The 288,358-nt window shown below is 45.5% G+C and overlaps 1 pseudogene; it reads right to left on the reverse strand.

Annotated features, from left to right (window-relative positions):
- Positions 1-76,663: 76,663 nt before the first annotated feature.
- Positions 76,664-76,842, reverse strand: LOC139260465 (U2 spliceosomal RNA; annotated as a pseudogene).
- Between the last annotated feature and the right edge of the window lie 211,516 nt (positions 76,843-288,358).

A 288,358-nucleotide genomic window follows, 5' to 3' on the forward strand; every position in this document is an offset into this window, starting at 1 on the left:
AAGAAATGTTCCCACCTGACCAGCCATCGATTGCGACTGCTATCTCCTGGAAAATTCAGCACTAATTTTTTTAAATTTCAACTATTCGTTAAAATATCATCTAAAAGGTAAGAGGACTAAAATATTCGTTACAAGTAAGTGTATCCTTGAACAGCTCCTTGCAAGATATCTGCTTGTAACAGAAAGACAATTTTTAATAATAGGCTGGAGTGTTTAGCAGCACCTTATCCAGCTCTAAGTTCACAGGAAGGAGGAACGATGACCTCAGGGAAAGAGATTTGTCCCCGATTTTAACTTGGGGCGTGAGGCCTGGGCCATTTTAACCCCTGAGCCTCTTCATCATTTTCGAGGATGGAATCCCACCCAAATTCGCTCGGAATGACGAGGAGGCCAGTGGGCGGGAACAAGATTTCGGGCAGGAGGATGCCTCCGCCAGGGACCTGAGAGATCAGTCACCAGCATTAAAGCAATGGGGTTGTCGGGAGCCGATCATGGTCGGGAAAGGGGGGAGGAAGCCAAGGGCCAGTGAGGCCCAAGGTTTCCTTGTGGAGCACGACGGTACTCACCTGCTCTTCCTGCCCCACAAGGACACCATTAAAACCGTTGAAAATCTTGCCTCTTCTAGCCCTCGATCCATCTGGCAGCAGTTTTCATAGAAACATAGAAATTCAGGCCCCAAGTTTCGTCCCGCGGCAAAAACGGCGCACCTCCGAGCTGGACGCCTATTTTTCGCGCCGAAAACTGCACTTCAAAAAAACTCCCATATTCTCGAGCTCCTTGGAGCTCGATGTCTGCTTGGCGCGGCGTGCTCTTCGCAGCAGGGGGCGGAGCCTAACACTCGTGCCGATTTTCTAAGTAGCAGGGGGCGGGTACAATTTAAATTAGCCTTCGCGCATGCGCAGTCTCACACAAACATTGGCACTCGGCCATTTGTAAAAGGACTGCAGAAAAAGTGAAGATTTGTTTTTTGGACTCTTGCAAAGGCTTGTAATTTAATTTTTTTGATATTTCTGTGTGTGAGGGAGTGCTTTTAGCAGCACTGCTGAAATCAGTGAGTTCAGCTTTTCACTGCTAAACTTGCAGAACCGGTGCTGCATTGGTGCATGCAAATTAAGGACTGTGTGTTTGGAGAAAAAAGAGTGCCAATTCAACTTTGCAATGGATCAACGTCCACCAAGAACAAAGAATTTCTTGCATGAGGAAGTGGAGATATTAGTCAACGTAATTGAGCAAAGATGGCAGGAGCTAGATACCAGCAACAGAGGTCGCATAAAAGTGCCACCTAAAGAAATGAAGAAATGCTGGAACCAAGTTGCAGAAGATTACTGCGCAGTGGTGCATACCAGGAGATCTGGAAGTCAGTGTAAAAAGAAATGGCACGACCTTGGTCAAGTAGTTAGTGTAAGTAATATTTCCCATTTTTAATTTAATCGTAATTGTAACCTGGCTATCTGTATGTCCCACCTTGCAGACTGACATACTGTAAAAAGTTATATTTTACCCTTTGCAGAAGAAATTGGCCCACAACAAAAGGGAGGCAACTCAGACAGGAAGAGGCGTGCCCAATCTACATCCACTGACACCCTTGGAACAAAGGGTAGCTGTTATGATGAGTCGTACATGGAGAAAAGCAATCGGCACAGCACAAGCTGGGCCCGCACGCGAGGAAGAAGGTAAGTCCTGAAAATGCATCGTGGCCCTTTAAATCAACCTGCTGCCTAACCTGCTATGTGTGAGAGTACTCATGCCACCCATCCGGCCCCCTCCCTTGCTGTTAAGCATTTGACTGTTCTGATGTATTTTGCAGAACATGATGATGATGATGACGATGATGACGATGCTGCTGCTGCCAACCCTGAGGATCCTGAGGGTACAGAACAAGAACCAGTACAACCAGCTGCGGACAATCCAGACTGGATGATGGCAGTGATGAGTGAAACGTCTGCAGGGGAGAGCTTCCAATTTAAAGTTTTTTGAGCCCCCATCAAGGGGCATCAGAGTTTCAACCCCTAGCATAGGTCTTGGTTCCACCTTCCATGGTTTTGATTCCGACGGTTCGGGTCCCAGTGTTGCTGCTGATATCATGGAGCAGTTTACACCCATTCTTCCAACATCCCAGCCCACGGCTCGCATTCGAGTACTGTCGTCTGGAACACCGAGCGTCCTACCGTTCCAGCCCGAGCATCTCTCTCTAGTACTGCCGTCTGCAACACAGAGCATCCCACCATTCCAGCCCGAGCCTCTCCCTCCAGTTCAGCTGTCTGGAATACCGAGTGTCCCACCGTCCGTGCCCGCGCCTCCCAGTGTAGTGGTGCCACAAGGCAGACCCAGGCAGAGGAGAAGGAGATTGGAGACACGCTCTCCTGAGATGCAGCGTGCAACAGATACGACTCAGGTTGTGTCATTGGGTATGGAGACCAATGAACTTACCCGATCACTCATCGGTGGCGTCAGTGCAGTAGGTGAAGAGTTGACGGTCCTGACGGGAGAAATAGCAGTAATGACATGGGAACTTAGGGAGGGAATGTCCGAGGGAGTGCAATCGACGGCACAGGCCATCAGGGAGGGCATGCAAGTGTCGGCACAGGCCGTCAGGGAGGGCCTGGTTGAGGTAGCTGCTGCAATAAGGGCACACAGCCCAGCCAATCAAATGACACCCCCATGAGGAAGTGAACATTTACTGAGTTGTGGATGAGAGATGGTTGCAGCCTTTCTTTGCTGCTTTTGTTCTTGTTCTTGATGTAGCTGTAGTAGCGTTTTTCAAATTGAAATTGTTTTGTAAGTTTTGTAACTTTACAACTTATAAGGGATCTTATGGTTTTTAAGTGATCTTATAGTGTAAATGCTCTCACATTTTTTTGTATCTTATTTAATTTTGCACCTAAAAAGTGATCCTGAAGTTTAAGTGTTCTTCAGAGTGTAAGATTTTTCACAATGAAACTGTTTTGTAAGTTTTGTAACTTTTCAACATATAAGTGATCTCAGGGTTTTCAAGTGATCTTATAGTGTAAATGCTCTCACATTCTGTAAATTATTTAATTTTGCATCTAAAAAGTGATCTTGAAGTGTAAGTGATCTTAGTGTAAAATTTTTCACATAGAAAGTGTTTTGCAACTTTTGTAACTTTACAAGTTTAGAAGTGATCTTAAAGTTTTTAAGTGATCTTCAAGAGTCATATTAAAAAGTATAGTTTGATACAACAAATATTTTATTAGAGTGACGTTAACTTTTCAATAAAATATTTTTTCATTAAAACTGTTTCATGTTCCATTAACACAACACAACGTAGGAACAACTGCAAAGAATAAACATGTCCATATGCAAAAGTGGTCGCAGAGCCCTCAGGCATCAATAGTTGAAGCGTTCACGGATGAGCTGCTGGCGCAAGTCTCGAGCAATCGTTAAAGGGGCACGATAGATGGCCCTCCTCCGACCTCGTGCTTCGGCATCAGGCACTTGCATGCTTTCCTGATTGTCGTTATCATCCACATCCTGGTCTTCCGTAATAATATCATCATGCACTGGACCCTCACGTCAGTCTTCGGGTTCCACTACCAGCTCCTGCTGCCTCATGATGGCTAAGTTATGAAGCAAGCAGCACACAACAGTGAAGTGACCGACAATCTGAGGAGAGTATAGCAACTGTCCTCCGGAATGGTCCAGGCATCGGAATCGCTGTTTCAATATGCCAATGGTCCTCTCAATGATGCTGCGCGTCGCAATGTGCGCCATGTTGTATTGACGGTCAGCTTCTGACCGTGTCACGCGTAGGGGCATCATGAGCCAGGTGGTCAGGCCGTAGCCTTTGTCTCCCAGTAGCCAGCTCTGCCCTTCTGGCTGCTGCTCAAACATGTCAGATAGAATGCTGTCGCGTTGGATGAACGCATCGTGGGTGCTGCCAGGGTATCTCGCATCGACTGACATGATGTGCTGCTTGTCGTCACACACGAGCTGCACATTGATAGAGTGGAAACCTTTCCTATTTCGGTACTGCTCAGATTCCTCCACAGGTGCTCGCAAGGCTATGTGGGTACAATCAATGCAGCCCTGTACCTTTGGGAAGCCGGCAATCCTGAAGAAGCCCACAGCCCTCTCATGGATCGCTTGTGTGGTCATTGGGCAATTGATGAAGTCATTCCTTCACGCTTAAAATGCAGCCGTGACCTGGTAAACGCAGGCATGTATTGCACGTTGAGAGATGGCACACACATCTCCAGTTGTAGCCTGAAACGATCCTGAGGCATAGAAAGAAAGTGCAGCTGTTACCTTCACTTCAACAGACAAGGCAGTTGTCCTTCTGCTTCTGGGCTGAAAATCTGCTCTCACCATATCACAGATCTCAGTGACAACTTCTCTGCGAAAACGCAGCCTTTTCACACAATCAGCCTCGCTCATGTCCAGGTACGAGCGCCTGGATCGATATTGTCGACGTGGGTAAGGTCTCCTGCCCATCAACCTACGGGCTATGACGTTCCTGGTGCGGTGAGCTCTAATCAATTCTCTCCTATGCAGTGAATTGATGGCAAACCATTGCATAATACGTGGTGTTGACAATGCAGCACCCATTCTGCAAATTTAAATATAAAACTGTCGATGTGGCTGCCTCTCCCTGTCCAAATGGCCTCAGTCCCACTCACAGCTCGAAGGCTGCTGCTGTATCTTCGGCTGCCGTCGAGCCACTGACGCCGCCCCTAAAGCGTGGCTGAATGGCCTCAAGCACCATAAAGAGCTGTGTGTGTCCTGCGTTGATTCTTCGGCTGCCGGCCAGCCACTGACGCCGCTGATATCCTATGGCCGAATGGCCTCACGTCCGTCCGCTGCTGATTCTTTGGCTGCCGGCCAGCCACTGACGCTGCCCCTAAAGCGTGGTCGAATGGCCTCAAGAACCTTAATGAGCTGCGTGTGTCCTGCGTTGATTCTTCGGCTGCCGGCCAGCCACTGACGCCGCTGCTATCTAATGGCCGAATGGCCTCACGTCGGTCCGCTGCTGATTCTTCGGCTGCCGGCCAGCCACTGAGGCCGCTGATATCTCATGGCCGAATGGCCTCGGGTCCGTCCGGTGTTGCTTCTTCGCGGCCAGCCACGAAGAGAATGAATGCCTGCCTCAAGCACCGCAGCTCAGCTCGAAGCTTGCTGCCGCTGCCATCGAGACACTGACGCCACACCGCTGCCTGTCTCCAACATGAAAGGCCTGTTTGAAGCACAGCAGCTCGAAGGCTGATGCTATTTCACACAGGTAGGAACATGATTTATTTAATCTTTTCTTTGCTTATAAATTTTTATTCAGGTTGGATTTATTTGTATAATATTTGTATAAGTATAACTAAGGATTGATTGTAGAATTTAATGACTTCCCTTCCCCCCCTCCCCCCCCACCTAGTTCCCTACGACTAATTTGTAACCTACGCCTGATTTTCTAAAGTGTAGACAAGGTTTTTTCGAGCGTACAAAAATCTTCACTTACTCCATTCTAAGTTACTTTGGAGTAAGTTTTCACTGACGAAACTTTAAAAACAGGCGTAAGTGGCCGGACGCGCCCCCTTTTGAAAAAAAATTCTGTTCCAAAGTGAAACTGTTCTAACTGACTAGAACTGGAGCAAACTAAATGCCGAGAATTCCGATTTCTAAGATACTCCATTCTACACCAGTTGCTCCTAAAAATCAGGAGCAAATCATGTCGAAACTTGGGGCCATAGAAAATATGTGCAGGAGTAGACCATTCGGCCCTTCGAGCTTGCACCGCCATTCAATATGATCAATTCTCTGAGTGAAGAAATTTCTCCTCATCTCGGTCCTAAATGGCTTATCCCTTACCCTTAGACTGTGACCCCTGGTTCTGGACTTCCCCAACATCGGGAACATTCTTCCTGCATCTAACCTGTCCAATCCCGTCGGAATTTTAGATGTTTCTATGAGATCCCCTCTCATTCTTCTAAAGTCCAGTGAATATAAGCCAAGTCGATCCAATCTTTCTTCAGATGTCAGGCCTGCCATCTCGGGAATCAGCCTGGTGAACCTTCGCTGCACTCCCTCAAAAGCAAGAATGTCCTTCCTCAGAATTGGAGATCAAAACTGTACACAATATTCAAGGTGTGGCTTCACCAAGGCCCTGTACAACTGCAGTAAGACCTCACTGCTTCTATACTCAAATCCTCTCGCGATGAAGGCCAACATACCATTTGCCTTCTTCACCGCCTGCTGTACCTGCAAGCCAACTTTCAATGACTGATGTACCATGACACCCAGGTCTCGTTGCACCTCCCCTTTTCCTAATCGGTCACCATTCAGATAATATTCTGCCTTCCTGTTTTTGCCACCAAAGTGGATAACCTCACATTTATCTACATTATACTGCATCTGCCATGCATTTGCCCACTCATCTAACCTGTCCAAGTTATCCTGCAGCCTCTTAGCATCCTCCTCACAGCTCACACTGCCACCCAGCTTAGTGTCATCTGCAAACTTGGAGATATCAATTCCTTCGTCTAAATCATTAATATATATTGTAAATAGCTGGGGTCCCAGCACTGAACCTTGCGGTACCCCACTAGTCACTACCTGCCATTCTCAAAAGGACCCGTTTATTCCTACTCTTTGCTTCCAGTCTACTAACCAGTTCTCTATCCACGTCAATACATTACCCCCAATACCATGTGCTTTAGTTTTGCACACTAATCTCTTGTGTGGGACCTTGTCAAAAGCCTTTTGAAAGCCCAAATACACCACATCCACTGGTTCTCCCTTGTCCAATCTACAAATTACATCCTCAAAAAATTCTCGAAGATTTGTCACGCATGATTTCACTTTCATAAATCCATGCTGACTTGGACCGATCCTGTCACTGCTTTCCAAATGCGCTACTATTACATCTTTAATAATTGATTCCAACATTTTCCCCACTACCGATGTCAGGCTAACTGGTGTATAATTCCTTGTTTTCTCTCTCCCAACTTTTAAAAAAAGTGCGGTTACATTAGTTACCCTTCAATCCATAGGAACTGATCCAGAGTCTATAGAATGTTGGGAAATGACCACCAATGCATCCACTATTTCTAGGGCCACTTCCTGAAGAACTCTGGGATGCAAGACTATCAGGCCCTGGGGATTTATCAGCCTTCAATCCTATCAACTTCCCAAACACAATTTCCTGACTAATAAGGATTTCCTTCAGTTCCTCCTTCTCGCTAGACCCTCAGTCCCCTAGTATTTCCGGAAGGTTATTTGTGTCTTCCTTAGTGAAGAAAGAACCAAAGTATTTGTTCAATTGGTCTGCAAGTTCTTTGTTCCCCATTATAAATTCACATTCTGACTGCAAGGGATGTACATTTGTCTTCACTAATCGTTTTCTCTTAACATATCTGTAGATGCTTTTGCAGTCAGTTTTTATGTTCTCTGCAAGCTTACTCTCATACTCTATTTTCCCTCTTCTAACTAAACCCTTTGTCCTCTTCTGTTGAATTCTAAATTTCTTCCAGTCCTCAGGTTTGCTGCTTTTTCTGGCCAATTTATATGCCTCTTCCTTGGATTAACACTATCCCTAATTTCCCTTGTTCGCCACGGTTGAGCCACCTTCCCCATTTTATTTTTATGCCAGACAGGGATGTACAATTGTTGAAGTTCATCCATGTGATCTTTAAATGTCTGCATTTGCCTATCCACCATCAACTCTTTAAGTATCATTTGCCAGTCTATCCTAGCCAATTCACGTCTCATACCATCGAAGTTACCTTTCTTTAAGTTCAGGACTCTAGTCTCTGAATTAACTGTGTCACTCTCCATTTTAATGAAGAATTCTACCACATTATGATCACTCTTCCCCAAGGGGCCTCGCACAACAAGATTGCTAATTAATCCTCTCTCGTTACACAACAAATCTAGGATGGCCAGCTCTCTAGTTCGTTCCTTGACGTATTGGTCTAGAAAACCATCGCTTATACACTCCAGGAAATCCTCCTCCACCGTATTGCTACCAGTTTGGTTAGCCCAATCTATATGTAGATTAAAGTCACCCATGATAACTGCTGTACCCTTATTGCACGCATCCCTAATTTCCTGTTTGATGCTGACCCCCAACCTCACTACTACTGTTTGGTATTCTGTACACAACTCCCACCAGCATTTTCTGTCCTTTGGTGTTCCACAGCTCTACCCATACAGATTCCACATCATCCAAGCTAATGTCCTTCCTTACTATTGTGTTAATCTCCTCTTTAACCAGCAATGCTGCCCCACCTCCTTTTCCTTTCTGTCTATCCTTCCTGAATATTGAATACCCCTGGATGTTGAGTTCCCAGCCTTGGTCAACCTGGAGCCATGTCTCCGTAATGCCAATTACATCATATCCGTTAACAGCTATCTGTGCAGTTAAGTCATCCACCTTATTACGAATGCTCCTTGCATTGAGACACAGAGCCTTCAGGCTTGTTTTTTTAACACTCTTTGTCCTTTTAAAATTATGTTGTAATGTGGTCCTTTTTTAATTTTGCCTTTGATTTCTCCGCCCTCCACTTTTCCTTATCTCCTTTCTATCTTTTACTTCTGCCCCCATTTTACTTCCCTCTGTCTCCCTGCATAGATTCCCATTCCCCTGCCATATTTGTTTAAACCCTCCCAAACAGCACTAGCTAACCCTTCCCCTCGTACATTGGTTCCTGTCCGCCCAGGTGCAGACCGTACGGTTTGTACTGGTCCCACCTCCCCCAGAACCGTTTACAATGTCCCAGGAATTTGAATCCCTCCCTCTTGCACCATTCCTCAAGCCACGTATTCTTCTTAATTATCCTCCCATCTCTACTCTGGCTAGCACGTGACACTGGTAGCAATCCTGAGATTACTACCTTTGAGGTCCTACTTTTTAATTTAACTCCTAGCTCCATAAATTCAGCTTGTAGGACCTCATCCCATTTTTTACCTATATCTTTGGTACCTATATGCACCACAACAACTGGCTGTTCACCCTCCCCCTCCAGAATGCCCTGCAGCCACTCCGAGACATCTTTGACCCTTGCACCAGGGAGGCAACATACCATTCTGGAGTCTCGATTGCGGCCACAGAAGCACCTATCTAATCCCCTTACAATAGAATCCCCTACCACTATAGCTCTTCCACTTTTTTTCCTGCCCTCCTGTGCAGTAGATCCACCCATGGTGCCATGAACTTGGCTGCTGCTGCCTTCCCCTGATGAGTCATCTCCCCCAACAGTACCAAAAAGGGTATATCTGTTTTGGAGGGAGATGACCGCAGGGGAACCCTGCACTACCTTCCTTCCACTGTTCTGCCTGTTGGTCACCCATTCCCTATCTGCCTGTGTAACCTTTGCCGGTGGTGTGACCAACTCATTAAGCGTGCTGTTCACGACATCCTCAGCATCGCGGATGCTCCAGAGTGAATCCATGCCCAGCTCCAGTACCGCAATGCGGTCTGTCAGGAGCTGCAGTTGGACACACTTCTTGCATGCATAGTAGTCAGGGACACTGGAAACGTCCCTGACTTCCCACGTGGCACAGGAGGAGCATGACACGGGTCTGGGCTCTCCTGCCATAACTTAACCCTAAATTAACTTAATTTTGCAACAGTGCCAAAGGTTACCTTCTGATAAGAAAAGAAAAAGAAAATGAAAAAGATTAAATACTCACCAATCCACCAGTCAATCACTTACCCACTTGGGGGTTCTGACGTCACACTTTGATTTCTTATTACTTCCTTGTTTACTCTTGTTCCTGCACCAGCTAGCTGCTCCCGACTGCTGATCTGACTGCCAAACTCCTGACCTTTTATAGGCCTCAATCCTCAACCTCCCGCTGCTCCCGACTGGCACATTTGTCACTGTGGGTGACTCATGCGGCCCTGGGTTAAGTTCTTGTTGGGGTCCAAATGATGTCATCAGACACTGACTTTTGAATATTTATGAGGTCTTCACCTGCCTGTGGCTCGCACCTAACACATAGACATTCTGATTAATTCAAATAGGAATGTCTGCAGAAAAGTAAATGGAGCTGATAAATCTATGCATGATGGGTTTTGAGAAGGCTATAATTTGAAAAAAAAATGTGAGGAACATTTTGATGAGGTAGGTTGCAATGGAAGCACTCAGGCAAGACATGAGGAAAGTTAGTCACTGTATGTTAGAGGTGATGATAGAGGTTAGTCAGGTGTGACAAGGGACAAGAGATGTTAGTCAGGGAATTATAGAAGGGCTAAGAAAAGAATTTAGTCAGAGTATGAGATAAGTGAGATTAGTCAGGGCAAGCTGCAGCAAATAGAAATATAGAAACATAGAAATTTACAGCGCAGAAGAAGGCCATTTCGGCCCATTGTGTCCGCGCCAACCGACAAAGAGCCACACGGCCCTTGGTCAGCAGCCCTAAAGTTTACATATAAACCTATGAACAATGACAGAAAGGCAAAGAGCACCCAGCCCAACCAATCTGCCTCACACAACTGCGTCACCCTTTATACTGAAACATTCTACACTTCACCCCAACTGGAGCCATGTGATCTCCTGGGAGAGGCAAAAAACAGATACAAACGCAGGCCAATTTAGGGGAAAAAAATCTGGGAAGATTCCTCTCCGACCCATCCAGTCAATTGAAACTAGTCTAGGAGATCACGCTGGCCGTATTCTATTCCCTGCAGTACTTACATTTATATCTGCGCCATCCAACAAAAGGTTATCCAGTTTAACCCCAATTACGAGCTCTAGGTCCATAACCCTGCAGGTTACAGCACTTTAAGTGCCCATCCAACCATCTCTTAAAAGTGGTGAGGGTTCCACCACTCTTCCAGGCAACGAGTTGGTGCTGTGTTGTGGTTTTCTTTCCCTCAGAATGTTTTTATTTTCTATTTTCTTTCCTGAACACATAAGGAATATTTATGTTGAAGCAAAAGCTGAAAGTTTGCAAAATGTTCCCTAAAGTTGACTTAAATGAAACATTTACCAGACTTCAGCAGAGCAATTAGAGCTACAAAAAGATAGAGGAGATGTATCAAGGTACTCTTAGAATATAAATTTACACAGTAGCTTTGGGAGCAACAGGAAGTCTAAGAGCAAGCGACAGAGTCCTGTGGTGATCATCGTCAAGTTAAAATGAATGATTGGATTTGTTTAAAGGCAACCAAACAGAGTTTACATGGTTGAAGTGATAAACATAAGAACATAAGAATTAGGAGCAGGAGTAGGCCATTCGGCCCCTCGAGCCTGCTCTGAAATTCAATAAGATCATGGCTGATCTTCTACCTCAACTTCACTTTCCTGCACTATCCCCATATCCATTGATTCCTTTAATATTCAAAAATCTATCAATACTCAGTGACTGAGCCTCCACAGCCCTCTGGGGTAGAGAATTCCAAAGATTCCTCACCCTCTGAGTGAAGAAATTTCTCCTCATTTCAATCCTAAATGGCTGACCCCTGATTCTGAGACTGTGACCCTGGTTCTAGACTCCCCAGCCAGGGGAAACATTCTCCCTGCATTCAACCTGTCAAGGCCTGTAAGAATACTGTATGTTTCAATGAGATCACCTCTCATTCGCCTAAACTCTAGAGAATATAGGCCTAGTCTGCTCATAGGACAATCCCCCCATCCCAGGAATCAGTCTAGCGAACCTTCGTTGCACTCCCTCCATGGCAAGTATATCCTTCCATAGGTAAGGAGACCAAAACTGCACACAATACTCCAGGTGTGGTCTATATAATTGCAGTAAGACAACTTTACTTTTATACTCAAATCCTCTTGTAATAAAGGCCAACATACCATTTGCTTTCTTAATTTCCTGCTGTACCTGCATGTTAATTTTCAGTGATTTGTGTACAAGGACACCCAGGTTCCTCTGAACACCAACATTCCCCAATTTCTCACCAACCCAACTGAATTCAATGACAATCTCTCCTGTTGATGGTGGGGCAGGAGACCTTCATCTCCTCAATTTGGTTGAAACCCAAGTCTCCGAGATGAATGGACAAGGTTATCGACCAGCTACAAACTCCAGCCCCTCTTTTATAAACATTACATTTGCCGGCAAGGATAGCACAGAACATTGGAGCCATAAATTTACCAAGTAGCAAGTCCCCAGTCTCAGGTGAACAATTGTGGGGAAGTGTCAAGCAGAGATCAGGCACTTGTTATTTGTAGAGGTGAGGACAGGGGGGCAGGGCGCAGAGGCTAGAGGAGGAGAGAGAAAATATGCGGCAAGCCACCCCAGCATGCTTTTGTGCATCCAGTAGTCAAACTATATTCCAGCAGAGGCAAGTAAAGAGACTGCCTCCTCGGCTGGGAGGTGTACACCACAGATGGAATATCAAAGGGAAGGAGGAGATAATAAACTTAATATTGAAATTAATCGACAATGCAGACAACTTGGGAGAACTGAACTGGACTGTCATTTGGTTAGACATACGACTAGGTCTAACATGGTGCATTGATTAATTACAAGATGCCAGCTATGGAGAAATCACAATCTGGTTAGGGAATTAAAGAGAATCACAAAAGATGAAAGAAGATACGCCAGGGAGATCGACAGGCACCAAAGCCAGACTGTGTGCACCCACCATTATGCCACCAATCATATGTGCAGACCCTGGCACACCTGGCAATTATCAAGGACCATTGCAGTTACATGGTCAGCAAGGAGCCAGTGGCAGGCTACACCAACTGCTACAAAGAGACTGGTAGCGATCCTGTACCATAGGGAGAACACTGCTAATGTTATTCTAGGTCACTGATACCCTGAAATTTTCTGTCTCCACCTCCTTTCAGGCTAGCTAGAAATTATCTGCAGTAACACCTAGTTGCTGCTCATGCAGGTATCAATTACACAAATGATATATAGGTCAGTGTGGCTAGCACTTTTATCTCCTTTCGCAATGGACAGCAACAGGAGGTTGACATAGCTGCAAAATTTGGCTACACTGCAACATTTCCCGAAGTACTGAGGATCCATGTGGCCATTCAACTTTCAAGTTGCTGCATCTACTCTGCCACCACCATTGCTGTTTCTCAGCTGGGATCAGTGACACACCCTGTGCTACCATCTCAATCACATTAACTGAATGTTCTGGGATGTTTGTAGCTCTGCTGGTATTTACAAATGTTGATACAAGGCACTGTATAGTGCTGTCTTGTTTTGAGTCACTAACTGTGCTGGCTGTATGCTTTCCCAGGCCTACAGTGACATAAGAGTTCAGGGTGCTGGTTCCAATAAATGCCCTGAAACAGATCTTACATTGAAAGATACTAGCCCTGATCATCCCCTGGTTTTCCATCACAATACAAAAAGATTTTGGGTAAGCAGGAAGAAGGCAATTGATCGGAGAGCCATCCTGGAATTAATGGTGGCCATTGAATAGATTCTCCCCACCCCCACCCCCGGGCCCAAACACCAGCCTCACCCCCCAACTCTGATCATGAGTTCCCCCCCCCCCCCCCACCCCCACACCCGATTGTGAGCCTACCTCTCCAACCTCTATCTCCAGTTTCCCCCTAACCCCAGGACCTAATGCTGCCTTCCGAGTGTTGGGAACTATCCCCAGCTACATCCTCCTGTCGCTAGTCTATTCTCCAGCCTGCTGGCAAGGCTGGCCACTCAGTTAGTGGCCGGTTGCCGGGTGCTGGGTGGCCCAACAATTAGCTAATGAGGCCCTGCCATTACGACCAGCAGGGCCTCCACGTCCCTGGCCTTGCCGGGTTTCTCAGCCAATTATGCATTTTCCTGCACCCTTCCCGGCTCCCTATTAATATTGGGGCCCATGAGTTTCACTGAAACTTAGCTGACAGTGTCCTGTATTGAAGCCTCCCTATCTGGCAATACCTTCCACCACCTTCTCCACACAAACTGCCACATTTACAATGTGGCCCTTAACACCAAATCTGAGTTTGATCTCTCCTCCTAATCCTCTGACACATTTTCCTCCCTTGAGTAATATTAATATCAGTAGAGAAAATGTACTGGAGAAACTAATGGGACTAAAAGCCAACAAATTCCCTGGACCTGATGGCCTACTTCCATGGGTTCTGAAAGAGGCGGCTGTAGAAATAATGGATGCATCGCTTGTGATCTTCCACAATTCCCTAAATTCGAGAATGGTCCCAGCATATTGGAAGATAGCAAATGTAACCCCGCTATTTAAGAAAAGAGGGAGAGAGAAAACAGGGAACTAAGGCCAGTTCGTCTGACATCAGTCGTCGGGAAAATGCTGGAATCCGTTATTAAGGAAGTGGTCAGTGATGGCTCAGTTGGTAACATCCTCACCCCTGATTCAGAAGGTTGTGGGTTCATGTCCCACTCCAGGGTCTTGAGCACAAAAATCTAGGGCTGACACTCCAGTGCAATGCTGAGGGAATTCTGCACTGTCAGAAGTGCCATCTTTCAGATGTGGCATTAAACCGAGGCTCTGTCTGCTCTAACAGGTGGACATAAAAGATCCCATGGCACTATTTTGAAGAAGGGCACTGGATCCCCGGTGTCCTGGCCAATTTTTATCCCTCAATCAACATCATTAAAAAAAATAATCTGGTCATTATCCCATTACTGTTTGTGGGAGTTTGCTGAGCGCAAATTGGCTGCTGCATTTCTTACATTACAACGGTAACTACACTTCAAAAAAGTACTTCATTGGCTGTAAAGCTCTTTGAGGTGTCCGGTGGTCATGAAAAAAATCTTAATATGATTAGGCAGGGTCAACATGGTTTTATGAAAGGGAAATCGTAATGAACAGAAAACAAAGAGTAGGGATAAGCAGGTAATTTTTCAGTTGGCAGGCTGTAACTAGTGACATGCCGCAAGAATCAGTGCCTCAGCTATTTACAATCTATATTAATGACTTAGATGAAGGAACTGGGTGCAATGTATCCAAGTTTGCTGACGATACAAAGCTAGGTGGGAAAGTAAGTTGTGAGGAGGAGACAACGTGCTTGCAAAGGGATATAGACAAGTGAATGGGCAATAAGGTGGCAGATGGAGTAGAATGTGGGAAACTGTGAGGTTATTCACTTTGCTAGGAAGAATAGAAAAACAGAATATTTTTTAAATGGTGAGAAACTTTTAACTGTTGGTGTTCAGAGAGATTTAGGTGACCTCACACAGGAAACACAGAAAGTTGGCATGCAAGTACAGCAAGTAATTAGAAAAGCAAATGGTATGTTGGCCTTTATTGCATTGGAGTACAATCAAAAGGGATGCCGAAATTACCCACTGCTGGAAACACTCATAATGGAGGCGCTAGTGTGGCGGTGAGCACACTAGAGGGGCGGAAGTTGGGATGGGGTGTAGTGTCTGCTGCTGTCAGTCAAAGGGGAGAGCCTTTGCAATTTTTAAAGTTTGGTCCACTGGGCCACCAAGAGGGGGTTCCAGGCTGCCTGTCGGCGGCCCGGCCGGACATGGCAGTCGGCCGACAAAAAGAAAAACATGGCGGCAGCGGCAGTGCGTCATCCCCTTTAATGGAAGCCGCACGACCTTTTTAGAGGGTCACAGCCTCACTGCACCATTGGGAAAAAGCAGGCTTTAGCACTGCCCAGCGAGAGGAAGATTTTCTTGGTGGAACTTCGCCGTCGGGTGGGAACATCAGCGGTGCACACTCTGATGATGCATTTAGGACAGCTCGGCAGCTGTGGAGCGGTGGGAGAGGGGAGCGGGTCATCGCCAGGATACCGCAGGAGCAGAATTTTGATAATGGCGGCCATTATACGAAAAGTCGGCAGCCATTGCACTCCACAGCTTGGCCGCCAATTTCCAGTGGTAAAAGGCCTTAAGGAAAGGGTCAATTTCGGCCCCAGGAAGTCTTGTTACAATTGTATAGGGCTTTGGTGAGACTATACCTGGAGTACTGTGCACAGTTTTGGTCTCCTTATCTGAGAAAGGACATTCTTACGTTAGAGACAGTGCAACAAAGGTTCACTAGATTGATCCCTGGGATAAGAGGGTTTTCCTCTGAGGAGAGATTGAGTAGATTGAGCCTATATTCTCTGGTTTTAGAAGAATGAGAGGTGAGATCATATAAGATTCTGAGGAGGATTGTCAGAGTAGATTCTAAGAGGTTGTTTCCCCTGGCTGAATAGTCTAGAACTAGGGAGCATAATCTCAAGGTAAGGGGTCAGCCATTTAAGACTGAGATGAGGAGCAATTTCTTTCATCAGAGGATTGTGAATCTTTGGAATGCTCTACCCCGAAGGACTGTGAATGCTGAGTCATTGACTATATTCAAGACTGAGATAGAAAGATTTTTGGACTCGAGGGGAATGAAGGGATATGGGGATCAGGCTGGAAAGTGGAGTTGAGGTCAAAGATCAGCCATGATCATATTGAATGGCAGAGCAGGCTTGAAGGGCCATATGGCCTACTCTTGCTCCTAATTCTTATGTTCTTATGAGCATTTCAACTTGTGCCATACCCTTAGCTGTGGCTCAGTGTATAGCACACTTGCCTTTGGGCAGGAAGGTTATGGGTTCAAATCCCACTCCAGGGACTTGAGCAGAAAAAATTCTAGGCTGATTCTCCAGTATAGTACTGAGGGAGTGCTGTGCTGTCGGTGCTGCTGTCTTTTGGATGAGATATTAAACCGAGGCTCCGCCTGCTTTCTCAGATGGATGTAAAAGATTCCAGTGGCACTTTTTTGAAGAAAGGGTTATTCCGATATCCTGGTCAATATGTACCCCTCAATCAACATAACAAAACTAGATTATCTGGTCATTATCACATTTTTGTTTGTGGGAGCTTGCTGTGTACAAATTGGCTGCCACATTTCCCAGTTTACAAAAGTGGCTACACGCCAAAAGTACTTTATTGGCTGTAAAGCACTTTGAGACGTCCAGTGTTTGTAAAAGGCACTATATAAATGCAAGTCTTTCTTTCTTTTCATTATCTGGGATCTGTATTTGAACCCAATCCAAGCTGATGGCACCATTGTGTCCTCTTTCTCCAGGCTGTAAAGGTCCAATGAAAAATGTGTTTAGGCAATTTTGACTCATTTCTTAAAAGTGTGTTGTTCAAACGCACTGAACAAGCAGTAACACTCAGACACTAATGACGGGCTGGAGTTTCGGCTTTGCCATTTTTGCGGCGAAAACGAAGGCGGGGCGGGAAATTTACCGCCCGATTAATGTTTGGCTTTGTGGAGCAATGTTCATCATTTGGGCCTTGCAGCACAAAGGGAGGCATTGTATTTCTTTTGCAGCGTAAAAACGGGATCCGTGCTGCTATGTATGTAACCCTTGGCAACCTGTATCACACCACCACCAGAGGGCCTACCTGTTGGAGTCCCAAGGGATCCCAGCATCCCTTGGGAGCACTGTATATAGGCAGCTCTCCCATGTTGTACCAACACTCTGGAGTTCAATTAAAGGAGCTAAGGTCACACTTACTCATTGCATACAATGCTCAGTTTCATCCTTTATTATGAGCGTAACACTCGCTAACTTTAGTGCGGGGCCGGGAGCGCACCGAGAAAGGCCTTGGGAGGGGGGGAAAAAAAATGTACAAAAACTTTCAAAAAACATTGCCAACACCCTTACCACACAAATTGCTACAAAAATATAAAAGCATTAAACTTTAGTTTACCTTTTTTACAGTTTATCCAAGTCACTGGCACCGGCGGTTATCGGGCGGCACATTTCACGGCGTACTGGTCGGGTGACTAACGAAACTTGTGCCGGTGTCGCAATGCGAGCCGTTGCACACCCGATACAGCTTTCCCCGGTGGTGTTGCCAAGTGCCACCGCAAAAACTGACCCGAGGATTGCACCGGACGAAAAACAGCTGACTGCTCCATTTTTCATCGCGGAGGGTCAAAACACGGTGAAAACCCGGTCGGAAATGACCCGAAAATCCAGCCCATCTGGTTGATATCCAAAATGTCATACTGTTAGGTAGATGGTTCTCTTCCAATTTTGGGCCAGAGCAGAGGAAACTTTGCTTTGCACCCGATTGTGCTGTATCTGACATTAGAGCATTTGAAAACAGAAAATGCTGGAAATCTCAGCAGGTCAGGCAGCATCTGTGGAGAGAAAACATTGTTAACGTTTCGGGTTGATGACCCTTCGTCAGAACTGGAGAGCGTTTGAAAAGAGCAGATTCTTAACAAGCACTGAAAGAGTGGGGGCGAAGAAAGAACAAAAGGGAAGGTCTGTGATAGGCTGGAGGACAGGAGAGATTAGAGAGACAAAAGGGATGATGGCCCAAATTCAAATGGTAATGCCAGGAGTTAGAAAAACATTAGTGAAGATGGGGTGTGAATGGTGAGATAATGACCAACTGCCATTAGAGAGAAGGAGAAAAAAAGAAAGAAAGAAACTGGCTCTGAGGTGGGCGGGAGGGGGTGCGAGGGGGTGGGGGGGGTGCAGGGGGCGGGGTCGGTGGGGGAAGGGAGCCAAAGATTGGCAGCGGTTACGCTCTAAAATTTTTGAACTCGATATTGAGTCCAGAAGGCTGTAAAGTGCTTAAATGAAAGATGAGGTGCTGTTCTTCAAGCTTGTGTTGAGCTTTGTTAGAACAGTGCAGGACACCAAGGACAGAGAGGCACTTTACAGGGGTCATCGACCCGAAATGTTAACTCTGCTTTCTCGCCACAGATGCTGCCTGACCTGCTGAGATTTGCAGCATTTTCTGTTTTTATTCCAGATTCCAGCATCTGCAGTATTTTGCTTTTGTATTAGCATGTTTGATGCTGACAGTCGGTGCTCAAGATGTGGAAATGTTCCATTTTCCACCACTAACGCCTGTCATTTTGAGTATAAAATGCAGCAAAAAAACATTGAAAAAGAATGGGATTTTTTATACCATCAAGCTGTATGTAATCTATCAATATAGAATCTGACATGCTCCTGAATGACATGTGGTGTTCCATGCAGTGAATTATTTTAGAACAAAGAGACAAATGAGATGAAGAATAACAATCTCCAAGGCATAATTAAAGTGAACAATATAGCAGACTGATAAATAAAGATTTGAAATTGGAAATTGTGGAATATTATTGTATGATTTAACTAAAATTTGGAAAATACGTTGTTTGCTTTAAGAGACCATTTATCTTTCACAGTTAATTCCACTTAAGTATATTTTATTCATAGGATTACATGCTATTGTGTTTATGTTCTCAAAATGCACATAATTACCTGTTATATAACTTACGTTATTTCAAAAATTCATTAAATTAAAGCAAATTCAAAGTAATAACAATTTTAAGCACTTTTTTTTCAATTGTCTATTAAAGTTAAAAGCTTGTTGCGGATTGTTTGAATAAAGTAGCTCATTTGTCATGAATTTACATTAGAATATAAAAAATTTCCTGTTGCACAATTTTGGAAAAGCAACTAGCAACATAGAGGATTTTCCTCGATTCCTGAAATTGGGTGGGATTGTGGCAGGAAATGGAGAAAAATCTATTGCCTTGATAGTGTTATCCAGATCCCAATAACAATTTTTTAAAAAAATGATGCAACAGAAAACTTGCCGTGCCATTCCAACTTGAATTTCTTTCTCCTCACCTTTGTCTGTATTGCCACTGACCACTCCTTCCCCATCCACCATAGATAAATACTGGTGTGGGGTAGGGCATGGGGCTCAGGTTCCCAACCCATTTCCCTCATGTCTGCTTCTGTTCCTGGTGGCAGTCTCTGGGGTAGCAATGGGAAGGCCCCAAAATCCACTACTGATGAAACTGGGCCTTGGAGTAGCCTCTTCTCCCTCTATTTCACCTTAGAGCACTCTGTCTTGGCTAAGGCCTTCAGTGTTGATACCTTCGGGGTTTGCCTGACGCTCTTAATGCGAATCCCGCCTCTTCTGGTGCTTCAGTAGCAATCCCACTGCAGCACTGCCTCAGTTTTCCTGGGGGCCATAGGAGGACTTCTACTTGCTGGTAGGAATCTCGGCAAGAAGCTGCCATGAATGTTTAACTAACTCTACCACAGAAAACTGGACTAGGGTCATGGCAGTATTGGAGCTGCAAGCATAAGTGCCACCCTGTTCTTGTCGGGGTAGGAAGAAGGAAATCCAGCCAGTGAGTTGAAATCCCATCATGGCAAATTGTCGATATTCAATCCAATAAATCTGATCACTTGTGGGTTGGCACCTTGACAAAATGAACGCTGTTGGATTATTATTAATCCAACTGCTTCCTTACTGTCCTTCAGGGAAGAGAATCTGTCACCTCAACCAGTCTGGCCTCCATGTGACCGAAGTTCCACACTATGTGGCAGACTCTTAATGATCTCAGAACAATTAGGGATCGGCAAAAAATGTTGCCTTGCTAGTGTTATCCAGATCCCAATAACAAAACTTTAAAAAAATGATGCAACAGAAAACTTTTAATATTGCAATGTAAATTCATGACAATTGAATTAGATATTGTGGAAAGCATTATATTTATTGAAAAGAAATAACTTTCACTTAGATAGTGCCTTATCATCTCAGGACATCCTAAAGTGCTTCATAGCCTCCAACAGTGCAGCACTCCCTCAGCACTGCACTGGAGCGTCAGCTAAATTTTGTGCTCAAATCCCTGGAGTTTGAACCCACAACCTTCTGACTCAGTCAAGAGTGAACGATGGTTGACGCCTATATAAATGGGCATAAATCAGCTTAAACAATTGAGGCCCAAGAAAATGCTAAACCCGCACTACTTTATTTCATCTTAGAGCCCGAAAATTTCAAGTTTCAACTCATTAAGCCATCAATCATGCACAGCATGCTTAAGAACTGCAGTCAGGGAAGCTTTTCAATATTTAATGTGAGTTATACTTTGCCATAAAAATGCATTAAAAGAAACAGATAATAAGAGCAGGTCTCAGTGAAGTTAAAACATTTTAAAACAGTCAAAAATTTTCAATTAAAAGACAAGAAAAATGACTTTCCTGCTGTGCCTGAAATTCTGGATGTAATGTTGAGAGACCCGCTGAACATATGTGATTGGAGGATACTCGCATTTGAGAGTCGGGGGCGAGGTCAGCTTTGTGGGTGGTAATTTATTCAGACGGAAGGTTTGATGGACAGATGTAAACAATCAAGCAGACTTGAGCATATTGTAGTTAAGCGTAACTTACACTGAAAATCTTTCAAACCACATCATTGGTTTGTGCCTAGATTACGTGTGTATCTGGACACAAATGTAGACACTTCTGTATGTGAAATAAGTCATAAAAAACAGAATCCTTTTTACAGAGTGTAAGTTTAAAATATCCACACAAAAATTATACAAAATGTAGGGTGCGAGGGGGCGAAGTTCAGTAGCACCCCGTTTGGGGCGATACCCGCTGCGAGGCGAGACTTCCTGTGCCCAGTGCAGAAGTCCTGCCCCGACAGTGAAATTGGGGTTACCGCACCTGAGAGAAGGTGGAACACAATGTCGCATGCTCCACTTCCTCTCGGGGGCGGGACTTGGGCACTAACCGCGGGAACTTTTCAGCGCTACGTGGAGCACCGGTCCTGACTGTCCTGACTATTTTTGTAATGGTGGAAATGAGGAATGCTGAGTTATATTATCCATTCATGGGCTATATAAGGGAGGAGCTCTAACTTCTTAGGGCTGTGTGCATGGCGACTCCATTGTGCACACAGAAGAGCAGGGATTGCTGATCTAATTTCTCCTGGTCAGAAACAGCCAATAGGGCAGACAGACAGGACAGTCTGCTCTTCTGCATCAGAGCAAGGTAAAATTGCAGTTTACGAACCAAATCAAAAAGTATGATAATAATAGTGACTCGAGAAAAATAGTCAAATGTATAGATAATTCTCCTTGATATAATTCAGCAGAATTTGACAATTCAGTGGGATATGCGGCCACTTGAAGACCTGACTGTAACTTCATAACAAGTTTAATGATCTTTATAGCACAGTATTTTACAACTGTCAACCAAAAATCTTTAAGAAAATTTCAAAATGCACCTTAATTTATTCATAATCATTGAATGAGTTAGGGGGAGAAATTTGTGTTGTTTGCACCTCCCATTAGTATCCCCAGTGGGGTGCAAACGATTTCTCGCCTAGGGTGCAGGGCTGCTATCCCTACCTCTCTTTCCTCCTACAACACGCTCCTTAAAACATACCTCTTTGACCAAGCTTTTGATCACCTGAGCTAATTTCTATTTATGCGACTCAGTCTCAAATACTTTATCTCATAATACTCCTGTAAAGCGTCTTGGGACGTTTCACTACATTAAAGACGCGATATTAAATATAAGTTGTTTTTGTTGTTGTAACTAACTGCATCAATGGTGGGGCCAGAGAGCCTATATAAAGTATTTTGCTCTGTGCCTATCATCATCATCATAGACAGTCCCTCGAATCGAGGATGACTTGCTTCCACGCCAAAAGAGGATAAATTCACAGGTGTTCCAATGAAGGACCTAATATTCCAGGTCCTGAACTACATCCTGAAGGGTGGAAGATGCCTGTGCATGGATTTTTTAATGTGTGATGGCCGTTGCACACCAGCCACCACATCGGCTTGACAGAGCTAGGTCTTGGTCCAGTGGCAAGGATTACCCAAGACAACTGGAGACCTGCTCTGCTGCACGGACCTCGTGCACACACATATCGCAGTGTGGGCTGGCCCGTGCTGCCCCTGGCCCCAAACTCATGCCTCCCCTGGTCCGCGATCACGTCCCTCCACAGTCTCTCGCCGCTCCTTCACCCCGACTTCATCGCTCCTGCTGTATCTGCCCACGTTCCAATCACCAACCTGGACCTTGATGACGTCACTCTTCGCTGCTGTCGCAGCTCGTGCTGCTCCCTGGAGTAGTATGCCTCCACGCTGCTCCCAGGCCACCACCCGCCACTCCTTTTATGGCCCCGACCTGCCGCTGGTGTTCTCATGCAGGTCGGGGTCTCTGTGCCTAACGTCCTGTTCGCTGGCCATGCTGCACATGCTGCAGTTGCCCAGTGCATGCTGTGACCATTATGATTTCAGCCAGGCTCACTGCACACACCCAAACTCACAAAATCGGTGCACCATTGTGATGGATGGAATTCCCACCACAATGAGGATGCAGCAGATTTTTGAAAAGGCAGAAAATCCAGTTTGGAGTTTAACAGAGAAGTCAGATTCCCATGCATTGCAGTAGTTGCTGTTTGCTAAATCAATTTTACCTCCTTCAACTGGGTATAGTACCTAAAGAAGTTGCAAATAGCTCAAAATTGCAGAATTTAGCCCAGATCAGATTTTTTTTTTACACAAAGCTTCTGCTCCCAGGCTGCTTTGACTGCAGTTTCAAATCAAAAAGTATGATAATAATAGTGACAAGAGAAAAATAGCCAAGTGTATAGATAAGCCCCCCGCCCCCCCCCCCTCCCCCCTCACCCCCACTTTGATATAATTCAGCAGTATTTGACAATTCACTGTGGTATATCCAGCCACTTGAAGACCTGACTGTAACTTCATAACAAGTTTAATGATCTTCATGGCACAGTATTTTACAAATGTCAACCATCCTGACTGTACTACAAGTATAGTAATTTTTTTTTATTTGTTCACGGGATGTGGACGTCCCTGGCAAGACCAGCATTTATTGCCCTTGAGAAGGTGGTGGTGAGCCACCTTCCTGAAACACTGCAGTCCATGTGGTACTCCCACAGTGCTATTAGAGAGGGAGTTCTAGGATTTTGACCCAGCGACGATGAAGGAACGATGATATGCTTCCAAATCAGGATGGTATGTGACTTGGAGGAGAATGTGTAGGTGATGGTGTTCCCATGTGCTTGCTGCACTCGTCGTTCTAGGTGGTAGAGGTCGCGGATTTGGGATGTGTTGCTGAAGAAGCTTTGGCGAGTTGCTGCAGTGCATTTTGTAGATGGTACACATTGCAGCTACGGTACGCCAGTGGTGAAGGGAGTGAATGTTTAAGGTGTTGGATGGGCTGCCAATCAAGCGGGCTGCTTTGTCCTGGATGGTGTCGAGCTTCTTGAGTGTTGTTGGAGCTGCTCTCAGGCAAGTGGAGAGTATTCCATCACACTCCTGACTTTGCATGGTAGATGGTGGAAAGGCTTTGGGGAATCAGGAGATGAGACACTCGCTGCAGAATACCCAGCCTCTGACTGGCTCTTGTTGCCACAGTATTTATGTGGCTGGTCGAGTTAAGTTTCTGGTCAATGGTGGCCCCCCCCTTCATCATAGGCAGTCCCTCGGAATCGAGGAAGACTTGCTTCCACTCCTAAAGTAAGTTCTTTGGTGGCTGAGCAGTCCAATACGAGAGCCACAGACCCGGTCACAGGAGGGACAAACATTAGGGGAAGTGGGGTGGGGGGGGTGGTGGGATCGATTTACCACATGCACCTTCTGCTGCCAGCGCCTGACCTCTTCACGCTCGCGCCGTTGAAATTCAAAGAGCTCAACGACCTCCCAGATGCACTTTCTCTTCACAGAGACTCCAGGTGTCAGTGGTGATGTTGCACATCACCAGGGAGGCTTTGAGGGTATCCTTGTAACGTTTCCATTGCCCACCTTTGGTTCGTTTGCCATGAAGGAGCTTTGCATGGAGCAATTGCTTAGGGAGTCTCGTGTCTGTCATGCGAACTATGTGGCCTGCCCAGCGAAGCTGATCAAGTGTGGTCAGTGCTTCAATGCTGGGGATGTTAGTCTGGGCGATGACACTGATGTTGGTGCGCCTGTCCTCCCAGGGGATTTGCAGGATCTTGCGGAGACATCGTTGATGATATATCTCCTGTAAGGTGACCCCAGGATTTTGATGGTAGGGGATTCAGCGACGGTAATACCATTGAATGTCAAGGGACGGTGGTTAGACTCTCGCTTGTTGGAGATAGTCACTGCCTGGCACTTGTGTGGCGCGAATGTTACTTGCCACTTATCAGCCCAAGCCTAAATGTCATCCAGGTCTTGCTGCATTTGGGCATGCACTGCTCCATTATCTGAGGAGTTGCGAATGGAACTGAAAACTGTGCAGTCATCAGCGAACATTCCCACTCCTGACCTTATGATGGAAGGAAGGTCATTGATGAAGCAACTGAAGATGGTTGGCCCTAGGACTCTGCCCTGAGGAACTCGTGCAGCAATGTCCTGGGGCTGTGATGATTGACCTCCAAACACCACAACCAACTGCCTTTGTGCTAGATATGACTCCAGCCAGTGGAGAGTTTTCCCCCTGATTCAGAATGACCAGTTTTACTAGGGCTCCTTGATGCCAAACTCGGTCAAATGCTGCCTTGAAGTTGAGGGCAGTCACTCTCACCTCACCTCTGGAATTCAGCTCTTTTGTGCATGTTTGGACCAAGGCTGTAATGAGGTCTGGAGCTGAGTGGTCCTGGCAGAACCCAAACTGGGCATCAGTGAGCAGGTCATTCATAGTAAGTGCCGCTTGATAGCACCTTCCTTCACTTTGCTGATGATTGAGAGTAGACTGATAGGGCAGTAATTGGCCGGATTGGATTTGTCCTACTTTTTGTGGACAGGACATACCCTGTGCAGTTTCCCACATTGCCGGATAGATCATCATCATCATCAGCATAGGCAGTCCCTCGGAATCGAGGAAGACTTGCTTCCACTCCCAAAGTGAGTTCTTTGATGACTGAACAGTCCGATACGAGAGCCACAGACCCTGTTACAGGTGGGCCAGACATTCGTCGGGGGAAGTGGTCAGTAGGGCTGGTTTGCCGCGCGCTCCTTCCGCTGCCTGCGCCTGGTCTCTTCATGCTCCTTGCGTCGAGACTCAAAGAGCTCAACGCCCTCCCGGATGGACTTTCTCCAACTCGGGTAGCCTGCGGCCAGTGTCTCCCAGATGTCAGTGGTGATGTTACACTTTACCAGGGAGGCTTTGAGGGTGTCCTTATAAAGTTTCCGCTGTCCTCCTTTGGCTCGTTTACCATGCTGGAGCTCCGCATAAAGCATTTGCTTCGGGAGTCTCGTGTCTGGCATGCGTACTATGTGGCCTGCCCAGCGAAACTGATCGAGTGTGGTCAGTGCTTCAATACTGGGAATGTTAGCCTGGCCGAGGACACTGATGTTGGTGCACCTGTCCTACCAGGGGATTTGCAGGATCTTGCGGAGACATCGTTGCTGATATATCTGCAGCGACTTGAGGTGCCTTCTGTACATCGTCCATGCCTCAGACCCATACAGGAGGGCGGGTATTTCTACAGCCCTGTAGACCATGAGTTTGATGGTAGATTTGAGGTCCTGGTCTTCAAACACTCTTTTCCGCAGGCGGCCGAAGGCTGCACTGGCGCACTGGAGGCGATGCTGAATCTCCGCATCAATGTCTGCCTTTGTTGATAAGAGGCTCCCGAGATATGGGAAATGGTCCACATTGTCCAGAGCCGCGCCGTGGATCTTGATGATTGGAGGGCAGTGCTGTGCGGCGATGACAGGCTGGTGAAGGACTTTTGTCTTACGGATGTTAAGCGTAAGGCCCATGCTTTCATATGCCTCAGTGAATACATTGACTATATCCTGGAGTTCAGCCTCTGAATGTGCACAGATGCAGGCATCGTCCGCATACTGCAGCTCAATGATAGAGGTTGGGGTGATCTTGGACCTGGCCTGGAGGCGGCATAGGTTAAACAGCTTCCCACTGGGTCTGTAGTTTAATTCCACTCCAGCGGGGAGCTTGTTGATTGTGAGGTGGAGCATGGTGATGAGGAAGATTGAGGAGAGGGTTGGAGAGATAACGCAGCCCTGTTTGACCCCGGTTCGGATGTGGATTGGGTTTGTAATGGATCTGTTGGTAAGGATCACGGCCTGCCTGTCATCGTGAAGCAGGCGAAGAATGTTGACAAACTTTTGGGGGCATCTGAAATGGAGGAGGATGCTCCATAGACCCTCACGGTTGAGTGTCAAAGGCCTCTGTAAGATCGAAAAAGGCCGTGTATAAGGGCTGGCGCTGCCCCCTGCACTTTTCCTGCAACTGGCGCACTGTAAAGATCATGTCGGTTGTGCCCCGTAGGGGACAAAATCCGCATTGTGATTCCGGGAGGAGCTCCTCAGCCACAGGGAGAAGACGATTGAGGAGAACTCGAGCGACAACTTTCCCAGTGGCTGAAAGCAGAGAGATTCCCCTGTAGTTGCCGCAGTCAGACTTGTCCCCCTTTTTAAAAATGGTCACACTTTCCTGGGACAGGAGTAACCATGATCAGGAAGGTGTTGATTGGGCATTAACTAATTGCAGAAACTCGTTTTTCCAGTTTGGCTGGGTCTGGCCTTTTGGCTCAGGCCAAGCACCAATCGGAGAGGAGAAGAAATCTGCATGTCGACCGACCAATGGGCGGACCAGGAGGTCCGCCAAGCTGCCAGAATGGCGGCATAAAAGATTGCAGGCTTCGGCCAAAACACAAGCCGAAAGGAGGAATCTGCAAACCGGATGGCGGCCAACCGAGTGGCGAACCAGGTTGTCGGAAACACTATCCGAGTGACTGGAAAGAAAAAGGAAGGACAGACGATGATCGACCGGGACATCTTTGTGAAGAAAATTCTGCTTGAAACCTGTGGCATGAAAATTACGGATGCAGGACATCCCGAAGAGAGGTTACCTTGATGTAACCTTCAGAAACGTCACCCAATGCCTGAAATTTCTGAAGGGATTGAAGGAGGCGAGTGAACCACTACGGTCAATGCTGGTTCACTCGCCCATCGCAGAGGAAGCGCATTATCACAGTGCACATGTACAACCCCCACATGCCAGTCATTGATGTGATAATATTCCTCACCAGGTATGTCGATGGGGCGGGAAACAGTGTTGCAGCTGTACTGGAACAGCTTGGCTAGAGGTGCGGCTAGTTCCGGAGCACAAGTCTTCAGCACAACAGTCGGGATGTTATCGGGGCCCATAGCCTTTGCTGTATCCAGTGCGCCCAGCCGTTTCTTGATATCATGCGGAGTGAATCGAATTGGCTGAAGACATGAGGGTATTAATTATAATGTTACAGTTCTAATCGTATAGTTGCTTGTATTAATATGTATAGTAATAAGTAGACTTTGCTGCGATAGTTCTGTTTTTTTGTATATGGGGAAAAAATTCAGTCATTCATCATCGGCCTCACCCACTAAATGGTCATCAAATCTGTATGGTACACCTATCCTTAGTATCTGCATTGATTTTTGCACACCTCACAATTGTATATTACTTGTAAGTATCCGCATCATACTTACCAACACATTTTAATCTGGAGCTTTGGAAACAAAAGTACTTATGTTAGAACAATTGTCTGCTCACCCTTGGAAACTGGCTCTAAATTCAAACTAGGCAGCCAGGATCAGAATCTTCTTTCTGATGGCAGTTAAGGATTTGAAATGAAATGTGTTGGGACAATTGAAATCCAATTGCCAAGGTTCAAGAACCCAAAATGCAAAAAGCATCTTTAAAGTAATAGGTACTGGGTGCTCTTCTGTGATGGGGGCTGAGGTACATTAAAGCATAATATGAAACAAAATAATGCTTGATGCTGTCACTGGGTACAATGTGAAGAAAAATGTTGTTCCTTGGCATCATCATTCCTCATCTCAACAAGCACAGGTACACAATAAAAGAAGAAAAATGCTTGGATCAAATTGAAATAGTTTTCAGGAATTCTTATCATACGTTGGACAAGAAAGGATGGGAATCTTTGATGAATGCTAAAGCAAAATGCACCCCAGCAATTACACGTTTAATTGTATGATATAATGTTCCAAAATTTCAAAATGCCATTTATAATGAACTCACAATACACACTTGGAGAATAATAATTTTCTTGGTATTCTGTCAATAATGGAAAAAGGCTGCTCTTATATCAAATGCTGCTTCACATTTCAAAGAAGTGGTGAATTCTGTAAGGGGTGGTGTGTGGGGTCAGTTTTGCTTCTGATCTTATGAGCAGTTCGAAACACCCCCACTCCCTCTGTTCTAGATTCTGGGCTATTTAGGAGATGTGACAGAAAGGTGTGACAGACAACTGGTTTCTCGGTGCAAATATAGAAACATAGAAACATAGAAAATAGGTGCAGGAGTAGGCCATTCGGCCTTTCAAGCCTGCACCACCATTCAATATGATCATGGCTGATCATTCCCTCAGTACCCCTTTCCTGCTTTTTCTCTACACCCCTTGATCCCCTTAGCCGTAAGGGCCATATCTAACTCCCTCTTGAATATATCCAATGAACTGGCATCAACAACTCTCTGCGGCAGGGAATTCCACAGGTTAACAACTCTCTGAGTGAAGAAGTTTCTCCCCATCACAGTCCTAAATGGCCTACCCCTTATCCTAAGACTGTGTCCCTTGGTTCTGGACTTCCCCAACATCGTGAACATTCTACCCGCATCTAACCTGTCCCGTCCCGTCAGAATCTTATATATTTCTATGAGATCCCATCTCATCCTTCTGAACTCCAATGTATAAAGGTCCAGTTGATCCAGTCTCTCCTCATATGTCAGTCCTGCCATCCCGGGAATCAGTCTGGTGAACCTTCGCTGCACTCCCTCGAAAGCAAGAACGTTCTTCCTCAGATTAGGAGACCAAAACTGAACACAATATTCCAGGTGAGGCCTCACCAAGACCCTGTACAACTGCAGTAAGACCTCCCTGCTCCGATACTCAAATCCCCTAGCTATGAAGGCCAACATGCCATTTGCCTTCTTCACCGCCTGCTGTACCTGTATGCCAACTTTCAATGACTGATGAACCATGACACCCAGGTCTCGTTGCACCTCCCCTTTTCCTAATCTGCCGCCATTCAGATAATATTCTGTCTTCGTGTTTTTGCCCCCAAAGTGGATAACCTCACATTATACTGCATCTGCCATGCATTTGCCCACTCACCTAACCTGCCCAAGTCACCCTGCAGCCTCTTAGCATCCTCCTCACAGCTCACACCGCCACCCAGTTTAGTGTCATCTGCAAACTTGGAGATATTACACTCAATTCCTTCATCCAAATCATTGATGTATATTGTAAAGAGCTGGGGTCCCAGCACTGAACCCTGCAGCACTCCACTAGTCACTGCCTGCCATTCTGAAAAGCACCCATTTATCCTGACTCTCTGCTTCCTGTCTGCCAACCAGTTCTCTATCCACATCAGTATATTATCCCCCATACCATTCACTTTGATTTTGCACACCAATCTCTTGTGTGGGACCTTGTCAAAAGCCTTTTGAAAGTCCAAATACACCACATCAACTGGTTCTCCCTTGTCCACTCTACCAGTTACATCCTCAAAGAATTCCAGAAGATTTGTCAAGCAATAAATCCATGCTAACTTGGACCGATCCTGTCACTGCTTTCCAAATGCATTGCTATTTCATCCTTAATAATTGATTCCAACAATTTCCCCACTACTGATGTCAGGCTAACCGATCTATAATTATCTGCTTTCTCTCTCCCTCCCTTTTTAAAAAGTGGTGTTACATTATCTACCCTCCAGTCAATAGGAACTGATCCAGAGTCGATAGTCTGCTGGAAAATGATCACCAATGCATCCACTATTTCAAAGGCCACTTCCTTAAGTACTCTGGGATGCAGACAATCAGGCCCCAGCGATTTATCGGTCTTCAATCCCATCAATTTCCCGAACACAATTTCCTGCCTAATTAGGATATCCTTCAGTTCCTCCTTCTCACTAGACCCTCGGTCCCCCAGTACTTCCGGAAAGTTATTTGTGTCTTCCTTCATGAAGACAGAACCGAAGTATTTGTTCAATTGTTTTGCCATTTCTTTGTTCCCCATTATAAATTCACCTGAATCTGACTGCAAGGGACCTACGTTTGTCTTCACTAATCTTTTTCTCTTCACATATCTATAGAAGCTTTTGCAGTCAGTTTTTATGTTCCCGACTAGCTTCTTCTCGTACTCTATTTCTCCCTCTTAATTAAACCCTTTGTCCTCCTCTGCTGAATTCTAAATTTCTCCCAGTCCTCAGGTTTGTTGCTTTTTCTGGCCAATTTATATGTCTCTTCCTTGGATTTAACACTATCCTTAATTTCCCTTGTTAGCCACGGTTGAGCTACCTTCCCTGTTTTATTTTTACTCCAGACAGGGATATACAATTGCTGAAGTTCATCCATGTGATCTTTATGTTTGCCATTGCCTATCCACCGTCAACCCTTTAAGTATCATTTGCCAGTCTATTCTCGCCAATTCACGCCTCAAACCATCGAAGTTACCTTTCCTTAAGTTCATGACCATAGTTTCTGAACTAACTGTGTCACTCTCCATCTTAATAAAGAATTCTACCATGTTATGGTCACTCTTCCACAAGGGGCCCCGCACAACAAGATTGCTAATTAGTCCTTTCTCATTACACATCACCCAGTCTAGGATGGCCAGCTCCCTAGTTAGTTCCTCGACATATTGGTCTAGAAAACCATCCCTAATACACTCCAAGTAATCCTCCTCCACCGCATTGCTACCAGTTTGGTTAGCCCCATCAATATGTAGATTAAAGTCACCCATGATAACGGCTGTACCTTTATTGTACTCATCCCTAATTTCTTGTTTGATGCTGTCCCCAACCTTACTCCTACTGTTTGGTGGTCTGTACACAACTCCCACTAGCGTTTTCTGCCCTTTGGTAATCCGTAGCTCCACCATACTGATCCCACATCATCCAAGCTAATATCCTTTCTTACTATTGCATTAATTTTCTCTTTAACCAGCAATGCCACCCTGCCTCCTTTTCCTTTCTGTCTATCCTTCCTAAATGTTGAGTACCCCTGGATGTTGAGTTTCCAGCCTTGGTCACCCTGGAGTCATGTCTCCATGATGCCAATTACATCACACCCGTTAACTGCTATCTGCGCAGTTAATTCATCCACCATATTCCGAATACTCCTCAGAGCCTTCAGGCTTGTCTTTCTAACATACTTTGCCCCTTCAGAATTTTGGTGTAATGTGGTCCTTTTTGATTTTGCCTTAGGTTTCTTGCCCTCCACTTTTACTTTTCTTCTTTCTATCTTTTGCTTCTGCCCCCATTCCACTTCCCTCTGCCTCCCTGCATAGGTTCCCATCCCCCTGCCATATTAGTTTAACTTCTCCCCAACAGCACTAGCAAACACTCCCCCTAGGACATTGGTTCCGGTCCTGCCCAGGTGCAGACCATCCGGTTTGTACTGGTCCCACCTCCCCCAGAACCGGTTCCAATGTCCCAGGAATTTGAATCCCTCCCTTCTGCACCACCTTGAAGTCACGTATTCATCTGAGCTATCCTGCGATTCCTACTCTGACTAGCACGTGGCACTGGTAGCAATCCTGAGATTTCTACTTTCGAGATCCGACTTTTTAATTTAGCTCCGAGCTCCCTAAATTCAGCTTGTAGGATCTCATCCCATTTTTTTTACCTATATCGTTGGTACCTATATGCATCACGACAACTGGCTGTTCACCCTCCCTTTTCAGAATGTCCTGCATCCTTGACCCTTGCACCAGAGAAGCAACATACCATCCTGCAATCTCGGTTGTGGCCGCAGTAACGTCTATCTATTCCCCTTACAGTTGAACCCCTATCACTATAGCTCTCCCACTCTTTTTCCTACTCTCGTGTGCAGCAGAGCCACCCACGGTGCCATGAACTTGGCTGCTGCTGCCCTCCCCTGATGAGTCATCCCCCTCAACAGTACCCAAAGCGGTGTATCTGTTTTGCAGGGGGATGACCGCAGGGGACCCCTGCACTACCTTCCTTGCACTGCTCTTCCTGTTGGTCATCCATTCCCTATCTGGATGTGTACCCTTTGCCTGCGGTAAGACCAACTCACTAAATGTGCTATTCACGCCATTGTCAGTATCATGGATGCTCCAGAGTGAATCCACCCGCAGCTCCAGTGCTGCAATGTGGTCTGTCAGGTGCTACAGGCAGATGCACGTCCCACAAATGTAGTCATCACGGACACTGAAAGCGTCCCTGACTTCCCACATAGCACAGGAGGAGCATAACACGTGTCCGAGCTGTCCTGCCATGAATTAACACGTGTCCAAGATGCCCTGCCATGGTTTAACTAATTTACTGGAATTCTTTGCAGCTATAACGAGCAGGGTGGATAGAGGTGTACCGATGGATGTGGTGTATTTAGATTTTCAAAAGCCATTCGATAAGGTGCCGCACAAAAAGTTACTGCAGAAGATAAAGGTACGCGGAGTCAGAGGAAATGTATTAGCATGGATCGAGAATTGGCTGGCTAACAGAAAGCAGAGAGTCGGGATAAATGGGTCCTTTTCGGGTTGGAAATCGGTGGTTAGTGGTGTGCCACAGGGATCAGTGCTGGGGCCACAACTGTTTACAATATACATAGATGACCTGGAAGAGGGGACAGAGTGTAGTGTAACAAAATTTGCAGATGACACAAAGATTAGTGGGAAAGCAGGTAGTGTAGAGGACACAGAGAGGCTGCAAAGAGATTTAGATAGGTTAAGCGAATGGGCTAAGGTTTGGCAGATGGAATACAATGTCGGAAAGTTTGAGGTTATCCACCTTGGGAAAAAAAACAGGAAAAGGGAATATTATTTGAATGGGGAGAAATTACAACATGCTACGGTGCAACGGGACCTGGGGGTCCTTGTGCATGAATCCCAAAAAGTTAGTTTGCAGGTGCAGCAGGTAATCAGGAAGGCGAATGGAATGTTGGCCTTCATTGCGAGAGGGATGGAGTACAAAAGCAGGGAGGTCCTGCTGCAACTGTATAGGGTATTGGTGAGACCGCACCTGGAGTACTGCATGCAGTTTTGGTCACCTTACTTAAGGAAGGATATACTGGCTTTGGAGGGGTTACAGAGACGATTGACAAGGCTGATTTCGGAGATGAGGGGGTTACCTTATGATGATAGATTGAGTAGATTGAGTACTCGTTGGAGTTCAGAAGGATGAGGGGTGATCTTATAGAAACATTTAAAATAATGAAAGGGATAGACAAGATAGAGGCAGAGAGGTTGTCTCCACTGGTCGGGGAGACTAGAACTAGGGGGCACAGCCTCAAAATACGGGGGAGCCAATTTAAAACCGAGTTGAGAAGGAATTTCTTCTCCCAGAGGGTTGTGAATCTGTGGAATTCTCTGCCCAAGGAAGCAGTTAAGGCTAGCTCATTGAATGTATTCAAGTCCCAGATAGATAGATTTTTAACCAATAAGGGAATTAAGGGTTATGGGGAGCGGGCGGGTAAGTGGAGCTGAGTCCACGGCCAGATCAGCCATGATCTTGTTGAATGGCGGAGCAGGCTTGAGGGGCTAGATGGCCTACTCCTGTTCCTAATTCTTATGTTCTTATGTTCTTATTAATCCTTGGATAAACTTAAATTGGCAACATCAATGTTAAACGTTACTTACTGGTATAGAAAAGAAAAAGAAAAACTACTTACCAGTCACCAGCCAATCACTTATCCCTTGGCTGTCACCTTTCGATTTCTTTCTACTTCTTTTTTACCTCCCTGCTGCAGCTGCACCAGCTGGGCCTTTTGTAGGCCACTCACCTCCCGAACTCCCGCCTCCTCGAACTCCCCGGACTGCTCACTGAAGGGCCTTTTGTAGGCCACTCACCTCCCGAACTCCCGCCTCCTCGAACTGCCCCGGTCTGCTCACTGAAGGGCCTTTTGTAGGCCACTCACCTCCCGAACTCCTGCCTCCTCGAAATATATGGGTTTTATTCAAGAAGAATGAATGCACCTTTTATTAAAAACTGAGAAAACTTATCACTTTAAAATGAGAGAAAAACATCACTCTAATGGGGAATCCTTTATTAAAACACAAGAGAATACCCAGCAGTACAATACCTCCCACCTCCCAATTCCTGTATCTAGCTAAGTTAGGCTCTGGAGCTTCAGAGACTATGCTCACCAATCCTTCCTTGACAGTCGGTAATGGGTTGCGGTTTCGGGGTTCATTGGAATTTGGCGATTCAACTAGCCGTACCCCGAACGTAGAAGAGGACTTCTTGCTGCGTGTTCCTCAGTTGGGTGGTGTCCGCTGATCCGGTCGGGTGCATATTGGATCTATGGGGTAAGTACCCACTTTCTTCCTTCAGCAGTAGGTTTTAAAGTTCTTTTAGGTAATGTTTTACCCGTTGGTAGCTCAGGGATAGCTTGTAGAATGGAAACAACTTGCGAATCTTCGGGTTTTCGTCAAGTTGACTTCGGTTTTGCAATCGTTGGTCGCGGTGGCTCAATATCACCAATTTGGTTCCTGGTAATATCTTGGTGGTTGTTTCATAAACCTTTTGCTGCTGTGGCATGCTTGGTGTCCTGGTTGCTTGCGATACTGTCTTGGTTGATGTTCTGAAGAACCAGGTTAACGAAGCTGGTGTGCTGATCTTGAAGTCTGTCAGGCTTGAAGCATACGAAGCTGGTGTAGAAGCAAAGTGCAGTCCTGACTGTAAAACAGGCCCCCAGTTATACTGTGTGAGACCCCCTTATCTGTGTGCCAAATCAACCTTGGTTCTTTGTCTAATTTTTTGGCGGGCTGATTAACAGTAGCTTGATAAAAGGTGTTAAAAGTGAAATTATACTCTGGTGTCGGTTTGGTATTGTTGAAGTAGTGTCCAAGTTTTGGGCCGTTTATCTGGGCCTGTGCTTTCTATACAGGTTGGCTGGGTGATTAGCATTTTACATGCATTGAATGGACTCTGTGATTAGGATGATGGCTGTGTTTCCGTAGGTTAATGGCTGGTGATGCTTGTTTCTCCTCGGGGGTGTATTGACGTTACACAGTTCCCCCAGACAGTTTGATTAGGTCCCAATATACCCAGACTGCTTCATTAGCTCCAATATCCAAACTGGCCTTTCAGAGGTTGAACCCACCCCTTTTCTCACAGACCCAACATTCACTTTTAAAAAATCCAAAACTTGGTTAAAATTCGTAGATTTCTTCCATGAGCATTTTAGGATCCCAAACTTTATGCTTAATAGTCTCAAATCGAATTTCCTTTTCAATGAGTCCAAACACTGGGGGGTTTCCACAAATTTTGGAATCTTGCAATTCCACAAAGCTGATTGCAGTATTTTGTAATTTTAATCTGAACGAGGAGCTCTTCAGTGAGTGGGTATACATTTCAAAATAATACTTTGGGGTGAAGTTTCGGGCCGCGCCTAGAACGGCGCAGCCCCGACCTGGACGCCCATTTTTCGTGCCCGAAAGTGCGTCAAAAAAATACCTTCAGGATTCTCCGGCTCCCTGCAGGTCCTTTGGAGCTTGGCGTAGCGCGCACAGAGCAGCGGGGGGCGGAGCAAGAGAGTCGCACTGATTCTAGAAGTGGTGGGGGAGCGGGGCTAATTTAAATGAGACAACGTCGTGCCGGCAGCCTTGCGTGTGCGTGTTGGAGCGCGTAAACATTGGCACTCGGCCATTTTTAATGGGACTTGAAGAAAAGTGTTGATTTGTCTCGTGGACCCCTGGAAAGGCTTGGGATTTAATTTTGGTGATTTTTTTTTGTGTCTGAAGGAGTGCTTTTAGCAGCACTGTTGAATAAATCACCGCTGAAATCAGTGGGTGCAGCTTTTCACTGCTAAACTTCCAGAACAGATGCTGCATTGGCGCATGCAAATTAAGGACTGTGTGTTTTGAAAAATAAGATTGTCAATTCAATACAGCAATGGAACAACGTCCACCAAGAACAAAGAATTTCTTGCATGAGTAAGTGGAGATATTAGTCAATGTCATTGAGCAGAGATGGCAGGAGCTAGATACCAGCAACAGAGGTCGCATAAATGTGCCACCTAAAGAAATGAAGAAACGCTGGAACCAAGTTGCAGAAGATTACTGTGCAGTGGTGCATACCAGGAGATCTGGAAGCCAGTGTGGAAAGAAATGGCACGACCTTGGTCAAGTAGTTAGTGTAAGTAATATTTTCCATTTTTAATGTAATCGTAATTGTAACGTGACTATCTGTATGTCCTACCCCGCAGAAAGACGTACTCTGTAAAAAGTTATATTTTACTCTTTGCAGAAGAAATTGGGCCACAACAAAAGGGAAGCAACTCGAACAGGAGGAGGCACACCCAATCTGCATCCACTGACACCCTTGGAACAGAGGGTAGCTGCTATGATGAGTCGTACATGGAGAAAAGCAATCAGTACAGCACAGTACAGCACGCGAGCAAGAGGGTAAAAATGCATCGTAGCCCTTCAAATCAACCTGCTGCCTGGCCTGCTATGTGTGAGAGTACTCATGCCACCCATCCTGCCCCCTCCCTTGCTGTTAAACATTTGACTGTTCTGATGTATTTTGCAGAACATGATGATGATAATGATGATGATGATGATGCTGCTGCCAACCCTGAGGATCCTGAAGATACAGAACAAGAACCAGTACAACCAGATGCGGACGATCCAGACTGGATGATGGCAGCGATGACTGAAATGTCTGCAGGGGAGAGCTTCCAAATTAATGTTTATGAGCCCCCATCAAAGGGCATCAGACTTTCAACCCCTAGCATAGGTTCTGGTTCCACGTTCCATGGTTTTGATTCCGATGTTGTCGGTCCCAGTGGTGCTGCTGGTGTAATGCAGCAGTTTACACCCATTCACCCACCATCCCAGCCCACGGCTCGCACTCGAGTGCTGTCGTCTGAAATACCGAGCGTCCCACCATCCCAGCCCGTGCCTCTCTCTCTTATACTGCCGTCTGGAACATAGAGTGTCCCACCGTCCCAGCCCGTGCCTCCCAGTGTAGTGGTGCCACGAGGCAGACCCAGGCAGAGGAGAAGGACATTGGAGACACGCTCTCCTGAGATGCAGTGTGCAACAGATGCGGCTCAGGTTGTAGCATTGGGTATGGAGACCAATGAGCTTACCCGATCACTCATCGTGGCGTCAGTGCAGTGGGTGAAGAGGTGACGGTCCTGACGGGAGAAATAGCAGTAATAACACGTGAACTTAGGGAGGGAATGTCCGAGGGAGTGCAATCGACGGCACAGGCCGTCAGGGAGGGCATGCAAGTGATGACACAGGCCATCAGGGAGGGCATGCAAGTGTCGGCACAGGCCGTCAGGGAGGGCCTGGTTGAGGTAGCTGCTGCAATAAGGGCACACAGCCCGCCAATCAAATGACACCCCCATGAAGAAGTGAACATTCACTGAGATGTGGATGAGAGATGGTTGCAGCCATTCTTTGCTGCTTTTGCTCTTATAGAAACATAGAAACATAGAAAATAGGTGCAGGAGTAGGCCATTCGGCCCTTCTAGCCTGCACCGCCATTCAATGAGTTCATGGCTGAACATTCAACTTCAGTACCCCATTCCTGCTTTCTCGCCATACCCCTTGATCCCCCTAGCAGTAAGGACCTCATCTAACTCCTTTTTGAATATATTTAGTGAATTGGCCTCAACAACTTTCTGTGGTAGAGAATTCCACAGGTTCACCACTCTCTGGGTGAAGAAGTTCCTCCGCATCTCGGTCCTAAATGGCTTACCCCTTATCCTTAGACTGTGACCCCTGGTTCTGGACTTCCCCAACATTGGGAACATTCTTCCTGCATCTAACCTGTCTAACCCCGTCAGAATTTTATATGTTTCTATGAGGTCCCCTCTCATTCTTCTGAACTCCAGTGAATACAAGCCCAGTTGATCCAGTCTTTCTTGATAGGTCAGTCCCGCCATCCCGGGAATCAGTCTGGTGAACCTTCGCTGCACTCCCTCAATAGCAAGAATGTCCTTCCTCAGGTTAGGAGACCAAAACTGTACACAATACTCCAGGTGTGGCCTCACCAATGCCCTGTACAACTGTAGCAACACCTCCCTGCCCCTGTACTCAAATCCCCTTGCTATGAAGGCCAACATGCCATTTGCTTTCTTAACCGCCTGCTGCACCTGCATGCCAACCTTCAATGACTGATGTACCATGACACTCAGGTCTCTTTGCACCTCCCCTTTTCCTAATCTGTCACCATTCAGATAATAGTCTGTCTCTCTGTTTTTACCACCAAAGTGGATAACCTCACATTTATCCACATTATACTTCATCTGCCATGCATTTGCCCACTCACCTAACCTATCCAAGTCGCTCTGCAGCCTCACAGCATCCTCCTCGCAGCTCACACTGCCACCCAACTTAGTGTCATCCGCAAATTTGGAGATACTACATTTAATCCCCTCATCTAAATCATTAATGTACAGTGTAAACAGCTGGGGCCCCAGCACAGAACCTTGCGGTACCCCACTAGTCACTGCCTGCCATTCTGAAAAGTACCCATTTACTCCTACTCTTTGCTTCCTGTCTGACAACCAGTTCTCAATCCATGTCAGTACACTACCCCCAATCCCATGTGCTCTAACTTTGCACATCAATCTCTTGTGTGGGACCTTGTCGAACGCCTTCTGAAAGTCCAAATATACCACATCAACTGGTTCTCCCTTATCCACTCTACTGGAAACATCCTCAAAAAATTCCAGAAGATTTGTCAAGCATGATTTCCCTTTCACAAATCCATGCTGACTTGGACCTATCATGTCACCTCTTTCCAAATGCACTGCTATGACATCCTTAATAATTGATTCCATCATTTTACCCACTACCGATGTCAGGCTGACCGGTCTATAATTCCCTGTTTTCTCTCTCCCTCCTTTTTTAAAAAGTGGGGTTACATTGGCTACCCTCCACTCCATAGGAACTGATCCAGAGTCAATGGAATGTTGGAAAATGACTGTCAACGCATCCACTATTTCCAAGGCCACCTCCTTAAGTACTCTGGGATGCAGTCCATCAGGCCCTGGGGATTTATCGGCCTTCAATCCCATCAATTTCCCCAACACAATTTCCCGGCTAATAAGGATTTCCCTCAGTTCCTCCTCCTTACTAGACCCCCCGACCCCTTTTATAACCGGAAGGTTGTTCGTGTCCTCCTTCGTGAATACCGAACCAAAGTACTTGTTCAATTGGTCCGCCATTTCTTTGTTCCCCGTTATGACTTCCCCTGATTCTGACTGCAGGGGACCTACATTTGTCTTTACTAACCTTTTTCTCTTTACATATCTATAGAAACTTTTGCAATCCGTCTTAATGTTCCCTGCAAGCTTCTTCTCATACTCCATTTTCCCTGCCCTAATCAAACCCTTTGTCCTCCTCTGCTGAGTTCTAAATTTCTCCCAGTCCCCAGGTTCGCTGCTATTTCTGGCCAATTTGTATGCCACTTCCTTGGCTTTAATACTATCCCTGATTTCCCTTGATAGCCACGGTTGAGCCACCTTCCCTTTTTTATTTCTATGCCAGACAGGAATGTACAATTGTTGTAGTTCATCCATGCGGTCTCTAAATGTCTGCCATTGCCCATCCACAGTCAACCCCTTAAGTATCATTCGCCAATCCATCTCAGCCAATTCACGCCTCATACCTTCAAAGTTAGCCTTCTTTAAGTTCTGGACCATGGTCTCTGAATTAACTGTTTCATTCTCCATCCTAATGCAGAATTCCACCATATTATGGTCACTCTTCCCCAAGGGGCCTCGCACAACGAGATTGCTAATTAATCCTTTCTCATTACATAACACCCAGTCTAAGATGGCCTCCCCCCTAGTTGGTTCCTCGACATATTGGTCTAAAAAACCATCCCTTATGCACTCCAGAAAATCCTCCTCCACCGTATTGCTTCCAGTTTGGTTAGCCCAATCTATGTGCATATTAAAGTCACCCATTATAACTGCTGCACCTTTATTGCACGCACCCCTAATTTCCTGTTTGATGCCCTCCCCAACATCACTACTACTGTTTGGAGGTCTGTACACAACTCCCACTAACGTTTTTTGCCCTTTGGTGTTCTGCAGCTCTACCCATATAGATTCCACATCATCCAAGCTAATGTCCTTCCTAACTATTGCCTTAATCTCCTCCTTAACCAGCAATGCTACCCCACCTCCTTTTCCTTTTATTCTATCCTTCCTGAATGTTGAATACCCCTGGATGTTGAGTTCCCAGCCCTGCTCATCCTGGAGCCACGTCTCCGTAATCCCAATCACATCATATTTGTTAACATCTATTTGCACAGTTAATTCATCCACCTTATTGCGGATACTCCTTGCATTAAGACACAAAGCCTTTAGGCTTGTTTTTTTAACACCCTCTGTCCTTTTAGAATTTTGCTGTACAATGGCCCTTTTTGTTCTTTGCCTTGGGTTTCTCTGCCCTCCACTTTTCCTCATCTCCTTTCTGTCTTTTGTTTTTGCCTCCTTTTTGTTTCCCTCTATCTCCCTGCATTGGTTCCCATCCCCCTGCCATATTAGTTTAACTCCTCCCCAACAGCACTAGCAAACACTCCCCCGAGGACATTGGTTCCGATTCTGCCCAGGTGCAGACCGTCCGGATTGTACTGGTCCCACCTCCCCCAGAACCGGTTCCAATGCCCCAGGAATTTGAATCCCTCCCTGCTGCACCATTGCTCAAGCCACGTATTCATCTGAGCTATCCTGCGATTCCTACTCTGACTAGCACGTGTTCTTGATGTAGCTGTAGTAGCGTTTTTCAAATTGAAATTGTTTTTAAAGTTTTGTAACTTTACAACTTATAAGTGATCTTAGGGTTTTTAAGTGATCTTATAGTGTAAATGCTCTCACATTATGTAACTTATTTAATTTTGCATCTAAAAAGTGATCTTGAAGTTTAAGTGATCTTAAGAGTGTAAGATTTTTCACATTGAGATTGTTTTGTAACTTTTGTAACTTTACAAGTTTAAAAGTGATTTTAAAGTCTTTAAATGATCTTCAAGAGTCATATTAAAAAGTAAAGTTTGATACAACAAATATTTTATAACAGTGACGTTAACTTTTCAATAAAATATTTTTTCATTAAAACTGATTCATCTTCCATTAACACAACACAACGTAGGAACAACTGCAAAGAATAAACATGTCCATGCACAACAGTGGTCGCAGAGCCCTCAAGCATCAGTAATTGAAGCTTTCACGGATGAGCTGCTGGTGCAAGGCTCGAGCAATTGTTAAAGGAGCACGATGGACGGCCCTCCTCCGACCTCGTGCTCCGGCATCAGTCACTTGCATGCTTTCCTGATCGTTGTCATCATCCACATCCTGTTTTTCCATAATACTATCATCATGCACTGAACCCTCACGTGGGTCTTCTGGCTCCACTACCAGCTCCTGCTGCCTCATGATGGCTAAGTTATGGAGCATGCAGCACACAACAGTGAAGTGACCGACAATCTGAGGAGAGTATTGCAAGTGGCCTCTGGAATGGCCCAGGCATCGGAATCGCTGTTTCAATAGGCCAATGGTCCTCTCAATGATGCTGCGCATCGCAATGTGCGCCATGTTGTATTGACGGTCAGCTTCTGTCCGTGTCTCGCGTAGGGGCGTCATAAGCCAGGTGGTCAGGCCGTACTCTTTGTCACCCAGTAGCCAGCTCTGCCCTTCTGGTTGCTGCTCAAACATGTCAGATATAACGCTGTCGCGTAGGATGAACGCATCATGGGTGCTGCCAGGGTATCTCGCATTGACTGACATGATGCGCTGCTTGTCATCACACACGAGCAGCACATTGATGGAGTGGAAACCTTTCCTATTCCGGTACTGCTCGGAATCCTCCACAGGTGCTCACAAGGCTATGTGGGTACAATCAATGCAGCCCTGTACCTTTGGGAAGCCAGAAATCCTGAAGAGGCCCACAGCCCTCTCATGGATCGCTTGTGCGGTCATTGGGAAATTGATGAAGTCATTCCTTCGCGCATACAGTGCAGCCGTGACCTGGTAAACGCAGGCATTATTGCACGTTGAGAGATGGCACACACATCTCCAGTTGTAGCCTGAAATGATCCCGAGGCATAGAAAGAATGTGCAGCTGTTATCTTCACTTCAACAGATAAGGCAGTTGGCGTTCTGCTTCTGGGCTGCAAATCTGCTCTCAGCATATCACAGATCTCAGCGACAACTTCTCTGCGGAAACGCAGCCTTTTGACACAATCAGCCTCGCTCATGTCCAGGTACGAGCGCTTGGCTCGATATTGCCGACGTGGGTAAGGTCTCCTGCCTATCAGCCTATGGGCTATGACGTTCCTGGTGCGGTGAGCTCGAAGCAATTCTCTCCTATGCAGTGAATTGATGGCGAACCATTGCATAATCCGTGGTGTTGACAAAGCAGCACCCATTCTGCAAATTTAAGTTTCAAAGTATCTATCTGGCTGCCTCTCCCTGTCCCTGGCCTAATGGCCTCAGTCTCCCTCGCAGCTCGAAGGCTGCTTGCTTGCTGTGTCTTCGGCTGCCATCCAGCCACTGACGATGCCCCTATCCCGTGGTCGAATGGCCTCAGTCCCCCTCACAGCTCGAAGGCTGCTTGTTTGCTGTTTCTTCGGCTGCCGTCGAGCCACTGACGCTGCCCCTGTCTCCCAAATGGAAGGAAGGCCTGCCTGAAGCGTCGCAGCTCAAAGGCTGCTGCTGCTTCACACAGGTAGGAACATTGAATATTTTGCCTTTGCTTTGTTTATAATTTTTACTCAGGATGGCTCTTTATTTGTATAAGTAAGACTGTTGAATGCTTGTAGAATTTAATTACTTCCCTTCACCACCCCCCCCCCCCTCCCCACCTCCTCGTTCCCTACGCCTGATTTGTAACCTACGCCTGATTTGTAAAGTGTAGGCAAGGTTTTTCTGAGCGTACAAAAAGCTACACTTACTCCATTCTAAATTAGTTTGGAGTAAGTTTTCACTGCCGAAACTTTCAAAACAGGCGTAAGTAGCCGGACACGCCCCCTTTTGAAAAAAAAATTCTGTTCCAAAGTGAAACTGTTCTAACTAACTAGAACTGGAGCAAACTAAATGCCGAGAATTGCAATTTCTAAGACACTCCATTCTAAATCAGTTGCTCCAAAAAAACAGGAGTAACTCAGGCCGAAACTTGACCCCTTTGTCTCTGGAGATAAATTGCAAAATGTATTGTGTCTATTCATTGTAGTAAAAATAATATCCTCTTTGTGTGTCGATCTGGATTAGATGACTGAAAATAATTCTAAATATTACTTTTTTAATTTCTATCTTTACTGTAAGAGTTAAACGGCTAGAATTTTGTTTGCGAACAAAAACAGGAGCATGGATCGCAATGCGTGCTCAACCTGCACCTGTTCCAAGTAATGCACTAACTTTGTGCTACCTGTTGTTTAGCATGATTGTGGTGTTCAGCCCAATGTTCAGCCCAGCCCTAAACGTGCTGCAAAGTGATTCAACGCACAACAAAGGGCCTAGGTTCATGCGAGGTTGGCACCAATTAAAGCTAGCCTGCACTTAAAGGCAGTCTGCACCCCTTAAAAGGGAAATGCACTTTAGCTGTAGCAGGTGATTCAACTGGTTGGGAACAGAAACAGAGCAGCAAAAAAATCTGCTGATGTCACAACAGGGGAGGGAGTGGGCTCCAAGTTTCTCCAATGCAGCATTGGAGGCCTTGGTGCCGGAGGTAAACATGAGGAGGGAGGTCCTATTTCCACAGGGAGCTTGGAGGCCTTCCAGGCAAATGTGCAAAAGGCATCGGGAGCAGATAGCCCTCATAGTGAATGCCAGCAGTATTGCCCGAGGAATTGGATGCATTGCAGGAAGAAGTTTAATGTCAAGGTCAGTAAATTAACTTTAAATGTCATATCCCACCATCTGCACACTAGCCTCACACACTGCTCAATACCATACTCCCATCATTCAAATACCAACAATCTCTACCAAACAAAACTTATACCTCACATTCATAGCTTCACCTCACCCTCACACACTTACCACTGCTGCAAGCCTCACAGACACATTTCAGAGCTTTCACACACTGTCAGCTATTCAATCATGAGAGGCATATCACCTAAACACTTTGCACCACACTCACTGACACACTTCCCTTTCTCTTGCTGGACAAGATGGCTCACAACCAAAGGCAGCAGGGGCTAACTGGCGAAAGACTGACACACCTCCATAATCATACCCTAATCATATCCTACGAACATACGAACAATAACAGACAGGTAAAGACCATCTGGTCCATCGAGCCTGTCCCACACAATTGTGATACCTTGTGAATCACAACTTATACGCTCCACCCCACCCAAAACCATGGGAGAGGCTAAAAAACAGATAAAATAGCTAGGCCAATTTGGGGAAAAAAAATCTGGGAATGTCCTCTCTGACCCATCTAGGCGATTAACACTAGTCCAGGAGATCACTCTGGCCATTAGATTCCCTGCAGTACCTAATTTCTGTAATGGAGGAGATGATGCTGCCTATTATTGGCAAGCCAGCAGCAGACTTGAAAGAATACAAGATGACCTCATACGTAATCCTCCTTCACACATCTTACTTCTCCGTCGTCCCACATTCTCTTCTGATTTACAAGCTGCACATTGGGTAACATAGAAACATAGAAACATAGAAAATAGGTGCAGGAGTAGGCCATTCGGCCCTTCGAGTCTGCACCGCCATTCAATAAGATCATGACTGATCAGTCCCTCAGTACCCCTTTCCTGCTTTCTCTCCATATCCCTTGATCCCTTTAGCCGCAAGAGCCATATCTAACTCCCTCTTGAATATATGCACTGAACTGGCATCAACAACTCTCTGCAGCAGGGAATTCCACAGACTAACAACTCTCTGAGTGAAGAAGTTTCTCCTCATTTCAGTCCTAAATGGCCTACCCCTTATCCTAAGACTGTGTCCCCTGCTTCTGGACATCCCCAACATCGGGAACAATCTATCCGCATCTAACCTATTCCGACTTGTCAGAATCTTGCATGTTTCTATGAGATCCCCTCTCATCCTTCTAAACTCCAATGTATAAAGCCCCAGTTGATCCAGTCTCTCCTCATATGTCAGTCCAGTCATCCCAGGAATTAGTCTGGTGAACTTTCGCTGCACTCCCTCAATAGCAAGAACGTCCTTCCTCAGATTAGGAGACCAAAACTCAACACGATATTCCAGGTGAGGCCTCACCAAGGCCCCGTACAACTGCACTAAGACCTCCCTGCTTTTATACTCAAATCCCCGAGCTATGAAGGCCAACATACCATTTGCCTGCTTTACCGTCTGTTGTACCTGTATGCCAACTTTCAATGACTGATGAACCATGACACTCATTGCACCTCCCCTTTTCCTAATCTGCCACCATTCAGATAATATTCTGTCTTCGCGTTTTTGCCCCCAAAGTGGATAACCTCACATTTATCCACATTATACTGCATCTGCCATGTATTTGCCCACTCACCTAACCTGTCCAAGTCCCCCTGCAGCCTCTTAGCATCCTCCTCACAGTTCACACCGCCACCCAGTTTAGTGTCATCTGCAAACTTGGAGATATTACACTCAATTCCTTCATCCAAATCATTGATGTATATTGTAAAGAGCTGGGGTCCCAGCACTGAGCCCTGCGGCACTCCACTCGTCACTGCCTGCCATTCTGAAAAGGACCCGTTTATCTGCTTCCTGTCTGCCAACCAGTTCTCTATCCATGTCAGTATATTACCCCCAATACCATGTGCTTTGATTTTGCACACCAGTCTCTTGTGTGGGACCTTGTCAAAAGCCTTTTGAAAGTCCAAATATACCACATCAACTGGTTCACCCTTGTCCATTCTACTAGTTACATCCTCAAAAAATTCCAGAAGATTTGTCAAGCATGATTTCCCCTTCATAAATCCATGCTGACTTGGACTGATCCTGTCACTGCTTTCCAAATGCTCTGCTATTTCATCCTTAATAATTGATTCCAACATTTTCCCCACCACAGTTGTCAGGCTAACCGGTCTATAATTAACTGCTTTCGTCCTCTCTTCCTTTTTAAAAAGTGGTGTTACATTAGCTACCCTCCAGTCAATAGGAACTGATCCAGAGTCGATAGACTGTTGGAAAATAATCACCAATGCATCCACTATTTCGAGGGCCACTTGCTTAATTACTCTGGGATGCAGACTATCAGGTCCCGGTGATTTATCGGCCTTCCATCCCATCAATTTCCCTAACACAATTTCCCGCCTAATAAGGATATCCTTCAGTTCCTCTTTCTCACTAGACCCTCGGTCCCCTAGTACTTCCGGAAGGTGATTTGTGTCTTCCTTCGTGAAAACAGAACCAAAGTATTTGTTCAATTTGTCTGCCATTTCTTTGTTCCCCATTATAAATTCACCTGAATCCGACTGCAAGGAACCTATGTTTGTCTTCACTAATCTTTTTCTCTTCACCTATCTATAGAAGCTTTTGCAGTCAGTTTTTTATGTTCCCGGCAAGCTTCTTCTCGTACTCTATTTTCCCCCTCTTAATTAAACCCTTTGTTCTTCTCTGCTGAATTCTAAATTTCTCTGAGTCCTCAGGTTTGCTGCTTTTTCTGGCCAATTTATGTGCCTCTTCCTTGGATTTAACACTATCCTTAATTTGCCTTGTTAGTCACGGTTGAGCCACCTTCCCCATTTTATTTTTACTCCAGACAGGGATGTACAATTGCTGAAGTTCTTCCATGTGATCTTTAAATGTTTGCTATTGCCTATCCACCGTCAACCTTTTAAGTATAATTTGCCATTCTATTCTAGCCAATTCACACCTCAAACCATCGAAGTTACCTTTCCTTAAGTTCAGGATCCTAGTTTCTGAATTAACTGTGTCACTCTCCATCCTAATAAAGAATTCTATCATGTTATGGTCACTCTTTCCCAAGAGGCCTCGCACAACAAGATTGCTAATTAGTCCTTTCTCATTACACATCACCCAGTCTAGGATGGCCAGCTCCCTGGTTGGTTCCTCGACATATTGGTCTAGAAAACCATTCCTAATATACTCCAGGAAATCTTCCTCCACCGCATTGCTACCAGTTTGGTAAGCCCAATCAATATGTAGATTAAAGTCACCCATGATAACTGCTGTACCTTTATTGTACTCATCCCTAATTTCTTGGTTGATGCTGTCCCCAACCTTACTGCTACTATTTGGTGGTCTCTACACAACTCCCACTAGCGTTTTCTGCCCCTTGGTGTTCCGTAGCTCCACCCATACCGATTCCACATCATCCAAGCTAATGTCCTTTCTTACAATTGCATTAATTTCCTCTTTAACCAGCAATGCCACCCCTCCTCCTTTTCCTTTCTGTCTATCCTTCCTGAATGTTAAATACCCCTGGATGTTGAGTTCCCAGCCTTGGTCACCCTGGAGCCATGTCTCCGTGATGCCAATTACATCATACCTGTTAACTGCTATCTGCGCAGTTGGTTCATCCACTTTATTCCAAATACTCCTTGCATTGAGCCTTCAGGTTTGTCTTTCTAACACACTTTGCCCCTTTACAATTTTGGTGTAGGGGGAGGCTCGACAATTTCTTCACAGCAAATGACCTGGCAGGCGATGATCCAGCAACGCTGGCTGATAAGCGAAGAGCTATCCTGCAAACCAGTTGTGGGCCCACCGTCTATGGCCTCTTCAGGAACTTGCAGGCACCAGGGAAAACAATGACCAAGACATACGAGGAGCTTGTAACGCTGATCCAAGAACAGCTCAAGCCCAAAGAGATCATCCTCACAGCCAGACACCGGTTTTACACCCGCCGACGGCCCGAAGGCCAGGGAATCGTGAAATATGCTGCAGACCTCAGGAGGCTGGTGGCACCGTGTGATTTCGGCGAACACCTCACCGAAGCGCTGCGGGATATCTTTGCCATCGGAATCGGCCATGGGGGCTTTCTTCACAGGATACTATCTGCGGATACCACAGTCACACTGCAGAAGGCCATTGCCATGAGCCAGGTATTCATGACCTCGACCTGCGGCTCTAGGCGGCTGACTCATCCTCAGGACTCAAACCCGGCAAGTACTGTACACAGAATGGCACCTTTTAGAGGCTGGAGTGTAGAATGTGAATCTCCTCAGGGCAGAGAGAACATGCCCCCGAGTCCCTTAACTCTGAGTCCGCCAAGGGGGGGCTAATCGGTTAGCACCATGCTGGCGTTGCTGAGGGAATCATAGGGCTCACCAGTGCCATTTTAAGGACTACGTGTGCAAAGGGTGCAGCACAAAGAGCCACCTCCAGCAAATATGTAAAAGAAATAGGACTAACCGTGTTGATGAAGAGTCTCCAAAGTGCCATAAATCCAGCGCGGATTATGAAGAAGTGGTCAGAGAGGCAGCTCAGCCCCACGATGAGGTGCACGGAATGTTTACCTGCACCACAGAATGTTCCCCGTTAAGAATGGAAGTTGAGATAAACGGCACTGAACCGTTACACCAATGAACTTATCCCTGTCGTTGGTAGTGCGGATGTAAAGGTACTCCATGATGGCTGGAGTACCACTGTGGATTGTTGCAGGTGATGGATCAACGCTACTCGGAAGAAGGTAATGGAGAAGATCCATTGGAGCTGGGAAAATGTCATCCCTCCAGCGATCGACGCCCCCCGCGCTCAAAGGCAAAGCAAGCCCCCACCTGAGGTTGGATCCAGCACGAGAGAGCAGACCAGCACAGCACCCGAAGCACAGACCGCTCAGCACGACTGCGTGGCGATGAGCCAGCTGAGACGACCCGAATGCACCTCCCAGGCTCCGGTAGCAGGACTCCGGAGGAAGAAAATCGGATCCAAAGGCGACTTCCCAGCTTAGGTGCAGAACCTGGGGAGAAGAGGATCACAGCAGTCAACATCATGGATGGAAAAAAGATGGCGCCCAAACCATGAGGTGAAGCGCTGAAGAAAAAGATGGTGGCGGCCAGACCACGAGGTGCAGTGCTAATGGAGCAATACGTGATACCAAGCGAAGAAGAGGATTGGGGTAAAGATAGCAAGGCTCTCTTAAAAGAGGCCAGCAACCCACCACACTTAAAGGGACAGTCTCACATTCTCAATCAATATAACAGCAACTGTGAGTTAAATGTAAAGCTTGTAATTGATGATCAGAGTTTTATACATGTAATAAGCAAAGAAAGTCATGTGATTGTGATCAGAGCTACAGTTTATCTACAATGAGTAATGAAACGTTGTGTGGATGGAGTTGCAGAATACCAAAGGGCAGAAAACGCTAGTGGGAGTTGTGTACAGACCACCAAACAGTAGTAATGAGGTTGGGTTCAGCAGCAAACAAGAAATTAGGGACGCGTGCAATAAAGGTCCAGTAGTTTCCATCGGTGATTTTAATCTACATGTAGATTGGGCTAACCAAACTGGTAGCAATACGTTGGAGGAGGATTTCCTGGAGTGTATTAGGGATGGTTTTCGAGACCAATATGTCGAGGAACCAACTTGAGGGCTGGCCATCCTAGACTGGGTGATGTGTAATGAGAAAGGACTAATTAGCAATCTTGTTGTGCGAGGCCCCTTGGGGAAGAGTGACCATAATATGGTAGAATTCTTTATTAAGATGGAGAGTGACACAGTTAATTCAGAAACTACGGTTCTGAACTTAAGGGAAGGTAACTTTGATGGTATGAGACGTGAATTGGCAAGAATATACTGGCTGGCAAATGATACTTAAAGAGTTGATGGTGGATAGGCAATGGCAAACATTTAAAGATCACATGGATGAACTTCAACAATTGTACATCCGTGTCTGGAGTAAAAATAAAATGGGGAAGGAGGCACAACCGTAGCTAACAAGGGAAATTAAGGATAGTGTTAAATCCAAGGAACAGGCATATAAATTGGCCAGAAAAAGCAACAAGCCTGAGAACTGGGAGAAATTTAGAATTCAGCAGAGGAGAACAAAGGGTTTAATTAAGAGGGGGAAATAGAGTATGAGAGGAAGCATGCCGGGAACATAAAAACTGACTGCAAAAGCTTCTATAGATATGTGAAGAGAAAAAGATTAGTGAAGACAAACGTAGGTCCCTTGCAATCCGATTCAGGTGAATTTATAATGGGGAACAAAGAAATTGCACACAAGTTGAACAAATACTTTGGTTCTGTTTTCACGAAGGAAGACACAAATCACCTTCCGGAAGTACTAGGGGACCGAGGGTCTAGTGAGAAGGAGGAACAGTGGGATACCCTTATTAGGTGGGAAATTGTGTTGGGAAATTGATGGGATTGAAGGCCGATAAATTGCCGGGGCCTGATGGTCTGTATCCCAGAGTAATTAAGCAAGTGGCCCTAGAAATAGTGGATGCATTGGTGATAATTTTCCAACAGTCTATCAACTCTGGATCAGTTCCTATTGACTGGAGGGTAGCTAATGTAACACCACTTTTTTAAAAAGGAGGGAGAGAGAAAGTGGGTAGGTATAGATTGGTTAGCCTGACATCAGTAGTGGGGAAAATGTTGGAATCAATTATTAAAGATGAAATAGCAGCGCATTTGGAAAGCAGTGACAGGATCGGTCCAAGTCAGCATGGATTTATGAAAGGGAAATCATGCTTGACAAATCTTCTGGAATTTTTTGAGGATGTAACTAGTAGAGTGGACAAGGGAGAACCAGTTGATGTGGTGTATTTGGACTTTCAAAAGGCTTTTGACAAGGTCCTACACAAGAAATTGTTCTGAAAAATTAAAGCACATGGTATTGGTGGTAATGCACTGACATGGATAGAGAACTAGTTGGTAGACAGGAAGCAGAGAGTCAGGATAAACGGGTCCTTTTGAGAATGGCAGGCAGTGACTAGTGGGGTGCCGCAGGACTCAGTGATGATATACATTAATGATTTAGATGAAGGAATTGAGTGTAATATCTCCAAGTTTGCAGATATTACATTCTAAGCTGTGAGGAGGACGCTAAGAGGCTGCAGGGTGACTTGGACAGGTTAGGTGAGTGGTCAAACGCGTGGCAGATGCAGTATAATGTGGATAAATGTGAGGTTAACCACTTTGGGGGCAAAAACACAAAGGTAAAATACTATCTGAATGGTGGCAGATTAGAAAAGGGGAGGTGCAATGAGACCTGGGTGTCATGGTTCATCAGTCATTGAAAGTTGGCATGCAGGCACAGCAGGCAGTGAAGAAGGCAAATGGCATGTTGGCCTTCATAGCTAGGGGATTTGAGTATAGGAACAGGGAGGTCTTACTGCAGTTGTACAGGACCTTGGTGAGGCCTCACCTGGAATATTGTGTTCAGTTTTGGTCTCCTAATCTGAGGAAGGATGTTCTTGCTATTGAGGGAGTGCAGCGAAGGTTCACCAGACTGATTCCCAGGATGGCTGGACTGACATATGAGGAGAGACTGGATCAACTGGGCTTTTATACACTGGAGTTTAGAAGGATGAGAGGGGATCTCATAGAAATATATAAGATTCTGACGGGACTGTACAGGTTAGATGCGGGAAGAATGTTCCCAATGTTGGGGAAGTCCAGAACCAGGGGACACAGTCTTAGGATAAGGGGTAGGTCATTTAGGACTGAGATGAGGAGAAACCTCTTCACTCAGAGAGTTGTTAACCTGTGGAATTCCCTACCGCAGAGAGTTGTTGATGCCAGTTCATTGGATATATTCAAGAGGGAGTTAGATATGGCCCTTACGGCGAAGGGGATCAAGGGGTATGGAGAGAAAGCAGGAAAGGGGTACTGAGGGAATGATCAGCCATGATCTTATTGAATGGTGGTACAGGTTCGAAGGGCTGAATGGCCTACTCCTGCACCTATTTTCTATGTTTCTATGTTTCTATGTGCGATGCAGGATTTCAACTGTATTCAGGTAATGCAGCGGGCAGACACCCATCGGGAGCACACAGGTCCAGCGGGCTACCCAATGCTGTAGCCTGCATCTCTGAGACCAGAGTGTTGCACCACAGAGTGTGGCCACAAGCAGCTAATATAGACAAGCTGCAGAGCAAGCGATCTCAGGAGGGCAACGGCGCCGGTATCGATACTCTGCCCCATATCGGCTCCACCTCTCAGGCACCCGATGGCACCAACCGCCACGAGCCTGAAAGAGCAAACTGCACTAAGGCGCAGCCCCCAGACCCTATTACCACCAAGGCTATACCTGGGAACAAAGGGTCAACTGCAACGGTTCTCCCAAATGGGACCGGAACCAGCCAGGATTCCAAACCAAATAACGCCCAGGCAAGCGAGTCAGCAGTTCCCTGCGCACTGCTAGACGATAGCTCCTCAGGGAGCAGCAACGATCTGGGGCGTAAGGAAAGGACAGGGAGGTCACAAGCATCTGTGAACCTGCCCAATGCTAGGAGCAACAGCAAAGGCCCCGAGTGCAGGCAACTTGAGCCAACCGGGTTCCTACTGCCAGCACTGGGCACCGCGCCGCCACCAGACTACCTGGACACCATCCAGCAGTTCTGGAACTAGCTTGCCCTCACGCTGACACCAGTACTGATTCCAAGTATGTATCAAGAATGCATTTCACCAGTCAAATGTACTTGCCTCACAACTGTCCCACAAATGTAATGATGTAAATGCACTTTTTTTTTCTGGACTTGAATGTATATGAATGTAATGAGCCACTGAAATAATCTATATTTGTGGGGTGGGGGGAGAGAATGGAGTGGTCATGGACTCACAAACAGAAAACACCAGCACCTCTATTCCAAAGAAACACCATCTACACACCCAAGATGGAAACGTCCCTCCAAGGGTCAACTAGCTAGAGCTAAGCTCTGAGCACAGTCAATGTATGAAGGCGATTTGCACTAAGGACTTGGAGGAGAGTCATGTCATGTATCCAGACATGTTTACTGCTTGTACTATTACATATGATGTGCCACCAGAGGGCACTACTATGGGAAACTTGTACACCAGCTGTATGGTCACTAAGGTGTGCCACCAGAGGGCACTGCAGTGGGAGACTTGTAGGTTACCTGAACAGGTGAACCAGGCCTAGTATAAAAGGTAGGCCACCATATGTGATGATCACTCTGGAGTTATATTAAATGGACTAAAGTCACTACAGTTCAAGTGCAATACTTTGCCTTGTGGAGTCATTATCAGAACATCTAAAGACATAATGTACTGGATGGCAGGTGAATTTGAGATGACAGAAGCAAACTATCAATGGTGAGAGAGGTTGTTCTAATTAGGTGCTGCTGGATAGAGAATTTGCTCCAAACACTTGTAACCTACATAAAGTTCAATGTGTCTTCCAAATGCAGTAAGCTGCAGCATGTCTTCTACCCCCCTTGTATTCTAGTCCTCTAGATATAAAGGACAGCATTCCATTAGTCTTTTTGATTATTTTCTGTACTTGTTTATGACATTTTAATGATCTGTGTATCGGGACCCACAAGTTCCTTTGAACTTCCACTGTTTTTAGCTTATCACCATTTAGAAAATACCCTGATCTACCCTTTTTAGGTCCAAAGTGGATGACCTCATGTTGGGGTAAAAAGAAGACTTCTCTTCCTCAAGATGGACTTCCTGATATAAGAAATCGACACCTGCCCGTATTGTACAGCGACCATGGAATCACTCAGACGAAACCTCGGTTAACTGGTTTTTATTCGAACATACTCGGGAAGGTTCCGATGAACACTTCTCCGATCCGAGGTTTTACAATTACAATTATACAGTTTTTCAAGGTGTGTGACCCTCCTACAAAACCACCGATTGGCCTACTGCTCAGACTGGCTCTGTGGTTCTCCCCCACCTGTCCATCTCCCATGCTGTTAACTTTGCCTCAGTTTCTCATGATGTGTTGATTAACTTTGTTTTCCAGGGTGGTACCTCCTTATCCCTCCCCCAAGAACTTTAGTCAAAACTACCAGTCAATACCATAATCTATGTTCCCAAACATTTTACTGTCCTTGTTCTGTACTGAATATGTACGCTTCCATAAGTCTGTTTAAGATTAATCCAACGGATGGTTCATTCACCATTAGGCATTGCTGCTTCCCTCTTTTTAATCCAATGTAAGCGCGTATATAAGTGTGCTTTACATACATAAGCGGGCTATACATAATCAGTCAATATTACAATCCATAACGTAAGGCAGAAGAACTCCTGAGTCCTCAGAATCTGCTAATACTGATAAGCCCTCTTAATCTGGACCATTTTATATGTCAGATCAATTCACTACGTTCAGTATCTCCATTCATGACCCTTGGTCTGTCTCCACTCTAGTGACCGTTTTTATCCCTTTACACCTCTGCATTTGCCTACATTGAAATCCATTTGCCACAGTTTTTGCCATTTACTAAATCTGTCGCTATTCCTTCATAATTTTGGGGGAGAAATTGGGTTCATTTGCGCTACTGGGGCGCAAATCTATTACCGACCGGGCGCGGCGCTGTTAATGGCAGGAATTTAGCGGTGGTGCTACGGCTTTGTGCCCCGATCTCCTGCGCCCAGAGATCATGACATCTTTGCCGAGCTCATCAACCCATTAGCAGCCCGTCCCCGAAATTGACTTTTGCCCCCTATAGCATCGCGAGGTGATAACAGCGACAACTGCAGCCCCGCTCCATGGTGGTCCAGGTAGGTCCTGTTCTGTCCTTAGATGTTCTAATAATGACTTCACGAGGCAATGTGTTGTACTTGAACTGTCGTGACCTTCGTCCTTTATTTGCTAACTCCAGAGTGAGGATCACACCTGCTGGCCTGCCTTTTAAACTAGGCCAGGCACACCTGTACAGGTAACCTACGAGTCTCCCACTGCTGTGCCCTCTGGTGGCACTCCTTGTGATAGTACCAACAGTAGATATATAGGCTACATGACAGGTCACTTTTTCTCTTGCAGAGTTGGCAGTGTGGGCACTTCCTTTTAAATGAGGGAAGGGCCCCTCGGAGGCGGCAGTACTGCTCGGCCCAATGCATAGAGCTGTTGAGGCGACTGCCCCGTTAGCACCCCAGGAAGGAAGTGGAGTGCTTGATTTAACGCTCCACTTCCTTCCGGAGGGCTTTATGCCGAATTTCTGGAGGGGTGCAAGACTTCAGTGCCTGCTGCTAAGTCTCGTGCTGCCGACTGTTGCCGCCCCCAAACGGGACGATACCAAATTTCTCCCCCTTTATGCTTTCATCTACACTGCCTACAAGCCGCCTATCTTTGCGTCATCGACAAATTTGGATACATGCCTTTCGATGCCATCATCTAAGTAGTTAATAAATACTGTGAATAGTTGAGGCCCCAACACAGATCCTGTGGGTCACCACTAGTCACATCCTGCTAATTTGAGTACCTACCCATTATCTCTCCTGCTGCTCAGTGAATTTGAACTTACTCTTGTGCCTTTCTCCTGTCAGATAGCCAAGAACTGCCACCTGTCCAGGCACTGCTGGAGGAGCATGAAATGGAAGAGCACCAACACATTGATGACAAAGACACAGCACCGTCTCTCGATTTCACACTCGCAGCCACCAGCTCAGATATTGACACTCCTCATACCTTACAGGATAGGTTAGACGAGGGATCGGTGAGACACCGGACAAGAGTGGCCTGCAGCCAGGGTAGGGGGAAAGACTAGAACAGGTGCTAGTTGCCTGGAGGGTGAGGTTGCACATGAGTTCTGCTGCAAACAACTCAGATGAGGACTTTGATGGTGTGGCCTGCAGAAGAACGCTGATGGGTATGCACAGTGAAATGCTTGGTGCATTGGAAGGCCTGCCAGAAAACTTGAGTGCAATGTCAAGAAGTATGGAGGAGTCCGGCACCAAACATGCTTGGAGCCCATGATTTCCAGCATGGAAGTGATGGGCAACACCATTAGCGCATGTGGACCCAAACATGATGCAGCATCTGATGGCCCATGTCCCAGCTTCCATTCCAGCACAAGCAGAAGCCACCCAAGGTCTGAGTGCTGCAGTGGAAGCTCAGACTTCTGTCATGCAAGCTCAGACTGCTGCCATCATGGCTGCCATCATCCTCCTGGAGTCACAGTGCGGATTTCGTCCCTTATGGGGCACAACGGACATGATTTTTACAGCGCGACAGCTGCAGGAAAAATGCAGGGAACATCACCAGCCCTATATAGATGGCCTTCTTTGACACTGTCAACTGCGAGGATCTATAGAGCCTCCTCCTCCATTTCGGATGCCCCCAAAAGTTCATCACCATCCTCCGCCTGCTCCACGACGACATGTAGGCCGTGATCCTTAACAATGGATCCATTACAGACCCAATCCATGTCCAGACCGGGGTCAAACAGGGTTGCGTCATCACCCCAATCCTCTTCTCAATCTTCCTCACTGCCATGCTCCACCTCACAGTCAACAAGCTCCCTGCTGGAGTGGAACTAAACTACAGAACCAGTGGGAAACTGTTCAACCTTCGCCGTCTCCAGGCCAGGTCCTAGACTACCCCAACCTCTGTCGCCGAGCTACATTACACAGACGACGCCTGCGTCTGTGAACACACAGAGGCTGAACTCCAAGCCATAGTCAATGTATTTACTGAGGCGTATGAAAGCATGGGCCTTACGCGAAACCATCCATAAGACAAAAGTCCTCCACCAACCTGTCCCCGCTGCATCAAGATCCACGGCGCGGCCCTGGACAACGTGAACCAATTCCCATACCTCGGGAGCCTCTTATCAACAAGAGCAGACATTGACGATGAGTTCCAACATCGCCTCCAATGCGTCAGTGCAGCCTTCGGCCATCTGAGGAAAAGAGTGTTTGAAGACCAGGCCCTCAAATCTGCCACCAAGATCATGGTCTACAGGGCTGTAGTAATACCAGCCCTCCTGTATGGCTCAGAGACATGGACCATGTACAGTAGACACCTCAAATCGCTGGAGAAATACCACCAACGATGTCTCCGCATGATCCTGCAAATCCCCTGGGAGGACAGATGCACCGACGTTAGCGTCCTTGACCAGGCCAACATCCCCAGCATTGAAGCACTGACCACACTTGATCAATTCTGCTGAGCAGGCCACATTGGAGACTCCCAAACAAGCACTCTACTCGGAACTCCTTCATGGCAAATGAGCCAAAGGTGGGCAGAGGAAATGTTACAAGGACACCCTCCAAGCCTCCCTGATAAAGTGCAACATCCCCACTGACACCTGGGTGTCCCTGGCCAAAGACCGCCTTAAATGGAGGAAGTGCATCCGGGAGGGCACTGAGCACCTCGAGTCTCATCGCCAAGAGCATGCAGAAATCAAGCGCAGGCAGCGGAAAGAGCGTGTGGCAAAACAGTCCCACCCACCCATTCCCACAACAGCTAGCTGTCCCACCTATGACAGGAACTGTGGCTCTCCTATTGGACTGTTCAGCCACCTAAGGACTCATTTTTAGAGTGGAAGTAAGTCTTCCTCGATTCCGAGGGACTGCCTATGATGATGATGGTTACCAGTGTGGAAAGAGGGTTGCAGGGTGTCACAGCAAAAGATGCAAGGCCTTCTCCACTTGCAGCACCACTCCCTCCAAAAGAATACGAGCAATGCTAAGGCGCCACCCCGAGGGAGTGGCATTGACTCCATGGAGCACGAACCTCATGTCCCCTCTCAGGATGATAGCATTCGTACGTTCTCCACTGCCACTTTGCCAGTGCCCTTGCTGTTGCTTTTCAGCCAGCCAGCCCAGACTTCTGTCGCCCATGCCAAGGTGGTGCAGTCTAAAGCTGGAACCTTTGGACCGGAGCTGTTCGAGGTCATCCTGCAGTCTCCTCCACTGAAAGTCACCAGCTTTCCACCAGCCATGCTGCAGCCATTGAGGTAGCATTGGTAGGAGCACTAGGACAGGCAAAGGCACACAGAAGACAGGCACTAAGGGAATGCATAAGGGGAGTTAGTTGACCTTATTGTGTAATATTGGATGGATTAATGTATGTTGGATTGGGGTGTTTCTTTTGTGGTAGCTTTTATTTCAGCATTGTGACGAAGAGGATGCTTTGATGGTCAGTAACAGAGGGAAGGTAAGGTGTGGGACAAATGTTGAATGGGGAATTGGGGTTGCATTCACTAACACAACAGTTGGATGAGTCGATCATGGACAGTGCGGGCAGAATGGGGCTATCTGGGTTGCCTCTTCCTTTCCGTTTCCTCCCCCTCTTCTTCCTCCTCCTCCTCAGCTGGTTGCTGTATGCCTGGTGGCAAGGGCTGTGCCCTCATGGTGGCCAGGTTGTGGAGAATGCAGCAGACGATGACAAATCTTGAATCTCCCTCTGGTGTGTGGTGCAGTGCTCCGCCCGTGCAGTTCAGGCAGTTGGCGTGTTGTTTAAGGATGTCAATGGTCTGCTCTATCAGATTCCACGTGGCAGCATGACATTCGGCATATGCATGCTGCCCACGTGTGCGTGGGTTGTGCAGCAAAGTCACGAGCCCAGTGGTCAGTGGATAGCACTTGTCATCCAGTAACCACCCTCTGATTTGTCATGGTGGCTCAAAAACTGAGGGAACAGCGGACTGGCACAGATTGAAAGCATCATGAGTGCTGCCAGAATACTGACATTCACCTTCACGATGTGCTGAGCAAGGTCGTACACCAACTGCACATTCAGCGACTAGTAACATTTGCGGTCCATCTAAGCATTTAGATGAGGCACCCACAAAGCCACGTGCATGCAGTCAATGGACATGGGAAAGCCTGGTATCCTGGTAAAGCTATGTGCACACTCTGCCTGTTTCTCTCCAGTCAGACAGAAGACAATGAACTCCCCTCTCCCCTCTGGCAAAAAGTTCTGTCATCTCTCTGATGCAGCATTGGACGATGATGTTACTGATGCCGTCGGCTCCAGTCTGGAAGGATCACAATGTAAAAAAAATCAGGGCCATGGTCACCTTCACAGCCACTGGCAGCACTGTCCTTGCCCTTATGTGAGGCTGCAGGTCTGGTTGCAAGAGGTGGCAGAGTTCTGTGAGTACCTCCGTCGTAAAGTTCAAATGACTCACTCTGCTCCTGTCTCAGGTTGATGTAAGAGAATTGCTCTTCAAAGACCCTAGGTGGGTAAGGTGTCCTACTGAGAGTCATTCTCCCCCTCCTCCTCCTCCCTCTGCAAGCAGCTTGTCCTCTGCTGCCTCTGCTCCATCTCCCTGTCATGTTACAGGCCAAGGGGATGACAGCTAGAGCACTGGGAGTATGTGGCCTGCCCAGAACACTTGGAAGTCAGAAGCCTTCTCCACTTGCAGCACCATGCACTCCCTGTCACCTCACCAACTGTAAACAACTCTGGAAAGCTCTAAAAATGTCCACAAACCTTAACAGAGCTTATAGAAATTAATCAGCAACTCACCTGAGAGTGGTTCTTGATCCCTTTAAATATCGTTGGTTGGGGGTCCTTGATGCTGCTGAATACATGTTCAGCTGTGCAAGGTTAACACAGGGTGTTAGCTCCAGCATTGAGGACGAGAATGGCAGTGCAGGTGTCAAATCAGTATTGCACGCTGATTGATACCACGATCTGTCCACTCTACATAATTACGGCACATGCTCCTAAGGCCCAGCCTACCACCCAAAATGTCGCGGTCTGCAATGATAGTGTACGTTCACAGCCGGATGCCATTTTTGGCACAAAATTGCACCCATAGCTAAGGAAGTGGTACTCAGTAAGATAATGGGACTAAAGGCAGATAAATCCCTTGGATCTGATGGCTTGCATCTGAGGGTCTTAAGAGAAGTAACGGCAGGGAGTGTGGATGCATTAGTTGTAATTTACCAAAATTCCCTGGATTCTCGGGAGGTCTCAGTAGATTGGAAAACTGCAAATGTGACGCCCCAATTTAAAAAAGGAGGCAGACAAAAAGCAGGAAACTAAAGACCAGTTAGCCTGACATCTGTGGTTGGGAAAATATTGGAGTCCTTTATTAAAGAAACAGTAGCAGGACATTTGGAAAAGCAAAATTCGGTCAGGCAGAGTTAGCATGGATTTATGAAGGGGAAGTCATGCTTGACAAATTTGCTGGAATTCTTTGAGGATGTAACAAATAGGGTGGATAAAGGGGAACCAGTTGATGTGGTGTATTTGGACTTCCAGAAGGCATTTGACAAGGTGCCACATAAAAGGTTACTGCACAAGATAAAAGTTCACAGGGCTGGGGGTAATATATTAACATGGTTAGAGGATTGGCTAACTAACAGAAAACAGGGAGTCGGGATAAATGATTCATTCTCTGATTGCCAACTAATAACGAGTGAGGTGCAGCAGGGATCAGTGCTGGGACCCCGCCCCTAAACCTCCCCTCCCCCCCCTCCTGTATCCGTGTCCCTCCCCCCCACTTCCGCCGCAATACTCCCCTGCTATGCACCGAACCGTGGGGTTGCCAACTCTGGCCGGGCATATTCTTGGAGTGTTGATCACATGACTTGTCACCTCCATCACCATTGGTCCACCCTCAGAGGCGCCCCGCCAATTGTAACGGGCAAAAACTCTTCAGTTGCCCCGATAGGATGAATCTCGACGGCCAGTGTTGAACGCCCCCTTGTGATTCTTCCCCCCCCCACAAGGTATGTCTGTAGCAGTGTCCTGTGGAGATCAATTGTTCAATTCCTGGAGAGTCCAGGGCAATCCTGGAGAGTTGGCAACCCAACACCTACGTGAACCCAACACAAAAGGGAAAGTTTGAGCCGCCCCATATTTGGGGGGCTGTTTGCTACACATCTTTCCTGTATTATATCTTGTGCTTTATTAGGGGATTTGAGTATAGGAGCAGGGAAGTCTTACTGCAGTTGTACAGGGCCTCGGTGAGGCTTCACCTGGAATATTGTGTTCAGTTTTGGTCTCCTAATCTGAGGAAGGACATTCTTGCTATTGAGGGAGTGCAGCGAAGGTTCACCAGACTGATTCCTGGGATAGCTTGACTGACATATGAGGAGAGACTGGATCAACTGGGCCTTTATACATTGGAGTTTAGAAGGATGAGAGGGGATCTCATAGAAACATATAAAATTCTGACGGGACTGGACAGGTTAGATGCGGGAAGAATGTTCCCGATGTTGGGGACGTCCAGAACCAGGGGACATAGTCTTGGGATAAGGGGTAGGCCATTTAGGACTGAGATGAGGAGAAACTTCTTCACTCAGAGGGTGGTTAACCTGTGGAATTCCCTGCCGCAGAGAGTTGTTGATGCCAGTTCATTGGATATATTCAAGAGGGAGTTGGATATGGCCCTTACGGCGAAGGGGATCAAGGGGTATGGAGAGAAAGCAGGAAAGGGGTACTGAGGGAATGATCAGCCATGATCTTATTGAATGGTGGTGCAGGCTCGAAGGGCCGAATGGCCTATTCCTGCACCTATTCTCTATGTTTTCTTTGACCCCAACTATTTACAATTTATATTAACGACTTGCAAGAAGGGACTGAGTGTAATGTAGCCAAGTTTGCTGACGCTACAATGATGGGAGGAAAAGCAACGTGTGAGGAGAACACAAAAAATCTGCAAAAGGACATAGACAGGCTAAGTGAGTGGGCAAAACTTTTGCAGATGAAGTATAATGTTGGAAAGTGCGAGGTCATGCATTTTGGCAGAGAAAATCAAAGGGCAAGTTATTATTTAAATGGAGAAAGATTGCAAAGTGCGGGACCTGGGGGTACTTGTGCATGAAATACAAAAGGATAGTATTGTATATGTGGACTTGTATTTACTCTGTACAGCCACCAGAGGGCTCATCCCCTGGAGTCCCAAGGGATCCCATAATCCCTTGGGAACACAGATATTTAAGGAGGCTTCACAGGTTGGAGAGGCACTCTGGAGACCTGCACTAAAAGACTACGGTCACACTTTACTTTGAACTCACAGTGTTCAGTCTGACTCTTTCTCCATACACAACAACTGGCGACGAGATACAGATAGTGAACCCAAAGATGCAGAGAACAGTGGGCATCCTGGAGAAATTTTCAGAGGGAGATGATAGGGAAGCGTTTGTGGAGCGACTCGACTAATACTTCATGGCCAATGAGCTAGATGGGGAAGAGAGCGCTGCCAAACGAAGGGCTATCCTCCTCACCGTCTGTGGGGCACCAACGTATGCCCTCATGAAGAATCTGCTCACTCCAACGAAACCCATGGAGAAATCATACGACAATTTGTGCACACTGGTCCGAGAGCATTTGAAACCGAAGGAAAGCATTCTGAAGGCCAAGCGTTATGTCGCCGAGCGAAGACGCCTTGCAGGACATTGCGAATTTGAAGGACATTTGGAGCACATGCTCAGAGATTTTTTCATGCTTGGCATTGGCCACAAAACCATACTTCGCAAACTTTTGACTGTAGAGACCCCAACCTTGAGTAAGACCATAGCGATAGCCCAAGCGTTCATTGCCACCAATGACAATACGAAGCAAATCTCTCAGCACACAAGTGCTGCTACAAGTACTGTGAACAAAATGATGTTGTTTTCGAATTGTAACGTACAGGGCAGGTCACACATATCTGCAGCTGCACACCCGCAGATGACTCAGAGTCCACCATCAAGAGTGATGAATGCAAGGCCATTAACACCTCGTTGGCGCTGCGGGGGTGATCATTGTTTCCATTCATGCCGATTCAAAGGGTACATTTGCAAGGGCTGTTGAACAATGGGACACCTCCAACGAGTGTGCAGGCGAGCTGCTAAGCCTGTTAAACCTGCAAACCACCATGTTGCAGAGGAGGACAGATCCACGGAGTATCACGATGAACCAGAGCCTCAGATAGAAATGGCAGAGGTACATGGGGTGCACACATTCACCACGAATTGTCCCCCGATAATGCTGAATGTTGAACTAAATGGACTTCCGCTGTCAATGGAGCTGGACACTGGTGCGAGCCAGTCCATCATGGGCAAAAAGACTTTAAAAAAGTTGTGGTGCAACAAGGCCTCAACGCCAGTCTTAACTCAAGTTCGCACGAAACTAAGAACTTACACAAAAGAACTGATTCCTGCAATCGGCAGTGCTACCGTAAAGGTCTCCTACGATGGAGCGGTGCACAAGCTACCACTCTGGGTGGTACCGGGCGATGGCCCCACGCTGCTCGGCAGGAGCTGGCTGGGAAAGATACGCTGGAACTGGGACGACGTCTGAGCACTACCGCCCACTGACGACACTTCGTGTGCCAAGGTCTTAAACAAATTTCCTTCACTGTTCGAACCAGGCATCGGGAAATTCCAAGAAGCAAAAGTGCAGATCCAACAAATTCTGGGGGCGCGACCCATCCAGCACAAGGTGAGAGCAGTACCGTACATGATGAGAGAGAGGATGGAGATCGAGCTAGACCGGCTGCAACGAGGGGACATCATTTCACCGATTGTGTTCAGCGAGTGTGCCAATCCTATTGTCCCAGTCCTCAAGGGAGACGGCACCGTCAGAATCTGTGGCGATTACAAAGTAACTATCAATCGTTTCTCCCTACAGGACCAATACACACTACCAAAGGCCGACAACATCTTTGCAACGCTGGCGGGAGGAAAGATGCTCAGGAAGCTGGATCTGACTTCAGCCTACATGATGCATGAACTGGAGGAATCATCGAAGGCTCTCACCTGCATCAACACGCACAAAGGTCTTTTGTTTATAACAGATGCCCATTTGGAATCCGATCAGCGGCGCAATATTCCAGAGAAATATGGAACACCGTGGTCTTCCAGGATGACATCTTGGTCACAGGTCGGAACACAGTCAAGCACCTGCAGAACCTGGAGGAGGTTCTTAGTCGACTCAACCGCATGGGGCTCAGGTTAAAACGTTCGAAGTGCGTTATCTTGGCGCCTGAAGTGGAGTTCTTGGGAAGGAGGATTGCGGCGGATGGCATCAGGCCCACCAACGCGAAGACGGATGCAATCAAGAACTCACCGAGGCCACAGAAAGTGACGGAGCTGCGGTCGTTTCTGGGACTCCTGAACTACTTTGGTAACTTCTTACCGGGTCTCAGCATACTGTTAGAACCACTACATATCTTACTACGAAAAGGGAGCAAATGGGTTTGGGGCAACAGCCAAGAAAATGCCTTTATAAAAGTGAGAAAATTGTTATGCTCAAACAAATTGCTTGTGTTGTGTGATCCATGTAAGCGTTTGGTACTAGCATGTGATTCATCGTCATATGGCATCTGGTGTGTATAGCAACAAGCTAATGATTTCGGGAAACTACATCCAGTTGCTTATGCATCCAGGAGTCTGTCTAAGGCTGAGAGAGCCTACAGCATGATTGAAAAAGAAGCGTTAGCGTGTATCTATGGGGTAAAGAAAATGCATCAATACCTGTTTGGGCTAAAATTCGATTTGGAAACTGACCATAAGTCACTTATATCCCTATTTTCCGAGAGTAAAGGGATAAATACCAACGCATCGGCCCGCATCCAGAGATGGCGCTCACATTGTCCGCATACAACTACGCCATCCACCACAGGCCAGGCACAGAAAACTGTGCCGATGCTCTCAGTCGGCTGCCATTTCCCACCACGGGGGTGGAAATGGTGCAGCCCGCAGATCTAGCCATGGTTATGGAAGCATTTGAGAGTGAGCAATCACCCGTCACTGACCGGCAGATCAAAATCTGGGCAAGCCAGGAGACTATATTATCTCTCGTGAAAAACTGTGTGCTTCACGGGAGCTGGTCCAGTGTCCCAGTGGAAATGCAGAAAGAGATAAAGCCGTTCGAGCGGCACAAAGATGAAATGTCTATACAGGCAGACTGCCGACTGTGGGGCAGTCGAGTAGTGGTCCCCAAGAAGGGCAGAGACACCTTCATCAATGATCTCCACAGTGGTTGGTAGACAGGCAGCAGAGAGTCGGGATAAATGGGTCCTTTTCAGAATTTCTGGCAGTGACTAGTGGAGTGCCGCAGGGCTCAGTGCTGGGACCCGAGCTCTTTACAATTTACATTAACGATTTGGATGAAGGAATTGAGTGTAATATATCCAAGTTTGCGGATGAAACTGAACTGGGTGGAGGTGTGATCTGTGAGGAGGATGCTAATAGGCTGCAGGGTGACTTGGACAGGTGAGGTGAGTGGGCAAATGCATGGCAGATGCAGTATAATGTGGATAAATGTGAGGTTATACATTTTGGGGGCAAAAGCACAAAGGCGGAATATTATCTGAATGGCGGCAGATTAGGAAAAGGGGAGGTGCAACGAGACCTGGGTGTCATGGTTCATCAGTCACTGAAAGTGGGCATGCAGGTACAGCAGGCGGTGAAGAAGGCAAATGGTATGTTGGACTTCATAGCTAGGGGATTTGAGTATAGGAGCAAGGAGGTCTTACTGCAGTTGCACAGGGCCTTGGTGAGGCCTCACCTGGAATATTGTGTTCAGTTTTGGTCTCCTAATCTGAGGAAGGATGTTCTTGCTATTGAGTGAGTGCAGCGAAGGTTCACCAGACTGATTCCAGGGATGGCTGGACTGTCATATGAGGAGAGACTGGACCAACTGGGCCTTTATTCACTGGAGTTTAGAAGGATGAGAGGGGATCTCATAGAAACGTATAAGATTCTGACGGGACTGGACAGGTTGGATGCGGGAAGAATGTTCCCGATGTTGGGGAAGTCCAGAACCAGGGGACATAGTCTTAGGATAAGGGATAGGCCATTTAGGACTGAGATGAGGAGAAACTTCTTCACTCAGAGAGTTGTTAACCTATGGAATTCCCTGCCGCAGAGAGTTGTTGATGCCAGTTCATTGGATATATTCAAGAGGGAGTTAGATATGTCCCTTATGGCTAAGGGGATCAAGGGGTATGGAGAGAAAGCAGGAAAGGGGTACTGAGGGAATGATCAGCCATGATCTTATTGAATGGCAGTGCAGGCTCGAAGGGCCAAATGGCCTACTCCTGCACTTATTTTCTATGTTTCTATGATTCTATGTACCCACCCAGGCTTCGTAATGATGAAAGCGATAGCCAGATCCTACGTCTGGTGGCCCGGTATCGATGCGGACTTAGAGTCCTGCGTTCACAGATGTAATACATGCTCGCAGTTTAGCAATGAACCCACGGAGGCACATCTTAGTTTAAGGTCTTGGCCCTCCAAACCGTGGTCTTGGGTACACGTCGACTATGCAGGCCCGTTCTTGGGTAAAATGTTCCTTGTGGTTGTAGACGCGTACTCCAAGTGGATTGAATGTGAGATAATTTTGGGTAGCACGTCCGCCGCCACTACCAAAAGCCTGCGGGCCATGTTTGCCACACACGGCTTGCCCGACGTCCTGGTAAGCTACAACGGGCCATGTTTTACCAATGCTGAAATCAAAGAATTCATGACCCGTAACGGGATCAAACATGTCACATCTGCCCCGTTTAAACCAGCATCCAATGGTCAGGCAGAGAGAGCAGTGCAAACCGTCAAGCAAGGCTTGAAGAGGGTAACTGAAGGCTCACTGCAGACTCACCTATCCCGAGTCCTGCTTAGTAACGCACGAGACCCCACTCACTCACTGGGATCCCACCTGCTGAACTGCTCATGAAAAGAGCACTTAAGACAAGGCTCTCGTTAGTTCAATCTGATCTACATGAACAGGTAGAAAGCAGGCAGCTTCAACAAAGTGCATATCATGATAGCGCAAATGTGTCACGCCAGATTGAAATCAATGATACTGTATTTGTATGAAATTATGGACAAGGTCCCAAGTGGCTTCCCGGCACTGTCATGGCCAAAGAGGGGAGCAGGTTGTTTCGGGTCAAACTTTCAAATGGACTCATTCACCGGAAACACTTGGACCAAATCCAACTCAGATTCGCGGACTATCCTGAGCAACCCACCTTGGACCCTACCTTTTTTGATCCCCCAACATACACACCAGTCGCAACTGGCACCACGGTTGACCACAAAGCAGAACCCATCATCCACAGCAGCCCTGCAGGGCCCAACACACCAGGCAACCCAGCAAGGCCACCTGCACAGCAGTCCAGCGAGGGTCCAACAAATGATTCAACACACCAGCTTTCACACTGAGATGATCAAGAAGGGCCCCAGATCGACTCACACTGTAAATAGTTACACTATCGACTTTGGGGGGGAGTGTTGTTGTATATGTGGATTTGTATTTACTCTGTACAGCCACCAGAGGGCTCATCCCCTGGAGTCCCAGTGGATCCCATAATCCCTTCAGAGCACAGGTATTTAAGGAGGCTTCACAGTTTGGAGAGGCACTTTGGAGACCTGCAATAAAAGACTGAGGTCACTCTTTACTTTGAGCTCACAGTGTTCAGTCTGACTCTTTCTCCATATACAACAGATAGTATGTAAGTACAGCAAGTGATCAGGAAGGCCAATGGAATCTTGACCTTTATTGCAAAGGGGATGGAGTATATAAGCAGGGAAGTCTTGCTACAGCTATACAAGGTATTGGTGAGGCCACACCTAGAATACCGTGTGCAGTTTTGGTTTCCATATTTACGAAAGGATATACTTGTTTTGGAGGCAGTTCAGAGAAGGTTCACTAGGTTGATTCCGGCGTTGAGTGGGGTGACTTATGAGTAGATTGGAATTCATTGGAATTCAGGTGATCTTATCGAAAAGTATAAGATTATGAGGGGGCTTGACAAGGTGGATGTAGAGAGGATGTTTCCACTGCTGGGGGATGTCATGTATGCAACCTTCATACAACTGTAACCTTCATGTGACTGTAACCTTCATGTAACCACACTGTACACTGTATATATGTCCTGGAAATGCACACCTTGACCACAGGGGGTGAACTTGTGGGAGACACTCCTCACCTGGGCACTCAGGTATTTAAAGGGAGGTCCCACGCAGGGTCATCACTTCTTGGTCCTGGAAATAAAGAAAGGTCACGCAGTGACCGTGTCTGCAGTACATGCCTCGTGTGATTCAGTAGCAAGGTGCAGGGACATCACAGGGGAGACTAGAACTGGAGGGTATGATCTTAGAATAAGGGGCTGCCCATTTAAAACTGAGATGAGGAGAATTTTCTTCTCTCAGAGGGTTGTAAATCTGTGGAATTCGCTGCCCCAGAGAGCTGTGGAAGCTGGGACATTGACTAAATTTAAGACGCGGCGGCAGTTCGGGTAGTTCGTAGAGGCAGGAGTGCGTCGGAGGCAGGCCTATAAAAGGCCCAACGTGGTGGCAGTTCGGGGAGTTCAGAGAGGCGTGAGTGCGTCGGAGGCCTACCGGTGCAGCTGCAGCAGAGAGGCAAAAAAGAAGTAGCAAGAAATTGAAAGGTGACGTCACAGCCAAGGGGGCAAGTGATTGGCTGGTGATTGGTAAGGAGTTTTTCTTTTCCTTTTCTTTATCAGTAAGTAACCTTTTAACATTGTTGTTGCCCAATTACGTTAATCTAAGGGTTAAGTCATGGCAGGACAGTTCGGACACGTATTATACTCCTCCTGTACTATGTGGGAACTCAGAGATGCTTCCGGTGTCCCTGACGACTACGTGTGCGGGAAGTGTATCTGCCTGCAGATCCTGACGGACCTGGAGCTGCAGGTGGATTCACTCTGGGGCATCCACGATGCTGAGAATGAAGTGAATAGCACGTTTACCGAGTTGGTCTTACTGCAGGTAAAGGGTACACAGCTAGATAGTAAATGGAAGGCCAACAGGAAGAGCAGTGCAAGGAAGGTAGTGCAGTGGTCCCCTGTGGTCAGTCATCCCCCTGCAAAACAGATACACCGCTTTGAGTATTGCTGAGGGGGATGACTCATCAGGGGAGACCAGCAGCAGCCAAGTTCATGGCACCGTGGCTGGCTCTGCTGCACAGGAGGGCAGGAAAAAGAGTGCGAGAGTGATAGTGATAGGAGATTTAATTGTAAGGGGAATAGATAGGCGTTTCTGCGGCCGCAACCGAGACTCCAGGATGGTATGCTGCCTCCCTGGTGCAAGGGTCAAGGACATCTCGGAGCGGGTGCAGGACATTCTGAAATTAACTGCGCAGATAGCAATTAAGGGATACAATGTGTTTGGCATCACGGAGACATGGCTCCAGGGGGACCAAGGCTGGGAACTCAACATCCAAGGGTATTCAGCATTTAGGAAGGATAGACTGACATGAAAAGGAGGCAAGGTGGTGTTGCTGGTTAAAGATGAAATCAATGCAATTGTTAGGAAGGACATTAGCTTCGATGATGTGGAATCAGTATGGCTAGAACTACGGAATACCAAAGGGCAGAAAACGCAAGTGGGAGTTGTGTACAGGCCTCCAAATAGTAGAAGTGAAGTTGGGGACAGCATCAAACAAGAAATAAGGGAGGTGTGCAATAAAGGTACAGCAGTTATCATGGGCGACTTTAATCTACACATTGATTGGACTAACCTAACTGGTAGCAATGCAGTGGAGGGGTTTCCTGGAGTGTATTAGGGATGGTTTTCTAGACCAATATGTCGAGGAACCAACCAGAGAGCTGGCCATCCTAGACTGGGTAATGTGTAATGAGAAGGGACTAATTAGCAATCGTGTTGTGCGAGGCCCCTTGGGGAAGAGTGACCATAATATGGTAGAATTCCTTATTAAGGTGGAGAATGACAAAGTTAATTCGGAAACTAGGATCCTGAACTGAATGAAAGGTAACTTCGACGGTATGAGGCATGAATTGGCTAGAATAGACTGGCAAAGGATACTTAAAGGGTTGACGGTGGATAAGCAATGGCAAACATTTAAAGATCACATAGATGAACTTCAGCAATTGTACATCCCTGTCTGGAGTAAAAATAAAACGAGGAAAGTGGCTCAACCATGGCTAACAAGGGAAATTAAGGATAGTGTTAAAGCCAAGGAAGAGGCATATAAATTGGCCAGAAAAAGCAACAAACCTGAGGACTCGGAGAAATTTAGAATTCAACAGAGGAGGACTAAAGGTTTAATTAAGAGGGGAAAAACAGAGTACGAGAGGAAGCTAGCAGGGAAACATAAAAACTGACTGCAAAAGCTTCGATAAATATGTGAAGAGAAAAAGATTAGTGAAGACAAACGTAGGTCCCTTGCAGTCAGATTCAGCTGAATTTATAATGGGGAACAAAGAAATGGTAGACCAATTGAATCAATACTTCGGTTCTGTCTTCACGAAGGAAGATACAAATAACCTTCCGAATGTACTAAGGGACAGTGGGTCTAGTGAGAAGGAGGAACTGAAGGATATCCTTATTAGGCGGGAAATTATGTTAAGGAAATTGATGGGATTGAAGGCCGATAAATCGCCAGTGCCTGATAGTCTGCATCCCAGAGTACTTAAGGAAGTGGCCCTAGAAATAGTGGATGCATTGGTGATCATTTTCCAACAGTCTATCGACTCTGGATCAGTTCCTATGGACTGGAGGGTAGCGAATGCAACCCCACTTTTTAAAAAAGGAGGGAGAGAGAAAACGGGTAATTATAGACCGGTTAGCCTGAAAATGTTGGAATCAATCATTAAAGATGAAATAACAGCGCATTTGGAAAGCAGTGACAGGATTGGACCAAATCAGCATGGAGTTATGAAAGGGAAATCATGCTTGACTAATCTTCTGGAATTTTTTGAGGATGTAACTAGTAGAGTGGACAAGGCAGAACCAGTGGATGTGGTGTATTTGGACTTTCAAAAGGCTTTTGACAAAGTCCTGCACGAGAGATTGGTGTGCAAAATCAAAGCGCATGGTATTCGGGGTAATGTACTGACATGGATAGAGAACTGGTTGGCAGACAGGAAGTGGAGAGTTGGGATAAACGGGTCCTTTTCACAATGGCAGGCAGTGATTAGTGGAGTGCCGCAGGACTCAGTGCTGGGACCCCAGCTCTTTACAATATACATTAACGATTTAGATGAAGGAATTGAGTGTAATATCTCCAAGTTTGCAGATGACACTAAACTGGGTGGCGGTGTGAGCTGTGAGGAGGATGCTAAGAGGCTGCAGGGTGACTTGGACAGGTTAGGTGAGTGGGCAAATGCATGGCAGATGCAGTATAATGTGGATAAATGTGAGGTTATCCATTTTGGGGGCAAAAACACGAAGGCAGAATATTATCTGAATGGCGGCAGATTTGGAAATGGGGAGGTGCAACAAGACCTGGGTGTCATGGTTCATCAGTCACTGAAAGTGGGCATGCAGGTACAGCAGGCGGTAAAGAGGACAAATGGTATGTTGGCCTTCATAGCTAGGGGATTTGAGTATAGGAGCAGGGAGGTCTTACTGCAGTTGTACAGGGCCTTAGTGAGGCCTCACCTGGAATATTGTGTTCAGTTTTGGTCTCCTAATCTGAGGAAGGACGTTCTTGCTATTGAGGGAGTGCAGCGAAGGTTCACCAGACTGATTCCAGGGATGGCTGGTCGGTCATATGAGGAGAGACTGGATCAACTGGGCCTTTATTCACTGGAGTTTAGAAGGATGAGAGGGGATCTCATTGAAACATATAAGATTCTGACAGGATTGGACAGGTTAGGTGCGGGAAGAATGTTCCCGATGTTGGGGAAGTCCAGAACCAGGGGACATAGTCTAAGGATAAGGGGTAGACCATTTAGGACTGAGATGAGGAGAAACTTCTTCACTCAGAAAGTAGTTAACCTGTGGAATTCCCTGCCGCAGAGAGTTGTTGATGCCAGCTCATTGGATATATTTACGAAGGAGTTAGATATGGCCCTTACGGCTAAGGGGATGAAGGGGTATGGAGAAAAAACAGTAAAGTGGTACTGAAGGAATGATCAGCCATGATCTTATTGAATGGCGGTGCAGGCTCGAAGGGCCAAATGGCCTCCTCCTGCACCTATTTTCTATGTTTCTATGTGAGACAGAAATAGACAGTTTCTTAAACGATAAAGGGATAAGGGATTATGGGGAGCGGGCAGGGAGGTGGAGCTGAGATCAGCCATGATCTTATTTAATAGCGGAGCAGGCTTAAGGGGCCATATGATCTACTCCTGTTCCTATTTCTTATGTTCTTATGTTCTTATAAAATCGGGCACTATGGAGCTGAATTTCTAGCTGAAAGTTGGTTGTATATTTGACAAAAAATATAAAAGTTGCTCCTCAGAAAGATACAGGTTTTGAAGTTTCATTAAGGTAATTGCCTTTCAAAATCTATTAAAAAGATAAAACATCTTTTTTTAAATCTTGGTGTATATATTTTGACAGTTTTGAATTATTATAAAAGCTAAAATAGGTCAAAAGGATAACTTTTTAAAATATCATATTCGATCTATCATCCAAATGTTGACAGTAAATGACAGTTGTCATTAAGTAGAAAATGCATCTTAACCAATTGTTACATCTTCTTTGTTATATCTGACAGGCAATCAATGAATGATGCATCAATGTACCATCTTACTATGTTAATACCTGGTTTGAACTCTGCAAGTGCAGCATTGTTTATATTTATATTTAAGGGTGACAGTTTGTATAACAGCAACAACAAATTGCAAATGAATTATTGATTTCTGCCATGTACATGTATAGGTCTTTATTATAGTGGCCTTTCATTGTAACATTCTGATATAATATGCATATTGTTTATGGCTCACTAAAAAGAACAAACTCTCCACACATGCCATTCATTATATAATGCTTTTTATATCAGTCAAGACAGCATTATAAAGAGGGTCTTCTGTATACATACTGCCACACTGTAGACAAATTATTAAGAACTAAATAATAATAGAGTAGATCAATGGGACAATCCATTGTTACACTGATGACTTGCATCACAGAATGGTTGGCCTGTAATTCTCCACAGGGTATATTTCAAGTCTTTGCCAGGATTTTAGTGGGGAGAGAGACGGGGAAAACATAAAGTGGAAGTCAAGCATTTACTTGCAAGGAGAAAGAGAAATTTAGAAGGCAAGTCAGTCCACACCCGTCCAACATACCTCTTAGCAGATAATTAGAGAGCAACATTGCAGAACCCTGGCAACAGGTTAACTACCCACTCTTTCAGCTGGAGATGATGCACGATTCAGGGGAACCTAAGTAGGGGAAATTCCAATTGACTTAAACACAGGGATTCAATACAAATGGGATTTAGCAGAACCAGTAGATACAAAGCAAATTTAGCAAATACAGAAGGGACTTGAACAGCAGTATTGTATTTACATTAATCAGACTTCAGTTACAGAATATGAGCAGGATGATGGGATCATTAGTTAGGGATATAATGTATAGGATGCTTGAATATATAAAAATACAGTGCAATAAAAGTATGATTTTTGTATTTGAACAACATAGAGAAATAATTACAGTATTTATATAAATGTAATAAAAAGATAACAGTTTAAAATGGATGTAAAAATGTTTTAGGAAAGTAAGGAAAGATGAAAAGCTAATTGTTAGATCAATAACTATATGTGCTATGCTGGTGAAGAATGAAAATTTAAGATGATTAATCTCAGAGGGTTACGAAGGGTTACGTGAAAAATAGTGCATAGAGTGGAAAATAACATGAGGAGTCATTTATAGAACTGTAACTAGTGAACAGATTTGAGGTATTGTTCAATGATAAGGGGGTGTAAAAGCATATCAAACGTAGCTAATAAATTGTAGTTATTGTGTTGAGAGATTCATCATTAGGTATGTGGACAGAGATAAAATGAATCATTTGGTTTTACAATAAGGTGAATAATGTTACACAGAGCATTGACTGGTTGTTGAAAGAGGCTGGGGAAAAATTCATAATTACATATGTTGGTATCAATCATTTAGGCGATAGTCAATTGGAGATTCTAAGTATGAAGTTAATTCTAGATTGAAAAACAGAAAATAAAAATGATAATACATAGGCTATGGTCGCTACTATTATAGGATGATGAAATGCTAAAGTAGATAATTGGCACCAATGATTGGTTGGACAGATTATTTAATGTGACTGAAACAATTCACTGTTCAATGTATATTGAAAACAAGGTGGGTTTTGGGAGTGAATGAATAGAATGGATTAAACACGGGGCTTGGAAATTGCTTCAGAACTTAATGGGCCTGAATTTGCGGTCAGAGGCTTCCTGCGGGAGGATGCCTCCGGATGGCAAAAATTCTGCACACCTACCTGATCGTTCTGGATCCACGGAGCCTCACGCTCCTGGGCCTCTACGTGTAGGCTGGGGGAGCAGGCCGTTCGCAAGCGCCCCTGGGATCATGTGGGCCGGCAAAACCAATCAGAAAGGGGATTCCCATTCTGCTTATGGGTATTCCATTTCTGTACAGAATCCCCATAAGATTAATACGAATCACCAAAAAAAAACATTTTAACAACCTTGAAATGAAAAGAAATCATTACGTGTTTAAAATTAATTAAAATACAATTTCATTAAACATTTAAAACATAAATTAAATTTTTTAAAAATTATACATTTTTTAAGGGGCCAAAAATAACACAGACTTATTTTACAGGTTTTGAATGTTAAAATGATTGAAAATTTTTATTTTAATATTTATTTTCACCCTTATGCTGGTAAAGGAAGGCCTTACTTTTACCAGGTGTAAGAGTTTCATGGGCATTCACTGGGGAAGAGTTGGACAAACAGCCCAACTTGCTGCCAGCGGATGTCCATTTCCCGAAGATGTGGAGGATCTGTCAAGAAGATTCTTGTCACATCGCATGTTCTGGGTTTTCGTACATGCGCAGCCCATGCATAAACACGGAACTTGCGAGGCACTTATGACCACGTATGCAGTGGGTATGCGGTAAAAGGCCACAGAAAATTCGGGCCATTCTAACATATTAAAAGAATAGATTGAGGTTCATGATTTTACTAATGTTAAAGAGTCTTACAGTAATTGAAGGATATAACAACTGGATATGAAGGAATAAAAACAGAAAATTCTGAAAATACCAGCAGGTCAGGCAGTATCTGTGGAGAGAGAATCAGAATTAATGTTTCAGGTCGATGACCTTTCGTCAGAACTGGAAAAAGTTAAAGATGCAACAGGTTTTAAGCAAGTACAGAGACAGGGAAATGCAGGAAGTGGGCAAGAAAAGGGAAGATCTGTCATAGGGTGGAAGGCAGGAGAGCTTAAACAACAAAGGGGATGATGATGCAAGGAAAAAGGAGATACAGAAGAACATAAGAATTAGGAACAGGAGGAGGCCATCTAGGCACTCGAGCCTGCTCCGCCATTCAACAAGATCATGGCTGATCTGGCCGTGGACTCAGCTCCACTTACCCGCCCGCTCCCCATAATCCTTAATTCCCTTATTGGTTAAAAATCTATCGATCTGTGATTTGAATACATTCAATGAGCTAGCCTAAACTGCTTCCTTGGGCAGAGAATTCCACAGATTCACAACCCTCTGGGAGAAGAAATTCCTTCTCAACTTGGTTTTAAATTGGCTCCCCTGTATTTTGAGGCTGTGCCCCCTCGTTCTAGTCTCCTCGACCAGTGGAAACAACCTCTCTGCCTCTACCTTGTCTACCCCTTTCATTATTTTAAATGTTTCTATAAGATCACCCCTCATCCTTCTGAACTCCAACAAGTAAAGATCCAGTCTACTCAATCTATTATCATAAGGTAATCCCCTCATCTCCGGAATCAGCCCAGTGAATCGTCTCTATACCCCCTCCAAAGCTAGTATATCCTTCCTTAAGTAAGGTGACCAAAACTGCACGCAGTACTCCAGGTGCGGCCTCACCAATACCCTGTACAGTTGCAGCAGGACCTCCCTGCTTTTGTACTCCATCTCTCTCGCAATGAAGGCCAACATTCCATTCGCCTTCCTGATTCCATTCGCCTTCCTGATTACCTGCTGCACCTGCAAACTAACTTTTTAGGATTCATGCACAAGGACCCCCAGGCCCCTCTGCACCGCAGCATGTTGTAATTTCTCCCCATTCAAATAATATTCCCTTTTACTGTTTTCTTTTCCAAGGTGGATGACTTCACATTTTCCGATATTGTATTCCATCTGCCAAACCTTAGCCCATTCGCTTAACCTATCTAAATCTCTTTGCAGCCTCTGTGTCCTCTACACAACCCGCTCTCCCACTAACCTTTGTGTCATCTGCAAATTTTGTTACATTACATTCTTTCTCCACTTCCAGGTCATCTATGTATATTGTAAACAGTTGTGGTCCCAGCACCGATCCCTGTGGCACACCACTAACCACTGATTTTTTTTTTGGATTTTTTATCCAATTTCATTCCAGATCAACTCTAACGCCAAAGATCACTTTGCGCCAATGTGTTTGATCTTAGGCCAAAAGGCCGAGAGGCGAAGTTGCACCGTTCCTGGAAATATTGCAATACCAGGTCGGTGCATGGAGTGGACGGGGCATGCCCCTGATCCAGCTCCCTGTCCAAAAATCAATTCAATATCATGTCCCCATAGGGGATATTAAACTGATAAAAACAGATACGACACTTGATCTTAGCCAAAAGGCCGAGAAGCGATTTCCAACCTGAAAAGGACCCATTTATCCCGACTCTCTGCTTTCTGTTTGGTAGCCAATTCTCTATCCATGCTAATACATTCCTTCTGACTCCGCGTACCTTTATCTTCTGCAGTAACCTTTTGTGTGGCACCTTATCGAATGCCTTTTGAAAATCTAAATACACCACATCCATCGGTACACCTCTATCCACCATGCTCGTTATATCCTCAAAGAATTCCAGTAAATTAGTTAAACATGATTTCCCCTTCACGAATCCATGTCGCATCTGCTTGATTGCACTATTCCTATCTAGATGTCCCATTATTTCTTCCTTAATGATAGCTTCAAGAATTTTCCGCACTACAGATGTTAAACTAACCAGCTTATAGTTACCTGCCTTTTGTCTGCCCCCTTTTTTAAACAGAGGCGTTACATTAGCTGCTTTCCAATCTGCTGGTACCTCCCCAGAGTCCAGAGAATTTTGGTAGATTATAACGAATGCATCTGCTATAACTTCCGCCATCTCTTTTAATACCCTGGGATGCATTTCATCAGGACCAGGGGACTTGACTACCTTGAGTCCCATTAGCCTGTCCAGCACTACCTCCCTAGTGATAGTGATTGTCTCAAGGTCCTCCCTTCCCACATTCCCGTGACCAGCAATTTTTGGCATGGCTTTTGTGTCTTCCACTGTGAAGACCGAAGCAAAATAATTGTTTAAGGTCGCAGCCATTTGCACATTTCCCATTATTAAATCCCCCTTCTCATCTTCTAAGGGACCAACATTTACTTTAGTCACTCTTTTCCGTTTTATATATCGGTAAAAGCTTTTACTATCTGTTTTTATGTTTTGCGCAAGTTTACTTTCATAATCTATCTTTCCTTTCTTTATTGCTTTCTTAGTCATTCTTTGCTGTCATTTATAATTTTCCCAATCTTCTAATTTCCCACTAACCTTGGCCACCTTATACGCATTGGTTTTTAATTTGATACTCTCCTTTATTTCCTTGGTTATCCACGGCTTGTTATCCCTTCTCTTACCGCCTTTCTTTTTCACTGGAATATACTTTTGTTGAGCACTATGAACGAGCTCCTTAAAAGTCCTCCACTGTTCCTCAATTGTGCCACTGTTTAGTCTGTGTCCGCAGTCTACTTTAGCCAACTCTGGCCTCATCCCACTGTGGTCCCCTTTATTTAAGCAAAGTACGCTCGTTTGAGACACTACTTCCTCACCCTCAATCTGTATTACAAATTCAACCATACTGTGATCACTCATTCCGAGAGGATCTTTTACTAGGAGATTGTTTATTATTCCTGTCTCATTACACAGGACCAGATCTAAGATAGCTTGCTCCCTTGTAGGTTCTGTAACATACTGTTCTAAGAAACAATCCCATATGCATTCTATGAATTCCTCCTCAAGGCTACCCCGTGCAATTTGATTTGACCAATCGATACATAGGTTAAAATCCCCCATGATTACTGCCATTCCTTTTTCAAATGCCTCCATTATTCCCTTGATTATTGTCTGCCCCACCGTGAAGTTATTATTTGGGGGCCTATAAACCACGCCCACCTGTGACTTTTTCCCCTTACTATCTCTAATCTCCACCCACAATGATTCAACATTTTGTTCATTAGAGCCAATATCGTCTCTTGTTTCTTTACCATAGAGATGGTAATGCACAAATAAAGAAACAAGGGTCTCGAGGAGGTGTAACGCTAAATATCATGGAGAGGATCTAAAACATGGAGGCCGTGATTTCACTCACCTCGGTGGGTCTGGTGCAGCCAGGGACATTAGCGGGTCCAGACTTCGCTGTTGGCTCCAGCCCGCTCTGTAAAATGATTTTACGCTGCTTGGGCTTGTTAAGCCCACCCAGCGAGTTTGCCGGCCAATTGAAGGAAGCAGGTCAGATGACGTCATTTGATGATGCATCACCAGCTAATTTCCTCAAAGGGACCTTGCGCAAATTTAGTTTAACAGTTGTGCTGTCAGTATTCTACAGCATTGCGGTGCTGCAAACACAGACAAGCACTGCACAGAGGTGCACAGCTGCACCCAGGCTCTCCCATGACTCCTCCAGATGCTTATGGAAGGTGTCACAGCATGCAGTGAGGTTCTCTTCCCTTCCAATGGGCAGAAGAGACCTCCCCAGGAGATCAACGCAGCCTGGTTGCACATTGCACAGGAAGACACAAGCAGGGATGTCGATAGGAGAACCAGGCTGCAGTGGCACAAACCTTTCAATGATCTCAGTGGATCACAGGGCGTCACTGCAATGCCACATTCAACCTCATCCTGCATGCCACTCAACACATCCCCATCACTCGGCCTTCCCTACCCTACTTCTACACATCCTTACTCACACCAACTTACCTTGCACCTCCACCCATCCCTCTCTATCTACATATCACTTCCCAATCTCACTGGCCACCCCTAACACTCACCCTCATCTTAGTACAATCATACCAACTAACAGCACATAAGAGTAGGCACTTGTGTATTTTAGCCAATGTTCATGTGAAGTTTCTGTTAATGTGCTGTCAAACATTGAAATCTTTATTTTCAACGCTTTGCATTCTTAAACAGATTTATGTGTGCCTTTGCAAGTGGCTTAGTGGGTTGCAGTGAATGATGAGGCATAATGGTACTCCCCGCAATGCTGGTGAGTGTGAAAGGAATGGCTTGGGCATTGTAGGGATGCTTTATGATGTTGGTGTTGGGTGGTGCCGACCTGGCACATCATGTGGCAGCCAGGGTGTACAGTGTTAAGTGAAGTAAATCTAGCCATCGTGAGACCAATCTTGGCATTCCAGGCAGCAACGTGGTTGGGTGCTGATGCTCTGTGCCTGGAGCAGCAGCAGTTGATTGTGGAGAAGGTTCATGTTGTTGTTGGTGCTGCTGGTGTGCCCAGTGCTACTCGTGTTGGGGCTGATCATGGTGGGATTTTGGGGATCAAGGTAAGATAATTTCAATGGCACCGATGCTAATTTAATAGATGGCAGGTGAACTTGAGATGATAGAAGCGATCTGTCAATGGTGAGAGAGATCATTCCAATGAGGTGACACTGGATAGAGAGTTTGCTCCAAAGACTTGCAACCCACATAAAGCTCAATGTGCCTTCCAAATGCAGTAAGCAACAGCTTTTGATCTTGGAAAGTGAACAGCTATGAGATGGGAGCTTTTATAGCACAATTGCAGCTGTCAAGTAAAGAAATTACTTTATGGTTACACAATTCCTGACATCGTTACCTGACATGACCTGACCTGACACCCCATAGACAACCTGGTAAAATGGTAAGTTCAGCTCAAAATTCTTTTTAATAGGCTCTTAACATAGGCTCATAATGACCTAAATTGCCTCCCCCGTCGCTGCGTGTTGGGTCTGTTCAGCCCTGACAGACCCTAAAGCTAGGAAAGTAGTGTAGCGGTGGCTTGACAGCAGGGTCCCGACCTGCTGTCAGAAAAAAAAATTCCCACCCGACACGCCACCGAATGCACCCACTGGGCCCGCAAAAAATCTCAGCCTAAAGGTGGAATTTCAGTTGGAATCCATGTGGAATAAGTCAGAGCCGGAGACAGTTGCTAAGGAAAGAGCTGTGGCTGTGAAAGTGAGTTTTGGTATATATCTGATCAAACAAGGGAAGGGAAACAGCAAGCAATGAAGATAAACAAGGTAAAAGAGACAAATGGAAATCCTGGTGGAGAGAAGAGCAGAACTTCTCCAAGGTGGGCATTCCTGGAAGAGAAGTGACAAAGAACTAAACCCTAATACATTGCTTAAAGATAACTAGAATGCATCACTTTCAATTTAAATCTTCAACATTTCCGGGGGGGGGTGGGGGGGCAGGGCATACTTCTGGATCCACTATAAATGTACTGCTAAGTTTGTTCCTTCAAAATTTGTAATTTTCCTTTGGGCTCTCATGTATTATATATTTTTTTTCTCAATTGCAAGTGAAGGAAGGTTAAGCATACCTACAGCTTAAGTTACAAGCCAATGTAACTACTTGTGTTCACATAGGCTTATAATGAGGGCCATTTGAAGTTGTTAGCTTTTTGGGTGCATTCAGCTTATTTGAAGGTGTTGGTCAGCTTTTGCTAGTTTTCTGCGTTGGCATGTATGTACCAGTTTCTGTTCACAGAGATCATTATCCACATTCAGGACACATCCGCCAGCAGTGGCATGTAAACAGATGCAGGAACAGGTGGGAGACTCTCATGTTGCAGCCAATCTCTTGCAACTGTGTGCCTCTGGGCAAGTGGCAGAAAAAGTACATCAAAGCTTGCAGGTTGCCGCAGAAGAACTGAACAGGCCTACAGGCAGGATCATCTGCTGTTAGTAGAGATAGGCAGCCAGCAGAATGAGAAACAAGTCCTCGGGAGAGCTTGAAGGAAGGCTTTACATCCACTTTTTCCAATGGGCATTCACTTTGTTTGAGTACAGGAAAAAGAATATGGCACACTAGGAGCACAAGGAAACCACACAGCGGCAGGTAACTTTAAGTGCATTTCACATAGGTCTCTTACATGAATAGAACTGAATAGAAAGGTTAGGAGTCGACAAAAACAAAATCATATAACAGTGTCATGCAAAAAAAACATATTATAATGGGGAACTACCATGGAACTGAACGTTTTAATCTGATTGCCATGGGGGAAAATGTCCTCCATAATTACCTGATACATCAGTTTTGCTTTGGGCATGATCTGTGGTCCAAACATCAAAATTGTTAGCCTTAAGCGTTCAAAGGCTGGTATGTTACATTTTATCCATGCGAATGTTTCCATGTTACATACTTTTTTGTGGGGTTTAAGACTTCTGCATAATTATCATCAGATATTCATGGAACAGGTAAGGAACCACCCTTGTATTACATTATCACACTTAAACAGTTGGTGAATGCTTGATTTGATCAAGACAGTAATTATAGCAGAGACTTCCCTAAGGAAGCTGAGGTCTGGCAGATATAGTGGCAGAGCACACAATCTCATTCTTCTAAGCTCCAGAGAACATAGGCATATTCAACACAATCTCTTCTCATAGGACAACCCTCTTGCAGTGTATGTAGGCACCTTTAGTAATGACTCCACGAGGCAGGGTATGATACTTAAACTGTGTAGACCTGTAGTCCTTTATTTGCAGCTCCTCGAGTGAGGACACCAAGCTGTGAATTCCTTTATATACTGGGTTACCTGCAGTATGCAGGTAACCCTTAGGTCTCCAACAGCAGCACCCTCTGGTGTACAGGTAAAGAGTGTACAGTGTAAGGGTGCATTCAGTGTTGCATAACAGTGTTACAGACATCACACAGTTAACAGGCATGCATATTCAACAGCTCTCATCCCAGGAATCAATCTAGTGAACCTTTGTTGCATCCCCTTTAAGGCAAGTATATCCTTCCTTAGGTAAGGAGATCAAAACTGTACACAGTACTCCAGGTATTGTCTCACCAAAGCCGATATAATTGCAGCAAAACTGTCTTAATCTAACATTCCAAACCCCTTGCAATAAAGGCTAACATACTATTTGCCATCCTAATTGCTTGTTGTACCATCTTCAACAGAACGATATCAAACAGTATCTAGCATCCATACCAATGATGTCTATAAAAGTCAGTGTGACCCTCAATTTTCATACATTGGCTCTTTCCAGGCCAGCCACTGGGATCATCTGCAATGTCAGTCAGTTTGCTGCTCACAAATGCATCAAGGAGGTCACACATGCATTATTCAATAGGACCAATCATTACTGGCACTGACCAGCTGTGGTGTTACATCCAACACAGTTCTATATGGTGGCACTTCCAGCAACCAAAAGGCCATCAATTGCATCCATGATGTCATTTTAACCACTGTGCATAATGCTGTAGGAGCTGTAAATAATTTTTTATATAGCAGCATAGGCCAAGATTTTACAGAGAGTCAGCGGGCACGTTCGGTGGCAGGTCAGGTGGGAAAGTGTTTGTTTTCCCTAGCAGGTTTGGAGCCCACAGTGAACCCGCCGCCACACGCCTTCATCAAATATCGGGTCAGTGATATGCAGCGGCAGGAGAGACAATTTAAAAGATTAGTGCTTTGTTTACAACCACTTAACAATGGTTTTGACATGACCGTTTAAATTTGACAGCTCACCCACAGGTTTCACACTGTTGCTAGACCATGTCTGTGAAGCTGAGACAGGAAGTCAGTGGCCAGTGAATTAGCTGATTATTTGACAGCTTTAAATCTACAGTAAAATCTCCTACCTTACAGAGATATCTCTTCCTCAATCACAAGCTCTTCTTCACTGCATTTCCACAACAGATTCACCATGCTGCAAGTCTTTACACAAGTCTCATCCAGTCTAACCTCAGTACCTCTCTCACCACTGACAGATCGCTTCTATCTTCTCTACTTCACCTGCCATCTATTCCATCAGCATGGGTGCCATCTATGCTGTCTCACCTTGGTCCTCAGAATCGGACCACAATAAACCCCAACACCAGCAGCACCAGGCACACCAGCAACACCAACAACAACACCAAACTTCTCTGCAATCAACTGATGCAGCACTGGACACAGGGCATCAGCACCTGACCACATTGCTGCCTGAGAAGCCAGGGATGGCATCAGCATGGCCAGGTTTACTTCACTTGATACTGTACACCTTGGTTGCCATATAATGCACAGGTTGGCACCACCCACACCAACACCATAAAGTATTCCTACAATGCCCAAGCCATTCCTTTCACACTCATCGCCATTGTGGGGTGTACCGTTATGTCTCACATTCATTGGAACTCACTAAGCCAATGACAAAGGTGCACACAAAACTGTCCAGGAATGCAAAGTGTTGAAAATAAAGGTTTCAATGTATTACAGCACATTAACTGAAACTTTACATGAACATTGCATAAAACACCCAAGTGGCTACCCTTGTGAGCTGTTAGTTGGTATGATTGCACTAGGATGAGGGCGAGTGTGAGAGTTGGCAAGAGAGATGGGGATGTGATAATATAGAGAGAGAGAGGGATGGGTGGAGGTCCAAGGTAAGTTGGTGTGAGTAAGGATGTGCAGGAGTAGGATCGGGAAGTCAGAGTGATGGGGATGAGATGAGACAGCAGCAGGATGAGGTTGAGTGTGGCTTTGTACTAACATTTCATGATCTACTGAGATCATTGAAGCATTTGCGGCACTGCACCCAGGTCCTCCTGACCACATCCCTGCTTGTACCCTCCTCTGCAATGTGCAACCAGTCTACGTTGAGCTCCTAGGGAGGTCTCTTCCACTCATGGGAAGGGAAGAGAATCTCCTTGTATGCTGTGACTCCCTCCATATGCATATGGAGGGAGTCATGGGAGAGCTTGGGTGGAACAGTGCTTGTCAGTGTTCACAGCACCTCAATGCTGTAGAACACTGACAGCACAAATGTCAAAATAAAGTTGGACATGGTCCTTTTAAGGGAACCGACTGATGACATGTCATCAAATGACATTACCAGACCCGCTTCCTCTAATTGTCAGGCAAATGCGCTGGGCGGGCTTAACAAGCCCTATCAAGGGAAATTCATTTCACATAGTGGGCCAGAGCCAGCAGCGTGGTTGGGACCCGCCACCTAGATTTATGTGCTCAAGTCTCTGTAGTAGGACTTGAACCTGCAACCTTCTGACTCAGAGGTGAGTGTGCTACCCACTGACCCACAGCTGACACAGTCAATAATGCAGGAAGAAAGCCTTGCCCCAGTTCAAATTCCAGATATCTTTCAAGGAGTGCCACAGCTATACCACATCAGCTAAGAAACTATGCCCAAACCATTTTGTCCTACGCTTTCCTGCTCAGTTCTTGAAATGCCATCGATTGCCATCTTATGCTGGGCTCCTGCTATATCGTAACTAATGACAAACAAATACTCAACACAATGTTCAAATCAAGTGTAGTGTATTCATATCTCTATTGTGAATTGTGAGCTTGTTGGCTGCTTGAGTTGGCATGCTTGGTGCTCGTGCTTTGCTTCAGAGGTCTGATGCTTAACATACCACTTCTTCTCAGTGATTCTGTTATGGGCTGATTAAATTCTGGGTGGCTTCAGGGTTTTAAAGACATCCTTCTGCGATTCTTTGGGCCTTGGACTTCCTTAGGCTGTGCAGCGCAAGGGCCCTGTATGTGAACAAGCTTTATCCAGGACCACATTGGCTAACTAGTGCTGCCTGCTTTCAGCTACCTCTTCTTGTCTTGTGCTCTGGTGTTGCTGAGGGTGGTGTGCGGTGTCCATTAGTCCCATAATTGTCTCCCATCTCTCTAAGTCCTTGCTGCAGGGCGCCTGTCCCATAAACATTCTTTTCTCTCTCTAATGCCCAATTCCACAGTGAGTTTGCTGAGTAAATATTTGCTTTTGCCTCAACAGTGCTACTTCAGGTGGTTTAAGCTTCCCAATTACTGTTCACAGCTGATTAATGCTTCTCCTTTTTCAGTAGCTGGTCTACTAAGTGCGAAATATAGCCCATTTTCATAACCTGAAAATAGCTAAATTGTGAATAATCCAGCATGCTTTGTAACTCTCCAAAAATTTTAGTAACCCATAGTTAACCCCTGAATAGCACACCAACAGCGGATTGTAGGCTATTGTTTCTTTCGTACATGTCCTCAGTCAGTTTGAGTTGTTAATAACTATATATTACCGTTTCTACCCAAATATCATCAATGTTTCTTTTGTATAATCATTTTTCTTTAACTTTACATGCAGAGGAAAATATATCCCACAGCATCTTGATTTCTGCTTAGATCAAGTAGACACTGTGGTATCGAACTGTCATCGTGCTCTGATTTGATCCTGTGTTATGCTTTCATCTTTTCCTGAGTATCGTAAAGAACATTGCATTTTTGTAAAACCGAAGAGGACATTAGCAAAAATAATCCAAAGATAGCATATTCTGGTCATCTAATTACACACCAAGAAGAACCTTACCATTTACCTATATGAAAGGTCATCGACCTAAAACGTTAACTGTTTCTCTCTCCACAGATGCTGCTTGACCGGCTGAGTATTTCCAGCATTTTCTGTTTTTAGTTCAGATTTGCAGCATCTGCAGTTATTTGCTTTTGTTTTATTTCCATATACTGTTTGAAGATATAAACTGCTCACTGTAGTCCAGTGGCTAGAAATTCCAGGCGCTAACTTTAGAAATCTCGAAAAAGTAGCACCAGGCGATAATAATTTTCCGCTCCTGGGAAATTCAGCTTTAGCACTCCAAAAGGGAAGTGGAGCACTAAATCAAGCGCTAGCCACTTCTCTTAGGACCCTAAAGTGCGACAGCGGGGTGATAGCGGCAGAGTGCTGAACAATGTGGAGTGCAATGCTACTGGCATTAGAGGCTGCTTCTCTCACTTAAATGGAAGGGCCAATGATGGTGCACAACCTACGTCTTGGGATTTCTGCCTTGCAAGGCGACCTGCGCATCTACCATTACAGCCATAAACGCTCTCAGAAAGTGGAGGGCTTGGATATCTTACAGCAATGAAAATTGGAAAACTTTGAGCAGGCAGCAGACTGGTGCAAAGAATAAAGTTTGGCCTACCTGAAAACCATCCCCAAGCTAAGGTGACAACGCCTCCTTTTCCTGCCATTGTGCACGCCCAGTGGTACAGCAGAGTGTGGGAGGCAATTTCATATCTGAGGCAGTAACAGGGCACTTTATGACATCACGATCTATGAGGTGCTAGAGACCCAGGCGGTAAGAGTTCACACCAGTGCTAAAATGGCACTGCAGTTCGTGGGCGTCGCTGCATTTGCGCGCCTGGTCGCTAACCCCTTAGTGTTCCGTTACCACCCCCTCTCGGCACTAACACCCACAAGGCAGCTGAATTTCTCCCCTTAGATTTTCTGAGCGCCATTATTTTAATGCCAACAATACCATATAAAATAAATTGATAACTGCCAGTAATAAAATAACATCTAACGGAAAATCTATGCTTATGACTACCAAAATTGTACAGCATTAAAAACAATCCATCTCCAATAATTCCTTTTGAATAAAGTCATGAGCATAGAAATTACTGTTGGAGATATTAGTGGCCCAATATTTAATGGTCCGGTTTTTATGGGGCCTATGACGACGTAACGTACGCCATCGTAAGGGCCCTGCAAGTTCCGCGTTTCAGCGTGCGATGCTCATGCATGATATCCCAGAACTTGCGATCTGTCAAGTTTCTTCTTGACAGATCGTACGCATCCACTAGAACTTGAGATTCGCTGCGCTGTGTTGGGCTACTTTCCCAACTATTGCCCAGCAAATACCCACCAAACCTTTACACCTGGTAAAAGCAGGCATAGGGCATATAAGGGTTTAAATAAATGTTAAAATACAATTTTTTATATGATTTAAACATTTCCTTACATTTAAAATTAGGTTAGGTTATTTTTGTCCCATTTAAAAATGTTAACGTTCATTTCTCAAAAAATGTATTGTTTATTTGAATGGTATTTTAATTATTTTTGAACATGTGATTATTTACTTTTATTTCAGTGTTGTGAAATTGTATTTTTTAGGTGATTTCTATTATGCGTATAGGGATTCCGCACATAAATGGAATCCCAATAAGCATAATAGATTCCCCTTTGTGATTGGTTGGCTTGGCCCATGTGATGCCAGGGACATTTGCAAACTGCATGCGCTCCTGGGTTACGTGGGCTTCTACGCAGGCGTACACCTGGAGGCCCAGGATCGCAAGAGTTCGAAGGTCCAGAACCAGCAGGTAAGTGCAAAGTTTTCTTGCGGTTCAGAGGCACTCACCGTGGCAAGCCTCCGACCGCAATTTCCAGGCCATTGTGTTTATAAATGTCTGTCTGCTATATTAATGCAAGTGGTAATATATTTAGTTTAACTAGATTAACGCCTCCTCTAAAATGCATGATGTGTTTGCATGTTAATATTGAAAAACAGTAATTTCTAGGCTTTGATATCTTTTGTACCAATTTTCAGGAAAGCCATGTGTTTTCTTTTATTAAAAAGAATGTAGTTTGAACTCTATGATGGCATTATGGACATCAAATCACGGTTTCTCCCAATGGAATGACTCACTTTCATTCCCAGGTATTGGTAAGCCTATTGACCTCCATACTTTTATCCATTTCACAGCTAGCACAGTAGTTTCTTTAATCTCTTGGATCAGAGATTGGTCAATAAAATCATCATGGTTTCTGTGGGGTACAAGAAGTATTCAATGCAATACTAATTGTGCAAGCTAGCTGAAATCTTTATTGGAGAAGTCACATTTTGTGTTACAGTGTCTTTACAGTATTGAAAATGGATAAATCCTTACTCAAACATTGCTTTTGCTTAGGCCTACAACACTGAAAACTGTTAAGGTAAGCAGTGCCTTTTGTCATGGCTGCTCAGTGAATTGTGATGAGTATGGTTTGGCACTTACTGGTTCACACTATGGAAGTTTTAGATAGCTGCTTCAATGAAACAGAAATGTAGGTTTTTTTAAAAATAGATTAAGAATTTAGGAATATTTTAGCAAAACAATGTTCACATATCTATTTAAGTTTCTCAAATAAATATTCAAAGCATCTTATGATGGGACTGTTTTAGTTCAGATAGAGGGATTAGAATTCTGTCGAGAATGGAATTAGAGGGCTTTAGTATAAGCCAGTTTCAATTTTACAATCATTTCAATTGAGGAACTGACAAGTTTTCTGAAATTCTTAAATTGTCTGTAATTCTAATGTGACTTCTGTGGCTACCTCTATGAATGTGAATAAAGAAGGACATTCTCTCCATCGTATAAATAAAGTTATTATAGTTCGCTTCCCTCAAAATGAGAGGAAAATGGTGAAATCGATTTTCATTATGTGTCAGTTTGAAGGCAGGACCGGAACCTATGTCCTAGGCGGAGTGTTTGCTAGTGCTGTTGGGGAGGGGTTAAACTAATATGGCAGGGGGATGGGAACCTATGCAGGGAGGCAGAGGGAAGTAAAAAGGGGGCAGAAGCAAAAGGTAGGAAGGAGAAAAACAAGAGTGGAGGGCAGAGAAATGAAGGGCAAAAATCAAAAAGAGTCACATTACAGCATAATTCTAAAAGGACAAAGAGTGTTAAAAAAAACAAGCCTGAAGGCTCTGAGTCTCAATGCGAGGCGCATTCGTAATAAGGTAGACAAATTAACTGCGCAGATAGCTGTTAACGGATATGAGGTAATTGAGATTACGGAGACATAGCTCCAGGGTAACCAAGGCTGGGAACGCAACATCCAGGGGTATTCAATATTCAGGAAGGATAGACAGGAAGGAAAAGGAGGTGGGGTAGCATTGCTGGTTAAAGAGGTTAACGCAATAGTAAGGAAGGACATTACCTTGAAAGATGTGGAATCTATATGGGTAGAGCTGCGAAACACCAAAGGGCAGAAAACATTAGTGGGAGTTGTGTACAGACCACCAAACAGTACTAGGGAGGTTGGGGATGGCATCAAACAGAAAATTAGAGATGCCTGCAATAAGGATATAGCAATTATCATGGGTGAGTTTAATCTACGTATTGATTGGGCTAACCAAACTGGCAGCAATACTGTGGAGGAGGATTTCGTGGAGTGTAAAAGTGATGGTTTTCTAGACCAATATGTCGAGGAACCAACTAGAGAGCAGGCCATCCTAGACTGGGTCTTGTGTAACGAGAGAGGATTAATTAGCAATCTGGTCGTGCATGGCCCCTTGGGAAAGAATGACCATAATATGGTAGAATTCTTTATTAAGATGGAGAACGACACAGTTAATTCAGAGACTAAGGTCCTGAACTTAAAGAAAGGAAACTTCGATGGTATGAGACGTGATTTGGCTAGGATAGACTGGCAAATGATACTTAAAGGTTTGATGGTGGACAAGCAATGGCAGACATTTAAAGATCACATGGATGAATTACAACTTTTGTACATCCTTGTCTGGCGTAAAAATAAAACAGGAAAGGTGGCTCAACCGTGGCTAACAAGGGAAATTAGTAATAGTGTTAAATCCAGGGAAGAGGCATATAAGTTGTCCAGAAAAAGCAGCAAACCTGAGGACTGGGAGAAATTTAGAATTCAGCAGAGGAGGACAAAGTGCTTAATTAGGAGGGAGAAAATAGAGTATGAGAGGAAGCTTGCAGGGAACATAAAAACTGACTGTAAAAGCTTCTATAGATATGTGAAGAGAAAAAGATTGTGAAGACTAATGTAGGTCCCTTGCAATCAGAATCAGGTGAATTCATAATGGGGAACAGGAAATGGCAGACCAATTGAACAAATACTTTGATTCTGTCTTCAATAAGGAAGACACGAATAACCTCCCGAAAATACTAGGGGACCGAGGGTCTAGCGAGAAGGAGGAACTGAGGAAAATCCTTATTAGTCAGGAAATGGTGTTCGGGAAACTGATGGGATTGAAGGCCGATAAATCCCTGGGGCCTGATAGTCTGCATCCCAGAGTACTTAAGGAAGTGGCCCTAGAAATATTAGATGCATCGATGGTCATTTTCCAAAGTTCCATGGACTCTGCATCAGTACATATGGATTGGAGGGTAGCTAACGTAACCCCACTTTTTAAAGAATGAGGGAGAGAGAAAACAGGGAATTATAGACCGGTTAGCCTGACATCGGTGGTGGGGAAAATGCTGAACCAATTATTAAAGATGTAATAGAAGCGCATTTGGAAAGCAGTGATAGGATCAGTCCAAGTCAGAATGGATTTATGAAAGGGAAATCATGCTTGACAAATCTTCGAGAGTTTTTTGAGGATGTAACTAGTAGAGTGGATAAGGGAGAACCAGTGGATGTGGTGTACTTGGACTTTCAAAAGGCTTTTGACAAGGTCCCACACAAGAGATTAGTGTGCAAAATTAAGGGGGTAATGTATTGACATGGATAGAGAACTGGTTGGCAGACAGGAAGCAAAGAGTGGGGATAAACGGGTCCTTTTCAGAATGGCAGGCAGTGACTAGTGGGGTACCACAAGGTTCAATGCTGGGACCCCAGCTATTTACAATATACATTAATGATTTAGATGAAGGAATTGAGTGTAATATCACCAAGTTTGCAGATATTACATTCTAAGCTGGGTGACAGTGTGATGCTAAGAGGCTGCAGGGTGACTTGGACAGGTTAGGTGAATGGGCAAATGCATGGCAGATGCAGTATAATGTGGATAATCATGAGGTTATCCACTTTGGTGGCAAAAACAGGAAGGCAGATTATTATCCGAATGGTTAGGGTTAGGGTTAGAGTTAGTAAAAGGGGAGGTGCAACGAGACGTGGGTGTCACGATACATCAGTCACTGAAGGTAGGCATGCAGGTACAGCAGGCAGTAAAGAAAGCAAATGGCATGCTGGTCTTCATAGCGAGAGGATTTGAGTATAGCAGCAGGGAGGTCTTACTGCAGTTATACAGGGCCTTGGTGAGACCACACCTTGAGCATTGTGTGCAGTTTTGGTCTCCTAATCTGAAGAAAGACGTGCTTGCTATTGAGGGAGTGCAACAAAGGTTCACCAAACTAATTCCCGGGATGGCAGGACTGAAATATGAAGAAAGACTGGATAGGCTAGGCTTATACTCACTGGAATTTAGAAGAATGAGAGGGGATCCCATAGAAACATATAAAATTCTGACGGGACTGGACAGGTTAGATGCAAGAAGAATGTGCCCGATGTTGGGGAAGTCCAGATCCAGGGGTCACAGTCTAAGGATAATGGGTAAGCCATATAGGCCCGAGCTGTGGAGAAACTTTTTCACCCAGAGAGTGGTGAACCAGTGGAATTCTCTACCACAGAAAGTTGTTGAGTCCAGTTCGTTGGAGATATTCAAGACGGAGTTAGATGTGGCCCTTATGGCTAAGGGAATCAAGGGGTATGGAGAGAAGGCGGGAGTGGGGTACTGAAGTTGCATGATCAGCCATGATCATATTAAATGGCGATGCAGGCTTGAAGGGCCGAATGGCCTGCTCCTGCACCTATTTTCTATGTTTCTATGTTTCTAAGGCTAAAGTTACAAAAGTCCAATGGTAGTAATTTTGGTTGGGAATTGTCCTAAATTCCCGCTGTAATTTAGGTGGCAGATCTGTAGAAACCCCGTAAATGGTAACTACAATTCAAAAAGTACATAATTGCTAGTGAAACACTTTGGGACATCCAGAGGTCATGATCGCCGCTATATAAGTGTACGTTAAGAACATAACAACATAAGAATTAAGAGCAGGAGTAGGCCATTTGGCCCCTCGCGCCTGCTTCGCCATTTAATAAAATCATGGCTGATCTTATTGAATATTCTTTCTTTCTTCTTTATTTTGCCATCTGTCTTTGTATTATTTTTTGAGAGCTTGTTATTCATTATCTGTCTCTCATTTCAGATAGAGCACAATGCGTTTCCCATTCAATCTCCAGCTCTTAGAAAAGGAGGAAGAGCAATGAATCGGATGCCAGGCTGCTGAGGCTGCACCAGAGATTCATAGTAGCCATCCATCAGTTCCTGTGCACTGGCGTATACAGGTAGAGGCATTCCTACTTGCATTTGATGAGGGGACAGTGCCCACATCGGCTTCAATTTCCAAAGGGAATAGCCAATACATTATGTCACGTGCTGCAGGTGGTCTTACAGCCCACCGCTACAATAGGCTGTTAAGCTCTCCTCAGCACTTCATTTCTACACTATGGGGTCATTCCAGGCCTCCACTGGGGATAGCTGTAACTTTAATCAAACAGCTGCACACAGATGCATTAAGCAAGTCATGGGTGCATTGTTCTCTAGAGCTAGTAATTTCATCTCCTTCCCCATGGATAACCAGCAGCAACATGATAGAGCACTGCAATTTTACAGAGTGGTGGGACTCCCCAAAGTGCAAGGAGTCACAGATTGCAGGTGGCATTAGCGCTCCCTTGATCAATGCATACACCTACATCAGCACAGAATTCCACTCTCTCAATGTGCAGCGTGTTTGCGACCGACAGCACAACATCACGCAAGTGATTGCTAACTTTCCTGTGAGCAACTGCAATGCCTTCAATTTAATGCAGTATTGGTACTCTTTGGATGTTTCGGGTTTCATGACGGCATTTGCTCTGAGGTGCTGGCAGGCTGGGTCCATTGATGGTTGGTTCGGTTTTCTGTGGTGCATATAAATGATGAAAAGAGGAATAACAATTGCAATGCGCTACTGCGGAGAAGAGCTCACGTCATATTCAATCGAAGAAGTGATGTGGCTTTTATGAAATTATTTGCAGACAGGCAAAGTGGGCTATAGAACACTGAAAAGGAAAAGGAGGGAGTCCTGATGAACCTGGACTCCCTACTTCTGCCCTCCGACCTGTCCATCTCTGCAACTTCTACTGCCTCCATCCTCAGAATTTGGAGAGCTTTCTCCTCATGGGAGTCAGAGGTCAGAAGTTTGGAGGTTTGCTACTGGTTGCAGTTCTTTCTCTGGTGTTATAAACCTTTGGTTATCATGACTTTCAGTAAAGCCCAGAGGGTATGGATCTGATGACAGGTGCATGCACCAGCAACTAGAGTCCATATAATGCTTCCAGATGAAGGCTGGGGGTGTGAAGGGTACCACACTACCCCCTGGAAATTGATAGTAAGCAATTCAAACACTTTAGCTTAGTGTGAGAGGAAATTCATTATAAGTGGTAGACATTCTCAGTACAGTGTATTCTTCAAAGATGTGATTGGCTTCTCTTACCTTACCTTGGTAAGGTCATTAAACTTTTTCTGGCAATAAGTTGCCATATGCCAGCGTTGGTGTTGGCACTGACTGCCACTGATCTCTGTCAACTCTACAATGTTCTTTGGTGGCCTGAGTTGCTCCACGTCAAACAGGGCCTCCATCCTCTGTCTTACCTAATCCATTTTGATACCTCCATCAGGTGGGCAGAGGAAATGTTTCAAGGATACCCTCAAAGCATCCTTGATAAAGTGCAGCATCCCCACTGACACCTGGGAATCCCTGGCCAAAGACCACCCTAAGTGGAAGAAGGGTGCTGAGTACCTCGAGTCTCTTTGCAAGAGAGTGTGCAGAAAAAAAGCGCAGGCAGCGGAAGGAGTAGAAGGAGCGTGCGGCAAACCAGACTCCCCACCCACCCTTTCCTTCAATGACTGTCTGTCCCACCTATGACAGAGACTGTAATTCCCTGAACTCACTTTTAGAGTGGAAGCAAGTCTTCCTTGATTTTGAGGGACTGCCTACGATGATGAGATATCATATACATTTTTTGTAAAGAAACATTTGTGCTCTGCTCCCATTTTGGTTGGGGACTGCCCCTTTAAACTGCTGTAGGCCTTTAAATCCTGCAATCATAGGCTAGTTGCCTCCTCTCAAGACACCAGCTCCGAATCAGTGGCACATCTCTACTTCTGCTTGGAATTGGTCCTGAGTGGAGAATCTTGGATAGTGACTGTTATTTTCTATTAAACTGAAAGTCCAGCAGTGTTAATTACAAAGAAAATTATCTAGAAAAGAAGTGCCCGGATTTTGCAGTAGATGTAACAGTGAGGCTGGAGTAAATCAGACAGCATTTCCACATCAACACATGTGCAGTTAAATTGCGGAAATCAGGAAGTTGCTGGCCGAGTTGCCCTGCTCCTTTGGTATCTCGCTGAGAGACTTGGCATGCTATTAGAAACCATAGAAACATAGAAAATAGGTGCAGGAGTAGGCCATTCGGCCCTTCGAACCTGCACCACCATTCAATAAGATCATGGCAGATCATCACCTCAGTACCCCTTTCCTGCTTTATCTCCATACCCCTTGATCCTTTAGCCATAAGGGCCATATCTAACACCCACCTCAATATATCCAACAAACTGGCATCAACAACTCTCTGCGGTAGGGAATTCCACAGGTTAACAACTCACTGAGTGAATAAGTTTCTCCTCATCTCAGTCCTAAATGGCTTACCCCTTATCCTTAGACTGTGTCCCCCGGTTCTGGACTTCCCCAACATCGGGAACATTCTTCCTGTATCTAACCTGTCCAGTCTTGTCAACATTTTATATGTTTCTATGAGCTCCCCTCTCATTCTTCTAAACTCCAGTGAATACAGGCTCAGTCGATCCAGTCTCTCCTCATATGTCAGTCCAGCCATCCCGGAAATCAGTCTGGTGAACCTTCGCTGCACTTCCTCAATAGCAAGAGCATCCTTCCTCAGATGAGGAGACCAAAACTGAGCACAATATTCCAGGTGAGGCCTCACCAAGGCCCTGTACAACTGCAGTAAGACCTCCCTGCTCCTATACTCAAAACCCCTAGCTATGAAGGCCAACATACCATTTGCCATCTTCACCGCTTGCTGTACCTGCATGACAACTTTCAATGACTGATGTACCATGACACCCAGGTCTCGTTGCATCTCCCCTTTTCCTAATCTGCCACCATTCAGATAATATTCTGCCTTCGTGTTTTTGCTCCCAAAGTGGATAACTTCACATTTATCCACATTATACTGCATCTGCCATGCATTTGCCCACTCACCTAACCTGTCCAAGTCACCCTGCAGCCTCTTAGCATCCTCCTCACAGCTCACACCACCACCCAGCTTTGTGTCATCTGCAAACTTGGAGATATTACACTCAATTCCTTCATTTAAATTGTTAATGTATATTGTAAAGAGCTGGGGTCCCAGCACTGAGCCCTGTGGCACCTCACTAGTCACTGTCTGCCATTCTGAAAAGGACCCGTTTATCCCGACTCGCTGTTTCCTGTCTGCCAACCAGTTCTCTATCCATGTCAATACATTACCCCCAATACCATGTGCTTTAATTTTGCACACCAATCTCTTGTGTGGGACCTTGTCAAAAGCCTTTTGAAAGTCCAAATACACCACATCTACTGGTTCTCGCTTGTCAACTCTACTAGTTATAGCCTCAAAAAATTCCAGAAGATTTGTCAAGCATAATTTCCCTTTCATAAATCCATGTTGACTTGGACCGATCCTGTCATATTTTTCCAAATGCGTTGTAATTTCATCTTTAATAATTGATTTCAACATTTTCCCCACTACTGATGTCAGGCTAACCGGTCTATAATTACCCGTTTTCTCTCTCCCTCCTTTTTTTAAAAAGTGGTGTCACATTACATGGAAGGGCCTGAATATGCAGTACTTACATGATAGATACCCTCTAAACATTGCAGAAAAAGTTATTTCAAGTGTAAGTAAATTTTTAACACTGTTCTCCTGTCAAGCAGCCTCTCTGGTACTGAAAATTTACTTTTAAAAGTGTGGAGTCTCATTCCTTCAGATATTAATTATTGTTGGAGATTTTTGAAATGTTTAAAAATGATGTTTTTTTACTTTTTCTTTCTGTCTCTTTTATCTCTCTCTCTCTTAATCCCATCTTTCTTTCCCTCTCTTTATTTTGCTTTCTGTACATGATTTGGCATTGAATTAAATATTCTAATTTACACTTCCTGGTTCAAACTCTGCCTGCCTCAGTAAGGATTCTTCAATCTGATTGATTAAGGAGATACACCTTTCCTTGCCTTGTTCACACAGGTCCCAGATCCCTCGTAGAGGGTGCCGCGCTATTTGTAATTTCTAATGACTGTAAGTCACAGTGCAAAAGTGCATAGAAAGTCTGTAGGCAAGTGTAAGCATCATAAACGGCTAGTACCATCGTTCACCACTGACCGCAAAAGCCGGGCCATTATTTTAGCTTTCCTACATAATTTTTAAAAATGTGGAGAGATGGCTTTGATTTATGAGCTTCATTCCTGCCTAGTTATACAACCCAGTCACTGAAACTTGCCTAGAGGAAGTCTTCCTCTGCTTGAGTTATAAGTAAATAATAGGCTTCAGTTACCTTTTCCCTGGCTTTTTTTGTCATTTTAGGAAAATAATAGTTAATCAATGGCTAATCAATGAAGAACTGTATGTTATTAGTTTGTTGTCCTTCATCATCCCATTTTCCTCAATTGCCCAGGGGTTTCCTTTCAGTACTCATGAAATTGATTCTTATTGAGAGAGATCATTCAGCACAGGCTGATGACCGTCAACTGCATTTTCTGAATGTGAGAGTTTCATTATTAGTTCAGTGGTGATGCAGTGAGGCTGTTAATATTGCTACTTCACTATATATTTTCCTGCAGTTTTAAGACTTTTTTCCTGCAAAACCTTCAACATAATTATACAAAACAAACATTTTCTTTCTCAGAATTTAACTTTCTGCATTAATTAAATACAAGGAAATTACCAAAATTGGCTTTTTAAGCACCATACAAATATAATCATCCAATAATAGAAAAAGGCAAACAGAAGCAAAGACTTGATCTAAAGGCCACAGTAGGACTCAATGTATCCAGGGCTGAGCTTTAGCAGTTTGGCAACTTAAATTTGAAAGATTTAACCACCTGCCCTGGTACCAACACTAGCTCTAGGGTCAACTCAGTTAACTTCTGGTTTACACTGAGAGAAAGATTTTCACAAAGAATACTGAGCCATTTTACCTGTTACCATTGTATAGCCTGGGGAACAAAAGCACTGAGGCTAAGATTGTTTAGGCAAGGAATGAATTTATTTTTTAATAAACAATCACTCAGAAGCAAAAGGTATATTTTGAATTTATAGCAGCAAGTAGCACCAAAATTAAAAAAGACTTGTGATATTATTTTATTCCATTAAATGACATGATATATTTTATTTTATCTGTTTGACCCTCAAGTTTAATATTAAACAATAACCTACAAGGACAATTGCTTGTAAAGATATTAAGTAGTTTACTAGATTAAATGAGTCTGCAGCTTTTATTACCTTTTAACATTTATTTTTGTATAAAAAGGACAACTTTTGAGTCACATATTTTTTAAGTAAGGCTGAGTCCAAGATCAGATCAGCCATGATCTTATTGAATGGCGGAGCAGGCTCGAGGGGCCTTATGGCCTACTCCTGCTCCTATTTCTTATATTCTTATGATCTTAGCGCTGGGAGTTTTTCACCTTTTGTACCTTGCATCAGCATCACATCTTCCCAAATATGAGAGGAGCACGATAGATCTTCTTTCACACTGCCTCAACACTGTCTTAACCATAATTTAATAAAGGATTCCCCTGGTAACATTTTAATTTCCTACACAAACTATCTATTGGGCTCTGTGAGTGAGGCTGCCGATTAATGCCAAATTAAGGGGTCAGTTTGAAGTGCCGGTGGGAATGCGGCTTAGCGAGAGGCTGGCCTTACCGGATTTTAACGGATGGGTTTAATGAGCATGCCGCTGGCCAACTTCTTAATCAAAGTGACCTAAATGTCGATGGGAAGCAGCTGCCTGCCATTAAAATCGGTTGGCAGGAGGCCGCCATCAGGAACATAGATACAGGAGTAGGAGTAACTCCTGTAGGAATAACAGGAGTAGGCCATTCAGCCCCTAGAGCCTGTTTGGCCAGAGAGACTAAGGCACTAAGATACGTATTCAGGAGGGGTGAGGGACTGACGGGGTCCACAGGAAACTTAAAAAAATGTTTCCGCCGGTTGAGGCCCCCACCGCCACCTCCGAAGTTTCACAACATATAGGGGCCAAGTTTTGGCCTGAGCTGCTCCTGTTTTTTTGGAGTAACTGGTTTAGAATGGAGTATCTTAGAAATTTGAATTCTCGGCATTTAGTTTGCTCCAGTTCTAGTCAGTTAGAACAGTTTCACTTTGGAACAAAATTTTTTTTTCAAAAGGGGGCGTGTCCGGCCACTTATGCCTGTTTTCAAAGTTTAGGCAGTGAAAATTTACTCCAAACTAACTTAGAATGGAGTAAGTGAAGATTTTTGTACGTTCGAAAAAACCTTGTCTACACTTTAGAAAATCAGGCGTAAGTTACAAATTAGGCACAGGGAATGGGGGGGGGGGGTTTAAAGGGAAGTTTACAAACATTAAACACTTCCGTTTTACAAATAAAGAGCCATCATCAATAATAAATGATAAATACATCAATAAATCAACCAATAAAGCAATCAAAAAAAATTAATAAAAAATAAAAATGTTTTAAAAAATCAATAAATAAAACATTTTCTACTTACCGACTGCAGCACCGGGAGTCCTCCAACAGCGTGCTGGGACGGCCCCACAAGTGTGTCTCTGTCAGTGTCTCTATCTTTGTCTGTGTGTGTGTATGTCTCTCACTCTCTGTCTATCAGTGCCTGTGTTTCTGACAGCGAGGGGAGGGGGAGAAGGGGGTGGAGGGGGAGAAGGGGAGGGGGTGGGGGGAGAAGGGGGTGGGGGGAGAAGTGGGGGGGAGAAAGGGGTGGGGGGGAGGAGGAGAGTGGGGTGGGAGGAGGAGGGGGGGTGGGGGGTGGAGGGGGGAGGAGGAGGGGAGTGGTGGGGAGGAGCAGGAGGGGGGTGGTGAGTGGGGGGAGGAGGAGGGTGGTGTTGGGGGGGTGGGAGGAGAAGAGGAGAGGTGAGGAGAAGGGGGGAAAGGCGGGGGGAGGGGGAGAAGGGGGAGGAGGAGAAGGGGGGGAGAAGGGGGGAGGGGGAGAAGGGGGAGAGGGGGAGAAGGGGGAGGGAGAGAGGGGAAGGAGGGGGGAGAGGGGGAGAGGGGGAGAAGGGGGGGAGAGGGGGAGAAGGGAGAGAGGATAGAGGGAGGGATAGAGAGAGGAGGGAGGGGAGGAGGGAGGGAAGGGGAGAGGGGGAGAAGGAAGAGAGGATGGAGGGAGGGAAGGAGAGAGGAGGGAGGGAAGGAGAGAGGTAGGGAGGGAAGGAGGGAGGGAGGGAGGGAAGGAGAGAGGGAGGGAGGGAGGGAAGGAGAGGGAGGGAGGGAGAGGAGAGAGGGAGGGAAGAAGAGAGGATGGAGGGAGGGAAGGAGAGAGGAGGGAGGGAAGGAGAGAGGTAGGGAGGGAAGGAGGGAGGGAGGGAGGGAAGGAGAGAGGGAGGGAGGGAGGGAAGGAGAGGGAGGGAGGGAGAGGAGAGAGGGAGGGAAGGAGAGAGGAGGGAGGGAGGGAAGGAGAGAGGAGGGAGGGAAGGAGAGAGCAGGGAGGGAAGGAGAGAGGAGGGAGGGAGGAAGGCAAGGAGAGAGGAGGGAGGGAGGGAAGGAGAGAGGAGGGAGGGAGGGAAGGAGAGAAGAGGGAGGGAGTGAAGGAGAGAGGGGGGAGGGAGGGAAGGAGAGGGGGCGAGGGAGTGAGTGAGGAGGGAGGGAGAGAGAGGAGGGAGGGAGAGAGAGAGGAGGGAGGAGGGCGAGAGAGGAGGGAGGAGGGGAGAGAGGAGGGAGGGGAGGGGAGGGGGGCAGGGAAAGAAGGAGGCTGAAAGGCCGGGCCCAAGACTTCGGGCTGGATTTACAGGTAGGTGGCATCGGGTCTCGGGGGGGAGGGGAGGGGGTCGCGGGGTGGGGTCGCGGAGGTCCAGGGGGGGAGAGGAGAGAATCCCGGAGGTCCGGGGGAGGGGGGGGAGAGTCGCGGAGGTCGGGGGTGGGGGGGAGAGTCGCGGGGTGTCGGGTCGGGGGAGGGGGAGCGGTGGTCAGGTCGCTGGGGGTGGGGGGGGAAGCAGAGGTCGGCTCGCCAGGGTGGGGGGTGGGGGAGATAACGGGGGTCGGGTCGGGTCTGGTCGGGTGGGAGGTGAGCCTTATCCACGCAGCCCCAGTGAGCCCAGGGCTAGGGGATGCGTGCTTCGGGCCCCTCCCACAGCTTTGAGTGCCTGGAGCTACTGCATATGCGCGCCCACTGTAGCGCGCATGTGCAGAGGTATCAGCACTGTTTTCAGTGCAGGGACCTGGCTCCGCCCCCCACAGCTCATGCTGCGCTACGCCCAGCTACAGAGGACCTGCAGGGAGCCGGAGAATAGGTGAGTTTTTTTTCGGCGCACTTTGTGGCGCGAAAAATGGGTGTCCAGGTCAGGGCTGCGCCGTTTTAGGCGCGGCCCGAAACTTGGGCCCATAGAAGCTGAACTGAGACTAACAAAACTCATTTTACTGGGGATTCTTTTTTCCATCAGGAAGTTCCAAGAACTAAAAGGCCCAAGTACTATAACCACACTGTTACCAATGCTTCGAATCTGCAATTGTTAAATACTGATCTGGTTCAGTTCCAGACTTCGTCACGAGAATTCCTCCAAAACAAATCATATCAGTTTCTGAGGACAAGCTGGCAGTATGAACAAGGACTCAGTAATTTTTAAATGTTAAAAGCTTTACATCATATTTATTATTTTTATAACAATTATTGCAGTTTTAGTATCAGGCATCAAAATTGGATTGCTTTTTAAACGAAACAATAGAGGCTGATTTCCAAAACAGTTTAAATTCGGCAAAGATAATCATCATTTAGCAAAATAAAAAAAGCAATTTCGCACGGTAAATATTCTCCTTTCAGTGCTGTTATAGACTCCTTTTATCATAACTATTTCTGGCTCAACTTTTGTGACTAATTTACTGTTGGATTAAGGATAAAAGCTATTGCTTATGAACCAATCTGAGTCCCTGCTTCACTGAGGAAAGTTATTCTGATGGAACCTAATGCAACCGCAATAAAAAAGTTAAAAAAAAGCAAAAATCAAATTCAATAGGTGAGGGCACTGAAGAAGCCATGATGTGATGAAGCATTAGATGGAGAAGGCTGACTAAAGATGAGTATGAAAAAATAACATGGTGGGAAAACAATGAAATAGACTAGAAAGAATTTGGAGAAACAAATGGAAAAGTGTGAGAGAAGACAGCTGAAGAAGCAATGACTGACATTTTTTAACTGATTTAGCTTTAAGCTTAATCACACAAAATGGCAGATTTTAAGTATTTCCATGCACTTACATATGAGATCTAATTTGTTTATTACAAATCAAGAAAGTCTTTGAAAACATCAGCAGTTTTGACTTGTTGGATGGCAATGGCGGATGTGACAATGCCTAAAAATGAATCTTTTGAAGTTAGACTCCTTTTTTTTAAATTATACTTTTAGTCAAAAAACCTAGCAATGTACTAATAATTGTTATAATTAACCTGAAAAAAACTAAAATAGGCATATGTGGCAATACGTAATGTTGATAAAATAATAATTTCAATTTTCACAACATGCTAGCTTACTAGTGCATTTAATTTTCAATCTGCACTCTCTATATTTTAATGCAAGGGTTAACTCATTTAAGTGGGTAGATGTTAGCATTGAAACAGTGCAGACAGGAAATTATCTAAACATGTAAATAGATGTAATAGTGTACAAGAGAATTAAACTCCTTGGTTCGATACAAGTAATAATTCACACCAGCCTACTAAATTTCCTATCCTAGAAACTTGCTTTTATCATGTGAAGATCTCCACTGTAATCACGGATGACCATTCCAATTTCAAGGTAATTATTAGTTTCACAATAACAGAGTCGTTAAAAGTAAGGAGACTGAACTTACTCACACTGAACATGTCACTCAGCATCTTTTAAGGCTATCAGATTTGACATTTAGGGAGCCGACTGGCTACAAATAAAATGCAAATCAATAGTAGTATTATGCTAGGAAAAGTAGTTCACAAATATGCTGCTATTTAGCCCTTCAAAATAATTTTGATTAAACTGGAAAATTATATGGGGAAAGGGAAGTTCATTTTTAAAAGCAAATTCAGTAATGTATAATTTTTACTGCTATTTGAATTGAATTTGTAACTTGATTTATTTTATCTAACGCTGAATGATGGATATGCTATTTTAATTTACTTTGAGCCATTTCTGGTTTCAGAGACTTGTATTTAAATAAAAATATAAAAACACGCCTTCACAAAGCAGCATTTCTCCTTCGTTCAGTGCTGCTATTGCCCCCTTGTGGTAAGAAAACAACACATTGCAAAGTTACCCTTAACCAACTGAGAAAGCTGCAATTACTTTTTTTTCCATTTTCATTTGCCTGAGGCTTGGATAAAGATATATAATGAAGCAGAATCCCTCAGAAAATTAGGATAGCAATGAATTCAAATGAAAGGAAATACAATGTGCATAATCTTGCAGTTTAACTCATGGAATTGAGGCATCTGCAATGTGCCTTACTTGGATTTTCAAATATTTCAAATTTTAAATTAAATAACAGATGTATTTCCTTCAAAGGAATGACAAATTTTAAAAGTAATTGTCGATCATCAATAGGTTAAAATAAATACATTTAGGTATCATCATTGAACCTGGTTATTTAGCAAGCTGTGCATGCAAGGATGTTTGTTTAAATGTGCTTACTAGTGAATAACTAATATATTTAATATGGGCATCACCAAAATATGACTGGAAAGCTGTTTCCAGTGGGGTTTCCCAGGGCTCAATACCAGGTCTCTTGCTTTTTGTGGTATAAATCAATGATTTAGACTTCAATGTAGGGGCATGATTAAGAAGTTTGCATATGATACAAAAATTGGCCGTGTGGTTGATAGTATGGAAGAAAGCTATAGACTGCAGGAAGATATCAATGGGCTGATCAGGTGGACAGAAACGTGGCAAATGGAATTCAATCTGGAGAAGTGTGAGGTAATGCATTTGAGGAGGGATAACAAGGCAGGGAATACACAATAAATGGGAGGATACTGTAGAAGAACAGAGGAACCTTGGAGTGCATGGCCACAGATCACTGAAGGTAGCAGGACAGCTGGATAAGATGGTTAAGATGGCATATGGGATACTTCCCCTTATTAGCCGAGGCATAGAATTTAAGAGCCGGGAGATTAAGCTTGAACTGTACAAAACACTAGTTAGGCCACAGCTAGAGTACTGTGTGCAGTTCTGGTCACTGCATTACAGGAAAGATGTGATTGCACCAGAGTGGGTACAGAGGAGATTTACGAGGATGTTGTCTGGACTGGAGAATTTAACTATGAGGACAGATTGGAAAGGCTGGGGTTGTTTTCTTTGGAACAGAGGAGGTTGAGGGGAGACCTAATTGAGGTGTATAAAATTATGAGGGGCTTTGATGACGTGAATAGGACGGATCTATTTCCCCTGGCAGAGAGGTCCATAAGCAAGGGGCATAGATTTAAAGTAATTGAGAGAAGGATTAGAGGGGAGTTGAGGAGGACTTTTTTCACCCTGAGGGTGGTGGGGGTCTGGAACTCACTGCCTGAAAGGGTGGTAGAGGCAGAAATGTTCATCACATTGAAAAGCACTTGGACATGCACTTGAAGTGCCGTAACCTACAAGGCTACGATCAAGAGCTGAAAAGTGGGATTAAGCTGGATAGCTCTTTTTCGGCCGACACAGACACGATGGGTCAAATGGACACCTTCCGTGGACAAGGGAGAACCAGTGGATGTGGTACATTTGGACTTTCAAAAAGCTTTTGCCAAGGTCCCACAAAAGAGATTAGTGTGCAAAATTAAAGCACATGGTAATGTATTGACGTGGATAGAGAACTGATTGGCAGACAGGAAGCAAGGAGTATGAGAGGAAGCTTGCTGGGAACATAAAAACTGACTGCAAAAGCTTCTACAGATATGTGAAGAGAAAAAGATTAGTGAAGACAAATGTAGGTCCCTTGCAGTCAGAATCAGGTGAATTTATAATGGTGAACAAAGAAATGGCAGACCAATTGAACAAATACTTTGGTTCCGTCTTCACGAAGGAAGACACATATAACCTTCCGGAAATACTGGGGGAACGAGGGTCTAGCGAGAAGGAGGAACTGAAGGAAATCCTTATTAGTCAGGAAATTGTGCTAGGGAAATTGATGGGATTGAAGGCCGATACATTCCTGGGGCCTGATAGTCTGCATCCCAGAGTACTTAAGGAAGTGGCCCGAGAAATAGTGGATGCATTGGTGACCATTTTCCAACACTCTATCGATTCGGGATCAGTTCCTATGGACTCGAGGGTAGCTAATGTAACCCCACTTTTAAAAAAATGAGGGAGAGTGAAAACAGGGAATTATAGACCGTTTAGCCTGACAACAGTAGTGGGGAAAATGTTGGAATCAATTATTAAAGATGAAATAGCAGCGCATTTGGAAAGCAGTGACAGGATCGGTCCAAGTCAGCATGGATATATGAAAGGGAAATCATGCTTGACAAATCTTCTAGAACTTTTTGAGATGTAACTAGTAGAGTGGACAAGGGAGAACCAGTGGATGTAGTGTATTTGGACATTCAAAAGGTTTTTGACAAGGTCCCACACAAGAGATTAGTGTGCAAAATTAAAGCATATGGTATTGGGGGTAATGTATTGACGTGGATAGAGAACTAGTTGGCAGACAGGAAGCAGAGTGTAGGGATAAATGGGTCCTTCTCAGAATGGCAGGCAGTGACTAGTGGGTGCCGTAGGGCTCAGTGCTGGAACCCCAGCTCTTTACAACATACATCAATGATTTAGATGAAGGAATTGAGTGTAATATCTCCAAATTTGCAGATGACACTAAGCTGGGTGGCGGTGTGAGCTGTGAGGAGAATGCTAAAAGACTGCAGGGCGACGGACAGGTTAGGTGAGTGGGCAAATGCATGGCAGATGCAGTATAATGTGGATAAATGTGAGGTTATGGCAAAATGTGGCAAAAACACAAAGGCAGAATATTATCTGAATGGCGGCAGATTAGGAAAAGGGGAGGTGCAACGAGACCTGGGTGTCATGGTACATCAGTCACTGAAAGTTGTCATGCAGGTACAGCAAGCGGTGAAGATGGCAAATGGTATGTTGGCCTTCATAGCTAGGGGTTTTGAGTATAGGAGCAGGGAGGTCTTACTGCAGTTGTACAGGGCCTTGGTGAGGCCTCACCTGGAATATTTTCAGTTTTGTTCTCCTAATCTAAGGAAGGACATTCTTGCTATTGAGGGAATGCAGCGAAGGTTCACCAGACTGATTCCCGGGATGGCACGACTGACATATGAGGAGAGACTGAATCGACTGGGCCTGTATTCACTGGGGTTTAGAAGAATGAGAGGGGAGCTCATAGAAACATATAAAATTCTGACGGGACCAGACATGTTAGACGCAGGAAAAATGTTCCCGATGTTGGGGAAATCCAGAACCAGGGGTCACAGTCTAAGGATAAGGGGTAAGCCATTTAGAACCGAGATGAGGAGAAACTTCTTCACTCAGAGAGTTGTTAACCTGTGGAATTCTCTACCACAGAGAGTTGTTGATGCCAGTTCGTTAGATATATTCAAGAGGGAGTTAGATATGGCCCTGACGGCTAAAGGGATCAAGCGGTATAGAGAGAAAGCAGGAAACGGGTACTGAGGTGAATGATCGGTCATGATCTTTTTGAATGGCGGTGCAGACTCTAAGGGCCGAATGTCCTACTCCTGCACCTATTTTCTATGTTTCTATGTTTCTATCACTCATTGAAAGTTGGCATGCAGGTACAGCTAGCGGTGAAGAAGGCAAATGGCATGTTGGCCTTCATAGCGAGAGGATTTGAGTATAGGAGCAGGGAGGTATTATTGCAGTTGTACAGGGCCTTGATGAGGCCACACCTTGCATATTGTGTACAGTTTTGTTCTCCTAATCTGAGGAAAGACATTCTTGCTATTGAGGGAGTGCAGCGAAGGTTCACCAGACTAATTCCCGGGATTGCAGGACTGACATATGAAGAAAGACTGGATCGACTAGGCTTATATTAACTGGAATTTAGAAGAATGAGAGGGGATCTCATAGAAACTTAGAAAATTCTGACGCGATTGGACAGGTTAGATGCAAGATGAATGTTCCTGATGTTGGGGAAGTCCAGAACCAGGGGTCACAGTTTAAGTATAAGGAGTAAGCCATTTAGGACCGAGTTGAGGCAAAACTTCTTCACTGAGAGAATTTTGAACCCGTGGAATTCTCTACCATAGAAAGTTGTTGAGACCAGTTTGTTAGATATATTCAAAAAGGAGTTAGATGTGGCCCTTACGGCTAAAGGGATCAAGGGGTATGGAGAGAAAGCAGGAATGTGGTACTGAAGTTGCATGATCAGCCATGATCATATTAAATGGTGGTGCAGGCTCGAAGGGCCGAATGGCCTAATCCTGCACCTATTTTCTATGTTTCTATATTTGTATGTGTCATAAATTTCTACGGGACCTATTTTCATCAAGGCCTCTGCCCGCCCAAGTGCCGCCCAAAGTGCTGCCAATGGCCGCCGAGGTACTGGACGCCACTTTGGGCGGGATACTCATGGCCGAGGTCCCATGAAGGTTGGCAGGTGGAAAATCGACGACGTACGCCACCAATCTAGGTGGCAGTGGACGGGAGGTCTCATTCTCGGTGGCAGAGGCACTTGCCGCCCAAGTTCCACTGAGGATGGAGTCAGGCCCATGGAGGGTCGAAGACTGGAAAAAAAAACAACAGTAAAAAATGTAAAAGTATACAAAGACCTTCAGGGGACCCTAGCCAGGTAAGTCGCTGTTGAAAAAATATATTAAAATGTTCACTTACCTTTTTTTCAGATTCTTCATACTGACCATCGGGGACAGACCAGTCTCCATGTAGCGGTCTACTCCCGTTCTGCCGCCAAATTCCGCCCACAGGAATCTGGGAGCTTGGCGGACGGGAGCTCAGTTGCACCACTCGGCTGCCCGCTGACGTCTGTGGGCAGCTCCCGGTGGCTCTCCCCTCCCGCCCGCTCCAGGCCACCCCGAAAGTGGCACTGGGCGGATCGTCAGGAGGAATGTTAGCGACAGTGAGCGGCAGTCGGCGGCAGCCGGTGGTGAGTGATGAATTTTGGCCCCTATATATTGAGCATAGCTGACCAATCTTGTAATGAGATATCATTTAACCATGAACTAATAAACAGAAGCCAAAAGTAAATTAGGCAAAAAGTAAATTTGAAATGCCACCAGTGTCTATTTGCCATAAATCTTTACTATGGATTGAGTAAGTGGTGTTTTCAAGTTCACAAACTGTGATGTCAAAGAACTGATGTGATTCTGTTCTGCGGACACTGAGTTATTTGCAGAGAATTTTGTGACAGTTGAACATTTGGCAGATGAGGAAAACAGCCAGAGATCTGAAATACACACTTCAACATGTACAGCAGATTTGAATGTCTTGAAGTGTTATCATTGTATGGCTTTGGTCAAAACCTACTGGAATGTGATCAGCTCTTCAATCAATCAATGTAATAGAAATTGGTACCTGGTTAGAAGATCTGACATGTTAGATTTAAACTTGTTCTTGTTAGGCCTCTGTTACAGACTTCTTTTTATCAGTTTAACCAATAACACACACACATATAAATAAACAAAAATAACAAAAATGCAGACATTTAAGATATGTGTACGCGAATGGAAAATTTAAAAAGAATGTCATAACATGTTTGAATGCTATATATAAATATTCAAGTAAATTATTTTTAGAGTTGATATGTTACAACAGGCTGGGAATCCTCATTCTTGGGTCGGCATTCCAATGAGGCAGGACTTTCACCCACCCCTCCCAATCTGCCCCAACTATTTCCCAGCCTGCCTTTGGACTGGAGGAAGGGGAGGCCATCATAACACCATTTCCCGCCATGAGCTATTCCCACCACTTTCGGGAGCCTACCATCATCTTTCCCTTAGTGCCACCAGGAAGCAGCGGTAACAGGGACATTTGCCCTGCCCTCCCGACACTACCTATCTGCAGTGGCCTGGGAAGGAGAAGCTAGTGGCAGGCTGGCAGGGACGGTAGGAGTGAAAGGCAGGTCAGGCGGTGATGCGGCAGTCAGCCCCACCACCTGTATTTACCTTCATTATCTGCTGCGATCCGACCCAACATGTTTCTGGAATCCAGAGCAACATGTTTTCAGTGACAATAATATGAGGATGTCTATGTTTTCAGTTGTGTGATTAACGTATAATATAATTTTATTTCTACATTGTGCGGTTGGTATTACAGTTCTGTTGCGTTGTTCTGTTGTGCTGCACACATCTATATTAACAAGCATTACTTGCTCTGGAATTACAGATTTTTGCAATGCTACAATTATTACTTGATGTGAAAAATAAAAATAGTAGGCGAAGTGGAACTGATGTGCTTTTTTAGGAAGAAAATGTCCTGATGAAGAATACAATAAATAAGCATTTTGTGGTTGGGTGACTTGGTACAGCTCTGCCTAAGCAGTAAAGTGCAACCATCAAAGACCAGATCTCACTTTCACTTTAAGTATGTTTGTGTTGGTGATCTGTCCTTGTGCCTAGAAACCTCAAATTGTTTTCATCAAAAAGGCATGAGTACAGCTCATTTCCCTTTTATGTGTGAATAAATTGCATCATGCCACTACAGCTATAGGGCCCGAAATTGGTCAATACATAAGATCCGCCCATTTCTCGGCGTATGTCAGCGATGCGTCGTTTCAAACCACCGACAAACTGCCGAGACCGAAGAGGACAAAATTGTTCGATTTTTTTTCCGGAGGTATGCGAGTGGTATGCAGCAGTTGGTAGGTAACATAGTAGTCGATCCAGATTGACATTCTTGTCGATGGATGGTGCGGCACTGAACTGCGCATGTGCGATTTTTTTTCCCCATTCTTTTCACAGAAGCTTTTTACCCACGATTTCAGGGGTCAGGGATCACCCGCGCATGCGCAGTGAGTTGAAGTCAAGGGAGAGAGAGTGAGAAGGAGCAGCAAGCTAGTCGAGGGTCAGTTGGTTCAATAACAGATTGCAGTTAAAAAATATTCATAACAAATAATAATTATACAGTTTGAACAATAATAAGACATATTTTACAAAGCAAAAATCATAACAACATAAATATAATGGAGATGTTAAAAAAAAGTCGAAGCTCAGGAACGTCGAAAAGGATAGGAGGTTGAGGGCGCCTGCCTTCGATGAGATGGAGTTACCTGCCCTTCTCGAGAATATTACAGAGAGGTACTCTGACCAAATGAAGGGTGGTCATGGAAACCCTTCCGCAAAGGAGTATAATAGGATATGGGATGAGATTGGGGAGGCTATGTCCTCCACAAGTACCATGGTATTCACCAGGGAAAGGTGCCGCAAGAGGTGGAATGACCTGGTGAAGGTAGCAAGAGAAAGTAAAGATTTTATTTATGCACCTCCCATATGCCATGTACCATGTAAATGTAGGTTCAATGTCACAGGGATTATGTTATTTATCTTAAGGTTACGGCGATGTATTTGTGCTTTCAGGAAATGACAAGAGGATCAACACAGTGTTTTAATGTGTGTGTGTGTGTGTGTGTGACCCTGTGAGTCTGCGATGTTAAATGGATTGAAGATTTTAACTTTCATTGACTTCACTTTCTGCAGAAGAAGACATCTGCAATAGCAGCCAATCAGCAGTGTACAGGGGGGAGGACCCACAACCCAAGAGCCATTGACAGAAATAGAGATCCGTGCCCTGTCCCTGTTCGGGGATAGCAACCGTGCCATCACCGGCATTGGAGCTGACCCACTCACACAGGATGGTAAGTTGAATGCAATCCCCGGTCTGTGTTGCAGTCTTATCATGTCATGTAATGTAACTGTAATGTTGGCATCATATAATGTAATGTAAGTTTATTACACTGTAATATTGGCCTCATGTGATGTACTGCAATGTTGGGCGCATGTAATGCGATGCATATATGTATTGCTGTCTGCGATATGTAATGCAGTAATGCAACAGTGGTGGACATTTAAGTAAGACTGCGCTAAGTCAATGTACTATGTATTCATGTAACTCTGGTGTCAAGCATTTTTAAATGATGTTTTGTACTTCCAGACTCGGACGATTCAGGCCACACCTCCACAGAGAAACCAGACGAGAGATCCACTGCCTCCACCTCTGGTGTCACCCAACCCTCTCCCGACTTCACCAGTGGCAGAGATGATGAAGATGAAGATGAAGATGAAGGTGAAGATGAAGAGGAAGAGGAAGAGGAAGAGACGCTGATCCTGGAGCCAATGGAGGTGAAGGTGGCGGTGGAGACAGAGGAGGATACACCAGTTCCATGTGGGCCAGCTGGAACATCCTCCACCACCGAGTCTATATTCAGGGGATTCCCTCATGGCTCCTCTGATTCTGCGGGACCAAGCAGTACGCAGCAAGGCACCCCCAGTGTTGTAGTGCCTTTGCTGCAGCGATGGAGATTGGTGCAAAAAAGGTTGGTTGCAGCACGACAGAAAGGCATGAACCAGGACATGGTTCATCTGTCACAGGCCAGCATCAACATAGGTCGAGAGCTGCTCAAGGCCATGGCTATGATAGCCGCAAACATCACGGCTCTATCAGAGTGGCAGTCAGAGGATATCTCGCGTATGATCACTGCGATGGAGTGAACTGTCGACTCCGTCGAAGCCATGCGGCAATCGACGGGATTGGGACATGCGCAGAATCACCCCGTACCATAGTGGTCAGGTCGACAGCACCTGAGGGTGGGGAACTGCCAGCATCTTCCAACCATGCCTTCCACACCACAAGCTTCTCCTGAGGCCCCATTTATTGCGCCTACAATGTCTGACCCCCAATGACAGCAACAGCACTCGGGGTGCATGCTGGCTTGGTACCACCATGGGGAGGTCTGGGTGTAAAAAGGGGGGGAATAGTCCCAAGGTTGGTGTAGTACACGGTCGAGGTTGAGTCGAAGTTGTAGTCAAGGACAGTAAAGAGTCTTTTTTTTGTACTTGTTCATTTAATAATTCAAGTTTGATTTTTAAAAGTTTATTCTTGTTAAAGTTTTGTTAAAGTTGTTATTAAAGTTATTAAAGTTTTGTTAAAGTTGCTATTAACGCTGTTACAGTTGTTTTGTAGTTATAAGTTTTACAAAGTTTTAAAATTGTTGTATATTTTTTTTACATTTTTACATAAATGTTTGAATTGAATTTAAGCACTCTTGTACAGTGTCAAACTTTTGGGGCAATAATCATCAGGGTCCCAAAAAGCAGCTCTCCACATTCAAGGAAAGTGTTCATTTATGAGCTGCTGATGTAACAATTTTGCTGTGGCATATGCTCCGCATGCCTCCACAGTGGTGTTGGCGGGTAGTGGTGGGGGCGGGGGGGCGGGGTGGGGTTGGTGCCATGGGTACATCAAGAAGCTCCTCCTCCCCTCCTCCCCCCCTCCTCCCCCTCCGAGATGAGGAGAAACTTCTTCACCCAGAGAGTGGTGAACCTGTGGAATTCTCTACCACAGAAAGTAGTTGAGGCCAATTCACTAAATATATTCAAAAGGGAGTTAGATGAAGTCCTTACTACTCGGGGGATCAAGGGTTATGGCGAGAAAGCAGGAAGGGGGTACTGAAGTTTCATGTTCAGCCATGAACTCATTGAATGGCGGTGCAGGCTAGAAGGGCTGAATGGCCTGCTCCTGCACCTATTTTCTATGTTTCTATGTTTCTATGTTTCCACTTCTTCTTCCTCCGTCTCTTACACTTTCTCCCCAGATGGTCCCGCAGTCCCCTGTGGTGCTTCCTGTCCCCACATGATTGCTAAATTATGCAACATGCAGCACACCACTGTGAACTGAGTAACGTGCCCAGGGTGGTATTGCAGCCTGCCTCCTGGTCCAAGCATCGAAAGCGCTGCTTCAGCACTCCAATTGTCTTTTCAATAATATTACGTGTGGCTATATGGCTCTTATTATATCGTTGCTCGGCTTCTGTCTGAGGGTTCCGCAGGGGAGTCAAGAGCTAGGTGGCGAGGCCGTACCCTTTGTCCCCCAGCATCCAGCATTTACCTTGCGGCTCAGACTTCAACAGGTCAGACACAGTGCTCTCACACAAGATGTGCGCATCATGGATGCTCCCTGGAAAGTTGGCGTTCACTGCCATTTTGCGTATGGTTGCATATGAGCTACATGTTGAGGGAGTGGAAGCCCTTACGGTTTCAGTACACCTCCGCCTCCTGTAATGGTGCTCGCAGGGCAAATGGGTACAGTCAACAGCACCCTGCACCATGGGCAAGGCGGCAATGCGTGCAAATCCCAAAGCCCTGTCACTCTGTGCCTCCCTGGTCATTGGGAAGTTTATATTGGTGGTATGTCTGCGTTATGCCACGAAAATCAAAATTTTGGGGTGGTACCTGGTTTGGGGTGCATAGCAGACGGTGTGTATACCGCTCGGCGTTATGTCAATGATGAATATTCTGCCGAGCGGTATGCAGGTGTTTTTTCACCAAAATCACATTTTTGTGCAGTAAGTGGGCAGTACGCGGGTGGTAGTAGGCAGTATGTCAATGAATTTCGGGCCCCAAATGTCTTAGCAATGTGTACAATCTTCAAATCGACACTGCAACCCCCGCGGACAATTCTTTTCAGTCATACTAGAAATTGGCCAAAAAACCTCTATCGACATTTTTTGGCGCTAATCGCGTTTAACGTCTTTTTTTTGTGCCGAAATAGCGTCAAAAATTAGATGAGCAAATTTGGCCAAACGCTTTTTGTCGATTGCTATAGTGCGCCGTTTTTTAAAACTTTTGTGCGCTGAAACTCAATTTTTCGGCAGTAAAAAAAACGCCCATTCTGCGCATGTGCCTTCCCCGTTTTTTTCTCTTGATCCTTCTGGCACCTTCCAGGTCACAAGCAGGGTGCTCCCACGCATGCCCAGCACACCCAGGGCTGAATCAGCCATCTTTGAGAAGGGATTAATACATCAGCAGAGTTCATCACACAGTTCATCACAGGTTATCAAAAATAAAAAATGCAGAGTGATTCAGCAAGGAAGAGGGCTAGGAAATTCACTCAAGATGCAAATGAGGCCCTCATCACTGCTGTAGAAAGCAGATGGGGAGCGATTTCGAGGAAAGGTCGTGGAAAATTACACGCATCTGCTTTAAAAAGTGTGTGGAAAAGTGTGGCTGAGCAGGTTTTCTCAGTGGACTCTATCGAGAGGGACGATGTCCAGTGCAGGAAGAGATGGAATGACCATTACAGGGTTGTCAGAGTAAGTAATATTTTTATTGATGCACTCCAATTATTTAAATTGTAAATGTGACACATGTTGGTATTGCTAGGCATGGTGTTGCACCTTATTTGCCATGAATGATCGTCACACATTATGAAGATTGCTTTTTGCACTTTGATTCTGCACTTTGATATTTTCCTGATGAGCCATGTGCAACTCCAGGGCCATTAAACAGAACACTGTATTAAATGCACACATTATGATATAAGTGCTTTGATGACTATCTGTGAGTGCCACAAGAGCAGAAGGACCCTCTGTTAAAAAGTTGTATTGTTAGTGTTATGTCTTGAATGAAGAGTCAGACTAGATACTGCAAGCTCAAAGTAAGGTGTGACCATAGTTCTTTATTACAGATCTCAGAGTGCCTCTCCAACCTGTGAGGCTTCCTTATATACAGGTGCTCCCAAGGGATTGTGGGATCCCTTGGGACTCCAGGGGCTGAGCCCTTTGGTGGTTAGACATGGTATTTACAGATTTACATACATAACAACACTCCCCCATTGCGCACCCTCCCCCCCCCAAAGTCAATGGTGTAACTATTTACAATGTGAGTCGATCTGGGGCCTTCCTGTCCCTGGTTGATCGTCTCGGTGCAAATGCTGGTTTTGGTGAGTTATTTGTTGGGCCCTCACTGGGTTGCTGCGCAGCTGGCCTTGCTGGGCTGCTGGGGGTGGTGAGTCCTGTTGGGCTGCTGTGGATGATGGGTTCTGCTTGGTGGTCACCCGCTGGGTCGGTTGCCACTTGTGCGTGTGTTGGAGGGTCGAAAAAGGTAGAGTCGATTGTGGGTTGTTCTGGATAGTCCGTAAATCTGAGTTTGGTTTGGTCCAAGTGTTTCCTGCAGGTGAGTCCATTTGAGAGTTTGACCACAAACACCCTACTCCCCTCTTTGGCCAAAACAGTGCCAGGAAGCCACTTGGGACCTTGTCCATAGTTCAACACAAATAGAGGATTATTAATCTCGATTTCGCGTGACACATTTGCGCGATCATGATATGTATTCTGTTGAAGCTGCCTGTTCTCTACCTGTTCATGTAGATCAGAGTGGACCAATGAGAGCCTTGTCTTAAGTGCCCTTTTCATGAGCAGTTCAGCAGGAGGGGCCCCAGTGAGCGAGTAGGGTCTTGTGCGATAACTAAGCAGGACTCGGGATAAGCAAGTCTGCAGTGAGCCTTCAGTTACCCTTTTCAAGCTCAGCTTGATTGCTGGAATTACTCGTTCTGCCTGACCGTTGGACGCTGGTTTAAACGGGGCAGATGTGACATGTTTGATCCCATTGCGGGTCATGAACTCCTTGAACTCAGCACTGGTAAAGCATGGCCCATTGTCATTGACATCAGGCAGGCCGTGCGTGGCAAAGATAGCCCGTAGGCTTTCAATCGTGGCAGCGGACGTGACTGACGACATTATCACACATTCAATCCATTTGGAGTATGTATCTACAACCACTAAGAACATTTTTCCCAAGAATGGACCTGCAGAGTCGACATGGATCCTGGACCACGGTTTGGAGGGCCAAGACCATAAACTTAGTGGCGCCTCTCTGGGTGCATTGCTTAATTATGAACATGTATTACATTTGTGCACGCAGGTCTCTAAGTCTGCATCGATACTGGGCCAGCACACGTGGGATCTGGCTATCGCTTTCATCATTACAATGCCTGGGTGGGTGCTGTGGAGATCAGTAATGAAGGTGTCCCTGCCCTTTTTTGGCACCACTACCCGATTATCTCATAGGAGGCAGTCTGCCTGTATAGACATTTCATCTCTGCGCTTCTGGTACGGCTTTATTTCTTCCTGCATCTCTAACGGGACACTAGACCAACTCCCGTGGAGCACACAGTTTTTTACTAAGGACAGTAAGGGGTCCTAGCTCGTCCAGGTTCTAATCTGTGGGGCAGAAACAGGTGATTGCTCACTTTCGAATGCTTCCATTACCATGACTAAATCTGCGGGCTGTGCCATTTCCACCCCCGTGGTGGGCAATGGCAGCCTACTGAGAGCATCGGCACAGTTTTCTGTGCCTGGCCTGTGGCGGGTGGTGTAGTTGTATGCGGACAACGTGAGCGCCCATCTCTGGATGCGGGCCGATGCATTCGTATTTATTCCCTTGCTTTCAGAAAAGAGGGATATAAGCAGCTTATGGTCAGTTTCCAATTCAAATTTGAGCCCGAAAAGATATTGATGCATTTTCTTTACCCAGTAAACACACGCTAAGGCTTCTTTTTCAATCATACTGTAGGCCCTCTCAGCCTTAGACAGACTTCCGGATGCATAAGCAACCGGTTGCAATTTTCCAAATTCATTCGCTTGTTGCAATACACACCCGTCCCCGTACAATGACGCATCACATGCTAGTACCAAACGTTTACATGGGTCGTACAACACAAGCAATTTGTTTGAACATAACAGCTTCCTAGCTTTCTCAAAGGCATTTTCTTGGCTTTTACCCCATTCCCATTCATCTCCTTTATGCAGTAAAGAGTGCAGGGGTTCTAACAATGTGCTATGACCCAGTAAGAAGTTAGTAAAATAGTTCAGGAGTCCTAGAAACGAATGCAGCTCCATCGCGTTCTGTGGTCTCGGTGTGTTTTTGATTGCCTCTGTCTTCGAATCAGTGGCCTAATGCCGTCCGCCACGATTCTTCTCCTTCCGGCGGCAGGAAAACGCACTTTGAGCGTTTTAGTCTGAGCCCCACACGATTAAGCCGACTAAGAACCTCCTCCAGGTTCTGCAGGTGCTCAACGGTGTCCCGACTGTAACCAAGATGTTGTCCTAGAAGACCACCGTGCGCGGGACTGACTTCAGCAAGCTTTCCATGTTCCTCTGGAATATCGCCGCAGCCGATTGAATACCAAACGGGCATCTGTTGTAAATGAAGAGACCTTTGTGCGTGTTGATGCAGGTGAGGCCTTTCGAAGATTCCTCCAGCTCCTGCGCCATGTAGGCCGAGGTCAAGTCCAGCTTCGTGAACGTCTTCCCTCCCGCCAGCATCGCAAATAGCTCATCTGCCTTTGGTAGCGGGTCTTGATCCTGCAGTGAGAAACAATTGATAGTTACTTTGTAATCACGACAGATTCTGACGGTGCCATCTCCCTTGAGGACTGGAACAATCGGACTGGCCCACTCATTGAATTCGATCAGCAAAATGATGCCCTCTCATTGCAGCCTGTCCAGCTCGATCTCCACCCTCTCTCTCATCATGTAAGGTACCGCTCTCACCTTGTGAAGGATGGGTCGCGCCCCCTGAATCAAATGGATCTGCACTTTTGCTCCTTGGAACATCCCAATGCCTGGCTCGAACAGCGAGGGGAACTTGTTTAGGACCTGGGTACATGAGGTGTCGTCGATGGACGAAAGCGCTCGGACGTCGTCCCAGATCCAGCGTATCTTTTCCTGCCGACCAATGTGGAGCCATCGCCCGGTACCACCCAGAGTGGTAGCTCGTGCACCGCTCCATTGTAGGAGACCTTTACGGTAGCACTGCCGATTATGGGAATCAGTTCCTTTGTGTACGTTCTCAGTTTAGTACGAATGGGAGTCAGGACTGGCCTTGAGGCCTTGCTGCACCACAATTTATCGAAAGTCTTTTGGCTCATTATGGACTGGCTTGCACCTGTGTCCAGTTCCATGGGCACCAGAGGTCCATTTAATTCAACTTTCAGCATTATCGGAGGAGACTTTGTGATAAATGTGTGCACCCCATAAACCTCTGCCTCTTTGGTCTGAGGCTCTGGTTCATCGTGATCCGCTGTGAATCTGTTCTCCTCTGCAACATGGTGGTTTGCAGGATTAGCAGGATTTGCAGCTCGCCTGCACATGTGTTGGAGGTGTTCCATTGTTCCACAGCCCTTGCAAACGTATCCTTTGAAACGGCATGAATGGAAACGGTGATCACCCCCACAGCGCCAACAAGGTGCTAATGGCCTTGTATTCACCACCCTTGATGGTGGACTCTGAGTCATCTGCGGACGTGCAGCTGCAGGCGTGTAAGTCCTGCCCTGTACATTTTGATTAGAAAACATTGTTACTTTGCTCACAGTAATTGCAGCAGCACTCGTGTGCTGAGAAATTTGTTTGGTATTGTCACTGGTGGCGATAAACGCCTCGGCTATCGTTATGGCTTTGCTCAAGGTTGGGGTCTCTACAGTCAAAAGTTTGCGAAGTATTGCTTCATGGCCAATTCCAAGTGAAAGAAGTCGCTGAGCATGTGCTCCAAATGTCCTTCAAATTCGCAATGTCCTGCAAGGCGCCTTAGCTCGGCGACATAGCACGCCACTTTCCGGCCTTCAGACCTCTTGTACATGTCGAACCGATACCTCACCATCAGAATGCTTTCCTTCGGGTTTAGTTGCTCCCGGACCAGTGTGCACAATTCATCGTAAGACTTGTCTGTGGGTTTCGCTGGAGTGAGCAGATTTTTCATGAGGCCATACGTAGGTGCTCCGCAAATGTTGAGGAGGATCGCCCTTCGTTTGGCAGCGTTCACTTCTTCTTCCAGCTCGTTGGCCACGAAGTATTGGTCAGGTCGCTCCACGATGGTTTCCCAATCATTTCCCTCCGAAAATTTCTCCAGGATGCCCTTGGTTCTCTGCATTGTTACGGTGGGGTTCGTCATCTGTATTTCGTCACCAGTTGTAATGTCTTGAATGAAGAGTCAGACTAGATACTGCAAGCTCAAAGCAAGGTGTGACCGTAGTCCTTTATTACAGATCTCAGAGTGCCTCTCCAGCCTGTGAGGCCTCCTTATATATAGGTGCTCCCAAGGGATTGTGGGATCCCCTGGGACTCCAGGGGATGGGCCCTTTGGTGGTTAGACGTGGTATTTACAGGTTTACATACATAACAGTTAGCTTTGCAAGGAAATGTGCCATAACCGCCGAGAGCAGCGGAAAACAGGCGGCGGTCTGGCAAAATTGGTCCCACTCACCCACCTTGAAAGTCGCGTGGCAGATCTGATGTATGCCTCGCAGAGATCAACTACCTGTGGGGGTGCTGACCCCATGTTGGAGAGTGAGGGTAAGTCCTGCAATATCCATGGTCTGGGTTGGCTCAATGTTATGTAATGTCTATGGGCTAGGCTTCGGTTTATGCGATACACTGATCTGCGGGCTAGCGTTCAATTAATGCAATATACTGTCAGTGGTCGACATGTAATGTAGTAGTGGTGGTCCTTCAAATGAACCTGCGCTATGTGAGCCTTTACTGATGTCACCCTGCTCCCTCCCCTGCTGCGAACCAGTCGTCTGTTGTTTTCTATTTTGCAGATGTGGGTTCTGAGTCATCCAATGCAGCAGACAAAGCCCCCAGCTCAACGGATGCCATGGTCGAGGACACTGACCTCAGCCCTGCTGAGGAACTTCCACAGGAGGAGGTGCGGGAGGAGGAACAAAGTGTCATGGGCGGGGGGTGGGGGGGCGAAGGTAGATGTGGGAGTGCCCATGCAGGCACTAATGACTTCAGTTGCAGCCACCAGTTCGTCGGATGAGGACACCACATTCTGTGTTTATCCAGCATCCCAGGTCCTGGGTCCCAGTGGGCTGCAGCAAAGCACACCCAGGGCTGTCTCTGCAGAGGCTGAGTTGGCAAAGCCGCTCTGCCGAAAGGTAGGCAGACAAGCAAATGGATTTGGTCAGCCAACAGCTCCTCATTGTCATGGGTGGGATCTCCGCAAACATTGCAGCATTATCTGCGGACATAAGGGAGGGTTTTTCACAGATTGTAGTTGCAACAAGGTAGAACACTGGGGCTGTCAATGCCCAGTGGCAATTGACGGTCTCGACTCATGACACTCCAGTCCTCAAGGTCATGACACCCAGACTGATAGCATCAGAAGCGGTGAGGCTGAGCAACAGCCTCGCCACTCAGATGCTGGGCTTTCCACAGCCCCAGCTACTGCAGGAGTTCCAAGGCATCTCATACTTCTCTCCCCCAACGCCCTGTGCGCTTTGCCAAAAAACATCTTGGGCCCAATGTGGGTAGGAGTAGGGGCAGGGGCAAGGGCAACAATCGCTGGGAGCGGGGGTCGGGGGGTCGGGGGTCGGGGAGCAGAGGGGGTTCAAATTTGGGGGGTAAAGGTGGCGGCAGCTGAAGGATGTTTGGTGCAGGGGGTTGTTGTTTTGTTGTTGTTTTTGTTTTGCTGTTATTTAAGTAAAGTATACATTTCTAAAGTTTACATTTAAAAGTTTTAACATTCAAAAATGTTATTGAAGTTACTAAATTAATGTTTATAAAGTTTCATTCATGTACAACTGTACAAATGTTTAATAAATTTACATTTATTTTTTCACCTAAACCAAATTTGTGCAGTTGAAGAATAACAGGGGAAAATAGTCAACATGGTGGGATAGAATGATGAAACGTGCCGTTCAGCCTTCATGCAAAGCTTTGAATTATCAGCTGCTGACATGAGGATTTTGCAGTGGAGAAAGCTCCATGATGCCTCATCCTCTGTCATCATGAGGTTGGTGGTGGCATGCGTTCCTCGTCTCCTCCTCCTCCCCCCCCTCTCTCCTGAGATGGTCCTGCAGTCCCCAGTGGCAAATCCTGTCCCCTCATGATGGCTAAGTTGTGCAGCATGCAGCACACTACAGTGAACTCAGAGACCTGCTAAGGGGAGTATTGCAGGGAGCCTCCAGAGTGGTCCAGGCATCGGAAGCACTGCTTCAGCACTTCAATTGTCTTTTTGGCAATGTTGCCTGTGGCTATATGGCTGTCATTATAGCAATACTCGGCTTCTGTCTGAGGGTCGCGGAGGGGGGTTATGAGCCAGGGTGGCAAGCCCATAACCTTTGTCCCCAGGCATCCAGCTCTGGCCTTGTAGCTGATGCTCAAACAGCTATGAGACAATGCTCTCATACAAGATGAAAGCATCATAGATGCTATCTGGAAATTCTACATTTACTGACATGATGCATTGAGTATGGTCGCAGACAATCTGTATGTTCAGCGAGTGGAATCCCTTTCAGTTTCGGTAAACCTCTGTATCCTCAAAAGGTGCTCGCAGGGTGATGTGCTTACAGTCAATGGCAGCCTGTACCTTGGGGAAGCCAGCAATTCGTGCAAAGCCTATAGCCCTCTCATTCCGTGCCTCCCTGGACATTGGTAAGTTTATGAAGTCCTTCCTGCGTGCATACAGTGCAGTAGACACCTGCCGAATGCAGCGATGTGTAGCGAACTGTGAGATGCAGCATATGTCCCCTGCTGATGCCTGAAAGGAGCCGGTGGCATATAAGGCAAGTGCCGCAGTCACCTTCACCTCGACGGGCAGTGCGGTCTGCCTCACGCTTGTAGGCTGAATGTCTGCTTTTATGAGCTGGCATATCTCTGTGACCACCTCTTTTCGAAAGCACAGCCTTCTAACACACTGTGCAGGTATGAGCACTGTTCCCTGAAAACTCATGGAGGGTAATGCCTCCTCCCCATAAGTCTGCGACCTCTTTGATTACACTGATAATGCTGTTGAATAAGCCTTCTTCCAGGTCTCTAGATATGTGAAGAGAAAAAGATTAGTGAAGACTAATGCAGGTCCCTTGCAGTCAAAATCAGGTGAATTCATAATGGGGAACATGGAAATGGCAGACAAATTGAACAAATGCTTTGTTTCTGCCTTTACTAAGGAAGACATGAATAACCTCCCGAAAATACTAGGGGACCGAGGGTCTAGCAAGAAGGGGGAACTGAGGGAAATTCTTATCAGTCAGGAAATGGTGTTAGGGAAATTGAAGGGACTGAAAGCTGATAAATCCCTGGGGCCTGATAGTCTGCATCCCAGAGTACGTAAGGAAGTGGCCCGAGAAATAGTAGATGCATTGGTGGTCATTTTCCAACATTCCATGGACTCTGGATCAGTTCCTATGGACTGGAGGGTAACTAATGTAACCCCACTTTTTAAAAAAGGAGGGAGAGAGAAAACAGGGATTATATACCGGTTAGCCTGACATCGTTGGTGGGGAAAATGCTGGAATCAATTAGTAAAGATGTAATAGCAGCGCATCTGGAAAGCAGTGACAGGATCGGTCCAAGTCAGCATGGATTTATGAAAGGGAAATCATGCTTGAGAAATCTTCTAGAGTTTTTTGAGATTGTAACTAGTAGAGTAGATAAGGGAGAACCAGTGGATGTGGTGTATTTGGACTTTCAAAAGGCTTTTGACAAGGTCCCACACAAGAGATTAGTGTGCAAAATAAAGGCACATGAGATTGGGGATAATGTATTGATGTGGATAGAGAACTGGTTGGCAGACAGGAAGCAAAGAGTGGGAATAAATGGGTCCTTTTCAGAATGGCAGGCAGTGACTAGTGGGATGCCATAGGGTTCAGTGCTGGGACACCAGCTATTTACAATATACATTAATGATTTAAACAAAGCAATTGAAGGTAATATCTCCAAGTTTGCAGATGACACTAAGCTGGGTGGCCATGCAAATTCCGAAGAGGATGCTAAGAGGCTGCAGGGGGACATGGACAGGTTAGGTGAATGGGCAAATGCATGGCAGATGCAGTATAATGTGGATAAATGTGAGGTTATCCACTTTGGTGGCAAAAACAGGAAGGCAGAATATTATCTGAATGGTGACAGATTAGTAAAAAGGGAGGTGCAAAGAGACCTGGGTGTCATGGTATATCAGTCATTGAAGGTAGGCATGCAGGTACAGCAGGCAGTAAAGAAAGCAATTGGCATGCTGGTCTTCATAGCGAGAGGATTTGAGTATAGGAGCAGGGAGGTCTTACTTCAGTTGTACAGGACTTTGGTGAGACCACACCTTGAGTATTGTGAACAGTTTTGGTCTCCTAATTTGAGAAAGGACATGCTTGCTATTGAGGGAGTGCAGCGAAGGTTCATCAGACTGATTCCCTGGATGGCAGGACTGACATATGAGGAAAGACTGGATCGGCTAGGTTTATACTCACTGGATTTTAGAAGAATGAGAGTGGATCTCATAGAAATTGATAAAATTCTGATGGGACTGGACAGGTTAGATGCAGGTAGAATGTTCCCGGTGTTGGAGAAGTCCAGAACCAGAGGTCACAGTCTAAGAGTAAGGGGTAAGCCAAAAAGGACCAAGATGAGGAAAAACTTTTTCACCCAGAGAATTCTCTGCCACAGAAAGTTGTTGAGTCCAGTTCGTTGGACATATTCTGTAAAGTCTTGTCCCTGCAGTACAGATTCACACGAGGTAATTACTGAAGTCAAGGTCACTCAGGACCTGCACCTTTATTCCACAACTCTCGAATGCCACACTTGCCTGAGATCTGTCCTTATGTATCTGTCTGTGACAGGTACCCAGTGTCTCCTGCAAGTGCACCCCTGGTGGTAAGGTAAGCTTGTGGTTACAGGTCATCTCTAGTTACAGTCATGTATAGCATGGTAAGATACAGTTATGTACAGTAGTGTGAGACACATGACATCACCCTCCCCCAAGGTCTTATTGTCTTTATAGGTTCAGTCTCTCAGGTGGTCTACGCTCTCGCGTGGAGCGTCTTAGTTGTGCTTCAGTTGTTTGCCTTGGTGCCTGTTTTTCTTTCGGTGTGATTGCTGGTATCTCGCCTGGGCTGTCTGTTTCGTTCAGTATGATTGTTGGTGTCTCGCCTGGGCTGTCTGTTGGGATTGCCCTTTCCTCAGGTTGTTCCCTCTGTATGTCCACCAGGTGTGGTGTGAGTTCCACATTGTAGTCTGCTTCTGGTTCAGCAGTGTTGTTGGTAAATCTACTTTTGACATGGTCTACATGCCTCCGGCAGGTTTGGCCATTGTCCATTTGTACCACCAGTAGCCTGTTTCCTTCCTTGCCTGTTACTGTCCCTGCAAGCCATTTGGGACCCCTGCCATAGTTTAGCACAAACACTTTGTCCCCTATCTCATTCCATCTCCCCCTCGAATTTCGGTCATGGTACTCAGTTAGCTTACGGCGCTTTGCCTCAACGATTTCATGCATGTCTGGGAGGATTAATGAGAGCCTTGTCTTTAAGGTCCGTTTCATCAATAGTTGCACGGGGGGAACTCCAGTCAATGAATGCGGACGAGATCTGTATGCCAGCAGCAGTCGCAACAGGCGGCCCTGCAGCGTGGGACTTTGGATTTTGAGCATGCCTTGTTTAATGATCTGCACTGCTCGCTCCACCTGGCCATTGGAGGCCAGCTTGAACGATGACGTCCTAACGTGATTTATGCCGTGGTCACTCATAAAATCTTGGAATTCTGTGCTGGTGAAGCACGGACCATTATCACTGACCAATATGTCAGGAATGCCGTGCATTGCAAACATGGTTCCAAGGCTTTCCACAGTGGTGGAGGTGGTGCTCGAGTTTAAAATGGTGCATTCGATCCACTTTGAAAATGCATCTACAACTACGAGGAACATTTTGCCCATGAACGGTCCCGCGTAGTCTACGTGCACCTGCGACCACGGTTTGGTGGGCCAGGGCCAGGGGCTCAGGGGGGCCTCGCTGGGGGCATTACTGAGTTGGGCACAAATGGTGCACTGTCGGACGCAGAGTTCCAAGTCCGCGTCAATGCCAGGCCGCCAGACGTGGGATCTGGCTATGGCCTTCATGAGAACGATCCCCGGGTGCTCGCGGTGGAGCTCCCGGACAAATGCCTCTCTGCCTCGCAGCGGCATAACTACTCGGCTGCCCCACATCAGGCAGTCTGCTTGTAGTGACAGCTCATGCATGCACCTATGAAAAGGTTTGATCTCCTCGGGGCAGGCATCGTGAGCCTCTGCCCAGTCACCAGTTAAGACACATCTTTTTACTAGGGATAACGTGGGGTCGCTGATCGTCTAGGCTCTGATTTGGCGAGCCGTCATGGACGAACCTGTGGACTCAAAGGCATTGATTACCATGACTATCTCACAGTCCTGTTCGTCAGACCCTTCCGTGGTCGCCTGCTAAGTGCGTCGGCACAGTTGTCTGTGCCTGGTCTGTACCTTATGGTGTAATTGTAAGAGGCCAGCAGAAGTGCCCACCGTTGAATGCGCGCTGAGGCGTTGGCGTTTATTGCCTTGCTCTCGGATAGGAGGGACGTGAGGGGCTTGTGGTCGGTTTCTAACGCGAACTTGGCCCCGAAAAGGTATTGGTGCATTTTTTTGACATCGTACATGCATGCGAGCGCCTCCTTCTCAACCATTCCGTACCCGCGCTCCGCCCGCGAAAGTGACCTGGAAGCATAAGCTATGGGTTGTAATTTGCCCGCACTATTGACATGTTGTAAAATGCACCCGACCCCCATACGCTGACGCATCACATGTAACAACTAGCTTTTTACCTGGGTCAAAGAAAGCCAAGACACTGTTGGAACACAGAAGGTTGCGTGCCTTATTGAAGGCGCGTTCCTGGGCGTCCCCCCAAAACCAATCGCACCCCTTTCTGAGTAGCACGTGGAGAGGCTCCAGCAGCGTGCTTAAGTTCTGCATAAAGTTCCCAAAGTAATTGAGTAGCCCGAGAAAGGCACGCAGTTCTGAGACATTCCGGGGCCTGCGTGCCAGGCGAATTGCTTCGATTTTGGACTCTGTTGGGCGGATTCCATCAGCGGCAATCCTTCTGCCCAAAAATTCAACCTCAGGCGCGAGAAACAGGCACTTGGATTTCTTAACTCTTAGGCCTACCCGATCCAACCACTTTAGTACTTCCTCCAAATTGCGGAGATGGGAGTCGGTGTCCCTGCCCGTGATAAGTATGTCATCTTGAAATACAACCGTCCCCGGGATGGACTTGAGCAGACTCTCCATGTTGCGCTGGAATATAGCAGCTGCCGACCTGATGCCGAATGGGCATCGATTGTACATGAAAAGGCCTCGATGTGTGTTGATAGTGGTGAGTAGCTTAGACTTGTCGGTCAGTTCTTGCATCATGTACAAGATGTGAGATCTAGTTTTGAGAAAAGTTTTCCTCCAGCCAATGTGGCAATAAGTCCTCCGCTCTGGGCAGCAGGTATTGGTCCTGTAGGGAGACTCTGTTTATGGTAGATTTGTAGTCCCCACAGATTCGTATGGATCCATCAGGCTTCATGACTGGAACGATGGGACTTGCCCAGTCGCTAAATTCCACGGGTGAGATAATGCCTTCCCGCAGAAGCCTGTCCAGTTCATGTTCAATCTTTTCCCTCATCACATAGGGCACAGCTCTTGCCTTGTGATGGACCGGTCTAGCATCCTGTGTGATGTAGATTTTGACTTTAGCCCCGCTGAAGATGCCCACACCTGGCTGAAAGAGATGTTCAAATCGACTTTGAACTGTTGAGCAGGAGGTCCGTTCCTCTGACGACATGGCGTGAACATCATCCCATTTCCAGTTTAGTTTTGCCAGCCAGCTTCTCCCCAGCAATGCTGGGAGATCTCCGGGGACAATCCACAGGGGAAGTCGGTTCCCTTTGTGTGTGACTGAGAGCATGGCGCTGCCAAGGACTGGGACAATTTCTTTGGTATAGGTCCTTACTTTGGTGTTGACCCTTGTGAGCTTTGGTCTGTCTCTTTTGTGCGGCTACAGCTGTTCAAATTGTTGAGCGCTCATGAGAGATTGACTCGCTCCCATATCCAGCTCCATGTTAACGGGTATCCCGTTGAGTAGGACCCTCATCATTATTGGAGGCATCTTGTTGAAAGAGCAGTGGCCATTGATTGTGTTGACCCGCTGTACCTCGGTGTCCCGGGTACTGTCCCCACCATCTTCTGGTCTGCTTTCCGACCCTTCCGATTCGTATACCAGCCGAGCTGCCGTTTTTCTGCACACGCGGGCCAGATGCCCTGTATATTCACAATTTCTGCAAATGGCATGCTGAAATCGACACCCCCTTGATGAGTGCCTTCTCCCACATCTCCAGCACAGATCGCTCCCATTGTTTCCAAAGGATGAGCTGCGTCTGGCTGATCTCTCTTGAGCTTCTCTCAGTTTGTATTTGGTTGCTTGCATTGTGGGTTGATGAGGTGTGAATGGCCGTTCATGTGGCCCTTGATGGCTTCTGGCACCACTGCCTGCTGTTGAGGGCCTGCTCTCCTGCCTTTGTCTGTGTGCGGGGGTAGCGGCTTGTTTCACGCTGTGAACCCCTTGTTCCGATGTTTCGTTAGTTGTCGTACCCACAGTGTAGATCAACCTCGTTTCTTCTTCTCCTGCCAAAAATGTCTGTGCAACCAGTGTTGCTGCCTCTAGGGTCAAGTTCTTGGTCTCTATGAGCTTTCGGAATATGCCTGCGTGGCCTATTCCTTTAATAAAAAAGTCTTTCAGTACTTCTCTCCTTCATTCATCAGAGAACTCACATAAGCTAGCCAACCTCCGAGGTTCCACCATGAAGTCGGGTATGCTCTGGCCCACACAGCGTCTGTAGTTGTAGAACCTGTGTCTGGCCATATGTATGTTGCTCGCTGGCTTCAGGTGGTCTCTTACCAGAGTGCTCAACTCTTCAAACGACTTTCTTGCTGGTTTCTCGGGTGGCAGCAGGTCCTTCATTAAGGCATATGTTTTCGAGCCACAGCTGGTCAAGAGATGGGCTCTTCTCTTGAATGCCTTATCGTCGCCTAACCAGTTTTTGGTTAAAAGCTTTGCTGGAGCCTTTCTATAAAGTCCTCCCAATTATCTCCAGCATTGTATTTTTCATCTGAGCCATTGGTCGCCATTCTGTGGATTCAGTAATCCCGTAACTCGTCGCTACTGTAAAGTCCTGTCCCTGCAGTACAGATTCACACAAGGTACATGCTGAAGTCAAGGTCACTCAGGACCTGCACCTTTATTACACAGCTCTCGAATGCCATACTTGCCTGAGACCTGTCCTTATATACCTGTCTGGGACAGGTATCCAGTGTCTCCTGCAAGTGCACCCCTGGTGGTAAGGTAAGCTTGTGGTTACAGGTCATCTCTAGTTACAGTCATGTAAAGCATGGTAAGATACAGTTATGTACAGTAGTGTGAGATACATGGCATATTCAAAAGGGAGTTAGATGTGGCCCTTACAGCTAAAGGGATCAGGGGGTATGAAGAGAAGGTAGAGGTGGGGTACTGAGGTTGCATGATCAGCCATGATCATATTGAATGCCAGTGCAGGCTCGAAGGGCCAAATGGCTTGCTCCTGTATCTATTTTCTATGTTTCTATGTTTCTATAGAAAAAGCAGCCAGTAATAATGCAGAGAAAGCATAGACCCCATTTTGTTTAATGTCTTTAAATGTCCTTAAATGTCTTTAAATGTCCTTAAAAACGAAATATAAATTCACAAAATGCTCAAGGTTTAAAATGCAGCCTTCCCTCCAAATACTTTCATTCACTGAACTATAGCTCCATTTTTCAAGAAGGCGCCATTAGCACCAGTTTCATCGTGAATCCGACCTGGTAAGACTTGTATTTTTTGGGCATTTCTTTTCGCGGTATTTAAAAATGACGGTATTGGCCAATTTTTCAAAAACAGTAGTATCTGAGAGTTTAATGCCGAATGACATCACAAAAACAGTCCCAAAACAAGGCAGACGGTATTTTTTTACCGCCGGCGGTAAACCGCTGGCCAATATTGCAAAATGATGGAAAAAATTGTTGGCGCCAAAAATCATACTTTTACTGCAAAATAATGGAGGTAAAATGGGTGCAAACCTGGTCAATTTCTAAATTGTGTTTTATATATCTATATATATATCTTTCTTAATTCCTCTACTATCCTTTTCACTGCTTGCACTCTTATTTCTGAATTTTATCTCACAAAGTTATGTAAAGTGTTAGGGCTGGATTTTCGGTTCTGCTCATTTTGGGGCGGTAATGGTGGTGGCTGATTTGTGCCTGGGAACAGTTTGCACCTCAGTCAGCAAAATTCGGCAGCTGGGCCTTGAGTGTGGGGCAGACCTAAGGGAGATGTTGCCTCTCTCAGGGCGCTGGCCGGCTGAGCAAGTGGAAATCCCGAGCTAAACAGCCACCCTCGCAGTGCTCTAAGAGAGGCCTGCGCACAACATAAATCGCAAAAAATATAACATAAAAAACAATCACACTTACCTGAGGTCAACATTCTTTACCTCACTACAGCCGCAAGAGCTCGGACCACCCACTTTCAGAGGCGGTCCCAGCAGGGTGTTCTACGGATCGGGCGGCAGCCAAAAATCGAAAAGGTGTCGCAACCAGGGGCGTTGCACACTGGCTCGCCTCTTCCAGGCGGTAATGCTCCACGCCTCGCCAAAACCGGCACCAAAAGTCTTGACCACCCTCCCACCCGGAAGTGCTTACCGCCGCCATTGCCACCCCTCCGGGGCGCTAACAGGAGCAGCAGGAGGCTGAAATTCCAGCCCAAACTTAAGTCTCACTCACTGGCATCTGGTGAAGAGATTGTGCTGAAGACTCCACAACCTATTCCATTAGAATCAGTTGTTTTTTTTTAGTTTTCATTCTGAATTCATAAGCTATTTTGTGGACAAGAGAGAGTTTGTTAAAAAGTGGCATAAGTAACAACCTTTTGGTCAAATAGTAACAGTTTACATAAAAACCTCATATATTGCTGAAAAATGCCAGTTCTCAACCTGTGTATATGTGTGTGTGTGTTTTATGAGTGATCTGATTCCTAGAACAACACAGTCACATACTGTTCTTCTTAATTATTTTGCTAAGAAATACATCTGCCCAATCACTTTTACATTGATAAGAATGGAACACAGACTGCACGACATCCTCACCTGATCACACACACGTACTTTCCAGCAGTGGTCACTGGATAGCTGAATTTTAATCTGGCTATTCTTAGGACACTGATACTAATTGCAGCACCTCACCATTGCCCTGGCTAGGATCGGCTAACTCAGCACAAACTAGGCAATAACCAGGGACCTTCTTAGTCTGTATGGTTCAATATTACCCACATGAACCACCAGAACAGAGGTGAATTGTGCTAACTTCATGACTAAGACTGAAAATCTTCAATTTGGACTGAAACCACTGGGGATCTAGCCTGCTACCTATGCTATTTTTCAGCATAAGGAAATAGTTGTAATAAAGAAATTAATTGTTGCAATCAAATAATTTTATCAATATTAATATTTCAAATACTTCCATATTTTGGAATGCAAGACCAAAATGTGGGCTCTGAATGCCCTTTGTCTCAAAGCTTGAGCTTGTTCTCACTAACAGTTTTTACAATAAATGCAGTAACAGCTTTTGAAGCCAAATGAGATCGTACAACATATTGAGTCAATGCGGTATTGAATTTTTAGACTGTTTTTAGACTACCTTCTGGCAAAGGAAACACTGAGGCTGCTGACACTCCCTGTGGGTATGTCTAACGAGTTCTGTACACTACATCCATGCCCCATTATTGAATAAAGATACACATTCTTCCAGGTGTGGCATTGATTGGATGTTTAAGCGATAAACCACTGCATCTGGGGAATGTACAGAAGAATGACCCCTGAGCAAATGCATAAACGTAAAGGTAAAGCCAAGGTGTTTATTGACTATTTACATGTGGGTACTTCAAGCATGTTCCCCAGGCAACCATGTTTTTATTATTCCTTCTATTATCAAAAATGCCCTGGTGTATCAATGTTTTAAAAATGTTGTTTCTCACTTATCTCAGTTATTGTAAAAAAATCACATGATAATACAAGATCATTTTGCCAACTCAAGTTTGAAATCCTTTGTTCTGTCAAAACAGACTTCAGGAAATCTTTCTCACTTTATTTTCTGTTCACATATGAATCTATTATTCTAAACAATGTTAATTTATCCAACAAATTGCAAGCATCTAAGGAAAAATGTAAAATATTTATTCTGCAAAAACTACAAGTAAAATATTTATCATTTTAATTTTTATACAATATTTTGTGGGTGTGTTTTAATCGTAAGTTTTCATACTACATGTTTTGGTTATGTTGCCAGTCGAGTTTCACGGTAGACTAGTTCAAAACTGAAAGTGAGCTGGGAACAGCCTAGTATTTATTGAGAGGGTGAGCTGATTACTGAAGCTCCTACGATTTGTGATAAACATTTGGTGGAATTCACAATCATAATGTGATTGCCATAGTGCCAAATAAAGCAAATGCAACCCCATGGAGTGTATTCTCCTGGATAAATAGCATTTTATATCACTCATAAAAGTTACAGTGTACTTGAGTGTAAAATAAATACCATAATCCATTTGAAGTGAATTTTCACTTAATGGTAGCCAGATGCATGCCCAACACAACCTAAACTAACAGAGTCGGAGGACTATTGACCTGTGATGGACATTCTGGATGTTCCTTCACTTGTGAAAAACCATTACAACTCACTCATGCCTATAGTGATCATCAGCTACAGACTTTCACAGCTACAAAAGAACATTGCTACCTTTCCATTACCAGTCAAATATAATACAAAACTTCAGCAGTCATCTCAAATATACAGTACAGTTAGGTCTGTAGATTATTAATCCATATACAAGGTAAAGAAATACATATTCAAAAACATCAGGTGGTGTATCAAAATGCTGCAGCCAGAGACAACTGTAATAAGAACAGGCATCTCACAAATGTGATCCTGATGGATGCTGTAAACACAAAAGGGCTTGTTGGACTTCTCCTAATGTTTCAACAGGAAAGTCACCGATCTCCCATAAACTAGTGCATGCTTGTGTGGCCTCCATTCACCAAGTGATGGGTAACTCTACATTTGAACTTCTGTGTACAAAGGATAGAGTTCCAGACAATGACACTGCCTGAGAGAGTCCCACAAACACGAGGAGCATTGTGTGAAGTTTTACTGTGGTATTCTGAGTGGAGATTTTAGATTGAAACAGCAGACTGACATGACATGAACACGGAGGTCTGACTTAAGTACTATCTAATATGTCCTTACTATACAGTATAAATGCACACGAGGTCCATACTTTAGGGAAGGTCACTCGGTGACCAGTTACCTTTATTACCAAGACCTCAAGTGATGAAGGTGGGTGAAGTTTCTCCTTTTATACCTGAAAGTCCAGGTTAGGAGTGTCTCCCACAACTTCACCCCATTGTGGTCAATGTTCTCAAGGTGTACAACTTAGCTTATACATGGGTTACAATGATAGTTGAATACATGACATCACCTCCCCCCCAAAGTCTATTTGGGATCACAGGTTAAGTCTCTCTGGTGGTTTACGCTCCCTTGTAGAGCGCCTGAGTTGGCTCCGGTTGTTGGGCGCTAGCCTGAGTGTCTGCTGTTTGCCGTGCCTCAGGCCTGTCCGGACTGCCCACAGTGACTAGGCTCTCCTCCACTTGGTTCCAGTGTTCGGTCACCTGTGGTGGAGTAAACTCTACGTCGTGTTCTTCCTCTGCTTCTTCTAATGGGTTGCTGAACCTCCTTTTAGTTTGATCCACGTGTTTGCGGCAGATTTGTCCATTGTTAAGTTTAACTACCAAAACCCTATTCCCCTCTTTGGCAATCACAGTGCCTGCAAGCCATTTGGGCCCTGCAGCATAATTAAGGACAAAAACAGGGTCATTGACATCAATACATTGCGCCCTCGCATTCCTGTCATGGTAGTCACATTGTGACTGACGCCTGCTCTCAACAATTTCTTTCATAGTGGGGTGTATAAGGGATAACCTGGTTTTGAGTATCCTTTTCATTAGCAGTTCTGCGGGTGGAACCCTTGTGAGCGAGTGTGGTCGGGATCTATTGGCCAACAGGAGGCGCGATAAACGGCTTTGTAGGGAACCCTCTTGGATTCTGAGCATCCCCTGTTTGATTATCTGCACTGCTCATTCCGACTGGCTATTTGAGGCCAGCTTGAATGGTGCCATTCTGACATGGTTGTTTCCATTGCCTGCCATGAAGTCCTGGAATTCATGCTGTGAAGCACGGGCCATTGTCGCTGACCAAGACATCCGGTAGACCATGGGTGGTGAACATTGCCCGTAGACTTTCTACCGTGGTAGAGGATGTGCTTGAATTTAAAATGGCACACTCAATCCATTTGGAGTATGCGTCTACTACAACCAAAAACATTTGTCCCATGAAAGGACCTGCATAGTCCACATGGATGCGTGACCATGGCTTGGCGGACCAGGACCGGGGGCTAAGGGGGGCTTCCCTGGGTGCGTTGCCCAGCTGAGCACACGTGTTGCACCTGCGAACACAAAATTCCAGGTCTGCATCTATCAAACGTGTGACCTGGCAATTGCTTTCATCATGACAATGCCCGCGTGCGCATTGTGAAGTTCTCTGTTAAACACCTCTCTGCCCATCTGGGGCATAACTACTCGGTTTCCCCACAGTAGGCAATCGGCCTGAATCGAGAATTCATCCTTGCACCTATGAAATGGTTTAAATTCCTCAGGGCATGCCTCGTACGTGGCTGCCAACTCCCCATTCAGGACACATTTCTTAACTAAAGACAGCAGCGGTTCGTTATTTGTCCAGACTTTAATCTGACGGGCTGTCACAGGTGAGCCTTTGCTTTCAAAAGCTTCAACAGTCATGACCATCTTAGCATCATGCTCATTTGCCCCCTCAGTGGTGGCTAATGGGAGCCTGCTGAGTGCATCGGCACAGTTTTCAGTGCTGGTCTTTGCCGAATTGTGTAGTCATAGGTGGCTAACGTGAGTGCCCACCTCTGTATGCGGGCTGATGCATTCGCATTTATGGCTTTGTTGTCAGCCAAAAGGGACGTTAGGAGTTTGTGATCTGTCTCCAGCTCAAATTTCCTGCCAAACAGGTACTGGTGCATTTTTTTTACTGTATATACACATGGTAGCGCTTCCTTTTCTACCATCCCGTAGCCCCTTTCTGCCTGGGACAGACTTCTGGGGGCATAAGCTATCGGCTGTAACTGACCATTGGCATTCTCATGCTGCAACACACACCCGACCCCATAGGACGACGCATCGCACGTTAAAATAAGTTTCTAACACGGGTCATATAACGTTAACAGTTAGTTGGAGCAAAACAAATTGCGTGCTCTATCAAAAGCCCTTTCCTGGCTGTCCCCCTAGACCCAATCGCGACCTTTGCAGAGGAGCACATGTCGCGGCTCTAACAGTGTGCTCAATTTGGGAAGAAAGTTACCAAAATAGTTCAGGAGCCCAAGGAACGAACGCAGCTGCGTCGTGTTGCGGGGTCTGGCTGCTCTCTGGATCGCTTCCGTTTTGGACGCAGTAGGTCTTATCCCATCTGCTGCTACCCTCCTCCCCAGGAATTCTACCTCTGGAGCTAAGAAGACGCACTTCGCCTTTTTCAGTCGCAGCCCTACCCGGTCTAGTCTGCGTAGCACCTCCTCCAGGTTGTGGAGGTGTTCTTCAGTATCACGACCCGTGATGAGGATGTCGTCTTGAAAAACCACCGTCCTCGGAATCAACTTGAGGAGGCTTTCGATATTTCACTGAAAGATCACGGCGGCCGAACGAATCCCGAACGGACGTCTGTTATACTCAAACAACCCCTTTTGTGTCATGATGGTGGTCAGCTTCTCTGACTCACTCGCCAGCTCCTGCGTCATGAAAGCTGAGGTCAGGTCCAATTTTGAAAAAAGTTTGCCCCCGGATAGCGTCGCAAAGAGGTCCTCCGCTCTAGATAGCAGGTACTGGTCTTGGACACCCACAACCTTTTGAACTGTTTGATACTCATCAGGGACTGGCTGGCCCCCGTGTCCAGCTCCATTAATACTGGGATGCCATTGAGAAGCACTTTCATCATTATCGGTGGCGTCCTGGTTTATGAACTGTATATGTGCTCCATATGAACTCGCTGAACTTCAGCTTCCAGCGATTTCACCCAGTATTCATTTGGCCTCGTAGGGCTTACATCGGGCCCGTCCTCCTCGTTCATCACCCTGGCTGCAGGCTTCCTGCACATAGGCGCCAAGTGACCGCTGACATTGTAGTTTCTGCAGGTATATTGCTGATACCTGCAAGCTCTGGCTGGGTATTTGCCTCCACACCTCCAGCATGAGCCGTTATTGGAAACAAAAGGTCCATTACCAGTCGATCGTCTCTGACTGTCTCTGTAACTGTCCTTAAACGCACCATTAACAGGTGTTGATGACCCCAATTACTAGCCGCATTGTCCATTGCGATTGCATGAATCGCTGTTCAGCTAGCCATTGTCTCTGTTGAGTTCCCCCTTTGGTTTCGGCTACATGCTGGGGCATGTCCGATTGCCCTTGTCTATCTAGAGAACTGTGTGCTGCGTTAACAATGTTGACTCCCTGGTCGTTTGCCGTATTTGAGCCAAGATTTTTGTCATACATCATTCTGGTCTCTTCCTCCCCTGAGATAAATGTCTGGGCTATTAGAGTTGCCGCTTCCAAGGTCAAGTCTTTGGTCTCAATCAGTTTCCTGAAAACCCCTGCATGCCCGATGCCCTCAATAAAAAGTCTTGCAGCATCTCCGCTCTGCATGCATCTGGGAACTTACATAGGCTTGCCAGTCGCCGGAGGTCTGCCACGAAGTCTGGAACGCTTTGCCCTTCTCGCCGCCGGTGCGTGTAAATCCCGTGTCTCGCCATGTGCATGCTGCTCGCTGGTTTAAGGTGTTCCCCGATCAACTTACTGAGCTCTTTGAACGTCTTGTCCACCGGCTTCTTTGGCGCTAGAAGGTCCTTCATCAGGGAGTATGTTCTAGATCCACAAACCGTCAGGAGATGAGCCCTGTGTTTGTCGGCCGAATCCTGTCCCAACCATTCCTTAGTGACAAAACTTTGATATAGTCTCTCAATAAAGTCATCCCAATCATCATCAACACAGTACCGCTCTTCTGTGCTGCAAGTGGCCATGCTCGCGTGGTTTAAATCCCAGTTTCTCGTCGCCAATAATATGTCCTTACTATACAGTATAAATGCACCCGAGGCCCATACTTGAGAGAAGGTCACTCGGTGACCAGTTATCTTTATTACCAAGACCTCAAGTGATGAAGGGGGGTGGAGCTTCCCCTTTTATACCTGAAAGTCCAGGTTAGGAGTGTCTCCCTTGTGGTCAATGTTCTCAAGGTGTACAACTTAGGTCAGCTTATACATGGGTTACAATGATAGTTGAATACATGACACTATCAATCTTTGTAATGCTGCTCCAGTCACAGTCTTGCAGAAGACAGGCAACACACCCATATCTATGTGATTTTATAAATGATGAACACTGCCAAGAAGGACAGTAGTCTGATTCTGACCCCTTCTTGTAGACATGTATGATATTTTCTGCTTTCCACTCAGGTGAAACAATATAGGTTGTTGATACTTTACATTTGTGAATACAATTTCTACCATTCATAGCTAAGAGGCAAATGTAGGCCAGCATTGTAATACTGAAAAAATGACACCATAATATGTAATATGCTCACTATACCACAGCCTGCATTGTTTAGTCCAAGAAGTACAATTTGTACAGCACTATTTCCATTCCTATATGGGCATGAATAACAGAACAACCAAATGTTTAACTCTGCAGCTATTATCCTTCCATTGTAAAAAAAACCTCCCTAAAACAACAAATGTTTCTCTGGCAACCATACTGCCATCAGTGAACAAGAGTGCTGAGCTAACCAATTAAATAGTCCCTGAAGTCACAGCCATGACATGGACACTGCCAATGATTTTTCTTTCCGCTGCTTTATAAAGGAATTCTGTTCTGATTTTTATCCCCTTTTAAGCTCTAACATCTATTATATCTTATTACATCTGTTCATTTCAAAGTTATATTTAGTCTTATATCACTCAGCCTTATTTTGATACTAATATAGAAATTATACTAACAATTGTGAGTGCATCATGCCACATCAGCCAAATTGATAGGACCGTTTCAATACACATCAATGTCATGCCTTGGATTGTGGGGAACTTGCTGTTAAATTGGTGCTAATGTAATGCACCATTAGACAGCAATTTGGATGGTTCTTGGTAGAATCAACACAGTTGGAGCTAGTTTGATTTAGCAACTCTATACTAGGATTTTCACACTGCATTTATGTTTCTATGAGAATATCTATAGAACAGGGAAAGTGTTTTCGGACAAGTTCAGGTCTGACCGCTTATCCCTGTAAGTGCGTCAGATGTAAGATCTTCTCCTCAGCAGTCTGCCACCTCTTTGATTGGGCACATAATGCTATTCAATATACCTTCTCCCATCTCTAGTCTGCAGCATGTGAGTAGTCATCAATACCGGCTGAGAAATTACAGACCCCATTACTATTACTAAATGCCCTATTTATATGTATTCAGAATTATTAAATTGTCCTTTAAAAACAATAAAAAAATGCAAATTCTCCACAATATGATTAGAAGGTTGTCAAGAGATTCTAAAATCACCTTAAAAGCACTCATGATTTACTTCAAAGCTCCCATGAACTTGAAGCAGCCTTTTATGAAAAGTCCTCCAAATTACTAAATAGCATCCATACCGCTTTTTTTGTGTGTTTTTTTGGGTGAGCGATCTTTTGGGCGGTATATGCATGAGATGCCAAAAGTAATGCTCGGCGATATTCTGGGCGGTTTCCATTATAAACAGTCTTCTTGGCGTTGCATGATTGCTGATGCCATAATTTAAAAAAAAATATGGACGGGTGGTTCAGCTAATTCTCAGCGTTAACTTTATGCCGAAACTTATGCTGGCAATAAATGGGCGTTAATTGGGTGTTAGTTTCCATTTTTATTGAAATATGGGCATTAGACTAAATCTTAGCGGTTAAATGGGCAGTAACTGGGTGGTAGCGGTGCGAACCTGATGGAAAGTCTCGACCTACTGCTGATATGCTTCCTCCAGGATGATAAAATAGTTTGAGCCAGAAATTAGTCTATGGTTAATAACAATATTTGTCTTTACTTGGCCAATGAAAAGTTTATTTCTCTTGGTAAACACCTGCTCTACTTGTCTTTACATCACAAAGATAAGTACTGATGAGGGAGGCAATTTGGCCAATCTAGCTCATCTTGCAATCAAAACTTACAATTGTCTCCACTGTACTGTCTAACTGCCTTTTAAATGCTTCCAGAGTTCTTGCCTTTGCTATCCCACCCCTGAAGACCATTCCAGGCATTAATCACTGTTTTGTGATGAAATGCTTCTGGAAATGAGTTCAGAATTTATATTTTACCTTTGTCTCCTTGTCCTACAGTCGTGGTTTAACTTGAAATAGTGCTGAGGATTACATCTTTTATTCAATTTAGTATCTTATATCAATCTATAAAGTCCATTTTCACTCACCTGTTTCAAGGTTTTCAGTTCTCTAACACCAGGGATCAGCCTCATAGCCCTTCTCTGCACTGTTTCCAGCGCCTAGATATTTCCCTTATGCCTCAGTGGCCAGAATTGAATGCAGTATTCAAGGTACGGCCTGGCCTCAGTATTGTACAAACTCAGCATTCTGTTTTGTTTTAATTACTGCTCTTTGATAATTGGACATAGGCAATTTTGTGTCTATGGTCACTCACACAGCTATTTCCACCTTTTTCCTAATGAGTTCAATACCATGTATTAAATATATATTGTGATATATCCTTTCGACATCACTAAGAAGCAGACTACACAAGATGGCTCTTAACAGAAAACTGTCATCATGTGACCTTGCCATATGATCCTTTATTATTTACATCAGTAGTTGCAGTACATCAGTAGTCCACTTATTGGAACAGTAGTCCACTAGGGGGAGCTCTATTACACTTCTCCCTCCTTATTGAAGAAGTAATCATAACAAAATAATCATCATACATAACTTGCATGGTATACACAACAAAAGATATGAACTTATTTTTCCATCTTTACAAATCAAACTTAACCATTAGTTTTCTCTTTCGAAAAGGATACCTTTGCTCTTGAACAGAACTTTCCAAACTTGGTGTCGAACTTAGACTTATTTTAGGCTGAGCCTCAGGAGAATTTTTCTCCAAAGGCAACCCTTGATCTACATTTAGACTATTTTTCTACCTGGTGGACTCAGACTTCAATTCTGACTTTCTCGTGGACTTCTAGTACATCTGATGTACGATTTGCTACTGGTACTCTACTTGTAACAAGACTATCTGACTCATCAGAAATAATCAAATCATCCAACTTTCCACTTCTTCCACATCTGTAGATAAAATATGATCAATGTGAACAGACCTAACCTTTAAATGATCAAACGTCTTGACCTAATTTGTGCGAGGGCCACATATCTTCACTTCTCTTCCTGGTAACCATTTTAACCATTTATGGTGATGGTTCTTCACTCTCTCTCTTACTCTACTTCTATCATGATTCTCTTTCTGTCTTGATTGTTTCTCTTCTACTGACTGTGCCATGTTTGGCTTTAACAACGAGAACCTGGTTCATGGTTGTCATTTGAAAAACAACGCTGCTGGTGTTCTACCAGTAGTTGTATGAGGAGTATTACGAGAAGTAATCATAAAATTCGCCAGTTTGTGAACCAACGACCACTGCCAATTATTTGGATTTGGATCCAACATTTCCTTGATGAGGGCACAATTTACAATTTGTACTGTGTGCTCTGCTGCACCATTTGAAGTAGGGTAGTATGGTAGAATTTTGGTATGTTTCACACTATTTCTGCTCATGAAATGTGCAAATTCTTCTGAACAAAATTATAGCCCATTATCAGACACAATTTCTTCTGGGAGGCCATATGAAGAATATAATCTTCGCAAATTGTCTAGTGTTTTACAAATGGTTATGTTCCGCATCGGAAACACCTCTACCCACTTCAAATGACTATCAATCACTATAAACAATTGTTGTCCTTCTAGCTCAGCAAATTCTACATGTAACCTTTGCCACACCCTGGGAGGCCATTTCCATGTCTGTAATGGTACTGATGGTGGTTTCTTGCTTACCGATTGGCATGTTGTACACTGACTAACGATGTAGTCTATCTTTATCTAAAGCTAGCCACCATAAGTAACTGCATGCAAAACTCTTGGTCTAGCACATTCCCAGGTGCTGGTCATGAAGGTCTCCTAACAACTTGGACCTGAACTTATTTGGAATAACTACTCTTGCACCCCACATGATACAATCTTTATCAACTGGTAATTCATTCCTATGAATGGAGTATGGATGAATATCATCCTCTGATATTTGGTTTGGCCAACCATTTGCTATGTAATCATTCACCTTTGACATAACTGGGTCATGTTTGGTTGCTCTACCAATATACAGAAGAACATAAGAACATAAAAAATCGGAGCAGGAGTAGGCCATACGGCCTCTCGAGCCTGCTTCGCCATTTAATACGATCATGGCTGATCCGATCATGGACTCAGGTCCACTTCCCTGCCCGCTCCCCATAACCCCTTAATCCCTTATCGGTTAAGAAGCTGTCTATCACTGTCTTAAATTTATTCACTGTCCCAGCTTCCACAGCTCTCTGAGGCAGCGAATTCCACAGATTTACAACCCTCTGAGAGAAGAAATTCCTCCTCATCTCAGTTTTAAATGGGCGGCCCCTTATTCTATTAGGCCCCTAGTTCTAGTCTCCCCTATCAGTGGAAACATCCTCTCTGCATTCACCTTGTCAAGCCCCCTCATAATCTTATACATTTCGATAAGATCACCTCTCATTCTTATGAATTCCAATGAGTAGAGGCCCAACCTACTCAACCTTTCCTCATAAGTCAACTCTCTCATCACTGGAATCAACCCCTAGTGATCCTTCTCTGAACTGCCTCCAAAGCAAGTATATCTTTTTTTAAATATGGAAACCAAAACTGCATGCAGTATTCCAGGTGTGGCCTTACCAATACCCTGTATAACCTGTAGCAAGACTTCCCTGCTTTTATACTCCATCCCCTTTGTAATAAAAGCCAAGATTCCATTGGCCTTCCTGATCACTTACTGTACCTGCATACTAACCTTTTGTATTTCATGCACAAGTGCCCCAGGTCTCGCTGTACTGCAGCACTTTGCAATGTTTCTCCATTTAAATAATAACTTGCTCTTTGATTTTTTTCTGCCAAAGTGCATGACCTCACACTTTCCAACATCATACTCCATCTGCCAAATATTTGCCCACTCACTTAGCCTGTCTATGTCCTTTTGCAGATTTTTTGTGTCCGCCTCACACATTACTTTTCTCCCACCTTTGTATCGTCAGCAAACTTGGCTATGTTACACTCGGTCCTTTCTTCCAATTCGTTAATATAGATTGTAAATAGTTGGGGTCCCAACACTGATGCCTGCGGCACCCCACTAGTTACTGATTGCCAACCCGAGAATGAACCATTTATCCCGACTCTCTGTTTTCTGTTAGTTAGTCAATCCTCTGTCCATGCTAATATATTACCCCCAACCCCGTGAACTTTTATCTTGTGCAGTAAGCTTTTATGTGGCACCTTGTCAAATGCCTTCTGGAAGTCCAGATACAACACATCCACTGGTTCCCCTTTATCCACCCTGTTTGTTACATCCTCAAAGAATTCCAGCAAATTTGTCAAACATGACTTCCCCTTCATAAATCCATGCTGACTCTGCCTGACCGGATTATGCTTTTCCAAATGTCCTGCGACTGCTTCTTTAATAATGGACTCCAACATTTTCCCAACCACAGATGTTAGGCTAACTGGTCTATAGTTTCCTGCTTTTTGTCTGCCTCCTTTTTTAAATAAGGGCGTTACATTTGCAGTTTTCCAATCTGCTGGGACCTCCCGATAATCCAGGGAATGTTAGTAAATTACAACCAGTGCATCCACTATCCCTGCTGCTATTCTCTTAAGACCCGAGGATGCAAGCCATCAGGTCCAGGGGATTTATCCATCTTTAGTCCCATTATCTTACTGAGTATCACCTCCTTAGTGATTGTGATTGTGTTAAGTTCTTCGCCCCCCTATAGGCTCTTGATTATCCACTGTTGGGATATTGTTTGTGTCCTCTGCCATAAAGACTGATATAAAATATTTGTTCAGAATTTCTGCCATCTCCATGTTCCCCATTACTATTTCCCCGGTCTCGTCCTCTAAGGGACCAACATTTACTTTAGCCACTCTTTTCATTTTTATATACTTATAGAAACTCTTCAACTCTTACTAGCAGTTCAGCAATGTATGAAAATAGAGCACTTCCTCCCTATTGGGTGTAAATTGTGATGGGGATGACAACCTAGACATAGCATCAGCATTACTTAGATCTACCTTAGAGATAATGTTCTCAGTCTTTAGTTTTTTGAGTTCTTGTTCAACTTTCTCCTTGAGTGCGTATGGGACGTGGCTTGCAATAAACTGATCTAGTGTCCTTCTGACTCTGACACTTGCCTTAAAGTCTTGGATCGGACTGCCTGTTTCATGGAACACCTTCGGATACTGCTTGATGACATCATCTTTAGAAGTAAATTTTGTTTCCACACGAAAAATCTAATTCCAATCCAGCTCCAGTGATCACAACCAATTTCTAACTATCAAAACAGGTTTATCTCCTGCCACTACTATGAGAGGCAAGCTTTGAAACTGATCTTTGTAGTTTACCGAATGGTGATACGTCGTGCCACAGGGATTTATTTTCCCGAGTAGCCTCGAAAATCACGTAACTTGTCGATATATAGCAATTTTGGTACTATGCTTATAGATGCATCGATGATGATTTCAAAGGGTATCTTGGTTCCTGCAACATCTACTTGGATGCCGATACTTCAGGAATTGCTGTTAGATACCCTTGTGCTCCTGATGATGTGTATCTCCAGCACCTCCTCGTCCTGTTGTTTTTCTTCAATGCTATGTAGTCTCTGGTGATTTCTACTTATAACATTGAAAGTTGGTTTACTCTTCAGTCGGCACGCTTTCGCAAGATGCCCTGTTTTCTTGCAAAAGAAACACTCTGCCTTCACATATGGACAATTTTGAGCAATGTGTTGTCCCAGGCACCAGTAGCATGACTTCAATGTACTGAGACTTCAGTTGCTGAGACTTTGGGGACCAACTGCCTTTTACTTTTAAGCTGCAGGCGATTCACCTTGGTTGTCTGACGACTGGAAATTGTGTGAAATTCTCGGGATTATTGGTCGGCTATATCCATTGACATAGTCGTCTGACAAGCTAAATCAAAAGTCAAGTTATGGGTTGTCAACAACTTTCTTCTGATTGCTTAATTTTTCATCCCTCAAACAATGCGGTCATGCAGTGCTCGATCCTGAAAGTTTCTGAAATGACAGTGAGTGGATAGCTTTTTTAAAGCTACAATCTACTCACTGATACTCTCGTCAATTAATTGATCTCGTATTCCAAAACGATAACTTTCAGCAATTTCCAGGGGATTAGGACTGTAGTGCTGTTCTAACTTGTCTCCATCAGTGGTGTGTCCTTTGGTTTGATGGAAACAAGCACATTTTTCAGGGTTTCATTCATCTCGGGGCCTGCTTCAGTCAAGAAAATAGCCCATTTTCTTTCTAAAATGGTTTTCATCATCAGGGACTTTGATGGTACTATTTTCAGTGAAAAGCATTTCTAGCTGTTCCACATATGCTCTGAAAGTTTCTCGGTCATGATGGAACTCACCCAAGTGCCCTATTATTCCCATAGGCACAGCCATCTGGTCTCTGGTAATGTCAACAGTTTAGCCAAGTGTGCTTATAATTTACCTTGAATTTTTAGCTGCTCTGCAAAACAAAGAACCTCTCACAGCCTCTCTGTTGGTTGACAGGATCATCCACCAACAAAACTTTCAGCTAGAGAATCCAGAAATCCTATCCTCATTGCCAGTCTGATATATCCTTACAACATCACTAAGAAGCACACTGCACAAGATGGCTCTTAACAGAAAACTGTCTTCATGTGACTTTGCCACATGACCCTTTATTATTTACATCAGTAGTTGCTGTACATCAGTAGTCCATTAGGTGGAGCAGTAGGCCACTGGGGGGTGCTCTATTACATATATCTCATTTTTTTTCTTCCAATGTATGAGACCTTACAGTTATCTATATTATTAATTTCATAAATGCAAGCTCTTTCTTTCTTACTTTTGTTTAGGTCCTTCTGTAACGCCTTTACTGTTTCATGAAACGTTATTGCCTTACCCTCCTCGCTGGTTTGGTGTTATCTGTGACTTTGACTAATTTGCATTTTGTTTCTGAATCCAGGTTATTTCTGTAGGTCAGAAATAATAAGGGCCCAGCATCAGTCATTGGGGTGCTTAACGAATCTCCCCAGCCGAGAATCACTCACTCATCCACTGCTGAAGCCCTCATCTGTGCCTTTGTTAGCTCTTGACTTAACTATTCCAAAACACACCTGGCTGGCCTCCCACATTCTACCCTACATAAATTAGAGGTGATCCAAAACTCAGCTGTCCTAACTCGTACCAAGTCCCGCTCACCCATCACCCCTGTGCTCACTGGCCTACATTGGCTTCCGGTTAAGCAACGCCTCGATTTCAAAATTCTCATCCTGATTTTCAAATCTCTCCATTGCCTCATCTCTCCCTATCTCTGTAATCTCCGCCAGCCCCACAGCCCCCCCAAGATATCTGTGCTCCTCTAATTCTGCCCTCTTGAGCATTCCTGATTATAATCGCTCAACCATTGGTGGCTGTGTCTTCTATTGTCTAGGCCCCAAGCTCTGGAACTCCCTGCCTAAACCTCACTGCCTCTCTACCTCTCTTTCCTCCTTCCAGAAACTCCTTAAAACATACCTCTTTGACCAAGCTTTTGGTCATCTGCACTAATTTCTACTTATGTGGCTTGGTGTCAATATTTTATCTCTTAATACTCCTCATCGCTTGGGAAGTTTCACTATGTTAAAGGCGCTATATAAATACAAATACAAGTTGTTGTTGTTGTTGTAAGGAGCAACTAACCACTGCGTTCTCTTTTTCAGGCAATTCTTTATCCACCTTCAAGTTTTAAATAGGTAACCAATGTTTCAAACTTATGTCGCAATTTTTCATGGGTGATTTTTTTCAAACACTTTCTGCAATTTAGTTATACTGCTTTCCAATGTCGACTTGGGATGTCACTCCCTTTAAAAAATCAATATGGTCAGTTAGGTAGGATCAGCCCCTGACCAACCTCCTTTACTTTCGCTTGAGTCCATTATTTCTTTAATTATGTGAATATGTATATGAAATATGTGCCCACTGAATGGAGTTGCTTGTAAATTTCAGTCATGGCTGAGATTTTGCAGCCCACAAAATGGAGTTGGCACTCTGCCATTTTATAATCAGTACTCCCAAATATCAATGACCGAGATCTAAAAAGTTGTAAAACATAGTAATATTCCTTCCAGCATGTGTCGCACCATTTCACTACTTAACATCACATATGAAGTGTTTGTGGGGAATTAAATGTGATGGCTTATATTATTATATTGTTGAAGTACTGGAGCTTTTCATGCCAAACATTCTGATTTATTCCATTACTGTAACAAAGGAATATTCTCAAACCTTGTTCAGTTTCCTGTGTTCTCCTTCATTATTTATATGATCAGGCATTTTCATTCTGTGGTAATTGAGACAGTTTGCATGAAAACGTATGAGAAATGCATAGAAATGAAAGAGAATACAAAATTCCCTAATGGTAGTTAAAAATAGCGCATTTGCTGCTTTTGCATGCAGCCATGTTCTGTCTTTTGAGATTTAATGACTCTCTTGTGATTTAATGGAGAATTACTTCTAGTAATTGATTATTAAAATTTAAAATTGCTAACCATCTACATTATTAGATGAGTGAATATGTTATCCTTGTAATTAAAAAAGCTGGGGACTTATTCTCATCCCATTGACAGGATGTGCAAATGCACTCAGCATCAACAGCTTGATCAGGTGATTTCAGGGTCAGGGCCTGAAAGAAAATAACAGGCAAGTAATTTTCATGGAGGAAAAATACCGCCAGCCATCGAGATTAGAATTATGATGCAGGGAGAGATGGAGACAAAGGCAAGGAGAGATAGAAAAGGGACAAAGAAGGAAAAATAAAAGATAAAACAAAGTAAAATGCAAAGCTACTTGTGAATATTGTAGTGTTTGAAAAGAGAGTACATCAGCACTGTCGCCTCTTGGTGTTAACAAATCATATAAGTTATGCGATTACAAACGGAATGATATGGTCATAATAGAATGAATTGTATTGCTCAATATTTAGCAATTGTCTATTACATTTAGCTCGAATAGGCAAAGAAAAATAATCAGCATTGTTTTAAAAGAAGGCTTCTTAATATTTTATGAAGTCCTTTACATATGTGCAATGTATCTATTGCATTGTTTTCATCCCACCACTTATATGATAGATGCTATAGGACAGGACCGTAAACAGAATTGTGCAAATTGAACGGAAACAAGTGATTAGTTAAACACTGTAAAAACATCATGGAAATGCAGTATAATTAATAGAAGTATTTTACATAATGATAAATATTAATGACATAGTGAAAGTTTATGCAAATGACAAGGTTATAGGTATGCAATAAAGTGGAATCAATTGCACTACTGCAGCTTTTGTAAATTTAAGAGGACACAAAGAAAATTTGAATCCAGTTATTTTAAAGCAAAAGCATATTCAACTGCTGTTAAAATACTGATTAAAATTTATATTAGCATTTAGCTTATTTATTCATTGCCACACAAGATTTATGACTATATATGCATGATATTTTACAAATCTACATTTTCAATCACTGCTACTTTGCTCTTTCTGCTCCTAGCTGTAGTGCATAATGTGTGGTATTTAAAAGGTTAAAAATTTGCAATTACCCAGCCTTAGTGTCATTAGTGTACAGCTATCTTTGCAGTATGACTTGTGTTTGCATTCAGAAGCTAATAAGGCCTTCAGATAGTGATTTGCAATGAGGGCCTTTCGCTGCAATTAACTTTTGTGGCCAGTAGCACCAGATGAGTATGGCAGAGCAGAATATGACATTTGATAAATCATGTTACTTGCAGATGAGTAAAGTACATAAAAGAGAAAGCCCCTTTAGCACCATCAGTCCTGATACACCTGTGCACAGGAAAGGAGTACTACAAAATTTAAAATGATTTTCTGACAATTTTTCTATCAAATTACTGGCCAGTGGTATTATATGAATTTCGGAACACTTGGTGATAGAATACTAAGATTCCAGGATGCTAAGGTGAAAAGGTTAATAATAACCAAATGTATTTATTCTTCAATGTTCACTAGTGGAATGAAGGTTTAAAATGAGCCCGCAAACCCACACCGTAGTGCTCAGCTGTAAAGTGACATCAAATTCAATGACTCACTGTGAGTCAAGTTAGAGGGTAACAATATTAACATCTATATTGCCAGACAGTAATGTTATGTTTTTAGGTTCTTTATTTAAAGGACGACTGGTGCTCTATCGCTACTGGGCATGCAGAATCAAGATAAGTGTAATTAAGGGCTGACCAGTGCCACATTATCCTAATACTACTGATAAATATATATTAGGACATGCTATTTGCCAATACACTAACGCCTATTCTTATCATATTATTTTATATCACAATTGCTTATTAGCATGGAATTCCAAAATACCAAAATATTTCCATTAATTTCTTTAGTTTAATTTCACTTTTGTCTTCATAGGGCTAATTTAATCTCATAAAGCAAACTAGTTAGCTACAGCTAACTGGGATTTAATATGCAAACACACACCTAAACCTTTTCACACCTAGTCTAGGTGTGAATTGCCCTCTCATTAGCTCCTTGAATACATTAGCATGTGAATAGACGTGACCATGGAGTTAATCCTTTAATCCCTTCACTATTCTGCAGCATTCCTGCAATTCTATTTTCTCAATTCTTCATTTTACCTCCTTGGAGTATTTTTTTGTTAATTTCCTTTTATATTAAATTTGAGCTCTTTTACCCTTTTTATATTTCATATTAGGATTGCTTATATTTAGCCTGCTTTATTTTATAAATGCAGGCTGCCAAATTTTATATAATAAGATATCTCCTAAGCACGTTTACTGTATATACTGTGTAGCTTTACAATTTACAACAAAAATATATGCTTGGACTTCTAGTCTGTGGCCCAAAGCACATACCCTGTTTACACTATCAGAGTCTGTACTGGATTGAATCTGGAGCAGATGTTACTCTACCCTACAAATACAAAACAAAAATGTAAACAACAGAAAATGCTGCCCTTTGACAAAGGGTCACAGACCCGAAATGTTAACTCTGTTTCTCTCTACAGATGCTGTCTGACCTGCTGAGATTTCCAGCATTTTCTGTTTTTATTTCAGATTCCAGCATCCGCAGTAATTTGCTTTTGCCCATTGTTTCTGCTTTTGTCTCTTTTACTCTACAGTAAGCTGTTATGCCTGTTATACACTTCTCTGGTGCTAAAAGTTAGAGTTGATGTTGTTCACATTCTCCTTTCGTGTTGACATAAAAATGAGCATCAATGTGATTTCCTGTTTGCCAACTGCAAAACTACAAGCCAATTTTACGACTGAAGTGCCTTGTATATAACTGTTTAAAAATAAAAGTAGTGACCAGAACTAGGTTTTGTCACGTGACCAGGATGCCTGCAAACTGTAGTTTCTTTTGAAACACTTTTGCTTGTCTCTCCAAGCACCTCTACATTGTTTGTAATTCCTGCCTACTTTCAAATTATCTGTGCTATATAACGCAACGATTCAGGAATTAGATTTTTTGCATATAAGCATATGTAGAGCACCTCCACATGCCTGTGTGTGAGGCCTATATGATTATATACAGAAACATTTGCAGGACAATGAAAAAGGAGCCAGGGAGTGGGATAATTGGCTATCTCTTTCAAAGAACTGGCTCAGACACAATGGGCTGAATGGCCTCCTTCTGTGTTGTATGATTCTATAATTCTATGAATTGTCTCTTAAAAAAACAATATGCATGAAGTTGCCACTAGGAACTAATATTGCATCATGTTCTGCAGTATAACAGGAGGTTAGTAAAATCTGAGAATTTTGGGTGGAAGCTTGGGATAGAATGAAGTATTCTTACTACATTTAAGAGAGCACTTTTCTGGAACTGCACACACCATTCCCAAGTATGTAATATATTAGGGATTGGAATGTAGGCTTAGCCCAACATGAAAGTGAGCTTCTAGTTTCCATGTTGTAAGTGACAACGATGAAGTCCCTGCTCTCTTTCCTTGCTCCATACTTTTATAACTGAATTGCAAAGATCTAAAGTCCTCAACAGAAATTAGGAAGTTCTGGGGATTGGGTCTGGTCTGAGACTACTGAACACACTGTACTTACTGTAAAGTAGTAGACAGGACATAAATGGACATATAGAGACATGAAGGAAATTGTATTTTTGCACACAAAAACACTGTACTGAAAGACAGATGTAAGTAAGTAAAGTATTAAAGGTGAAAATAGCAAGATTATACAAATTACATGGTACATGGTATTGTGCAAAATTAAAACACATAGGATTGGGGGTAATGTATTGGCTGACAGGAAACAGAGAGTAGGAATAAACGGGTCTTTTTCGGGGTGGTGGGCAGTGACTAGTGGGGTGCCAAGGGGATCAGTGCTTGGGCCCCAGCTGTTCACAATATATATAAATGATTTGGATGAGGGAACCAAATGTAATATTTCCAAAAGCTGCATTTAACTAACGCCACAATTTGGATTCTTGGGACTCCCAGGCCTTTTTAACCTCCACCGGACTGTCTATTGAGAGTGTTTATATTGTAGACTATTAAACAACTTAGCAAACAACACAAAATATAAAAAATATAAAGAGTCAGCACATCAATGGGCAAATGATGTTAATATGTTTTCCGTAAAAGAGATTTTAATGGGGATATATTACCAGTCCAATTGATGGAATTCCAGAAAAAGAATTGCGCTCAAATTACTGTGCTTTTATATATTCACATGCTTATTAGTTTATTTATGAAGATGTTATTGTCCAAATGTTTAATTGAAATCAAATAGGCACCCTCCAATTGAACATCTGACATTTTTAGCCTGGAAGTCATATTTTGGATCAGATCCAAGAACTACATTACAGTTAAGCTACTTGATATAGTTAAATTAAAATAGAAAGTGCTGGAAACATTCAACAGGTCAGGCAGCATCTGTGGAGAGAGGAAGGTAGGATTAATGTTTCAAGTCAATGACCTTGCGTCAGAACCCCAGAACTGAGAAGGGTCATTGCCCTAAAACATTAACTTTACATTTCTCTCTCCATAGATGCTGCCTGACCTGATGAATATTTCCAACATTTTCTATTTTCGTTTCAGATTTCCAGCATGTGTAGTATTTTGCTTTTTAATGAAACGCTGAACAGATTTAACAATTTGTGGCAGAAATAAATGCTAATTAATTTTCATTTTTAGCGAGGAGATAATGCAGATAGCCTATGGCAGTTACAGAATTATTGTCTGAATACAGTTTATGGAAATGGTATCACTTCAGTCAACATTTTTGTTAATATATGAACGATAAATTTAGAATGTTTTTAATGGTAAAGTGAAGCGCTCTGTGCAATCTAACAAGAGCCATTTTGAAACCTCGATGGATGAATTCTAGGCTTTTTTGGAAAATGGGAAATCGTGTGCTGGAAAATATAGGATAAGAAATACAATATAAACTGTAGCCAATCACTCTGGTTTAAACCTGGATTCTTCTGGATGATGTGTGCATCAGAGTGTGTTTATATGTATATATATGCTGTATAAAGATGTGCAGCAGTGGAACAGAAAGCAGTATAATGGGCTACTGGCAGATGCACTATTGTTTGTCTCCTTCACCTTTAAAAAGTCTGAAGATCACTCAGTTTTTCCAATCCTGAGGGACACCATGAAACCAAACCTGTTGTAAGATACTGTAGTACCTCTGAAAAAGTGACTCACTGCCAGAGTATCTCTGGCATAATTCCATCAACTCCAGATGCACAGTTGGACACAAGACTTGTCTATTTATTAGTTGATTCCCCTGAAAGAACAAAAACAATGACATCTTAGTATTTGTTCATTATTTGTTTGACTTTTTTCTTGATAATTTTTAAACATTTTGTGACAATTTTACATTCGCTATTATGCACAAGTACATACTAAATAATTCTTATGCTGTGTGTGAACGGTCGGTGCATACTGCAGTATTCATTTACTTGGATGTGAATCTCTGGAACTGATCCATTTGGCTTGACAAATCAAACTTCAAAAATAAAATTAATTGCATCACACATGTTGCAGAAGCCCTTTCAATACAGTAATATCTAATGGGCTTGATTTTCAGCTTTTGTAATTTCGGGGCGGTAATGGCGCCAGGGCGGTCCTGATAGCGAATGGAAAAAGTTTGCACCCGCATCTGCAAATTTCGCCAAAAAATGATGTTCCATTTGTTGTATCATTTGCTTTTGTTGGTTTATTGTATCCTTTGTTTTTGGGGGGGGATTGTTTGTTACTTTCTTTGATAAAAATGGCACTTTGAGCCTTTACCATTGGTGTGTGTATCATTCCAAAGCTCAGCGTAGATGTGCCTTTATGGTGGCACATAGAGTGACCAGTATTAGATGCATTCCTCAGCTTCTTCCATTCAAGCAAACTGGTCCATTTTGAGCTGGCGATGTGCGGCTCTTCCTCCAGCAGCATCTGGACACGGCCTCCCCCGTGGATGGGGTGGCTGTGCAATTGGGGCCTCGCCAGGCTCCTCTTCATCGTCCTTCTCCTCCTGAGGTGGGCCTGCAATCCCCAGTGGCAATGCCTGGCCCATCATAATGGCCATGTTGTGTAGCATGCAGCACGCCACAATGAATTCAGAGACCTGTTGAGGGGAATATTGAAGACTGCCTCCAGAAAGGTCCAGGCATTGGAAGCACTGCTTGAGCATTCCTATTGTCTGTTCGATGATGTTGCAGGTTGCTACATGGCTCTCATTGTAGCACTGCTCGGCTTCTGTAATGAGGTTGCAGAGGGGGGTCATGAGCCAGGTGGCTAGGCTGTATCCTTTTTCCCCGACCAGCCAGCCACGTCATTCCCTTTGTCGCTGAAATACGCCGCCATTACAGCCTGCTACATCCTGGGAAGGCCTGATTTTTCAGACATTTCCTGGGGCGAGCGTTTAATGAGGCGTTAGGGCTTAATTTTGCATCCGGGGCACGAGCGGAGCTTTGCATGACGATTGACGTCATGATCTCAGTGAAACTAGAGGGCGGAGCGATAAGTTTTTGCACCGCCGCAAACAATGAGCCGAATTTGCCGGCTGGGCGTTAAAAACTGGATGCCCACCATTACTCCTAGAAACACACTTTACCACCTCTTCAGGGTGCTAATAGAGGCGCAACCGAGCCGAAAATCCAGCCCAATAGCTTTATATTTGCAAATTTCCAATCATTACATCTTTGCATAAAGTCAGGGTTGCAAATCCTCTCTGAAGCTTCTCTCAAGTGCAACAAAGCAAGATAGAACAGCACTGACAAGTTCAACACGCTCTACATGTTGCTTAATTAAATGCTTCTTTTTGCCTTATCAACAAATTTGGAGCTGGAAATCGCCCTTCGCCCCGACTGGGGGTGGTAACATTCTGGGGCCGGGACTTCCTGCGCCTGATCTGAAAGTCCTGCCCCCGAGATGGAATTGGGCCATGTGCCCCTCAAAGGAAGTGGAGGGCTCTCTCTGGCACTCCTCAACCTTGGAGGGGCACTCCTGGGGTGGCAATGCTGAGTCAATTAAAGGGGAGCTGGGCCACCAGTAAGGTGATCGACTGGGTGAGTACCCAAAGTGGAGTGCTGGGCTACACGATGGCAGCCTGGTCAACATGAGGGCTGCCAATGTCGGGTCGACACAAGAGTCAGCCGACAAATAAAAATGGCGGCCTGGGCACTAATGGCCTCTCCTTTAAGGGGTGCCCTGGTGGTGAATGTCTGCCAGCTTCACCACCAACAAAGCTGGCATTGACATACCGCTTGTGCCAGCCTCGTGGACCATGGGGCAATTTCCCCTGAAGGGCACAAAAGGGTTGGTGCACACGGCGATGACGTCATCGCCGGTTGTGTACCAGCCAGAGGTGCTAATTGCAGGGCCCAGCATTGCTGAGACAGTGCCCCACAAACCTCCGGGGTAATTTTCCCGGAGCCGCCCTCTTTCCTGGATGAAAACTCCATTGCACTCATTAGTGCAATGACAGGGCACTATGGAGGCACTAACAGGACTATAAAAAGGGACAATTTTGCCCCCTTGATTTTTTGCTGAAAGTTTTCCAGGCCAGCGTTATACAATTGGAGGAAGCCACACTGCATCATTTTTGATAATGTTTTAAGCAGACTGATGATACACAAATGGGCTATATTTTCCACTTTTTTTGAAAAAAATGCTTACTAATCTTTTATTGTAGATTTCATTGATGGCCAATCAAAATGGTGGATGACGGCGGCTTTGCTGCCATTGATTTTGTGCTTAATCATTTTGCTAGCGGGAACAGAAAATCGGCCAATCATGATGCAACTTTCATTCTTCACGAGCAGCTAATAAGCCACTTAACCTGTGCAAGTGATGAAATTTTGTTCACCCAGCTGTGGAGTGCACAAAATTTTTCAATAATAGCTCGGTGTCAAATTCAAAAAGCTCATATCGCTGACTGTGCCAAGGAGGTCCTTGTGGATTGCCTCTTGATACAGCCTTTGTCATCAAACAGGGCAGCCCACAAACATGCTCTGGATAGCAACAATTTCCGAATGTGCGACAAAAGCACAAAACCTTGTACTGTTCTATGACGAAATGCAGAAAGAATGTCCAGAAAACTAATTTCACATTTGCAAACAAGCACTAAGGTAAGATTTATATTACTGTAAAATAGCAATAAAGGATGTATATGGAGATGAAGTTATGTGATAGTAATTTTATAAATGTTGGCCCGGATTTTACGGGGCCTATTATGGCGTACACATAGCCTACGCTGTCATAAATGCCGTGCAAGTTTTGGCTTTCCGCGTGCGATTCGCATGCGCAATAACCGGAACTTGCTCTCTGTCAAGGTTTGCCTTGACAGATCGCACCCTAGCACTACAAATTCACTTTCGCTGGCGCGGTGTTGGGCTATTTCCCAGCGAATACCCACCAAACCCTTGTGCCTGGCAAAAGCAGGTGTAAGATCTTCTTTTACCAGTGTAAGGGTTAAAATAAATGTTAAAATAATTTTTTTCAATGATTTAAACATTCAATTACAATTTAAAATTAGTTTAGGTTATTTTTCTCCTCTTTAAAAATGTTTACATTTATTTTTCAAAATGTTTTTTTAATTTTAAATGTTTAATTAAAGGGTGTTTTAATTAATTTTGAACCTGTGATTATATATTTTTATTTCAATGTTGTGAAATTGTATTTATTAGGTGATTTTTATTATGCTTATGGGGATTCTGTACGTAAATGGAATCCCGGTAAGAATAATTGGAACCACCCTTTGTCATTGGTTGGCCCGGCCCATGTGATCTCAAATGCTTGTGAACTGCCTGCACCCCTGGGATATGTGGGCTTTTACACAGGCATATGTGTGCAGGCCCAGGACCGCAAGAGTCCGAAACTCCGGAGACAGCAGGTAAGTACGGAGTTTCATTGTGGTATGCCGACTGCAATTTCCAGGTCATTGTCAAAAAACACTATCTGCACCTAGAAATTGAAAAAATGTCCATATGGCTAATAACTAATAATCGTGCCTTACTATGCAGGACGAGAGAGTTAGGGATTATTGAGGGGTGTCCAGATGCTGGGCAGAGATTCAGGATGATGCCTGTCCCACCTAAGCTCTCTTAAACCCTAATGGAACCCCATCATTGTTTGGTGGGGCTTGCATGTCATTTGTACATTGTTGGAATAATAGTCTGTTCTGTTAATAGGCATGTTTGGTAGAATAAAAAACAAAGGCCTAGAAATTGGACATTGTCAAAAATCTGCTGGTGTCACCATGGCCTCAGGCTTACGGCTGCTGAAAATGGCCACAGTGCTATCGTACAACATTTTGTGCTGGGGGTTGAAGCCTTTTAGCCCAGCACTAACTTGCAGTGTAATGCCCTCCTGGTGACGTTAGTGGAGGCCTCCAACCTGAAGTTCATGTCCAGCAGCGGTGTTCCAGCTTCTTACAGCCTCTGGACTGTGGAGTTCGCAAGGAATTGTGGGCAATTAAAAGAGCTATTCATTAAAGTACAGAACTAATAAAAATTAAAATGAACTGAAAAAAATGCATTGTTCAGCCCCTAGTGCATTTAAAAAATAAATTAACATTAAAAAGTCCCAAGTGAGAATCTTCAGCACTTAAAGCTGAATTCCCTTACGAACCTCAAAAATTGCTTCAGAAAAGTGCTTCAGCTCTAACACAAATGGCTCAGCGACCCTAGGCTCACACGCAGCACTCCAGTTTTGTACAGGGGATCAACACTGCAAGACAGGCCCTCTATCCACAGGGGCCAGGAGGCCCTCCAGAAAGAATGGTATGGGACCACATCAATGAGGCTGTCATTTCCCACAGTGTCGCTCGCACCACCTGGCTCCAGTACCCCCAAAGAAGCTTCATGACCTCAGACCACTTGTACAGGTCAGTGATTGCATCTGCAAAAGCCGTCTCCTACCAACTGAATCATTAGCCTCACACACTGCTCAATGCACAACTACCACCAACCCCCTCCCCCCAAACACTCACCTACCAACAAACTGTACCAATTATGAGGCACATCTCCCATTCCTAGCCTCACCTCACTCCCTTGCCAGCAACTTGGCAGAAAGGATACAAGATGCTGCTATCCTCACACAATATCCTCCTTCTGGTATGCACCTCTTGACTTTCCTGCCCTCCCCTCACCACAACTCCACCCTTGTGCCTCCCTCATTTCACACACCCAACAAATGGAGATGGAGGAGGAGGAGATAATGGAGCACCACCACCTACTCCTCCTCCCACTCCTCTTCCTCCTTTTCCTCTCCCTCCTCCTTTGCCATCTGCAGTATCCCCCACAGAAAGTCAGCAGTCTTCCACCACAGCCTTACTGCAGCCACTGGGGTAACACTGCGTGACATCAGTAGGATAGACAAAGACACACACAACACAGTCACTAAGAGAATGCATAAAGGTGATGTGTTGATTTCTTCGTCATATTGGATGGATAGATAAGTAAAGTTGGATTGGAAAGTTTGCTTTGTGGTAGCTTTTGCTTCAACATTGTGGCCAAGAGGATGCTATGCTGGACAGTCACAGAGGGAAGGTAAGGTGTAGGACAAATGTTGAAAGGGGAATTCGGGTTGTGGTCACAGGATCATCATCTTGGATATCTCAGCCAGCAAGGGGCTGTCTGGGTTCCATCCTTCCTTCTGCATCCTCCTCTTCTGGTTGCTCTTCTTCAGATGCTTCCTCTTTTGCACCTTCCGCTTCTCTCTGCGAGCAGATGCTGTCATTTTGAAATGACAGCATAAAGTGCTGGAAATACTCAACAGATAAGGCAGCATCTTGGCCTGAGACATGAACTCTTTTTTTCTCTCCACGTATGTTGCCTGACCTGCTGAGAAGTTGCAGCATTTTCTGTTTTCTCAGAGGCCTTCCTTTACAATCCGAAGCCTTGCAAGCATCCAGCAGCACTCCGTACACATAAAAAAAACTTTTAACATCTTTTGCAGAAAGCCACTACTTCAGTAAGATTTTAAAAAAACAGTCCAAAAGCTTAAATGCAAAATTACCTGAAAGATGTGTGTGTCCTTTAGGAGGTGCTGACAGCGCCTCTGTCCGTCTGCTTGCACATGGCATGTTTAGGACCCAGTGCTGAACTCAGAGCTCGGTTCAAAGTTCACCGTCGTGATCTTAATTCGGCGTTGCACGCCAACTGACATCACCACTCCACCATTTTTCTTTTCAGGACGATACCTCTTAACGGTAGGGCTACTGGGCCCACGAAAATGGAAGATGCTGCGGGACCCACCACCAATTGGTGGAAGCCCCTTTCTCGACATTACACTGCGCTAACAGGTGGTGATAAGACAGGGAATTTCTCTCCCAATGACTTTCATTTATATAGCGCCTTTCACAAAGGACATCCTGATGTGTTTCATAGTCAATGAAATATTTTTAAAGTGTAGTCACTGTTGTAATGTATGAAACACAGCAGCCAGTTTACACATAGCAAGGTCCCACAAGCAACAATGTGATAATGACCAGATAATCTGTTTTAGTGATGTTGGTTGAGGGATAAATATTGGCCAGGACTCTTCTTCGAAATAGTGCCATAGAATCTTATGCGTCCACCTGAAAGTACAGATGATTTAACGTCTTATCTGAAAGATGGCATCTCCAACAGTGCAGCACTTCCTCAGTACTGCATTCAAGTGTCAACCTTAATTACTTGCTCAAGTCTCTGGAGTGGGAATTGAACCCACAACTTCTGACACAGAGGCACGAGTACTACCACTGAGCCACAGCTTACATCTGTGCATGAAATGCTACACATGCACAGTCAATGATGCTTTGTACCTTGTGGAAGCCATCAATGTAGCTGCTGAAGTGTATGTGGGTGGTTGCATGGTAAAACAATGATTCATTTACCTCCTAATGAGTGGTGGGTGGTGAAGCAGCTGACTCTTGTGATATCACATGTGGGTGCCTCAAAGGACCCTGGGGCATAAAAATTAGGCACAGTGATAATCTTTCTATTCATTTGCTAGCTCATCTGAAAATGGAATAAGAGCCAGATTAAAATGTCTGCTATCAGTTTCTACTGGTATTGTTCCCATATTTGTGCACATTTACTTTATTAAATCAAAATTAGTAAGCCAAGAAAATTATCCACCTGTACCACCTTGTTTACATAAAATGGCATGAGGTGATGTAGTTTTTAAGCTGTCATAACAGAGCAGTGAAATACAGCTACACATTTACAAATGACACCTTGAACTTTGGCTGTTAAGTTGATCTAACCTCAGGACCCATAGATTAGTGCAGTGCAAAATATTCACTGGCGGTAACTTTCAGGTTCCAAGTTTAGTAATACTCAATGTAATTTATTAAGACAAGTTCCCTCAGGATCAAGACACAACTACTTCTGCCATTTAATAGTAAAGCAATATGAAGCATCATTACATTTACCAGGCATCTGGAAGAAGATAAGTCAATTGATTGTCTGTAACTAGTCAAAGTACAATTCAATGTTTTGTACCATTTACACATCTTGAAAAACAAATCAGAGTTCTTAAAAATTGTTACACTTAACAAAAAAACATGTACAGTTTGGGTGAGAGATACAAGTCTATTCTATTACTGCCTCCAAACATCCAACATTGCTTTTTTATTTGTCCTGTTAGCAAGTCTTACTCAATAATTCATTTACATCCTACTTTTTGCTTTCAAACCGAGCTTTATCTGTTATTAATTATTCCATGATATTTACAGTGGAAGTTCATGAATGAATAATGAATAAAACAACACTTTGAAATTTCTGGCTAGTAAAACTGCCTTTTAGAGTTCTGTTAATTTTCACCTTACAATATTGGTTTTGTTTTGTACGTTAAATCACTTTTTAAATTATTAGTTGTTTCTCTCTTTCGCTTCTTTCCTCTATTTGCAAATTTGTAATTGTTACATGGGTACATTAGGATTGCAGGAACTAGCTAAATGTAAAGAATGCAAAATTATTCACTGCAATCACATTTCAGAATAAAACTGCCATGTCACCATGAAGTTGTCGAGGGCTGTGAGCAGGTATTCAGATTAGGCTGAAAATCAAAACTCAGTGGGGCCACTTTTAATTGTGACCGCCTGGCATAAATAGGGCAGCCTGAAAATGGCATTGTGTCACTTATTGCCCTTCCTTCGTGTGGTGCCCATTCTAAGTTACATAAAAATAATTGAATGTCATCAGTCCATAAATTAGTGTGAATTTGTTTACCTAGTGATCTGGCTGTTGCCACCTTGGTATTGTGCCGCAAGAAAACTGGACCCCAGAAACTGGGGAGGAGAGGTATGCTGAGGTGGTGACACAGCAAAGCACATCCCCAAGCATCTTTCCAACCCTTGCCTGTCACAGATTCCCCCTCCCAAATAAATATGGTAGGGTCAGAAAGCCTGGCCCTATGTATCAGGTGACATAACAACAGGATACAGTTGGAGACACCTGTAACACGGTCAGATATATCACAGAATGACCCTAAGAGTTGCTTGAAAAAGTTAGAGAAATTGTTTTTGAGCACTTACAATCTAATTCATGCTCCAGTAATCTTATTCAGAAAGTAATGATTAACTCTGCATTCAAATGTCTGAAAACAACAGTGTTCCAGGCAATAAAATTGTCCAGGAAAGAATTTCACAAGCAAGAGAAGCACTTTGCTTTATGACTGATATTCTTGAAGATTTTCTGGATTGATGACTGTCATGTGTGTACATGCTGTTTGTAGCCACCAGATGGCATAATTGTTGGAGGCCACTGAGCAACACGCACATGTTGCTGCTCCCGTATAAAAGGCCAGCCATTTTGTGAGTCAGGCACTTTGGGCCTGAACAAAGCAGAAGCAAGGTTGTACCTTGCTTAGTTAAACAGTACTCAGTTTGAACCTTTACTGCATACATAACATTTGGTGATGAGAATACAAGAACCTTTGAAAAATTAGCACGATTTAATTTTTAGAGCGATTCGTGGAGGGAGAAGATTGGGCAGACTTTGTGAGCCGTTTGAACCAGTACTTCGTGGCCAACAAAATGAAGGGGGTCGACGATGCAGATCGGCACCGGGCCGTGTTCCTCACTGTGTGCGGTTCAAAGAACTATGGCTTGATAAAGAATCTGCTCATGCCTACCGATCCAACAGAGAAAACATGAGGAGTTGTGCACATTGGTACAGGAGCACCTCAAGCCAGACGATGGCATCATCATCTTGAGATACAGGTTTTATACACATGTTCCAGAGCGCGGTGGAATTCGTTGCCGACCTGAGACGTCCAGTGGGACCGTGCAAGTCCGGGACGGTGTTGGCAGACATGCTGCGGGACTTCTTTGTTATCGGTATCAACCACGAGGTGATCCTGTGCAAACTTCTGGTGGTGGAGGAGTTGGATTTAAAAAGGGCCATCCAGATCGCTCAATCATGTATGACGACGGACAGGAGATTAAAGCAAATATCGGTGAAGAACTGAACCTCGGCAAGTACTGTAAATGCGATTGATTCGGCGTTCGGCAGAGCGGCACATGGCAGAGCCAATCCGGCTGCGTTCGCGAAACCTGTGGCTGCCCAAAGTCTGCCAGCGGGAATGTATCCGACTTCTCCGTGTTGGCGTTGTGGGGAAACCATCGGCACCAGCAATGCCGATTTAAGCAATATAGTTGCAAAGGCTGTCTGAGAGTGGGGCATCTCCAGCGCAAGTGTCCGCAGATGAGCAAGCGAGCTGTGACACACCACGTGGAGGATGAGAGTCAGACTAGCATGGATCCGGATACGCAATCTGAGATGCCAGAGGAGGAAGTGTATGGACTGTACTCTTTCATAACCAAGAGTAAACCAATTTTGATTAATGTGAAGTTTAACTGATTACCAGTATCGATGGAACTGGACACAGGGGCGAGTCAATCAATTATGAACGAGAGGGCATTTAATAAGATGTGGGATACTAAGACTGTGAGGCCCAGGCTGAGCCCTGTTAACGTCAAGCTGCGCACATACACCAAAGAATTGATAACGGTGATTGGCAGTGTACGAATTAATGTGTCATATAACGGTGCGGTTCACGAGTTACCGCTGTGGATTGTTCCAGGCAATGGCCCAACGCTGCTTGGCAGGAGCTGGTTGGAGAAAATCAGATGCGACTGGAACGACATAAAGGCATTGTAATCGAAGGAAAATTGCCGCTGATGGCATCAGACCCACTGACGTGAAAACCAGAGCCACCAAGAATGCACCCAAGCCGCAGAACGCGATAGAGCTGCGTTCGTTCCTGGGTCTACTCAACTACTTTGGTAACTTCCTACCTAAATTGAGCACCTTACTTGAACCACTGCACATGCTATTGAGAAACGGTAACGATTGGTTGTGGGGCACATTGCAAGACAGAGCTTTCGAGAAAGCCACCAATCTGCTTTGCTCGAACAAGCTGCTGGTATATTATGACCCATATAAACGTTTAGTTTTGGCCTGTGATGCATCGTCATATGGAATTGGTTGCGCGTTACAACAAGCCAATGAGTCGGGGAAACTTCAACCTGTTGCGTATGCATCCAAAAGTTTGTCTAAAGCAGAAAGTGCATACAGTATGAAAAAAAAAGAAGCTTTAACGTGTGTGTACAGTGTTAAAAAGATGCATCAATACCTGTTCGGTCTGAGGTTTGAATTAGAGACCGATCACAAGCCACTCATTTCGTTGTTTTCTGAGAGCAAAGGTATCAACGCTTCATCCTGCATCCAAAGGTGGGCACTGACATTATCTGCCTATGAAAATGTCATTCACCACAGACCTGGCACAGAGAATTGTGCCGATGCTTTGAGCCAGTTGCCGTTGTCCACACTGGAGGTGGAAATGCCACAACCGGCAGATTTAATATTAATCATGGATGCTTTTGAGAGTGAAGGTACCCCTGTCATGGCTCAACAAGTTAAGACCTGGACCAGGCAGGACCCGATATTATCGGTGGTAAAGGGTTGCATCCTCAAAGGGGATTGGTCTGCCATACCTAAGCAAATGTGCGAGGAGGCAAAACCGTACATTCGTTGCAAGGACGAACTGCCTATTGAAGCAGATTGCATATTGTGGGGCAATCGAGTTGTAATGCCTAAGAAAGGGAGAGAGACGTTTGTGCGTGAGTTACACAGCACACATCCTGGTATAGTGATTGTTGTGTATCTGTAAAGCATGCACTCCCATGCTCCGCCACCAGGGAGCTCATCCCCATCCCTTGGGAGCACTATATTTTAGCCGGCCCCTAAGGCCTATTCCTCACTCTGCAGTGTCTTAACAAAATTTGAGGTCACTATTACTTTAACCTCCCTGTGTGCAGCCTCATCTGTGTTAGGAACATAATAACTGGCAACGAGAATATGAATCCAATGCAAAGATGCAGCAAACTGTGGGCATCCTGGAGAAGTTCTCGGAGGGTGAGGACTGGGAAGCCTATGTCGAACGGCTAGACCAGTACTTTGTAGCCAACGAGCTGGATGGAGAAGGAAGCGCTGCAAAAAGGAGAGCGGTCCTCCTCACAGTCTGCGGGGCACTGACCTACAGCCTCGTGAAGAATCTTCTGGCTCCGGTGAAACCCACAGATAAGTCGTATGAGGAGCTGTGTACACTGGTTCGGGAGCATCTTAACCCGAGGGAGAGTGTGCTGATGGCGAGGTATCAGTTCTACACGTGCCAGCGATCTGAAGGTCATGAAGTGGCGAGCTACGTCACCGAGCTAAGGCGACTTGCAGGACAATGTGAGTTTGATGGCTACCTGGGGCAAATGCTCAGAAACTTTTTTGTTCTGGGCATTGGCCACAAGACCATCCTACGAAAACTTTTGACTGTAGAGACACCGACCTTCAGTAAGGCCATTGCAATAGCACAGGTGTTTATGTCCACCAGTGATAACACCAAACAAATCTCTCAGCACACAAGTGCTCGCAATGTTCATAAATTAATTGGAACTGTGTTTGCGAGCAGAAATGTACGGGGCAGAACCCACTGCCAGCAGGCCTCAGGTGACTCAGATGACTCAGAGTCAGCAACAAAGGATGAATGCAAGGCAATTCAGGCCTTGTTGGGTTGTGGAGGCTTCCATTCAGCCTATTCATGCCGCCTCAAAGGGTATGTTTGCAAGAGCTGTGGAACAATGGGGCACCTCCAACGAGCTGCAAGCTCTGCAAAACCTGCTAACCACCACGTGGCAGAGGAAGATCGGTCCATCGTGGTTCAAAGCAATTTCGAGCCTCAAAGAGAGGAGGCAGATGCTGAAGTACACGGGGTGCACACATTCTCAACGAAATGTCCATCTATAATGCTAAACATAAAATTGAATGGCTTACCCGTAGCCATGGAACTGGACACTGGCACTAGCCAAACCATTATGAGTAAAAAGATGTTTGAGAGACTGCGATGCAACAAGGCACTCAGACCAGCCCTGAGCCCCATCCACACGAAACTGAGAACTTACACCAAAGAGCTTATCACTGTCCTGGGCAATGCCATGGTCAAGGTCACCTACAAGGGCACGGTGCACGAACTGCCACTCTGAATTGTCCCGGGCGATGGCCCCACACTGCTTGGAAGGAGCTGGCTGGGCAAAATCCGCTGGAACTGGGATGACATCCGAGCGCTATCACATGTCGATGATGCCTCATGTACCCAGGTTCTTAACAAATTTCCTTCCCTTTTTGAGCCAGGCATTGGAAACTTTTCTGGGGCGAAGATGCGGATCCACTTGGTCCCAGAGGCATGACCCATTCACCACAAGACGCAAGTGGTACCTTACATGATGAGGGAGAGAGTGGAAATCAAGCTGGACAGGCTGCAACACGAGGGCATCATCTCCCCAGTGGAATTCAGCCAGCCCATTGTTCCAGTGCTCAAAAGTGATGGCACGGTCAGGATTTGCGGTAATTATAAAGTAACTATTAATCGTTTCTCGCTACAGGACCAATACCCGCAACCTAAGGCAGACGACCTATTTGTGATGTTGGCAGGAGGCAAGATGTTCACCAAGCTCGACCTGACTTCGGCCTACATGACGCAGGAGCTGGAGGAGTCTTCAAAGAGCTTCACCTGCATCAAAGCGCACAAGGGACTGTTCATCTCCAACAGGTGCCCGTTTGGAATTCGGTTGGCTGCTGTGATTTTCCAGAGAAACATGGAGAGCCTACTCAAGTTGGTACCACACACTGTGGTCTTTCAGGACGACATATTGGTCACGGGTCGGGACACCGCCGAGAACCTACAAAACCTGGAGGAGGTCCTCCAGCGACTGGATCGCGTAGGGCTGTGGCTGAAGAGGTCGAAATGCGTCTTCATGGCAACAGAAGTGGAGTTTTTGGGGAGAAAGATCGCGGCGGATGGCATTCGGCCCACAGACGCCAAGACAGAGGCTATCAGGAATACGCCCAGGCCACAGAATGTCACGGAGCTGCGGTCGTTCCTGGGACTCCTCAACTATTTTGGTAACCTACTACCGGGGTTAAGCACCCTCTTGAAGCCCCTACATGTGTTATTGCGCAAAGGTGAGAACTGGGTATGGGGAAAAAACCAAGTAATTGCTTTTGAGAAAGCCAGGAACATTTTATGCTCCAACAAGCTGCTTGTATTGTATAACCTGTGTAAAAGACTTGTGCTAGCATGTGACGCGACTTCGTACGGAGTTGGGTGTGTATTACAACAAGCTAATGTTGCGGGGAAGTTGCAACCTGTCGCCTATGCCTCCAGGAGCTTGTCTAAGGCCGAGAGAGCCGACAGCATAATTGAGAAAGAGGCATTAGCGTGTGTGTTCGGGGTAAAGAAAATGCATCAGTACCTGTTTGGCCTAAAATTTGAGCTGGAAACCGATCACAAGCCCCTCGCATCCCTGTTCGCTGAAAACAAGGGGATAAATACTAATGCCTCAGCCCGCATACAAAGGTGGACACTCACGGTATCAGCGTATAACTATACCATCCGCCACACGCCAGGCACCGAGAACTGTGCGGATGATCTCAGTCGGCTACCATTGCCCACCACGGGGGTGGAAATGGTGCAGCCTGCAAACTTATTGATGGTGGCGCAGCCCGTAGACTTGTTGATGATCATGGAAACATTTGAAAATGATAAATCACCTGTCACGGCCCGCCAGATTAGGACTTGGACCAGCCAAGATCCTCTGCTGTCCTCAGTAAAAAACTGTGTACTGCATGGGAGCTGGGCCAGCATCGCCATTGAAATGCAAGAGCTAATCAAGCCGTTCCAGCGGCGAAAGGACGAGCTGTCCATTCAGGCAGACTGCCTGTTGTGAGGCAACCACGTAGTGCTACCAAAAAAGGGCAGGGAGACGTTCATCTCGGACCTCCACAGCACACACCTGGGTATAGTAATGATGAAAGCGATAGCCAGATCCCACATGTGGTGGCCCGGTATCGACTCTGACTTAGAGTCCTGTGTACGTCAATTCAGCGTATGTGCTCAGTTGAGCAACGCGCCCAGAGAGGCACCACTAAGGTTGTGGTCCTGGCCCTCCAGACCATGGTCGGGGATCTATGTCAACTATGCGAGCCCGTTTCTCAGTAAAATGTTCTTGGTGGTGGTGGATGCTTTTTCAAAATGGATTGAATGTGAAATAATGTCATGAAGCACCGCCATCGCCACCATTGAAAGCCTGAGTGCCATGTTTGCCACCCACGGCCTGCCAGACATACTGGTCAGTGACAACGGGCCATGTTTCACCAGTGCCAAATTTAAAGATTTCATGACCCGCAATGGGATCAAACATGTCACCTCGGCCCCGTTTAAACCAGCCTCCAATGGGCAGGCAGAGCGGGCAGTCCAAACCATCAAACAGAGCCTTAAACGAGTCACAGAAGGCTCAGTCCAAACCCACCTGTCCCGAGTACTGCTCAGCTACCGCACGAGACCCCACTCACTCACAGGGGTGCTCCCGGCTGAGCTACTCATGAAAAAGACACTTAAAACCAGACTCTCGCTGGTTCACCCCAACCTGCATGATCAGGTAGAGAGCAGGCGGCAGCAACAAAATGTGAACGATGGTCGCACCACTGTGTCACGGGAAATGGATCTGAATGACCCTGTGTATGTGCTAAACTATGGACATGGTCCCAAGTGGAGTGCGGGCACGGTGATAGCTAAAGAAGGGAATAGGGTGTTTGTAGTCAAACTAAATAATGGACAAATTTGCAGAAAGTACCTGGACCAAACGAGGCTGCGGTTCATAGACTGCCCTGAACAACCCACAGCAGACTCCACCTTTTTCGAGCCCACAACACACACCCGAAGGATCACCGACACCACGCCAGACCAGGTAATTGAACCCATCACGTCCAACAGCCCAGCAAGGCCAGGCTCACCTAGCAGCCCTGCAGGGTCAACAATACGCCAGCCCGGCGAAGACACAGCCAACACACCAGAACAGACATTTGTACCGAGGCGATCCACCAGGGAAAGAAAGACTTCCGACCACCTCACCTTGTAAATAGTTTTCACTTTGACTTTGGGAGGGGGGGGGGGGAGTGATGTTGTGTATCTGTAAAGCATGCACTCCCATGTTCCGCCACCAGGGAACTCATCCCCATGAAGTACCAAAGGATCCCAGCATCCCTTGGGAGCACTGTATATAAGGCAGCCCCTAAGGCCTGTTCCTCACTCTGGAGTGTCTTATTAAAGACTGAGGTTACTGTTACTTTAACCTTCCTGTGTGCAGCCTCATCTGTGTTAGGAACACAATAGTGATGATGAAGGCCATCGCCAGATCCCACGTATGGTGGCCAAGAATTGATTCTGAGCTGGAAGCATGCGTGCATCAGTTCAACATCTGCATGCAGCTCAGCAAAGCACCAGCGGAATCGCCACTGAGTCTGTGGTCATGGCCATCCAAACCTTGGTCCAGGATCCACGTAGATTTTGCAGGTCCCTTCCTGGGAAAGATATTTTTAGTGGTGGTGGATGCTTATTCGAAGTGGATAGAATGCATAATCATGTCATCCAGTACATCCATGGCAATCACCTGAGGAAGGACATTCTTGCTATTGAGGGAGTGCAGCGAAGGTTCACCAGACTGATTCCCGGGATGGCGGGATTGACCGATCAAGAAAGACTGGATCAACTGGGCTTGTATTCACTGGAGTTCAGAAGAATGAGAGGGGACCTCATAGAAACGTTTAAAATTCTGACGGGGTTAGACAGGTTAGATGCAGGAAGAATGTTCCCAATGTTGGGGAAGTCCAGAACCAGGGGACACAGTCTAAGGATAAGGGGTAAGCCATTTAGGACCGAGATGAGGAGAAACTTCTTCACCCAGAGAGTGGTGAACCTGTGGAATTCTCTACCACAGAAAGTTGTTGAGCCAATTCACTAAATTTATTCAAAAAGGAGTTAGATGAAGTCCTTACTTCTAGGGGGATCAAGGGGTATGGTGAGAAAGCAGGAATGGGGTACTGAAGTTGCATGTTCAGCCATGAACTCATTGAATGGCGGTGCAGGCTAGAAGGGCCGAATGGCCTACTCCTGCACCTATTTTCTATGTTTCTATGTTTCTATGTAATCATAGAGAATCTCAATGTCATGTTCACGACACATGGTCTACCTGACATAGTGGTGAGCGACAATGGGTCGTGTTTCAGGAGGTTGTAAAACTTAACGGCATAAAATATGTAAGGTCAGCACCATTCAAGCCTGCGTCCAATGGGCAAGCAGAACGTGCAGTACAAATTATCAAGCAAAGCATGAGGAGAGTAACTTAAGGGTCACTGCAGACTCGCTTGTCTTACATACTGCTGAGTTACAGGACAAGACCTCACACACTCACAGGGGTCTCGCCTGCTGAACTCATGATGAAAAGAGGTCTTAAGACCCAGTTATCTCTTGTACACCCGGATTTAAGTAATCATGTTGAATACAGAAGACAGAGTCAACAAGGGTACCACGATTGTGCAACTGTGTCATGCGAGATTTTTGTTAGTGATCCTGTATATGTGTTGGAACTATGGTCAGGGTCCCAAATGGATCACTGGTACGGTCATGGCCAAGGAGGGCAACAGAGTATTTTTTATTACACTCAAGAATGGCAAACTTGCAGGAAACACGTGGATCAAACAAAGCTGAGGCACACAGACAAGCCAGAGCAGTCGGACAAAGAAACCGTCGATGACCAACCAACCTACCAGCAGCCTTCAGTGGACTCAAGGTTCATCAGTGAACCCGGAATTTCCATCACGGACTTGTTCAATAAAAATGGACTTGCAATTCCTGACATGGCCACTGCCACCCCCAACAAGTCAGTCATCCAGCCACCAGCCACAACAGACTCCGCACATTCACCCAAGGCCAGAATCGAACTGAGACGGTCAACCCGGGAGCGTAAAGCACCGGACCATCTGAACCTGTGAAAGACTGTGATAAGATCTCAGAGGAGGGTATTGTCATGTGTGTACATGCTGTTTGGAGCCACCAGATGGTATCATTGTTGGAGGCCACTGAGCAGCAAGCACATGGTGCCACAAATGGCCAGCCATTTTGTGAGTCAGGCACTTTGGGCCTGCACAAAGCAGAAGCAAGGTTGTTCCTTGCTTAGTTAAACAGTGCTCAGTTTGAATCTTTATTGCATACATAATAATGATGAATATTGATATACAGCTTCAACAGCTCTCATGTTCCTGATGTAAACATGGAGATCTGTTATAAGTGCTAGCAACTGTGGTGATCCTTCCATCATCTTGTAGAAAACTGACAGCTGAGCCTTTTCTCTTCAATGCTTTAAAGGATAGGACACAGACATGGAGTCATCAATAGGCCATCCTCATCATGCCCATTATTCTGTTGAATTAGACGGAGATCTACAATGTCAACAGTGCTAAAATATTTCCATTACTGGGCAGATGATAAACTTTGTAGAATTTATAAATGATGAAAAGCAGGTCTACACTTTTGTAAGAGTTCCCACTCTTTTACCAGCTTTCCAAATCATCTTCTCTCTTGTTTATCCCAGCAAATTTTAGGTGTTATTAACACGCTAAGAGTGTTTGTAATTGCAGAGAATTCCAACTCTTGAAGAGCAGTTACTATTAAGTGCATTTTGGGGAATAAGAGAACAGTGGAAGTGAATGTAAATAAAAGAATGGCATTTATACACTTGTGAAAAAAGATTCATTGTTATTGGCCCATTGGCTGTTTAAAAAAAATGTGCATGCCTGAGCAAATATGATTCAGATCACTCCAAGTGTGAACAAAATCTAAACCCAATTAGATTACAATTGAATAGACAAATCTAAATAAATTGAATTAATCGATCTGGGTTTAGGAATCACTTGTGCAGACAAGCAATTTCTTGTGAGCATTAACTTATTGATGCTTTGATTGAGAACTGCTCAAAAGAACAGGGAGTATGGAAGCTAGCTGCAGCGAGCCAGTCTATTAGTGGATTTAACATTCTGGCTCGGTATCAGCACGCCATATATTTCAAACAAGTTCTAGACATAAATAAAGGAGGACAAACAAAATAATCAACACAGTAGATAAACTCACACATTTAATTGAAGGCCTACCCCAGTTTCTGTTTTTGAATTTATGTTTACACTTAGGATTAAGATTGTAATGTATTTTTTTAATTTATTTTTGTATTTTCTAATTCATCTTAATATCATGCAATAAATATGAAGTTGAACATTCATGTTGGAAATATACTGAAGAACAAAACTGTTCAATACAAACGGCGGGGGTCACAGAATGAGATTTACTGACATTCACAACATACGTCAGATTAATCAGCCGTTCACATTTTGCTGGGCCATGTGTTCAAAAATAGAAAGACTTTATTTTTCTCAGAAATATACCCTGTGCCGTGGACACAGAATACCTGCTTTTTGCGAGGCTTGCAACTGGTATCAATGAAAGGACAAATTACCTTTGGTCTGACACACATCTACTCAGGGGATCCATTGCCTTAAACACTCCCTTCAAATATAATCTATTGCTTAATTAAACTTTTGCATATGCAAAATTTGAACCAATGTATCAGGAGAGAAGTTACTGCTTTGTTGTTCCTTTTTATGCTATACCTTTAATGAATATGTTGCCAAGACATATTGTAATTTGCATGTAATTAAACCATCTCCTAAAGCACTCATAAGCTTTGATACTACTGTCATAGCTCCTAAGTCATTTTTTGCATTGAAAATCTCATAAGATTAAAGTTTGAACCTATTGATGTTGAGTAAATTTTGTCGATTGTGGCAAGCAACACATCTTATAATGTGTGAAATTTTAATAAGAAATTTTGTGATGAAGAAAAGTAGTCATTGTTATAATTAATGTATTCTGCCAAGGAGATTAAGGTGGCAAACTTGGAGTCTATACACAAGAACACTTCTTACCTTTCCAGCACTGAATATCTTTTGCAGTTTTTCATATATTTTTGTATATTTTCTGTCATCTCACGTGCACAGGATGCATTTACTTTTTACATGTCTGCTGCACAACACCACAGGATTTAGGGATTATTCACCCTAGCATGATATTAATTCTGCATTATCCATTGAAAGTCATCATTCTGATGTATTGTTTTACTTTTGGGTCAATACTTTGCTATAATCCTCAAAGTTGTAAACTTGTGGGAGATATTTAAGAAAAATAGTCCCTGTGCCTGACCTGGTAGCTCAGTGAGCTTGTCCAGTAGTAACTGATCCCCACAAGCTAGGAAAATTCCAGGGTCAACTCTTGCTGTGTGCTGAGTTAGGTGATCTCAGCTGGTCTGGTGGTAGAAGTGCTGCATTTGATCTCAGTGCCTCTGGGTTAAGGAAGATAAAAAACAGCTTGTTTTCCCATTCCTGCCTGTTATCCAACAACTCCTGTTGGAAATGTGCACTTGTGATTATCAGGTGAGAGCAGAATTAACCTCAGCTATGATATTTCCTGTGGTGAAATGGTCGCCTATCAGACACTGTCAAGGCTTATATTTGAATAATTACCACTTGGATGAAAGCAATTGCTGGATTTAAATGATGAGAAAAAAAATCCCAATTACTTTTCACCATTTATCCATTCTTGAAGGCAATGGTACAGTTCAACAGCTCCAGGCAGTCCTTTGATACGTCAGCCAAGTAGCCATTCTTAATATAGGAGCTTTAATAGTGAATGCTGCTATGCAGCTCAACAATTGGGGACATCAAGCGAAGGATGGGTGGGGGGGGGGAGCCGGGCGGGAAATTGAGCCATCGCCGGGAACCTGTGTGAAATCGGCGACACATTGAACACGTGTGCCCAAATATGAAAGGCACAAAGCTCACCCCAAATAGGGCCACATCTCTACAATTGCCAGCAAGTTTGAAATGCCAGTCGGGTGTCCCGATGGAGCTCACTGACCCAGGTCCTTCAGGTAGGTCCTGGGTGGGGCAGGGCGGGTGAGAGGGGAGGTGAACGGGAAAGTGGGGGGAGCAGGTTCGGGCAGGTAACAGTCTGCAGTATTGCTGTGGCATCTGGAGGAGTACTCTTGCTCCTCCTGGCTTCTGCCTTCAGGATAACGGAAAAAATGACTTGTTCTTCGCAAGCCTCCAGTGGCCTATTTAAGGACAGCTGATAGGCTGGTGTAGACCTGGAAAAACTGAACGGAGCATGTCAGCACATCCTCCACTTTTGAAGAATTTGGCATCAGCTCATGATTATTATATTCACGAGGCCTAATGATTGTTTTAGGCAAGTGCCTCGGGCACTCAGAAGTCACCGACTGCTGGTTCATTTCCATGGGGGATTAGGTGCAAATTGGTCCACCCAAAAAACAGGTGTAATGGGGTATCAATTTTCCCCCTATCCTAGCCAAACTGAAATCCTGTCTTCATGAGATGTTAGTTGTTAACTTTCCAGTATGGGTCACTAGAAAGTGATCAGCATAGAAAATACTAGCTGATTTTTTTCTTCCTTAGCTCAAGTACACTGACGCCAGTTCTAGTTTCGCCATTATTGCCTTGGTTGATATCAGCTAACGCATAGATCAATGATTGAATCTAAAATCTAAGATCTTCTTTCTGGTTCATTTCATTCATATGATAAATTTACCCATTGCAGTAACCCACTCCAGTGTAATCAGTGTCTTGTTCTAGGAATACCTGGATGGAGATTTCAAATGTTTCAGAGCATATGGGAATGTTAAAAAAAAACAAACTAAAAGGACAAATTGGCAGAATGAATATTTATCAGATTTATCTGACTGTTGCAGAATTTTATTTTTTGAACTCTCAAAATGAACACAGAATTTACTGCTAATAATACAATACTGGATAGCAGCTTAGAGTCCAGAAATTGATTATGTTTTATAATATACTTAAAGTATTTTTACATTTTAATTCACAAAAATGAATAGTTTTTAATTCTCCTAAATATGTAAAGAGGCCATTGCTGAGAGACGGAAGGTAAACTGGGTTAATCTGGCATCGTTGTGTACAGTAGATAAAAGACCTAACTGTGAGAGGAAGAAAAATACACCACTTGAAGTAAATGGCTAATGAATTGTCCAGCAGGGTAGCATGTCTGTCGAGCAAAATCATGAACAGAATGTCTCTCAACAACAGAACTTATTTGCTTTTGCTGCCAACAGATTCATCACTGCCTGGGTAAATAGGAAAAAATACATTAATGTCATGGTAAACTGATAAAGAGAAGTGCCTAGATCCAGCATCTTCAATGGTGAAAGTCTTCGAGCATGTATTGATCTACGTTATATAAATCTTGTTTTCTGTCTACAGAAGTGAATCAGGACTGACCCATGAGGTTAACAAACATTGTAAAGTCTTTCAGCTGGGGCAGATGCCTATGTGCTTTACACATTGTATTTGACCAAGTCTCATCTTGTCATTTTACTGCCAAGAAGCTTAACTAATTGTTGCCGATCATAAGACAGTTTAATGGAAGTGGAGAATTCTTCTGATTGTGGCGTGTCTTTTCTATCTTTAACAAGCGCTGAAAGCCATGTAGCGGAAAACAATCAACAGCGAATTAGTCAGCAGGAGGTTAGATGCAGTTGGAACTTTATGTAATTGGCATGTAAAGTTTCTAACATAGCAGCGCCGGACCTGATTAAGCTGATGTGATTTGTTTCGGTAAACTTTTACAAAGAGGGCTTTTCCCTTCTCATCTGCTTTCACGTCATACTGTGTTAACTTATGACTCTTTCCTTTTGTCAAAGAAATGGGCCCAACCTGACCCCAATTAAATTTATAAGCACTTCTCCAGTTTGGCACAAAAGGTAAAACTGTGAAAATGAAGTGCCTACAAGTGGAAGGGGTCAAGACAAGGACAGGCTGCCAAATTACAGCAAAGCTAGGGAAAGGACTGAACTTAAATCCGCTTTTACTTACACTTTGGATTGAAACAAGAAATGCCCAAAATTCCTAACTATAAAACAATGTTTTCTTCAGAAAATAAAGACCTTTAGCCATTAATTCAGAACAAATCTATCTCTCTTTCTCAATCATTAAGCAATCAAGCACTAATCATTATTTTATTCATCGGCAAGGGATCACTTTTTCTCCACACTAGGAGCTTTGTTGAGAAGCATGGAAAGGAAGGGTGCTGAGAGCACATATTTCAATTTGGCTCGCAAATTGATTAAAATTGTTTCGAATAGATTCTAAATTAGTAAACAATTACAGTCCTCTGAGATTGCTTTGTTAGCATTATCTGTAATATATGCTTAACCCTATAATTAGTTTCTTTTGGTTTGCTTAATTTTAGAATTCCAGCAAATATAACTGCAAATATATATTGCAGTCAGTAATTCTGGTCATTAATAATTTCAGATCAGTTCATCTTCCATCTTTTTAAATTGAACTGATAGCTTTCAGAATTTGTAACTACTTGTGCTGATTTGAATTAATTCTTCTTGTGCACATATACATCAAGTTAAAATGAATCGATGCTTGTGAAATCCACTTAATTGCAGGTCTGAAATTACACTCTCAGGGGGTGAAATTGCCCCTTTTTTAGAGGGGGGCACTAACGGGGCAGAAGAGACTTTTTGCGTGTGGGGGGCACTACCGGCTATTGGAAAATTGCCCGGGGGTTTGCGGAAGCGATGTGCGTGGCGACCCCTCACTACCTGTGCCGACCCCTTACCACCTCACGGAGGAAATTGCCTCGCAGGCCACGAGGCTGGCACGAGCTGATGTCAACGCCAGCTTTGCAATCGATATCCGCTCTTGGGACAGTACTGAAAGGGGAAGGCTCCAGAGCCCCGGGCCACCATCTTTACTGGTTTGCCGACTCTTGGGTCGGCTCCAGTGTGGCGACCCTAACGTGGTCCGGGCTGCCATTGTGCTGCCTGGAGGCCTAGTGGAGGCCATCAGAGGACTTGCAGAGTGCACAGCGGCCTTCCCCTTTAAGCGAAGGTGAGGGGCATTGAAGCGACTCAGTGCTTCGCACAGAATCTGAGCAGCGCTTCACTCCCTGCCCCAGTAGCACCCCAGAATCCCAGTTTAGTGCCCAATTCAGTGGCAGTGGCCGGACTTTACCCCTTTAATTTGCAGATCTTTAGACCCATTTGAAATCTTACAACAAAATGAAGTGCACATCATCATCATTTAAATTCCTAAAATTCACTTACCCTGATCATTTTTACAAAATGTTGACATTATATTGCATTAATCTATTTAGTGAAAGTACTCTTCAGACACACAAAGATTATAGACAGATTTATTCGGAATAGTTTCAATTTATAAGATCATTTGAAAAGATTTGAAAAATGTTGATACTACTGATTTGTTCTCCTAGCTGTTCGTTTATGTATCCTGATCATAATTTCAGGCATATTGACTGATGTTTTACTTAAAGGCTGACAGGAGATGAAGTAATAGGAATAGTGCCTGCTCTGTTGCAACCCTGATAAAATCTAAGGGCAGATTACTTCAAGTAGATAATTCTCATGTTGGTATTATCATACCTGGCTATCCTTAGGGAAAAACTTGGAACCCGTTGGATATGCTACCCACCCACACTCAATATGCTAGGAAGGGCAGTGACTTCATTGACGACAATGTAGAGGATTTTTTTTTCCTTGTGTTTTCTACAGTCACCTGATCAGACGCCAGTGCTGAAAACTCCACTAATGACTGTCTCTTATGCATCAGTGCACCTCCTAATGAGCTGACAGGAAAGGCTGTGCAAGGCAATGCTGAAGTAGAGCGGGAATGTGAGAAGTCTAAGCCATCGCTTTCCTGCTGTGATCCCTGCCTTTATTCTAACAGGGAGCTATAGCTCAGCACTCCTAATGAGCATGTTACATAGTGCGCCCAACAGTACAGGCGGCAGATAATCCACTTGTCTGCCTTCAGATGTAGAGCCCAGGACCTGACAGTGATTTCACAGGAGATGCTGAGGCTCCTGCTTCACAGTTTATTACCTGGCGCCACCTGGTGACTGACAAGCTCCAGTCTCTGATGGTTTTCTGTGCCCATCTGCTCTCCCAGACGCTGATGATAATGGGGATGGAGTCTGCACATCACATTATTGCACCACACCTGTTCCTACATATCCCCACTACACAATAGTCATTCCATCTGTCAAAAAGTAGTGGAGTATCTCCCTTGCTAGTTCTGTATCTCCACATCATGCATGTCAAGCATCTCTAGGGAGCTAGCATTGTGACTAAGACTTTTTCTTCAATGTTAACCTCTCTTCAGGAAGTGAAAGTATTTGAATTTGCTTCTCCATAGTAAAGTGAAAGATGACATTATTCAGACTTTTAAAAATTGTTATTAGTCATGCGTATAGCAAAAATGTATAGACCGATCACATTAGTGAAAAAGAAACCAAGAAGGTTTTTCAGCAGTGCTTCGGTGTAAGTATAATGATCATCTCTGGGCAAAATGACCCCTGGGAATGGAGGATTTCCATTCAAAATTATTATTCAAAGACCATACCCTGCAGATAAACAGGTGAGGAGTGACTGTTTCAGTCTTAAATTAATAAAAGATAGTTAATTAATAATCATTTTAGTGTCACACCATTATTTTCTGCTGAATCCTTTCTCTAATATGGTATAGGATAAACAAAATTAAACATGTGTAAATACATTATTAATGAAACAAAATCCTCATCTGAAATATTTTGCATTGCACATTGTAGAACCTAAAGGGATTTTGCTTCTTAATAAGAAGCTGCTGAAAGCAATTACAAAAATTGCAGCAATCCTCTTCTGAGTGATTTAAAATTGAATCGATAAAAACGTACATGATCCCATTTTAGTTCATGTTCTATTTAATTGTTTAACTTATATTTAAATGTTAATTGTAAACTCACTACCAGAACTTAAGAAACAAATATTAGCTAATATTGACCTGAAAGTGTGGGAAAATGTATACCTTTGTGATCAAGGGGTCTTGTTATCTCTAATTCAATTCCTGTTCCAACATTTAGATGTACTGATACATACCAATTACTGTATAATACATAGAATTCCAGCTGCAGATTATTTTTGATTAACCTGCAGTAATAATAAAAGCAGAACTGTTAATCTTCTTGTGAAAACATCACCACATACCCAAAATGTGGGGCACATGTTGACAGTTAATATTTGCACCAGCATTAACTGCAAAAACTGACCAAAAGCTTCACCCCACATAACATGCAAAAAGTGCAGCTAATAATGGATACCAGAAATAATTATATGGCAGTAGTTTCATCTCAAGATTCAAAGTTTTATGTGTTTTACATTATCATCTTATAATCATTCTCAAATGTTCATAATTATCCATATATTTAGAAACATTCCCTTTTTATCCGTATGTCATTAATACTGAAAAAGGAATGAGTTATTGATTGTATAAAGAAATGACAGTAATGATTACTTTTGTCAAAAGATGAAGACAAGACAAATATCGTGTCAATGTACACTCTCCTACTGCACCCCACCCCCAACCATGGTCATTAGCTGTCACAACCGAGGTTATATTCAGCCCCTGATTTAGTGTAAGTGATAGGGTCAGAGTTCATGAACCCCCACCACTCTGTTACTCATATCCATTGGTTATGGGAGTCAAGAAATAGCAGGAGTAAGATTGACCTTGAAGGGCAAATTTCATCCTAAAAGAAGCTCTTAAAATTTAGATCTCAGGGTATCATGTTTAACAAGGCGCTGCCTCGGTTCCTGGCCAGATGACCAGTGCACAACTGCAGATGGCATTGCATGTAACGTAGCTGTCGTGGGATACCAAGGACTCATTTCCAACCTGCTTCAAAGGGCAGTCAGGTTCAACCAGAGGTCAAATCCTGCTACTACAATCCTGATAATCTACAAGAGCACAGGACAAATCACAGAAACACATATTTGTACCTGCAACTGTGCAGGATATTTAAATAAGACAATAAGAAGTGCTTTAATCAATCACTGAATGTCATACTCGCTGCAAGTTCACTAATATATTTAACTGATGTTTACTCGAGAAGACATGCCATAACATTATATTTTTTATAATTTTAATAATAAAGCTTTTTAATAGATGTATGCAAATGATGAAAGGGGAAAAAACTACCTTGAATTTGCCAGTGTGTTGGAGACAACACAAATACAATTAAAGCCAAAGTGAAGTGTAAAATGTGTTCACTACATTAAGGGTAGGTAATGGGGTTGGTATAAAGGTTCAAAATAGTGAACCCACCAAAACGGAAATACAGTCAACACATATAATACGTGATGAGTGATTACTTCTGTTAAATATTTGTTGCATCTCCTGGGTACTTTATGAGGTAAAGCTGAGGTTTTAATAATATTTAGAAAAAGCAGATGCTGCTGTCCATCCTCTCCAAATATTTAAAATTAACCAGCCAGGATGTGGAATTCTGTGTATTCTGGTAAGCACTTTGCAGGGCTTTTGCCTGGCTGTGACAGAGGGATTGCTACCTGACAGTGTAAATCATGTATTGCTAGCTGCAGATCGATTCTATAGATACTGGTCCCAGATCAGTAGCACTGTATAGTCACAGCTTAAAAAAAACTGTAAACTTCAAATTGCTGTAATTATCTGAAGACCATAGCAAACAATTTGTATTTCAAATATTTTTCCAGTTCAGTAAAAAGATGATAAAAATTGTGCATCAGGAAATTGTTATTAATATTTTACTGTTAATTCCACAGACTTGAATAATTCTAATATATGAATGAAATGTTGCCGAAATAGATTATTCATTTAAAGGGAATTCACTGTGTGCAGTAATAAAAGACAGCAAAACTGACAGGATTAGTTAATGCAAATGTTCTTGCCTCATATTAATAAATGTATAGGGAAGCTTGGTGATCAGCACAAATCCCAGACCCAAGTTCACTTGAAATTCACGAGGGCTGTTTGAAATAAAGGAATCCAAGCTTTTGACGATTTCACATGGGTTTAAAATGTAATTTAAAAACTTCTTTAAAAAATATTACTTGATATATTTAAGAGTGGTAACTTGGTAAAGTTTGATTAATACAGCTGAAAATGAGCTTACCACAAAAGTAAGCATTTTAAATCATAGTGTTAATCCATTATCTGTGAGTAACCCGATTTTAAATGACTGAAATGACTTTTAAAAAATATGCAAAACTATGTTCTAGTTAGCAGGTACAGTCGTCAGTTCCTTTGTAAATAAAAAATATTCAAAACCTTTGAAAACGTGCTTGTTTTAATGTCCTTGCACCCAAAAGTTCCAGCTTAATTTTTGGAGCCTCTTCGAAGGCCTGCAATTAGCGGAAACTCCCAATGTTGATTAATTCATCCTGAGGCCATGGCCAGTTTTATGAGTGGGGCCTTCTTTCAGCGCAATGTTTTTTAAACCTCATAGGTGAATTAAATTCGAGTTGTGCCAATTGCAATTTGCGCTTAAAATTCCATGATCTTTTGCCTTAGTTATGCTAATATCGAGGGAATTGTGCCGAAAAATCCAGTGTTATCGATGGAAACTCCAGTCCGAAATCTTCAGCATCAAGTAAAATGTAATGCACGTGTAACAGAGAGTTATAAAATAAAACATTATGCATGTGTTAACAGAGCCTTAGAAAATGTTGCAGTTGGCTTTTAAAAGCACAATTGTTTTTTGTTTGCACTTTGAATTTTTATTATTTTATTTATTTTTATTGATTATATTGTGGCCAACTCAGTTTAAGCTTAGTTGAAGGAGAAGTAGGAGGAAGCAAAAAAAATCTGTCTGAATTGAGCCTCTGAACTCGATGGATCCATTTCATTTCACACCTAGCTTATAAAAAGTTGGACTGCAGTATGATTCTGATAGCCTGATATAGGCCAGTGATTAAAATATCATTCAAATCTAGATTAAAATGTCCACATTGTATCAAAGGGGAAGGAAAGTTGGGAGAAGGAATTACTGCTCAAAAACCTTTCCAACTCTCTACATAGAAAATGGCATCCCAATTATATATGCAGGGGGAGAAAATTGTGCCTTTTGTGCCTCCCGTTAGCGCCCCCCCATGGCACAAATGACTTCTCACCTGGGACGTGGGGCCACTACCAACTCCTGCGAAATTCCGCAGGTGTTAGTGAGTCGCTAACCGGTAGCGCCCTGCTCCTGCCGGTAACACCCCAAGCCGCTGCGCTGGCGATGACAACGTCATCACCGAGTGCAGCGGCCGGTTTTCGAACCTGATCGAAAACTTGGTAGCGCCCCGTAAGGCTGCCGCAGGGAATGCCCGCGCCAGCTTCGCAAGTCGCGATCCGGACTTCAGTCTGCTTGCGGGGCTAAAATTAAAGGGGAGGTGCAGCGCCGGCATTTTGAAAAATGGTCAACTTACCGGTTGTGGCCTTGCCCACCTGAAATCGCAGGGTCTGTGGCGTGATGTTGCAGCATGGCACTCTGCTTCTGTGCCAGGCTGTTGCCAGAGCACCCCACTCCCCAGTGGTGTCGTGGTGGCCCCTTTCTCTCTGATGCGGAGCCGGCAACGTGCCATCCCCTTTAACGGAAGACCTTGTGCTTGCGCCAGTGCTACGTGACTCTCCAAGTAGCGCTGGAACATTCCCGCGGTTAGCGCCCCAGGCTCATCTTCGAGAAGAAGTGGAGTGCGCGACATTGCGCTTCACTTTCTCTTGGGGCGGTAACCCCAATTTTGCTGCCAGTGCAGGCCTTCTGTGCCTGGCGCAGGTAGTCTTGCCTTGTCTCGAGTACCACCCGACCGAATTTTGCCCCATAATGTTTAAAAACATTCAAATCTGTTGGCTCTACCTGTTACTTATTGTCTCCTTCCATCCCAAATGCTCCAGTGATGTCATTGATGGAAAGTGACACCTTCATCCTGGAGCACCTCCATTCATCTAATGGGGTAAAAAAACTTCAGAGCAGCTTAGGACCCAATGTAGAGCTGCCCTACCCCAGCAAAAATGACTACAGGCCGGATGCTGCTATGAAGGTTGCTGGTAACATTAGATGGTCAGTGATCCAATATTGATGCACTGGCTGGTCGTGTCAGACTTGGCTCAGTTGGAGCACTCTTGTCTCTGAGTCAGAAGGTTGTAATCCAGTGGTTTGAGGGGGATGGAACAAACATCACATTGGAAGATTTTTGTGAGGCTCGGAGGAACATTAATGCTTGACCTCACAAAAATCATTCCATAAACATTTTCCGACTGTTTTTTCAGCAACCTGCAGTGGTCCTTTTAAAGGTGGCTGGTTAGGCTGCTCTATGCTAAGTACCAATGGACAGAGCATCGTAAGACCCCGGTTTGCATACCTGACTGAAACAGGTGGGTGATCCGGCCACCTATTTCCAGGACTGGATGGAAGTGGCGGCAGGCAGATTGTGAGCAGTACTGGAGTTGTGAGTAGTGCACTGCCATTTTCGACATGAAAACAGGAAGAAAATCGCGGCCTATATTTTTTAAAGTATCAAGCAAACAAAGTGTGATTGTTTAAAGTCATTAGTTGTAGTTGTTATGTCTTTAATACTCTTATGAATGACTCCACGAGGTCTAGTATTGTACTTGAACTGTTGTGACTTTAGTCCTATTTATTGTACCTCCAGAGTGAGGCACAAGCATGGTGGGTAACCTTTTATACTGGGCCCTGCATACCTATGCAGGTGACCCTCAGGTCTCCTGCTGCAATGTCCTATGGTAGCACACCTTATGTGACTATAGAGTTAGTATACATGGTTTACATACATGACAGCACTTCCCCCCAAGTCATTAATGCAAATTGACTCGTACATTGACGGTGACCTGGGCTTTGCTCTTCCTGGTTGACCATTGGAGGATCGCTTCGAGCTTGGGTGGGTTGGTAGTGGGATTTGTTGCCAGTGGAGGTCCCAGTGGTTTCTGGTGGTGAGTCCATGACTACTCCATTCTCCCCCCCACACAGAGATTATGCTAATGGCCCATTACATGCAAGTTGCATTCAAGTTCATCACATGGGTTTTATATTTACATCTTGGTACATTTGTTGGGTGGATTACAGTTGCGTTTCTTTTTGTGTGGTACATTTACATGATCAGTACAGGTATCTCAGTACAGGTACACAAGGACAGTCTAGTTCCAGCACGGTCATCTGGTGGCGGCACAGCGCCCCATGCTAGTGGGTCTGTGGGCGAGGTGAGCTCATTATGCTCGAGCTGCCGGAGCTCAGGGCTCTTGCCGTTACTCCTAGTGTCGGACAGACCCAAAGACAGCTGATGAGTCTGTGACCTCCCTGTCCTTTTTGTTTGCACAGTGTCGCTGCTGCTCCCTGGGAAGTGGTCTGAGCAAGTGAGCGTTTCGTCTAAGCAATGGTGGGGCTGCCTCGTCTTGTCTAGCAGTTCACAGGGAACTGCTGACTCGCTTTCCTTGAGGGCACCGTTGTGAGCACTCTCTAGTTTGGGATACTGGCTGGTCCAGGTCCCGTTCGGAGGAGCCATTGCGGGTAACGCTTCGCTCTTGGGCATTGCCATGGTGGTGAGTTTGTGGGCTGCGCCTTTTCCACCCGGGTGGTGGGCGATGGTAGCCGACTATGAGCATAGGTGCAGTTTGCGGTTTCTGGCCCGTGGCGGTTCATGCCATCGGGTGCCTGTAATGTTAAACCGATCTGAGGCAGGGTATCGCGAACGGTGCCTCTGCTCTCCGGGAATCGTTTACTCTGTGGCTTGTCTACTTCTGTCAGCTATTGGGACACTTTATGATACATCGTTCTGGTCCCGGGGACGAAGGCTACAGTATTGGGTAGCCCGCCGGACCTGTATATGATTGTGTGATATATTCACATAGCATAGCACACACATCTTCCTACATGGCAGGCAGCTCTCTCTCGGAAGCCTCTGGAATCTGCCTGGTTCTGTTTATTATTAACTCTGCAGTTGCAGTACACAATACGTCCACATCCACAGTGTGGAGCTACAAACATCACAAGCTTACAGACATTACACTTCTCCCTCCTTAATGAAGAAGTTATTCTAACAAACATCATACATAACTTTCATGTTTATACATAACACAGGATATAAACTTTTTTTTTCATATTTACAAATTTAACTTTACCACTTGTTTTCTGTTTCGAAGAGGATACCTTCGCTCTTGAACGAACCTTCCAAACATGGTCTCGAATCTAAATACATTCGAGGCTCATCTTGAGGAACGTTTTCCTCCACGGAATTTCCTTGATTTTCATTTGAACTCACTCTAACTTCAGGCTCTTTGTTTTCCTGACTCGGACGCAGACTTTCATTCTGATTCTCTCCTGGATTTGCTTCCAGTACATTGGATTTAGGATTTGCTACTGGTGTATCTAAACTATCCGATGAGTCAGAAATAATTGAATCATTCCCACCTTCAATTCCTTCCATGTCTGTAGGTAAAACATGATCAATATGAACAAACCTAACCTGTCCATTATCAAACATCTTTACCAAATATGTGCGAAGACCACATATCTTCACCACGCTTCCTGGTAACCACTTTAACCACTTATGGTGATGGTTCTTCACTCTCACCTTCTGGTTTAATTTCACACTTCTCTCCTTTACTCTACCTCTATCATGATTCTCTTTCTATCTTAATTGTGTCTCTTCGACAGGCTGTGCCAAATTTGGCTTTAACAACGAGAATCTGGTTCGTGGCTGTCGTTTGAGAAACAACTCTGCTGGTGTTCTACCAGTAGTTGTATGAAGAGTATTTCGATATGTAATCAAAAAATTAGCCAATTTGTGATCCAATAACAACTGTGGTTTCCTTGGATTTGGATCTAACATTTGTTTTATGAGGGCACGTTTTACAATTTGTACAGTGCGCTCTGCTGCACCATTCGAAGCAGGATGGTATGGTGGAACTTTGGTATGTTTCACACCATTTTTGCTCGTGAATTGTGCAAATTCTTCTGAACAAAATTCTAGTCCATTATCTGAAACAATTTCTTCAGGGAGGCCGAATGAAGAAAATAATCTTTGTAAAATGTCCAATGTTTTACTTGTTGTTATTTTCCACATTGGAAACACCTCAACCCACTTCGAATGGCTATTAATCACAATGAACAATTGTTGTCCTTCGAACTCAGCAAAATCAATATGTAGCCTTTGCCACACCCTGGGAGGCCATTTCCATGGCTGTAATGGTACTGGTAGTGGTTGCTTGCTTACCGATTGACATGCCGTACAGTGACTCACGAAGTACTCTATTTCTTTATCAAGACCTGGCCACCATAAATAACTGCGTGCAAAACTCTTGGTCAAGCACATTCCCAGGTGCTGGTCATGGAGGTCTCCTAATAATTTGGATCTGAATTTATTCGGTATAACCACTCTTGCACCCCACATGATACAATCTTTATCGACTGATAATTCATTCCTACGAATGAAAAATGGATGTGTATCTTTGTCTGTTACCTGGTTTGGCCATCCATTTGCAATATACTCATACACCTTTGACATCACTGGGTCACGTTTGGTTGCTCTACCAATCTCTTCAGCTGTGTCTGGCTGTTCATCAATGTATGAAAAATAAAACACTTCTTCCCTATTAGGTGTAACTTGTGATGGGGAATGCAATCTAGACATTGCATCAGCCTTACTGTGATCAGCTGATCGTCTGTATTCAATATCATATGTATATGCTGACAAAATCAAAGCCCATCTCTGCATTCGGGCTGCAGCTAATGTTGGAACTGGGGACTTTGGATGGAGGATTGCTGTTAGTGGCTTATGGTCTGTAACAATGGTAAACTTATGACTATACAAGTATTTGTGAAATTTCTTGACCCCAAAAATTAATGCCAAAGCTTTCCTTTCAATTTGCACTGAGAGTGTGTGAAGCAAAAGCAATTGGTCTCTCCTCCCCACTATTTGATCCATGAGAGATTACTGCCCCAACTCCATACTGAGAGGCATCACATGCTAGCTTAATCTCCTTAGATATGTCATAGTGAACTAACATGGTGCTCTCTACCAATTTGCTTTTACACTTCTTGAATGCTATATCGCGTTCTTTTGATCACTTCCAATGGACCTGTTTTTTCAAAAATTAATTCAGTGCATGTAATACTGTAGCTAAATTTGGTAGGAACTTCCCATAATAGTTCAAAAGACCCAAGAATGAACGAAGTTCAGTGACATTCCTGGGAGTGGGTGCATTTCTAATTGCATCCAATTTTTCCATGGTTGGATGTAAACCATCTTTGTCTACTCTGTACCCTAAGTACTCCACTGAGTTTTGAAATAACTCACATTTGAGAGCAGACACTCGTACTCTGTGTTTCTCTAGCCATTTGAGGACTTCATTCAATATGTTATTATGAATTTGCCTGTTTGGTGCTGAAATTAATATGTCATCCAAATAACATACTACCCCTTCAATACCTTGCAAAATCTGGTTCATCACCCCTTGGAATATGGTAGGGGTAGAAGACAGTAGCCTATTAAATTGATATAGGCCTAGATGAGCATTTATAGTCAAACATGACTTGGACTCCTCATCTAGTTCAAGCTGTAAGTAGGCATTCGGAAGATCCAGTTTTGAGAAGATCTGACCACCTGTCAGTGTTAACATAACATAAGATAAGACATATGTTGTCAACATTTGTTGTGAACAAATCTTCTATATTCGGCAATGTATTGGGGACATTACCCTCTAGAACCTGGTTTACGGTTACTTTATAATCACCACACAATCTTACCTTACCGTCGGACTTTGGTACAACAACAATGGGTGTAGCCCAATTACATTGATCTGTCTTACAAATAATGTTCTCAATCTCTAGTCTTTTGAGTTCTTGCTCAACTTTCTCCTTGAGTGCATATGGTACGGAACGTGGCTTGTAATAAACCGATCTAGCGTCTTTCTGTACCCTGACACTCATCTTGAAGCCTTGGATCGGACTGCCCGTTTCATAGAACACCTTCGGATACTTCTTGATAACCTCATCCGTTGATGAAAATCTTCCACACAGAAAATCTTACTCCAATCCAGCTTCAGTGAGCTCAACCAAATTCTTCCTAGTAAGGCAGATTTGTCTCCTTTCACTACTATTAGAGGCAAGTTCTGAAATTGATCTTTATATTTCACCGGTACGGTGATACGACTTACCACAGGAATTTTCTCTCCCGAGTAGCCTCGCAGCCCTATCTTGGATTTCTCCAGTTGGAAATCACGCAATTTGTCGAGGTACAGTGACTCCGGTACTACACTCACGGATGCACCCGTGTCAATTTCCATTGGTATCTTGAATCCCGCAACATCTATATGGATTTTGATGCTTTCCAAATCGCTATCCATTAACCTCGTGCTCCTGATGACGTATAACTCTAACATCTTCTCGTCCTGTTGTTATTCTTGCATGCTATGTAGTCTCTTGGGATTTCTACTCAGAGCTTTGAATGCTGGACTCTTGGCTTTGAAAGCTGGTTTACCCTTCAGTCGGCATGCCTTCGCAAGATGCCCAGCCTTCCTGCAGAAGAAACACTCTGCCTTCACGTATGGACAACTTTGAGCAATGTGTTGTCCCAGGCACCTATAGCTTGACTTTGATGCTCTGTTAGGATTTCCAGTTTCTGAGACTTTGGACCCTCACCATCTTTTACTTTCAACCTGCAGGTGATTTACCTCAGTTGACTGACGACCATAATTATTATTTAATTCTCAGGAATATTGTTCGGCCATGTCCATCGACCTCGCTGTCTGACAAGCAATCTCAAAAGTCATCTGTCGTCAATAACTTCCTTCTGATTGCATCATTTTTCACCCCACAAACAAAACGATCTCATAATGCTTGCTTTTGAAAGTTTCCAAAATTATAGTGCATCAATAGCTTTTTTAATGCTACGATGTAATCACTGATACTTTCATCGGACTTTTGATTCCGAATCCCAAAACGATAGCTTTCAGCAATTTCTAACGGTTTGGGATTATAGTGCTGCTCCAGCTTCGTTAAAATCTCTTTAAGCATTGTATTCGTTGGCTCGTCAGGCACAAGTAGATTTACAAGGGTTTCGTATAATGCCGGACCCACCTCTGATAAGAAGATCGCTTTCTTACGTTCCAATACAGGCCAGTTCTGGACTGCATTGTCAGGAACTTCGATTATGTTATTTGCAGTGAAATACATTTCTAGCTGATCCACATATGCTTTAAAACGGTGTACTCTGAGTTAAAGGACTCGGGGGCCTGCACGCTATGCCCTGGGCAGATTCACGTTCAACAGTTCTGCCTGTGAAAGGCACCATTCTATTTACAGTACTTTCTGAGTCCTGAGAGTGAGTCATCATCTGCTTTGAGCTGCAGCCTGAGGTCATGAATGCCTGGCTGATGCTGATGGCCTTTTGCAGAGTGAAAGTGGTTTCGGCAGACAGTAGCCTATGAAGAAGGGTCTCATGACCGATGCCAATTACGAAGACGTCTCGCAATGCATTGGCGAGGGATGCGCCAAATTCACATGATCCTGCCAGCCTCCTGAGGTCAGTAGCGAACTTCACGATTTCTTAGCCCTCGGGGCGGCAATGTGTATAAAATCGATGCCTGGCCATGAGGATGCTCTCCTTCGGTTTGAGTTGTTCCCAAATTAGCTCTTTCAGCTCCTCGTATGACTTGGTCGTTGTTTTCTCTGGTGCAAGCAAGTCCCTGACAAAGCCGTAGACCGCAGGTCCACAACTGGTCAACAGGATAGCTCTGTGCTTATCTGCCAGCGTGGCCGGATCATCGCCTACCAAGTCATTCGCCATGAAATATTGGTCGAGCTGCTCCATAAAGGCTTCCCAATCTTCACCCTCTGAGAACTTTTCTAATGCACCAACATTAGTCATTTTAGCGTGAAAGTTCGTAATCTTGTCACCAGTTGTTATGTCTTGAATACTCTTATGAATGACTCCACGAGGTCTACTATTGTACTTGAGATGTTGTGACCTTAGTCCCATTTATTGTAACTCCAGAGTGAGGCACAAGCATGGTGGGCAGCCTTTTGTACTGGGCCCTGCACACCTATGCAGGTGACCCTCATGTCTCCCACCGCAGTGCCCTCTGGTAGAAACATAGAAACATAGAAACATAGAAAATAGGTGCAGGAGTAGGCCATTCGGGCCCTTCTAGCCTGCACCGCCATTCAATGAGTTCATGGCTGAACATGCAACTTCAGTACCCCATTCCTGCTTTCTCGCCATACCCCTTGATGCCCCTAGTAGTAAGGACTTCATCTAACTCCCTTTTGAATATATTTAGTGAATTGGCCTCAACTACTTTCTGTGGTAGAGAATTCCACAGGTTCACCACTCTCTGGGTGAAGAAGTTTCTCCTCATCTCGGTCCTAAATGGCTTACCCCTTATCCTTAGACTGTGACCCCTGGTTCTGGACTTCCCCAACATTGGGAACATTCTTCCTGCATCCAACCTGTCTAAACCCGTCAGAATTTTAAACATTTCTATGAGGTCCCCTCTCATTCTTCTGAACTCCAGTGAATACAAGCCCAGTTGATCCAGTCTTTCTTGATAGGTCAGTCCCACCATCCCGGGAATCAGTCTGGTGAACCTTCGCTGCACTCCCTCAATAGCAAGAATGTCCTTCCTCAAGTTAGGAGACCAAAACTGTACACAATACTCCAGGTGTGGCCTCACCAAGGCCCTGTACAACTGTAGCAACACCTCCCTGCCCCTGTACTCAAATCCCCTCGCTATGAAGGCCAACATGCCATTTGCTTTCTTAACCGCCTGCTTACTTGCATGCCAACCTTCAATGACTGATGTACCATGACACCCAGGTCTCGTTGCACCTCCCCTTTTCCTAATCTGTCACCATTCAGATAATAGTCTGTCTCTCTGTTTTTACCACCAAAGTGGATAACCTCACATTTATCCACATTATACTTCATCTGCCATGCATTTGCCCACTCACCTAACCTATCCAAGTCACTCTGCAGCCTAATAGCATCCTCCTCGCAGCTCACACTGCCACCCAACTTAGTGTCATCCGCAAATTTGGAGATACTGCATTTAATCCCCTCATCTAAATCATTAATGTACAGTGTAAACAGCTGAGGCCCCAGCACAGAACCCTGCGGTACCCCACTAGTCACTGCCTGCCATTCTGAAAAGTCCCCATTTACTCCTACTCTTTGCTTCCTGTCTGACAACCAGTTCTCAATCCATGTCAGCACACTACCCCCAATCCCATGTGCTTTAACTTTGCACATTAATCTCTTGTGTGGGATCTTGTCGAAAGCCTTCTGAAAGTCCAAATATACCACATCATCTGGTTCTCCCTTGTCCACTCTACTGGAAACATCCTCAAAAAATTCCAGAAGATTTGTCAAACATGATTTCCCTTTCACAAATCCATGCTGACTTGGACCTATCATGTCACCTCTTTCCAAATGGCACACCTTATGTGACGAAACATTTGGTATACATCGTCTACATACATGACAGTAGTCATGACATCTATAAAAACATAGAAACATAGAAAATAGGTGCAGGAGTAGGCCATTCGGCCTTTTGAGCCTGCACCACCATTCAATGAGTTCATGGCTGAACATGCAACTTCAGGACCCCATTCCAACTTTCTCGCCATACCCCTTGATCCCTTTAGCTGTAAGGGCCATATCTAACTCCCTCTTGAATATATCCAATGAACTGGCATCAACAACTCTCTGCGGTAGGGAATTCCACAGGTTAACAACTCTGAGTGAAGAAGTTTCTCCTCATCTCAGTCCTAAATGGCTTACCCCTTATCCTCAGACTATGTCCCCTGGTTCTGGACTTCCCCAACATTGGGAACATTCTTCCTGCATCTAACCTGTCTAAATCCGTCAGAATTTTAAACGTTTCTATGATTTCCCCTCTCATTCTTCTGAACTCCAGTGAATACAAGCCCAGTTGATCCAGTCTTTCTTGATAGGTCAGTCCCGCCATCCCGGGAATCAGTGAACCTTCGCTGCACTCCCTCAATAGCAAGAATGTCCTTCCTCAGGTTCAGAGATCAAATCTGTACACAATATTCCAGGTGTGGCCTCACCAAGGCCCTGTACAACTGTAGTACCACCTCCCTGCCCCTGTACTCAAATCCCTTCGCTATGAAGGCCAACATGCCATTTGCTTTCTTAACCGCCTGCTGTACCTGCATGCCAACCTTCAATGACTGATGTACCATGACACCCAGGTCTCGTTGCACCTCCCCTTTTCCTAATCTGTCACCATTCAGATAATAGTCTGTCTCTCTGTTTTTACCACCAAAGTGGATAACCTCACATTTATCCACATTATACTTCATCTGCCATGCATTTGCCCACTCACCTAACCTATCCAAGTCACTCTGCAGCCTCATAGCATCCTCCTCGCAGCTCACACTGCCACCCAACTTAGTGTCATCCGCAAATTTGGAGATACTGCATTTAATCCCCTCGTCTAAATCATTAATGTACAATGTAAACAGCTGAGGCCCCAGCACAGAACCCTGCGGTACCCCACTAGTCACTGCCTGCCATTCTGAAAAGTCCCCATTTACTCCTACTCTTTGCTTCCTGTCTGACAACCAGTTCTCAATCCATGTCAGCACACTACCCCCAATCCCATGTGCTTTAACTTTGCACATTAATCTCTTGTGTGGGACCTTGTCGAAAGCCTTCTGAAAGTCCAAATATACCACATCATCTGGTTCTCCCTTGTCCACTCTACTGGAAATATCCTCAAAAAATTCCAGAAGATTTGTCAAGCATGATTTCCCTTTCACAAATCCATGCTGACTTGGAACTATCATGTCACCTCTTTCCAAATGGCACACCTTATGTGACTATACATTTGGTATACATCGTCTACATACATGACAGTAGTCATGACATCTATAAAAACATAGAAACATAGAAAATAGGTGCAGGAGTAGGCCATTCGGCCCTTTGAGCCTGCACCGCCATTCAATGAGTTCATGGCTGAACATGCAACTTCAGGACCCCATTCCAGCTTCCTCGCCATACCCCTTGATCCCTTTAGCTGTAAGGGCCATATCTAACTCCCTCTTGAATATATCCAATGAACTGGCATCAACAACTCTCTGCGGTAGGGAATTCCACAGGTTAACAACTCTGAGTGAAGAAGTTTCTCCTCATCTCAGTCCTAAATGGCTTACCCCTTATCCTCAGACGATGTCCCCTGGTTCTGGACTTCCCCAACATTGGGAACATTCTTCCTGCATCTAACCTGTCTAAATCCGTCAGAATTTTAAACGTTTCTATGATTTCCCCTCTCATTCTTCTGAACTCCAGTGAATACAAGCCCAGTTGATCCAGTCTTTCTTGATAGGTCAGTGCCGCCATCCCGGGAATCAGTGAACCTTCGCTGCACTCCCTCAATAGCAAGAATGTCCTTCCTCAGGTTCAGAGATCAAATCTGTACACAATACTCCAGGTGTGGCCTCACCAAGGCCCTGTACAACTGTAGTACCACCTCCCTGCCCCTGTATTCAAATCCCCTCGCTATGAAGGCCAACATGCCATTTGCTTTCTTAACCGCCTGCTGTACCTGCATGCCAACCTTCAATGACTGATGTACCATGACACCCAGGTCTCGTTGCACCTCCCCTTTTCCTAATCTGTCACCATTCAGATAATAGTCTGTCTCTCTGTTTTTACCACCAAAGTGGATAACCTCACATTTATCCACATTATACTTCATCTGCCATGCATTTGCCCACTCACCTAACCTATCCAAGTCACTCTGCAGCCTCATAGCATCCTCCTCGCAGCTCACACTGCCACCCAACTTAGTGTCATCCGCAAATTTGGAGATACTGCATTTAATCCCCTCGTCTAAATCATTAATGTACAATGTAAACAGCTGAGGCCCCAGCACAGAACCCTGCGGTACCCCACTAGTCACTGCCTGCCATTCTGAAAAGTCCCCATTTACTCCTACTCTTTGCTTCCTGTCTGACAACCAGTTCTCAATCCATGTCAGCACACTACCCCCAATCCCATGTGCTTTAACTTTGCACATTAATCTCTTGTGTGGGACCTTGTCGAAAGCCTTCTGAAAGTCCAAATATACCACATCATCTGGTTCTCCCTTGTCCACTCTACTGGAAATATCCTCAAAAAATTCCAGAAGATTTGTCAAGCATGATTTCCCTTTCACAAATCCATGCTGACTTGGAACTATCATGTCACCTCTTTCCAAATGGCACACCTTATGTGACTATACATTTGGTATACATCGTCTACATACATGACAGTAGTCATGACATCTATAAAAACATAGAAACATAGAAAATAGGTGCAGGAGTAGGCCATTCGGCCCTTTGAGCCTGCACCGCCATTCAATGAGTTCATGGCTGAACATGCAACTTCAGGACCCCATTCCAGCTTCCTCGCCATACCCCTTGATCCCTTTAGCTGTAAGGGCCATATCTAACTCCCTCTTGAATATATCCAATGAACTGGCATCAACAACTCTCTGCGGTAGGGAATTCCACAGGTTAACAACTCTGAGTGAAGAAGTTTCTCCTCATCTCAGTCCTAAATGGCTTACCCCTTATCCTCAGACGATGTCCCCTGGTTCTGGACTTCCCCAACATTGGGAACATTCTTCCTGCATCTAACCTGTCTAAATCCGTCAGAATTTTAAACGTTTCTATGATTTCCCCTCTCATTCTTCTGAACTCCAGTGAATACAAGCCCAGTTGATCCAGTCTTTCTTGATAGGTCAGTGCCGCCATCCCGGGAATCAGTGAACCTTCGCTGCACTCCCTCAATAGCAAGAATGTCCTTCCTCAGGTTCAGAGATCAAATCTGTACACAATACTCCAGGTGTGGCCTCACCAAGGCCCTGTACAACTGTAGTACCACCTCCCTGCCCCTGTATTCAAATCCCCTCGCTATGAAGGCCAACATGCCATTTGCTTTCTTAACCGCCTGCTGTACCTGCATGCCAACCTTCAATGACTGATGTACCATGACACCCAGGTCTCGTTGCACCTCCCCTTTTCCTAATCTGTCACCATTCAGATAATAGTCTGTCTCTCTGTTTTTACCACCAAAGTGGATAACCTCACATTTATCCACATTATACTTCATCTGCCATGCATTTGCCCACTCACCTAACCTATCCAAGTCACTCTGCAGCCTCATAGCATCCTCCTCGCAGCTCACACTGCCACCCAACTTAGTGTCATCCGCAAATTTGGAGATACTGCATTTAATCCCCTCGTCTAAATCATCAATGTACAATGTAAACAGCTGGGGCCCCAGCACAGAACCTTGCGGTACCCCACTAGTCACTGCCTGCCATTCTGAAAAGTCCCCATTTACTCCTACTCTTTGCTTCCTGTCTGACAACCAGTTCTCAATCCACGTCAGCACACTACGCACAATCCCATGTGCTTTAACTTTGCACATTAATCTCTTGTGTGGGACCTTGTCGAAAGCCTTCTGAAAGTCCAAATACACCACATCAACTGGTTCTCCCTTGTCCACTCGACTGGAAACATCCTCAAAAAATTCCAGAAGGTTTGTCAAGCATGATTTCCCTTTCACAAATCCATGCTGACTTGGACCTATCACGTCACCTCTTTCCAAATGCACTGCTATGACATCCTTAATAATTGATTCCATCATTTTACCCACTAACGATGTCAGGCTGACCGGTCTATAATTCCCTGTTTTCTCTCCTTCCTTTTTTAAAAAGTGGGGTTACATTGGCTACCCTCCACTCCATAGGAATTGATCCAGAGTCTTTGGAATGTTGGAAAATGACTGTCAATGCATCTGCTATTTCCAAGGCCACCTCCTTAAGTACTCTGGGATGCAGTCCATCAAGCCCTGGGGATTTATCGGCCTTCAATCCCATCAATTTCCCCAACACAATTTCCCGACTAATAAGGATTTCCCTCAGTTCCTCCTTCTTACTAGACCCTCTGACCCCTTTTATATCCGGAAGGTTGTTTGTGTCCTCCTTAGTGAATACCAAACCAAAGTACTTGTTCAATTAGTCCACCATTTCTTTGTTCCCCGTTGTGACTTCCCCTGATTCTGACTGCAGCGGATCTACATTTGTCTTTACTAACTTTTTTCTCTTTACATATCTATAGAAGCTTTTGCAGTCCATCTTAATGTTCCCTGCAAGCTTCCTCTCGTACTCTATTTTCCCTGCCCTCATCAAACCCTTTGTCCTCCTCTGCTGAGTTCTAAATTTCTCCCAGTCCCCGGATTCGCTGCTATTTCTGGCCAATTTGTATGCCACTTCCTTGGCTTTAATACTATCACTGATTTCCCTTGATAGCCACGGTTGAGCCACCTTCCCTTTTTTATTTTTACGCCAGTCAGGGATGTACAATTGTTGTCGTTCATCCATGCGGTCTCTAAATGTTTGCCATTGTCCATCCACTGTCAACCCCTTAAGTATCATTTGCCAATCTATCCTAGCCAATTCACACCTCATACCTTCAAAGTTACCCCTCTTTAAGTTCTGGACCATGGTCTCTGAATTAACTGATTCATTCTGCATCCGAATGTAGAATTCCACCATATTCCATCCAAGGGGCCTCGCACAACGAGATTGCTAATTAATCCTCTCTCATTACACAACACCCAGTCTAAGATGGCCTCCCCCCTGGTTGGTTCCTCGACATATTCGTCTCGAAAACCATCCCTTATGCACTCCAGGAACTCCTCCTCCACTGTATTGCTTCCAGTTTGGTTAGCCCAATCTATATGCATATTTAAGTCACCCATGATAACTGCTGCACCTTTATTGCATGCACCCCTAATTTCCTGTTTGATGCCCTCCCCAACATAACTACTACTGTTTGGAGGTCTGCACACAACTCCCACTAACGTTTTTTGCCCTTTGGTGTTCTGCAGCTCTACCCATATAGATTCCACATCATCCAAGCAAATGTCCTTCCTAACTATTGCATTAATCTCCTCTTTAACCAGCAATGCTACCCCACCTCCTTTTCCTTTTATTCTATCCTTCCTGAATGTTGAACACCTTTGGATTTTGAGTTCCCAGCCCTGGAGCCATGTCTCTGTAATCCCAATCACATCATATCTCTTCATATCTATTTGCACAGTTAATTCATCCACTTTATTACAGATACTCCTTGCATTAAGACACAAAGCCTTGAGGCTTGTTTTTTTTAACACCCTTAGAACACAAGAACATAAGAATTAGGAACAGGAGTAGGCCATCTAGCCTCTCGAGCCTGCTCCGCCATTCAACAAGATCATGGCTGATCTGGCCATGGACTCAGCTCCACTTACCAGCCCGTAACCCTTAAATCCCTTATTGGTTAAAAATCTATCTATCGGTGATTTGAATACATTCAATGAGCTAGCCTCAACTGCTTCCTTGGGCAGAGAATTCCACAGATTCACAACCCTCTGGGAGAAGAAATTCCTTCTCAACTCGGTTTTAAATTGGCTCCCCGTATTTTGAGGCTGTGCCCCCTAGTTCTAGTCTCCCCGACCAGTGGAAACAACCTCTCTGCCTCTATCTCATCTATCCCTTTCATTATTTTAAATGTTTCTATAAGATCACCCCTCATCCTTCTGAACTCCAACGAGTAAAGACCCAGTCTACTCAATCTATCATCATAAGGTAACCCTCTCATCTCCAGAATCAGCCTGGTGAATCGTCTCTGTACCCCCTCCAAAGCTATTATATCCTTCCTTAAGTAAGGTGACCAAAACTGCACGCAGTACTCCAGGTGCGGCCTTACCAATACCCTATACAGTTGCGGCAGGACCTCCCTGCTTTTGTACTCCATCTCTCTCGCAATGAAGGCCAACAGTCCATTCGCCTTCCTGATTACCTGCTGCACCTGCAAACTAACTTTTTGGGATTCATGCACAAGGACCCCCAGGTCCCTCTGCACCGCAGCATGTTGTAATTTCTCCCCATTCAAATAATAGTCCCTTTTACTGTTTTTTTTTCCAAGGTGGATAACCTCACATTTTCCGACATTGTATTCCATCTGCCAAACCTTAGCCCATTCGCTTAACCTATCTAAATCTCTTTGCAGCCTCTGTGTCCTCTACACAACCCGCTTTCCCACTAATCTTTGTGTCATCTGCAAATTTTGTTACACTACACTCTGTCCCCTCTTCCAGGTCATCTGTGTATATTGTAAACAGTTGTGGTCCCAGCACCGATCCCTGTGGCACACCACTAACCACCGATTTCCGAAAAGGACCCATTTATCCCGACTCTCTGCTTTCTGTTAGCCAGCCAATTCTCAATCCATGCTAATACATTTCCTCTGACTCCGCGTACCTTTATCTACTGCAGTAACCTTTTGTGTGGCACTTTATCGAATGCCTTTTCGAAATCTAAATACACCATATCCATCGGTACACCTCTATCCACCATGCTTGTTATATCCTCAAAGAATTCCAGTAAATTAGTTAAATATGATTTCCCCTTCATGAATCCATGCTGCGTCAGCTTGATTGCACTATTCCTATCTAGATGTCCCGCTGTTTCTTCCTTAATGATAGCTTCAAGCATTTTCCCCACTACAGATGTTAAACTAACCGGCCTATAGTTACCTGTCTTTTGTCTGCCCCCTTTTTTAAACAGAGGCGTTACATTAGCTACTTTCCAATCCGCTGGTACCTCCCCAGAGTCCAGAGAATTTTGGTAGATTATTACGAATGCATTTGCTATAACTTCCGCCATCTCTTTTAAGACCCTGGGATGCATTTCATCCGGACCTGGGGACTTGTCTACCTTGAGTCCCATTAGCCTGTCCAGCACTACCCGCCTAGTGATAGTGATTATCTCAAGGTCCTCCCTTCCCACATTCCCGTGACCAGCAATTTTTGGCATGGTTTTTGTGTCTTCCACTGTGAAGACCAAAGCAAAATAATTGTTTAAGGCCTCAGCCATTTCCACATTTCCCATTATTAAATCCCCCATTATTAAATCCCCCTTCTCATCTTCTAAGGTACCAACATTTATTTTAGTCACTCTTTTCCGTTTTATGTATCGGTAAAAGCTTTTACTCTCTGTTTTTATGTTTTGCGCAAGTTTACTTTCGTAATCTATCTTTCCTTTTTTTATTGCTTTCTTAGTCATTTTTTGCTGTCGTTTAAAATTTTCCAAATCTTCTAGTTTCCTGCTAACCTTGGCCACCTTATACGTATTGGTTTTTAATTTGATACTCTCCTTTATTTCCTTGGTTATCCACGGATGGTTATTCCTTCTTTTTCACTGGAATATATTTTTGTTGAGCACCATGAAAGAGCTCCTTAAAAGTCCTCCATTGTTCCTCAATTGTGCCACCATTTAGTCTGTGTTTCCAGTCTACTTTAGCCAACTCTGCCCTCATCCCACTGTAGTTCCCTTTGTTTAAGCATAGTATGCTCATTTGAGACACTACTTCCTCACCCTCAATCTATATTACAAATTCAACTTTACTGTGATCACTCATTCCGAGAGGATCTTTCACTTGGAGATCGTTTATTATTCCTATCTCATTACACGGACCAGATCTAAGATAGCTTGCTCCCTTGTAGGTTCTGTAACATACTGTTCTACTGAACAATTCCGTATGCATTCTATGAATTCCTCCTCAAGGCTACCCCATGCGATTGGATTTGACCAATCGATATGTAGGTTAAAATCCCCCATGATTACTGCCGTTCCTTTTTCACATGCCTCCATTATTCCCTTGATTATTGTCCGCCCCACCGTGAAGTTATTATTTGGGGGCCGAAAACTACGCCCACCCCTTGCTATCTCTAACTCACGTCATTCTCAGCATCGTGGATGCTCCAGAATAAATCCACCCTCAGCTCCAATTCCGCAACGCGTACAAAAAGGACCCTTTGTCCTTTACGAATTATGATGTAGTGTGGCCTTTTTTGTTTCTTGCCTTTGTTTACTCGGCCTTCCACTATTGCTTTTTACCTTTCTACCATCTGTTTCTGACTCCATATTACTTTGCCCTGTCTCGCTGCATTGGTTCCCATCCCCCTGCCATATTAGTTTAAGCACTCCCGAACTGCATTAGCAAATATTACCCCCAGGACATCAGTTCCAGTCCTGCCCAAGTGCAGATCATTCCCTTTTGTACAGGTCCCACTTCCCCCAGAACTGGTTCCAATGTCCCAGGAATTTGAATCCCTCCCTGCTGCACCACTGCTCAAGCCACATATTTATTCTAACTATCCTGCTCCCTCTACTCTGATTAGCACATGGCACTGGTAGCAATCCAGAGATTACTGCCTTTGAGGTCCTACTTTTAAATTTAACTCTTAGCTCCCTAAATTCAGCTTGTAGGACCTCTTCCCGCTTCTTACCTATATCGTTGGTACCTACATGTACCACAACAACTGGCTGTTCACCCTCCCTCTCCAGAATGCTCTGCAGCTGCTCCAAGACATCCTTGACCCTTGCACCAGGGAGGCAACATACCATCCTGGAGTCTCGGGTGCAGCCGCAGAAACTCCTATCTATTCCCCTTACAATAGAGTCCCTTATCACTATAGCTGTCCCACTCTTTTTCCCGCCCTTTTGTGCAGCAGAGCCACCCATGGTGCCATGAACCTGGCTGCTGGTGCCTTCCCCTGGTATGTCATCTCCCCCAACAGTATCCAAAACGGTATATCTTATGTCGAGATTAGTGCTTATTTGATGCTGCATTCCTATCAGTGAGAAATAATGAAATGGTTCCTTTTTTGAGCAGTACTTGCAATAAGCTTTCCTTTTGTTTAATAAGCTTTTAATTAATTGTGATAGGATCCTAAGTACAATACTACAGGTAAGGGGTTCTGGGTAAATATATTGCTGCTGCAGTTTAAATTCTAATGAGAAGGAAATGAAAGATATTAGGCTGAATATTGTTCTGGATTAAAAATAAACATTTTCTTGTCTGACAAATCAGAATTACAATTTATCAACTAGTGCAGATTAAATTAAAAATAATACTTTGTATTTAGTCAGTGGTGCCATCTTGTGGAGTTTGTATGAAGTAAGACACAATAAAATTGTGATTTTGGCCAGAATGCATTTTAAAGTTTAAAGACAACCCACCTTATTAATGTTCATATTATTTAAGTGTCAAAATGTCATATGTTGTTGCTATTAGGTTCGCTATTGAAGTGACTTAAAATGATAACATAAATTTGTAGGTTTGCCTACATTTTCTACAACGTCAGGCTGCACTGGATGCCTGATTGCACCCTATCTTCCTGCACAATCAATGTCATGTCTAATACCCACCCAGTAAACATGTGATTATTTGAGGGTAAATGAGTCAAATATCCTGGTTATACTTTAGCTGCAAATTTATATTTATTATAAATTCACAATGTCTAATATAAATGGTGCAGTTATTGGCCCCGATAATAATGTATTCTGAGCCAGGGTGATGGAAAGCGGAGGATTGCATGCGCGAAACCCAGAAGTAAAGTCACTTCTACTGATTCTCCGACTTCAGCTGTGATTGAGGCAATCAATTTTGACTTCCGGGTTTCGCGTCTCCAAGCTGCGCATCGGGTGGGATGTGAAGCCATATGATGCGATCCGAAGTTCACTATTTAAAGGGCCAGTGCAAGAATAGCGTTTGGAGGAGCCAGGAGGTATTTGGGATGGATGCACAAAGAGTAAAGGCAGCACCAGGAGGGACATACTTCTCCACAGAAATGGGAAGAAGAAACCTGCTGCTCTCACCAGGAAGGCATGGTTGGATGTAGCTGATGAGATGAGCAGCAGGAGCGTTGTGCATTGGATGAAGTGCAGGAAATGATTTAATGACCTAACCAGGTCTGTAAAAGTGAGTACATTTGCTGATTCACCTACATCCTGTGCTTTAAGCCCTGCCCCTTCACTCTGTCTTGATATGTGTTCTCCATCACATTCCTCACACCCAGTCAATTTTCAGCAACACCCAGTTTTTACTTTCTATGCAGTGTATCACCTTACCATTAATCCACCATTGACAGTCACTCCAATCCTTGTTCAGTGTGAAGTGTAGTCACTGTTGTAATGTAGGAAACAGGCAGACAATTTGTGCACAGCAAGCTCCCATAAGCAATGTGATAATGATCAGATAATCTGATTTTTTTTTTAATGATGTTGATCGAGGGATAAATATTGGCCAGGATACTGGGAATAACTCTCCTGCTCCTTTTTGTAATCGTGCCATGGGATCTTTTATGTCCACCTGAGAGCAGGTGGGGCCTTGGTTTAACGTTTCATTTGAAAGATGGCACCTCCAACAGTGCAGTGCTCCCTCAGTACTGCACTGGAGTATCAGCTTACATTTTGTGCTCATGTCTTTGAAATGAGATAGCTGGTGACAGAATTACAAATATCAATGATTGAACTATGAGAAGACTGAGTATGGTGTCTGTTGTGACTGTTATGTATGTAACTATGTAATACTTCTCAGCAGATGGCGTGACTGTTGGAGTCCTAATAGTCACCTGCACACACGTGCAGGGCCAGTATAAAAGGTTGGCTGCCATGTTGTTTAGGCACTCTGGAGTTGCAATAAAGAAGATTAAGGTTACACTAAGTTTAGCTCGCGGTACTCAGTCTCGTGGAGTTCTTCTATACACAACAATTGGCGATGAGTAACAGAATATGAACCTTCACGCAACCATGGCTGCCATTGGAATATTAGAGAGATTCATAGAGGGTGATGATTAGGAAGCCTTCATCGAGTGTCTTGACCAGTCCTTCATGACCAACGAGCTGGAAGGAGACAATAACACGGCCAAGCGCAGGGCGGTTCTCCTCACCGTCTGTAGACCTAAAATATACGGCCTCGTCAAGAATCTGCTCGCACCGACAAAACCAACGGAGAAGGAATATACAGAGTTGTGCACGCTGTTCGGGACCACTTCAAACCAAAGGAGATTATCCAATGGCCAGATATCGTTTTTACATGCACCATCACTCCGGGGGCCAGGAAGTGGCGGATTATGTCGCTGACCTGAGAAACCTCACGGGATCTTGTGATTTTGGGGCAAATGCTGTGGGACCTTTCGTGCTGGGCATCAGCCATGAGGTCATTCTTCAAAAGCTGCTGGCTGCCGAAACCCTGGACCTGAACAGGGCCATCACGATCACCCAGGCATGCATGGCCGAGGACGATAACACCAAACAGATCTTCTCAACATCGAAGCTCACCGGCAAGTACTGTGCATAAAATGACGTCGCTAGCAGGCCGAACTGCAGATGGCAGGGCATATACGTCTGCGGCCGCAAGACCTGTGATGACTCTGAGTCTACCATCGGGGGTGAATGTTAATCCATTAGCACCATGTTGGTGCTGTCATGTTCGTAACCTTCACATAACTGTAACCTTTATGTAACAACACTGTACACTGTATACACCTGAGTAATGCACACCTTGACCACGGGGTGAACTTGTGGGAGACACTCCTCACCGGGTCATCCAGGTATATAAAGGGAGGTCCCACGCAGGGTCAGCACTTGGTCCTGTGAATAAAGGTTCAGGTCATGTAGTGACCTTGTCTGCAGTACATGCCTCATGTGATTCTATAGTGAGGTGTAAGGACACTACAGGCGCTGCGACGGTAATCATCGGGCCCATCAATGTCGAATAAAGCACTACATGTGCAAAGGCTGCACAACGATGGGGCACCTCCAGTGAATGTGTAAACGTGCTGCGACATACCACATGGCAGAGGATGATCGATCCGGTGTGGATCACGCAGCACAGGCAACTCAACCTGAGGAAGAAGTCTATGGGGTACATACCTTCACCATCAAGAGCCCTCCTATAATGCTGAAAGTCAAATTAAATGGAGTTCCGGTATCCATGGAGTTGGACACAGGTGCAAGTCAGTCAATAATGAGCCAGAAGGCTTTCGAGAAACTGTGTGAGGCAATAAAGCACAAAGGCCCAAACTGAGCCCGATTTAATGTAAAGCTGCATACCTACACCAAAGAGCTCATACCAGTTATTGGAAGTACGGCAGTGAAGATATCGTAGGTCATACAGAGCTCCATCATGTCATATTGTGGATTGTTCCAGGCAATGGCCCAATGCTGTTCGGCAGAAGCTGGCTAGAAAAGATTAGATGGAATTGGAATGACATCAAAGCACTATCTTCGTGTGCTCAAGTGCTGAGCCAGTTTCCCTCTCTATTCGAAATCAGGCATCGGCAACTTCACAGGCACCAAGGTACAGATCCATCTAGGCCCCGATGCATGGCTCATCCATCACAAGGCTCGGGCGGTTCTGTACATAAGGGAGAAAGTTGAGATCGAACTGGACAGACTCCAACGAGAAGGAATCATATCGCCAGTCGAGTTCAACGAGTGGGCCAGTCCAATTGTTCCAGTGTTGAAAAATGATGTCACGGTCAGAATCTGCGAAGACTACAAGGTAATGCTTAATCAAGTCTCAGTATAGGACCAGTACCTGCTCCCCAAGGTGGATAACCTGTTCGCACCTTTAGCAGGGGGGGGACGTCGTTCATCAAGTTGGACCTAACCTCTGCCTACATGACACAGGAGCTGGCTGAATCCTCAAAGACTGACGTGCATCAACACAAAGGGCTGTTTATATACTGTAAGAGAAAAATTTGGCATTAGGGGTACCAGCGGGACAAGGTTTAAAGTGCTGGTTCCTGCACCGACCCATAAGGAGGTAAAAGGCCTCTCTTCGGCCTTGTACCAAGGCTCCAGAAGTTATCGATTCAATAATATTCCGACAGAATACGATGTGAGAACCTAAACAGACATTGATAAGACCCAGCGAAGAGGCTCGAGGCAGACTCACGGGCACCAAGGAGAATCAACAAATTCTGACCGAATGAAGTCCTTCTAGTCATGGCCTAAAGTGGTCTTGGCCTGTCAATCCAAAGTAGCACTGATAAGGTAGTTCAATTAGAAATCTAGGGAGGTCTTGCCCAGGAACAGAGGGGTTTTTGAAATGTATAAAAGTTGTATGATTGTGCTGTTCGGAGAGCATCTCCACTCACAGGCAGTTGTGATGAGAGGTGTTCCCGGATGTTCATAATAAAAGATCGTTATACCTTGCCATTCGTCTCTGTCTGCTAACTCCGGGGGTTGTTACGCGGGTTGGGGCAAGTGTTGACCCTCTATCAGGGGGCCCGCTCGTGGGAGGAGAAGCCTTCCCATTTTCCCCTTACATATACCAAAGGTGCCCTTTCAGGATTCGCTCAGCTGCAGCCATTTTCCAGAGAAACATGGAGAGTTTGCTGAAATCTGTTCTGCCCACCATTGTGTTTCAAGATGACATCCTGATCGTGACACCATCGAACATCTACACAACCTGGAAGAGGTTCTAAGTCGCCTAGACAGAGTGCGACTCCGACTCAGGCTGAAATGCTCCAAGTGTGTTTTCCTGGTGCCAGAAGTCGAATTTTTGGGGAGAAAGTTTGCAGCAGATGGCATCAGGCCCACGGACTCAAAGACAGAGGCCATCGAGAATGCACCCAGACCACAGAATGTGATGGAGCTGCGTTCGTTCCTGGGACTCCTCAACTATTTTGGTAACTTTCTACCCAGGTTGAGCACATTGTTAGAGCCTTTGCACATGTTGCTACGTAAGGGTGATGACTGGGTTTGGGGCAAACCTCAAGACACAGCCTTTGAGAAGGCCAGGAACCTGCTATGTTCAAATAACTTACTTGTACACGATGACCCATGTAAACGTTTAGTGCTAGCTTGTGACGCTTCATCATACGGGGTCAGCTGTGTGTTACAGCAAGCCAATGTATCGGACAATCTCAATTGGTTGCATACGTGTCTAGAAGTCTGTCTAAGGCTGAGTGAGCCAATAGTATGGTCGAGAAAGAGGCATTCGTTTGTGTATATGGGGTTAAGAAAATGCACCAATACCTATTTGGACTTCGGTTTGAGCTTGAAACTGACCACAAGCTGCTCATTTCACTGTTTTCTGAGAGCAAAGATATAAATACCAATGCTTCATCCCACATCCAAAGATGGGCAGTAACATTATCCGCTTATGACTATGTTATCCGCCACAGGCCAGGCACTGAAAACTGTCGATGCTCTCAGCCGGCTACCATTACCCACCACTGGGGTTGAAATGGCACAGCCTGCAGATTTACTACTGGTCATTAATGCTTTTGAGAGCGAGGGGTCACCCATCACAGCTTGCTAGATCAGGACTTGAACCAGCCAGGATCCTGTGCTATAATTAGGAAATAGTTGCATCCTAAATGGGAACTGGTCGACCGCAAAGATGAAATGTCCATCCAGTAGGATTGTCTCTTAGAGTAATCGCTTGGTTTTGCCAAAAAAAGCAGAGAAACTTCTAAAGGCGACCGACACAGTACCCACCCAGGCATTGTCATAGTGAAGGCAATTTCCAGGTCACATGTTTGATGGCCCGGCATTGACTCGGACTTGGAGTCAAATGTGCATCAGTGCAACACTTGCTCGCAACTGAGCAATGCACCAAGGGAGGTTCCACTGAGTCTGTGGTCATGGCCCTCCAAATCGTGGTCCAGGATCCACGTAGATATAGCCGGCCCCTTTCTAGAAAGATGTTTTTAGTAGTTATGGATGCTTACTCCAAATAGATTGCATAATCGTGTCATCTAGCATGTCCACAGCCACCATTGAAAGCCTCTGGGCCATGTTCACCACCCATGGCTTGCCCGACGTCCTTGTTAGCAACAATGGACCGTGTTTCACCAGCTTAGAATTCAACGAGTTTATGACCTGCAATGGCATCAAGCATGTCAGGTCTGCTTCATTTAAGCCAGCAACTAACAGTCAAGCGGAGTGGGCAGTCCAAACAATCAAGCAGAGCATGAAACGCGTGACGGACTCCCTGCAGACCCACTTGTCTCGTATTCTGCTCAGTTACCGGACGTGACCCCACTCCCTCACCGGGGTTCCCCCGACAGAATTGTTAATGGAGAGCCCTCAAAACCAGACTCTCCCTAGTCCACCCGGATCTTAATGATCATGTGGAAACCCGGCGACACTGGCAGAACATGTACCACGATCGCGTGGCTGTTTCACGTGACATTGATGTTAATGACCCTGTGTTTGTCCTGAATTACGGTCATGGTCCCAAGTGAGTTGCTGGCACTGTTTTGGCCAAGGAAGGGAATAGGGTGTTTCTAATCAAACTGATAAATGGCCAAACGTGCAGAAAGCATTTAGATCAGATCAAATTGCGATTTTACTGACAACCAGGAACGACTTGAAGAGGACATCACCATCGACGATCCACCAACACACACACAGCCAGCAATCGACCTCACTGTTAATCACACGGATGAACCCACCGTTCCTGACAGTCCGGTCAGACCAGCCGTGGTGCAGTGCAGCAATGGTCCGGCCACCTCACACATGGCAGGGTTTGAACCGAGACGATCAACCAGGCAACAAAGGGCTCCGGATCGCCTCAACTTGTAAATAACTTGTACTGAAGACTTTGCGGGGGGAGTGAAATTATGTATGTAACTATGTAATACTTGCCACCAGAGGGCACGATTGTTGGAGGGCCAGTATAAAAGTTTGTCTGCCATATTGTTTAGGCACTCTGGAGTTGTAATAAAGACGACTTTGGTCACACTAAGTGTAGCTCACAGTACTCAGCCTCGTGGAGTTCTTCTATACACAAGTGACATTGCCACAACTAATTCATATCCCTTTCTTTTACTTTCCAGGGCCTTCACATGTACATAGAAACATAGAAACATAGAAAATAGGTGCAGGAGCAGGCCATTCAGCCCTTCTAGCCTGCACCGCCATTCAATGAGTTCATGGCTGAACATGAAGCTTCAGTACAGCGACTGTCGCAGGACATCTATGAGGATGATTCCTCAGAGGCCTTCATTCCTTCTGAGGATGCACAGAGGACCTACAGCCATGCACCAGCGCAGAAACTTGCACTTCGGTGGGACCACTTAGAGTTCGTTGGGATTTCACCTGGTGATTCAAAACCCACAAGTGAACATCAACAAACACAGGTGGCAGGGATAGCTGTGGAGAGTCCGTGTCACAAGAACACAAGAAATAGGAGTAGGCCATTTTATCCCTCTAGCCTGCTCCGCCATATAATAAGATCACGGCTGGTCTGATCATGGACTCAGTTCCATTTCCCTGCCCTGTCCCCATAACCCTTTACTCCCTTATCGCTCAAAAATCTGTCTATCTCCACCTTAAATATATTCAATGACCCAACCTCCACAACTCTCTGGGGCAGAGAATTCCACAGGTTTACAACCCACTGAGAGAAGATATTCCTCCATCTCAGTTTTAAATGGGCGGTCCCTTATTTAAGACGATGCCCTCTAGTTTTACTTGTGGAAATATCCTTTCTGCATCTAACTTGTCGGGCCTTCTCATTATCTTATGTTTTGATAACATCATCTCTCATTCTTCTGAATTCCAATGAGTATAGTCCCTACTGAACCTATCTTCATAATTTAACCCCCTCATATCTGGAATCAACCTAGTGAACCTTCTCTGAACAGTCTCCAATGCAAGTATATCCCTCCTTTAAATACGGAGACGGGGGCACAGTGCTTTCCAAGCTCTGATCAGCTGAACACAGATGCTGAACCCTGGGGGCTATAGTTGAGAAGGAGAACGCTAGAGGTGCATCAGCAACTTAGCTAGGTACTGACAGATGTGCACACACACTCTCTCCAAAATAGTGGAGAAGGTGGAGGAGTCCAACTTGATTGGCAGCGGATTGGTGCCGCATGGAATTGCGGGAATGTCTGCCCGAGAGAGAGAGAGAGCACCTCCATGCAGCTTCAAGCACAGCTCTGAAATGGTCATGACCATGACTATGGCCATGCAGATTTAGGGTGCCAAGTTTCTATCTTAAACAGGATGATGGATACCTTTATCTGTGGTTTTATACTGCATCACTGATCTTCACTAAGCTAGTCTGCAATTGAATGGTAGGAGTGATGTGGCACCGGTCAGGAGAGGGATGATGGCAAAAAGGGACATATAAGTGGGAATCCACTCAGAACACTCCAATTTCTCATCTGTTGCCCCCCCCCCCCCCCTCCATCCCCACCACCGCCAGACAATACCCGACATGCTTCCTCACCTCCCGATGACCAAGTCTGCCCCTACATAGGTACAGCTGGAGCAGTGTTTGGCGGGGGCCGTCGGGGGCTCTGAAACCCAAAGGGGGTCAGTCATCAGTCAGGGCAGGGATCTGAGCAGCCTGCCTCTACCTCTGCTGAAGACGGTAGAAGTGGTAGGAAGTGTAAGAAAAGCTATTGTAATTCACCAAGTGTATGCACATGGACTTTTAACAAAATGTTATGTTCAGTTTTATTTTCTTATAACGACACATTGCATCCCGAGTGCCAACTCGCACTTTCACTTGTTTTATGATGAATGTCAATACATGATTGTACCCATTGGGCAGTTGTGCAATGACTGGATGCATGTTTGAAGGACTGGTTAGTGCAAGGGGGGGGATGTTTGCAGGTGTTGGGAGCAGGCCGGAATATTTCATTTGCGATGTTTACCTGCATGAGTCACCACTAGCTGAACCTTTTGGGTTATTAGGGCATACCTGGTATCTCAAGCAGCAATATTCATGGCTGGTCTGGCGATAGGTGCCCCATCTTCATATTACTCCTCCTCCTCCTCCTCTTCAATGTTCTCCTCATCCGAAGAGGAGTGATGAATACCTTTTGTCTTCCTCCAACTTCAATCCTCTCTGCTGCGCAATGTTGTGCAGGATGCAGAAGACCACTCTTAGTCTGGCCACCCTTGCTGGCGAGTACTGAAGTGCACCTCCAGACCTATCGAGGCACTTGCAATGCACGTTCAACATTCTGATGGCGTGCTCAATGACACATCTGGTCGTCAAGTGGCTCTCATTGTTGTGTTTATGTGGCTCATTGATAGGGGTCTTCACACGTGTCTTCGGATGATGAGAACATTGAAGAGGAGGAGGAGGAATATAAAGATGGGGCACCTATCAGCAGACCAACCATGAATATTGCTGCTCGAGTACCAGATATGCCTTAATAACTCAAAGGTTCAGCTAGAGGGTACTGCAAGCCAATCCTTAAGTCTGCTTCCTGGAACAAAAAAGTCTAGAATAGTGGATTGCCGCAGTATGAATGCATTATTCAGCTCTAAGGAATCTGGCTCACACTGTATGAACCTCTTCTTGTGGTTGCACACCAGCTGCACATTGTTGGATGAATATCCCTTGTGGTTGATTTAAAAACTCCTGATTGCTATTGTGGTGTTCAAATTGGCACATGTGTGCAATCGATGACTCCCTGTAGCAGTGGGAAGTCAGCTCTGCTCTTCTGAGAGGTCAAGGAAGCTGACCCATTATCTGTGAACCCTGTTACATGGGTAGTGCTTCCTTCAACCTGTGTGCCTCCCTCCTGTGCGTCTCGCTCTTGTGCATGTGCTGTTCCACCACATCACCTTGAAGCTGCAGTGGATTTTAAATTACCCCATTTAATCCAGTCTCTGTTAGTGGAAGAAAAGTCGCTGGATGCTGGATTTGAAGTCAGTCAAACACTAGGCTGGTGCACTTTCCTAATGATGATCTCCAGTTTTCTGTAGTAAGGAAGGATATCAAGCATGGATTGCACCACTTCAATTTAATATCACCTAGTGCATAGAATGAATTGGGAAAATTCAAACATTCATTTGGCTCTGACTCGTACAACTACTTTGCAAAAAACTCCATGGGATTTTGGATATTCCGATAGCATTAGATTAAATCAGGTAAAAGACAATAACATGTGGAACATAAGGGCTGGGAAATTCGATAAGACCCGAAACCATGGGGTGAGATTTGCTCACACCCATTTAGAAAGTGCAGGCAGCATGTTAATTTGGTACTGCCTACTAATTTAAATTATTTTAGCACACAGTCCAGCAACTATTGTGCTGCTGACAGGCGGTGCGCTTAGCAGGAGGCCTACTGTCGCACGCTGCATTTTCTTAAAGCAAGGCTGCCCATTTTGAAAGCAGTCTTGATCCCTTAAAGGTGAACTCCCTTCTGAAAAATATTAAAATAATTTAAAAATAGGCAGTCAGCAGCTCTTAATGCTGAACTGCCTTCTGCATGCAAAAAATTGTAAAAGTGTTTCAGCACTAACATAAATGGCTCAACAGGCCAGGGAAAGGGCACTAGTTCTCGGATGCAGCACTTGAGTTTTGTACAGGGGGTCAAAACTGGAAGAGAGGTCCTCTACCCACAGGGAGCCAGGAAGCCCTCCAGAAAGAAAAATGTGGGACTTGATCATTGTGGCCATCACTGCCAGCAGTGTCAACCCCAAATAAGATGACCTCAGATGAGTGGACAAGGGCAGTGAATGCATCTTCAAAAGCAATCTCTTACCAACTGCACCACTAGCTGCTCAATGCACAACCCCCCCGCTTAATTCACCAGCCAACAATCTGTACCAAACACAAGGTACACCTCACATCCCTAGCTTCACCTTACCCCTTTGGGGGAGATGGTGCTGGCCATTCTTGGCCAGTGGAGGGGCAGAAAAATACAAGATGTCGGTATCCTCATATGTTATCCTCCTTCTCCCATTCCATTTCCCCCTCATCCCATGTGATGTAAGCATGCATCTCTTGCTTGCCCTCATCACAACCCTACCCTTGTGCCTTCCTCATTTCAGAGACCTAAGAAATCCAGTCTGCGCAGCCATTGGTTGACCAAGAAGAAGGAGAGGAGAATGAGAAAGAAGAAAAAATGAAACAATATCACTCAATTTCACCCCTCTCCCCCCACCCACCAGCTCCTCGAGGTCATCCTGTAAGGCCATCTGCAGTGTCCCCCACTAAAAGTCAACAGCCTCCCACCAGCCATGCTGTAGCCATTGGGGTAGCACTGCGTAACATCACTTGGACAGGCAAAGGCAGATGCAAGACAGTCACTAAGGGAATGCACAAGGGTGATTAGTTGATTTTTTTAATGTAATATTGGATGCATATATGGATAAAGTTGGATTGGAAAGTTTGCTTTGTGGTGGCTTTTATTTCAGCACCATGGCCAAGAGGACGCTGTGATGGTCAGCAACAAAGGAAAGGTATAATGTGGGACAAATATTAAAAGGAGAATTGGGGTTGTGGTCACTGGTGCTGCAGGCAGATGATTTGATCCCGGATATCCTGGCCACAAAGGGGCTGTCTGTGTTGTCTCCTTCTTTCTGCTTCCTCCTCTTCTGCCTCTTCCTCTTCTGCTTCCTCCTTTTCTACTTCTTCCTCTTCCCTCAGCTTGTCCCCTTTGCTGCCTGTGCTTTATCTGCATGTGATGTTGTAGCCCAAGGGGAACTGCAACTAAAGCCCCTAGGACTGGGAGCAAGTGGTGTTCTCAGAGGCCTTTCTTTAACATCCAAAGCCTTGCAAGCATCTAGCAGCACTTGCACACTTTAACAACTTTTTAAATGTATTGCACCAAGCCACTACTCCAATAAAATGTTTTAAAAAAAGTCCAAAAGCTGAAATCAAAACTTACCTGAAAGATGTGTTTTTTTTTATTCGCTCCTGGGATGTAGGTGTCACTGGCAAGGCCAGCATTTATTGCCCATCCCTAATTACCCTTGTGAAGGTAGTGGTGAGCCACCTTCTTGAAACATTGCAGTCTGTGTGGTGAAGGTGTGTCCCTTTGAGAAGTGCTGACAGCGGCTCCGTACAGCTGGTGCATGCATGTTTTTCCGTGCGTGATTAGGAGAGGGCAGTATGAAGAGCGGTGACGTCCAAAATCATAGTCGTATGTCAATTCAGGTGTTGTACGATGATTGGCATCACGATCTGCATATTTACATGTGAGAGGCAAGCCCAGGCAAAGACAGTGCTGCCAACCTCTCCAAAATGGCGGCCGCCATGTTCTGCGCCGGAAGTGAGGCAGCTGCCGCTTTTTCAACAAAACCGGCCTTAGCAGCCAGTGCTACAACCCTGAATTTTACGGCCAAGTTTTTCTTAGAACCATCTTAAAGAAGTCTGCAGGATATTTGTATATAGCAGTAACGCTTGCAATGAGACTTAATACAATAAGGGGTTATGGGGAGCGGGCGGGGAAGTGGAGCTGAGTCCATGATCAGATCAGCCATGATCTTACTGAATGGTGGAGCAGGCTTGAGGGGACGTTTGGCCCACTCCTGTTCCTATTTCTTATGTTCTTATGTTCTTATACTGCCAATGTGGGGAAGTGTGTAACCAAATACTGATTGATTGATTTTATTTTATCAGTAGCAACAAACAAATTATTTTATATCTTTTACAATAAAATGTCTGTCAATCTTAACTGTTGTCTGTGTTTTAATTTTCCTTTTCCTTTTTGGAAGAAGTCGTCTCTTGTGTTTTTCTTTTTTCTAATTGTCAACTTCAACATTTGTTATTCACTGACCGTATTCTATAAAATCATTTTTTAAATTTGTTCTCGGGCGTTGCTGGCAAGGCCGCATTTATTGCATATCTCTAGTTGCCCTGAGAAGGCACTGGTGGGCCTATCCTTGGATATGCCAGTCCTTGTGTTCAATGTTCAGCAGAGAAATCTCCTCTACTTCTTCTTGCTCCCCTATCACCTCCTCTCCATTGGGGAGACCAAATGCAGATTGGGTGATCGCTTTGCAGAACACCTTCATTCAGTCCGTACACGTAACCCCGAGCTTCCGGTCACCTGTCACTTTAATTCTCCATTCCACTCCCAATCTGACCTCTCCGTCCTTGGCCTCCTACACTGTTCCAATGAAGCTCAACGCAAGCTCAAGGAACAGCACCTCATCTTTCGTTTAGGCACTTTACAGTCTTCTGGTCTCAACATCGAGTTCAACAATTCCTGACCATAACCTCTGCCCATATTTTTTTCCCTTTCCTTTATTTTTTACAACACCCCCCCTCCTTATTTTTCTCTTTCCCATGGCAGCTGGTTATAATTCTGCCATTCACCTTCCATCTAGACTCATCATTTGTTTCTTAACTTGTTCCATTACCATCTCATTTTTACCCATCATCCCTTTTGTCTCTTAATCCCTTCTGCCTTCTACCCTATCACAGACCTTCCTCTTTGTTCTTTCTTCCCTCCCCATTTCACTGCCCCTGCACTTCCTTAAGAATCTGTTGCATCTCAAACTTTTCCAGTTCTGACAAAGGGTCACAGACTTGAAACGTTAACTCTTTTTTCTCTCCACATATGTTGCCTGCTCTTTTGAGATTTACAGCATCTTCTGTTTTTATTTCAGATTCCAGCATCCACGGTATTTTGCTTTTGCTCCCCTATTATATTCTGCCTAAAGAATTCTACACCATCATATTCTGACAAAAATAAATTCTATGAGGCACAGGAACCACAGTTGTCCATCACCCGTTATACTGTATATTCCTAAAAATAAATGTTATACATCAAAGCATTTCCAATCTTTCAACAAACTTGGCTACAACAAATCTTTGGGGTCCAGAAGCAGCATGACACATCTTACTGAACCTGTTAACAAATGGAACTCAAGGTATACCCTTCCCAATGGCCACACGCATTCTTCACTAGTAAACAATCCAGCAAAGCTTGTATTAAATCTGTCTGTCCCCAGGAGTCCAATTCTCAGGAGCCATATCTTTAATGTTCGAGCTCACAGATGTCACAGCACAAGCATTCCCCTTTCTGTCATGGCATGCCCAGGAGTCTGTCTGCTGGAGTTTATTCGTCTGCTTCTTAATTTAAATCCCACGATTACAATTCTCTGGAGCATCCCTCAACGAGACTACCATGGCTGGGTTCATCCCGATCTCTCCTTGTAGTTGTTGTGGCCAGTAACTTGAGGCCTTTCCATGTTATTTTAATGGGCCAACGCCCCCCCGCCGCCCTCCCACAGTTTCCCATGTGACAGTGCACACACTGCAGTAAGCAAAGCTGGAAAATTGTTGCAGAAAGAAATGGGAAAGAAGGATGAAATAGAAAAGTAAGAAGGGAAGAAATAAGAAAATGAAAAGAAATAACACAGGATAAAAGGGAAGAAAAAAACTGAAGGAGAGGTGTGGTGTCAGAGGTAAGGAAGACAAGTAAAATTGGAAGGTTAAAGCAAAGAGAAGTGAAGAAGAAGAAGATGAAGAAAAGGGAACTGAAGGAAACTGGTCAAGAAAAAGAAAAGTGAAAATGGAGTAGATTGGGGAAAAAAAGTGAACAATAAAAGGGCAAGAAAAACAAAATTGAAGGTGGAGAGAATGTATAAGATAGGATTATGCCATTCAGCCCCTTGAGCCTGTTTTGCCATTCTATTAGATTAAGGCAGTTAAGAGTTAATTACATTGCTGTGGGTCTGGAGTCACATGTAGGTCAGACCGGGTAAGGACGGCAGATTTCCTTCCCTAAAGGACATTACTGAACCAGATGTTTTTTTTACAACAATCCAGTAGTTTCATGGTCACCATTACAGATACAAAATATTAATTCCAGATGTATTTAATTAACTGGATTTAAATTCCCCAGCTGTCATGGGATTTGAACTCATGCATTTGGAGATTTAGTCTTGGCTTCTGGATTACAGATCCAGTAACATAACCACTATAAGAGCATAAAAACATAAGAAATAGGAGCAGGAGTAGGCCATTTGGCCCCTCGAGCCTGCTCCGCCATTCAGTATGATCATGGCTGATCTTCTACCTTCCCGCATTGTCCCCATATCCCTAATTCCCATTGTTGCCAAAAATTTATCGACCTCTCTGAGATAGTGAATTCCAAAGATTTTCCAACCTTTGAGTGAAGATATTTCTCTTCATCTCAGTCCTAAGTGGCTGACCCCTTATTCTGAGACTGTGTGACCCCCCTGGTCTAGACTCCCCAGCCCGGGGGAAACATTCTCCCTGCATTTACCCTGTCAGACCCTGTAAGAATTGTGTATGTTTCAATCAGATCACCTCTCATTCTTCTAAACTCCAGAGAATATCGGCCTAGTCTGCTCAATCTCTCCTCATAGGACAATCCCCCCATCCCAGGAATCAGGCTGGTGAACCTTCGCTGCACTCCCTCCATGGCAAGTATATCCTTCCTTAGATAAGGAGACCCACACTGTACACAATACTCCAGGTGTGGTCTCACCAGGGCCCGATATAATTGCAGTAAGATGTTTTTCCTCTTATACTCAAATCCTCCTGTAATAAAGGCCAACATACCATTTGCTTTCTTAATTGCTTGCTGTACCTGCAGGTTAACTTTCAGTGATTTGTGTACAAGGACCCCCAGGTCCCTCTGAACACCAACATTTCCCAATCTCTCACCATTTAAAAAATGTTCTGCTTTTCTATATTTCCTACCATTACCCTTGAGAGCAAGTGTATGAGAGGAGCAGGAGGAAATGTGAAGTGAAGTTGGTGAGGTCAAGCAAGAGAAGTGAGGAAGGACAATGTGATGAAAGACAACAAAGAAGTAGAGGATGAGGAAAAGGTATGTAAAGGAGAAGGGAGGAAAGGATATGTAAAAGAAAAGTGAGAGAAAAAGAAGTGAAGGAGAAGAGCTGGGAAAAGTATGGGCAAGAAAACTGGAGGGTGAAGCGAGTGAGGAAAAGAGAAATGAAGGATGAGAGGGCAAGTGAGTTGATGGTGGAAAGATGAGGAATCCAGACACGGGGGAGGATAAAGTACAGAAAGAAGAAGTCAAAGGTGGAGGAAAATGACAATGAAAAGGAGGCCAAGGAAAAGAGAAGTTAATGAGGAAAGGGACTAAAAATGAAAAATGAAGGAGTGAAGGTGGATAAAATGAAGGAAGAAGTGGTGGGCATATGTAAAGAGAAGTGAAGCAACAGAAAGCGTGAATGAGATGTGAACTACTCAAGACTGAAAGATATGTGAATAGGGAAAAGATGAGTAAAGGAGAAAGGGAAAGCAAAAGTAAAGGAAAGGATGAGAGTAAAAGAAGTAAAGAAGGAGAGGGAGAGATAAGGAAAAGTGAAGGAGAGGGCGTAAAAAAATTATGTGCATTGACTGAAGCATGTAACAAGCCCAACAAAGGAGGGGGCGGCTCTGGACTTGGTTTTGGGGAATGAAGACAGGCAGATGGAAGGGGTATCAGTGGGAGAGCATTTTGGTGCTAGTGATCACAATTCAATAACATTTAGGGTAGTTATGGAAAAACATAGAAACATAGAAACATAGAAAGTAGGTGCAGGAGTAGGCCATTCAGTCCTTCGAGCCTGCACTACCATTCAATATGATCATGGCTGATCATGCAACTTCAGTACCCCATTCCTGCTTTCTCTCCATACCCTTTGATCCCTTTAGCCCTAAGGGCCACATCTAGCTCCCTTTTGAATATATCTAACGAACTGGCCTCAACAACTTTTTGTGGTAGAGAATTCCACAGGTTCACAATTCTCTGAGTGAAGAAGTTTCTCCTCATCTCGATCCTAAATGGCTTACCCCTTATCCTTCGACTGTGACCCCTGGTTCTGGACTTCCCCAACATTGGGAACATTCTTCCTGCATCTAACCTGTCCAATCCCGTCATAATTTTATATGTTTCTATGAGATCCCCTCTCATTCTTCTAAATTCCAGTGAATATAAGCCTTGTCGATCCAGTCTTTCTTCATATGTCAGTCCTGTCATCCCGTGAATCAGTCTGGTGAACCTTCGCTGCACTCCCTCAATAGCAAGAATGTCCTTCCTCAGATTAGGAGAACAAAACTGTACACAATGTTCAAGGTGTGGTCTCACCAAGGCTCAGTATAACCGTAGTAAGACCTCCCTGCTCCTATACTCAAATCCCCTCGCTATGAAGGCCAGCATGCCAGTTGCCTTCTTTACTGCCTGCTGTATCTGCATGCCTACCTTCAATGACTGATGTACCATGACACCCAGATCTCGTTGCACCTCCCCTTTTGCTAATCTGTCACCATTCAGATAATGTTCTGCCTTCCTATTTTTGCCAGCAAAGTGGATAACCTCACATTTATCTACATTATACTGCATCTGCCATGCATTTTCCCATTCACCTAACCTGTCCAAATCCCCCTGCAGCCACCTAGAATCCTCCTCGCAGCTCGCACTGCCACCCAGCTTAGTGTCATCTGAAAACTTGGAGATATTACACTCAATTCCTTCATCTAAATAATTAATGTACATTGTAAATAGCTGGGGTCCCAGCACTGAGCCCTGCGGCACCCCACTAGTCACTGCCTTCCATTCTGAAAAGGACCCATTTATCCTGACTCTCTGCTTCCTATCTGCCAACCAGTTCTCGATCCACATCAGTACATTACCACCAATACCATGTGCTTTAATTTTGCACACCAATCTCTTGTGTGGGATCTTGTCAAAAGCCTTTAGAAAGTCCAAATACACCACATCCACTGGTTCTCCCTTATCCACTCTACTAGTTACATCCTCAAAAAACTTTAGAAGATTTGTCAAACATGATTTCCCATTCATAAATCCATGCTGACTTGGACCGATCCTGTTACTGCTTTCCAAATGTGCTGCTATTACATCTTTAATAATTGATTGCAGTATTTTCCCCACCACCGATGTCAGGCTAACCGGTCTATAATTCCCTGTTTTCTCTCTCCCTCCTTTTTTAAAAAGTGGGGTTACATTAGCTATCCTCCAATCAATAGGAACTGAACCCGAGTCCATGGAATGTTGGAAAATGACCACCAATGCATCTACTATTTCTAGGGCCACTTCCTTAAGTACTTTGGAATGCAGACTATCAGACCCTGGGAATGTATCGGCCTTCAATCTCTTCAATTTCCCTAACACCATTTCCTCTCAAATAAGGATTTCCCTCAGTTCCCCCTTCTTGCTAGACCCTCGGTCCCCTAGTATTTTAAGGCGGTTATTCGTGTCTTCCTTAGTGAAGACAGGCACAAAGTATTTGTTCAATTGGTCTGCCATTTCCTTGTTCCCCATTATGGATTCCCCTGATTCTGACTGCAAGGGACCTACATTAGTCTTCATTAATATTTTTCTCTTCACAGATCTGTCGAAGGACAAAGGTGGACCAGGAATAAAAGTTTTCATAGAAACATAGAAACATAGAAAATAGGTGCAGGAGTAGGCCATTCGGGCCCTTCTAGCCTGCACCGCCATTCAATGAGTTCATGGCTGAACATGCAACTTCAGTACCCCATTCCTGCTTTCTCGCCATACCCCTTGATCCCCTTAGTAGTAAGGACTTCATCTAACTCCTTTTTGAATATATTTAGTGAATTGGCCTCAATAACTTTCTGTGGTAGAGAATTCCACAGGTTCACCACTCTCTGGGTGAAGAAGTTCCTCCTCATCTCGGTCTTAAATGGCTTACCCCTTATCCTTAGAATGTGTCCCCTGGTTCTGGATTTCCCCAACATTGGGAACATTCTTCCTGCATCTAACCTGTCTAACCCCGTCAGAATTTTAAACATTTCTATGAGGTCCCCTCTCATTCTTCTGAACTCCAGTGAATACAAGCCCAGTTGATCCAGTCTTTCTTGATAGGTCAGTCCCGCCATCCCGGGAATCAGTCTGGTGAACCTTCGCTGCACTCCCTCAATAGCAAGAATGTCCTTCCTCAGGTTAGGAGACCAAAACTGTACACAATACTCCAGGTGTGGCCTCACCAAGGCCCTGTACAACTGTAGCAACACCTCCCTGCCCCTGTACTCAAATCCCCTCGCTATGAAGGCCAACATGCCATTTGCTTTCTTAACCGCCTGCTGTACCTGCATGCCAACCTTCAATGACTGATGTACCACGACACCCAGGTCTCTTTGCACCTCCCCTTTTCCTAATCTGTCACCATTCAGATAATAGTCTGTCTGTCTGTTTTTACCACCAAAGTGGATAACCTCACATTTATCCACATTATACTTCATCTGCCATGCATTTTCCCACTCACCTAACCTATCCAAGTCGCTCTGCAGCCTCATAGCATCCTCCTCGCAGCTCACACTGCCACCCAACTTAGTGTCATCCGCAAATTTGGAGATACTATATTTAATCCCCTCATCTAAATCATTAATGTACAGTGTAAACAGCTGGGGCCCCAGCACAGAACCTTGCGGTACCCCACTAGTCACTGCCTGCCATTCTGAAAAGTTCCCATTTACTCCTATTCTTTGCTTCCTGTCTGACAACCAGTTCTCAATCCATGTCAGCACATTACCCCCAATCCCATGTGCTTTAACTTTGCACATTAATCTCTTGTGTGGGACCTTGTCGAAAGCCTTCTGAAAGTCCAAATATACAACATCAACTGGTTCTCCCTTGTCCACTCTACTGGAAACATCCTCAAAAAATTCCAGAAGATTTGTCAAGCATGATTTCCCTTTCACAAATCCATGCTGACTTGGACCTATCACGTCACCTCTTTCCAAATGCACTGCTATGACATCCTTAATAATTGATTCCATCATTTTACCCTCTACCGATGTCAGGCTGACCGGTCTATAATTCCCTGTTATCTCTCTCCCTCCTTTTTTAAAAAGTGGGGTTACATTGACTACCCTCCACTCCATAGGAACTGATCCAGAGTCAATGGAACGTTGGAAAATGACTGTCAATGCATCCACTATTTCCAAGGCCACCTCCTTAAGTACTCTGGGATGCAGTCCATCAGGCCCTGGGGATTTATCGGCCTTCAATCCCATCAATTTCCCCAACACAATTTCTCGACTAATAAGGATTTACCTCAGTTCCTCCTCCTTACTAGACCCTCCGACCCCTTTTATATCCGGAAGGTTGTTTGTGTCCTCCTTAGTGAATACCGAACCAAAGTACTTGTTCAATTGGTCCGCCATTTCTTTGTTCCCCGTTATGACTTCCCCTGATTCTGACTGCAGGGGACCTATGTTTGTCAAAAGGGATATAGCCAATTTTGCTGAGCTGAGATGGGATTTGGCCAAGGTGGATTGGAAACAGATACTTGATGGTAAATCAGTGTCAGAGCAGTGGGAGGCATTCAAGGAGGAGATCCTGACGGTACAGAGCAAGTATGTTCCCTTTTTTAAAAAAAAAAGGGTGTGGTTAACAAATCTAGAGTCCCCTGGATGTCAAGGGACATAGAGGGTAAGATAAAGAAAAAAAGAGAAGCTTATGACAGATTGCGAGAACTCAATACTGCAGAGACTCTAGAGGAGTATAAGAAGCGCAGGGGTGCAATTAAAAAAGATATCAGAAAAGCAAAGAGAGAGCATGAAAGAATGTTGGCAAGTAAAATCAGGGAAAACCCAAAGATGTTTTATAAATACATTAAAAGCAAAAGGATAACTAGATAAAGAATGGGGCCTATTAGAGACCATAAAGTAAATCTGTGTGTGGAGGCACAAGACGCGGGTGTGATTCTTAATTAATAATTTGTATCTGTTTTCACAAAAGAGAGGGGCGATGCAGACTTTGCAATGGGGGGGCGTGTGAAATATTAGATCAGATAAACATAGTGAGAGAGGAAGTATTAAGGGGCTTAGCACCTTTGAAAGTGGATAAATCCCCAAGCATGGATGAAATGTATCCCAGGCTGTTACGAGAAGCAAAAGAGGAAATAGCAGAGACTCTGACAATCATTTTCCAATCCTCTCTGGCAACAGGTGCAGTGCCAGAGGACTGGAGGACTGCTAATGTTGTACCTTTTTTTAAAAAAGGAGAAAGGGACAGACCGAGTAGTTACAGGCCAGTCAGCCTGACCTCAGTGGTGGGAAAATTATTGGAAAAAGTCTTGAGGGACAGGATAAATCAAATGGGATCCAGAGCAAAGAGGCAAGTTGGATTCAAAATTGGCTCAGAGGCAGGAGGCAAAAGGTAATGGTTGATGGCTGGAAGGCAGTGTCCAGTGGGGTCCCTTGCTTTTTGTGGTATAAATCAATGACTTGGACTTGAATGTTGGGGGTATGATTAAGAAGTTTGCAGATGACAATAAAATAGGCTGAGTGGTTGATAATGAAGAAGAAAGCTGCAGACTGCAGGAAGATATCAATCAACTGGTCAGGTGGGCGGAAGAGTGGCAAATGGAATTCAATCTGGATAAGTGTGAGGTAATGCATTTGGGGAGGCCTAACAATGCAATGGAATACAAATTAAATGGTATGAAACTGAAAAGTGTAGAGGAACAAAGGGACCTTGGAGTGCAGGTCCACAGTCCTCTAACGGTAGCAGGCCAGCTAGATAAGGTGGTTAAGAAGGCATATGGAATATTTGCCTTTATTAGTCGAGGTATGGAATACAAGAACAAGGAGGTTATGCTTGAACTGTATAAAACACTGGTTAGGCCGGAGCTGGTCACTACATTACAGGAAAGAAATGATTGCACTGGAAAGGGTGCAGAGGAGATTTACAAGAATGTTGCCTGTACTGCAGAATTTGGACTATGAGGAAAGATTAGAGATGCTGGGTCCATTTTCTTTGGAACAGAGGAGGCTGAGGGGAGACCTGATTGAGGTGTATAAAATTATGAGGGGCCTGGAGAGAGTGGATAGGAAAGACCTGTTTCCCTTGGTAGAGCAGTCAACAACCAGGGGGACATAGATTTAAAGTAATTGGGGGGAGGTTTAAAAGAGATATAAGGGGAAATTTCTTCACCCAGAGGGTAGTGAGGGTTTGGAACTCACTGCCTGAATGGGTGGTAGAGGCAGAAATCCTCACCACATTAAAAAAATATTTGGATATGCACTTAAAGTGGCATAACCTATAAGGCTACGGACCAAGAGCTGGAAAGTGGGATTAGGCTAGATAGCTCTTGGTTGGCTGGTGTGGACACGATGGGCCGAAATGGCCTCCTTCCGTGCTGTAAATTTCCATGATTCTATGATGAAAGAAATTGAAGTAGAGAAGTGAAAAGCAAGAGTTTGAGAAAAAGACTATTGAAGGAGAAGTGGAGCAAGAACAAGAAACAAAATAGGATTAGGTGAGGAAAAGAGTATAGGAGATGAGGGTGAGGAAAAAGAAAAAGAAAAACAACAGGAGAGGAAAGAAAAAAGTGAGGGAGGAGAGCTTGAGGATATGAAAATGAAAGAGGAAAGGTGAGCACGGAGCAGACTAGGGAATATGAAGAGAGGAAGGTATAGACAGGGACAGCAAAGGTGAAGGAGTAGCGAGCAAGCCAAATAGAAGTGCAGGAGAAAAGGGTACATTTTGGGAAAAAGAACAACCAATGAAAATATATCCTAAATAAACATTTCAGTCAAGTGGAGAAATAAGGTGGTTTAGGTGTGTAGATACAAAGGTATTCAAAATTAGGACTGAAGGAGGAAAAAGTCATAAAAAGGCAATTGAGATTCTGAAATGTATTTTTGGATTTTAACTATTAAAGTAAGGAAGTGGTGGTCAATTGATACAATAAATTGGTTAGTCATGGTTGGAATATGTACAGTTCAGGCATCCCATTATATAAAAGATGTTGGAGTCATTGGAAAAGTATGAAGTAGATTGAATAGGTTCATACCAGAGATGAGAGACATAATAAATTTGACTGTCTTCATTGAAGCTTTAATATTTTACATTCAATGTCAGTAACTGCTGCTGTTCCTGAACAGAGAAGCATAGGCGAAGGTACAGCTTCTGAAGGATAACAGACATAAATATAATTACATTAAGTTAATATAATGGAAGTTTATTGCATTGTGAACCTGTAATAGAAATATAAGTGAGGTAGAACTCAAGAATCAGAATACTTTGTTGCAATCATATACTGGGTTGACAATAGCATTTTATAATTAAGTAAGTTGTATGTTGAGCCACTGGAAAAGAGACATGACAGAGCAAATATAAAGCAGCAGCTCATTGTCATTCAAGAAAGAGAAAGCCACTAGGTGGTGCTATATACACTGCTCAAGGAGCTTGGAAATTCTTCACAGTATATTTTTTTGCTTTTTGGAAAGAAAAGGTATTAATGTCCCAATTGTAGAATTATATGGCAGTGAAGTAAAATGGTATCTCAACCTTTTCTTCTGAATGATTTTGTGAAAGACTTTTCCACTGAGGTTAGTGCCAGAAACACAACACACCTGTAAATAATGCCATGTCTCACTTCTCAAGTGGCTTTGCAGGCACTTAACTAATAGAAATAATAGAAAAGGTTATTGAGGCCAGTTGCGAAGCATGCCAAACTGTAATAATTATGTCTCAGCAGTGAAATCAAAAGGCCCAGTTCACTGACATGATCATCGCAATACTGGTTGAGTTTGCTTTCGACCAATGATCTTTTTGAAGTTATAAGGGAAACAACTCCCAAAGTCCATGGGCAAAGCATGTGGCAAGGTAAACTCAGTCTCAACAATTGTCCAGATCTCGAAGGAGACTCAGAGTGTTTCACAGTCACAAGAGAAGCACCAAGCTAAACCAATAACAGACAGTAATATTGGAGCCAAGAACACAAATAGCAAAAGTGACGATATATGAAAGAAATCTATTTGTTTTTGCTACACAGAGAAAGGCTGAAAATTATGAATGCGAGAACAACTGTTACAACATTCTTTCTCTCAGGTTATATGGATCATATTTTAATGTTTCTGTGAGGAAAAGAACTACGAGGGAGTTGGTGATTGAAACAGAGCTCTTTCATTGAAAGAAGAAGAAAACTATCTGCTTGAACTCAGTTTAAATGCTTTTTTGCACAGAATAAAGTATGAATTAACGTCCAAATTCAGGAATCTTGGGGGTAGTTTTGACTTTGGTCGATAGTGTAAAATGGGTGACAGCAAATTGGCAGACTGTTTTACATTTCTCCCGATTTTAATTTCCATTGACCAATGATAGTGGGAAATGGGCGTCTGAAGCAGAAGCACCTGTAATGCTCACAGGTTTGTAGAGCTCTCGTGCCTGCAGTCTGGAAGAGTCCGTGTTCCATGTTTATGTTCAGTGCATGAGATTGCAGCCCCTCTTTCATTATTTGAAGGGGCTGCTCCTCAATTTTTGGCTGCACTTCAGTTCCACGCTCCAGATCTTTGGGCATCCGGTGCAGAGGGGAGCGAGTAGGTCAGAGGGCCTCCTCTTAGGACTGTTCCTGGGCCTGGCCATGGTGGCCATTAACAGATCCAGGCCAAGGGTGGTCGAGAGGGTCATTCAGCCCGACTGCCTGCCTCTCTTCCATGGTTACGTTCGCGCCAGGGTGTCCCTGGAGATGGAGCACGCGGTGTCGACCGATACGCTCGCAGCCTTCTGCGAGAGGTGGGCATTGGAGGGATTGGAGTGCATCATCACCCCCAGCAACCAAATTTTAATTTGACCATACTTTCAAAAAGTTGAATTTGTTTAATTTGTCAGTTTTAGTGCCCCTTTAATAAGGGGGCACTTGTATTGTCGTTACTTTTAAAATGGTTGTAGAGCTCTTGCATTATGAGTGGCTTAGCCAGTCACATGATGTTCACAAGACTCAACGAAATCCCAGTAAGTTGGGTCTAGGTCATCCACGATGAGGTATGCAGTTGTGAGTCTAATGAATGAATTGGTAATGTGTAGTGTGATTGTTTAGTCTCTGTTAATAAACCAACTAGTTCTTAATAGCAATGTGTAGCTATGAATTATTAAGCAAAGAATCCATGGAGCAAATACATTACAGCACCCATTTTACACAATCACTCAATCAAAATTACCACCCCCCCCCCCCCACACCCCCGCCAATCTTTGTCTTCAAATTTCTCCATGGCCTTGCACCACATGACCAGTTTTCTATGCTTGCATGTATCCTTTGCTTCCATGACACTAGTTTACTCCTTATCCCCACTTCCTCTATTCCACCATTCAATCACTACAATCCTGTCCTCTGAAACGCCAGGGCTAGCTCTCTCCAGCTTGCCAGCCACTTCCTACTTTCTAAAACCTCCTGAAAACCCTTCTCTTTGACTATGGCATGACCTCATTCCCCACAAACCCTCTCAGTTCGCCTTTTCCCCCTCCCACTTGGAGCGTCGATTATTTTTCCACTTTGAGATATCTTTCAATATATGAGTAGTGCCATTGAAATTCAAGTTCCATTATTATTATTGTTTGAGCATAGAAAGACACTTTCCATAAATGCTGCTGCTACATTGCAAATGGCATTTATTTCTTTAGCCTTGAAATGAAAGATTTATGAATGAATCTGTAGAAGCACCTGGTCTTTCTCGGTCAAAATCCTCAATGTCCTTTGTTTTTAAGAAGAGCTATCATTTGAGCAGAGGTATTGGATGGTCTGGATGTCAGTTTACTTTGAGAGACAGCAGCCTGCATCTGCTCTAACCATTCCCCTGTTGCAGGGCACTGCCTCAGCATGTCCGTTGATCTGTGCTAATAATGAAAGCAGCGAAGCTTGCAAAACTGCTTTCTTCATCCAATTCTCATCATGTTGAAGGCGAACAAGACAGGAGCTCAAGACCTGTGTATCAGCAGTGTGAGCATTCATGGGAGAACTTCATACTGTGTGCAAGATCTGTCACTGGAAGCTTTATTGCAGATGGTGTGTGTGATGGTAATTTGCTACAGTACATGTGTGCGAGTGAGTGAATGAGTGAGTGAAGAAAGACTAGCTGAAAAAGGAGGGTACTAGTTCTCAGCATCAGGGAACACTTCAGTGCATCCTCTTGCTGTTCTCGGCTCCAGGATTTCCAGCATGGCCTGCTCTTAAAGAAACTATATATTTGCAAATTACACAGCCCTCCTGTTCAGGCTTGTTCCCATCTGTTATAGTCTGCCTTATCCTGCAAGCAAAGAAGCTGGAAATTTGAAGAGCTCATTGGGTGAAATCCTAGTGTCCATTCTGCATCCCAACTTGTGTCTGAGTAAACAAACATCATGCAGGTGAGAATGTGGTAAATTTGATTTGTGAGCTAACCTTTCCAAATACAAATGTGACAATAGTTCCAGGTTGAAGTGGCAGTAACAAAGTGTATCCTGTTGCACGATGGACACAGATGTGAAGCTTTGACAGCTGTTTTCTGAGGGCTTAGCAAGCAATCTCAGTCATGGCGTAAAATTAAAAAAGAAACTCCTTATGGCATGCATAGTTTGCCCATTTATTTGGTAGACAGAAAGATGTCTAGCCTTATGTCGGCATCTTCCTGAGGCTATAACTTTTTCCCTCATCTGCGCTCTTGTCATTTGGGTGTTAGACACTAGTCTGCCCAAGCTGTTGCACATTTCTATGGGGTGGGTATTATGGAGACTCATGTACACTAATCTTCCTTTCCTACACTTGCACTTACAACATAGCATTTATGAAAGGAGGTGTTTTGTAACATTCTCCAGCCATTTCAGTATTATTTTCTGCAGAACAACTTTCTGGCCTGCTAGCAATACGCAACCCTTTAAATAGCTGCTGCAGTCCTTCAAGTGCTGCAAACACACACAGTTTCCCAAACTCCAATGGTAGTGACCTTAAATAATCACACACGATCAGCTTTGTGTATTTTTGGGAACTTTAAAGTTTGGCAAAATCAATTGGTTACACTCTTACCTCTGAGTCAGAGGATTGTGAGTTCATTCTAGGGCTTGAGCTCATAATCTAGACTGACACTTCAGTACAGTACTGAAGGAATGCTGCCTTGTTGAAGGTACTGACCTTCACGTGAGATAGGAAACCAAGGCACAATCTGCTATAGTACTGGACCAAAATCTAGCTCTGTCGAGCCCGTGTGGTGCCTGGTGTGCAATGGCCACCACACGTTCTAAAAATCCACGCACAGGTGTCTTTCATAAGAACATAAGAACATAAGAAATAGGAGCAGGAGTAGGCCATAAGACCGCTCAAGCCTGCTCCGCCATTCAATAAGATCATGGCTGATCTGATCATGGACTCAGCTCCACTCAGGTCCCTTGTGGTCAGATTCAGGTGAATTTATAATGGGGAACAAAGAAATGGCGGACCAGTTGAACAAATACTTTGGTTCTGTCTTCACGAAAGAAGACACAAATAACCTTCCGGAAGTACTAGGGGACCGAGGGTCTAGTGAGAAGGAGGAACTGAGGGATATCCTTTTTAGGCGGGAAATTGTGTTAGGGAAATTGATGGGATTGAAGGCCGATAAACCCCCTGGGCCTGATAGTCTGCATCCCAGAGTACTTAAGAAAGTGACACTAGAAATAGTGGATGCATTGGTGATCATTTTCCAACAGCCTATCGACTCTGGATCAGTTCCTATGGACTGGAGGGTAGCTAATGTAACACCACTTTTTAAAAAAGGAGTGAGAGAGAAAATGGGTAATTATAGACCGGTTAGCCTGACACCAGCAGTGGGGAAAATGTTGGAATCAATTATTAAAGATGAAATAGCAGCACATTTGGAAAGCAGTGACAGGATCAATCCAAGTCAGCATGGATTTATGAAAGGGAAATCATGCTTGACAAATCTTCTGGAATTTTTTGAGGATGTAACTAATAGAGTGGACAAGGGAGAACCAGTGGATGTGGTGTATTTGGACTTTCAAAAGGCTTTTGACAAGGTCCCACACAAGAGATTGGTGTGCAAAATTACAGCACATGATATTGCGGGTAATGTACTGACGTGGATAGAGAACTGGTTGGCAAACAGGAAGCAGAGAGTCGGGATAAACAAATCCTTTTCAGAATGGCAGGCAGTGACTAGAGGGGTGCCGCAGGACTCAGTGCCGAGACATCAGCTATTCACAATATACATTAATGATTTAGATGAAGGATTGAGTGTAATATCTCCAAGTTTGCAGATGACACTAAACTGGGTGGTGGTGTGAGCTGTGAGGAGGACGCTAACAGGCTGCAGGGTGACTTGGACAGGTTAGGTGAGTGGGCAAATGAATGGCAGATGCAGTATAATGTGGATAAATGTGAAGTTATCCACTTTGGTGGCAAAAACATGAAGGCAGAATATTATCTGAATGGCGGCAGATTAGGAAAAGGGGAGGTGCAACGAGACCTGGGTGTCATGGTACATCAGTCATTGAAAGTTGGCATGCAGGTACAGCAGGCGGTGAAGAAGGAAAATGGTATGTTGGCCTTCATAGCTAGGGGATTTGAGTATAGTAGCAGGGAGGTATTACTGCAGTTGTACAGGGCCTTGGTGAGGCCACACCTGGAGTATTGTGTTCAGTTTTGGTCTCCTAATCTGAGGAAGGACATTCTTGCTATTGAGGGAGTGCAACGAAGGTTCACCAGACTGATTCTCGGGATGGCAGGACTGACATATGAGGAGAGACTGGATCGACTGAGGCTGTATTCACTGGAGTTTAGAAGGATGAGAGGGGATCTCATAGAAACATATAAAATTCTGACGGGACTGGAAAGGTTAGATGCAGGAAAAATGTTCCCGATGTTGGGGAAGTCCAGAACCAGGGGACACAGTCTAAGGATAAGGGCTAAGCCATTTAGGACTGAGATGAGGAGAAACTTCTTCACTCAGAGAATTGATAACCTGTGGAATTACCTACCGCACAGAGTTGTTGAGGCCAATTCATTGGATATATTCAAGAGGGAGTTAGATATCGCCCTTACGGCTAAAGGGATCAAGTGGTATGGAGACAAAGCAGGAAAGGGGTACTGAGCTGATTGATCAGCCATGATCTTATTGAATGGTGGTGCAGGCGCGAAGGGCCGAATGGCCTACTCCTGCACCTATTTTCTATGTTTTTATGTTTCTATGTTTCCATGCCCACTCCCCATAACATAGAAACATAGAAACATAGAAAATAGGTGCAGGAGTAGGTCATTCGGCCCTTCGAGCCTGCACCACCATTCAATATAATCATGGCTGATCATTTTTGCAACTTTCCTACTCCATTCCTGCTTCCTCTCCATACCCCTTGATCCCTTTAGCTGTAACGGCCACAACTAACTCCCTTTTGAATATATTTAACGAACTGGCCTCAACAACTTTCTGTGGTAGAGAATTCTACAGGTTCACAATTCTCTGAGTGAAGAAGTTTCTCCTCATCTTGGTCCGAAATGGATTATCCCTTACCCTTAGACTGTAACTCCAGGTTCTGGACTTCTCCAACATCGGGAACATTCTTCCTGCATCTAATCTGTCCAATCCCGTCAAAATTTTAGATGTTTCTACGAGATCCCCTCTCATTCGTCTAAATTCCAGTGAATATAAGCCTAGTTGATCCAGTCTTTCTTCATATGTCAGTCCTGCCATCCCGGGAATCAGTCTGGTGAACCTTCGCTGCACTCCCTCAATACCAAGAATGTCCTTCCTCAGATTAGGAGACCAAAACTGTACACAATATTCAAGGTGTGGCCTCACCAAGGCCCTGTCCAACTGCAGTAAGACCTCCCTGCTTCTATACTCAAATCCTCTCCCTATGAAGGCCAACATGCCATTTGCCTTCTTCACCGCCTGCTGTACCTGCATGCCAACTTTCAATGACTGATGTACCATGACACCCAGGTCTCACTGCACCTCCCCTTTTCCTAATCTGTCACCATCCTGCCTTCCTGTTTTTGCCACCAAAGTGGATAACCTCACATTTATCTACATTATACTGCATCTGCCATGCATTTGCCCACTTTCCTAACCTGTCCAAGTCACACTGCAGCCTCTTAGCATCCTCCTCACAGCTCACATTACCACCCAGCTTAGTGTCATCTGCAAATTTGGAGATATTACATTCAATTTCTTTGTGTAAATCATTAATGTATATTGTAAATAGCTGGGGTCCAAGCACTGAACCCTCATCATTTAAGAAACTGTCTATTTCTGTCTTAAATTTATTTAATGTCCCTGCTTCTACAGCCCACTGAGGCAGCGAATTCCACAGATTCACAACCCCTTGAGAGAAGAAATTTCTCCTCATCTCAGTTCTAAATGGCGGCCCCTTAATCTAAGATCATGCCCTCTAGTTCTAATCTCCCCCACCAGTGGAAACATGCTCTATGCATCCACCTTGTCAAGCCCGCTCATAATCTTATACGTTTCTATAAGATCACCTCTCATTCTTCTGAATTCCAATGAGTAGAGGCCCAACCTACTCAACCTTTCCTCATAAGTCAACCCCCTCATCCCCGGGATCAACCTAGTTAACCTTTTCTGAAATGCCTCCACAGCAAGTATATCCTTTCGTAAATATGGAAACCAAAACTGCACGCAGTATTCCAGGTGCGGCCTCACCAATACCCTGTACAGCTGTAACAAGACTTCCCTGCTTTTATACTCCATCCTCTTTGTAATAAAGGCCAAGATTCCATTGGCCTTCCTGATCACTTGCTGTACCTGCATACTATCCTTTTGTGTTTTATGCACAAGTACCCCCAGGTCCCGCTGTACTGCAGCACTTTGCAATCTTTCTCCATTTAAATAATAACTTGCTCTTTGATTTTTTTTCTGTGGAAGTGCATGACCTCACACTTTCCAACGTTATACTCCATCTGCCAAATTCTTGCCCACTCACTTAACCTGCCTATGTCCTCCTGCAGCCTCTTTATGTCCTCCTCATACGTTGCCCTTCCTCCCATCTTTGTATCGTCTACGTTACACTCAGTCCCCTCTTCCAAGTCGTTAATATAGATTCAACATGTAGTTTTGGGCCTGGAATATTAGGTCCTTCATTGAAACACCTGTGAACTCATCCCTTTTTGGCGTGGAAGCAAGTCATAGGGACCACCTATGAGTGGTGTTTTATGATGGAAGTAAAAGATCATATTGCATATTTAAAGAGTAATAATTCTCTTGATGTCCTGAGCAACATTCATCCCTCCTCCAATACTATATAACAATAGTGACTGCACTTCAAAAATAATTAATTATATATATACTATATTGGTACATTTCAGAGAGAAACAATGAGACACTATCAAAGCAAATTCATTTTTTTTCAATATGAAAGTTGAAAAGTAACTTTATAATAAGAGCAATGCAACATGTTTGGGTGGGCTTGCACCTTTAATAGGTCTAACAATACGAGTATGATCCTTTATTTTCTGAAGGCATTAACCATGATTTGCCGGGGTCCTTAAGATTCTTTTGGCGACACATAGTAATTTGCCATTATGTTGCAATTTCTCACCGTGATGTTCAACAACAACATAAACAACTTCCATTTTATTAGCAACTTTAATATAAATTAAATTCTGACCTGCTCTACAGATGGGAGAGAGAAAAATAGATAAAGGAATGGATGCTAAGCTGAGTGGAGTGCTGGGAACAAGCTTGACTGAAAAGCTGGGTTTGGAACGCTTTAAAAAGTGGCAAGAGTAGAAAGGTGGAAGAATTAAGGAATGGAATTCCAGAGTATGGCTGAGGCAGCTGGAAGCCCTTAAATCACTAATGGTGGCATGAAGGAAAGGTGAAGCATGTGGGGGAGGGGGGAAAGCTGTACCAAAGGCCACAGTCACAGATGTTGGAATGATATCTGGAATTCTTTACTTTATTTGCCAGCTTCTGTGCCATTAGTTTCTTGTCATACTTTCTTTTTTGGAGAGACAAATCACAGGCACAAATACTGGGCGAGCAGTTTACCACCATTTTTTAATAATTCATTCATGGGATGTGGGCATCACTGGTAAGGCTGGCATTTATTGCCCATCGCTAATTGAGAAGGAACCACTGCAGTCCTTGTGGTGAAGGTACTTCCACAGTGCTGACTTAATCGTAGCAGTTTGGTACAACTGAATGGCTTGCTCGGGCATTTTAGAGGGCAGTTCAGAGTCAACTACATTGCCGTGGGTCTGGAGTCACATGTAGGCCAGACCAGGTAAAATGGCAGGCTTCCTTTCCTAAAGGACATTAGTGAACCAGTTGGGTCTTTACGACAATCCAGTAGTTTCATGGTCACCATTACAAATACTAACTTTTTATTCCAGATTTGATAGAAGACTGTCATTTGTCCCTCTGCCTGTTCCGGGAGGTTGTGAGTTCCGAGCGGTCGTGAGTTCCGGGAGTTCCGAGCGGTCGTGAGTTCCGGGAGTTCCGAGAGATTGTGAGTGCCGAGACGTCGAGAGGTCGGGAGGTTTGAGGAGCAGGAGGCCTGAAGGTCGGTGAGGATTTCAATTCTAATGAGTCGGGAGGTCGACGAGTCGGTAAGGCCCTGAGGTTGGCGAGTCAGGAGGTTGGCGAGTCGATAAGGCCCTGAGATGGGCGAGTCGGGAAGTCGGTGAGTCGGTAAGTCTTGAGGTCGGTGAGTCGGGAGGTCGATGAGTTGTTAAGGCCCTGAGGTCGGCGAGTCAGGAGGTCGGTGAGTCGGCGGGGTCGGTGAATTGGGAGGTCGGCGAGTCGGTAAGGCCCTGAGGTCGGTGAGTCGGGAGATTGGCGAGTCGGTAAGGCCCTGAGGTCGGCGAGTCGGGAGATTGGCGAGTCGGTAAGGCCCTGAGGTCGGTGAGTCGGGAGATTGGCGAGTCGGTAAGGCCCTGAGGTCGGTGAGTCGGGAGATTGGCGAATCGGTAAGGCCCTGAGGTCGGTGAGTCGGGAGATTGGCGAGTCGGTAAGGCCCTGAGGTCGGTGAGTCGGGAGGTCGACGAGTTGGTAAGGCCCTGAGGTCGGCGGGTCGGGAGGTCGACGAGTCGGTAAGGCCCTGAGGTCGGTGAGTCGGGAGGTCGACGAGTCGTTAAGGCCCTGAGGTCGGCAAGTCGGGAGGTTGGCGAGTCGGCAAGGCCCTGAGGTCGGCGAGTCGGGAGGTCGATGAGTTGGTGAGGCCCTGAGGTCGGTGAGTCGAGAGGTTGGTGAGTCGGGAGGTCGGCGAGTCGGTAAGGCCCTGAGGCCGGCGAGTTGGGAGGTCGGCGAGTTGGTAAGGCCCTGAGGTCGGCGAGTTGGGAGGTCGGCGAGTAGGTAAGGCCCTGAGGTCGGCGAGTTGGGAGGTCGGCGAGTCGGTAAGGCCCTGAGGTCGGCGAGTTGGGAGGTCGGCGAGTCGGTAAGGCCCTGAGGTCGGCGAGTTGGGAGGTCGGCGAGTCGGTAAGGCCCTGAGGTCGGCGAGTCGGGAGGTCGGCGAGTCGCTAAGGCCCTGAGGCCGGCGAGTTGGGAGGTCGGCGAGTCGGTAAGGCCCTAAGGTCGGCGAGTCGGGAGGTCGGCGAGTCGGTAAGGCCCTGAGGTCGGCGAGTCGGGAGGTCGGCGAGTCGCTAAGGCCCTGAGGTCGGTGAGTCGGGAGGTTGCCGAGCCGGCAAGGCCCTGAGGTCGGTGAGTCGGGAGGTTGCCGAGTCGGCAAGGCCCTGAGGTCGGCGAGTCGGGAGGTTGGTGAGTCGGGAGGTCGGCGAGTCGGCAAGGCCCTGAGGTCGGCAAGTCGGGTGGTTGGCGAGTTGGTAAGGCCTTGAGGTCGGCGAGTCTGGTGGTTGGCGAGTTGGTAAGGCCCTGAGGTCGGCGAGTTAGTAAGGCCCTGAGGTCGGCGAGTTGGGAGGTCGGTGAGTCGATAAGACCCTGAGGTCGGCGAGTCAGGAGGTTGGTGAGTCGGGGGGTCGGTAAGTCAGGGGGTCGGCGAGTTGGGAGGTCGGCGAGTCGATAAGGCCCTGAGGTCGGCGAGTCGGGAGGTTGGTGAGTCGGGAGGTCGGCGAGTCAGGGGGTCGGCGAGTTGGGAGGTCGGCGAGTCGATAAGGCCCTGAGGTCGGCGAGTCTGGTGGTTGGCGAGTTGGTAAGGCCCTGAGGTCGGCGAGTTGGGAGGTCGGTGAGTCAGGGGGTCGGCGAGTTGGGAGGTCGGCGAGTCGATAAGGCCCTGAGGTCGGCTAGTCGGGAGGTTGGTGAGTCGGGAGGTCGACGAGTTGGTAAGGCCCTGAGGTCGGCGAGTCAGGAAATTGGCGAGTCGGTAAGGCCCTGAGGTCGGTGAGTCGGGAGATTGGCGAATCGGTAAGGCCCTGAGGTCGGTGAGTCGGGAGATTGGCGAGTCGGTAAGGCCCTGAGGTCGGTGAGTCGGGAGGTCGACGAGTTGGTAAGGCCCTGAGGTCGGCGGGTCGGGAGGTCGACGAGTCGTTAAGGCCCTGAGGTCAGCAAGTCGGGAGGTTGGCGAGTCGGCAAGGCCCTGAGGTCGGCGAGTCGGGAGGTCGACGAGTTGGTGAGGCCCTGAGGTCGGTGAGTCGGGAGGTTGGTGAGTCGGGAGGTCGACGAGTCAGTAAGGCCCTGAGGCTGGCGAGTTGGGAGGTCGGCGAGTTGGTGAGGCCCTGAGGTCGGTGAGTCGGGAGGTCGACAAGTCGTTAAGGCCCTGAGGCCGGCGAGTTGGGAGGTCGGCGAGTTGGTAAGGCCCTGAGGCCGGCGAGTTGGGAGGTCGGCGAGTCGGTAAGGCCCTGAGGTCGGCGAGTCGGGAGGTCGGCGAGTCGGTAAGGCCCTGAGGTCGGCGAGTCGGGAGGTCGGCGAGTCGCTAAGGCCCTGAGGTCGGTGAGTCGGGAGGTTGCCGAGTCGGCAAGGCCCTGAGGTCGGTGAGTCGGGAGGTTGCCGAGTCGGCAAGGCCCTGAGGTCGGCAAGTCGGGAGGTTGGTGAGTCGGGAGGTCGGCGAGTCGGCAAGGCCCTGAGGTCGGCAAGTCGGGTGGTTGGCGAGTTGGTAAGGCCCTGAGGTCGGCGAGTCTGGTGGTTGGCGAGTTGGTAAGGCCCTGAGGTCGGCGAGTCGGGAGGTCGGCGAGTCGGTAAGGCCCTGAGGTCGGCGAGTCGGGTGGTTGGCGAGTCGCTAAGGCCCTGAGGTCGGTGAGTCGGGAGGTTGCCGAGTCGGCAAGGCCCTGAGGTCGGTGAGTCGGGAGGTTGCCGAGTCGGCAAGGCCCTGAGGTCGGCGAGTCGGGAGGTTGGTGAGTCGGGAGGTCGGCGAGTCGGCAAGGCCCTGAGGTCGGCAAGTCGGGTGGTTGGCGAGTTGGTAAGGCCCTGAGGTCGGCGAGTTAGTAAGGCCCTGAGGTCGGCGAGTTGGGAGGTCGGCGAGTCGATAAGGCCCTGAGGTCGGCGAGTCAGGAGGTTGGTGAGTTGGGGGGTCGGCGAGTTGGGAGGTCGGCGAGTTGGGAGGTCGGCGAGTCGATAAGGCCCTGAGGTCGGCTAGTCGGGAGGTTAGTGAGTCGGGAGGTCGACGAGTTGGTAAGGCCCTGAGGTCGGCGAGTCAGGAGATTGGCGAGTCGGTAAGGCCCTGAGGTCGGCGAGTTGGGAGGTCGGCGAGTCGCTAAGGCCCTGAGGCCGGCGAGTTGGGAGGTCGGCGAGTCGGTAAGGCCCTGAGGTCGGCGAGTCGGGAGGTCGGCGAGTCGGTAAGGCCCTGAGGTCGGCGAGTCTGGTGGTTGGCGAGTTGGTAAGGCCCTGAGGTCGGCGAGTTAGTAAGGCCCTGAGGTCGGCGAGTTGGGAGGTCGGTGAGTCGATAAGACCCTGAGGTCGGCGAGTCAGGAGGTTGGTGAGTCGGGGGGTCGGTAAGTCAGGGGGTCGGCGAGTTGGGAGGTCGGCGAGTCGATAAGGCCCTGAGGTCGGCTAGTCGGGAGGTTGGTGAGTCGGGAGGTCGACGAGTTGGTAAGGCCCTGAGGTCGGCGAGTCAGGAGATTGGCGAGTCGGTAAGGCCCTGAGGTCGGTGAGTCGGGAGATTGGCGAGTCGGTAAGGCCCTGAGGTCGGTGAGTCGGGAGATTGGCGAGTCGGTAAGGCCCTGAGGTCGGTGAGTCGGGAGATTGGCGAGTCGGTAAGGCCCTGAGGTCGGTGAGTCGGGAGATAGGCGAATCGGTAAGGCCCTGAGGTCGGTGAGTCGGGAGATTGGCGAGTCGGTAAGGCCCTGAGGTCGGTGAGTCGGGAGGTCGACGAGTTGGTAAGGCCCTGAGGTCGGCGGGTCGGGAGGTCGACGAGTCGGTAAGGCCCTGAGGTCGGTGAGTCGGGAGGTCGACGAGTCGTTAAGGCCCTGAGGTCGGCAAGTCGGGAGGTTGGCGAGTCGGCAAGGCCCTGAGGTCGGCGAGTCGGGAGGTCGACGAGTTGGTAAGGCCCTGAGGTCGGCGAGTCAGGAAATTGGCGAGTCGGTAAGGCCCTGAGGTCGGTGAGTCGGGAGATTGGCGAGTCGCTAAGGCCCTGAGGTCGGTGAGTCGGGAGGTTGCCGAGTCGGCAAGGCCCTGAGGTCGGTGAGTCGGGAGGTTGGTGAGTCGGGAGGTCGACGAGTCAGTAAGGCCCTGAGGCTGGCGAGTTGGGAGGTCGGCGAGTTGGTGAGGCCCTGAGGTCGGTGAGTCGGGAGGTCGACAAGTCGTTAAGGCCCTGAGGCCGGCGAGTTGGGAGGTCGGCGAGTTGGTAAGGCCCTGAGGTCGGCGAGTCAGGAAATTGGCGAGTCGGTAAGGCCCTGAGGTCGGTAGTCGGGAGATTGGCGAGTCGCTAAGGCCCTGAGGTCGGTGAGTCGGGAGGTTGCCGAGTCGGCAAGGCCCTGAGGTCGGTGAGTCGGGAGGTTGCCGAGTCGGCAAGGCCCTGAGGTCGGCAAGTCGGGAGGTTGGTGAGTCGGGAGGTCGGCGAGTCGGCAAGGCCCTGAGGTCGGCAAGTCGGGTGGTTGACGAGTTGGTAAGGCCCTGAGGTCGGCGAGTCTGGTGGTTGGCGAGTTGGTAAGGCCCTGAGGTCGGCGAGTTAGTAAGGCCCTGAGGTCGGCGAGATGGGAGGTCGGTGAGTCGATAAGACCCTGAGGTCGGCGAGTCGGGAGGTCGGCGAGTCGGTAAGGCCCTGAGGTCGGCGAGTCGGGTGGTTGGCGAGTCGCTAAGGCCCTGAGGTCGGTGAGTCGGGAGGTTGCCGAGTCGGCAAGGCCCTGAGGTCGGTGAGTCGGGAGGTTGCCGAGTCGGCAAGGCCCTGAGGTCGGCGAGTCGGGAGGTTGGTGAGTCGGGAGGTCGGCGAGTCGGCAAGGCCCTGAGGTCGGCAAGTCGGGTGGTTGGCGAGTTGGTAAGGCCCTGAGGTCGGCGAGTCTGGTGGTTGGCGAGTTGGTAAGGCCCTGAGGTCGGCGAGTTAGTAAGGCCCTGAGGTCGGCGAGATGGGAGATCGGTGAGTCGATAAGACCCTGAGGTCGGCGAGTCAGGAGGTTGGTGAGTCGGGGGGTCGGTGAGTCAGGGGGTCGGCGAGTTGGGAGGTCGGCGAGTCGATAAGGTCCTGAGGTCGACGAGTCGGGAGGTTGGTGAGTCGGGAGGTCGACGAGTTGGTAAGGCCCTGAGGTCGGTGAGTCGGGAGGTCGACGAGTTGTTAAGGCCCTGAGGCTGGTGAGTTGGGAGGTTGGCGAGTCGGTAAGGCCCTGAGGTCGGCAAGTCGGGAGGTCGACGAGTTGGTGAGGCCCTGAGGTCGGTGAGTCGGGAGGTTGGTGAGTCGGGAGGTCGGTGAGTCATTAAGGCCCTGAGGTCGGCGAGTCGGGAGGTCGACGAGTTGGTAAGGCCCTGAGGCCGGCGAGTTGGGAGGTCGGTGAGTCAGGGGGTCGGCGAGTTGGGAGGTCGGCGAGTCGATAAGGCCCTGAGGTCGGCGAGTCGGGAGGTTGGTGAGTCGGGGGGTCGGCGAGTCATTAAGGCCCTGAGGTCGGCGAGTCGGGAGAACGACGAGTTGGTAAGGCCCTGAGGTCGGCGAGTCGGGAGTTCGACGAGTTGGTAAGGCCCTGAGGTCGGCAAGTCGGGAGGTCGACGAGTTGGTGAGGCCCTGAGGTCAGTGAGTCGGGAGGTTGCCGAGTCGGCAAGGCCCTGAGGTCAGTGAGTCGGGAGGTTGCCGAGTCGGCAAGGCCCTGAGGTCAGTGAGTCGGGAGGTTGTCGAGTCGGCAAGGCCCTGAGGTCGGCGAGTCGGGAGGTCGGCGAGTCGCTAAGGCCCTGAGGTCGGTTAGTCGGGAGGTTGCCGAGTCGGCAAGGCCCTGAGGTCAGTGAGTCGGGAGGTTGTCGAGTCGGCAAGGCCCTGAGGTCGGCGAGTCAGGATGTTGGTGAGTCGGGAGGTCGGCGAGTCGGTAAGGCCCTGAGGTCGGTGAGTCTGGAGGTTGGCGAGTCGGCAAGGCCCTGAGGTCGGCAAGTCGGGTGGTTGGCGAGTTGGTAAGGCCCTGAGGTCGGCGAGTCTGGTGGTTGGCGAGTTGGTAAGGCCCTGAGGTCGGCGAGTTAGTAAGGCCCTGATTTCGGCAAGTCGGGTGGTTGGCGAGTTGGTAAGGCCCTGAGGTCGGCAAGTCGGGTGGTTGGCGAGTTGGTAAGGCCCTGAGGTCGGCGAGTCTGGTGGTTGGCGAGTTGGTAAGGCCCTGAGGTCGGCGAGTTAGTAAGGCCCTGATTTCGGCAAGTCGGGTGGTTGGCGAGTTGGTAAGGCCCTGAGGTCGGCGAGTTAGTAAGGCCCTGAGGTCGGCGAGTCAGGAGTTTGGTGAGTCGGGCGGTCGGTGAGTCAGGGGGTCGGCGAGTCGGTAAGACCCTGAGGTCGGCGAGTCAGGAGGTTGGTGAGACGGGAAGTCGGCGAGTCAGTAAGGCCCTGAGGTTGGCGAGTCGGGTAGTTAGCGAGTTGGTAAGGCCCTGAGGTCGGCGAGTCGGGAGGTTGGTGAGTCAGGGGTCGGCGAGTTGGGAGGTCGGTGAGTCAGGGGGTCGGCGAGTTGGGAGGTCGGCGAGTCGATAAGGCCCTGAGGTCGGCGAGTCGGCAGGTTGGTGAGTCGGGAGGTCGGCGAGTCGCTAAGGCCCTGAGGTCGGCGAGTCGGGAGGTCGGTGAGTCAGGGGGTCGGCGAGTCGGGAGGTCGGTGAGTCAGGGGGTCGGCGAGTCGGGAGGTCGGTGAGTCAGGGGGTCGGCGAGTCGGGAGGTCGGTGAGTCAGGGGGTCGGCGAGTCGGGAGGTCGGTGAGTCAGGGGGTCGGCGAGTCGGGAGGTCGGTGAGTCAGGGGGTCGGCGAGTCGGGAGGTCGGTGAGTCAGGGGGTCGGCGAGTTGGGAGGTCGGCGAGTCGATAAGGCCCTGAGGTCGGCGAGTCGGGAGGTTGGTGAGTCGGAGGTCGGCGAGTCGATAAGGCCCTGAGGTCGGTGAGTCTGGAGGTTGGTGAGTCGGGAGGTCGGCGAGTTGGGAGGTCGGTGAGTCGGCAAGGCCCTGAGGTCGGTGAGTCGGGAGGTCGGTGAGTCAGGGTGTCGGCGAGTTGGGAGGTCGGTGAGTCAGGGGGTCGGCGAGTTGGGAGGTCGGCGAGTCGATAAGGCCCTGAGGTCGGTGAGTTGGGAGGTTGGCGAGTCGGCAAGGCCCTGAGGTCGGCGAGTCGGGAGGTTGGTGAGTCGGCAAGGCCCTGAGGTCGGTGAGTCGGGAGGTCGGTGAGTCAGGGTGTCGGCGAGTTGGGAGGTCGGTGAGTCAGGGGGTCGGCGAGTTGGGAGGTCGGCGAGTCGATAAGGCCCTGAGGTCGGTGAGTTGGGAGGTTGGCGAGTCGGCAAGGCCCTGAGGTCGGCGAGTCGGGAGGTTGTTGAGTCGGGAGGTCGGCGAGTCAGTAAGGCCCTGAGGTCGGTGAGTCTGGAGGTTGGCGAGTCGGCAAGGCCCTGAGGTCGGCGAGTCGGGTGGTTGGCGAGTTGGTAAGGCCCTGAGGTCGGCGAGTTGGTAAGGCCCTGAGGTCGGCGAGTTGGTAAGGCCCTGAGGTCGGCGAGTCGGGTGGTTGGCGAGTTGGTAAGGCCCTGAGGTCGGCGAGTTGGTAAGGCCCTGAGGTCGGCGAGTTGGTAAGGCCCTGAGGTCGGCGAGTTGGGAGGTCGGTGAGTCAGGGGGTCGGCGAGTTGGGAGGTCGGCAAGTTGATAAGGCCCTGAGGTTGGCGAGTCGGCAAGGCCCTGAGGTCGGCGAGTCGGGAGGTCGGTGAGTCAGGGGGTCGGCGAGTTGGGAGGTCGGTGAGTCAGGGGGTCGGCGAGTTGGGAGGTCGGCGAGTTGATAAGGCCCTGAGGTTGGCGAGTCGGCAAGGCCCTGAGGTCGGCGAGTCGGGAGGTCGGTGAGTCAGGGGGTCGGCGAGTTGGGAGGTCGGTGAGTCAGGGGGTTGGCGAGTTGGGAGGTCGGTGAATCAGGGGGTCGGCGAGTTGGGAGGTCGGCGAGTCGATAAGGCCCTGAGGTCGGCGAGTCGGGAGGTCGGTGAGTCGGGAGGTCGGCGAGTCGGTAAGGCCCTGAGGTCGGCGAGTTGGTAAGACCCTGAGGTCGGCGAGTTGGGAGGTCGGTGAGTCAGGGGGTCGGCGAGTTGGGAGGTCGGCGAGTCGATAAGGCCCTGAGGTTGGCGAGTTGGTAAGGCCCTGAGGTCGGCGAGTTGGGAGGTCGGCGAGCCGATAAGGCCCTGAGGTTGGCGAGTCGATAAGGCCCTGAGGTCGGTGAGTTGGGAGGTTGGTGAGTCGGGAGGTCGGCGAGTCGGGAGGTTGGTGAGTCGGGAGGTCGGCGAGTCGGGAGGTTGGTGAGTCGGGAGGTCGGCGAGTCGGGAGGTTGGTGAGTCGGGAGGTCGGCGAGTCGGTAAGGCCCTGAGGTCGGTGAGTTGGTAAGACCCTGAGGTCGGCGAGTCGGGAGATCGGTGAGTCAGGGGGTTGGCGAGTTGGGAGTTCGGCGAGTTGATAAGGCCCTGAGGTTGGCGAGTCGGGTAGTTGGCGAGTTGGTAAGGCCCTGAGGTCGACGAGTTGGTAAGGCCCTGAGGTCGGCGAGTTGGGAGGTCGGTGAGTCAGGGGGTCGGCGAGTTGGGAGTTCGGCGAGTCGATAAGGCCCTGAGGTCGGCGAGTCGGGAGTTTGGAGTCCGGGAGTTCGGAGGCCTCGGAGGTCGGTGCGGTGAGTTGGTAAGTAACTCTCTTTTCTCTCTTTCTTTTATTAAAGTAGATTTTAAACTAGATAAGGCTAACTAGAGGGATGGCAGTGCAGCTCAGTCCCGTGGAGTGCACATCCTGTGGCATGTGGAAGTCCTGGATGCTTCGCACAGCCTAGACAACCATGTGTGCAGGAGCTGTCTCCAGCTTCAACTGCTCGAGCTGCACGTTTCGGAGCTGGAGCAGCGGTGGAGTCAATAAGGTGCAACCGCGAGGCTGAGAACTATGTGGATAGCACGTTTCAGGAGGTCACCCCGCAGCTTAAAGGCATGCAGGTAGAGGGAAAGTGGGTGACCACCAGACATAGTAAGTGTGCTAGGCAGGTTGCGCAGGAGTCCCCCCTTGAGTCCATCTCGCTTTCAAACCAATATTCACTTCTGAGTATCGGTAAGGACAATGGTGCCTCTGGGGAGTGAAGCCAGAGCCAATTCCAAGGCACCACGGGCGGCTCAGCTGCACAGGGGGAGGGATGAAGAGCCCTAGTGATGGGAGATTCTATAGTTAGGGGAACAGACAGACATTTCTGCGGCCGTAGACGTGACTCCTGAATTGATTTGTACCTCCCTGGTGCCAGGGTCAAGGACGTCACAGAGCGGACGCAGGGCATCCTGGGGAGGGGAGGGTAAACAGCTAGAGCTCATGGTCCATAACGGGACCAGCGACATAGGTAAAATAAGGGATGAGGTCCTACAGGTAGAATTCAGGAAGCTAGGAAGAAAATTAAAGGGTAGGACCTCAAAGGTAGTAATCTCCGAGTTACTAGCGGTGCCATGTGCTAATGAGTATAAGAATAGGATAGAAAGGATGAACACGTGGCGTAGTTGGTGTAGGAGGGAGGGCTTTAAATTTTTGAGGCATTGGGACCACTTCTGGGGGAGATGGGACCTGTACAAACTGGACGAGTTGCACCTCAACAGCGCTGAGACCAATATCCTCGCGGGGAGTTTTGCTAGTGCTGTTGGGGAGTTTAAACCAGCTTGGCAGGGGTTGGGAACCTGAGAACGAATTCAAAAGGGAAGGAAGTAAAGCTGAAATTGGATAGCAAGAATCTAGAAAGCGAATCTGTAAGATAGAGGAAACAGGGTTTAGTATGCAGTAAGCAAAGAGGTCTTCCTGTGCTGAATGGTATATATTTTAATGCAAGGAGTATAGCGAATAAGGTGGATGAGCTAAGAGCTCTTGGGAGTATGACATTATAGCTGTTACAGAAACATGGCAGGTTTGGTCGATCAATATTCCTGGCTACAGGATTTTTAGACAAGCTAGAGAGGAGGGTAAAAAGATCTGGGGGGGGCGGCGGTTGAGGTACTGATTAAAGAAAGTATTACAGCGGTAAGGAGGGATGATATGTTAGAGGAATCATCAAATGAGGCCATATGTCGGATTGAAAAATAAAAAATGGCCGATCACACTGCTGGGCGTGTATTATAGACCCCCAAATAGTGGGAGGGAGATAGAGGAGCAAATATGTCGGCAAATTGCTGTGAAGTCTAAAAACCAATCAGGTAGTAATAGTAGCGGATTGTAACTATCCAAATATTGATTGGGACAAATTTAATGTGAAGGGTATAGAGGGTGTGGAATTCTTGAAGTGCATTCAAGAGAACTTTTTTAGTCAGTATGTAGCAAGCCCAACACGAGAGGGGGCGGTCTTGGATTTAATTTTGGAGAATGAAGCTGGGCAGGATGAAGGGGTATTAGTGGGAGAGCACTTGGGTATCAGTGACCATAATTCAGTCAGATTCAAGTTAGTTATGGATAAGGACAAGGATAGACCTGGCATAAAAGTTCTGAATTGGGGAAAAGCTAATTTTGCTAAGTTAAGGAGTGATTTGGCCATGGTGGACTGGAAACAGCTACTTGTGGGTAAATCAGTGTCGGAACAGTGGGAGGCATTTAAGGAGGAGATCCAGAAGGCTCAGGCCAAACATGTGCCCTTAAAGAAAAAAGCTGGGAAAAATAATTCTAGAGCCCCCTGGATATCTAGGGACTTACAGGGGAGGATTAAGAAAAAAAGGGAGGCTTATGTCATATATCAGCGGCTAAATACTGTTGAATCTTTCGAGGAATATAGAAAGTTAAGAGGTAAAATTAAAAAGGATATTAGGAATGCTAAGAAAGAGCACGAGAAATTCTTGGCCAGTAAAATTAAGGAATACCTTAGGATGTTCTATAAATATATTAAGAGTAAGAGGGTAACTAAAGAAAGGGTAGGGCCTATTCGAGACTGTGAGGGTAATCTTTGTGTGGAGGCGGAAGATGTTGGGAGGGTTCGTAACGAATACTTTGCATCTGTTTTCATAAAGGAAAGGGGCAATGCAGATACAGCTATTCAGGAGGAGTTTGATATTCTGGATGAAATAAATATAGTGAGAGAGGCAGTATTAAGGGGTTTAGCAGCTTTGAAAGTAGATAAGTCCCCAGGCCGGATGAAATGCATCCCAGGCTGTTGAGCGAAGTAAAAGAGGAAACAGCAGAGGCTTTGACCATCATTTTCCAGTACTCTTTGGATCTGGGCATGGTGCCGGAGGATTGGAGAACTGTTAATGTAGTATCCTTGTTTAAGAAGGGAGAAAGGGATAGGCCGAGTAATTACAGGCCTGTCAGTCTAACCTCAGTGATGGGAAAATTATTGGAAAAAATCCTGAAAGACAGGATAAATCTGCATTTGGAAAGGCAAGGATTAAGTAGGGATAGTCAGCACAGATTTGTTAAGGGAAGATCGTGTCTGACTAACCTGATTGAATTTTTTGAGGAGATAACCAAGAGGGTCGATGAGGATAGTGCGTACGATGTAGTATATATGGACTTTAGCAAAGCTTTTGATGAGATCCTACATGGTAGACTGGTCATGAAGATTAAAGCCCACGGGATACAGGGCAAAGTGTCAAGCTGGATCCAAAATTGGCTTGGAGGTAGGAAGCAAAGTGTAATGTTTGATGGATGATTTTGTGACTAGAAGGATGTTTCCAGTGGGGTTCTGCAGGGCTCAGTACTGGGACCCTTGCTTTTTGTGGTGTATATCAACAATTTAGATTTGAATATCGGGAGTATGATTAAGAAGTTTGCAGACAACGCTAAAATTGGCTGTGTGGTTGATAAAGAGGAAAGTCATGGCCTGCAGGAGGATATCAATCTACTGGTCAGGTGGGCAGAGCAGTTGCAAATGGAATTTAATTCAGAGAAGTGTGAGGTGATGCACTTTGGGAGGGCTAATAAGGAAAGGGTATACACAGTAAGCGGTAGGCCACTTAATAGTGTAGATGAACAAAGGGACCTTGGAGTGCTAGTCCACAGATCCCTGAAAGGAGCAGGCCAGGTGGATAAGGTGGTTAAGAAGGCATACGGAATGCTTGCCTTTATTGGCCGAGGCATAGAATATAAGAGCAGGGCGGTTATGCTTAAATTGTATAATATTTTGGTGAGGCCACAGCTGGAGTATTGCATGCAGTTCTGGTCGCCGTATTATAGGAAAGATGTGATTGCACTCGAGAGGGTGCAGAGGAGATTTACTAGGATGCTGCCAGGAATGGAGAATCTTAGTTATGAGGACAGATTGGATAGGCTGGGTTTGTTCTCATTTGAACAGAGGAGGTTGCAAGGAGACCTCATTGAGGTGTACAAAATATTGAGGGGCCTGAACATAGTGGAGCCTGAACATAGTGGATAGTAAGGGTCTATTTCCATTGGTGGAGGGGTCTATTATGAGGGGATTTGAGGAGGGGCTTCTTTACGCAGAGGATTGTGGGGATCTGGAACTCGCTGCCTGGAAGAGTGCTGGATGCAGAAACCCTCACCACTTTTAAGAGATGGTTGGATGGGCACTTAAAGTGCAGTAACCTGCAGGGTTATGGACCTAGAGCTGCTAATTGGGATTAGACTGGATGACCTTTTGTTGGACAGAGCAGACATAATGGTAAGTACTGCAGGGAATAGAATACAGCCAGGGTGATCTCCTCGACTAGCTTCGATCGCCTGGATGGGTCAGAGAGGAATTTTCCCAGATTTTTTTCTCCCAAAATTGGCCTGGGTTTTTATCTGTTTTTTGCCTCTCCCAGGGGATCACATGGCTCCAGTTGGGGTGGAGTGTAGCATGTATAAGGGGTGTCGCAGTTGTGTGGAGTGGATTGGTTGGGCTGGGTGCTCTTTGTCTTTCCGTCATTGTTTATTGGTTTATATGTAACCTTTAGGGCTACTGACCAAGGGCTGTGTGGCTCTTTGTCGGCCAGCGCGGACACGATGGGCCGGAATGGCCTCCTTCTGTGCTGTAAATTTCTATGTTTCTATTTATTTAATTAACTGAATTTAAATTACCCAGCTGCCATGGTGGGATTTGAACTCATGTCTCCAGATTATTAGTGCCTCTAGATTACTAGTCCAGTAACATAACCACGATGCTACTGTACCCCTCTTTACGATGTTTTAGTGCATTGAGCTTTGCCATGATGCTCTTTATTTTCACATGCAAAACTCATTTCTCTCTGTGTTTCAGTGTCCCAGGATATCCCAAAGCACTTTTCACCCATGGAACCTGAGACAATGGCCAGGAAGGGGATGGAATTGGTGGCAAGGGAACAGAGTTCGTGGTAGGGACCTTGGTCTTCCCAGTGTTTAATTGTCGGAAACTGTGGCTCATCCAAGACTGGATATCGGAAAAGCAGTCTGACAGCATGTAGAATGTGGAGGGATCGAAAGAGATGATAGTAATAAAAACGTGTCTGCCTTGAATCCTCTGCATTTGCAAACCACCATCCCAACTCCAACCTCACTTTCCTCTCCAAAATACTTGAACATATTGCTGCCAATGTTTCCTCTTATTTATTTTTTGGGTGGCACATCCCCTTTAAGGGGCTGCATGGCCCATTCACAGTTTCGCGCATGAGTGAAACCTCCTTGCCTCCATTTATGAAGCCCAGGATCCCTTAAGCTTTTTTAACCGCTTTCTCAACCTACTCTGCCACCTTCAATGATTTATGAACATATACCCCCAGGTCTCTCTGTTCATGCACCCCCTTTAGAATTGTACATTTTAGTTAATATTGCCTCTCCTCATTCTTCCTACCAAAATGTATCACTTCGCACTTTTCTGCTTTAAATTTCATCTGCCACGTGTCTGCCTATTCCTCTAGTCTGTCTATGTCCTCTTGAAATCGATCACTATCCTCCTCACTGTTCACTATACTTCCAAATTGTGTGTCATCTGCAAATTGTGAAATTGTGCCCTGTACACCCAAGTCCAAGTCATTAATATATATCAAGAAAAGCAATGGTCCTAGTACCGACCCCTGGGGAACAGCACTGTATACCTTCCTCCAGTCCGAAAATCAACTGTTCACCACTACTCTCTGTTTCCTGTCACTGAGCCAATTTTGTATCCATGCTGCCACTGTCCTTTTTATTCCATGGGCTTCAACTTTGCTGGCAAGCCTATTATGTGGCACTTTATCAAATGCCTTTTGGAAGTCCATGTACCCCGCATCAACCACATTGCCCTCATCAACCCTCTCTGTTACCTCATCAAAAAAATCAATATGATCACCTATTTCAAACTCCATAATATTACGCACCTCTATCCCGACCTCAGCTCATCTGCCACTGAAACCCTCATGCATGCATTTATCACCTCCAAATGTGATTATTCCAATGCTATGCTGGCTAACTTCCATCCTCCACCTCCATAACATTGCCGGCCAGCTCCCCTACCTCAGCCCATCTGCTGCTGGAATTGTCATGCATTCCTTTGGTCAGCTCCAGATTTGATTACTTCACTGCTTTCCTGACAGACATCCTCCCCTCTCTATAAACATCAGCTCATCCAAATGATGTTGCCTATATCCGGTCCCGCAACAGGTCCTGCTCACCCATTACCCCTGTCCTTAGTAACCTACAATTAATAACTCAAATTTAAATCTCACATACTTGTGTTTAAATCCCTCTGTGGCCTTGACCCTCCCTATGCCTGAAACATCCTCTACTGCTAACTCCGCCCACCCACCCCAAAGTCTCCATTCCTCTGATTCCAAGCTATTGTGCATCTTCCACTTCCACTCGCAATCCCTTCACCCCACCATTGGCCTTCAGCTACCCAGGCTCCATGTTGTAGAATTCCCTCTCTAAGCCACTCTGCCTCTCCATCACCTAATCTTTCTTTAAAACCCTCTTTACTTTGACCAGGGATTTTGGTCACCCCTCCACATGGGCCCAATTTTGGCCAACCCATTTTTTCTGGCGCACTGACCCTTTATGCGCTGACTTTGTGCACTGGAAAGGGTGGCAAAAAACTTTCTTGGTATTCTGGCCCCTCTGCCGAGTGTCCCGGGTCCTAGCGCGGCGTCCATGGTGGAGTGGGGGGGCGGGGGGGCGGGCGGAGCTACAGCACTGCACTGAAAACACTGCTGGCAGCTGTCCGCATGCGCAGTGGAGTCTGCACGCATGCTCCTCGCCCTCCCAGTGTGTCCTGCAAGCTGTCAGCAGGACCCGATGTTCGCCGCCCCTAGCCGTGGCCGAATGGTCGCCCGCGTCTGAGTGCAGCCCAGGCTGTCAGAACCCGAGATGCCGTCGAGCTCAGCCTTTCCTCTCCCTCCCTCTCGATGCCATCGAGCCCTGCCTTTCCTCTCCCTCCTTCCCGATGCCGTGGAGCCCTGCCTTTCTTCTCCCTCCCTCCTTCCCCCCCCACCCCCCACCCTCCCGATGCGTCTTTACCGGCCGCCCCTATCCCATGCCGAATGGCCTCCCGTACAGGCTGGCCCGCTGCCTTCCCCGGCCCAAGGTAGGATTTACTTAAAATATTTAATTGTTAATCAATTGTTTATCTGAGCTCTTTATTTTTATTTAGTTATTTTAACTTTTATTTGGAATGTTTGGTGCTTGGGTGCGGGTCCTTACTTACTTACCTGCGCCGATTTCTTAACTGCCCGCAACGTTTTTCAGAGCTGGCCACATACGCTGACCTAAGTGGATCTGGAGTAAGTTTTAACTGGCCAAAGTGGCATAAATGGTCAAAACTGGCATAAGTGTCTGAGAACGCCACCTTTTGAAAAAAAAACGGAACTAAAAAAAAAAATCATACATAACTGACTTACTCTGGAGCAAATTTTGGGGGTAAAATGGCATTTTTTAATTTATGCCAGAAAAAACAACTGATGCAAGTCATGGTCCATATCTCTTTCTTTGGAATGGTGTCCATTTTTAAGCACCTTGGGATTTATTTTCTACATTAAGACACTAAATAAATGCAAGTTGGTGTTGTTGTTGCTGTTGTGTGCCACTGCCCTGCATATCATAATGTGCTTTGAGTAATATTTATGTTATAGATTGCTTTCATCTCACCATTTTTGATCATAACGCAAGTCTTTTTCTTTTGTATGGTAGTAGCAAAGCAAATCAAATGTCGCTATCCAGGCTAAAGCTTCCAGTGTAACAGTGTGGATATCTTGTAGGCTGCCTTCAAATTTCCTCTGAGGGCAGTGTTCAATGATATACTCCAAGGTCTGACTAGGAACTCCAAAGTCGAATGATGGGGATGCTTTAAACTTCCACCTATGGAGAACATGGCAGCATCTACCGTGATCAGTTCTGAGGCGATTGATGGTTGTCCACTGTTTGCGAGGAAGGTTTGATCCGACAGGTTGTACTGTGGGGTCCACTATAAGGAATCCATTCCATATGTCGCAGTTCTTCCAAGCATTTCGCCAAGGCTGAGGGGAGATCGCTGAAGGGCTTCGGTAATGGTCCAAAATGGCCTTCTAGATTTGAGATGGGTTTTTGGTGGGTTGTTCAAGTTGGCCTGGATCGGCATGTCTTTTCTGGTATAGCGGTTGTATTCTCTGGAGACTGCATAATCAAGACGTAGGTGTGGTGGTGCGATGTTAGCAAGCACGGGCAACAAAGATGTTGGTGTCAATAAAAGCATACCGATGATAACTCATAGTAGAATTCAGCTGGACATCAATGGATTTGTTATGCGAACTTGATAGCCATGCTGGAGAGCAGTACTCTGCTGTGGAGTACATCAAGGCAAGTGCTGCAGTACGGAGGGTTTGAGCATCTGCTCCCCATGTGGATCCGGCGGGTTTCTGGATCAAGTTGACCCTACTCTTTAGTTTTGTCCTAAGGCTCTGGAGATGTTGTCTATATGACAGGGTGCGATCAAGTGTGACTCCTAAATAGGAGGGGTTTATGGCATGGTTTACCTCTGCGCCACAAAAGGAGACTTTCAAAGCTTGGTTTGCTTGATGGGTGTTGAGGTGGAATGTCAAGGTGATGATCCTTTGCAGGTTTGGCCGGAGTCGTCGTCAGCAGAAGTAAGCCTCCGTCCTCTGTAAAGGCAAGTAATTGACTAGTTGAAGACAAAATGAGGCATCTCATTTTATTATATAGACATTAAGTTAAAAACAGCTGTCTGGTGATTTGTTATGGAAGTTCCTCTTTGTAAGTGAAATTAGAAACCATTTACTTTTTTTAGGTTGGTCATTGATTCGGTAACATAATCTGAATCACTATTTCAATTCATGGAATAGAGAATTACTCTTGCAATTTGTCGAAAATAATTATTTTATTCATCAGCTAATATCACCAGGTATCACTTTCCATATATTGAATTGTGAACAGAAGGTAGCACAATGGAAATATAGTATAAGTAACATTAGATTATAAACATCATTCCCAATAGAAAATGAAATATTGGAACATTGGCACAAAAACTGAAAGTGTGGTGTCTGAAAGTAATTTTATAAACTTGCTGAGGTTTGCAATGTCTGCACAAACTGTGTCATGCGTTGCCATGACAAAACTATATATAGCTCTTGGAGACCTGCCAAGCATAAAATAAAAACAGACTGTGCACATTATTTATGTATAAATACCTTCATTTTTGTCATTCTGAATTGCATTAGGTTAAATCTGATTCCAGAGTTTAAAGCATTATATTCGTATATCAATAAAGAATTTGTAATGTTTGTGGTTATGCTGCATTACGTTAGTAATTCTTTTTTTGTTTTTATCAGAACAATCCATAGCTAATTTGGAACTAGTGTTCAGTAAATTCAATGGACTGATTTGACATTGACTGCATGGGAAAAGTATACTTTGTATCATTAATGTGCATAATGAATCACTGTTGTTGCTAACCCTAAATGCATTACAACAATGGCACAAAACAATACTCTTATCACATGCATGACAGAGCTGAAAGTGCTGCAGTATACGTGTAATTTTTCACTTCTACTCTCAGTGTATTTATAGATCGTCAACACCGCCAGCATATTTTTTTCAGTGTATGGGGTTATGGTTGCACATAGCACTGAAAAATCTGAAGCCATTCACACAGAGATTTTTATAAATTTAAAAGTTTAAAAGCATAAATGTAATGCCCATCAATTGTAAAACGAATCTTGTATGTGCTCCTGCTCCTAACCCAAAATGGCTCTGTGATTATATATGGCTTGTTTCTGGCATTGCCTTGCATTGAATATCTGTTCCCAAATAATTTAAATGCTTTGATTTCCTCTGAAGCAATCATAAAGAAGTAGATTGACCAGTAATTGGAAGAACTACAAAACAACTGTTAAAGAGATTAGTACTTAAATCTGCAGACAATTGGATCATGTATGGAAATTATTTAAAATATAAAAACAATGCACTCCACTTACTCTAAGGCATTTATAGGGAAATGCATATAATTAAACACATATTAAAATAGATTTCCTCTGAGATGAATATGCAAATTAAAATGAACACATTCTAATCATGCACGGTATCAATGGGAGAGGCGAAGGAGAAGGTGATCGGGTGATGGGGAGGCGATGAGGAGATGGGGAGGAGATCGGGTGATGGGGTTGCCGATGGGGGAAGTGATGGGGGAGGTGATTGGATGATGGGGGAGGTGATACGGAGATGAGGGAGGAGAACAGGAGATGGGGGAGTCGATGGGGGAGGTGATCGGGTGATGGGGAGGCAATAGGGAGATGGGGAGGTGATCGGGGGATGGGGAGGTGATCGGGGGATGGGGAGGCAATAGGGAGATGGGGGAAGCGATGGAGGAGGCGATCGGGAGATGGGGAGGTGATGGGGAGATGGGGGGAGGCGATGGGGAGATAGGGAGGTGATCGGGAGATGGGGGAGGCGATAGGGTGATGGGGGAGGCGATGGGGGAGGTGATCGGGAGATGGGGAGGCGATGGGGAGATGGGGGAGGTGATGAGGAGATGGGGAGGTGATGGGGAGATGGGGAGGAGATAGGGAGATGGGGAGGTGATAGGGAGATGGGGGAGGTGATGGGGGAGGTGATAGGGAGATGGGGAGGTAATAGGGAGATGGGGAGGCGATAGGGAGATGGGGGAGGTGATGGGGAAGGTGATAGGGAGATGGGGGAGGTGATAGGGAGATGGGGGAGGTGATAGGGAAATGGGGAGGCGATGGGGAGATGGGGAGGCGATGGGGAGATGGGGAGGTGATAGGGAGATGGGGAGGCGATGGGGAGATGGGGAGGTGATGAGGAGATGGGGAGGCGATGGGGAGATGGGGAGATGGGGAGGTGATAGGGAGATGGGGAGGCGATGGGGAGATGGGGGAGGCGGTGGGGAGATGGGGAGGCGATGGGGAGATGGGGAGGCGATGGGGAGATGGGGAGATGGGGAGGTGATAGAGAGATGGGGGAGGTGATGGGGGAGGTGATAGGGAGATGGGGAGGTGATGGGGAGTCGATGGGGAGATGGGGAGATGGGGAGGTGATAGGGAGATGGGGGAGGCGATGGGGAGATGGGGAGGTGATGGGGAGATGATGAGGAGATGGGGAGATGGGGAGGAGATGGGGAGGTGATGGTGGGATGGGGAGGAGATAGGGAGATGGGGAGGTGATGGGGAGATGGGGGAGGAGATGGGGAGGTGATGGGGAGATGGGGAGATGGGGAGGTGATAGGGAGATGGGGGAGGTGATAGGGAGATGGGGGAGGTGATGGGGAGGTGATAGGGAGATGGGGAGGTGATGGGGAGATGGGGAGGTGATGGGGAGATGATGAGGAGATGGGGAGATGGGGAGGAGATGGGGAGATGGGGAGGTGATGGGGAAATGGGGGAGGAGATGGGGAGGTGATGAGGTGATGGGGAGGTGATCGGGGGAGGAGATCTGGATGGGGAGGCAATTGGTAAAGGGGGAAGCAATCAGGAGATGGGGAAAGATGATCGGGAGATGGGGGAGGAGATCGGGAGATGGGAAAGGCGATCGGGAGATGGGGGAGGTGATCGGGTGAGTTGATCAGGATGGTGGAGGCAATTGGTAAAGGGGAAGTGATTGGGAATGGGGAAAGGTGATTGGGAGGAAGGAGGTGTTCGGGGGGGTGGGGCAGGGAACTAACTTATACCACTGTTGCACCTTTAAAATAAAGTGGTGGTTTCACTGGTGCCATCTGCTCATTTGCATTCCCTTTGGTGCAGGCATTGATGTAAAACTGGTGTAAGTAGCTACACTACCTGGAAACCTCTGTGCAGCCTATAAAAGTGCAGTTCAGCTTGCACTCGTCAGCAGCAGACTCCCTCTCTAATAACATCACTGTATGTAATAGCAATATTTTACATGTACAGAATTATGACCACTCAAGCACCATCTGTCTCATAGAGAAGCAGAACATGACACGGCGGCGAGTCGGGAAGCCCTGTGAGGTCGGCGAGTCAGGAGTTCGGAGGCCAGGAGTTCAGAGGCCAGGAGTTCTGAGTTCGGAGGCCACAGAGGTCGGGAGGCCACAGAGGTCGGTGAGGTGAGTTGGTAAATAACTCTCTTTTCTCTTTCTTTTGAAGCAGATTTGAAACTAGATAAATCTAACTAGAGGGATGGCAGTGCAGCTCAGTCCCGTGGCATGCACATCCTGCAGCATGTGGGAATTCCTGGACGCTTCCCGCAGCCTAGACAACCATGTGTGCAGGAGGTGTCTCCAGATTCAACTATTCGAGTGCCACGTTTTGGAGCTTGAGCAGCGGGTGGAGTCAATACTGTTAAGTATGGAAGAACTCCACAAGACTGTGTACTGTAAGCTAAAACTGATGTGACCTTAGTCTCTTTAATACAACTCCAGAGTGCCTAAGCAGCATGGCAGACAACCTTTTATACTCCCTTGCACGAGGTGTACAGATAACCCTGGGGCCTCCAACAGTTGCGCCCTCTGGTGGCAAGTTTTACACAGTTACAATATTTACATACATAACATCACTCCCCTCCCCCCCCCAAAGTCTTGCTACAAATTATTTACAAGTTGAGATGATCCGGGGTCCTACAATCCCTGGTTGATCGTCTGAGTTCAAACTCTGGCATGGGTGAGTTGGTCGGACCATTGCTGTACTGCGGTGTGGCTGGTCTGACAGGATTGTTGGGAATGGTAGGTTCATCCTCTTGATTGATAGCGAGGTCGATTGCTGGTTCAGTGTGTGTTGGTGAATTGATGATGGTGATGTCCTCTTCAGGTTGTTCCTGGTTGTCGGTGAACCGCAGTTTGGTCTGATCCAAATGCTTTCTGCATGTTTGTCTATTCAATAGTTTGACTATAAACACACTATTCCCCTCCTGGGCCAAGACAGTGCCAGCGACCCATTTAGGACCATGACCGTAATTAAGGACAAACACAGGGTCGTTAACATCAATGTCACGGGATACAGCTGCGCGATCGTGGTGCATGTTTTGCCTGTAATGCCGGGTTTCCACATGATCATTTAGATCCGGATGGACTAGGGACAGCCTGGTTTTGATTGCTCTCTTCATTAACAATTCTGCAGGGGGGAACCCCAGTGAGCGAGTGGGGGTGTGTCCGGTAGCTGAGCAGAACCCAAGATAAGCGGGTCTGCAAGGAGCCTTCCGTCATGAGTTTCAAGCTCTGCTTGATAGTTTGGACTGCCCGTTCCACTTGACCGTTGGATGCAGGCTTAAACAGGGCAGACCTGACATGCTTGATGTCATTGCGGGTCATAAACTCGTTGAATTACGAGTTGGTGAAACACGGTCCATTGTCACTGACAAGGATGCCGGGTAAGCCATGGGTGGCGAACATAGCCCGAATGCTTTCAATGGTGGTAGTGGATGTGCTGGATGACATGATTACACATTCAATCCATTTAGAGTAAGCGTCCACTACAACTAAACACATCCTTCCGAGAAAGTATGAGGTAATGCACTTGGGGAGAGCGAAAAAGGAACGGGTATACACATTAAGCGGTAGGCCACTTAATAGTGTAGATGAACAAAGGGACCTTGGAGTGCTTGTCCACAGATCCCTGAAAGTAGCAAGCCAGGTGGATAAGGTGGTTAAGAAGGCATACGGAATGCTTGCCTTTATTGGCCGAGGCATAGAATATAAGAGCAGGGAGGTTATGCTTAAATTGTATAATACTTTGGTTAGGCCACAGCTGGAGTACTGCGTGCAGTTCTGGTCACCATATTATAGGAAGGGCATGATTGCACTAGAGAGGGTGCAGAGGAGATTTACTAGGATGCTGCCTGGAATGAAGAATCTTAGTTATGAGGACAGATTGGATCGGCTGGGTTTGTTCTCATTGGAACAGAGGAGGTTGAGAGGAGACCTCATTGAGGTGTACAAAATATTGAGGGGACTGGACATAGTGGATAGTAAGGGTCTATTTCCATTGGTGGAGGGGTCTATTACGAGGGGGCATAGTTTTAAGGTGGTTGGTGGAAGGTTTAGAGGGGATTTGAGGGGGGGCTTCTTTATGCAGAGAGTTGTGGGGACCTGAAACTCACTGCCTGGAAAAATGTTGGATGCAGAAACCCTCACCACTTTTAAGAGATGGTTGGATGGTTAAAGTGCCGTAACCTGCAGGGTTATGGACCTAGAGCTGGTAATTGGAATTAGACTGGATGACCTTTTGTTGGACGGTGCAGATATAATGGTAAGTAATGCAGGGAATAGAATACGGCCAGGGTGATCTCCTGGACTAGTTTCGATCGCCTGGATGGGTCGGAATTTTCCCAGATTTTTTCTCCCTAAATTGGCCTGGGTTTTTATCTGGATTTTGCCTCTCCCAGGGATCACATGGCTCCAGTTGGGGTGGAATGTAGAATGTTTCAGTATAAGGATGACGCAGTTGTGTGAGGCAGACTGGTTGGGCTGGCTGCTCTTTACCTTTCCGTCATTGTTCATAGGTTTATATGTAACCTTTAGGGCTGCTGACCAAGGGCTGTGCGGCTCTTTGTCGGCCGGCGTAGACACGATGGGCCGAAGCGGCCTCATTCTGCACTGTAGATTTCTATGTTTCTCTGACACCAAGCCAAAGAAGAAGAACACACAACTTCAGCCGTTCAGCTGTACAGGCCTTCCTGGAGGGCATTGAAGGCAGGAGGAGAAGATTCCTGGGTGTGGGTGCAGTCACATGACTCAGAATTAGTACTTGTGACACATGGAGGGAGGTGGCACTGACACTGACTGCCAACTCCCTCACCTCCAGGACTGCAGACCAGTGCTGCTAAAAGTTTGTCATCCTCAACAGGGAAGGCAATTTAACACAATGTAAACCTCCTCCTTTTCTTCCTAGGTTACCTGGGCACCAGAGTATCTTCCTTCCAATGTATACTGTCTCCATATTGATGTACGTCAGTATTCTTTGTTCAAAGGTTCACCAGGCTTCATTGTGTTTCTGTCCCCAACAATATCATTGCATACTTGTTATATGTCACTTCTTTCTGCAAAAGTGACACGAGTAAATATTAAAGGCCGGGTCCATCCAGCAAAAGTCATAAAATACTATGTTTGAACTGTAGTACCCTAATGGTTTACATATGGAAATATTAGGAGATCCCTTTTCAAAAAAGACACCATCTTCATTGTGACATTTTTACACAATTATTATCAATGCCATTACATTGTGAAGTATAAATGTAATAGCAATGGTTACAGAATCCTTAAGTTATAAAATGGAAACAAATTGAATACAGCGCGTAGTAAATTTTGCAACATTTTTTGCTCCATTTCCATTTTATATTGGTGGCCATCTTCAGGTCATGGAACTTCTTCCTCACATTTTCATGCTTTGAATTTCTGAGCCAGCATTTATCTATGTCCAGTTGTCTAAATCCAGGCAGCCTGGATACAAACTTTGCTAGCAGGTGATCATCAATTTTTGTTATGGTGAGATCCTGGTTAGAAAATTGGAATGTTGTTGCTATGCTTTCTGATTTCCTCACCGATCAGCTGCATTTACAGCCTGTTCAGAAGTGCTGATGATTTCAGTGCATGAGAAGTATGAAATTGACCACCAATGCAAACACTTGCTAATAGCTGGGGGGGAGATTATTGAATTTGTGAGGCACAAATCCGAATGGAAGAAACCCTGATGCACCCATTAGTATGATGGCCAGGTGATGGTCACAACAGAAATGAGTGAATAGAAAGTTAAAATTAAGCAAATATACTTAATGAGACTTTACAAGTTGCAATTAGCACTTTTAGGGCCCAAGTTTCCACATGATTTGCGCCTGATTTTTAGGAGCAACTGGTGGAGAACGGACTATCTTAGAAATCGCAATTCTCCACATTTTTTTTTCTGCAGTTCTAGTCAGGTAGAACAGTTCTACTTTGGAACAGAATTTTTTCTTCAAAAGGGGGCGTGTCCGGCCACTGACGCCTGATTTCAAAGTTTCCACAGTGAAAACGTACTCCAAACTAAAGTAGAATGGAGCAAGTAAAGATTTTTGTAGAACTGAAAAAACCTGTTCTACACATTAAAAAATCAGGCGCAGGTTACAAATTAGGTGTCCAGAACGAAGTGGGGGGGGGTCATTAAATTCTACAATAAATTCTTATTTATACTTCTACAAATATTATAGAAATAATATACAAATAAATCCAACCTGAATAAACATTTATAAGCAAAGAAAAGATTAAATAAACCATCTTCCTACCTGTGTGAAAGTGCTTCAGCCATCGTTCGTTCCCGCGGGGGCGGGAGCCGTTCCGTGCGTTCCCGCCGGGGCGGGGGGGGGGGGGGGGGGAGAGCCGTTCAGTGCGTTCCCGCCGGGGCGGGAGGGGGGGGGGGGGAGAGCCGTTCAGTGCGTTCCCGCGGGGGCGAGGGAGGGGGGGGGAGAGCCGTTCAGTGCGGTCCCACCAGGGCGGGAGGGCCGTTCAGTGCGTTCCCGCGGGGGCGGGAGGGGGGTGGAGAGCCGTTCAGTGCGTTCCCGCTGGGGCGGGAGGGGGGGGAGAGCCGTTCAGTGCGTTCCCGACGGTGGGCGGGGGTGGGGAGGGAAACGGCTGCCTCAACTTTCTGAGGCTTTCTCACTGCTGCAAGAAGCCTCAGTGCCGATGTACTGATGGCAATGTGCTTTTATTAAAAAATGTTCAAAAATTAAACAGCTACAAAGAACTACAAAAATGGCCGAGTGCCAATGTTTCCTTCACACTGCGCGTACGCGAACGCTCCAACGCGCACGCGCAGCGTTGCCGGCAGGAAAAAAACTAATTTAAATAGTACCCGCCCCCTCCCACTTACAAAATCGGCGCGAGTGTAGGCTCCGCCCCCCTGGGCGCCGCGCCAGGCAGACAAGGAGCTGCAGGGCGCTCGAGAATAGCGCGTTTTTTTTTAGGCGCCGTTTTAGGCGCGAAAAACGGGCGCCCAGCTCGGAGGGGCGCCCGTTTTTTTCGTGTGGAAACTTGAGACCTTAAAACCTGAGGTTTTGAGCTGCTATCGAAGACATATAAAAGACCTTAACTATTTTTTTGCAACCACACATTCATGCACTTACAGCAATGAAGGCAAATTACTCCAGGACCCTGGATTACAGTAATTTTACAGCAATGTAATATATTGCAGGAATTATCGGTTGAATTTGTTTCCTCTGAATTTTTGTTGGTTGTACTGATGGATATGGCTATTTTCAGTGTCAAATTTTAGTTTGAATGTATGGATTAAAGTACATAAACCTAGAAATACTCTTGGCTATGTTAAACATATGGCCCAGAAATTCCTGCCTCCCGGGTCTGTACGGAGTGTGTACGGACCCGGGAAGGCATTGCAAAAGCCGATTTTCAGCGCACAATGCGCGTGCTCTGAAAACCGGCCTTTCTGATTTGTCAAGCTGGAGCTTGACAGATCCTCTGCATTTCGGGAACGAGAACATTTGTAAGGGCAAGATTGCGGTATTTATCCATATATTGCCCAGCAAATGTCCTGAAAACTCTTGTGCCTGATAAAAGCGGGCACATAGCCTACTTTTACAGGCATAAGAGTTTTAAAATACACAAAAACATTTAAAAATAAAATTTATAAAAACACATTTTATTTTTAAAAACGCTCCCCACTATGGTAAGTTTATTTTAAACCATAATTTTAAATACTTTTTTAAAAATCGGAAAAATATATATTTTTTATAATACATCAATAACTTTAATTTAAATTAATAAAAATATATGGCGTTTTTTTTATTTTTTATTCGTGTTTTGGGTGTTTGCAGGGGGGTTCTCATTCATAATAATGGGAACTCCAACTTACAGAGTTCCCATTATTATGAATGAGAACATACTTTACCTTGATTGGCCGCTGAGAACCATATGACTGCAGCTCCAGCTCTGCGCAGGTCCTGACGTGCACGCAATGCGACGCTCAGTCAGTGAAGGCCTCAGGACCGTGAACTCGCATGGGCGCAGCAGCTTCAGGTAAATGTGCATCTTTTTTAAGTTTTTCCCTCGATCGCATGCGGGAAACAGCCGACCGGGATTTCTGGGCCAATGTGTTTCCATGACATTCCTCTAACCATTATTTGAAGAAAAACATTAACTCAGTGCTCTGCTGAAATAGTGAACAAAGGAACATCATTCAAACATGTTCACTGTCTTCTAATATCCTAGCAGCAATCTTTAGGCAATAATTATTAACCTGACAGTACAATTAAAGAGACAAATAACACTCTACCATAAGTTTCTCCTGCAGGATATGGAAATGATTCCATCAGTAATTTGGGGTTTGTTTCACAAATAATGATGACGATGTTTTCACGCATGCATTTTATAGAAATGCAGAATATTTGTTTGAAGAATAGACACAGGATGTTAAATTCATTTCTGTGCTAATCAGGAATAGAATGGAGGCAAGTGATCAGAAGATTGGTAAGCATGCCTCAGACATGTTTTGCGCCCAATTTTTTCTACACTTGCTTTTCTATCTGGCTTCATTTTGTGCTTCTGCACAATTTGTGGCATTGTCTCATTAATCCCAGAATGGATGTAAAAATATTTAAATGACTACTTGATGCAATTTCCAATCTCTTGTGCTGGAAATGCACTTTTTGCCTTCAACGCCCATTTTCCATGGACACAGAGGAAGCCAATTGTGTAATTGAGTTCCTCAAGGGGGCGAGGCTGTGGATGCTTTTTTTTGGTTGGAATACTTTGTGTTTTAGTACCGTGTTCGAGTTTTTTCTATATTTATTGAATTTCTATTAATATTTACAGTAAAGATTTGTGGGGCCAATTATTAGTTACACATTAAAGTAAACTTGTTGTTTTAATGTTGGAAACCAATATTCCATTATTGGTTTGCAAGGCTCCAAAAAATAGACTATGTAAAGTATTAACAGGATTTCAGCACATGAGGAGCATAGTGGTACAGACATCCCCTATCCCACCACTCCCAACCCCTGGCCTAATGCAAAATAGATGCCTTCCCAAGGAGCCCACAAATTCCAGGATTTTCAGAGTTAAGCTCGTTGAATATTAACCTTTACTTGTTGGTTTACTGCTTGTCATCCATGATGTCTCTCTGGTCTATATATCTCTTTGATGGCTTCAGATAACTTACTCAATTGGAACAAGATAATCTAATAAATACATATGTCTCTTAACTTCAAAGGAGCTCATAATCAAACATACGCTTGTCATGAGCAGAGCCTTGCAAAATGTATCCGATAATCACCTGTTGCCTACAAGCAACCTGAATCTATATTAAAGTTTGAGAAATGGCCGAGGTCACACAGAATCATAACGTTGCTGTTAATAGCTACTCCTGCTAGGGTTCTCCTTCCATAAACGATAGTGACATGGTATCACTATCCATTATTGTAAAAGGGAAGAGAAATAGTGCTTAAGAACCAAATTAATTTATTTTGTCCCATTGACAATTGTAATTGAAAACTAAATAATTGTAGTTGTTTATCATCAAAGAAAAGGTCAGGATTATGTGGCTAATGATATTAAATAGAAAAGTCAGTGTTGTCTTCTGGTGATTTATCAGTACATGCAGTGAAACATGGATCAATACTATACTGCTGTTGCCGCTATCGCACAATAAATTGAAATGTCATTTAAAACCCAGCACCAAAGACATGGTGAAAAGTTAATAAGCCTATTCTAATTAATTTTAAATCATATTAAAAGTTGTCATTAAGGAAGTGGCCCCAGATTACTTAAGGAAGTGGCCCTAGAAATAGTGGATGCATTGGTGATCATTTTCCAACATTCTATTGGCTCTGGATCAGTTCCTGTGGACCGGAGGGTAGCTAATGTAACACCACTTTTTTAAAAAGGAGGGAGAGAGAAAACAGGGAAATTTAGACTCGTTAGCCTGACATCGGTGGTGGGGAAAATTTTAGAATCAATTATTAAAGGTGAAACAGCAGAGCATTTGGAAAGCAGTGACAGGATTGGTTCAAGTCAGCATGAATTTGTAAAAGGGAAATTATGCTTGATAAATCTTCTGGAATTTTTTGAGGATGTAACCAGTAGAGTGGACAGGGGAGAACCAATGGATGTGGTTCATTTGGACTTTCAAAAGGCTTTTGACAAGGTCAGACACGAGATCAGTGTGCAAAATTAAAGCACATGGTATTGGGGGTAATGTATTGACGTGGATAAAGAACTGGTTGGCAGACAGGAAGCAGAGAGTTGGGATGAACGGGTCCTTTTCAGAATGGCAGGTCATGACTAGTAGGGTGCTGCAGGATTCAGTGCTGGGACCCTAGCTATTTACAATATACATTAATGATTTAGATGAAGGAATTAAGTGTAATATCTCCAAGTTTGCATATGACATTAAGCTGGGTGGCAGTGTGAGCTGTGAGGAGGATGCTAAGAGGCTGCAAGGTGAATTGGACAGGTTAGGTGAGTGGGCAAATGCATGGCAGATGCAGTATAATGTGGATAAATATGAGGTTATCCACTTTGGTAGCAAAAACAGGAAGGCAGAATATGATCTGAATGGTGACAGATTAGGAAAAGGGGAGGTGCAACAAGACCTGGGTGTCATGGTACATCAGTCATTGAAAGATTGGCAAGCAGGCACAGCAGGCGGTGAAGAAGACAAATGGCATGTTGGCCTTCATAGCGAGAGGATTTGAGTATAGGAGCAGGGAGGTTTTACTGCAGTTGTACAGGGCCTTGGTGAGGCCACACCTGGAATAGTGTGTGCAGTTTTGGTCTCCTAATCTGAGGAAGGACGTTCTTGCTATTGAGGGAATGCAGCAAAGATTCACCAGACTGATTCCCGGGATGGCAGGACTGACATATGAGGAGAGACTGGATTGACTGGGCTTGTATTCGCTAGAGTTTAAAAGAATGAGAGGGGATCTCATAGAAACATACAAAATTCTGAAGGAATTGGACAGGTTAGAGGCAGGCAGAATGTTCCCGATGCTGGGGAAGTCCAGAACCAGGGGTCACAGTCTAAGGATAAGGGGTAAGCCATTTAAGACTGAGATAAGGAGAAACTTCTTCACTCAGAGAGTTGTTAACCTGTGGAATTCTCTACCGCAGAAAGCTGTTGAGGCCAGTTCGTTAGATATATTCAAAAGGGAGTTAGATATGGCCCTTACGGCTAAAGGGATCAAGGGGTATGGAGAGAGACCAGGAAAGGAGTACTGAGGTTGAATGATCAGCCATGATCTTATTGAATGGTGGTGCAGGCTCGAAGGTCCAAATGGCCTACTCCTGCACCTAATTTCTATGTTTCTATGGGCTCAAGTTTTGGACCCCTGCTAGAACGATGCACATTGGAGAGGCCCGCCTAATTTGTAGAACAAAAAATTGCTCCGAATACTTACCTCGCGTTTCTCCAATATCTGTAGGCCCAATTCCACCTCGGCATGGCACAGTGGGAACTGCTGGGGGCGGAGCTACAGCCCTGCGCCACAAACAGTGCCAGCAGCTGCGCGCATGCGCAGTAGCTCCCGGCGTTCCAACGCGCGTCCTGTCTCCGGGCGACGCCCCTAGCCCAGGCCGAAGGGATATCACCCCTATACCCCGGCCGAGTGGCCTGACACCGCTCACCTCGTCGGCGGGGCCCGCCCACCCGGCTTCTTGCTGGGTGCGACCCCACCCAAGTCATCCTGGGAGCCTGGCGTCGGCGGCGGGGCCCTCCCGCCCTCTCGCTGGCTCACTGGGGGTGGGCCCCGCCCAATGTCCTCGCTGGAGCCGCCTTTCCCCCCCCCCCACCCGATTCAGCCTTCCTCCCTCGCCGTTCAGCCTCCTCCCCCATTAAGCCTTCCCTCCCCCCCCAGCCATTCAGCCTCCCCCCCCCCCCATTCAGCCTCCCCTCTCCCCCCAGCCATTCAGCCTCCCCCTCCCCCCCGTTCAGCCTCCCCTCTCCCCCCAGCCATTCAGCCTTCCCCTCCCCTGCCCGTTCAGCCTCCTCCCGTTCAGCCTCCCCCTCCCCCCCGTTCAGCCTCCCCCCTCCTTTCTTCTCCCCCCTGTTCAATCTCCCCCCCTCCCCTCCCCTCTCCCACTGCACGCCTCCTCTCTCCCTCCCCTCCTACCTCCTTCCCCACTCCTCTGCCCCCTCCCCCTCCTCTCCCCTCTCTAATAACAGAGACCTGGCTCAAAGAAGGGGAGGATTAGGAACTTAATATCCCTGAAGATATTGAGGAAAGATTGGAAAGAGAAAAAAAAAGGGGAGGTCTTGGCAGTATTTGTCAAAGAAACTGGAGTACTGGAGAGGGATTCTGTAGTTGAGGGGTCAAAGACAGAATCACTTTGAATAGAATTAAGGAACAACAGAAGAGCTGTATACTACTGAGTGTATACTATAGGCCACGAAACAGTGGAAAAGAGTTAGCGGAGCAAATTTGCACGCAAACTACAAAAAGTTGCAAGAACTACGGAGTATTGATAATGGTGGACTGAGATAGTAACAGTCTAATGGTCTAATGGGAAAAGAGGGAGAGGAATTCCTGAAACGTGTACAAGAGCGGTGTGTGTTTCCAGCCCAATGAGGAAGGAAACAGTGCTGGATCTAGTTCTGGGAAATGAAGTGGGATAAGTGGGGCATGTTTCAGTGGGGGAGAATTTGCGGAACAGTGATCATAATATATGGTTTAGAATAGCTATGAAAAAGAAAAAAGAACAAAGAACAATCCAGCATGAAAATACTTAACTGGCCCAGGTGGATTGCGTAGGATAATGGTTTTGTCCCAGATTAATTTGCAGCGGGCAAGAACAATTAGTTAACTCTACTGTCTACTTCTCAGAGTTCAACACTGGAAAATAATACAAAACACCAATAAGTACAGTTCCCTCTGTGCGTGGCAGTCTTTATTGAGTACTGATCAACTTGTTATCAACATTACACCTATCAGTTTGGCCCTTGAGCTGCTAAGCTACATTATAGTTACCAGTTCCTCAGTTCCCTGTGTGCTCACGATCATCCCAGTGGTCCGCTGACATGTCGTGATGCATATCTTCTGATGACTGACCATGTCACCCTTTCAGCTGTGTTCCCACTCATCTTTACTGAGTCTCTGCCTCAGTTTTCCTGCACACTCACGATCGACCCGGTGGTCTGATGGGTTCGTGGAGCTACATTGATGGACGGAGTATAAGTCAAGAAATAATGGAGGCTTGTAAAAAAGGAATGCCAATAATCATGAGTGATTTTAATCTTCATATTGATTGGACAAATCAAATTGGCCAGGGTAGCCTTAAGGAAGAGTTCATAGAGTGTATGCGGGATTTGTTCCTTGAACATTACCTTGTGGAACCAACCAGGGAGCAGGCTATCTTAGATCTGGTACTGTGTAATGAGACAGGATTAATAAATGATCTCCTTGTAAAGGATCCTCTAGGAAGGAGTGATCATAGCATGGTTGACATTCAAATTCAGTTGGAGGGTGAGAGAGTTGGATTTCAAAACAGAGTCCGAAGTTTAAATAAAGGAGACTATAAGGGTTTGAAGGTAAAGTTAGCTAAAGTGGACTGGGAAAATAGATTAAAGTGTAAGATGGTTGATGAGCAGTTGCGGACATTTAGGAGATATTTCATAACTCTCAACAAAAATGTATTCCAATGCGAAGGAAAGACTTTCAGTGAAGGGATAACTCTCTGTGGCTAACTAAGAAAATAAGGGATGGTATCAAATTGAAAATAATGGCATACAAAGTGGCCAAGACTAATGGGAGGCCAGAGGATTGGGAAATGTTTAAAAACCAGCAAGGAACGACTAAAAAATAATAAAGAGAGGGAAGATAGATTATGAAAATAAACTAGTAAGAAATATAAAAACCAATAGTAAGAGTGTTGACAGGTATATAAAGAGGAAGAGAGTGGCTAAAGTAAATGTTGGTTCCTTAGAGGATGGGGAATTAATAATGGAAAATAGGGAAATGCAGAGACGTTGAACAAATAATTTGTATCGGTCTTCACAGTAGAAGACACTATAAACATCCCAATAAATGATAATCAAGGGGCTATTGGGAGAGAGCAACTTAAAGCAGTCACTGTCACTAAAGAAGAAGTACTTGGTAAAATAATGGGACAGAAAGATAACAAGTCCCCTGGACCTGATTGCTTGCATCCTAGGGTCTCAAAAGAAATGGCTGCAGAGATAGTGGATGTATTGGTTGTAATCTACAAAAATTCCCTAGATTCTGGGGAGGTCACAACGGATTGGAAAACTGCAAATGTAACACCTTATTTAAAAAAGGAGGCAAACAGAAAACAGGAAACTACAGACCGGTTAACCTCACATCTGTTAACGGGAAACCGCTGGAGTCCATTATTAAGGAAGCAGTAGCAGGACATTTGGAAAAGCATAATTTAGTCAAGCAGAGTCAACATGGTTTTATGAAGGGCAAATCATGTTTGACAAATTTGTTGGAGTTCCTTGAGGATGTAATGAGCAGGGTGGATATGGGAGAACCAGTGGATGTGGTGTATTTGGATTTCAAGAAGGCTTTCGATGAGGTGCCACATAAAAGGTTACTGCACAAGATGAAAGTTCACGGGGTTGGGGGTTATATATTAGCAAGGATAGAGGATTGGCTAACTAACAGAAAACAGAGAGTCGGGATGAATGGGTCATTTTCCGGTTGGCAAACAGTAACTATTGGCATGCCACAGGGATCGGTGCTGGGGCGTCAACTATTTACAATCTATATTAATGATTTGGATGAAGGGACTGGGTGTAATGTAGCCAAGTTTGCTGATGATACAAAGATGGGTGGGAAAGCAAATTGTGAGGAGGACACAAAAAATCTGCAAAGGGATATAGACAGGCAAGGTGAGTGGGCAAAAATTTGGCAGATGGAGTATAATGTGGGAAAATGTGAGGTTATCCATTTTGACAGAAAAAATAAAAAAATAAATTATAATTTAAATGGAGAAAAATTACAAATTGCTGCACTACAGAGGGACCTGGGGGTCCTTGTGCATGAAACACAAAAGGTTAGTATGCAGGTACAGCAAGTAATCAGGAAGGCAAATGGAATGTTGGACTTTATTGCAAGGGGGAAGTCCTGCTACAACTGTACAGGATATTGGTGAGGCTACACCTAGAGTACTGCGTACAGTTTTGGTCTCCTTATTTAAGGAGGGATATACTTGCATTGGAGGCAGTTCAGAGAAGGTTCACTCAGTTTGATTGTTGAGATGAGGGGGTTGGTTTATGAAGAAAGGTTGAGCAGGTTGGACCTATACACGTTGGAGTTCAGAAGAATGAGAGGAGATCTTATTGAGACATATAAGGTAATGAGGGGGCTTGACAAGGTAGATGTAGAGGGGATGTTTCCACTCATGGGGTAATCTAGAACTAGGCAGCATAGTTTTAGAATAAGGAGTCGCCCATTTAAAGCTGAGATGAGGAGGTATTTCTTCTCTCAGAGGGTTTTAAATCTGTGGAATTCTCTGCCCCAAAGAGCTGTGGAGGCTGGGTCATTGAATATATTTAAGGCGGAGATAGACAGATTTTTGAGCGATAAGGAAGTACAGGGTTTGAGGAGCGGGCAGGGAATTGTAGCTGAGCCCATGGTCAGATCAGCAATGATCTTATTGAATGGTGGAACAGGCTCAAGGGGCAAAATAGCCTACTCCTGCTCCTATTTCTTATGTTCTTAACTTCTGATGACTGACCACATTACCCCTCTCTGACGACTACAGGCTGCTGTTCCCTCATCTGTGTGGCTTGTCCCTGCCTTTTCTCGGGTGTTGTTTTCATGGCTACCTGAAACTTCCTTTGATCCATCGATGAGCATACATTTAGCACTTCAGTAACTGGCCTATTGTCTAGTCTAACGCTATCATGGACCTCACTGTGTTGAGTATCGGTGTTTACATTTCTACAAAAGTTTGATCTATATTGGTGTTTACATATCCACAAAAGATTTCTTACAATAAGTATAGTTTCCATTGTGTTTGTGTTTCTCTTCTGATTACAGTTTCTATGGTCTACATTTCCACAAAAGGTTTCTCAACAGTCAGCATTGCTTCTACTGTGTTGGGGTTTCTAGCACATATTAACATGAAGCATTTTAAACAGGAGTCTCCCGGAGTTCTTACATATTACAGGGAAGTCAGTATTTACAGCTTTCGTGCTTTACGCATTTTTGTTTGAAAAGGTTAATCACAGAGTTCGGTTTCCTTGGCCTTCTACTGGGTTTTCAAGCGAGATTTTCAAGCCCTACAATATCCATCCTCAAGTGTTACAGTTTACTCTTAAAATAAATTGTAACACTTCCATGTACAGACATCGCAGAATACATTTAGAGTAATCAACTATTGCATGTTATGGCAGCCGGTCAGTTTCTCTTGCCGACCATTTCTTGTTTAATAACTTTAATATTTGCCTGGCCTTCCATCCCCAGCATCTTCCATATGAATCGATTAGCAAGTGTGATACTACAATTAGTTGATCCACCACCAACACATGAGAGGCTATGCGGATCCATCGATTAATCTGTATATTAGTTCCTCTGGGCTCAATTTTGGCCAAGTCTGTTTTTCGGCGCACTTACCGGAGTTGCACCGCTTATTTACATTCCGAGATGCGCCGAAAAAAATGTTGGAACTTTGGCCGCTGTCTGGCCTCTTCACTGCAGTCGCGCAGTGTGGCCAGTCGACTCGGGGGTGGAGCCTGCATTCTGCACTGACAAATGTGCCGGGACGTCTGCACATGTGCAGTGGAGTATGGTGATGTCCGCGCATGCGCAGAAGCGCTGCTGCGTGTTGGAAATCGGCCATTTTTAAAGAGCTATCTAGCTGCTTGTGTTTTCGTGCCAGAAAGAGTGCTGTGATAGGAAATCACTGCATGAATTCAAGAAGCAGTTCTCTGTTTGGTAAAATCAGTGCTGCATGCCAGCAGAAGTGCCAGAAGGAGTGTTGTATTTGGAAAAATCACTGCTGCATGCAAAATAAGTACTGTATGTTTAGAAAAATCACTGTGTGTCTAAGAGCATTGGAATAGTGCTGTGAGTGTCTCAGAGCATCTGCAGCATACAGCAATGCAGCAACGTGGTCCAAGAACGAAGAATTTCTTGCATGAAGAAGTGGCAACACTAGTTAATGTCATTGAGAACAGATGGCAGGAGCTGGATATTTACAGGGGTCGTACAGGGTCAACAACTTGTTTGAACAAAGTAGGTTTCGCGCCCGATCAAAAGCCCGTTCCTAACAGTCCCCCCAAAACCAATCGCAACCCTTACACAGGAGCATATGTAGCGGCTCCAACAACGTGCTCAAGTTCGGCAGAAAGTTCCCGAAATAGTTCGACAGTCCCAGGAATGAACGCAACTCTGATGTGTTGCAGGGCCTGGGCGCTCGTTGAATCGCCTCTGTTTTGGATTCGGTGGGCCGAATCCCATCTGCAGCAACCCTCCTGCCCAGAAACTCAACCTCAGGAGCTAAGAACAAACATTTAGACTTTTTGAGTCGCAGGCCTACCCGGTCCAGTCGGCGTAGCACCTCCTCCAGATTGTGGAGGTGTTCCTCGGTGTCTCGACCCGTGATGAGGATGTTGTCCTGGAATACGATTGTTCCAGGAATGGATTTAAGCAGGCTTTCCATGTTTCATTGAAAAATCGCGGCTGATGATCGAATGCCAAATGGACACCTGTTATAAACGAACAGTCCCTTGTGCGTGGTAATGGTGGTCAGTTGTTTAGATTCGTCGGCCAGTTCCTGGGTCATATAGGCTGAAGTGAGGTCCAACTTGGTGAACAGCTTGCCGCCTGCCAGCGTGGTGAAAAGGTCCTCTGCTCTCGGGAGCGAGTATTGATCTCGTAGGGACACCCGATTGATGGTGGCCTTGTAGTCGCCACGGATCCTGACAGAGCCATCTGCTTTTAGTACGGGAACGATGGGGCTCGCCCAGTCGCTGAATTCGACAGGCGAGATGATGCCCTCTCTCAACAACCGGTCCAGTTCGCTCTCGATCTTTTCCCACATTACACACGGCACTGCTCTGGCTTTGTGGTGCACTGGCCTGGCGTCCGGGGTGATGTGTATCACTACTTTAGTGCCTTTGAAAGTCCCGACGGCAGGTTGGAATAGTGAAACGAATTGTCCGTGAGCACGGACTTCGCTCCACATATGACATTGCGTGAACATCCCTCCATTTCCAGTTCATCTCAGCTAACCAGGTCCTCCCCAACAGCGCGGGACCATTGCCCGGGACAATCCAAAGCGGTAGCCGATTCACTAACCCAATGTGTGTGACAGCCAACATTGCACTGCCTAGCACCGGAATGATTTCTTCAGTGTAAGTCCGTAATTGTGTGTCAACACGTGCTAATTTGGGTCTACTGGATTTAAGTGGCCATAGCTTCTCAAATTGCTGAACACCCATGAGTGACTGGCTGGCCCCAGTGTCCAGCTCCATGCGTACAGGGATACCGTTTAATAAAATCCTCATCATCATTGGTGGCGTTTTGGTGCATGAACTGTGAATATTCACCACATGGACCCGCTGAACCTCGTTGTCCATCAATTTGCCCTAAAGGTTTTCCTGCCTCAAAGAACCCTCTTCTGGTCCATCTGCCTCATATATTAGCCTGGTTGCAGGCTTCCTTCACATTCAAGCTAAGTGGCCACTGAGATTGCAGTTCCTGCAGACAAACTGTTGAAATCTGCAAGATCGAGCTGAGTGTTTCCCCCACACCTCCAGCATGAGTTAAAGTTTACATTGTTGGTAACAAAAGGGCTGTGGCCAGGCATTCCGCGCTGATTCTCCCTTTGACTGCTCTTAAGTACCCTATTAGTGGGTGTCAATGGCCCCATCCCGGGCCGCATTGTCCACTGTGATGGCGTGAATGTCCGTTCAGCCTGCCATTGTCTCTGTTGAAGTCCTGCTCTGGGGTCTATTGCTTCGGACTGCCCCTGCCTGCCTGCGGGGCTCTCTGTCGCATTAATGATGTTGACTCCCTGATTCATCGCCGCATTAGAGGCAGAATTGCGCGTGTATATTATTTTCGTCTCTTCCTCCCCCGCCATGAAAGTTTGAGCCATCAACGCCGCCGCTTCCAAGGTCAAATCCTTGGTCTCAATTAATTTGCGGAAAATTCCCGCATGAGCGATGCCCTCGATAAAGAAGTCCCTTAGCATCTCCCCCCTGCAGGCATCTGTGGACTTACAGAGGCTGGCCAAATGCCGGAGGTCCGCTACGAAGTCTGGTATGCTCTGTCTTTCCTGACGTCGGTGGGTGTAAAATCTGTCAGGCCATATGTATGCTACTCGGCGGTTTGAGGTGCTCCCCGATCAATTTGCTAAGTTCTTCAAAGGTTTTGTCCGCCGGCTTTTCAGGTGCTAGTAAGTCCTTCATGAGCGCGTAACTCTTTGGTACGCAGCTGGTCAAGAATGAGCCCTTCGCTTGTCGGCCGCTGCATCCCCAGCCAATCTTTCGTAACGAAACTTTGCTGAAGCCTCTCGACAAAATCGTCCCAGTCTTCCCCAACACAGTACTGTTCCTCTGTGCTACCAGTGGCCATTCTCGTGGGTCGTGAATTCCTGTTTCTCGTCGCCAATGTAAAGTCCTTACTCAACAGTATTAAACCACACGAGGCACCTTCAGGGACAAGGTCACTCTGTGACCTGAACTCTTTATTCACAGGACTCCAAAGACAGTGACCCTGTGTGGAACCTCCCTTTTTATACCTGAGTGATCAGGTAAGGAGTGTCTCCCACAAGTTCAGCCCTTGTGGTCAAGGTGTGCATCTAGGTTGAGTGTATACAGTAATACAGTGGTGTTACATTGTGGTTACGCACATGACAGATACCAGCAGAGGTCGCACAAAAGTGCCACCCAAAGAAATGAAGAAATGCTGGAACCAACTTGCAGAATATTTCTGCGCATTGGTGAACACCAGGAGATCTGGAAGCCAGTGTATAAAGAAATGACAGGATCTTGGTCAAGTAGTTAGTGTAAGTAATATTTTCATTTATTCAATGCACTTGTAATTGTAAATGTGACCAGCTGTATATGTCCCACCCAACAGAAAGCCACCCTCTCTAAAAAGTTGCATTTTCATCTTTGCAGAAGTAATTGTCCCACAATAAAAGGGAAATAAATTGAACAGGAGGAGGCCCACCAAATCTGCATACACTGAAACCCTTGGAAGAGAGGGTCGCTGCTTTGATGGGTCCTGCCTGGAGAAAAACAATCAGTACTTCACAAGCTGGGCCCACACGCGAGGGAGAGGTTAAGTCCTGAAAATTCATTAAGGCCCTTCAAATCAACCTGCTGTCTGGCCTGCTATGTGTGATCCTACTCATGCCACCCATCCTGCCCCCTCCTCTGCTGCTAACCATTTGACTGTTCTGTTATATTTTGCAGAACCTGATGCCAATCCTGAAGATCCAGAAGAAGATTCAGACACAGAGGCGGACGAGCCTGAGCACGAGAACATCTTCCAAGCCAACCCTCCAAACCAACATGGGGGTGAGGGGGAGTTGGGTCAGCTGGATGAAGCTACCACATATATACTGCATTTTGAGCATGTGCAGTTATTGGAGTTGCCAGCCCTTTCCATGACTAGTGATTTGAGTTCTGGTGGGACATTCCATGGTTTCACACAATCCGAGGTTGCGGGTCCCAGTAGCGGGTTGCAGCAAGTAACACCCAGGACCCCACCATCCGAGCCTGCGGCTCCCACTGGGATGCCACGAGGCAAACCCAGGGTGAGGGGAAGGAGAAATCCTGAGATGCAGGATGCAACAGATATGGTTCAGATCATGGCATTGAGTGTGGAGAGCATTGACCTTACCCGATCACTCCTGGACACCATCAGTGGGGTGAATGATGAGGTAGCGGGACTGTCGGGAGAAGTAACAGCAATGGCACGGGAAATGGGAACATCAGTGAGGGAATAGTGTCCAAGAGGGAGGGAATGTCAGAGGTAGTGGAAAGGACGACACTGGCAATGACACAGGCCATCAGGGAGAGAATGTTTCAGTCCATTGAGACACTGTCAGGATGCATGAGGGAGGGTATGTGTGAGTTAGCTGCTGCAATAAGGGAACACACCCAGACCATGCGCCATTGACAGAATCAACTGCCACTCCCACTGCAATCCCCACACCAGCCTCTGAGGAGACCCAAGCCGAGCCCTCCACATTAATACCTGACCCCCCCACTCCCCCCCCACCGCCCCACCACCACCCATCAAGAAGTACACATTCAATGAGATGTTAGAGGAATAAGCTTGGTACCAAGCCCAAACACACTGTGCCACTGCCTGCGGGCAGGGGTAGTGGAGAATCCAAGACCAAGCGTGGCGGGTGGTGTTAGACTAAGGGGGATGAGAGATGGGTGCAGCCTTTCTTTGCTGCTGTTGTTTTTGTTGTTGTTGTTGATGTAACTGTTTTCAAATTGAAAGTTTTTTGTAAGTTATGTAAATTTATAAGTGATTTTAAAGAGTCATATTAAAGTAAAGTTTGATATAAGAATAATTTTATTACACTAAAGTTAAGTACATTGTAAACTTTTGAATAAAATATATTTTACATTAAAACTGAATCATGTTCCATTAACACAACACAATATTACAGAACAGCTACAAAAAATAAACATGCCCATGTGGAATAGTTGTCGCTGAGCCCTCAGGCATCAGTAAAAGCGTTCACCGATGAGCTGCTGGCGCAAGATGGAGCAATCGTTAAAGGAGCACGATGGCCCGCCCTCCTCCGACATCGTGCTCCAGCCTCAGGAAATGCATGGCTTCCCCATCCTCATCATCATCCTCCTCCACCACCTCCTCGTCACCTGCATCTTCCACATCATTATCACCAGCCACTCTCACCGCAGGTGGGTCTTCTTCCATAGAAACATAGAAACATAGAAAATAGGTACAGGAGCAGGCCATTCGGCCCTTCGAGCCTGCACCGCCATTCAATATGATCATAGCTGATCATGCAACCTCAATACCCCACCCCTACCTTCTCTCCATACCCCCTGATCCCTTTAGCTATAAGGGCCACATCTAACTCCCTTTTGAATACGTCCAACAAACTGGACTCAACAACTTTCTGTGGCAGAGAATTCCACAGGTTCACAAATCTCTGGGTGAAAAAGTTTCTCCTCATCTCGGTCCTATATGGCTTACCCCTTAGCTACCAGCTGCTGTTGCCTCATGATGGCTAAGTTATGCAGCATGCAGCACACAACAGTGAACTGACCAACAATCTCAGGGGAGTATTGCAAGTCGCCTCCGGAATGGTCCCGGCATCGAAAACGGTGTTTCAAGATGCCAATGGTCCTCTCTATGATGCTGCGTGTTGTAATGTGCAGCGTGTTGTATTGATGATCAGCTTCCGTCCGGGTTACATGTAGGGGTGTCATGAGCCAGGTGGTGAGGCCATACCCTTTGTCTCTCAATAGCCAGCCCTTCCCTTCTGGCTGCTGCTCAAACATCTCAGATATAACGCTGTTGCATAGGATGAACGCATCATTGGTGCTGCCAGGGGATCTTGCATCAACTGACATGATGCGCTGCATGTTGTAACACACAAGCTGCACATTAATGGAGTGGAAGCCTTTTCTATTCCTGAACAGCTCGGCATCCTCCAAACATGCTCGCAAGGCGATGTGGGTACAATCAATGCAGTCCTGTACCTTTGGGAAGCCAGCAATCCTTGAGAACCCCACAGCCCTGTCATGGATTGCTTGGGCGGTCATGGGGAACTTGACGAAGTCATTCCTCTGCGCATACAGTGCAGCCGTGACCTGGTGAATGGAGACATGTATTGCATGTTGAGTGATGGCGCACACATTTCCAGTTGTAGCTTGAAACGATCCAGAGGCATAGATTGAAAGTGCAGCTATAACCTTCACTTCAACTGACAAAGCTGTCCACCTGCCACTTCTTGGCTGTAGGTCTGGTCTCAGCAAGTCACAGATCTCACGGACAACTTCTCTGTGGAAATGCAGCCTTCTGACACATTCTGCATCACTCAGGTGCAGGTACAAGCGCCTGACTCGAAATTGCCGAGGTGCATAAGGCCTCCTGCCCAACAGCCTACAGGCTCTGATGTTCCAGATGTGATGAGCTCTAATCACATAGCACAATGTCCTACGTAGCACAATGATGCAGAACACTTTCAAAAGGTATGGCATTGTCAGTATTGCCCCCATACTTAAAGTTAAACTTTCAAAGAAGGTCAAAATGGCAGGCAAACAGGCAGCACAGGTTCGTAGTTCTCGCTCTCTCTCTCTCCCCCCCAAGGTCTGTATGGGATGGACCACACCCAAAGGTTTTTTGTCCTCTCCTCTCTCCCTCCCCCCACTTGAGTCTTTTGACCTCTCTCCCTCCCGCCCACCCCCCACCCCCAGCCTCTCTGTTGAATTGCAGCCTCTCCCTCTCTGTGGCCCCCGAAGCTTGTCAGCTCCCTTCCTCTCTCCCTCCCCCCCCCTGCTGCAGCCCCCCCCGCCCCCGCAGCCTCTCTGTTGGATCCCAATGCTGGCCTGTTCACCCGCTCCCGCTCCTAGCCCAGGCCGAGTGGCCTCCCGCACCAGCTGGCCCGCTGCCTTCCCAGGCCGAGTTTGAAGATGAAGGTAGGACTTCAATTTTTTATTTCTTATTGAATTGTTAGTACTTTTTGTTTGCAAACATTGCTAAAGGTAAGGCTTGGTTGGTTTAAGTGCAGGTCCTCTCTGCTTCCCACCCCTATCCCAGGCCGAATGGCCTCCAATGTACCTACCTGCGCCAATTTCTTTAACTCTCCACAAGGATTTTCTGAAGTGGCCACATACGCTGGCCTAAGTAGAAATGGAGTAACTATTAGCTGGCCAAAGTTGCCTAAATGGGCAGCACTGGCATAGGTGGCTGGTAACGCCCCTTTTGAGAAAAAAAACTAACCTAAAAAAATCGTAACTAACTCAGTTACGCTGGTGCAAATTGATTGGGGAAACTGGCGATTTTTAAGTTACACCAGAAAAATCAGGTTACGCCAAAAAAAGCGGAGCAACTCCTGGCCAAAATTGAGCCTAATAGCCCTAGCCCATGAGGTTTCCGGAACTTCATTAATTTTCCTGCTGATCTCTTGATTTTTTGCTGTAGCTGATAATGTTTTCTGGATCTTTTGATCCTTTCCTCTAGCTTTGCCAAATGCACCGGCAATGGTGGGATGTCATACCCGAACCTCTCCACGTACCTCCTTAAATTCCCTTTTAAATCATCTTTTACTTGGATTCCTGTTGCACTGTGTTGATAAACATTTATCAGTTGCTGCGCCCCTATCCTCACCGGTCTAGTAGGGGTTAAACAGAATGTGCTGTGTGTAATTGGACATTGCCAATTGCTGTGTGTGTAGGTTGTTACACAGTATTCCCCTTTTCCCACATATACGCTTTGCGTGGACTGCAGCTGAGCGTTCAAAGCTTCCATGGTACAATTCACCTCGGCTTCTGAATTATTGAACCCACAAGTCAGCTGAGAATGTTCCTCAATAGCATAGGGACACATCACGATGTCCCCATGTGTATTGCGTCCTTCTAACCTTGTCCCCAACATATAATCTCCTAAATTTACCGCGCATAGAGAGATTCCATGATACTTTACATAATTTTCACCTCGCAATTTTCTATCCGATACATCTGGAGTGGCATGGTCCCGTGGGGAATTACTGGCAAATATGGCAACAATCCCAGTATTGTCAGCTTACTTCTGCTACAATCGGCTTGGACAGGATATACCTGAATTATACCTCGGAGCTGACACACTGTGACATTATTACAGTATTCCATTAATGCTTCGAGGTGTTCGTTAGTTACCCACGGAGGAATTTTACCTTCGTGGATATGTTTGAGATTTTTTCGGGCCTGCTCTACCAACCAGGATTCATACATTATGTAATTGTAATTTCTGGCAACTTCATCCAAAGCAATCCTATCCTCTTTGACCAATTCGTTAATTGTTTTAGCGTGCCTTCTCAGACCTTCCATAATTTCCTGCAAATGGACGGTCATAATGTTATCTTCCCTTAACAGGGCATCCTGGTTGTCATTAGCGCCCTCGAGTATTTCCTTGAGTTTAGTTTTTAAGTTCCTGATTCCTCCCTCCAGGGCAGCCAACTCTAGATTATTCACCAATAATGTCCCAGTATTAAACACTGTGGCCACATCATTGATTAACCCTCTTTCACATCTACTTTTAAAACCGTGTCAACATTTTTTTCCCCGTAAGTTCACTTCCGTGGCTAACGAACACTCGTTTCAACAGCCTAGTGTAGAACGCCCTCGTCTTGAGGCTACACCACTCCGGTAATCCTGACTCTGTAAAGTTCAACATCATGGGTATCGCCTCATGATGTATGTCATGGTACAAAATCTTTCATGTGGGGATGAGGACTAATCCGGTCTTAGGCCCCGATGTGAGACTAGGACATTTATCCTCTCTCCTAAGCTTGGGCGTTACGGTGGATTTGATCTTCTTAACCTTGATTAATTGAAACCCTTCCAACCTTAATTCCCCCGCAGTGCAATTTACCCCACTAGCTGTTAGGGTTCCGTCTGTAATTGTGTACCAAGTATAGTTTCATTTCCCCATGGCAGCCCAAACATACGATGACCATCTCCATATAGAACAATTGGCTGTCATCTTTAACCAGTATTTCTTAAGGATTTCCATTGTGTATTTCTTATCTGCACCACCATCATCTCTCACTCCTGTGGTGTTCTGCATGGGGTGTATGCATGTAAAAATGATTCTCTCCCCCCTTGACCACCACCAACAGTTCCAGCATATCTTGGAATGTGTAATGTTATGCACGAATGCAGGACTGATCCCTTTCTTGGGTATCCCCCCTAAAGTGCCATTATCCCACTGCATCCACTGAGTCCGAGGGTACCCTTCCCCAAGCTTTTCGCAGACCAAGCATACTGGGTCTCCGTCCGAGACTTTATAATTGGTCGCTGATACCTGTCCTGGGCATGAATTTTGGCATCCACCTTTGATTCCTTCAAACTTTATTATGTGTTTTTGTTTCTCTCCTTCCAGTGGAGGTTCAGTCCCTATCCCTTTTGTCCCATTGTGTGGAACCTTCTGACGAAGTAAGCTAGTATCAGTCCCCCAGGGGGTGTGATGACCGCCTGGATTTCTTCCCACCCTTAGTGGTTCGCCACCCTCTAGCGATCTTTGACCCAAATAGACCCCGAGTCCTGGTGCTCCTGGTGTGCATACAATGATTCCTCCCACCTTCCTGAGGGGAGAGGACATGTACGCAATCTGGTCTAAGTCCAGCTCCACAACAGGCGACCATTTTTACCCGATCGGTCATTACTCCCTCCTGCTTTTGTCGAGGGCCAGAGACCTTTCCTTCTGGCCTGCAACATTCTTTGCTTTGGATCTCCAGCCACATCAGTGCTGTTCCTGCCAGGTACAAGATTCCCCAAAACACTTTCCGTTCCACTGGTCGATCATCCGAAATTAAACAAAATTAAAACTTGCTCTGTGATGGATTTCACCTCCTACAGGCTGAACATACATTACTTATTTAAATTATGACAGACAATACGGCTGTAGAGGTTTTTGTTTCCTCTCGCTTCTTCGCGTTTCTGCTAGAAACAGATTAGGGGACCTTTCCTTTGGACGCAGAGTCCTTCCCCTTTCCGCCACCTCCCAGTCAGGTTCCTGATTATCCAGGACCGGGTGATCTACCAGCTGGTCCCCCAGTTCCTTACAATCCTAAATTATGGGCTCAATTTTGCCCAAGCGCGTTTTCTGGCGTATTGCCTGAGTTACGCCCGTTTTTCTAGGCCAGAAATGAGCCGGAAATATTTTGCCAAAGTTTTCCCGATGTATAATTCGAATTTGGCGGCGAACAGCGTGTCCAGTCGCCTCGGGGGGTGGAGCCTGCTGCCTGCACTGAAAAGATGATGCCGCACCTTCTGTGCATGCGTGACAAAAAAAAAGAAGTTTTTAACATCGTTGCAATGTACGCGCACGCGCAGTACAGCTCCGAGTTGGCAATTGGCCATTTTTAAAGAGCCAGTTGTGTGTGTGTGTGAGAAGGAGTACTGTGTGAGAGCATTGGAAAAATCGGAGCTGCAGCAGTACAAGATGCAATGCGGTGCAAGGACCAAAAATTTCTTGCAGGATGAAGTGGAGGCACTAGTTACTGTGATTGAGAACAGATGGCAGGAGCTGGACACCAGCAGAGGTCACATAAAGTTCCACACAAAGGATTCTGGGGATGTCCCAGCAGATTGGAAAACTGCAAATGTAACGCCCCTATTTAAAAAAGGAGGCAGACAAAAAGCAGGAAACGATAGACCAGTTAGCCTAACACCTGTGGTTGGGAAAATGTTCGAGTCCATTAATAAAGAAGCAGTAGCAGGACATTTGGAAAAGCAAAATTCGGTCAGGTAGAGTCAGCATGGATTTATGAAGGGGAAGTCATGTTTGACAAATTTGCTGGAATTCTTTGCGAATGTAATGAACAGGGTGGATAAAGGGGAACCAGTGAATGCGGTGTATTTGGATTTCTAGAAGGCATTTGACAAGGTGCTACATAAAAGGTTACTGCACAAGATAAAAGTTCACGGGGTTGGGAATAATATATTAGCATGGATAGAGGATTGGCTAACAAACAGAAAACAGAGAATTGGGATAAATGGTTCATTTTCTGGTTGGCAACTAGTAACTAGTGGGGTGCTGCAGGATCAGTGCTGGGACCCCAAATATTTACAATCTATATTAACGACTTGGAAGAAGGGACCGAGTGTAACATAGCTGATGATACAAAGATGGGAGGGAAAGCAATGTGTGAGGAGGACACAAAAAATCTGCAAAAGGACATAGACAGACTAAGTGAGTGGGCAAAAATTTGGCAGATGGCGTATAATGTTGGGAAGTGTGAGGTCATGCACTTTGGCAGAAAAAAATCAAAGAGTAAGTTATTATTTAAATAGAGAAAGATTGCAAAGTGCCGCAGTACAGTGGGACCTGGGGTACTTGTGCATGAAATACAAAAGGAAAGTATGCAGGTACAGCAAGTGATCAGGAAGGCCAATGGTATCTTGGCCTTTATTGCAAAGGGGATGGAGTATAAAAGCAGGGAAGTCTTACTACAGCTATATGAGGTATTGGTGAGGCCACACCTGGAATATTGCGTGCAGTTTTGGTTTTCATATTCACGAAAGGATATACTTGCTTTGGAGGCAGTTCAGAGAAGATTCACAAGGTTGATTCCAGGGATGAGGAGGTTGACTTATGAGGAAAGGTTGAGTAGGTTGGGCCTCTACTCATCAGAATTCAGAAGAATGAGAGGTGATCTTATCGAAACGTATAAGATTATGAGGGGTCTTGACAAGGCGGATGCAGAGAGGATGTTTCCACTGATGGGGGAGACTAGAACTAGAGGGCACGATCTTAGAATAAGGGGCCGCGCATTTAAAACAGAAATGAGGAGAAATTTCTTCTCTCAGAGGGTTGTAAATCTATGGAATTCGCTGCCTCAGAGAGCTGTGGAAGCTGGGACATTGAATAAGTTTAAGACAGAAATAGACAGTTTCTTAAACGATAAGGGGATAAGAGGTTATGGGGAGCAGGCGGGGAAGTGGAGTTGAGTCCATGATTAGATTAGCCATGACCTTATTGAATGGCGGAGCAGGCTCGAGGGGTCTACTCCTGTTCCTATTTCTTATGTTCTTATGTTAAATGAAGAAACGCTGGAACCAAGTTGCAGAAGATTACTGCGCAATGGTGACCACCACAAGATCTGGAGGCCAGTGTAAAAAGAAGTGGCAGAACCTTGGTCAAGTAGTTAGTGTAAGTAGTCTTGTGACTTCTCCTCCCCCCCACCCCGCCACCCCCCCACACTCCCCCAAACTCATTGCAGTCTTCAGAAGCCTTCCGATTCGCACCTCCCTCCCAGGGCTCAGTTTGCATAAGCCTTCCGATCGGCATCTCCCTCTCTTGGGCGGGGGGCACCCCTCCTTCCCCAAATTCATTGCAGTCTTCAGAAGCTTTCTGATTGGCACCTTGCTCCCCAGGCTCAGTGCAGAAGGCTTCTGATCGGTCAGCACCTCCCTCTCTCCTCCCCCCGGGCTTGTTTTCCAGCCGAGCCCCGAGCCCCTATGTCCGGGCGCAGGGCCGATTCTGCCGGCCAAAGCTAGGACTCTCCCACTCTGCTTGAAGATGTTCGGAGTAAGTAAGAAAAAAATGAAAACTTCTGAAATCGCAAAAACCTCCATTTATTATGCTGATAGATAAAAAAAAAGTTGAACATTATTATTGATTTTTAGAGTGTTCTTGACTCCCTCCAAAATCATCGAGTAAAAACAATGGCGTCTTTCAGCACCGATTTGTCAATGTACGCTGCTTTCTGCCAACGCACCAGGTTTTTCGGGAGTGGCCAGATACGCCGACCTGGGAGGAAACATTTTGGTGCAAACTGCGAAAAATAATGAAAACCGGTGCAGATATGAGGGACCGCCCCGAACTACGTAAAAAAAAAACCCACCTGAAAAAATCGTAACTAATTCAGTTACACCTGCTCAGATCGCAGAGGGAAACTTTGAAAAAAAAATAAACCAGAAAAACCGGCATGCACCAAAAAAACAGCGCAAATGACCTGGGAAAATTGAGCCCTATGGTTGGAACTCGGCCAATCATACTCATAATGGTGGCCTACTGCCTTTTTGACCTTCTTTCCAGTCGGTTCAGCTTCATCTGATTAATGTGGAACCATTTTAACTGCTTCGGGAGCTGTACTGCATATACCATAGGGCTTGCCTTGTCCACTATATTATACAGTCCTTTATACAGGGGTTCAAACACCCCCACCCTCGCACAGTTACGCACCATCATCTGGACTCCTACATGCATTCCTGTGGTTTACTTGGGGCTAAATACAACCGGTCTTGCATGACTGCCCTTACCACTACATTCTCCTTCTGAATTGTTTTCAAATCGGGTGGGAGAGGGGGTTTCAGGGGCCATGAAGCTACTAACCCTGACTGGTATGGATCCCACAGAATCCCCTTCTCCTAGCCAACTCGTCGGCCCTCATGCCCTTCCCAGCTGGTTCAGCTTTGGAATGGTCTTCGACCTTGTGAATGTAAAATTATTCCTTTCCCTATCCTACGATTCCCATTATAGTAAATAACACGAGAGCGGTCACCAACAGTTTGCCATCGGCCGATGTGAACCCTCGCCTGGCCCAGATTGTCAGATATTCTGTACAGGAATTACAGGTGAACATCGAGTCCAAGAAAGTCGTGTAAGGAGGAGGAAACGCCATCGGATGTGTGACTACGTAAGTCACAGCTGCCAGCTCCGCTTGCTGGGCACTGAGGGCATCTGGCAATTTAATCGGCAGCTTTACCTTCGTTTGTGGGTCATATATCCCGCATCCCATTTTTGGTTCTCCCTTTTCCATAAAGCTAGACCCATCTACATAAATGTTCCTTCCCTCGGGGTGGATACCAGACTTGAACCCACCCTCAGTCTCCCAGACCCTTTCCACTGTACAAGTGTGTGGTTCTCCAGGTTAGTGGAGATTTACGGCCAGTTTGGGTTCTGACATAGATCTTATCCTTAGTTTCGTCCCTCCCAGTAGCAGCGTCCAAGTCGTTATCCTAGTACTGGATACCATGACTTCCTTGATTCTACACTCTAGTAACAATCGAGCGGGTGTGTGATAAGTGAGCAGCAATAAGGGTTGGGTTCCTGTAAACAACGCAAAATGTTTTACTGCCCAGAAGGTAGCAAGTAGGTGCCATTCGCAAATCGATAACATCCTCCGTCTGCTCCACGTCAACATGCAGGCCGTGAGCCTTACCAATGGATCCATTACAGACCCAATCCACATTCAGACCGGGGTCAAACAGGGTTGCGTCATCACCCCAACCCTCTTCTCAATCTTCCTCGTTGCCATGCTCCACCTTACAGTCGACAAGCTCCCCGCTGGAGTGGAACTAAACTACAGAACCAATGGGAAGCTGTTCAACCATCACCGTCTCTAGGCCAGGTCCAAGACCACCTCAACCTCTGTCGTTGAGCTACAGTACGCGGACAACATCTGCGTCTGCGCATATACAGAGGCTGAACTCCAGGACATAGTCGACGTACGAAAGCATGGGCATTACACGAAACATCAGCAAGACAAAGATCCTCCACCAGCCTGTCTTTACCGCACAGCACTGTCCCCCAGTCATCAAGATCCACGACGCGGCCCTGGACAACGTGGACCACTTCCCATATCTCGGGAGCCTCCTATCGACAAGAGCAAGCATTGATGACGAGATCCAACACCACCTCCAGTGCGCCAGTGCAGCCTTCGGCTGCCTGAGGAAAAGAGTATTTGAAGACCAGGCCCTCAAAACTACCTCCAAGCTCATGGTCTACAGGGCTGTAGTAATACTCGCCCTCCTGTATGGCTCAGAAACATGGACCATGTACAGTAGACACCTCAAGCCACTGGAGAAATACCACCAACGATGTCTCCGCAAGATCCTACAAATCCCCTGGGAGGACAGACGCACCAACATTTGCATCCCCGACCAGGCCAACATCCCCAGCATCGAAGCACTGACAACACTCGATCTGCTCTGCTGGACAGGCCACATAGTTCGCATGCCAGACACGAGACTCCCAAAGCAAGCGCTCTACTCGGAACTCCTTCACGGCAAATGAGCCAAAGATGGGCAGTGGATACGTTACAAGGATGCCCTCAAAGCCTCCCTGATAAAGTGCAACATCCCCACTGACACCTGGGAAACCCTGGCCAAAGACCACCCTAACTGAAGGAAGCGCATCCGGGAGGGCGCTGAGCACCTCGAGTCTCGTTGCCAAGAGCATGCAGAAATCAAGCATGTGGCAAACCAATCCCATCCACCCCTTCCCTCAACGATTATCTGCCCCACCTGTGACAGAGACTGTGGCTCTCGTATTGGACTGTACAGCCACCTAAGTACTCATGTTAAGAGTGGAAGCAAATCTTCCTCGATTCCGAGGGACTGCCTATGATGATGATGACCCCTCTTCTACCTCTGACAGATCCCTAGAAGTCTTTGCTTTTGGCCGAAGTTTTCCATTAGTCTCCTGCAACAGTTCAGCACTTAGACTAGCTTCAGTTGCACCTGCCTCTCGTGAGAATTCTTTCACTGGATCTATTGCTCCGAATGCCGGTGCCAGCTGTAGGTCTCGTTTTAGCTGGACAAAAGCTTCATCACACCGTTCGTCCTATTCCCATTCCACCACTTTCCTTAGCAACCTACAGAACCCGGCCAATCCCAAGAAGCATTGAATAGCTATGACCGATCTGAGAAGTGGCAACTCTTGGACAGTTTTGCGTTTTGCCTCATCTATCCCCCGTTCTCAGGGTCTAATTGTTCGGGCCAGAAAATGGAATTACTCACATCCTATCTGTGCCTTCTTTAGGTTTACTTTAAAACCTGCTTTAGCCAAATTTTCAAGAGCTCTTTAAATAGCTCTTGGTGCTCCTCCTGTGACTCTGTGAACAGTAACAGGTCGTCCATATACTGCACTAATCTAGAGGGTGTAGTGAAGACAGACAAGCAATCCGCCATACACTGATGGAATATTGAGGGGCAAATAGGTCCACATATACTGCTGTCCCTTAAACATGAAGGCAAACTTGTACTGGTCCTCCAGGTGCACCGGTATTGACCAGAACCCATTGGAAATATCCAGAACTGTAAATACTTTGGCCGATGAGGGAATATTACTAATAATGTCGCCACTGCCGCTACCGTAGGTGCACAGGCTGGAATGTTCTTGTTTAAAACCCGGTAATCGACAGTCATTCGCCACGAGTTGTTGGGCTTCTTTACTGGCCATACCAGAGAATTAACGTGGGTGGCCAATGTCCTCAACACCCCCTGCTCCATTTTGGAGCGGACTGCGTGTTCAGAAATCCCTCTCTGCCTCCTTAGGAAATAAGTACTGTTTCTGTGGACGGGACATGGGTTCACCCCCGATCCTTACTTCTATTGACCGAACTCTCCCACAATCATGTTTGTGTGTGGCAAAAGCTTCCTGGGCCCCAGTAATAACTTCCTGATGCTGTGCTGGGGTTTGGGCCACCAAGGTCTCTAAATCGTCACTCCCAGCGGACATGATCACCCATGCCTCTCCATGCCGTGGGTTATGACTACTGGCTTGTCGCCACCCTCTACCCCTCCCCACAGGCAATGGTTGATCTTGTCTACCGCTATCCCCTAGGTCAACATCAAATCTGTCCCCTACGCTGTTCGAATCCCATTTTATTAACAAACATTTTCATTTTGTCTGTAAAGGTCCTATTTCAATGTTTAGAGGTTTGAATACCGCCCCAGCCAATGTGTTGCCCGTAAATCCTCCCAAGATGTAAGGAAGGAATCCTGCTGGACCAAGGGGATGTCATGGGAGAAGGAGAGTGTACTACCGTACTCGATGCCCCTGTATCTACCAGATACTTCCCCCCGCCCCACTTCCCCTCCACCGTAATGTCCACATCTGGTCTCCCCCAATCATCGTACCTAGCGGATACAGGTACCCGGGCTGGGCATGGCCCCTTCATTTCTGATAGTCCTCCCCCAGACTCTCTCCTTTCGCGGCATGGACTTTTCCGTTAGGGGACTCTAATTGTTGGACCTGCTGGGACAAGATCTCAATCATCTCTTGATAATCGGGAATGCTGGGTTCCTGCCTGCCTCCTTGAACCCTCTCTCCCTTTAAGAGGCAACCTACATTCTCTTTTAAAATGTCCTGGCTTCCCGCAGTTGTAACAAGTTCCGAGGCTCTGTTCCTTAAAACCTTCTTGGTCCCACCTCTTTTGAGCTTGTCCTTTAACCTCACAGACATTCCCCTTTGTCTTGATCAGGTTTCCTACATTGGCTTTGTCTGCCTGTTGGGCTTCGAACCACAGTGTTAACTTCCTTATCATTCCAGCTTCGGTGCTGTTGTTATTCTCGGGGTCAAATTCCGAGAGGGCTGCTTGCAAATATGGCAGTGAATGGGAGATGAGGGTCCGGAGCCCATGGTTCAGTGACTCTTCTCGCAAACCAGGTCGAACCAAGGCCCCTTACATGACCGCATTGTAAGTTGGCCAAACCTATCCACGAAAGCAGTCGGGTTTTCGTTAGGATTTTGCTGGGTTACTGCCAAATCTTTAAAAGGATCTCCTCTTCCTTTCCCCATGGCCTGCATAACTCTGTGCTTTAAGTTATCCCAGGTTCTCCTTCCCATCTTGCTTTCTGCCAGGAGGCTCCAAGGGTGTATAATAACAACCGCTTCTTTTCCTTATCATCCAGGTTGTTCAACCTAGCTATTCCAGGAAATGGCCAACGGGGTCTTTGTCCCCTTCCAGCGTTAGCAAGCCGGATGCCATTTTCCTCAGATCCTCGGTATTGTAGGGAATGATTAATTCCCATTCCAATTGCCCGAGCCTATCCAACCACACAGCCGGTGGATGATACTATCTCTGTGTCATTGGATTCATTGGCAGAGGATGCCAATCCCCGGGATCCCCATATTCTGCCCCTCTGTCATCCGAGGGGTTGTATAATACCTCGTCTACTTCCTCCTCATTTCGCTGACTATGCACTACCTTCTGCTGTTTGGGCACCAGTCCCATGGCATAAACTATGCCCGTTGGACCTTCAACTGTTCTTCCAGTTCCTTAATTACTAATCTGCACTGAGTGTGATCACTCTGTGTCACCCTGTCTTCCTTTAACTGTTGCTGAGCCACTCTATAGGCTGCTTTTAAATCCTCAGCTGCCTTTTCTGCAACATCATCGCATCCCCTTTGATCAGCTTCTTTCACATAGAAACATAGAAACATAGAAAATAGGTGCAGGAGTAGGCCATTCGGCCCTTCGAGCCTGCAGTATAATTCAATAAGCTCATGGCTGATCATTCACCTCAGTACCCCTTTCCTGCTTTCTCTCCATACCCCTTGATCCCTTTAGCCGTAAGGGCCACATCTAACTCCCTCTTGAATATATCCAATGAACTGGCATCAACAACTCTCTGCGGTAGAGAATTCCACAGGTTAACAACTCTGAGTGAAGAAGTTTCTCCTCATCTCGGTCCTAAATGGCTTACCCCTTATCCTTAGACTGTGACCCCTGGTTCTGGACTTCCCCAACATTGGGAACATTCTTCCTGCATCTAACCTGTCCAGTCCCATCAAAATTTTATATGTTTCTATGAGATCCCTCTCATTCTTCTAAACTCCAGTGAATACAGGCCCAGTCGATCCAGTCTCTCCTCATATGTCAGTCCTGCCATCCCGGGAATCAGTCTGGTGAACCTTCGCTGCACTCCCTCAAGAACGTCCTTCCTCAAATTAGGAGACCAAAACTGAACGATGAGGGAATTGAGTGTAATATCGCCAAATTTGCAGATGACACTAAGCTGGGTGGCGGTGTGAGCTGTGAGGAGGACGCTAAAAGGCTGCAGGGTGAGTTGGACAGCTTAGGTGAGTGGACAAATGCATGGCAGATGCAGTATAATGTAGATAAATGTGAGGTTATCCACTTTGGTGGCAAAAACACGAAGGGAGAATATTATCTGAATGGCGGCAGATTAGGAAAAGGGGAGGTGCAATGAGACCTGGGTGTCATGGTACATCAGTCATTGAAAGTTGGCATGCAGGTACAGCAGGCAGTGAAGAAGGCAAATGGTATGTTGGCCTTCATAGCTAGGGGATTTGAGTATAGGAGCAGGGAGGTCTTACTACAGTTGTACAGGGCCTTAATGAGGCCTCACCTGGAATATTGTGTTCAGTTTTTGTCTCCTAATCTGAGGAAGGACATTCTTGCTATTGAGGGAGTGCAGCGAAGGTTCACCAGACTGATTCCCGGGATGGCAGGACTGACAGATGAGGAGAGACTGGATCGACTGGGCCTGTATTCACTGGAGTTTAGAAGAATGAGAGGGGATCTCATAGAAACATGTAAAATTCTGATGGGACTGGACAGATTAGATGCAGGAAGAATGTTCCCGTTGTTGGGGAAGTCCAGAACCAGGAGACATAGTCTAAGGATAAGAGGTAAGCCATTTAGGACTGAGATGAGGAGAAACTTCTTCACTCAGAGTTGTTAACCTGTGGAATTCCCTGCCGCAGAGAGTTGTTGATGCCAGTTCATTGGATATATTCAAAAGGGAGTTAGAAATGGCCCTTACGGCTGAAGGGATCAAGGGGTATGGAGAGAAAGCAGGAATGATCAGGTGTGATGAGGTGATAAGGTGAATGATCAGCCATGATCTTATTGAATGGTGGTGCAGGCTCGAAGGACCGAATGGACTACTTCTGCACCTATTTTCGATGTTTCTATGTTTCTAACGTCAGTGGTGAGGAAACTTTTAGAGATAATTATTTGATCAAGTGATAAAGATTGTTGAAGGAAGTTGATGTGTATATGGACTACAAAAAAAGGGTGCTAACAATCCCAATTTTGCCCCCATTGTATTTTGACCTTTCATGTATGTTCCATCATCATAGGCAGTCCCGCGAAATCGAAGAAGACTTGCTTCTGCTCTAAAAGTGAGTTCTTAGGTGACTGTACAGTCCAATACGGGAATTACAGTCTCTGTCACAGGTGGAATAGACAGTCGTTGAAGGAAAGGGTGGGTGGGGAGTCTGGTTTGCCGCACGCTTTTTCCGCTGCCTGTGCTTGGTTTCTGCATGCTCTCGGCGATGAGACTCGAGGTGCTCAGCACCCTCTCGGATGCTCTTCCTCCACTTATGGCGGTCTTTGGCCAGGGACTGCCAGGTGTTGGTGGGAATGTTGCATTTTATCAAGGAAGCTTTGGGGGTGTCCTTGAAACATTTCCTCTGCCCACCTGGGGCTCGCTTGCCGTGTAGGAGTTCCGAGTAGAGCGCTTGCTTTGGGAGTCTTGTGTCAGGCATGCGAACAATGTGACCCGCCCAACGGAGTTGGTCGAGTGTGGTCAGTGCTTCAATGCTGGGGATGTCAGCCTGATTGAGAACACTGATGTTGGTGCATCTGTTCTCCCAGGGGATTTGCAAGATTTTGCAGAGACATAGTTGGCAGTATTTTTCCAGTGATTTGAGGTGTCTACTATATATGGTCCACGTCTCTGAGCCGTACAGGAGGGTTATATGCTTATAGCTTAGCTGAGGCCCTGGAAAGTTTAATGGAATTGCTTGGGCTGCTGTGATTAGCTTGGAGGCAGCATGTGCAGCATAAAATGCACCTCTGTTTATGAGCACTGTATAATAATGACAAATTTAGATTGGCCTTGTCAACAACATTGTTAAAAAGAAATGATTGCTTTGTGAGTCTTCAGCGGCAAATGCACAAACAAAAGGCAGAATTTACATTCGGGTTCCACCAGTTCCCTGGCATTACTTGTGCAGATTGAAGTAGAAAATGTCTACGGGACCCACTCTGTTGGTTCCTTGCCATCCTTGCTACTTCTCGAATCTCCTGCCTGTAGTGATAGGGAACGCACAATACATCCCCTGATATATGTTGGGGAGGGTGATGGGGTGGGGGGGCGGGGCGGCAGGGAGAGGGAGGAAGGAGAGTATATCACAACAGAATACAAATAACAAAAATATATTATCAACAGAAATACATCCCCATCATGAGCAAGATATGCCAGAATTCCACAAACTATCTCGGATCCAAATTGAATTAAGTCAAATCTTGTATGGCGAGGCTTTGTGCTGGTTGAAGTTGTTTAAACTTGCGGACTCCCTTTTGCCTTTGATCTTTCAGTGCAGGAAGTAATTTGAAGTGTGTCAGTTTTGATTAATTGGGATGAATACTTAAAAAAAATGCTACTTTGGACATCAAAGCAAAGTGAAACCAGTCTGGCGCCCATGTTTCTCATGTTACTATATGAGTTTTAGGACAGATGCTATGAAGTATTGGTTTGTTATGGTTGTCTGCTGATTCATTCTACTGTTTAAATTTTACCTAAAAAATAAGTTTTTAGCCTGTAATAAAGGGCCCGAATTTGATCACCTTACCGCCCACTGTCGCCGACATTCCTCGTGAAGATCTGCCCAGTGCCACTATCGAGGTGGGCTGGAGCGGGCGGGAGGGGAGAGCCGCTGGCAACCACCTATTGATGTCAGCGGACGGCTGAGTGACGTAAGTGACCTCCCGCCCGCTGAGCTGCCAGATTGGTGTGGGTGAGAGTTGGCGGGAGTCAGCGCCAGGACAGGGGTGGACCACTAGTTGGAGGTTAGTGAACTTAAAACATTTTTTTTTCACAGCGACTTACCTGGCCCAGTTTGGCGGCGTAAGTCACTCATTTGCCGCCCGCTGACCTTCGAGGGCCCTCTCTGATGAAAACCCCACTCAAAGTACTGTGAAGTACCTCGGCGGCCATCAGCGGTCCTTTGAGTGGGCGGAGGTCTTCATCAAATTTGGGCCCATAGTCTATTGATGCAGCACCATAAGATTATGGGGTTTAACTATCCAGGTATTGAATGCTTGAATACATATATATTCTTATTGATGCTAGATTTTAAATTGCGGTGGTTTATGATCAGCAAAAATATTGAGCAATGCGAGATTGCTAAGCCATGTTCTGAGGTGGTGTACTGCCAGCTCTATATTTTACCATCAAAATTCTGAGTTTAATCCAATACCTGTTAAGAGTGTAAAAATAATACAATATAGGTGTAATACACAACACATTTCTTTTAGATGCATTTCTCAGGTGAGTTATAAAGTTATAAAGCTGGTGTTGTTTTATCTATATTTTCAAAGAACAAAATTATGCTGCATGTGGCTCAATTTTTTGAAGCAAGGTTCAAATTCATATTTATTCCTATCCTCAGTATAGTATGATTATACTTGTTTTTACATTTTACATCAGTATTTTACAATGGTAATTTGTGCATTCTAATATAATCAACATTTACAGATTTACCTCATTTACCTCATCCTCATTTTCTGAATCTTATGAATTTGCAGGATACATCATTTCAGAATATTGCACTCCCTGATAATGGTAGATATCAAGATTTGTGTCCAACAGCAATATCTAAGCAAAAAGAAAAAAAACTAAGAATTGTCAGCTCCTTATCAGATTAGAATCATCTAAATGTCAATGTGAAGGTACACGTAACACAGTCAAGCTGAGAGATGTTATTTCACTGTTACCAAACTCACATTACAATCCTGCTACTTAACTTCCATTTAGTAATAAAAATGCTGAAATAAAAAATAAGCCCCAAATAAATTAATAATGCCATCACAGTAATATATGCTTCCTCTAATCTTAGCCTTCACTAATGAGTCTCATGTTTCTTTTGACAGACAATTAGTACCTACTGACCAGACTAATCCAATAACAGAGAACTTCAGAGGTAAATTCTAAAATGAAAAACAAACTTAATTCTTGGCTAAGCTTTGGAAGAAAACAATTGGCATCATTTTCAAGTGTGGCACCTTCAAGATAGTGACGCAGAGACAGATTAGAAAGAGATCTGAACTAGAGTACAAAGGTATTAGAATCTGCAGTTCAGTTGTATTGTTAGTATTGTGTAATTGTGCTAATCGATGTAATTATTTCGTTTAAATAGCTTCTTGAAGACACTCAGAGTCTACCACACATAAATAGAAGACTTACATTTCATTTTCCATCAAGTAATGTACACAGTACCATAGCCCTTGGAATGTGAGCAGGCGCCTTCGAGGTAATGTGCCCGACTATATTTGAATATCTTTGAGCCTAACTGCAAGATTGACCTAATCATTTGATTGACATTTGTTTCCAAATCTGTGTCCTGTTGGTGCAAAGAAAAGGGAAACTGCAAACATGATATGCGTGAAAGTATCACAACAGCAATTTTTCCATCGTTAACTTTTTAATGAGCTCTGAACCTTTTTAATAATTTAAAATTGGCAGCTTCTTGGCTTTTATAGTGTCACATAACTGGTTGCATGTTGGTCAGTGACGAGTTACTAGCCATGTATCATGATCATCTCAATTTTAAAATGGGAATTCTACACTGATTAATCATTAAAGAAACAGATAGACTGTAGCCGTCAGGAAAAGAGTTTCCACAATCAAGGTAATCCAGTTTGACGATGATATTTTGAACAGTTTGGCTATTCCATAGTTTTCTACCCAGGACCAAAATATGCATTTCCTGTTAACTAACGATTAAGTGTTACTGTCTTATATTTTGTGCTGGAGATTGCTATCACTAACTTTGGCTTTTTCTCTTTAATCAAAGCACAACCACCTATCAATGGGCCCAAGTTTCGGCCTCAGTTGCTCCTGATTTTTTGGAGCAACTGGTGTAGAACGGAGTATCTTAGAAATTCAAATTCTCGGCACTTAGTTTGCTCCAGTTCTTGTCAGTTAGAACAGTTTCACTTTGAAACAGAATTTTTTTTCAAAAGGGGGCGTGTCCGGCCACTTACGCCTGTTTTCAAATTTCGGCAGTGAAAACTTACTCCAAACTAACTTACAATGGAGCAAGTGAAGATTGTTGTACGCTCGAAAAAACCTTGTCTACACTTTAGAAAATCAGGCGTAGGGAATGGGGGGGTGGGGTTTAAAGGGAAGTTTACAAACATTAAACACTTCAGTTTTACAAATAAAGAGCCATCATCAATAATAAATGCTAAAAACATCCATAAATCAACCAATAAATCAACCAAAAAAAATTAATAATAATTTTTTTTTAAAATCAATAAATAAAACATTTTCGACTTACCGATTGCAGCACAGGGAGCCCTCGAACAGCGTGCTGGGATTCCCCCCCCCCCCGCCAGTGTGTCTCTGTCAGTGTCTCTATCTCTCTGTCTGTCTGTCTGTGTCTCTCACTCTCTGTCTGTCAGTGTCTGTGTTTCTGACAGCGAGGGGAGGGGGAGGAGGGGGGTTGAGGGAGAGAGGG

Source organism: Pristiophorus japonicus, chromosome 3 (genome assembly GCF_044704955.1).
Source record: "Pristiophorus japonicus isolate sPriJap1 chromosome 3, sPriJap1.hap1, whole genome shotgun sequence".
Taxonomy (NCBI): domain Eukaryota; kingdom Metazoa; phylum Chordata; class Chondrichthyes; family Pristiophoridae; genus Pristiophorus; species Pristiophorus japonicus.